This window comes from Astatotilapia calliptera, chromosome 13 (genome assembly GCF_964374335.1).
Source record: "Astatotilapia calliptera chromosome 13, fAstCal68.1, whole genome shotgun sequence".
NCBI lineage: Eukaryota > Metazoa > Chordata > Actinopteri > Cichliformes > Cichlidae > Astatotilapia > Astatotilapia calliptera.
In genome coordinates this window covers 7,122,543-7,410,900 of record NC_137434.1, presented here as the reverse complement: position 1 = coordinate 7,410,900, position 288,358 = coordinate 7,122,543, and the positions used below count along the sequence as shown (strand labels likewise).

At 40.7% G+C, this 288,358-nt stretch overlaps 11 protein-coding genes and 1 long non-coding RNA gene across 24 annotated transcripts; 6 read left to right on the top strand and 6 right to left on the bottom strand.

Moving 5' to 3' along the window:
• Positions 1 to 31,598: 31,598 nt before the first annotated feature.
• LOC113035573 (E3 ubiquitin-protein ligase TRIM21-like) lies at positions 31,599 to 33,314 on the bottom strand. The gene has a single exon (XM_026191223.2). The coding sequence runs from the start codon at positions 33,297 to 33,299 to the stop codon at positions 31,644 to 31,646; it is 1,656 nt and encodes a 551-aa protein (XP_026047008.1). The 5' UTR covers positions 33,300 to 33,314; the 3' UTR covers positions 31,599 to 31,643.
• A 2,986-nt stretch (positions 33,315 to 36,300) lies between these two features.
• LOC145419644 (uncharacterized) lies at positions 36,301 to 36,885 on the top strand. Its single transcript, XR_013900956.1, has 2 exons — positions 36,301 to 36,437; positions 36,592 to 36,885. It is a non-coding gene; the product is annotated as an uncharacterized LOC145419644 (long non-coding RNA).
• An 18,359-nt stretch (positions 36,886 to 55,244) lies between these two features.
• On the top strand, positions 55,245 to 64,305 carry opn3 (opsin 3). Its single transcript, XM_026190065.2, has 4 exons — positions 55,245 to 55,700; positions 57,578 to 57,897; positions 62,741 to 62,992; positions 63,526 to 64,305. Exons 1-4 carry the CDS (start codon positions 55,382 to 55,384, stop codon positions 63,799 to 63,801), a joined length of 1,167 nt encoding a protein of 388 aa, XP_026045850.1. The 5' UTR covers positions 55,245 to 55,381; the 3' UTR covers positions 63,802 to 64,305.
• Positions 64,306 to 64,795: 490 nt separating this feature from the next.
• Positions 64,796 to 88,582, bottom strand: kmo (kynurenine 3-monooxygenase). The gene is made up of 16 exons (XM_026190064.2): positions 88,531 to 88,582; positions 88,049 to 88,176; positions 87,733 to 87,802; positions 87,492 to 87,589; positions 86,846 to 86,935; positions 86,039 to 86,087; positions 84,523 to 84,610; positions 74,798 to 74,963; positions 74,627 to 74,698; positions 70,487 to 70,608; positions 69,852 to 69,999; positions 69,721 to 69,778; positions 69,546 to 69,628; positions 67,460 to 67,561; positions 67,303 to 67,362; positions 64,796 to 65,948 (listed from the first exon to the last, which is right to left on the bottom strand). Exons 2-16 carry the CDS (start codon positions 88,109 to 88,111, stop codon positions 65,802 to 65,804), a joined length of 1,416 nt encoding a protein of 471 aa, XP_026045849.2. The 5' UTR covers positions 88,112 to 88,176; positions 88,531 to 88,582; the 3' UTR covers positions 64,796 to 65,801.
• Positions 88,583 to 90,622: 2,040 nt separating this feature from the next.
• Positions 90,623 to 114,687, top strand: ide (insulin-degrading enzyme). 4 transcript variants are annotated; one of them, XM_026189221.2, is made up of 25 exons: positions 90,623 to 90,730; positions 92,609 to 92,793; positions 93,371 to 93,578; positions 94,398 to 94,567; positions 95,338 to 95,460; positions 96,732 to 96,844; positions 97,032 to 97,194; positions 97,470 to 97,562; positions 97,702 to 97,793; positions 98,020 to 98,100; positions 98,971 to 99,074; positions 99,918 to 100,020; positions 100,117 to 100,239; positions 100,652 to 100,734; positions 101,551 to 101,695; positions 103,545 to 103,655; positions 103,744 to 103,864; positions 104,959 to 105,050; positions 107,144 to 107,255; positions 108,742 to 108,909; positions 109,134 to 109,406; positions 109,759 to 109,820; positions 111,507 to 111,579; positions 111,676 to 111,743; positions 112,628 to 114,687. In XM_026189221.2, the coding sequence occupies exons 2-25, from the start codon at positions 92,634 to 92,636 to the stop codon at positions 112,721 to 112,723; spliced, it is 2,937 nt and encodes a 978-aa protein (XP_026045006.1). In that variant the 5' UTR covers positions 90,623 to 90,730; positions 92,609 to 92,633; the 3' UTR covers positions 112,724 to 114,687. The 4 variants fall into 4 exon arrangements, with proteins under 4 accessions (XP_026045006.1, XP_026045005.1, XP_026045004.1 ...); XM_026189220.2 differs by having other exon boundaries at positions 90,693 to 90,854; XM_026189219.2 differs by lacking the exon at positions 101,551 to 101,695 and adding an exon at positions 102,326 to 102,470 and having other exon boundaries at positions 90,699 to 90,840.
• A 2,029-nt stretch (positions 114,688 to 116,716) lies between these two features.
• Positions 116,717 to 138,602, top strand: LOC113034568 (insulin-degrading enzyme-like). 3 transcript variants are annotated; one of them, XM_026189223.2, is made up of 25 exons: positions 116,760 to 116,812; positions 117,871 to 118,055; positions 119,943 to 120,150; positions 121,266 to 121,435; positions 122,270 to 122,392; positions 122,919 to 123,031; positions 123,140 to 123,302; positions 123,603 to 123,695; positions 123,853 to 123,944; positions 124,172 to 124,252; positions 124,391 to 124,494; positions 125,174 to 125,276; positions 125,373 to 125,495; positions 125,905 to 125,987; positions 127,174 to 127,318; positions 128,047 to 128,157; positions 128,246 to 128,366; positions 129,198 to 129,289; positions 129,901 to 130,012; positions 131,529 to 131,696; positions 132,134 to 132,406; positions 133,154 to 133,215; positions 136,264 to 136,336; positions 136,433 to 136,500; positions 137,169 to 138,602. In XM_026189223.2, exons 1-25 carry the CDS (start codon positions 116,775 to 116,777, stop codon positions 137,262 to 137,264), a joined length of 3,000 nt encoding a protein of 999 aa, XP_026045008.1. In that variant the 5' UTR covers positions 116,760 to 116,774; the 3' UTR covers positions 137,265 to 138,602. The 3 variants fall into 3 exon arrangements, with proteins under 3 accessions (XP_080144267.1, XP_026045008.1, XP_026045009.1); XM_026189224.2 differs by lacking the exon at positions 116,760 to 116,812 and adding an exon at positions 116,910 to 117,081; XM_080288141.1 differs by lacking the exons at positions 136,264 to 136,336; positions 136,433 to 136,500; positions 137,169 to 138,602 and adding an exon at positions 134,907 to 135,072 and having other exon boundaries at positions 116,717 to 116,812; positions 133,154 to 133,226.
• A 45-nt stretch (positions 138,603 to 138,647) lies between these two features.
• On the bottom strand, positions 138,648 to 162,482 carry marchf5 (membrane-associated ring finger (C3HC4) 5). Its single transcript, XM_026189232.2, has 6 exons — positions 162,033 to 162,482; positions 150,475 to 150,677; positions 142,686 to 142,816; positions 142,422 to 142,605; positions 141,773 to 141,939; positions 138,648 to 140,364 (listed from the first exon to the last, which is right to left on the bottom strand). The coding sequence occupies exons 1-6, from the start codon at positions 162,074 to 162,076 to the stop codon at positions 140,248 to 140,250; spliced, it is 846 nt and encodes a 281-aa protein (XP_026045017.1). The 5' UTR covers positions 162,077 to 162,482; the 3' UTR covers positions 138,648 to 140,247.
• Positions 162,483 to 163,031: 549 nt separating this feature from the next.
• cpeb3 (cytoplasmic polyadenylation element binding protein 3) lies at positions 163,032 to 200,508 on the top strand. 7 transcript variants are annotated; one of them, XM_080288144.1, is made up of 11 exons: positions 163,032 to 163,185; positions 164,882 to 165,789; positions 172,561 to 172,645; positions 181,529 to 181,585; positions 184,818 to 184,841; positions 186,215 to 186,382; positions 187,919 to 188,008; positions 195,904 to 196,022; positions 197,107 to 197,221; positions 197,733 to 197,914; positions 200,096 to 200,508. In XM_080288144.1, the coding sequence occupies exons 1-11, from the start codon at positions 163,047 to 163,049 to the stop codon at positions 200,321 to 200,323; spliced, it is 2,115 nt and encodes a 704-aa protein (XP_080144270.1). In that variant the 5' UTR covers positions 163,032 to 163,046; the 3' UTR covers positions 200,324 to 200,508. The 7 variants fall into 7 exon arrangements, with proteins under 7 accessions (XP_080144270.1, XP_026045013.1, XP_080144271.1 ...); XM_026189228.2 differs by having other exon boundaries at positions 172,561 to 172,714; XM_026189231.2 differs by lacking the exon at positions 163,032 to 163,185 and adding an exon at positions 163,359 to 163,492 and having other exon boundaries at positions 172,561 to 172,714.
• A 12,344-nt stretch (positions 200,509 to 212,852) lies between these two features.
• Positions 212,853 to 231,709, bottom strand: btaf1 (BTAF1 RNA polymerase II, B-TFIID transcription factor-associated). Its single transcript, XM_026190162.2, has 38 exons — positions 231,327 to 231,709; positions 229,525 to 229,648; positions 228,578 to 228,692; positions 227,902 to 228,045; positions 227,108 to 227,307; positions 225,874 to 226,007; positions 225,572 to 225,701; positions 225,423 to 225,491; positions 225,233 to 225,322; positions 225,043 to 225,138; positions 224,329 to 224,505; positions 223,955 to 224,095; positions 223,715 to 223,839; positions 223,188 to 223,308; positions 222,921 to 223,025; positions 222,559 to 222,708; positions 221,809 to 221,951; positions 221,496 to 221,670; positions 221,169 to 221,372; positions 220,494 to 220,914; positions 220,156 to 220,340; positions 219,901 to 220,057; positions 219,495 to 219,604; positions 219,171 to 219,372; positions 218,888 to 219,036; positions 218,335 to 218,487; positions 217,705 to 217,826; positions 217,150 to 217,317; positions 216,926 to 217,003; positions 216,690 to 216,819; positions 216,448 to 216,589; positions 216,204 to 216,334; positions 215,930 to 216,052; positions 215,300 to 215,452; positions 214,884 to 215,095; positions 214,621 to 214,780; positions 214,178 to 214,348; positions 212,853 to 214,035 (listed from the first exon to the last, which is right to left on the bottom strand). The coding sequence occupies exons 1-38, from the start codon at positions 231,338 to 231,340 to the stop codon at positions 213,889 to 213,891; spliced, it is 5,571 nt and encodes a 1,856-aa protein (XP_026045947.2). The 5' UTR covers positions 231,341 to 231,709; the 3' UTR covers positions 212,853 to 213,888.
• A 13,779-nt stretch (positions 231,710 to 245,488) lies between these two features.
• Positions 245,489 to 250,611, bottom strand: ccnj (cyclin J). The gene is made up of 6 exons (XM_026190141.2): positions 250,417 to 250,611; positions 250,090 to 250,179; positions 249,531 to 249,741; positions 249,139 to 249,438; positions 246,762 to 246,921; positions 245,489 to 246,473 (listed from the first exon to the last, which is right to left on the bottom strand). The coding sequence occupies exons 2-6, from the start codon at positions 250,156 to 250,158 to the stop codon at positions 246,149 to 246,151; spliced, it is 1,065 nt and encodes a 354-aa protein (XP_026045926.1). The 5' UTR covers positions 250,159 to 250,179; positions 250,417 to 250,611; the 3' UTR covers positions 245,489 to 246,148.
• A 4,811-nt stretch (positions 250,612 to 255,422) lies between these two features.
• znf518a (zinc finger protein 518A) lies at positions 255,423 to 260,024 on the top strand. Its single transcript, XM_026190147.2, has 3 exons — positions 255,423 to 255,562; positions 256,355 to 258,578; positions 258,713 to 260,024. Exons 2-3 carry the CDS (start codon positions 256,382 to 256,384, stop codon positions 259,375 to 259,377), a joined length of 2,862 nt encoding a protein of 953 aa, XP_026045932.1. The 5' UTR covers positions 255,423 to 255,562; positions 256,355 to 256,381; the 3' UTR covers positions 259,378 to 260,024.
• A 776-nt stretch (positions 260,025 to 260,800) lies between these two features.
• On the bottom strand, positions 260,801 to 285,654 carry blnk (B cell linker). 2 transcript variants are annotated; one of them, XM_026190148.2, is made up of 24 exons: positions 285,498 to 285,654; positions 285,207 to 285,269; positions 279,064 to 279,110; positions 273,375 to 273,440; positions 272,771 to 272,817; positions 271,747 to 271,790; positions 271,557 to 271,668; positions 271,196 to 271,287; positions 271,038 to 271,098; positions 270,815 to 270,877; positions 268,741 to 268,766; positions 268,616 to 268,644; positions 268,005 to 268,061; positions 267,860 to 267,887; positions 267,724 to 267,775; positions 265,202 to 265,250; positions 265,083 to 265,110; positions 264,900 to 264,930; positions 264,410 to 264,485; positions 264,297 to 264,325; positions 264,172 to 264,206; positions 264,008 to 264,091; positions 263,767 to 263,922; positions 260,801 to 261,923 (listed from the first exon to the last, which is right to left on the bottom strand). In XM_026190148.2, exons 1-24 carry the CDS (start codon positions 285,564 to 285,566, stop codon positions 261,807 to 261,809), a joined length of 1,461 nt encoding a protein of 486 aa, XP_026045933.1. In that variant the 5' UTR covers positions 285,567 to 285,654; the 3' UTR covers positions 260,801 to 261,806. The 2 variants fall into 2 exon arrangements, with proteins under 2 accessions (XP_026045933.1, XP_026045936.1); XM_026190151.2 differs by lacking the exons at positions 279,064 to 279,110; positions 285,207 to 285,269; positions 285,498 to 285,654 and adding an exon at positions 273,837 to 274,040.
• Positions 285,655 to 288,358: the final 2,704 nt, after the last annotated feature.

Genomic DNA, 288,358 nt, shown 5'->3' with positions numbered 1-288,358 from the left:
AATGTATTTTACAGCGCTTGAGGCCGAAATTCTGATGGCAGCATATGCCGATAACATGCAAATTTTGCGGAAAAAAAGTAACACAGCCTCAGCTGCAAAAGAAAGGGAGCATGCATGGCAAAACACAGTGCAGAGAACACAAATTAGCATCCATTACTATAATGAAATAATTTGTTAGTTTGAAATGCTACAGGGAACTATGTACCAGTACATTAATGCTGTGGAAAGACTTCCTGTTCACATAGTCTCCTTCATTTACTGAAGGAGCAATGATTGGAATGTGAGTGCCATCTGTACAGCCAATCACGCCTGGGAACCGTGAGAATAAATGTAAAATTTAAGTAGTACAAGTATCACCACATCATGAATTAAGTTTTGTTCATCCTGATACCTGCAATTTTGTGGCATCCCTCTTTGATAAATCTTGTGGGTCTATGACCGGGGAACACCACAAACGAGTACAGGAGACGTTTCAGTGCAACTGTAACATTCCTGACTGCCCGACTGACGGTAGCCTTGGAAACGTGCTCAGCGTCACCAATATTATACAGAAAGCTCCCGTTTGCAAAAAACCGAAGTGCAATACGAATAATATGTACAGAACTGAGAGAATGTCCGCGATGTGTCACATGAGCAATATTAGGCCTGAAGATGTTATTCAAATAAATTATAGATTGTGCTGAAAAACTGTAACGTTCACACAGAAAATCATCAGGAAATGATAAAATGTCCAAACGCGCTCTAATCACTCTCTCCCGGCGGAGAGCTCTGCGGAGAATTTGGGCTTCAACATCTACTGGCTCTTCAAGGAAGGGACACGCCATGTCTGACACTTCCTGCAGTCAGGTTTCTGACAAAGAGGCGGAGAACGTCAGGGTTAGTTGAAGTAAACCTGCTAGGGGGCAGGTTAGCTTCACGGAGTGTGTCATCATAGTGACTCACTCAGAATTAATCTAAACTCGCTTTGTGAAACCGAAAACCCAGAGTTTTCGTTAACTCAGGGTGTACTTACTCAGAGTTTGCACTAAACCGGCTTCCTGAAATAGGGCCCAGGGCTCGTCGGGGGAGCTACTTAGGAGAGTGTTGGAGCTCCCACCGGCGCGGGATCATTAAGCTAAGACTTCAAGTCAGTGTGTGTAGTAGTAGGAAGTGCGGATCGTGTGTGCGCGCGGGTTCAGTGTTTAACGGTTGCTTCTGTTATTGTCCTGCAGGTGGAACGAGGGACCACAAGGACAGCACACACAGGGTGTGCAGAAACACAACTGCCGGGAGCACGAGCACAGACGTCGGAGGGGAACACACACATGGGAGTCTAGGGAGCAAAGGGGATTTATTGTGCATCTGTTACCTTCACTGTAAATAAAGTGCACTGTTTGCATCGCAGAACCATGCGTTTTGGGTCCTCATTCCCCCATATCCCCACGGTCTGCCAGCCAGACCGTGACACTTGGAGTACGACCAAACAACAAATAGTACGGGGAAAACCCAGTAGCCTCATTCCGAGTGCAGTTGTAGGCGTGCACCACCTTTGTCAGTGATTCCTTCCAGTCTGCTTTTTCCATGTCAGTTAGTGTTCTCAGTTAGTGTCCTCAACATGGACAATAAAGTCTCAAGGTGCAAAAGTATGGACACAAGCTCAAATGGGAATGTCGTTGTAATGGTGGTCAGTGGGGCCCTGGTAATCTTACTTGGCCGCTTCCTCTTGAGGCATTTGCAGGCATGGATTACAAAATGCTCCACATCGCTTTGCATTCGAGGTCAGTAGAACCTGTCCCTTATTAAACACAGAGTTCTTTCTGCCCCCAAATGTCCCATGTCTTTGTGCAGTTCCCTGAACACAGTATCACGATGCTCTTTAGGGAGAAGGAGCTGATCTCGGCCTTTCACTCTCCTATAGAGGACTCCATCATCATTTATGTGCACTCTGCTCCACAGCAAAATTCTGACATCAGGGGGTTCTGCTGTTAGGGCACGACCTTTTGGTAAGTAGTTGTTGATTTTGTGTTGTAAAAAGCGACCGATGATGGGATCTTTCTCCTGACTCACTCGGATTTCCTCTGGTGACAGAGACTTTCCAGCAGACAGTGTGACCGCGTCTTGCATTAAAATGACGGCACTCAGGCTGACAACAACAGTTTCATGCAGCAGATTCTCCCTCTGCAATACTGCACTTTCAACAGGAGCTCTAGTGACACCCTGTTTTACTTCTGATGTGCACTGTGCCATATACTGCTCAATGTTTAGTGGTAAGCAGGATAGGCCATCTGCATCAGCATTTTTCTTCCCTGGCCAGTATTTGATAGTAAAGTTGAAGTCAGCCAGTTCACTCACCCAGCGGTGGCCTGTGGCATTCAGCTTTGCTGTCGTGAGAACATATGTCAAAGGGTTATTGTCTGTGTAGACAACAAAATGTGGGGCGTAATATAGGTAGTCCCGAAAGCGTTCACAGACTGCCCATTTTAAGGCCAAGAATTCCAGCTGCTTTATCTGGAGGCAGTGTCAGCAACTGGTACAGGGGATTTGCCACTTTTGAAAAGTTTGGGATATAGGATCTATAGTAGGACAGGAATCCTAGGATCTGACACAGTTCCCCCACTGTGGATGGTGGTTTGTCTCTGAGAGCTTGTACAGGGACTATTTCCGCTGGGTCCATGGTATATCTCTCTTCGGACACCAGCCAACCAAGGAAACGTACCTTTCTCTTGAAGATGTCACATTTCTGTGGGCTGAGTTTGACACCATGTTTTTGGTATCTCTGAAGGACGGCTCTGATGTGTTCAAGATGAGTATCAAATGAAGGAGAGTGGACTAAGTTGTCGTCCAAATATGGCTGACAGATTACATCCCGCAGTCCCCTTAAACCAGGGGTCTCGAACTCCAGGCCTCGAGGGCCGGTGTCCTGCAGGTTTTAGATCTCACCCTGGGTCAACACACCTGAATCAAATGATTAGGTCATTAACAGGCCTCTGGAGAACTTCAAGACATGTTGAGAAGGTAATTTAGCCATTTAAATCTGCTGTGTTGGATCAAGGACACATCTAAAACCTGCAGGACAGCGTCCCTCGAACCCTGGAGTTCGAGACCCCTTAAACAGTCCTCCATGCTCTGCTGAAACTCTGCTGGGGCTGAGCTGAGGCCAAAGAGTACGCGGTTCCACTGGTACAAGCCCAAGGTGTGATGAAGGCTGTCAGGGGACGACTTTCAGGGTCCAGGAACCCCTGATGGTATGCTTTCCCCTGATCAAGAACAGAGAACCAGGAGCTGCCATGAAGGGAATCTAGCATGTCCTGAATTCTGGGAATTGGGTGTCTGTCTGGTGCTGACTTCCGGTTGAGTTCCCTGTAATCACAGCACAATCTCAATTCACCTGACTTCTTCCGAACGCAGACGATTGGAGACGAGTAGGGTGACCTGGACTCTGAAATCCACCCACGGCTCAGCAGGTCTTGAAGATAGTCTTTCACCTCTTGGTGCAGAGGCTTTGGCACAGATATGTAGGTCTTTCGAACAGGTGTTGTGTCATGCAATGTAATGTGCATGTTTAAACTGGGGATGCACCCAACATCTTTATCATCATAAGCAAAAGCATGACATTCCTCTCTTAACAGCTGTCTCACCCTTTGTTGTTCATTTTCACTGAGATGGTCCAACTTAACTGGAGGGTCCCACTGAGGTGGCTTATGGCTGGAGGAGGGTGTGTTAATAACCTCATTCACATGTATAGGAGGCTGTGACGAAATCTGCTCCACTGAGTCTTGTGTCTTTTCAGGGGTGATGGGGTACACAGCTTTTATTTCTTCCAGATGTCCCAGAACAGTGTGAGGAATTAAGTTGACATCCCGCTTGTTGGTATTAGCTATCGCGACTGGGATGTACACTGACCTGCCCTCCATTATTGTGACCAGTCCCTCTTGAATGACAAGACCCTCAGGCAACTGTGATGGTTCATTCGGGACAAACAACAGACTCTGTCCTGAAAACTGGGCTCCAATGTGTACACGGACATATGTCGTGGTAATCTGTTCAGCAGCCAGACATAGTCCCCTCTTTCCTGCCAGTACTGTGCCCACACTTTGGTTTTGGTCTGGTGACTGCAATAGTTTTCGTACTGATTTAGCAGTGCTGATTTTTCGAACGTTGCGTGATCTTGGTTGTTGCTTGCTCCATTTACTCACAACTTCCTCTATTACATTAAATCCAATAATGGGCAGCTGTGCAACATTGGGGTCACGGATACAAGCATTGGGACTAGAAGACAATTTTCAGGGTTACAGTCCAAAAGGAATTCTGTCTCTACCCACTCATCATATGGGATTTCACTACCATTAGCTGCTAAAGCTACTAGAAGTTCTGTTCCCAACAGCTCAGCAAGTAGCCTGACAGTGCTGTGCGGTAGGTGTTGTTCTCGCCATCCATTGTTAATAAGACTTGCCTGAGCTCCGGTGTCCCACAGGGGCTCTACTGGTACCCTATCTAGGTAGCACCGAACTGTGCATCTTTTCCCAATGAGACTGATGAGCTTGGTTTGCCATCTATAACCATTAGATGTGTCACTTGCCAATTTGTTGCTGTTTGGCTCTTTGGGCCCAGTTTCAGTGCGTGTGGAGTCATTTTGTGGTACTTGTTGATGCGAGGTGTTTTGCACATAGACAGGATTTACCTGGGACCTGGGTGATGAGTGGGCTACTGTGGGTAGCCCCCTCCCGTTTCCCTGGGTGATCCTAGCCTGCCTGCACCCTCGAGAAAGGAGACCTTCCTGACCACAGCGGTAGCAGTGTCTACACAGGTCACCAAGCTGAGCCTCTCTGCACATTTGACAACCTCTAGCACGTCTTGTTGTAGGAGAGAACCGACTGTCCATACTTGACCTTACCTTTGTTGCTTCTAAAGTCTCATTAAACATTTTCTTTACTTCAAGCACATCAGCTTTCCGGCCTTCAATCAGTTTAGCTGTCTCTGAATCCAGGCCCGTATTCTGTCCTTGCTTTTTCTTTGTGGCACCTCTTTCACCCCCCTTTGTCTGAGTTTCATCCTTTCTGTCTGGTTCACTGTTCAAAGGTGGCTGAGTGTGGTTGTGCTGTGACTCTGTGTGTACCTCATTTATCCTTGGTGTTTTTACAGTAGTATTTCTCCTCAGTTTATTTTGTCGCTCTAATTCAAGACTGGCTGCTTCATTTATCTTCTCAATCAGAACCTCATCTGTTACTTGGTAGTTGCTAAGATAAGGCTTTAACTGAAATTTCACGGCTTCACTGAGGAGGCCAGTCTCTAATGAGCGCAGGAACTTGCGCTGAATTAAGTCTGGGCTGAACTGCTCCCCTTCATCATCATCACCAGACTTCCAGAGCAATTTCTCTCTGAGTTCTATTGCCCTGAAGAGAAAGCACTGAGCAGATTCTTTGGGGTCTTGGGATTTGCTCATGAGTTGATGAAGCAGGTCAGCTGACGAGTCTACTTTGTAATGTCCCCTTAGTATAGTTCTTAGTGTGGGAAGTGTGAAGTCCCGCTTCACTTCCAGCAAGTCTCGAAGGTGAAGGCCAGGGCTTACTGCCTTGATCACAGCTTCAATGATTTCAGTCTCTGAGTAGCCTTTCTTAAGCCCGGAATCAATTTGGTTGGTCGAGCTAGTGAAAGATAATTTGTCTTTTTGTCCTGCTTCCCCAATCTGACCCCAGATCTGAAAGTCTTTTCTCAGAGTCACTTCTGGTGTAGTAAAGGGTGCAGGCTGACTTACTTGTTTTTCACTTATCCTAGCAGCACCTCTAAACTCTGTCCCCAACGCTTCAATTTTGTCTTCCAGAACACGTCGTGCTTCTGCTTGAGCTTGTTGGAGCTGACTGTACTCTTATTTCAGTCTCTCTATCTCACTGAGCTCTGCACGTTGTATCTCCACTTCAGTCGCAGGATGTTCTTGTAATGACTGTACGAATGACTGGAGATCATGGATGAACTGCTGAAACACTTCAGATTCCTCTGCTTTTTCAATTTTGTCCAGAGTACTTTCTGCCAGCTGAATCAGAGCACTCTGGGACTGTCCTTTAAAACCCACCCCTGCTGGTTCGCTGCATTTAAGATGCTGGCTCACCTTGGTGAGTTCCGGTTTCCACAATGCTGTGCTGATCTCATCCTGTAGTTGTTCCATCTTCACCAGATGTTGATTTAACGTGTTCTAGGTTGTTGCCTGGAGCAAGAAATATACTCCTGGCTGGTTCGCCAAATTATGTTACACACTGAAGGACGACAGGGTTCTTTCAGGTGCACATGAAGGTTTATTGAGCTGAAACACAGCAAAACAGTCTCTTTGCTATGACTGTCGCCCGGCATAATTTGCAGATGATAATGGTTGTAGCCACTGCGATGCTTTCAACCAAAACAGGCGCAGCTTGATGACATCATCAACATGCACTATCGCGATAGAGCGGTATAGTCAAAATCGTTGGCCAAATTTATATCGTTTCTATCATATATCATTTATATCGCCCACCCCTAGCACACAAATACGTTACTAGCATTACCCACAGATAACGTGAAACAACTCCCTTATTCGCTCACATTAAACACCATATAAACAAGAATTACACTCCAAACATGTTAAATAAGCATCAACTTTGCATAAATGTATGTAGTGCTCGTATATTGCTCTCACCTGAAACACAGCAAAACAATTCAGTGTTACTGGCGGCTTCCATTGTAATAACTGGCCTGCGTTACTTTTGTGAAGGATTATTTTGCCTGTTACCCATTTGGCTGAGCCGCCACTGCCACCTACTGGCGAAACTAAATATCACCCTAACATCACATCAGGTGGGACCAAATGAGCTTTTCGCTCTGTGTTATGATCAGAGATGGGCAGTAACGCGTTACTGTAAAGTGAAGTAAGGGATTACTAAGGGATTACTATTGCAAAAACGGTAATTAGATTACCGTTACTTTCCTGTAGGAACGCTGCGTTACTGCGTTACTAAAACCGTGATTTTTTTGCGAGAATGTCTCATGACAATGACGTAAGCGAGTGCGACGTTTGAGACAACAGCTGTGTGCAGATCAACAATGGATAATATATCGAGTACGGGAGAGAGTATGAGCATGCAGCGTTTAAAGCGTGGAAGTACTGACCTTACTTTGAGTTTGATTCCATAAAAAGTGACAAAAACATTAGTGTCCGTTGTGCGTGGGAAGAAAACTTCTTTTTACAGCGAAAAAAAACCCCTAAACAAGCACCAAGTGCACTACGACGTAATGGGAAATTCACAGAGAAATTCGCGGATTCTTCCACTGACCGCCGCAGCACAACTGCACCAGGGCACATCTCCGCCTACCCTACTCCTGCTTTACAGGTGAAAATAGAGCAAAAGGACCATTAGTCTTTGATTTCATTTATTTTCTGCTGTGTTTTACTTGCATCTATTTGAAAGAATGAGTGTAAAGACAAAAAATAAAATATTTTATGTGCTGGAATGTGCAGAAAATAGGTTTAAATGTTAAACTAATTTCTTCAAGTCAGAGAATGGTGCATATAATTTAATGTTTGCTTGATGCATAAAGTTAAAAGATTAAAACGGATAAAACAAGTTAAAAAAAAAGAGACTTTTCCATTTGATTACATTTTGTATGATGGATTATGTAGAAAAAGTAGAATTGGGCTGAAAGATCTATCGCTTTATCACCTATTCAGGTTGTAAATCGTAACGAAGTAACTAAGTAATTAATTACTTTTGAAAATAAGTAATCAGTAAAGTAACGGGATTACTTTTTGGAGGAAGTAATCAGTAATTAGTTACTGATTATTTTTTTCAAGTAACTTGACCAACACTGGTTATGATGCAAACTATTGTCACAACAAGTAGCAAAAAAGATGATGGGGGGGCACGAACACATAAAGAACACATCTGAGACTTGTTCTTAATGCTCAAAATACTCAGGGTGCCACATTTCTTTTGGTGGGTTTATGCCAGGTTTATGCAGGTGCTAACTCTAAATAAATATTAACACGTGTATATTTACTGAGCTGAACGGTGTCTTGAGGTGATGGATCATAGAGGAGGTTGCTTATGTAACACAGAATTTAAATGTCCACCCATAAATGTGATGAACCCATAACTTGCTTTCCATCAGATAGCTTTTCTTCAAAAGAAAAAAAAACAGACACTTTGTAAATCCACAAGCTGAGCTGCCTCTTCCACAATGATGAGATCAAGGAAAACTCTTCAAAGCAGCCCAAAGTGTCAGACAGCCTTGGTGTTTGAAGTTGTAGGTGCCTACAGATTTTTCTGAGGCTAAAAAAGAGCCTGAAAATCAAAAGGAGTTAGTGATAATAAGAATTTTTTTAAAATCATTTTACACTTTGAGATCGTCTTATTAGCTAACCTCATATGCCATCTAGTGTCCAGATCAACGTGGTGCAACTAGTCTATGTTACAGAGCAGCTCACAGGCAGTAAATATGACATCTGGCAGTTATTTCAGGGTGAGAAACACAAACCTTTCATTCAGCAGGAAAAATGATGAAAAAGCAACTAACTGTGACTGAAATTTCAATTAAGGGCCCAGAGTTATGTACTTAATGTAATTTTTATTATGGACAACAGCTTCCATTCTCCCTGCACATTCTTTATTAAACGTCCCACTGCCACAGAATGGGTCAGAATGTTTTAGTCAACCTATAATTCATATCTGACTCCACAGTAAAACCTGAGCTCAGTAAACTTGTGTAACTAGAGGTACTGGACTTATCAAGGGGTGGTTGCTCTGTACGCTAAGCCTCAGTCCTTTGTCTCTTCCTATGACATGATTTACTCTGCTGATTGAGATTGGATCAGGTGTTTTGTGTCAGACTATCGTCTGGTGACTTGCATTCTAATTGGCATTGATCAATAATGACACAGAAAAGGTTGCATGGGCAGGAAAGGTAAGAGACGTGCAGCTTTGCATATAAAACAAGGGGCACTCCGACAGCACAAACCACCACAAAACAGCTCACTTACTTTTAAAGGAATGGTATTATATTTTGTATATATTCTTTTTTTTCTTTGTTGTTTTTAAGCAACAAAAATAACTTTAAGAATTTTATAGTGCAGCAAAACTCAAATACGTTTAGTGTGATACTCTGATTACACAAAGAGTACGTAGTAGGAGTAGGTCATGGATATTGAACTGCACATAATAATAACTTGAGCTTATTATATTTTATTCTACTAAGGTGTATTTCTAACTAACTTGGCAGCCCATTATCTTTTTCTGGACAATGCATTCTTTAAAGATATAACGCATTTTGGGGTCAACTCGAAGAAAAAGCAGATATAAAATGTAAAAGTGAGAGCAGAGGTCAAATGTGGCACGATATTTGGATGCAAACTAATGTGACATTTAGAATCCCCATTTATCATTCTCTATATCCCATAGCTTTAATAAATAGCTCTGTATAGCATTATTATTACTTTGACCTTCAGATCAATCAGTTGACCTTGAAGAATAGGCCAGATAAGACTCGTGTGTTGGTTCAAAAGAAGAACAGTTGATTTGAAAGACTTGCCAAACTGAAACGTAAAAACATAAATGTAAAAATAAAGTAAAAGAAATAACATATAAGTAAACAAATAAAAAATTCTCAATGGGCTGTTGCTTTGTTGCTTGACTTGAGCATTGCACATTTATGAAATGAACATCAAAAACCCGAAATCAGCTGTGGAACCCCAGCTGGGTTCTGCGAGTAATGAGTAATTGTGATGCATGCAGTGAAAATGAACTGTTACACTGACTACACCCTTACACATGTACGGTTTATCTGAAGGAGGTCATTGTGAATTCATTCTGCATTACTCTAAAAAGGTCAGTAGACCTATAGCTACTTTCTTATGGGAAAAGGAGATAATGGGATGCACCATCATGTGGCTAAATTTAATTAAATGTTATTTTACAAGGCTGATAGGAGAAGGTAAAAAGCATGCCGAAACCTCGTCACTGCAAGGTCATCCATCAACATATCTGTAGCTCAAATGAGTCTGAGAAGATGTATGACTATGACCCCCAGCTACCATCTTCTCTGTTGCCCTGTGACTCAGCTTTCATAAATCACCGGTCATCAGAAATGATCCATGGCATCATTACTTTTCTTGAGGTCCTTGACCAATGAATTTATAACCGAGGATTATGCCGATTAAAAAAGACATTCTATTTCAAGGCTCTGATTCTCACAGTGGTGTCTATACTGACAGTGTGTCAGACCATTTTACAACTTGATTTAACATTATCCACTTCAGTGTGTTCGTTTTTCCAACAGAATACGATGCCATAGAAGTAATTGGACACCTAATTAGCCACTGTACAGTAACCATGTTCATAATATAACAGAAAATTAAACATCCCCATCATATTTTATTCAGTGGCTTTCCCTGAGTTCAAGAGTTCTGGGCGCCGTGCAACTGCCAGACAGTCTCATTTTACTGACCAGAATTATTGCAGCTACATTTATCTGTTTGAGACTGATTGCAGACAGTCTAAGTTGAACTGTGATTGTTTGGAGACAGGTTGCCTCCCACTACGCAACCTATGCAGCCAGCTCTTGATCAAAAGTGGTCACCCAGAGGTTTAGCATATTGCTGGGAATCCAGATGGTCACAACTAATTGCAATCGACCACCAAGTGTGAAAAATTAAATGCAAACACCAGACGACCGGAAATTTTTTCCAGTCACAAAGAGGTTGTGTCCTTTTTTTCACTCCAGTGTGACTGAATCATAATCTTGCTAAAAGGCAAAATTATTTTTCTTCTTTTTAATATTTGCAGTGTTTCTGTTTAGTTTCAGTGTTTTTAGATTCAACCGAAAAGACTTTCCTTATAAAATCAGATGCTTGCATATTTGCATTTGGGTTCCCTGCCAATATGGCACAAAACAAAATGATGCATTCTGCACACAGCAAAGTAAACACAGCATTTCAGGCTAAACATATTTCTCATCTTGCTGTGATTTCTATCACTGACAGGTGGAAGTGGGAATGTGGGTGGAATTGCTGATATTCATATGCACCAGCACCTCTATGCATGCAATCACATGGCGACCAGCTGCCTACCCCAAAGGGAGTCCCGCAGTGCTGCGGTTCTGCCTCTGTGGTCAGCAGCTGAGATTCTCTACAGCAGAGATGAGTCAGAGAGGGGCAAATGAGGGGAAAGTTGCCCAAGTGTCTCAAACACTTTTTTTTTTACCATATTCAATTATTCTTTTACAATTAGTTAAGAAACACTATTCTGACACGTTATGGTATTAAACACTCACATGACATTCCTAACAAGAATAAGGTAAAATAAAGAAAAACAAGACAAGTAGTTGATTAATTCAGTCTCTAACCCCCTTAATCCCCAGACATGTAAACAGACATGCAGCAGCTTTAACATGTGACCATCATGACGTCTGTTAAGCACTTCTGCTGAATTCTAATCCAAGCCAACCTCCTTTTGAGAAAATACCACTGAATCTTAATAGATGTTTAGTTGCCTGAGAAATAGCTGTTTGGAAAAGGAGTCAGATATGACTAACTGTAATTTCATGCAAAGCTAAGCAAACTCTGTGAATACCAGCCCCCGTCTAGTATGTATGTTTTACCTGCTTTCCTTCTACGTTTCGACTCAAGGCTGTTATTAGTGACTAACACTCAGCCCCTTCCATTACAAGAGGACAGCACAAAAGAGTAATTTGTGTGTTTCTCTTGCCCCCGACCTCTCGTCTTGTATTGTGGTATTGCTCCTGGTGTGCTCTTTTGGAAGCAGAGCAGCATGTAATAAGAACAAGCATTTTCAAAGTGTTCTCATATCTGGGGAGAGCTGTCAGGGATTTGAGAAGGAGTCTGCACCTGAGGGTCGCACTGACAGAAACACGGACAATCAATTATCTGAACTGCTTCTCAAAGCACGCAGCAGCTCCTCATCTATACACCTGAGGTTCACTTCTAGTACTTCTGCTGAGCTCTTGTAGTAGCAGGAAAGAAAATGGGCGATGACAGACGCAACCCTCTGGGAGAGTTTGCACAAAGTCAACGTGATGCATTTAAGAGTCGACCATTTTGGCCAAAAAGAACAGCTCAGGCACTTAAGGTCTGATTTAGAGTCATCAGATCATTTAAAGAACAGAAGCTTCTTGGCTTTGGTAACAGACTAAAAACGTACTAGAATAATTTTCCAAACATGAAGCTTTAAGTTCTTGGTTAGCCAATCCTACACAGTAGGGTGATTGTATTAAAATGCTCCAGAAGGCACCAACAGCAACACAAAGTCGTGCTGCTGATCAGCAGATGTTGATGAGCTGCAGCTCCCACTGTCACTATACTTCATCCTTAAAGTGGGATTTGCACATCTGCGTCAAATCAACAACTGCGTTTGGCCACTTCACAATATGTCTTCCAGTCACTTTGTCAAATTCATTCATTCATCCATTCATTCTTAACCAGTTCATACACCACATGTACAGCAAATATTGAAGCAATAGTTAACCAAACACCAAACATTATTGTCTTTGGACTATGGGAGGAATCTGTTGTACCCATGCAGACACAGGGAGAAAGTGCAAACTTATTATGAAGACATAACAAGAAAGTTTATAACAGGTGAAAAGTGACAAACAACCAGCTTTTGCACAGCTCTTCACCTCTGTGTAGCAGTTGTGAAGCGATGTCTCCAGCAACAGTGACATTTTATCATGGCCTCATTAAAGGTTAGTGTTGAGCACTGGCTCACACTGTCATTACAAATCCTCCCCCCAGTCCTGACAGACCTGCAAATGTCACAAGCATCATTTAGATGCAACACCAGCAACAGCAGAACATGCAGTTTTCATGTCCAATTTTCAAGCCAGAGAGAAAGAAAAACCCCTGTTATAACTCAAATGAATCCAGGGTCAGGTGGCTTTATCTGTCTCTGCCTTTGATCACACCGCCGCTTAGTTAAAAAGCTGAGAGAGGCAATCAGTTCCTTTTTTTGTTTGTTTGTTTTTTATATTTTTTTTTTAAATCCCAAACTCTCGCATGGAAATTAGCTAATTCTGTTTTTCCTAAATAGTCAATTCAAATGACAGTCGGCATAACTTTCGAGTCATCGACTAACAGAGTATAATTCAAATGTTACAGAACAAAACTCCCAAGGAAAAGTATGTTTTTCAAAAATAAAAAAATTAAAATGCACTGTTCCAAATTATTACACACACACAGAGTTTCAAAAGATTTTGTAGGTTGTAGAGAATTCAAAATGGTCATTTGTTGAATTTGCAGCATTAGTAGATTAATTTCACTGAAATCAAAAGCTATTTCAATCAAAAACATCTTAACAGGCCAAGTTACATATTTGCGTCCATGGAACTTGTAAGTTTTGGAAAGTTTCTACTTGATTGGTTTGCAGGATGTCAGAATAGCCTCCCAGAGCTGCTGTTTGGATGTGAACTGCCTCCCATCCTCATATTTTTTTTGCTTGAGGATGTTCCAAAGGTTCTTAATAGGATTGAAGTCAGGGAAGAACGGGGGCCACACCATGAATTCCTCTCTTTTTGCATTGTCTTGCATGAAGATGGTTGCTCCTTGCTGACGACGCAGCCTTGTTGGGACATGGTGGCCGTCCACCACTGCATCCATCTGGACCATCCAGGGTTGCACTGCACTCATCCGCGAACAAGACTGTTTGAAAATTAGTCTTCATTTAATTCTGGGCCCACTGCAGCCGTTTCTGCTTGTGAGCATTGGTTATGGGTGGCCAAATATAAGGTTTGTGCACAACTGCAAGTCTCTAGAGGATCCTACACCTTGATGTTCGCAGGGCTCCAGAGGCACCAGCAGCTTCAAATATCTGTTTGCTGCTTTGTAATGGCCTTTTAGCAGCTGCTCTTTTAATCTGATGTATTTGTCTGGCAGAAACCTTCATCATTGTGCCTTTATCTGCACAAACCCATGTGTGCTCTGACTCAGCCACAAATCTCTTAACATTAAGTGATCACACTTAAATTTTTATTACTTAAGGTTTTCATTACGTGCCCAAGGCATTCAGCTATTTCACGCTTTTCAGCAGCAGAGAGATCATTTTTCCTTCCTATATTGCTTGAAAATGGTGGTCTGCTTAATAATGTGGAACATCCTTCTTTAGTAGTTTTTCCTTTAATTGGGCTCACCTGGCAAACTAATGATCATAGGTGTCCGAGATTGTTTTCAGTGATACAAAGAGTCCTGAGACACAATTCCATCCATGGGTTTAATTGAAAAACAACTTATTTAATCTTTATGACACTTAAACACAATTTGCATAATAATTTGGAATGTTTTTAAGTTAGCTACAAAAAAAGAAAGAATGAAGGAAACTGCAGTAATACAATTTTTCATAAAAGAAGACTAAAATCAGGTTTTGTATTATAAAGGAACATGGCCTCCCTACAGTTGGAATTATTTACAGAAGTTCAGGAACTCTTTGATTATGTCTGTACAGTTTCTGCCTTCCAAACCAAAACAACACTGCTGAGGATACAGAGATACTACACTCTACTATACTGTTATACTGCAGATGGATTCTTGAGCTTCTTCTACAGAAGTGAATAAATTGTTATAAATATTGTAAAGTTTATTCTATATATAATATTCTGAACTACTTATGATGTCTTTGTGTAACGCATACAAATGGCGCATAGTCTTTGTGTTGGTTAATAGTTCTATCCTCAGTTTTTGCTTTGCTCCTATGTTGGTGGCTCCCATGTCCTTTCTGTGAGTCTGATGTCTGCTTTTTTGTTTTTCAGTTAATATCGGTTGTTTTTCCATTTTTTTTCCTGATGTGACATCCTGAGACTGAGATTTCTCCTTTTTTCACTTTTTTGTTATTGTCTTGCAAAATAGCCTTGCATATTGCACATTTCTTTTTCTTTTAGTTGATTGTATGAGCTATAGCACAATAGATGAAGCCAGGCTTTGAAGACAGGCACCAGGTCTGTCACCACTCACAATTCAATTCAGTTCAGTTCAGTTCCATGTTATTTATATAGCACCAAATCATAACAGCAGTTGCCTCGAGGCACTTTATATTGTAATGCAAAGACCCTCAGTAATACAGAGAACACTCAAAATCAGACGGCCGCCTGTGAGCAAAAACTTGGTGAAGAAAAACTCACTCTTAACAGGAAGAAACCTCCAGCAGAACCAGGCTCAGGGAGGGGCAGCCGTCTGTCCCAACCAGTTGGGGGTGAGTAGACAAAACAGGCCGTGAGCCACAGATTAATAATAACTAATGATTCAGTGCAGAGAGCTGTATAAGCACACAGAGAGTGAAATTGTTTAGTGAAGAAGAAACACAGTGCATCATGGGAGGCCACCAGCAGTCTAGGCCTAATGCAGCACAACTAATCAGGGTCTGATCCAGCCCTAACTATATGCTGTATAAAAAAAAAAGTTGCATGCAATATTAAAAGTAGATAGGGATTCTGTGTCCTGAATCCAAACTGAGAGCTGGTCCACAGAATAGAATAGAATAGAATAGAATAGAATAGAATAGAATAGAATAGAATAGACCTTTGTTGTACATGTACAAAGAAACTGTGGATAGGGACCTGAAAGCTGAAGGCTCTGCCTTTCATTCTACATTAAATATCCTGGGAGCCACATTTAAAACTGCAGTCTGAGAGCAAAGTGCTCCACGTATGTAAAATGACAATTTAACTGCAGAACGACATAGGTATTCAGCAACCTTGGTTTTGTATAGGAATACCTGAATCAATTCTCCTATTGTAACGAGACGCATTGCAGATGAGTCGCGCTCATTGTTGCTGAAATGTTTGCAGTTCTGTCCTCGTTTATAAATCACACAATTATCTCCAAACCTTTGCCCGTCTGAGAGTGGTTGCAGTCAGTCCAAGTCAGACTTTAGCTGGTTGGAGACAGGTTGCCTTCATTATCTTATCTAACTCCTGATAAGTAAGTAAGTAAGTGTAATTTTCAAAATGTTGAATTATCCTTTTAACTCAGCTCATTTTGGAATTGTTAAGGCGGCTGACAATGATCTATGAGCAACCCTCAACTGAACAGCAGGTAAGTCAGTGGGGTTTGAAGGATCACCTGAAACACTTGCTTCTCAATAGGCCTGGTAGCTTTGTATGTACATTTTTTATTCTTTTTTATGGAGAAATACATAAAACGTCCAACATGTGCTATCAAAGTGGGTCCTCAGAAAGGTGCATGCCATGTAAGATTATACACAGTGAACAGACGTGAGTGCTCAAGAGAAAAACAATATCCATCGAGGCTTCCATTAGAAAGGGCGTTTGGTTAAAACAAAAGAACCTTTAAGAGGCACGAATAACACATTTGATGGATTACTTTAAAGCAATTTTTATTCAGCGTTTAGCAGGAAAATGTCTCACTGAAAACAAAGAGTTTGAATATCAAGGTTACGTTAAATAGCTTACTTTCCAGCTATGTTAACATTCATTGTTATTCTTGCCGAGAATGTCTTTCTGCAAATCAAAGCTTTTCATACATCAAAGGGAAAAAAAATAATGTTAGACAGGATTGTAATTTTAAAGCGCTCAGAGATAAAAACGCAGTGTTTTCTCTTTTAACTTAGCAGGATTTCATCACAAAGATACGTGTCTTTTGCAGGCATATGCGGCTTTAAATCCCTGTAAGCTTAGAACCACATCACATCTTATTTGGTTTCTCTGAGACTTGTTAATTGTGATGAAGGGGAGAAAAATAGGTGATGAAAAAAGGGTAAAAGTGGCTCAAACAGTTTTCCAGTCAACTTTCAAAGGATAAAATATTACATTTAATGGTCTGTCACAGAAGGTCTGCCAAGGAGGAGATACGATCATTTAGAGGGAGACTATTTTCTCTCTGCAGAGGAGTTAAATGAAGACACGTAATTTAAGGTTCAGCAGCACAGGTCAAAGGTTTGCACATTTTATGGGACTAATTGGCAGCTTAAGAGGACATTTTAAGACCTCTAAGACATTCTGAATAGCATTGTAACATTGTAAATGTTAGAAAAAGATCAATATAATCTGAAATAACTTTAACAGTTAAATCTAAATATCACATTTATACTATATTGCCTTTCAGATTTCAGAACTCCCAAGACTCCCATGGTAGCTCAGTTTAAGGTGTCATGGATCCAGATCTTTAGCCGAGTGTTTTGTGTTTGTGGACTTTCTGAATTGTGTTTAGTTATCATTGTGTATTCCTGAAAAGTGATTTATGTTTCCTAGTTCAGTTTTCTTGTGCTGATGAGTTTCTGATTATGTTGTTTATCTCTGGTGATTCAGCTTTACTTTCCTTTCTCGTTTCCCTTTCTGTCTCATCCTCAGTGTCGTTTCTCCATGCTTATTTACCTCACCACGTCTCTCCCTCTCTCGCTGTGTTGTTCTCACCTCCTCTGTGTCTCTGCATCTCTCTTCCTCGTCTCAGTCATGCCTCTGTGTGTTGTCTCCTTTACTTGTTTCCACCTTCTTCTCTGTGTTTTATTCCCTGTCTCTCTAGTTTTTGTGCCTGTCCCCGTCTTGTGTCTTGGTCTGAGTCTCAGTCTTCGTACTACTTCCTGTCTCATGTGCATTGTGTGGAGCTTGAAAAGAAAATCGATTGGAATTTTCAAGACACCTAAAGAAATCAAGTCTTCAAGCTCCTTAGATCAATATGACCTGGATGACTCAGAATCGAAACAGACATGTGTTTAGTTTTGCTTCCCCGGTTTCATTATGTCTAATTTGTTCCTGCCGTGTTCCCATGTGTTTCCTTTCCTAATCACTCTCTTGTGTAAGTGTCAGTCTGCCTTTGTTGGATTGTCTGTGCTGTCCTTGGAGTTTCCTAGTGTCTGTGTGTTCCAGTTTCGTTTTCAGTTTTTAGTGTTCAATGTTCACCATTTTTTGCATCCAGTTATCAGCCTCATTAAACGACTCATCTTTTGTTAAGTCTTCTACCTCTAAGCATCTGAATGTAGGTCGTCACTCCATGCATCACTGAGTCTGCATATCTCACAGGCTGACATAGGATACTTAAAAATCAAGTGGGAGGCAGAGCCTTCAGATTTAAGGCCTCTCTTCTGTGAAACCAGCTCACAGTTTGGATTTGGGAGACAGGCACCTTCATTCTGGAGCTTTCCCATTCTTTTGTTAGTGATTCTTTATGTGATGATGACAGACCTTCTGATTTTGTATAGAGGCCCCTACTGGCTACCTCTATGGGGCTGATTACTGCTGATAAAGTCCATTGACTGGACTGCTAACACCTGGTTGCACCCTCTCTACCTTTTAGGTCTAAGATTAAGATTTAACATTTCTGTTTATTAAAGCTTATTGTAATGGATGAAGTGCTTTTTGTCTTGTCTTCCTCCCCTCACCCCCAACCAGTCACAAAGATGGCTGCCTCTCCCTGAGCCTGAGGTTTTTTCCTGTTAAAAGAGTGTTTTTCCTTTCCACTGTCACCAAGTGCTTGCTCATATCAGGGTTGTCTGATTGTTGGGTATTTACAGTATAAAACACATATACTTATTCTGTAAAACTGAATTAAATTGAATTAGATTTATACATGTGCTCTTTTCCCAGTTTAACCATGTGAAATTCAGTTCATTTTTAGTTTGATACAAGAAATATTTCTAACCAAGTGTCTCCAACTCAGCCTAATAATCAATAATAATGCCTTAATTTTACTCCACAGGCACAAAACTGCATATTGCAGCTGTTTGTTTTCAATGATACTTTGCAGTGTGACAAACTCTATGAGTATTTCACCTGCATCAGCATTAAAATACCCTCTCTCTCCTGCATTGTGGGCGGCTGATTTGGTCACAGCGGAGAGTCACAATTCTCCTGAGGCACAGGACGGTTGAAAAATACATTGAGCATTTGCAGTACAATTAGATACGCACTGTGAAGGCCATCTGCCATTAGTCAAGGCCACCCTGTCATAAAAGCAAGCGCATTTGCTGACACCTATACGGCATATCGGCAAGTGCAGCAGATCTCCCACAGCACTGTCCCACAGCAGTCTTGGGTCATTTTAATCGTTTGGAAAAGTCTTTAAAAGATAATAACATTACATGTAAAGCTAAAATTAAACAGTTTTTGATGACAGGCATAATTCTGAATTAACACCCAGTTTGAAATAGCTGAACCACTGTGGACCAAATGGATTACTGCAAAATCACTGTGTAATGGCTGGATATAAGTTTATGGACTGTTCTAGAAAAGAAGGGCTGTATGAGTGAGTGGATGTGCTCTAAACTCTAAAAGCACTGTGAGTTGTCAGTAAGACTATCAAAAATGCTGCATATTTACAAACATTTAGCTGATTTTAGCCAAAAACCTGTCCATTCATAAGCTAAACATGTATCTGCTTTCAGGAATCATTACTGTCAGGGTTTCTGTGTGTCTGCTGGATCACAAATAGTTTTATCAGCTTTAAAATATGTGCATGTTTTCATTACATGTTTCTTTTTGCAGCTTGTTTCTAGCAGATAAGCTAGGTTTAAATGTCCAAGCAGATTAAAAAACCCAGGATAGCATGAACATTTCTCACGTATAATTTGGCATTTAATTTAAAATAAGACATGCCACATATTAATATTAATTGGAAATAAAATTAATGAACTTAAAACCCACCACTAGTAAAATCTAAGTTTGGTGAGCCTTTGCTGAAATCCGCACAGGCGGCCAGGTAGCACCGGCCAAAACTGTGTGAGTGTTTGAGATGGACTGCAGCAGAGAGCCCTCATAGGATGTAGTGCTGTGCTCTTGTTATTTCAATGTGTTTCAAGTAGGTCACTGGTGGAAAAGTGCTCGGTATTGATCTGCAAACACGGTGGGAAACAGCGTGTGTCCTCCAATACAAATGCAGGCTGCCACCTCCAGCATCATCCCCCTCTTTCTGCTGCCCATTTGCTGTCTCCTTCTCGGTCTCTGTTTCTATCACCCGATTGCAGGCAGGCATTTTGAGGTTTGACTTCCTGTTTTTTTATGATTTCCGCTTAAACTAAAAAAAACTGCTCCAAGAAATACCTTTTCCTTTCTTCACCACGGCTTTGCCATATTATCAAGATATCTCGGGTAGCAGTGGTCAAAGACATCAGAAACAATTAACTTTAGACAGAGTGTGTGGGTGCGTGTCAGTGCGTGCGTCTCGCCCCATTAAAAGTGTGAAACAGGCAGCTGCAGGAGGAGTCTGTCTCTCGTTTGTCTCAGCAGTGCTTTCCCGTGCTTGTGCCAATAGCTACCTCCGACCAGAGTGTGATGGAGGAGGAGGATCACGGGAGAAGAAAGGAGGTGGCAAATGAGACAGAAAACTGGACTCAAAGGATAGAACGGGGGGTTGGGGGAGTAATGAATGCAGATGAAAAATCAATCTTGCCATTGCTGACTACTGTTACCCACCCACACCATCAGCACCAGTGTAAAAAAAAGGGGCATATGAGAGTTTGCTTTTGCTGCACTGCAGTGTAAAAGTTAAGCTTCGGTGTTGAGATTGAACTTGTACGGGGACTAAGGAATCTTAGAGAACTCTCAGCACAAGGCTGTTGGGTAAAAAATACGCCTGTGGATAGATGTGTCAGCGCATGTACCACTTATGTTAAGCATACTGCAAGCCACTTTTCTCAATTTGACTATCTGTGCTCTGTCATCATCCTCCTCCTCCTGCAGCATCTTCTGCACTGACCTTGTCCTTGAGATACTGTACTCCCCTCACACAAGCAACCCCCTCCTAGCTGTAGCACCTCAATTCACATACACACCCATGTCTCCTTCCAGCCAAGAGGATCTGCCAGGACTCCTTCACATCCAATGAAGAGTAATAAATTTCATTTGCAGATAATCTGTCATGCCCCCACAGTTTAACACTCTTTTATTCTAACAGTCCAAGTTTACATGCATGTACTATGTTCAAGTGTGTGCATAAGAGGGTGTGTGTGTGTGTATGTCCTCAAAACATTGCAGCTGTTTAGTGTGTTAGATTTATGGTCATACATTCCCTTGGCTGTAACTGAACAGTGTTGTAGTTTCTCGTACAAATGGATTGCAGAGATTTAGTGTAGCAGTAATGTAATCCTCTCCTGAGATTACAACAGACAGTATTGTTTAGCGGCTGGGCACCATGAAAATGAGTGGGCTCCAATCAATGGCCTGTGTGATGAGAACAAACCCTTAGATAGGATTAACACAGAGGAAAGAAGACAGGGAGACACTTATTGATCAAAGGATCTGAACTCCTTTTGGCCAAAACATTAAACCACTGATACAAAATTCATTACAAATGCAATGTTTTCTCGGGAAGCCTTGGGTCCTGGCATTTAGATTGATTTGACTTTGACATGAATTACCATCTTAAACACTGTTGTAGGCCAAATGAACTCCCTTATGGCAGTCTCTACCTAAGACAACCTAATGAACATGCCACACTGCAAAAACTGCTCAGGAAGGGCTCAAAGAACATGTGAAAGAGCCCAAGGCATTCACACAGCCTTCAAACTCCCCTGCTCTTAATTCAGCCAAACATCAGCAGGGTGTGCTGGAATAAGCTTGATCCCTGCAACCTACAGGAACCAAAGGATGTCATCCCAGTGTTCTTGGACCAGCCTCCAGAGGAAACCCCCAGAGATCTCACGTTCTCACCCCAACAAAGCTGTTTGGGTATCACGAAGGTCACTTATAAAATATTAACCAGGTGGTATAAAAATTCTGGCTGAACGGTGTGTCCCGGTGTTATATTACCAAATGCAAAATCATTGTTTATCGGCTCCAAGTGCAATACAGCAGCATATTTTACTGCTTTTTCTTGTGATGAACAGTATTCAGGCACCAAATATTGATTTTTTTTGTTTTTAAATTAAACCTAGCTGTGCCAGTCAGTTCAACCACTCCTCTCTGAATTACTCTGAAAAACCCGTCCTCATGCAGCTGAGCTAAAACACACAAACCACAGCCGTAAGCATTTAGTCGAGATTGACATGTATGTTGTTTGAGCAGACTATCAGAAACGTTTACATGAAGACTTAAAGCAAAACGAGGTCACTATGTCACTATGCCACTGATGATGCCATAGACCTGACACTACACACTGCCCTGTCACACCTGGAGAAGAGAGACACGTATGTGAGAATGCTGTTTGTAGATTACAGCTCAGCATTCAATACCATCGTTCCCTCAAAGCTGGACAGGAAACTGCAGGATCTAGGACTGAGCAGCTCCCTCTGCAGCTGGATCTTTAGCTTCCTGTCTGACAGACGCCAAGTGGTCAGACTTGGCAGCATCACCTCATCCCCCGTCACACTGAACACTGGTGCTCCACAGGGGTGTGTACTGAGCCCTCTCCTGTACTCACTCTACACCTACGACTGCACAGCCACTAACAGCTCCAACATCATTGTGAAGTTTGCGGACGACACTACAGTGGTGGGTCTTATCACCAACGGTGATGAGACGGCTTACAGGGAGGAGGTCAGCGCCCTGACCCACTGGTGTCAAGACAACCATCTCACCCTCAACGTCGCAAAGACAAAGGAGTTGATAGTGGACTTCCCGAGGTGCAGAGAAGTACACACCCCCATCACCATCAACGGCGCTGCTGTGGAGAGAGTGAGCAGCTTCCGGTTCCTTGGTGTACATCTGGCTGAGGATCTTACGTGGTCAGTACACACAAATAAAACAGTGAAGAAGGCGCAGCAGCGCCTCTTCTTTCTCAGGAGACTGAAAAGATTCGGCATGAGCCCCCGCATCCTCAGGACCTTCTATCACTGTGCCATTGAGAGCATCCTCACTGGATGCATCACCACCTGGTACGGCAACAGCACCGCCTACAACTGCAAAGCTCTCCAGCGAGTAGTGCGGTGCTCTGAACGGATAATTGGAGGTGAGCTTCCCTCCCTCCAAGACATCTACAGGAAGCGGTGCCTGAGGAAAGCGGGGAGGATCATCAAGGACTCCAGTCACCCCAGCCATAAACTGTTCAGACTGCTTCCATCAGGAAGGAGGTTCTGCAGCATCCGGTCCCGTACCAGCAGACTGGGAGACAGCTTTTTCCATCAGGCCATCAGACTGCTGAACATGTCAGAGACACCTCAGCTTCACTACTGGAACTTCAACATTATGCACTCCACACTGTATATAAATGCCACTGTTTTGCACATGTCTCAACTCTGTATATTTTTATATAATTTATTTATTGTTGACTCTATTTAATTTGTAAAATATGTGTATACACACACACACACACACACACGTAGAAAAACATTTAGTATACACATCTAGAAATTTATTTATTTATTTATTTTTTTGCATATACTATTATATATTGTACATATATTTATTAGTTTCAGATGTAGCCATTCTTGTATTTTGCTTGTTTACATTATTGTATTTTGCACAACTCTGTTGCTTGTGAAGCTCGCACACAAGAATTTCACTCACATGTGCTGTACCAATGTACCTGCACATGTGATGTGACAATAAAAGTGATTTGATTTGATTTGATTTGATTTGACTTGCTGATTTGTTTCTCTAGCAGCCTTGAAAATCATCAGTTCAACCACCTGCTCAGCCTAGACGATAGAGATCAGACACTGCCTACTGACCAATCAATTCTCAGGCTGATAGCTGTGAGGGGGTGGGGGTGGGGGGGGGGGGGGGGGGTTGTCTGTTTTGTTTTTATTATTTTAATTAATAAATTATTCTTTTTTCTTTTAGTTTTTTGATTCTAGATGAAACCTTTTTTTTCTTGAGGACACCTACTGTAGTTGTTACTAGTCAAATTCACACACACTTTCTCTGACTGTCAAATATAAAAAAATTATGCCCAAATTGCTGACTTTAATTTAATTGCATGTAAAGTTTCCGTGTCATTTTGTTGCATAAGTACAATGTAAAATATTACATTTAATGGAATTTGGTCAAATGAACTTGAAATTATTGCTTCATTTTTAGTAGTTATTTATTATTTATTTATTAATGGGAGTGAAAAATCTTTTTTTTATGTAATAATTGATTATAATCCATTAGATTTTCCAGTGTCTCAGTGATGGGGCTTCCTTCATTAAATCAGTCAATCTGAGATCTGTTATTTGAAAATAAACAAAGCTATGAAATTATAATAAATGAATAGCAGCAAACGTAATGACTCGGAAAAGCACTTACAAGGTGGAACATAATGATACATAACCATAATAGGAGGTTCGGGGTGCTACTTACAACATAATCTTCACAAAAAGATTCCCACTGTTACAGATTACACACATTATTAATTAATTAAAGTGAGTTAACATCATTTCACTGGTTTCTCTGGTTCACTAAATTTTTCCATGCAAGTGAACATCCTTATTTATCCCATAGTGTGTGCACTGGGAGATATCCAGGCATGCAAAGAGCTGCATTGCTGATCTTATTTCAACGATGTCCTTTTTAAATATCCCAACGCTAGACAGCTGTTATTGCCCCACTGTTCCAGGTGGAGGTCCTGCACGGCAGCTTGGATCAATGCTTCAGAGCTTGTAGTCCACCAGTGATGCCATTTCCCTGTAAACCTTCCCAAAGCACCGACTAAAGTGCCTCTCATGTCCCACTCGCAGCTGATACTGAGTGCTTGGTGTGAAGGACAGGCATGCTTCGCAAACAGGGACTTTCTATGCTCAGGTTCACATGCCCTCCAGATTTTTATGCTTTAAGAAATCTGAAAGTGTGCCACAAACTATAAGTATTTAGGTATAAATTGATTGATTGATTGATTGATTGATTGATTGATTGATTGATTGATTGATTGATTGATTGATGTATTTCCTAATGTTAGAAGAGATTAAAAGATCATAAACATAAAGTGTTTGTTTCACCTCATTACACCCATAGAACTCCTTCCCTGAATTCTTTTGTCCTTGGCTTTGGCTCTGACAACTGTAGTAATGACATTAACTGCCACAAATGTTACATGATCCCATCACGTCATCATGTGAGAGGCGAGCAGCGTATTGATCTCAGTTTATTTTCTGTTTCGGTTGCTGTTTTCTCAGGATGCCTGCATCAGCCCTGTTTGAAACCAACGTAGGAGTCAGAGGGAACTTGGCTTGAAATAAAGCTAAGATTATTTGTGCACAAGCCACCGCTCCTAATTTTCAGTCACAGTACACTAGTCATGAAAGACTGCATGAAACTGCTGTGACAGTATCAATCGAGGCATTGCTGTGCAATGTAGATACAGATGTAGGTGGACATCAGATCATAAATGTGCATAATTTCCTACCTTAAATACTGTGTGTAACATTATTACATTTTGTGCATCCTACACAGAGACACACACCTTTTCAACATCAGACAGAGATGCGTTTAATCTCCCAGCCGAGCTCATCAACTATAATTAGAATGTCAAGGATGCAATCACATCAGGGGGTCAAACTTAACTTTTGCAAAAGTGATTCATGATATTAGTTTCCTAACAAATGGGCCTCTACAGATGCACTGATGCAGTAACAACTGCAAATGACCGTCAGTACATAACAAAAGCAATGGCTCATAGATCTGCCTGATACAGCAGGTCAACTCCCTCAGATATTCTGTTGTCTGTAATGACCAATGACCTCAATATGGTGCATCTTAAATAAAACTTTGCTGTGCACGCAGTTAATGACACAATGTGCAGATTTATTGGCATCATTTTGTGACAAACATCATGAATAAAATGATAAAAAGGTTTTGTTGTTTATGTTTTCAAGTGATGTGACACCACTAGCATGTTGTTATTTTTGGAGCTAGAAGTGACATTTAGATATAGAGTGTGAAAGTATGAGCTAATGATAGTAAGCTTGATACGAAGCTCTATCCACGAACTGCATGAGTGAAATGCACAGTTACAAATATTTTCTGTTTTATTATATCCTCTGAAGCTTAAGCTGGAATATCAGCCACACACAGCAGGTTATTTTATTATTCTGCTAATTGAATAAAATGTTCCAAAAGGCAGCCGCACCACAAATAGTGTGGAGAGGTCTGGTTCAGTGACTCTGATGAGCGGAGGTGAGAGCAGGCGGCAGCAGACAGCTGCCATGTTTGTGTCGGCTCACTTTTCAATCAAAGCGTCTTCATGCTTCACTTTTCGGCTCGGAAGGCTCCAACTTAGCACAACACCATTAAACTTCTCACCTGATGCACTGCCTTCAGGCTTGGCTACTTACTGACACTTCCCCTGCTATTATGCCTAAGGTCATAGCTGGAGACCCAGCTCTTATCACTTGCATATGAAATAAATTGCTGCTTTACTGGCCTGACACATATATAGCACATATATTATTCTAAACTTCACCCCATTAGAGCACTTCGCTCTCGCACTGCACGCTTGCTTGTTGTTCCCAGAGTATTTAAAAGTAGAATGGGAGGGAGAGCCTTCAGTTTTCAGGCCCCTCTTCTGTGGAAACAGCTTCCAGTTTGGATTCGGGAGACAGACACTATCTCTACTTTTAAGATTAGGCTTAAAACTTTCCTTTTTGCTGAAGCATATAGTTAGGGCTGGACCAGGTGACCCTGAATCTTCCCTTAGTTATGCTGCTATAGGTGTAGGCGGCCGGGTGATTCCCATGATGCATTGAGTTTTTCCTTTCCAGTCACCTTTCTCACTGAACGTCTGTTAATAGGCCTCTCTGCTGAATCATACTTGTTATTAATCTCTGTCTCTCTTCCTCAGCATGTCTTTCATCCTGTCTTTCTTCTCTCACCCCAACTGGTCGCAGCAGATGGTCCCACCCCTCCCTGAGCCTGGTTCTGCTGGAGGTTTCTTCCTGTTAAAAGGACGTTTTTCCTTCCCACTGTCGCCAAAGTGCTTGACCATAGGGGGTCATATGATTGTTGGGTTTTTTCTCAGTATGTATTATTGTAGGGTCTACCCATTGTGATTTGGCGCTATATAAATAAAATTGAATTGAATTTAAAAATTGAAAAAACAAACTGTGTAGCCATCTCCCCCAAATTTCATGGCAACCCATCCAAGATTTTAGTCTGAACCTTGTAATGTGGACAAAAACAAGAGTGACCTGCGTCAATGAACACAGCAAACAAGGCAAATCTTGTCAAACTCTAGCCTATTTTATAAACTCAGAGTGATCACCTCCTATACAGGAACTAAAAGTGTCATTATTTCACTCAGGATTAACTGTTCAGTATTATAAAGATTCTAAAGAATATGATATACAATAGTGCAATAGCCCTTTTGTGCCTTTGTGCAATATAGTACAAGGCTTTCAAAGGTCACAGGAACTAATCACTAAAATCAAGACCAATATGTGGATGTGAGACAAAGCCATTACTATAGGTTTATATATCCTTCTGGACTTCTGAGATGACACCATCAAAAATGTATAGGTGTTTATAAATCAAGTATGGAGTATAAATAATACGTTATACTTACAGGTGCTTTTTTTTGCTTAAAAAAAGAGAAACAGCTTGTTTCATAAAATTGAGACTGATATTCCTGTTTCCTTTCAACATGTTAATTACTGAGACTTTGAGGCACTGTCAGTTTTTAAAAAATGATATGACTATGATATGATGATATGAGACATTATCTTTAGAACCAAGACTGGGTCAGGCTCTAATCTTATACTAATCTTTAAAGGAAATGAGAAAAAACTTTTGTTAGGTATAGATGCTGTGAGTGCTTGATCTACTTGGACACCTTTCGTGGAAATATTGCTTCAGAGAAAAAGCAATTTTAAACACCTATTTTAAAAGACTGCTTGATCTGAACTACAAACAGACTGGAGACATTGTTGCAAAAAAAGCAAAAATGCACAAGAGGAGCTAATAGCATGCTAAGATCATGTCACCTGACATAGACATGTAACCCTGAAAGTTTAAAAACCATGTTGTACTCTGCACATTAAGTGTCTGATGTAAAAGCTCCAGTATTTCATGTGCACTGTTAACCTTTATAAACACATTAACATATTAAAAATTATAATAATAAAAAATCATGTAGACAAAATTTGAACTTGTTGAAAAGCTTTAAGAGCACAAACAGGTAGTAAGTACACTATTCTGATTTTTAATCAATATAAGGTTAATATATCTGGGGAGACTACTATAAGCTGACTTTAGCTGACACACTAAGAAATATAAATTTACTTGTCAGTTTGCACCTATCCCACTTGATGACGCCATTAAGGTCTTTAAAACCTCCAGCAAGCTGTAACAAACAGGTTTTTTATTTCACACATCGAAATCAGCCTACCGATCTCTCACTCTGCTAGACGGCACATTTTTCAACCATTCGTACGCAAAAGACAGGTTTCCATGCACTTTTAGCTAGTCATTTCACTGTTACTAATTTTAGAATAACGGGTGCTTCCCTCATTTACAGATGGATGGATGGCAGCAGGGAGGATTGTTAAGGTGTTGCTTACTCATTCAGATATAGCATGAAGACTGCTGCCAGGAGATGAGAGATTGATGAAGCACTGAGGTTACCTTCTTTAGCTCTGAAATTGACTTTGAACAACCATTAAACTCAAGGACTTTTGCCATGGTTATAACAGTAAATCTTTGCAAGAGAGACCGAAAAGATGTGCATTCAAAGCACCATGAGGCGAATCTAAATGAAGAGTAAAGAAAGATTGTTATCAGTTTAGTTTTATTAATGCTCAGTTTTTAACACTTTTAAGACTTATGAACCACATGAGCTATTACCATGTCCTAAAACCTGAAATAAACTAGTCTGCACCCCTCTTTAAAATAACTGGGTTTGCAAGGGGAAAAAAGCCATCTACTTTCATCCTTTTTCATTGCTTCAAGATTGCTCCTGTCACTATCGACATTCGTCTCTAACACAGAACTACACTACATGGGCAGGTCATTTCCAGCACAAACAACTATCCATAAAGAGAATTCATTATCCCATCAAAGACTTTTCCTCTGAGACTCATCACTATGACACTAAACAGGGAGAAAAATTCCATCCTGCACACAGTCTAGGCCTGTAATCCCAGCAAGATGGAAACACCTGCTGTTAGCGAGTATGTCATTACCAAAACAGACACTACATTTTAATCAAGATAACTGTTCACTGCTACATTACAATGTGCCAATTTAAGGGACTAGGCAACAAAGCCTGAAATAAAATGTAAAACTGCTGCTTCACCCTGGATTTTCAAATTAATAATCACAGAATATGTTGTTGATACTACTTATAAAACTGTGTGGTTTGAAAAAGATTCTGATATTTAGGTATATTGTTGTGCTTGTGTTTGCTCCTGTGAATGAGTTCAGAAGAGATGAGTTTCCACAGTGGATCAATCTCCTGGCAAGAAACACACAATCCCCTCGATGCGAACATCAAAGAAGCATCCAAACCTGCTCCTTTAGAGTCTTACTCCTCACAGGCAGGCACGAGAACAGACCCGATTCTCCAAAAGCAAGCCAGTTCCTAATGAGGTTGGGAGATTTCAAACAGGGCTCAGACTCAGCTCTGCCCCCACAAAGATGAGAAGCAATGCATAAAATATGAGATGAACTGATCTTCTTTTACCTGCCGCTGTCTTCCGTTGGCACTTCGAGACACATTCATTGCTCTATATTCACAAGTTTGACCAAGATCTTTTGTGGATGATGAAAATCCTTAGAGCAGATGTTTTAAAAGATGTGCGCTTAGATTTCTACAGCTACCTCTTCCTTTATCCAGAATTATAAAATTTGGAACATTGTCTAACAGACCCAAGCAGCTTCTTAATGGATTTTTCCTACTTCATTACTCATTAACATTAACTATAAATCAAGGTGTGTAATTCCCTTATGGCAATTGCCGTTTATTAACTGATTATCTGCTGTATTATTATTGACAGGCACATGCAATAATTAATCAACCCTGGTAAAACTTTGCATGCTTATTTAATAATATTGGGAAAAAACAGAAGACAAAAGTCTGTAGTTTTTGTGGGGGTACAACTAATGGTCTAGTCTACATACTCTCACCAACTTACTAGAAAAAAGGGTAGTAAACACATCAAACAAGTCTTGTGGTTATATATTTAACGTTTAAGAGACATTTTTAAAAACAGGAGGTTTGCAAGAAAATATTTAAACACCACACAGAAAATTTGTGCATTAAGCTTTTTTCGATCTATTCTATATTCTAGATTTACCTTTATACACTCAAATTAATGTTGAAAGTAATAATCATCTTAAGTTGGTTTCCACTAAGATGACTTTGAATGAATGTATTCACAATTAGCATGCAAATGGCACCATTCACTTATGGCTTCTTCTTTATATGATAGCACTTTAACCTGTATTTGTGAGTGACACAGAAACCTGTATTCACATACAGTGATTTCCATGAGCCCAATAACTTCAATGACAGAATCATCCCTGTTTTATTGCCATATTGTGCGAGGGCCCAAACATCCCCTGCTTCATCTGTGTGCCCTTGGTATCTGACTCGCTTGCTCCCCCTTGTATTTTAAAGAATCATTCTTTTTAGCATGACATTGTGGCGCAACCGCTTTAGTGTCTGCGTTACAGACATATGGTCAGAGAATAAGGCATCCTCGACATGTAAGTTACATACGGATAACCCATAAGATAACACCAAGTCCAATGTGTGGGACCTTTAACAGACTGAACAAGATTAAAAGAGTTTACTAAGTCCATGAAGTTCTTAACCAGTGGCTTCCCTGGGCAACAGATGTGAAAATTAAAATCACCGAGCAGCAGGATCTGGTCGTACCATGATGCACAGTCAGCAAGGAAGTCCGAAAACTCGTATTAAAAATCCTTATTATTTCTAGGAGGCCGGTAAACTATCGCATACAGCAACGAAGGCGAGTGGCTTAGTTCACTAGTTCACACAAAGTCCAAAACTGGTGTAGCGTGTTGGTGAGGATAGCTGCCTAAAATCAAAGTGTGCTTTAAAAACAACAGCTAACCCCCTTCTACCACCAGAAGCTCTCGGGGCGCTAAAATAAGCACAGCCAGCCGGCAGAAAAGGCACTTAACTCACCAGGTGAAGTCCAAGTTTCAGTCAGACGGAGGAAACCCAACGCATGGGAAGAAAAGAAATCCTTCAAAATGAAAGTTTTGTTTGCCACCGATCTGGCATTTATTAAACCCAACCTGAGGGGAGCTGGGTCATAGACTTCTGTGGGAGCAACTACCCAATCCACCGGTCGAAAGGTTTGATTGATCCGCTCCCCGCCAACGCAGATGTCGACGGGAAGGATTTAAGAGGGCTCCTCTCGATAGAGCCGACAACGGGAACCAACCAGGAGTCCACAGAGTCCAGAGCAAGCGATGGCACCAGGAGTCATGGAAAAGATTGACGAATGGAGTGAAGATCGTGGGGAAGGTAAGAAATCCAGATTCTCAGCTTAACGAGGCGACGTCCATGGGGACCCCGTATCCTGCGTCGCTTCCACATAGCTGGTGGCGTTGGAATGGCACAACACCGGCACGATGGTATTGCTTCCAGATAGGGAGGCAAAGAACCCTGGCTTCATCAAGCTGAACTAAAACTTTGGTGGATGAACCTGTTTTCAATAACGTCAGGTGATCATAAGACAGCGTGGAACTGACATCTTGCACAACGTTGGCTAAAAATAATAAAATGAGACAAATAAGAAAGAGCGGTAGACGGTGTGCCAAACACACAGGTGCCACCTTTACTTCAATCAGTTCATCAAATAAAATCAGTCATTGATCGACTCAGTTTGACTGACAGGACATATGATCAGAGGTGAAGAGTTGTTACCACCCTGATTCAGATAGGGACTGAAGTATGGGTGGAGTTTGTGAGTGAAGGAGCAGCCAGTAAAGGAGTAGATCAGAGCTCCAGTACCTACATCATAAAAGGAGACCAGACCCTCCTCATAATCCACAAACACCCCCACCTTCTCAGGGCCAGAATAAAGACAGAGACGGAATGAAGGCCCTGCACAGGCTCTGTATTCATTTCCATTCCTCAGCACTACAGTCCAGAGACCATACTGAGGTCTCAGCATAACATTTCCCTTCCTGTTGATCGACTCTCTGGCCACTCCCAAGTCCCAGTCAGTCTTTCCTTTAACCTGAACCTCAAAGTAAAATCTGCCTGAAGAGAAACTCTGCGCTCCTAAAACACAAACACAAGCAGAAAATCTCTCTGGGTTGTCTGGAACATTCATCCTCACATCGCCACAGTATACTTGCTTCCCATCATCAGACAGGATGAGATTAGGATACGCTGTATCAGGATCCAGAGTCACATCCACTGCATACTGCTGGACCGTCTTCAGCTCAGCCTCAAACAGCTTCTTCAAGTCTTTCCTGAGTGTCTCCTCCAGCTGAGCCACAGCTCTCACCACAGTCCCCTCATATGATGGTGGATGGACTCTGACCTCTGTCCAGTCCTTGGTGGGTGGAGCAGCTTTCAGGGACGAGAAGCTTTGGAGGAGGTGGAGGTGGTCTTCAGAGTGTAAGAGCTGCTCCACCTCAAAGCTTCTCTTCATCAGCTCAGAGACTTCCCGTTCCAGATCTTTGATGAGACCTTCAGCCTGTTTCTCTGTAGTTTCCTGTTTGTCTTCGATCTCCTTTTTGAGCTCCTTCAGGCGTCTCTCAACAGACTCCTTCAGAGCAGTGAGGACCTGAACACCTTCTGCTTTCTGTCTGTCTGCAGCACCTTTACTCGTCTTCACTGACTCTTTGATCTCTTGAATTTTCAGTTGTCTCTTCTGGATCATCTGTTGAATCACAGCCTCTGTCTTCCCCAGCTCTGCCTTCTTTCCTTCATATTCTTCTCTCAGAGGAACAAACTCGTGGTTCTTGTGCTCTAAAACAGAGCAGAGCATGCAGACACATGTCTGGTCGGTCTTACAGAACAACTCCAGAGGTTTTTCATGCTTCTTACACATCTTGTCTTCCAGGTTCTCCACTGCATTAATCAGCTGATGTCCTCTCAGAGCTTTCTTTGTCAGATGAGGCTCCAGGTGAGTCTGACAGTAGGAAGTCTGACACACCAGGCAGGACTTCAGGGCCTTCAGTCTGGTTCCAGTACAGACGTCACAGTGAACTTCTCCTGGTTTAGCAGCTTGTTGCTCTGAGCTGCTGCTGCTGGCTTTCTGCTGAGCTTCACGTCTGAACTGAGCAACCATCTCAGAGAACAAAGTGTTGATGTCTAGTTCGGGTCGTCTCTTGAACACTCTGTTACACATAGGACATTTATGTCTGCCATTAGTGTTCCAGTGCTGAGTGATGCAGTTTTTGCAGAAGTTGTGTCCACATGGTGTGCTGACTGGATCAGTGAACACATCCAGACAGATGGAGCACAGAAACTGATCTTCAGATTGCAGGTTACTGGCAGCAGCCATGTCTGCACTCTGAGGGAGAAGGAAAAGAAAAATAAGTTTTAATTTAATTGCATGTTTAAGAAGAAAGAAAAAGGAGTGTGTCAGTCTTTTAATCGTTTTGAGTTATTGCTGTGATGAGCAGATGAAGCACTTTAACCCTCTGAATTAACAAACCTCCAGGTGAGAGTGAAAAATGTGGAAATCACCAGAATGATGCCATTTGTCAAGGCCACAACAGACATGATTGGCAGAGTTTCTACTTTCTGATGGTTCTTGGACCATAACGTTCTTGAGCAAAGTAAAGCAGCAGCAAATGTTCTAAAAACAACAAAACGTGTTCTCAGTTAAAATTTGAGTAGAATTTGAGTAGAACTTGGAAACTCCAGAATATTGATCTATTGGTCCGGAGTCTGCGATTCAGTGTTTGATGTTCTGGTTAGGTTTCTATTCTTTGATGTTAGTCATGGTTCTGTTTCCTTGCTCTTCCCGGTTTAATCATTTGTGTTTCCTGTTCGCTTGTTTTATTAGTCTTTAGGTTCTTGTTACTGTGTCTCACCTGTGAAGTGTGCCACTTCCTGTTTTATTTTGACAGTCCCCTGTCTCACATGCTTTGTGTTCAGTTTGCTTTCCCTTTGCTCATTGTCAGGTTGTCTGTTCATCTTCCCCATGTTCCCAGTCTCTAGTTTTTTCCGCCTTCCTTGTGCGGTGCTCTGAGTTTAGCTTCTCCCAGTTTACATTAGTTATTAGTTTTTCTTATTTTTGTAGTCTTGTGTATTTTGCCTAAATAAACGGCCCGCCTTTTGTTTGTCTCCCTGTGTTGTCAGTACCTGGGTCCTCACCCTCATCTTTGATGACAGTCTACTGATATTGTTGGTGTAGTGGTAAACTTGTTCACAGTAGCTCAGTTCAGAATGAAATTTGAAAGGAAAAAGTATTTTCTTCATTTTTTCTAAGAAATCCATGTTAAAAGTGTTCAACATATGTTGTTTGCAATATTTTGAAATTCAACTATATACAATTAAGAAATTGTCATTTGTTGTCTTTTGCATTGTTCAGATTTTTATTAGTGCGTGTCCAAATGAGACTTTACAGGATGAGTTTGCTCAGCAGCATTAGACACGCAGTAGCCTGGCAACCTGTCCAGGGTGTATCCCGCCTCTCAACGTGTATCATCTGGGAGCCTGAATTTGATCAGTAGTCATGAAAATGGATAGATGAGGTTTGCTGATGGTGTTGCACCACCCTTTATTTAACTTCCTGTTCCTGTTTCAATTGTTCATGATGAAAATGGTGGTATGTGAGACAGCTCAGCTAACAAAACTCTCCTCACTCTGTGACAAACACTATTTCCTCTCAATGCTTCACAATAAAAGTTTGCCTGCGCTTTGCTTTTAATGTGAAAGAGCTAAAGGAAACAGAAGCACTAATAAGAAGAGGAAATGTGGAGTCAGCCTGAAGTCAAAAAGATAGGTGCGTTCCAAAGAAACAAGGTCATTGAGGCACGCAAACCCCCTGACTACGTTAACTGAAAAATAAAACAACAAAAAATTAAATAAAATATTTCTCATCAGATTCCGACAACTAAAAACATGACATTTACCTTAATTGGATGGCCTATATCAAATATAACAATAACATTTCTTGCTATTGCCAATATTAAGAAAACTAAAAAGGGTTGCCATGGTAATAAAAGAAATCACCATGTCTTTTCCTACAATTTTAAAATTAATGTGTAGAGCACAGCAGGTTCAGAACAGAACATTTGAACATTTTTCTTGTTTTAAGCTTGTTTGTTTTGCAAGGAACTGAGCTCTCTTTGCAGCTGAACAGCTCCACTCTCCTTTCTCTTCAATCCACTCTACAACAACAATCTCCTGCTTCCCTTACAGATTCATCCATATCCAAGTTGTTTGTTTTGCTCTGCCCTGCCCTCTGAGAAACCTGACACTGGCTCATTTGCATACTAACAGTGATTGGATGTTTAGCTGCAGGGAGCAATCTCTGCGGAGTGCTGTGTGAGTCTGCGCACAAACTAGTGGTGGGAATTCTGGCTCCTTTTAGAGAGCCGACTCTTTTGGCTCCCAAGCGGTTCTTGAGGTTATTTTGTTGCTTTAATTAATTTATTATGAACAACAATATAAAATTATGCACAAAATGAATTACTAATGTAAAAAAAACGTGTTTTTATTTATATATGTTTATTATATAAATAACACATATACTTTTATTTATTCACTCCACATAAAATGAAAAAGATTATAAAATATTATAATTATATTATATAAATTATAAAATACAAAAACAAACTGTTTACAATTCAACTTTTAACTATTTAAATTTTCAGTTTTTTCCTTTTAAACAAATTTAAAGCGAAACAACACAAAACACTGCAAACCACAACACAATAAAATATAGATTAAAATATGCAAAACCAAAAGAAACAAAATGCACCTTCATTAATATCACACTCAGCTGTCTGTGTGTGATCTTCCCATTGCACTGATGGGCGGACAGTTCTCAGGTGCCTGTGCAGGTTGTTTGTGGAGCTGGCTCTCTGTGATATCCTTTTCTTGCAGACTCTACACTCTGCCTTTGCATTCTCTGTAAAATTGAAATGGTTTCAGATTTTGCTTCTTTTCTTGGCGTTACTCATTTTCCTTATGATACCTCTCTAATGTGTCGATGTTGTTGCCCCTGGCTCTCTTTCCCTCTCTTCCTCCTGCTCTGTTTGTGTGCTACTGCTGCTGCCAGTGTAACTACCGCCCCTTCCCCCAGACCGGGGTGAGAGAAAGAATAGAGATTGAAAATGTGACATTATTTCCGGGGCAAAGCCGCAAAGGATTGTAGGTACGAGTGGCAAGTGGTACTAGCCACTATCGCTGAAAACAGTCACACAGCGATAAAAAGAAACACAAAGAATGGCAAGAAGCTGTTGTATTATTAACTGCAATAGCCGGTCACATGACAGCCACAGAAAGCCGTCAGGTAATGAGATCAGTTTTAATTGGATTACGTCGTTGAAGAAAAATTGTTCAAGCCATGTTTCCGAAGTAACAAAGAGCCGACAGATGGCCTGGATTGCACTCATTCGAAGACCAAATATAACGTTCCAGAACACTCCAGCTCACATGTTAGTCTGCTCCAAGCATTTCCACAAAGGTAAGTCTTTTGTTGTAGTTATTACGTAATTTATCATAACATAATTGTTGATGTAGGTTACAAATAAGTCTTATATTGATTTGAATTGAATTCGTTGCACTATGCTGCTTTGTTTACTGTGGCTTTGCGAGCTAATGTTTGTTGTGTTTTGTAGGAAAACCAGCCTACAAAATGCTGGAATGCGATCCAGACTGGGCCCCCTCTATCAACCTGGGTCATACCGAGTTTAAGCCTGCTACCACAGCGAGATTTGCTCGGTTATGAGAGAGAGTGAGATCAAAACAGCCACAAAAAGTCCCGCATATATGTGCTCAAGTGTTGTATTGACGCAATCAAGTGATGAATAACTGTTTTCCAGTATGTTGTTTTGATATGTTTTTTTTTTGTTTTGTTTGCATTGTTGATTTGTTTTTCACCGAAGCAGCTAATAAAGCACAATGGAATATAATTTTGCCTCTTTCTTGTAAGATTCTATAATAGAATGAAACAATAATGCCAGTTATAAATCAAGACAACAAATTGAATGGATTACGAAACACTTATTTTATTTCTATTGGATCTGAAAATGTTGTGTAAAACTACAACCTGAAAAGACAAATAGATTGCGTTGGCCTGTACAGGAGATAAAGAAAAAAAGAATTAACAACAGCTGTGAAATGGAATAGTCCAAATCACCAAAGTAAACTGGACCAGGGCTTGTTGCAGGGATCTGAAGTTACGAAACATTTTATGAGTGTATGCACTCACACTTAGGACCATAAAATAATAAATATGTGCGTGATGCAAGTTGGGCAGCACACTAACGTCTCCTTCCGGATATCATCAGGTTCCCCCAGTTCTCCAGTTCTGCAAGTTGTTTACGTGCCCCACCCTCCCTCCCTCCTTGTTTTCAATTCTGTAACTTCTTCATTTCTATTTAATACATGGGGATCTGCCAGGCCCGGGAGCCATCGCCAGTCTCCGTCGAGGTCTTCCCCAAACCGCAGCTCAATTCATGTCAAAGCATTCACTTTTAACTACTAAAACGCTGTCAAACCTAAAATGAGGATGTGGGCCCAGCTAGTGAAATGTTCTTTCTCAACTTCTAAAAGCTTGACTTAAGGGGCGTTGCCTCCTCTTGTATCAGTGTAGAGCCAGCCCCGTTCATATGACTCATTTAAATGTCCTCCTGAAAGTGAAACTCTTACACACATATGGTTTAAGGCCAGCTACAAAAATACGTCTGTGCACAATTTTCAGTCTCAAACTGACTCTGAGCCTCTTTCTTAGGTTTTTGTTTGTTTTTTATGACCTCCATAAAACACTGGTGTTTAAGTAAGATCAGTGTTTTCTAGTCTTCTGCAGTTCTCAGTGCACAGCTCTTCTCTTTTCCTAAGTCCTTATCATATCTCCTAACAACTTTTCCTTGACCTCAGTGTTTTCATTGAGGTCAAGGAAAGCAGGTTAGGAATATGAGATAGGAGGTACTTGTGGACACCCAGAGGTTTATTCTCCTGAGCAGTGCCACAGCGAGACTCTTTCAAACAGCAGCTCCATGTTTCTACAGTAGATCAGTGGCTATATGAGGACATTTCTATTGAACCAATGTGACTGTGATGAACAGAGTGACTCACCACTGTTGCTGAGAAAAACCTGATGGACTCGGCTGAATCTTCTTTCAGAGACAAAGAGGACGCAACTGCAGCTCTGCTCCCTCATACATTCCACTTCTTGCTCTGCCTCTGCATGTACATGTTTGCATTTCCTGCATTAGAGGATCAGCTGGTTTGTAGCCGCCAACTGGTTTAGCAGGGGGCAGATGTTAGAAATTCTCTCCTTTCAGCCTGCTACAGGTACAGGCGACATCAGGTTAAAAGTTGTTCATCTACATTTCTGTATTTTTATTACTTAAAATATGTAAATATACTTTTATGTTCATATATATTTGTATTTTCTAATTAGTGTTCTTAAATATATACAACAATAACATTAATTATGATTAATTACAGTATATTGTAATTAGCATTATAATGTTATAAATATTATTATCATTATTATTAGTAGTAGTAATCTGGATTAACCGACTAGCCTGGCTCTGGTCGTTGACGCTGTGAGGGGAAGTACGGTGTACTTCCAGCGCATCACTACCAGCGCGTTTCAGCCTGCCGGCCACCGTACTGGTGATGGGAATTCCGGCTCTTTCTAGAGAACCGAAAGAGCTCTTTCGACTCCCAACCAGCTCTTCAGGTTGTTTTGTTGCTTTAATGAATTTATCAACAACAATATAAAATTATGCACAAAAGGAATTACTAATGTAAAAAATGTGGTTTTATTTATATATGTTTACATATAAATATATTCAATTTTATTTTATTTATATACCACCAAATCACAACAACAGTCGCCTCAAGGCGAGTTTTGGAGTTTGTACGGTGGCCCCTAGAGACAAAGCACGTACAAACTCCAAAACACATATAAACTCTAAAAAGCACGTGCAAACTCCAAAGCACATTGCTAGCGTTAACTGAACTTCCAAAACAGAGCTACCTAGATCACTTAAATTACACAGTTGAAAGCATATGTGTATTCTTTGTTTATTTATACACAAACACTCATATATATTCAAATAGAAAAAAAAAAAAAGTTCATTTACGTGTTACTACCACACACCAAAACTGGGGTTGGTACTTCCTGGCTTGTGTAACAACTAAGTAACAAAAGCTCAACACTGCCCCTAGCACCCTGGAGCACTTCCGTTGTGTGCTCCAGGATGAGTTTGTACATGTTTTGGAGGTTTCACGTGTTTTGGAATTTGCATGTGTTTTGAGGTTTGTATGTGTTTTGGACTTGGTACGTGCTTTGTCTCTAGGGGCCTGTAGTAAATATACTTTTCTTTATTCACTCCTCATAAAATGTAATAAATAAATTATATAATACAAAAAACAACTATTTACATTTCAACTTTTAACTATTTAAATTTTCAGCTTTTTCCTTTTAAACAAATTTAAAGTGAAACAATACAAAACACTGCAAACCACAACACAATACAATATAAATTATAATATGAAAACAAAAAGAACATGTACATTCTCTGTCATATGGGCCTGCATGAATAAACTTTCTGAATCCTTTATCATCCGCAACTGAAAATAGTTGTTTATGATTACGATACCTTTCTAATGTGACGTTGTTGTCCCTGGTTCTTTTTCTCCCTCTCTACCGCCCCTCCCCCCTCTTCCCAGCGCAAAGCACAAGGCTCGCATGCGGAGTGAAGCGGGAAAAAAGTGAGAGAGGGTGCGAGAAAGAAAAAAAAAACCCCACGGCTCGCTATAAGGAGTCGGCTCGCGTCGTTCACGTCAAAGATCCGGCTCTAAGAGCCATTTCGTTCGCGACCGACACATCACTAATTGTTTGAGCCATGCTACCAGACAAATACCATAAAGCATTTGAAGAACCTTTACCCCAACTAATTTTTAAGATAATGGCATCCAACTTTCCTTTTAAGAAGCATATTTTTTCCCTTTTTTTTTTTCAGGATGATCTGAAATTGGTCAGGTTAGAGGCATTTGATGAAATAAACATGGGATGACCCAGTGAAGAGCTTCCAGCTGTGAATCATAGGCACAAAGTTAAGCCTTCAGATTCACAAAGAAATAACACTTTCCTTACGAATTTTTGTCAAATCTTTGTTCCACTGACCCAATTTTAGGCCCAAATTTAAGGCTGCTGTTGTTTTGTTTTTTTACAAGAAAACTCAGTTGGCTGGACTTTGTGCTGCGTGGCACTGTTCTGCTTCAACTGTGCATCATGAAAACCAAAAATGAATTCTTGTATAGCTGTATGCATCTGGGTCACTCTGCTGCTATTTTACTTGAAAGCGCTCAAATAATCCTTTTCAGGACTTTGTTCCATATGTCCACTTCTCTATAAAATGAAGCTCACTGCTGAATAATTCACCACCTCTTGGAGTTGAGTTATAGAACCAGAGAGGGAATATTGTTTTCTCATAGCTGATACCCTAACAGAGCGATCTCTTCGAGGAAACAAAGTACTCACGCATATAATATTCCTAAAAACAGAATCATATTGAAATTTTAGTAATCTGACCAGCGTCTTAAAAATAATCGAAGCTATGGCTCCCATAATACATTAAAAGAATACTAACACACACACACACACACACACACACACACACACACACACACACACACACACACACACACAATGTAGCTCAACTTAATGTGCTTTGAGGCCACACAGCAAAAATGGTACATTCTTAATCTTCACGCCAGATAAGTCTACACACAGATTTCTGTATGCTGCAAAGTTGTTTTTTTTGGGTATAAAAACTCAGGGCTGATTTATCTCTACAGAAATATCAAATTAATTTGTCACTTTGAAATTTGATAGCAGGTGATTAGTACTTTAAAAATGTAGGCTAAATTATTTGCAAACCTTTACTATGGTTATCATGCAAGCAGTGGTTTCTAATCTCCTACTGAGGTCTTTACAGGTTTTTATATCGGGAATAGCTTACTGTAGTATTTATGCTAGGCGAGGCTATTAGCTACCACGCTCTCCATCTAAGTGCAACTGTCTTTGTAAAAGAGATAAAGACATTTATTTTTGAACAAAACACCAAATGTGGATTTAGACTATCCAGCTTTCTTCACCATGTTTGTGTTCAGGATATTTTTTTAACACACTTAGCACAGCTACCTAATGCTAAAACATGATAAAAACTACACATTAGCATCAGTGGTTCTTGACTGCAGCCTGCAGTGTACTAAGTAGCTACTTTCCCTTGATGTCATAATTTTACTGAATGGCTCCTTTTTAAGAATTGATGAGATTTAGCTGAATCAGTTTGTTGAGAGATACAGTAATAGAGATCTGGGGGTGGGGGAATTGGCAAATTTCAATTACTTAATGTCCAAACAGCTTGCTAGTTGCAGCTGATAATTTAGAACTCCGGCTCCTGATTAAAAAGGGGGGGAAAGCAATGTAGCAGCAGCCAAAATGCTATTAGTGAGTTCAAAACTGAATGTTTGAAAGCTTACTAACCAGGTAAACATCATTTATTTAATATGTGTCAAAAAGTGACTGAATGATGCACCAAAATGTACGGTCACATCTAATATCGCACCAAGATACCCAGTTTGTAAAACTTTAGGTAAATAACTATAAATTTGATATAAATGACAGTGATTATTTAAAGCAGTGGGGTCTTAAATGACAGCATGACAGTGGGAGCTTTACATCCCAGAATGCTAAATGGCTGTTTAACTGCAGGTACTTGCCTCCCTCCGTCTCACCCACCTGCTCCAGATGGAGGTAAGAGATATCACAGTGTGTGGGCTTCATTGCTGGAAGCAATTAATTCCACTAAGCAATGGGATGGTTTGTCAGTCTAGCTTGCATGTCTTTTGTATTTGCCTCTCATATGGCTGCATTTAATTCAAACGTAAAAGGGGAGTGTGCGTCATTACAGAGGTCACATTTCTTCACACTGAGATTATCATTTTCTATATGTAGCGTAAACAAACAAGCCTTCAAATGTGAAAAATCAGTTCCCAATAAATTAGTTTTAATAATGACTTACTACAGTAACAATTTGCAAGTAATGAAGTGATTCTTTTTTTAAAGTATCAAAAGTAACTTTCCAGATGAGCTAGCCTAACCTTCATTCACCCCAAACCTGACCTGGACATAGCTGGAAGCCTAGTCTCATTATGAGGAGATTAGCTGTACAGCTAGGGTGACTCTAAGAGGATCGGATGGCCTCGAAATTCTCACTCTCTTCTGACTTTGTTATCTGGTTTCACCCCCACCTGTCTATCTAGGTTTTCCGACGCAGTGGGGGTCGGAAAACCTAGTTCTAGTTCTAATTTCTTTTCATTATCTATCATCAGTTTCACTGCAGGGGCCATGCTGTTATATCAACTGCCAGACTCTTCTTCTTTCTGGCTGTTGGAGGTAAATGCAATGTATTTGTCAACGGCAAAAGTTGCCTCAGTGTATCCCCCATTCTGTAATTCATTTGTATTTGAGCTGGTGTACATTTTTCTCTTGTGTCAGTGTTTCTCTGCATCAAGATTAACAAAGAAAATCCTTGAGCGTTCAAAGCTGGTTGTCTTTCAGGAGGTTATTTAACTGCAGCAATCAATCTGCAGTGCCAACATAATCAACCACAGGCACTGCACAGGCAAATATTGAATATACCATTCGCAGTAAAACCAGAACATCAATAGAAGTAATGAGATATTCTGCGGATAGCTCCTTTGTCAATACTTGTTGTATTCCAGTTGACGTGTGACATTTACCTGACTTTTAAATACTGAGTGTGTTTCTATCCACTTCCTGTCTGACTTCCTAGTCCTCCAGAACATGAACATGAAATACAGAGTTACTATATTATCTGCCACCAACTCGCACTAATCCAGGATTTTGCAGTCCCGTTGCTCGGATGGTTCTCACCTAGTCTGTTATGACCTTTTGTCTTAGAACTCCTCACTGTTAGTGTACTGTGTTCTTACTTTGTAGCTTTAAACTTCTAATTCTTGTCTCAGACTGTTTCTTTTAAATCTTTTGCTATTATTACTCAGCACACATTGTTACTTAATATTGTCTATTCATCTGAATGCTTCAGTGCATTTCACTCTGCTTGGTCAAAGCTGGTTTACTGACCCTGCAAACTGCTGAGCAGTAGTGCAGGACCACATTGCAGCAGTGTGATGATTTTTCAGACTGAGAGTTGTTTTCCATGTGCCTGTGGGTTTGTTTTTCCTTTCTCCCATAGTCCAAAAACATGCATGTCAATTGGTGATTCTAAAGTAGGTGTAGGTGTTAGTTTTGTGTGCACTATTAAACCAAATTAATTTCGTAGATGATGTAGCAACTTCTCCCTTCTTGGGTTAATGAATCCATTTGTGATTAACTTGAAGTGTTAGCGCCATTAAAGGTATAATTTCACAGTATATCTCCACTTGCCCATTAATGTTGTAGCATCCAAAGAAAAGTTTCTGAAGGTCTTCTAAATATTATATCATATTATAATAAGCTGTTCTGTGTTTCCTACAGTTCAGTTGCTAAGGAAACTTTTATTTATGAGAGGTTGTGTTGATTGCTGCACTGACGTAGTACAGAGTGTGCAGAATTGTAACAACAACAAGCTCAAGCAGTATCCGGTTGTTCAGTCTGACATCACTAGCCGTGTCTGGGTCTAAACTCCGCTGCAGGTCCATATATCAAACGATCACTATGGCATTACTGAGAGTTGAAAAACTGTCTAAAGTCTTTCATCTTTAATAAAATGATCAGCGTTCTGCTCTACCAGGTGTAACAATTGAGTTTAACATCCAGGCATCCATGAAAACGGAATTTATGACATTTAACGGAGTTAGAAGTTAGCAGGGAGTTAGCTCGCTAGCTTCTATCTAAATACAATATAGCATGTCCTGACTGCGGGGTTTTGGAAACAAATTAAAACGTACAGCTCTGTTATCACTTCCAGCATAAATGAAGACAGAAAACTAAACAGCAGTGGCGTTTGTAGGGTTACTGAAGTTGGGCTAGCTGGTATATAATGATGTGCTACGTGACCGCTAGCGACACAGCTATGATAGCATAATATAAACAAGCTAACTTTTTTTCCACTCGATAAAAGTTAACGTGAGTGTTCTCGGTGGTCAGGAACAAATGTAATCGCATGGCAGGATGCTGTAAAAGGACCAAACTTCAGCCAGGAGAACAACTGAGATAATCCATCCACAATACGAGGTTAGTCATTCATATACTGCTGCATGGGCTGGGCTGTAGTTACATCCTAAGGTTTAAAAACTGAGCTTAAATAAATGATTAGCGGTAATAAAAGCCGAGGGAGGTCAACAGTGATCACTGACTGTTTTAGGAGCTTTTTGAGATTAAATAGAAGAAAATACATAACATTAAACATGTTAACGACACAAAAGCCATATTAAACGCAGACTACTTTAGGCCCGGAAGTAGGATTCGTCACGTCATCACTTAACAATCGGATAGATCTACCAGTAGGTAATTATCATAAATGTTTCATGCAGCACAAAAGCACATGTATAAATGTATAAGATGTCATTTGAGAAAGTATGCTAACGTTACTTGTGGCAGTAATGGAATGTGTTTTGAATTACAGTACTTTTGTGTCAACAGAAAATGAAAACAAAAAAGTATATATGAAAATGACATTTTTTCAGGATTTTGGAAAGCAGGGCAGCACGGTAGTTAGCACTGTTTCCTTACAGCAACAAGGTCCTGGGTTTGAATCCAACAACTGGCTTTCTGTGTGGAGATTCCATGTTTTTCCCTGTGTCTGTGCTTGTTCTCTCTAGGTACTCAAACTTCTCCTCACAGTCCAAAGACATGCAGTTGGTGGGGTTAGGTTAATTGGTGACTCTAAATTCCCATAGGTGCGAATGATTGTCTGTCTCTCTGTGTTAACCCTCTGACAGACTGAGGTTGTACCCTACCGCTCATCCCATGGCACCTGGTATTCCGGCTTCCTTGGTGTGAGAAGGCAGACAATGGTAAACAGCAAGTATTACCGTGTGTGCTCGTTTGACATGTTTGTACTGGCTTATCTGGAGTTAGTTTGGTAGGGATTGGATCCTATTATTTAAAATATTGTTTTTTATGTATTTGTAATTCTGTGATTTTAATGCTAACATGTGTCTAGCTAACCTGCAGAGTAAAAATCCAATCCACAGCACCATGCTGGTCTTGTCAGTGATACCAGATGTGATTGATCGAAAGTAACCAAGTCTAAATATGACACTTATTTCTTATTTTTTTCTTACATTTTGGAGGCTGATTAAAAGCAAAAATGAAAAGAAGCAGCGTTTTATATCAGTATAAATCAATAACCCAACACCAGGATTTCTTTCCTATGCACTCCTTTGTATAATATGTTAAAAGGTTTCAGTCTTTGAACAGAATGAAAAGTTTAAACAAATCTGACAAGGACACCTTACCCTGTCAGAGTAAGGACACTCTGGATATTATGAAAGAGAATCGTGCCCAAAATCATTTGAATATCTTAACTTTTTTATCCAAACTACAAAAAGCATATAAAAAGCAAATAAAATTAACACAATCATTCCAAAACATGCTTTATGTGTTGAAATGAGTCAAAATAAGTAAATTTGGGGTGGAAAAACACCAAATGGGGCATTCTATCGGAGCACTAGGAGGATGTTTTTGCAGGAAAAAGTGAATCCTGATAAATATGATGAAGATATCTCAGAAAGCATCCACTAGCTCAGATGTTGAGCTAAATTCAGTGATATATAATCACCATGTTTTTGCATTTTATCGCAGACACACCAAAGAATGGTGCACACCTCTTCCTCCTCATAGGCCATTGTTTCCTCTGACAACACATTTAACGTATGCCATTATTAATCATGAGCAACTATTAGCTTTTGATAAATTGCCACTCAACCTAGAACAGGCTCGCGGCCAGTAACAAAAGACCGTTGGTGTTTACTATACGTTCGCTTCACTTCGTGTTGTTTATCTGTGAGTGCACTTAACGTTCATTTGTACAAAGAAAATAAGAGTGTGTCAATCAGAAAGAAGAGTGTGTCCTTGGAGACAAGAGCAGCATATCCTCTGGCTAACGTGGCTTGTCACACAGCCAGCTGCACAGGCCAACGCCAGACGAGGAGGTGAAATGAGGAGCACGGTCACTGATAAAGAGAAGAGAAAGCAGCATGAGGAAGTTTGAAAATGTAGAAGCAATTTTCCAAAAAAGAAAACTGAAACTCAAAGTATCTTTGACATGTCTGATTTAGCACAAAGATTAGAGGCAGCTGATTCTGTATGGATTCAACAAATATTTAGCAATGTGCTGCAATTAGGTGATGGTGTGTGGTTTAGAGATTAACATATAATAATTAAAATATTATTTCTATAATTTCTTGCAACACTAGAACTACAATGTGCTTCACAAATTCACAAGAGAGCAGCTTCAAAGCACCAAACAGACAAAAAAAAAAACCAAAACCGAGCAGCATTATTCATAGAGACCATTTTTTAAAATGCATTACACAAATGCCAGTGTGTACAAGTAGGCTTCAAATGCTTTTCAGACTGAGTCACAAGCTGATCTGATAGTGAAGGAACAGTTAGTGCCACAGTATTGAAAAGATAAAAAGCACAGTCCCTCATTAAATCAGCTTCTATCCTGTTATGTTGAATCAAACCTGATTGGCATACCAGTAACTAAATGAAGTTTAACTATCAATAACCAGGTCAGCTCCAGACCCTTTCACTTGTGCACATGACGTTCAGATCACTTCTGATCGTCTGGTGTAGAATCCACAGTGGCTGTGTACAGAGACAAATTTACAAACATACATAACCTTTTGCCTGATAAACTATAACAGGAGCTGCTGACCCGGAGCGGAATTAAAGCAGCAACTCAAACTGAAGGCTTGTCCCGAAGCAATTAATTAAGCAATTACTTTTTATGATGTTTATTCTGGAGTCTTGTTCATTTTTCTGCCTCTTCATCTGCAAACAGAGCCACGTGTAGTAAGTCACCTCGAGCGGGATGTGCCGCGCTGCTGGAAGCACTTACATAAATTATCACATCTAACCTACTGACGGGGGTGCTGTGATTTTCTGGCCTGTGAGACAGAGGGTAATTCAGATATTAATTATGCAAATCAAATGTGTGAAATTGCAGAAAATTGTTTTCAGGTAGCCATCATCTTCTCTGCGAAGCATCCTCCGGATTCCCCTGTGTGGAGTTTAGATGAAATTTTTTTTGGATGAGCACCAATCCTAAAGACGCGTTTATGATAATGACATGCACACGCCTGTGTGAGGCTGTGAACATCAATCCAATTAATGCGACGTGGACGAGCATCCTCAGCATTTCTCACATGACAGCGAAGGACATCAAAGATGACACTGAGGGGTTGCTTGCAGTGCATGTTTCAAAGTGAGGTGGTAAGACATTGTTGGCAAATATGATATTTATATAATGATGACCACTGCAGAGAAGTTAGCCGAGCATGAGCACTTATTCTAATGGCAGATTCAGAAAACAGAGTCCAAGTGGCATGAGATCACCCAGGGATGAGGTGAGGACAGAGGCTGATGGAGACAAGCAGAAAATAGACAGCTGACACTGGCAGGTCCCAGTGGGTGACTTTGTGTTTGAATGTATTTAATGTCCACAAGCTTTGAAGACAGCATCTGCAAAAAAAACAAAAAAAAAAACAAAAGAAAAAAAACTAATTACAAAGATAAATCTTTGACACTTCTAGCATGCAGTGAGTCAGGCAGCATCTGCATTTGTGCAGGAGTAGGTTTGTGCTGACGTCAAAGCTTTTGCAGGGAAGTTGAAAGAACCGTTGGGGAGTGACGGGGGCTCAGAAGAGAGATCGGCAGAAGAAACAGACGTGCACAAAAGCGAGTGCTGATGCACCGACATTATAGCTTCAAACTGCATCTGTGAAGAGAGATTTAGGTCAAGAGTGTGTGTGCGGGATCAGAAAAATGAAGCAACATCTATTCCAACACCTTGAAACACAAACATATTTAAATATCACTGAAAATACATAAAATTGAGGTGGAGAAAAGAAGCTGAGGATGTGTACACAAACAAGCAGAAATATTTGTGAAAATAAACCAAGAATCTCTGCAAACAAAATGATAAGAGAGGATTTTTCTTCTTCTACTTAAGCAAACAAACATTTTGGAAATAACTGAGAAAAATAAACTCTTCCATTTCCGCTGACTTTGCCTGAGTCGCTTTTATGCAATTAAAATGAAATGAATACTACATTTCACATTATCTCACCCTGTTGCCTGTGGAAGAGTCCAGCTCCTCTGCTGCTAAATTCCCCACTGTTAGCTCCATCCCATTTAGGCACAGCCAATTCTGCCTCGGTGCCTTTTGAAAACCAGCATACGCTTTTACAGGTTAGAGAGTTGGGAGTAATGTGTTGTGATGGACCAAGTTGAAAAAACAGGAGGAGTCACGGGAATTGTTAGAAAAATAGGGTATTCATTTATTTAACCCAAAAATTATATTTACAAAAGTAATAAATGTTGAACTCATAAAAGAGGTCAAAGAAACAAACCTGGACTCAGTCAAACAACTGTGAACTCAACAAACAAAACTGACCTAAACAGGAAACGACACACAGGGGTCTATATACTGCAGATCAGACCACTACGACACAACAGGGTAACTAAACAAAACACAATCATAAACAACAAAAGCGATGCAGAAGAGTCCAGTTTGTTAATAAACTAAACATCAAAGAAGAAACTCAAAACCACTAACCCGAAACTCAAATATTTAATTAAGTACAAAAGCGTTTTTTTAATTTTAATTAAAGAAAATACACATTCTCCCCTTCAGCAGGAAGTGGTGGTGCGGTCCAATTATCCTTCTTTGTATTTAAGGACTTTAAACCCTGGCCACCACCTTTTGTCTGGCAACTCCCAGGGATCATGGCAGGTAAGAAACAGGTAAAAGAAACAAAGTAATCAACTGGTATGCTTACATAAGTAAACTAAATGTGCGTGCTTACAAACAGGACAAATGTACTTAAACCAATCAATAAACTTATTAGAAACTAAAGTGTGTTACTGTGTTCAAATGAAGAAATAAAAATACACAAGAGTTACAGACTTCAGAGTGTGGCCATGGTTTTGGCCATCACTGTGTTAAAGTGGGTGCAAACAACATTTTTGCCTCCTGATCTTTCTGATAACTACAGAGATTGTACAGGTAGTCCAGCTTCTCCAGGATGGCACATCATTAAAAGTCATCAACACATCAGCAGGACTGGTATTTGCTCCTTTGTGCAAGGAAGACACTGGTGTTGAATATCTCTTCCCAAACAATCAGAAACAGACTTCATGAGGATGGCCTGAGAATCCGATGTCCTCCAGTGGGCCTTGTGCTCACTGCCTGCTGTTTGCCATAGAATACCAGAACTGGCAGGTCCACCGATGGCACCCTTTGCTTTTCACAGCAGGTTCTTTCTGAGCACATGTGACAGTCGTGAAAGGGTCAGGAGAAGTCGTGGAGAACATTATGCTGTGTGTAACATCATTCAGCATGACCTGAGTTGGCGGTGGGTCAGTAATGGTCTGGGGAGGCATATTCATGCAGAGATGAGCAATGGCACCCTGACTGCCATTAGGTATCAGCATAAAATCCTTAATAAAATATATATTTTGGTGCAGCCACCAGGTTTGGAAACATTGTGCAATATAACACAGGTGTGGCAGCTAAAACCCTTTTGGATCTGTGACTCAATGAGGACACAGAGCATCCAAGAACACTCTTACTCCTCCTCTGCGGCTCTGGGACTTGCAGACCACGGAATCAACAAAGGTGTTCTATCTCTCACAATGGCATGTTCTAATTTCCATTTCTGACAGCTCTGATGAAATGCTCATTCACACATGCACACATGTCTATCTTATCCAATTACTGTGAGGACAAGCTATGGTTTACTGTAATGAATTATTCATAGCGCAATAAGGATGCACCACAGAGGTTAGTGTGTCAGTCTAAAGTGTGCTCCTCAGAATCCCTTTAAAAGATTATTTCTCGAATTCAGCTGCCACAATTGCCCGCCGTAATTAACTTGCTGTTTGCAGGGGCAGAATCGAGTCCACCAATCTGTGACTCGCTGCGATTAGAGTTTAATTCTGGCTGCCCTTGTAGCTGCACATGGACTTTGACTTGTGAAACGTTAAAATGAGATTTTAAAGGAGGAATACTCATGACGTGTTATCACCGTGTCGCCATGCACACGTGCACATCCCTGTTCTCCAGTGACGCTAACATTTTTATTTATTTCTGACAGAAGAGATTCTTTGGCAAATTTTCAAAGACGCTTAGCCGTGGCAGTGAAGAGGCACTGAACATAAGCGTATCAATAATAATGACAGCCGCTATCCACAGAGAATTGTTTACGCAATTAAAAAGCTTATATCCAGCAGCGAGCTTGAAAATGAACAATTATTTTAGCTGTAAGAACGAGGCTGGAAACGTGAAAAAGCACACAGACAGCACACTTTTATAAACTTGAGAATGCGCTGCATCTACAGCAATGTATTAAAGCTGCAGTATGCTCTGTCCTCAACTTCCAAGTTCAAATCCTCTCCTCTGTTAATCCCTCGGAGAGGGCAGGGATGATGGGACACACGGCCTTTAGAGAGAACCTGGTTTTGGCCACATGCTTTATTCTGCTATTTAACAAAATGAGCAGACGCCAGCTGTTGCAGCAGTGGATGTGGGCCGAGTGTAAGTCAGGAGCCACGTCATACATGACAGCTGTTTGTGGCATCAGACAATCTGAATTTGTGACTCGTCAAATTGCCCATCTGGGTCAAAGCAATAGTAAATAAATAATCAGTGGGTTTTAGTCATGTGGTGACTTATTATTAAAAAAATGAACATCATTAGTTGCAAAAGTACTGGGCTGTTTTTCTCCTCAATAATTTCACTAGATATTGTGCTCGGAGCTAAGAGCAGCCGAGGTAAATTGCTTGGCCCCACAAAACAATCTGTGTTAACAGGTCTGTAATCCATAAATTAACCTATCATCCTTTTCATAAATTCATGTCATGGTGAATTATTGTACTAAGCATGTCCACAGTTAGATAAAATGAAATAAGTATAGCTACAAGCAATCCCTATCCACCAAGGATTCAGGCTTCAACTTCTTCCAAATGCTCTGTTTAGGACAGTTTTTCTACTCTTAGCTCTGTATGATGTCATTTAGAACACATATCCTTAATATGATCACCTAAGACACACGCACTACTGTTCACTTATTATGTTTGAGTGTTTTAGCTCCGCTCATAAAGAGAGCGGAGCTAAAATGGTTTGTTTCAGGGAGGAACTGAGGGTCTGCACCAAGACCCAGAATAAGCTACACAAAGCTTAATAAAACTCTGAAGTATGCAAGGGAGAAAACAGGGGATTTAAAATGAGCACGTGTCTTCTTTGAATTATCTTTAAACGAGTTAATATTTGTGTGTAGATGCATATTCATCAGGGTTCCAATGTTTGCTTCCCCCTTTAGTGAAATCACATTTGGGAAGCCCAAGTAGGGGTGCAGCGAGTTCATTAAGCCAAGCTGTTTCACATTAATTTTACATTCAGTTGTTTAATAACTTCAAAGAAACCATACTTAATGGCTTTGAAATTAAAATTCTTTGAGGGAAAAAGTTAAAACATAATGAAAAAAAAGTTCTGTGTGAAAATGAACAAAGCAAAGAGTTTGAAATGTTTTTGAAGGGCTTTAACAGGTAAACAGGTCTGTATGACTTTAGTGACAAAAAGAGACAATAACATGTGAACTCACAGTTTCACATAGACGGAGCTTCTATGCTGTGGCTTTGATTATTGCATTTGTTTGACACTTTTATGGACAATTGTTTTTCTAGCTTACTTTGGCTGTCTTAACAATCCATCAAGCCTACCAGGTTTACACGCAATTAGGTTAATCGTCTGCCGGTTGATTCTTCATATATATAATACAAACATGAGAGTATTCATTTTCTTTTTAAACTCATAGCAAGAAAGAGGAGCTTATAAGCTGCATTTCTTCTTGTTCGCCACTTCCCGCTACAGGACTTTGCTTTGTCCATTTCAGATAAGGACTGTAATTTTGAGTGAAGAATAGATTACTTGAATTGCCTTTCAGAAGGCCAAGAAGAAAAAGAAAAAGTCAGCAAGCAATCAGCTTTATTTCTGCCAAAAGCCGTGTGGTCATGCATGAAAGTAGTTGTAATGATTGAACGAGCTCATAGGGTCTGAATATCACCTCTGGAGCCCCACACGGGTTTCTCTAAAAGACACCGGAGGGTAGCCGGGTTCACCGCTGCAGCCTGACTGGAGAGAGTCAGGAAGCGTGTGTTGATGCTTATAGATGTCTGAGTGATGGTAGAACTGCCAGAGATAGAGCTCTGTCATGTTTGAAGTGCTAATGTTTGTGACGGAGAGGTGAAAAAAAGCTACTTTAAAGTTCATTATGGAGCTAATTCCCAGCACAGTGAGAGTAGCTTTACAATAATTGCATCTCCAGGGAGAAAAGCAGTGGGTGATTTTGTACATTCAAGCAGATGTGCATTGCTGAAATATGCTCAGAGATCACCTGTAGAGGGATTCCATTTAATTAAACATATGGCCTCTCGCTAAATTATGAGAGAAGGTCTGATCGGATAGAAAAAGAGGAGAAAAAACATTAAAGACTTGTCTAAATTTAAATACTTATGGATAGCAGTAAAAGCAATAAGATTAAACATAAAAAGGATGCCTACACAGAACAAAAACTTAACTAGATATCTATATCTGAATGCTGTTGACCTATTTATTGATAATAGTTTAATTTCAAGTGCTGCTGGTCTGAACAATATATTGATGGACCACTGTTTCCCAGCATAACAGCACAATTGCATCACAGATTATTACAGTTAGTAATAATCACAGGCTTACGACTTACCCTCCCTTACAATATCCTTGGCAAGAAAGGAGAACATATTTTATTACAGAGTCGAGCTGTGGCATAAATTCCTGCTGTATGGAGGGGGAACATAAAGCTCCTTCTATGCCTTGAATGAAAAACCTTTAAGTGGTGAATGAACGGCACGTGAGCAAGTGAGTCAGTGGGTGAACTGCACAATTTAAGCACTTCCAGTCTGTGCGACATCCCCACGTCTTAAAGAGAATTCTGCTATTTTAAATCAACCTGTAGGCGCAGAGAAACGAGGTCAGACACAAACAACGTCGCCCTGGGAACCCTGCGCTTCAGCAGCACAATGACATTTCTCTGTGGAAAAAAACGAGGTGGAGGAAGACCACCTCAAAATGTCACAGGACCCACAGATACGCATTTGTTAAAAAAAAAAAAGGAAAATCAGAACAGTTAATGAACTGTCACCATTTGGTTTCGAGTGCACGTGAGACTCTGAGTGTGAGAAGTTTCCTACAGAGTTTTACAATACAGAATATAAGCATGTATGTGAAATCTCATCATTACCCCTTTTTACACTGGTAATATAAAAACAGTTGGAGAACATCCCCATCCTCTCAGGCATAAGATTACTGTTCAATCGATTACCAGCAGGTGTTAGGGACATGACTTCAGGTGTTCCTCATCAGCAAGGGTGTAGATTTGGTTGTGGCATTGGTGGGGACGGATGATTCAACCATCGAACCCTGCCCTGTTTCTTATTTTTTCCTTTTTGTTTTTGCTTCTTGATAAAGAAAGAGAAATATACTTGCCTACATATGCTATTCTACATGGTTTTAAACCATTTAAAATTACAATTCATAGTTTTATATGTGAATTATATAATGTTAAATTACTATTAAACAAATGACCGACTAAGTATTTTAGGCTTTAGTTTACTTCAGCCATATTCCATATAAATCAGGTATTATACAAAAATAAAAATAGCTTCAAATACAGTCATGACAATAAAAGAATATGACTTTAAGAAATTAACAACATTAGTTCAGTTACAGTACACCAACATCTCTTATACATTAGCACTAAGGGAACACTGAATGACCTGTTGGTTTTTGTCCATAAAACTACTCGTCTAAGATTACCACAAAGTAAAAGGTCTCTCAGCAACATTATGGACTACTGCCCTCTATCAGATCAGTGAGCTGGGATGTTTTATTCTCAACATGAACTACTGTTACAGCAACAGACATGGACTACATGCCCACACAACAAACACATGCCTGCTCCTCTCATTAGCTGAAATGAACTGCTGGCATATTGGTTTTACATCTGTACTGTCCAGTCTCTCCTGGTGGACATGGCATCACATTATTCATGGTTACATACAATTTTAGACTGATGTGGGCCAAGCTCCTACTTGGGGGGGGGGGGGGGGGGGGGGGGGGGGGGTATACATGTACATATATATATACAAAAAACTTGAATCTTACAGTGTTTATTTATCGGATAAAATACCGTTATTATTAAACAGGCCGGGGGTGTCCAAATTCAGAGGCTGCGTCCACCTGAGGACCCGGCCTTTGTGGTCTAAGTGGGCCGGGTCCTCCAAAAGCCGGGTAGACCGGAAATGAGCGATTGTGAAATTGGACGGTCTAGCCTTCAGAATTACGTCACCTGCCGTCTGCTCCTTGCTGTCTAAAATATAACCGGACGCTGGCGTAGATGGTCGAATAAACTGCTGTCACACAGCTGAATAAGTGTGAGAACCCGGAGGAATCCTCCCGAGGGATTAATAAATCTAGTTTACAGTTTTTTCTGATTGCTTAAACCCTAACTCTGATTCCTGTAGCACAATCTCTAAAACTATTCAGACTTATAGCAAAACCACTCACTGAGTTTGCAAAACTAAAAGCACAAAAACTGCTTTGCACTCAGTTTGCAATTTTGTAACACACACTTTGCAAAACTGTAGGCACAATTCACTGCACAACACTCAATTACCAAATTTCCAACACACTCCTAGCAAAAGTATACACATGTATGGCTATCATTAACACTAATTTGCCAACTGTCTGGCACACTTTCACATGTGAAAACTTTTTTAGATAATTAGTTCACTTTGCAATCCCCACAAAGAAAGAACGCCTTTATTTCAACATGTATGTCTTTGTTTGACTTTTTATTTTATTTTTTGTTTTTTCGAAGTACAGCCAAACTCCTAATCTCAGTAGACCTAAATATAGACCTAAGAATACAAAAAGCCTTACTTTGAAAGTATAAACGGAAGCCTGACGTTCCTGTTGGGTCTGACTAGTCACTGGTATATTGACCTAGTTTCAGCAAACAGCAGTCTCAGGTTGGCTTTTGAATTAGCGGCGCGCGAGGAGCCGGTGTGGGAGCGCCGACGAGCGCACAGCCTCTCGTGCCCAGAGACGCGCGCAGCACAATGCTGGAAACCAAGTTTCCATCCGCGAAATGAATCTCCCTAACGAAACCAGAGCCGGGAGAAGTACAGAACATTACATTTTCGCACTTGGCACCTACAAACTTCTCGCTTTTACCATTGGGACTATCGGAGTATTCGGCTTTTGCAATAACGTCTTTGTCATAATACTCTACTGTAGGTTCAAAAGACTCCGGACGCCTACCAATTTGCTGCTGGTCAACATAAGTTTGAGTGATTTTCTAGTTTCTGTCATCGGAATAAACTTTACCTTCGCTTCGTGCGTTAAAGGCGGATGGATTTGGAGCCAGTCGACGTGCATCTGGGACGGCTTCAGCAACAGCTTATTTGGTGAGAGGAGAAAAAAATAAAGTAATTTAATCGTTTATGCTAGCATGTGTTAACATTTAATAATAGTTTTTATTAAAATAATTTACAAATATAATTCTTTAACCCTGTTACATTTTTGTGTGTCTCGCACTATATGCAAGGAAATAGCGGCTCAGTGTAAATAGGCAGAAGGCGGAGAGAAGCTCATTAATAACAAAGAATGCACTACGAAGGCATGAAGGACGTTATCAGTAACATAAATCTAAATATAATTGGGGGGTTTTTTAAAAAATTTTTTCAAATGACACATTATCTACGAGTTCTTGTGAAAATTTCCTCTCTTCAATTGTATTAAAATACAGAGTAATATCTAGCTGCTATGCTGAGCTTTATATTGTGTATTTTTTTCTTCCTGTATTTATACTTGCATCATACAGTGAGGAATCTTTTGACACCTCCCTGCGCCTGCCCTTCTATGTTAGCAAAAGTGTCCATTTATTTCCAGCATAAGTCTATTCATCTGGGAAGTGTGAATAAACATTGAGGGTCATTGTCTGGGTCCCACCAGCGTAGGAATTAGAGCTCAGAAGGACTCATGTGTGGTAATGAGCTCATTAGTGATAGCCTCCAAGTCTTCTTCTTTTATTATTTTTTTCTCCCGCTTCAGCAAATGAAACCCAGCGAACCAGCTGGACTTCTGTCATCCTGCTGTCCTTTAAGTGACATTGTCTTCTTTCCACATATTCCAAAGGGCACACTTGCCCGCCTGTGTCCGGTGTGCAGCACTGCAGCAGTGGTTGTGGCTTGCAATGTACATGTCACAGGAGAATTCAGAACCAAAAGGCATACAAAGATAGTGTTGATATAACAGTTTATATAAGATGAAGTCTTTCGTGAATAAAGTGGCATTGAAGAGAGAAGATGCTGCGTTCTGTCTCTTTGGCCCTTAGATAACCTCCCTCCCCCCCTTGTCAAAAGGGGGGGAAAGGATTCTGTGTGATATTTGATATGTGAAAAACTCAAGGTCATACAGGTTGTCATGGCTTGAGTGGGTGTGAGCACTGCAAATCCAGAGAACCTGCTTACACTGAGCATACTGTTACAATTGAGGTATATAAAGATAACCCCCTTGGCTTGACAGTACGTGTGCCCTCCAATAATCCATGCACAAATAAGATGTCTTCTTTGCACATTACTTTAAGTGTGACTCAGTAACTGACACACAAAGGGCCACAGGAGCTGCAGCAGTAAGCCCTGGCTGTTCTGTCCAAGCACATCCTTCCTTCAGCTGGTTTGCTGTGGCTCAAACTTAGCGCATACTATATAACGTCTCCCTTTGTAATCTGTGCATCCACCTATTGATGCTGTATCTGTCTCATTCGTATGTAACAAAAGAATAATAAACCTATCTGAGCTTACATAACTGGCTATACATGTATATAGGTTAGGGGAGGGTGTATGATGAAGTTTGAATAAAAATATTTTCCCTGGCATATTGACCTAATTTCAGCAAAGTTATCGTAGATGCTATACCAGGGCTTTAAGAGGTGCTCTTAAGATTGCATGCTTATAAGTAAAATGATGCACAGGAGGAACAAAAGAGCGACAGCTATGCACACAAGACACTTCAGTACGTGTGGTAAAAGCAGGCTGTGTAATGCAGATGCGGGTCCTAAAGGTGTGTGTGCGTAGGAGTCAAGAGCCTCTTTCTGTGCATCTTCACAGGGTTTTGCACCAAAATGATTGAATGTGATGTCCAGACACAAGATGTTCAGATTTGTGTTTACACTGAGTGCGATGTACACTCAACCCAGACACGCTGAGTAGCCACTGACCCAAATCCTGCAGTGCGCGGTCTGCATTACTCAGCGTGGTTGTCTCTCTCCCTTTGCTGCCAGGCATCGTTTCCATCATGACTCTGGCGGCCCTGGCTTATGAGCGCTATATCCGGGTGGTCCATGCACAGGTGGTGGACTTCCCCTGGGCATGGCGAGCCATCGCCCACATCTGGCTCTACTCCCTGGCCTGGACAGGTGCTCCCCTGCTCGGGTGGAACCGCTACACTCTAGAGATCCACAGGCTGGGCTGCTCTCTGGACTGGACCTCGAAGGACCCAAACGATGCCTCATTCATCCTCTTATTCCTCTTGGCATGTTTCTTTGTGCCTGTTGGTGTCATGATCTACTGCTATGGGAACATCCTGTATACAGTGCAAAGGGTAAGGAATAAAAAGGATTGTTTGGGTTTTTTTATTGCTTGCTTCTCTTAGAAACAATAAGATTAATAAACTGAATGAACAACATGGGATTGTAAATGAAGGCTAGCCTATCAAAACATTAACCACGACGGTCAAAACTTATGGTACACATCCCCACAAAAATACATCTCTATTCAAATATTAACCCCCATTTCAGATGCTTATCGATTTATTGATGTAGAGTTTTGTACGTTGTTATTTCTCACTTCCAGAATAGTAGACTTCAGTTGTTTTAAGATTTTGCACAAAACACATTTTTAGTTTTGGGTCATACTCCTGAAACATCTTTTTTGTGCTGTAACTTGAATTTTCACTGCTGTTTTCTTCCCTTGTCTTATAACTGACAGCTCAACTGTGCAAGCATGTACAATAAAAGTGAGACATCAGAGAACAATACAAAAACAAAACTCCAGCTCTTATACCCGACAACAAATTCCAGTGTGTAAACACACTCCAGCTGCTTTGAGTGCTAACACCTCAGTTCATGTAACACTTGAAGTGTCGCTGTCTTTCAGCTTACACATGAATTAGCACTGATGTGTCGCAGGACTTCCACTTCAGCTGACTTTGAGGTCAGTTCATCACATGCAGCGAAAGAACATTTCAGCGTTTTATACCAACTTACAAAGGATATTTCAGTGTCATCACTTGATCTCCAAATTGACGAATCAATTGTTTAAAAGAAGAGAAAAAAGTGGAACTAAAAAGAAAAAGCTAGAGGAACAACAGCTTACCTAAGCAGAAACCGCTTAAGTTAACTGGCAACAGGTAAAAAACATGACTGGGTATAAAAACACCATCTTAGGCTATGTCCACACTAGCCCGGATAGATTTGAAAACTGCATTTTCGTCTGAAAACGCTCCGCGTCCAACTATCGTTTTCAGTCGTTTTCACAGAGTTGTGCGTCCAGATTGAAACGCAAGACGATTCGACCTGACTGATTTCTGTCTGCCGCTTATTTACTTTCCGGCTCTTTGAAACGTCGCGGCAAAATGTCGAGGAAAAGCGCCGAGTTTTTTAAATGGACTAACAATGAGGTGGAGTTGTTGCTGCGAGTAACACAAAAGTACAAAGTTGCAAAAGCGAATGAGAATTAAAAAATCTGAAGAAAAGCTATCTGAAGCATGTACAGACTGATATTAATCTTTAATAGGGCTGTCAAAATTGAGAGCAAACAAAACAACTGCTGTATAATGGCCCTCCGCTATCTTTGTTTAATTGGTCACATGACTAAAATGTGTCATCATTTTCAAAAAGGCTCCGGGTTCGTTGTCCACACTGCAACGTGAAAACGGCGTTTTCAAATGCATCTGCTTTGGAGAGCGTTTTCAAAACACTGTTTTCCTTGACCGAAAACACCGTCCCGGTGTGGACGGAAGGCCAAAACAGAGAGAAAAAGATGCATTTTCATTTGAAAACGTTGAAATGTTCTGTCATGTAAATTGTTACATGGGCTCAGGAACAGTTCCAGAAATCATTATCTGTGAACATTTCACCATGCTATCCTCAAGTGCAGATTAAAGCTCTGTCATGCAAAGAAGAAGCCATATGTGAACATGATCCAGAAATGCTGCTGTTTATTCTGCCCTAAATTTAATTTCAAATAGACTAAGGCAAAATGGAAAATTGTTCCGTGGTCAAGCAACCTTAAAATCTGACATTATTTTTGGAAAACATGGAAACTGTTTTCAAAAAAGCATAAAGAGGGGAGCGTCCCTCAGTGCTTAGTTTAAAAGCCTGCCTCTGGTGTTATGGGGGTACATTAGGGAGTATTGAATTAGGAGCTTGCAGATCTGGAAACACACCACGAATGCTGTATCTACAGGTTTCAGAGCAACACCCAAATTACATCTTTTTCAGAGAAGGCCTTGCTTATTTTAGAAAGACAATGCCAAAACACATACTGCAGATATTACAACAGCATAGCTTTGTAGTAGAAGATACTGAACTGAACTCTGCAGACTTTACACCAATAGAACGAATGATACGCCAAACATATTCAATCAGTATCAGCTTCTATAGCAGCTGATAAATAAAAAAAAGTAATAAAGACAGGGGAAAACCATGTTATGAGTCTTGGCATTGCATTGTTTGTCTACCAGAGAGCACTCTGCGACTTCACTGTTGGAAACATAACCAATATTAGGGAAATCTGTTTATGTACTTACTTTGTAAGTATTGGCTGATATATTGGAATATCACTAAATATTTGTGTAGTTTCAGCTGAGGGGTTGCATTGAGTGAAATCTAATTTAAAAGACATCTGACAATTTAAAATTTTTAGTTTGTTTAAAACAGAACATCAGTCATGTGGCTCCACCTCACAGTCCATCACACTTCACAGGTTATTGTAATGTGTGGAATGGATTGTAGATTGACACTTTGCCATGGTATAAGCTCACTGGGCCTTTAGTCGAATGCTCTAAAAATGGTCGGCATTTACAAACTGATTGGCGAATGGAACAGGAAGTCTTAGTCAAGAAGCCACAACAAACAAGTCGTCACTTCCAGACGCTAAGTAAGCATACTAGTCAATAGCTTCTCAAATTGTTAGTAACTCAGTTACTGTTGCAAAAGTTTTGTTTTGTTTTTTTATCTCTTTGCATGATTATTTTATACCTTTAGCCAGAGATTGAAAATGCAGACTCTGCGACATTCATTTCACACCCTTTTCATTAACGGCTGTTTTATCATTACATTCCTCTGTGCCTTTGGGACCTGTCCTGTATGCTAGAACTCATCCAGAAAACTCACTATTGTGCTTCTTAGAAGCATTGCCTTAAATTCTTGTGGCAAAGGACAAGTGACATGAGTTCAGTTTATTTTAATAATGTCACGAAAAAATACTTTGTCTGTGAAGGAATCTGCAGTCATCATTCAAGAGATGACTGCTGAAGTGACACAGCACATTTTGTAATGAAACATGTAAATGAGAAAGGGACTAACTGATTTCCAAGCCTTCCTGCATCAGTTTCCTTTCTTAAATATGCACAATCATGCAGGAAGTGTGAGCTGCTGCGTTCTTGGAGCACCTCAGAGGCCTGGTTGGATTTGTCACATGTCACAGTATTTTGGGAACATCTTCAAAGAGGAATAACTCAGTACCCTGCAGACTATTTCTGGTTTGATACGAGAGCAGCTGGTCGGCTTTGCTACAGAAAGAAAATCTTATTATAGATATGTGAAGGCCTGGAGAAACAATAGAATTTAAGCTTGCAAAAGGTTGTGGATTAATAAGAAAAAGAGCATAAAGAGCACAAATTGTAAAGTCATAAGTATTGTATTCACGTCTACGTTCAGCTGCTGTGTTCTTTTTTGAGCGAGTCTAGAGAATAGCTATATTGTTTATCATCACATCTCTTTAGCTGAAGGGTAGGTTTGATCTGCAGTGTCGTGAACCCAGCCTGTTACCAAGGCATTATCATGTTTTCACAACTTTTACGATGTTACCAACATCTTAAGATACAACTCTCAAGAGGAGAAGAGAGATAAAACTGGAAATTAATGTAATCTATCTTATTGTAACCAGTAAACTAGCCTGACAGCTGTAGAGCTTTGGTGGGTTTAAATATAAAAAGAAATAAAACAAATAGAGAGAACTCCCAATGAAAATGAAAACTAACTTTCTGTTTTTTAACTATCCTTCCATCCATCCATGTGGCTGCTAAACCAATAAATTTACCACAAGAGACACAGAACCGGGATGTTCACTCCAAATAACAGTCGTCCTGACACAGAGCTTAAATTGATTTAATCTGAGTCGAGAGCTGGACTCGACAGCTGTCCAATCACCATCTTAGTGATGGCAGCCAGGAGAGAGAGTGTGTCATGTCTTAGAATCAGAGGCCAATCATAACATGGGGAGCACACACTGTGCTTGCACAAAAGCTAGTGGTTAAACTATAAAGTCACAAGCTAAAGTTGTACAATGATTAACAGGCAAAGAGCTCAAAATGACTACACATTTATTGATTTCTACTTAAATGCTGCCCAAACAGTAAATTACACTAAATATTTCAGTGCAGGGAAACTGGATTGAATGTGCACAGAATCGCAGTGTTAGAAAGAAAGACATTGCAAAGGTTTGATTCTGAGACGAGAATGAAATCCACATTGTCCACGTGCTCTGTGTCTGTCTAAAGGCAGTTGAAGATACTTCTTGGATAGCAAAATAACATCTTACCAATATTTGTTTCCCGAAGAATGTTAACTCCTGCAGATTAATTTGTTCTGGTATATGTTTTGACGTTGACTATATGGATGTACACAAGCAGTTCCTGCAAAGTTAGCAGGAGGGGAGGTTTGTTGTACAAATCCTACCAGCAAGAGGGTTAGGTTCACAAAGTCTGTTGCCATGGTAACTGACCGTCTCTTTGACTAAGCCTGCTTCCTGGAACAGGCCCCAAGATGAAACACAGGCAAAAGCCCTTAGGATGATAAAAAATAAAGCAAAGGAAAACGGAATAAAAACCACTGAAATGTGACTATGGAAGTAGAAGAGCTGCTGAGGGAACAAGACAGACAGGGGAGAATGGGGAGATCAATAATATAGCACAGGTTGATATATATCCCAGAGTTGAGAAATTACTTTGGTGTAGCAGGTAGAAATTAGGATTAATCCCCCCCCCCAAATAACATAAAATTGTCTTAGATAAGTAGAATAAACTAATGAGGCTAAGCAAAAAAACAAAATCAAAGACTGTGACATAAATTTACTTTATGACAAAGTGTCACTGTAACTTGTTTGCTTGATAAAGAAATATCCCATCATGTCAGCATCCTGCTCTGTCCTGTTTCTTATAGCTGCGCTCTCTCCAAGACCTCCAAACGGTTCAAATCATCAAGATTTTGCGTTATGAGAAGAAAGTCGCCGTGATGTTTCTCCTGATGATAACCTGCTTCCTGGTTTGTTGGACACCCTACGCTGTCGTCTCCATGATGGAGGCCTTCGGCAGGAAGAGCATGGTCTCGCCCACTCTGGCCATCATCCCATCATTCTTTGCCAAGTCGAGCACGGCGTACAACCCCCTCATTTACGTCTTTATGAGCAGAAAGGTTTGTAATCAAATTATTTTTCTTTTCTTTTTTTTAATGTTTGGGGTGAGGCTACCTCTCCAGCACCAATCTCTTTGTGTTGCTGCTCGAAAATCAGCCCAGGTTAGGCTTCTGTCTAGAATACATGATATATTTCACTTGAGAGTTCTGAATAGCCGCTTGCTGTGTAGTTTGTCATCCCTCCCCCGGAGTAACCACAGCTGACCCATAATTAAATATGGACAAACACAACAAATCAATAGCATCTCAATGTGAGGGGACGGTTTCGTCTCCTCTTGTGTAACTGCAGCTTTAAGTAGCAAATTGCAGGAATATCTTCCCACAAAATGTCACTATTTTAAAAATATTTTTCCATTCCTTAATATGGTGAGCATAAAAATTTATTTTATTTTGTATGTCAGAGTGAAATGGTCTGGACCACTAGTCTTGGTTTGCTGGCTAGAGGCTGATCTCTTGTGTGTTTGACATACTAATGAGTGAAGAAAGGAGGCTGTTGTTAAATACCAGCCTTTGCTTCTGTTTCTCTTCCACAGTTCCGCCGCTGTTTGCTGCAGCTGCTCTGCTCTCGGATCTCTTGGCTGCAGCGCAACCTCAAAGAGCGCCCCCTGGCTCCGACCGAGCGTCCCATCCGACCGATCGTTGTGTCCAGTATGTGCAGCAGCACCAAGGCGCGACCCAAGAAGAGGGTGACCTTCAATTCCTCCTCAATCGTCTTCATCATCACCAGCGATGACTTCCAGCACCTGGATGTGACCTCCAAGGCTGGAAACTCCACGCAGTTTAATGTTATCCAAGTGAGGCCACTGTGAGCCAAAAACACCGGACTTCTCACCCCACCACTCCGTATGCCTTAGGACCTAACATGCAACTCCAAGCCAAAACAATCCTGTCTGACCTCCCTGGCTGTTTCTGTGTCCACACGTGGTAACAGCCTGGTTACAGCTTCATGTATAAACCCAACTGTAAGCCCAAGTTCTCAAATAAACCAGTTTGAGTAGTATGAAAGTTTGACATCCTCATCTAACATCGGCTGTTGTGATATAAGTAACTTAATGTAGTAGTGGTGGTATTTTTCTCACACGCATTTGTCAGATATGCCATACAGTATATGTGACAGCTGTAGGACTTTGTTGAGTATATGAAAGGCAGTTGAGGACCTGAGTTTGGCTTAACATGTGGTAGCATTTTCATTTTTTGGTTGGTACCCAACTGTGTATAATGGAATACAAGCCTTAGATTCTTAGCCATAACCCATAATGCACAAACTGACATTACTGTGTATGGATTCAATAAAGAGACCCTATTTTAAGCTATCTAGCCTGTTTACTTAAGCTCATCTTATTTTAATGTAAATATCAAGTGTGACAAGATCAGTCACTGTGAAATTACACTTGGTAGATTTGTATGTATTAGGACGATGGGAGTAGCCCTACTTGAAGACTAAGAGGAAATGAGACTAAGACCTTAGTGACACACTCCTTTCATTTCCTCCTGAGCTGTCAGCTATGAATAGATTTAATGAATGGTTTTCCTTAGCTGATAAAAACCCTTTTAACTGTGGATGTGAGAACGAGTGAGAGGGATTTTGTCTTTTTAGACAGTTGGAAAACTGGGACTTGGTTGATTTCTTACTGTATTTTCACTATGAAGCATATGTTATAATAAAGACTGGAAACAGAAAAAAAACTTGCCTAGCTGTGTCCATAGGTGACAAAACTGGAAATTTAACATTTATGCTTTTTGCCAGAGAGTGAAAATGATCAATGAGTTTCACGAAGGGTAAATAAAAGTCCTTAAAACCAGTCATCTTCACTTGTTTTATATAGATTATAGCCTGGTGAGCATAGCAGCACATTTGAAGTGGACAAACCAGCCAAACTCCAAGCCCAAAGAGAGGAAATACTACATTGGCGGTTGGTCAGAAGTACATATGTAAAATTGTATCTTTGTTACCAGCAGGCTGTTGTAAAAATTTCTTTAGTTAAATCTACAAAAAAGATAAACAGATAAAAATCAAAGATAACACAGTCTGACAGGCAGAAAATACCTATCACATCTCAGAGTGGTGTGAAGTGTCTTTAAAAAAGTGGAGGGCTGGCAGATCTAAACCTATACTGCAGGTGAACAGCGTTTGATAGTCATATCCTTAATAAATAGGAAACTTTCACCTTTCTTGAAGCAGTGTGACACGATCTTGACAGACCACAGAACAAAACATCCAAAGAGTTGTACACAATTCTGTCGTCTATATTTGCATTTATGTTTTAGCATGTTTCAATAAATCACTGCACCTATTTCCCTGCACCTATATAAAGAAATAAGGGTTGGCTCAATATATTTGCACAGTAATGTATGTATAAGTGAAACATTGCAAAAACATAATGCAGCTTTAAAAACAAAAACAAATCCCAGATTTTGCGTGAAGTAAATGTCACTGGGCCCAGTGGAGACAAAGAAAAATAGCTGACATCATTCTTGTGTAAAAACAGTAAAAACTTCTACACACACCTAAAACTGACCCTGTGTTCTTGAATTAAACTTGCTTAATAATTAAAACAGCAGTGTTCTGCTCACCGCTGCTGATTATCGGTTTAACACTAATGAAACGATGTAAGTCGTTCTGATCAATCACTAAGTCCTTGAAGTGAGGGCAGCCATTATTGGAGTAATTTGCCATTGCTGGAGTTATAGCTGTGAATTAGATAATTTAGTCAAAATCTAATTAATATTTGGGCGCCTCTAAATTCTTTTCTAGTGTTTAACTCTAAGTCTGTACACCTGTCTGTCAGATCAGTCATGATGCCTGTGCTCAGAGCGTCCTGAGAGCCACAAGCCTGTCCCACATTTTCTCAGCAGAGACGATGAGCTTGTTGATATCTGGAGGATTTTTAATGAGCAGGTAGGAACCACCAAGAACAGCCCCCACAGCACTGAGCAGCAGGCCACGGTTTATCACCTGTGAAGAAATGAATAGATAATTAGTTTGAATTCAGTTATTTGCTTCACAAATCACACAAAGGTTGGTAAATTGCTTCCAGTTTCATGAACATCAGTATCCCAAACATAGCTGCAAAGAAAACACCCAGGCTTTGTTTCCCTGGAGATCCATGGCAGTATGTGACAGAGGTGTGGTCTCTGGCTCTGCTGTAGTGGAGGGATGGTGCAGCGGGCTTGAGGGGCAGTGCCAGCGAGGCTGAGGGTGGAAGGGATTTAATTAATGAACGCTCCTCTTTTTATAGTGACGCTGAGGACCAGAGATGAGGTGCAGAGATGTGCGGAGACTGGAGTTATTGAGGTGCCAACCAGCAAACTCTGTGGCTGAGCTGCCCAGAGGAAAGCATCTAGCTTTTGAAACACCGTACAAATAAAACTGTTGCAATATATGCAAAATGCTCAGATTTCAGCCATTCTTACCTGGCCTGTTAGACAAACTGATAACATGACATTACATCTAAACATGGCACCATTGTATATGTACATACATAACTTAATGTCAACATGATCCCTGTTAGGTAGAGACATAACAATGGTTCCTTGAGTTATGTTATAACTGAATGATTTGTAGGTCATTTATTGTCATAGGGTTAATAAACAACATGTGTTTGTTTCAAAAATTTAAAGTAAATTAAATAATTTGACACCTTTTTAAAATCTTTTTTCTATGTAATTACAATATAATAAAACTTTATTGATCCTGAAGGTTGACCGCGAAGGAAATTGGGTAATTGTTGTAGTTCAGTTGCTTACCTAAAGTGAAGTAATCCCTTCACCCAATCAATGACCTTGCTGTTACTGACACTTTTATAATACATCCTTACACTTCACTGCCACCCTGTCTCTGACCTATATTTTTACCTGTCATTCCATATTCAGTATCACGCCATATTATCGTGTTAACTGTAATGCTTCAGAGATAATATTTCTTTTCTTTCTCCCATGAAGGTCATTTCACCCTTTGCCCAAACAGCCCTACGGGTTGAATCAATTTACAGGGGAGGCTGTGAAAATCCCGGCTGTCCAACTGTCTATTAGAGCAGAAGCCGCCAGCACAGGCAAATCAGACAGTTCAACACAGAGCCAAGGACTAACAGCCTTATCTACAGCCCAGCGAGAGAAACCACAAACGCGTACGGCCGTGATGTGTGTTAAATGGAGAACTGTTTACTCAAGAGTCGCAGCCACCTTTAGTGCTGCTTCTGATAACACTGTCACTTTGCTAATTACAGTGCTTAGCTGTTCAAAGGTACGAAAAGTCCCATCAAAATTAAATTGCATTCATGTGTAGTGCACATTTTTTCCAAGTATTTTACTTTGTTTTGCCAGTGCCACCGCTTGACTGCTTCGTGGTATCTGGTCCTAGTGAAAGTGACCTAGAGACAAGAAAACAGAAAGAATAGCAGATTTAGTTTTCAGACAAAATGATGTGGAAACAGTTACTATTCATTAGTGATACTGTATCCAACTTACCATTGTGTAAAGTGGAATTATTGTCTTTGGCATGAAGAAGTAGAGGATGTTGTCAACATATTTTCTGAAAAGGAACCATTTGGAGTTGACGTGTGCTCGCATCTATGAAACAATACAACAAATGTGTTTGTCAGCCATTTGTCCATTTTATGATATCATTAGGTAGATCTTTCAGCCATATGAGAAACTTTAGACTTCCTTCTTCCTGCCTTTCGATATAATTGCAGCAGTGGAAGATCAAGAGTATTGTTAAGCCAACACATAGTCCTGCTATTTTTTAATTGCTTTATCCATTACTTTTGAGAGAGAGACTTTAAATGCACAGAAGGTTAGAGAACTGTTCTGCTTCAGAAGTGATGAAGAGGATTTTCATCACTTATGCCCATCAACACCTTTTTGTTTTTCAGTTTTAAGGTCAGTGGAAATACATTTTATTGAGCAGTTGGTTCTCAAAATGTACTTCAAATTGGCTTTAGGATGGACGTTTCAAAAGTTTAATGGGTCACCCGGTCACCCTCAGATGAGAGGAAATTGGTTAGGATGTTTAGGAACAACCCAAGAACCACCAAGGATCAAGCCTGCCATGAACTGGAAACTGTTGGAACAGCAGTGTCACTGTCCACCCTTCAAGTGAGTTTTACATCACTGTGGTCTGAGACGTTGCTGACCAAGAAATAAGCCCCTGCCCCAACTCTGATACATTCAAGCTCACCTGCAATTCACAGGTTCCCAAATGGACAAGCAAAATGCCTTCTGGAGAAAATTTCTATGGTCAGATGAGACAATGATCAATGATCAAGTGGTATGTTTGAAGGTATAAAGGCGAGGCGTGCAAACCTAACAACACTGTAACAACTCTCATGCATAGTGGTGGTAGTAGGGCTGTTTTGCTGCCAGTGCTACTGGTACATTGCACAAAATGGATGGAGTAATGAAGAACAAGGGTTACTGACAAATTCTTCAACTTCACCTCAAACAGCTCAACACCTGAAACTTGGACACAAGTGGATATTACAACGGGAGAATGTTTGGAAAAAGCAAACATCAAAACAGGATTTGGAACAGATAAAGCAGGCTTACATTAAGCCTTTTCTTCACAAAAACTGAAACTTCAACCCACTATGCTTAGAAGCTGTGCCGTGGCAAGAAACCAACCAATTTACGTGACATTTCACCAAATATTAGTGGGATCATATGTCACGGTACTGGGCCTGTGACCCAGTGTTTTGGGTTTTTGGATTAAGTTATATTCTTTGATTTGTTGTTTTTCACATTTTTGGTTCTCTTTATCGTTTTCTCCTTGTGCTATATTTTTAGTTTTCTGTCACTGTGCCTTCCATATTCCACGGTTAGTTACTCTTGTCTCTGTGTTTCTGGTTCCCTAGTTAGTCATGCCTCCATGTCACAGTGTCAAGTCACTTTCTTTGTGTAGGTCTCTTGTTTCCTGTTTTACTTTGACAGTCTCAGTGTTTTCAGTTTTGCTTCCTCCCCGTCTCATTTTGTCAGATTAGCCCCAGCTGTGTTTCCCTCCTGTTTCCTTCGTTACACCCTTGTGTATTTAAGTCCTGGGTTCTCCTCTCCCGGTTGTCGTGTCATTCCCATTTGCTGTGTATGTTTCTCCGTGCTCATCATTTCCCTGGTTTTCTTCAGAGTCTGCTCCTAGTTTCTTAGTTTTCTAGCTTTTCTGTTCTTGTTCCTAGTTTCCAGTTTTAGGTTTTGTTTCTTGTATTCTGTATGTTAGTTTTCTTCAGCACAATAAAGCTGCCTCCCTTAATTCATCCCTTTGTGTTTTGCGAGTCCTGCGTTTGGGTCCAATCCTGCCTGCCACACAGCGTGACATGGCAGTATAAGTATATATTTGACCATTTGTGGATTAGAGAAAATCAAAATAAAATAAAAAAATCTAACTTGTGCACCCAATACTTTTTTTTAAAATTCATTAAATATGTATGCTGTACAATCATCCCACTATGTAAAAAACAAAAACAAAAAACAGCTCAACAAATTCATACACTGTAAATCATACAGTGTATAAAATTTTGACCACAACTTCCTGCTTTCATATTAAAAAAAATATGTGGATTACTTCAATGTAGTTGTACATGGCCAAGTCAGCAATTGCGTGGTCGTCTGGAACCCGAACTCTGGTATACTCAGGCAGAACAGCACCTAGCGGGATACACAAAGGGCCGTATGGAAATTATTCTGTATGCTCAGCTTTTCTCTCTTCATTAATCTTTGGTCATTTAAAAAGTGCTTACTGAAATCCTCATTGAATTGATCCATTATCTCGTCAAAGACAATGCAGTCCTCAAAGCCCTATAAAACATGAATAGATGAATTAGTCTCTGTCTAATTCTGCCTTTTCCTCCCCTCATTTAGTGCTACTTACAGCATTCATTCCTTGTCCATAGAAAGGCACTACTGCATGGGCTGCATCACCCATAAGGACGCACGCGTCACCAATGTGATATGGGTTGCATTTGACAGACACCATGGCCTGCGCAGGCAATCGGAAATAATCTCTCTGGAGAGTATCCCTGCAACACAAAAATTGAAATTCAAGAATTACAAACTCATTTTGCACAATTTAATCTGACAGTTGCAACAGACTGTTTTGTGTTTGCCAAAAGAGCATTTATCACAAGACACAAACACAGCTATGCTCTGTTTGTCTAACTAAGCAGCTAAACTGAGAAATTAAAGCAGGCACTTAGCCGTTTATGCCAAAGCACTCTGAATGAGTAACTGAATGAAAGCTTCAAGCGTTTCTGTGCCTCACACAGCCCCCCACCTCTGTCACCCGCAACATATGGTTCACCTCAAATTAGAACCTCACCTCACAAAATCCATATAACTGTAAGTCTGCAATTTCACACTTCACAGAACAGAGCTGTGGATGTGGCTGGAGCTGATGGGATGACGGGAAATAAAAGGCCTTTTGAAGACACTTTGGCAGGTCGGATGAAGAGATAAAGGCAGACGGGGGATTCAGGGAAATGGGTGGGGAGGGAGAAAGTCACTTACGCTCCTATTAGTGGTATGGTGTCAGGGAAGTATTTCTGGAAAAACTCGATGACTTCATCTCCTGTGGTGATCTTCTCAAAATCTTCAAAGGGCATGAAAAGGGTACAGGTGAATGTCTTGTCCTAAATCAGAAAGTAAACAGAGTACACAGAGACGTTAGCTCCCAAATCCATCGTGACACTCTTGACCACAGGATGCTTCACAGGATTAACCTTTTACTGCCTGTTGTTCCAGCAGAGATACATGAGAACTGAACTGTTAGCATCACGCCAAGTCATACATCCAAATGAAAGATTAGACTGTTGTGTGGTCTCACTCATTTTGGCACATTGAATCTTGTTTTTTTCCCCCAAACTATGCTAACTGCATACTAACAGGCCAAAATAAGTACACCTTTATTACAACATCAGTAAATGTAGGAGATTACCATAAAAACAAAGTACCCAAAGCACTTATTTTGCAGAATGGTCAGTTTCAGAATAATATCTAATTATCTTCTGTATTTATTATTTATGCTAATGCTGCTGTTAATGTGAGTTTAACTGCAGGTTTTACACTGCCAGCTATGTATTGCACTTTTTAATAATATGGCTTTAATCATCTAAATCTGGAAAATAGACCAGCTAAATAAACATAGATAATTATAGTATATTGATAGCAATAATAATGATTAACATTCAATTATCAAAAGATATTAAAGTTTTAAGCATTAGCATAATTTGTCTCCTTATGTAACAGTACAGTTAAGGACGAATGTTATTAGTTTTAGTTTTACTGATATTTGGTCATAAAGCATTAGTTAACATGCTTGTGTTTTAATCTGTGTTGTCCTCTGGGACATAGGAAGAGACGTTTCTATAAAGAAATACCATTAATCCATAAGGATTGTTCTTTCTTTTTTCATTCCCAGTACTCTTTCGTAGATTGCCACTGAATAGTAGTTTCAGGGATATTCTACTTAAAGTGATTGGCCAATGAACCTACAAACTCCCCAACAAGGATAAATTCTGCTACCATTTGGTGTCACCAGTTTGGTGGTGACGATTAAGTCATGCAACTGTGATATAGTTTTCTAATGTTAGCATTTTACTAATGATAATTTCATTTAGGCTTCAATAAAAGTTGAGCTATTTTTGAAGACTTTTCTGAACCAAAAGGTAAAAGTGTTGTTGCTGTTGACCCCTCTGTGACCCTGATAAGGATAAGCGGAAGAGGATGAATGGATGGACGGAATGCCAACTTCCCTGGCATGTACAAAAAAGAAAGAAAATCTTAAGTTAATGCAGGAACTGTGTAATGGGGAAAGGTAACAGCCATTGTGATTTACATGTGATGTACATGTACATATTAGTGGGTCTCGATAAAGTTCCTGTTCCTTTTTGGAAGCAAGTTCAAGTAAAAGTAAGATCAAGAAAAACTGAAGGCAACTGTGTTCATTCCTCCTTCATCATTATCGTTCTGGTTGAAGTAAACAAAATCACTCACACCCTGCATACCACACAGTACACAAATGACAATATAATCAACACAGTTTGATTATTAAAAGCCTTAAAAACATTCACCTTAAATCCATCACAAATGTTTAATGAAATTTTTTTTTTTTTTTTTTTGCCTGTCCCGTTTGGCTCTTTTGCCATCAGAATTATTGTCTAAAGGCAAAGAAAGATGCCCAACGGATTTACTTTACCAAATTGACCATCCCAGCCTTGCCATAATGGTCCATTTGATTCACCTTTTATTGTTTACTTTATTTTCACTTGCTGAATACGGGACAGACTTGACTGGAGGAAAGAAGGGGAGAAAGAAAGAGGGAAAGAGAAACAGCTGAGAAGAGGGACGGGGGAGAAGGGCAAAAGACAAAAACCAACAGAACGGGCAGAGAAAAAAAAATGCATATATCGATCACCTGGATCACCTGTTGAGAAAGAAAAAAGAAAACAAGCAGAAGAGAACAAGAGTAATAGAATAAACAACATCACAATGATATATGGGAATATGACAGTAAATACTAAATATTAAACATTATTGTGCAGCACATACGATCAACAGAACACAGTGTGCTTTGAGGTAGGAGCCAAAAAGGGTGTAGTTTGTGGGTGTGATCACCCGTGTGTACACCTGTGAGCATGGACGCGCTTGTTTTTTGTCTTTTAAAAGGTTCCTTCATGTAATGATCTGCTAGAGGGTGTGGGGGGGCCACAGCCCCGTCCTCCAGGGCATGAAGCAGGTATGGAGGAGATCAAAACTCCAGACATCCAGAGGCCCCCAGAACACAAGAGACCAAGGAAGACCAACAGAGGGGCAGCCGCGCCACTGTCCCAGAAAGAGCTGAGGATAGTCCCAGATGAGGGCTCACTCAGCAGCCGCGGAGCAGAAGCCAGGGGGAGTTGCAGTGACGCGCCCGTGAGCTCCGCCGGCAGCCAGCTGCGCCTGAGTGACCGAGCCCCAGGCCGAGAGGCCGGGGGCACCCCACCTCCGAAGTGGCCCGAGCGAGCCCCAGGCTCCAGGCCCCGATAAGCGGCCGCCAAGGAGTGAACCGGTGTGTACCTGGACGCCCACCCCCAGACACAAAGAACCACCAACACACCGACACCTGAGGGAGTCCGCCACTGGCAGGGGAAGTGGTGGTGGGGGGAGATAGGCCTCCAAACCTTGGAGGGCCTGAGATGTCCCCAGAGAGGTGGCGTCTGATACCCAACCTGACATATAGACACAGACATACAGGCACACACAGATACAAACATCCATTCCCACCCTCATGCTCTCATATGCACTCACTCCACACTCAACCAACGTGGAGACAGACATAAAGAGACGCTGTACACACGATCACACTCCCCAAGCGTACTCTACGAACCGGGTCTAGGTACCCCCGCCCCTGGAGGGGGGAACTGCACCCAGACCCAGGTGGTGTTACCCTTTTCCCTGCGGTGGGGAGAGGCAGACCGCCCCGACTCCGCAGCTGCAGGGAGGCCCCACACTCCAGACCGCAGTCGGACAGCCAACTCCTCCTCCTAGCCCCCCGCTCCAGCAGGTCGCAGAGAACGGGGGTGAGAGAAGACTCCAAATCTCCCTCCGCCCGCTCAATGTAGTGTTGATGCATGTGTGTTCTAAGGTGCATTTAAAACCCAGGAGGGCATGGAGCTACCTGCCAGAGAGCAGCAGGTAAACGCATAGCCCCTCCTAAAAATTAATTAGGCAGATGACATTAAAACGTCAGGCAGTTAAACGGGTACCTCACACACTAAACACTTGAATAAAGTGAATCACATCGCTTTCTAGATTGCAAGTGTCAGCAACTTTGTCTAAATGCTTCAGTGGGTTTCCACAGATGCACGAGAGATGTACCCTGCCGCTCGCCCTAAGACAGCTGGGATAAGCTCCAGCAACCCCCCACCCCCCGCGACCCTGAAAAAGGATAAGCAGAAGAGAATGGAAGGATGAATTTATATGTTTGAGAAATCTTCCCTGCTGATCATAGTTTAGAATTTTCCATCCTCAATGTAAACGGAATGCCAGACACCACTGGATGGAAGTTCACTAAGGTTGTGTATGTGCCATTATCTGTCCTTCTGAGCAGGTGTCATCTATCAACATCACAAAGTCCTCCCCGTGGACATTTTAGCACTGTTACCATGGTATCCACAGCAAGGAAGACAATTTTTTTTTCACAGCCGTGTGAAATGTGTTTCTGGGAAATGGGGAGTGAGTGACAGTGTGAAGGCACTCAAAAGTCAGTTGCCTTAACCTAGTCTCCTTTAGGCGAGGAAAAGAGTTGTGCTGATTCAGCCACGCAGACAAATCATTATGGGATTAACCAGATAAAGGAACGACAGAGAGTTGTTGAGTCAGAGAAAAAGATGCAGAGGCACAGGTGGGAAGGAGTGCAACACTGCTGTGTGAAAAGTAGGGTGAACCTCAGGGTGCCAAGATACTTCTGATGAGTAAGCCTCACTTCATAGTTATGAAGTGAGCCTAATTAACTCCATGAGGACATCCCAGAGGTCAGTCAAGCTCTGAAATGTGCTAGTGTTTGTTTCCTTTAGCTTGCCACATAATATGCAGTAGTAACTTTACAAATAAACAAATCTTGAATTGCTTAATTTCACTGATATAGTTTAGAAATCAGTTCACACTTACCAAGTTGGGCAGGGCGATCATCATAAATGTGTTTCGTGGCCAGATGTGTAGATAATTAGGCTTCATAGCAAACTGGGGATAATGAAGACAGCCAGCAGAAATTAAATGAGCAGAAAGATAACTACCACTGCAGATGAATTTTGCTGAGCCAAATACTAGAAGCGTGCTGACCTCTCCATTAATGGGTAGCATGGTGAGCTCCATGTAGCCATGAGGGATGTAGGTCTGGCTATAGTCGAAGCGGCTACGCCGAAGGAACTGCTTACGTACGGCAGAGAAAGCCCCATCACACCCCACAATCAAGTCTGCCTTGACCTGCTCCTTGGACCCGTCCAACCTGAGAAACACATGAGCAACATGACAAGTTAACTTCATTAAAAACTAAGTAACATGGAGGTTATTTTTAAGAATTAACTGCTTTAATGATTAAGCCACAGAGTTCCTAATTACACAAAAAATACCCATAAGAATAGAATCGTGTAATGAGCAAAGGCTTACTGGAAGCAGTGTCCTATCGCGTACAGAGCTGTCACTGCTTGGCTTTATAGAAAGCCTCTCTTTTCTGATACTTGAGAAAATAAGGTAACTGCTCAGCCTCGAGGCTATTAGCTTAAGGTCTGAATGAGACACAAATGAACTACTGACTCAAAGCCCGAGTTGACTTAAACTGTATCTTCTTGAATGTTCCATTAGATACAGCAGATTTCTATTAAATTTACAATGTCAGAATGTCACCATTATTAGAATCAAAAGCCACATGATGATCATTTAGTGGTCATTAAAACTTTTACTTAGCTACCCATTAACCTTAATCTAGTTAAAGTTTAGCAAGTTCAACTTAATGATAACACTTTATAATATATATAGCCTGGTTTGATTTGAATAGATTCCTTTGTCTGTAACTACATCTTAGAAAATCTTTCTGGCAGAAAGTTCTGAAGACAACATTTCAGTTTTTGTCCATCTATTCAGAAAAAAACAGTTAGCTTATTACTTTATTATTAACAACACACACGACTGACAAATATTTCATTTCATGTTAGATGCGTTTTCTCAAGAATTAAAGTGCTTGACCAATCAAAGCTGAGGTGGAGTACATAAAACCTCAAAACCCAAAAAATCTTGATAATACAAGATGTCACGGTTCTGGGTCCGTTGGACCCAGTATTTTGAGTTTATTATGTTTTGGTTTATTTTTGCATTATGGATTGTTTTCTGATGTTCTGGTGCTCTGTTTATTATTATCATTATGGATCTGTTTCTGTTATTCTTGGTGAGGGATCAGTTCTTAGGTTTTGGGTTCTCATGTGTATTGCAGTTTCTGTTCAGTGTCTAGTCTGTCTCTCAGCGTCATGTCTGCATCTGGTTTAGTACTTCCTGTCTTGTTGTGAAAGTCTTTGTCTTTTGTTAGTGTGTGCAGCTTAGCTCCCCCGTCTCGTTAGCCCTGATCTCCCCCAGCTGTGTCTCCCTTCTGTGGCCCATTTCCTCATTACTACCCTGTGTATATTAGCCCTGTGTTTTCCCATGCTCGGTGTCGCGTCGTACCCTCAGAATTATGCCTGTGTGTTCAGTTCTCGGTGTCATTGTTCTGTTCACGTTTTCGTTTGTCGCCAGCAATAAAGCTAAGGTTCTCAGTCTCAATTCAATTCCAGAGTCTCAGAGTCTCGCATTTGGATCCTCCTCTCCATCCGCCTGCAGACAGAGCCCTGACACAAATTTCTTTTAGATATTAACAACGCTATTTTTTTGGAAATTCATTCTTGACCATGAATGTCAACACAATATTCAGAGTGTGTGTGTGTGTGTATCCCTCTACTGCATAGCGTTGCCCTGAGGCAACAAACCACATTTTCATGCCTCACACTGGCCCTTCAAAAAAAAACACCTTTTTTTTTTTTTTTAAATAATGCTACCAGGCACATCTCTTTCCAATAAAATGATGAGTTGAAGGTGATGTGACTTTCATTTGGGGGGGGAGGACTACGGTGGCCCTGAAGTGCAAATCACACCAACAAATTGCTAAACACAACAACAAAATTGAGAATCACAAAAACAAAATTGAGAAGCACAAAAACAAAACTGAGAATCACAAAATCAAATTAAGAAGCACAAAAACAAAAGAAGAATCACAAAAACAAATTGACGGACTATTATGCTGGATCGTCAAGCCACAGTTACGGATCATCTACTGGGAATCAGCGCATAGAGTCATGGTGGTCTTATTTCAGAAGAGGAAGGTGGGTACATTTGTGTCTGGTAGGTGTAAGCTACAGTGAAAGCTGATCAGATCGTTTTTGGGTTTTTTTACATGCATTTAAGAAAATAGAGTAGCGTCCTGCTGGACGTGTTGAAAAGTTGGATGAGATAGACATTAACAGCCATCACTTTATTGCAGGAACTCAAAATGGTCACCGTCAGCTGTTGTGCCGAAATGAGTATGCTTGCCTAGATTTAACGACGCCAATACAAATTGAAAAACTCAGACCAAACTCTCCACTCCTCACAATCAACACACAGAACAGAGTGAAAAGAATACAGCATTTTTAACAAGAACATTACTGCAGGGTCGCTTCAATATTTATGGAAAACTAATATGCATTACTTTGTTTGACATCCATTTGTGGCATGTTTTAAATGGGACCAAAATGTAACAAACCCTATAAAATGACCAAGAACAAAGCTAAATTGATTCTTAAATATTAATTATATACCCAGGTCTCAGTTTTGGATGGACTTGTTTGGAGACTTAAGAGACTCTGGAAACTTAAATGGAAGCCACGAACACCAATGCTTGCTGAGATTCTGCTTCAGAGGGGTTCTACAGAAAGGCCTGGATGAATGCATAGACCTCTGGAACAAACACAGGATCCGGCCAAGCAGACTTGCATAGTGTCCAGGGGGGATTCCAAACGAACTCTCTCTTGCCTGAATTAACCTTGAAAATGAATTAACCTTTTGCATCAAACTAAATGCAAGGTGTTGTTATTGCTTAAGTTGGTTAATATATATTCATAATTTTACACATAAGTATGATAGAGCAGTTTATAACATGTCACTGCATGCGTTGATTTATATAGTTCCATATTGTCAGCAAAAATCCTTCACTGTTCTATTTTCATTTTGCAGATATGGTTCAAGAGACTGTGGATTTGCTGTTGAGGAGAGGGAACTGGATGTGTTTCCCGAGGAGGGGCTACTGGTTGGATTGTGTGGTGATCCAAACATTTAGGAATATTTACAACAGGCTGTACAACAAAACACACTGCAGCAGCCACAAGACTGGGAATCAGCCACAGAACTGTATTTGGCCCTGAAGGACATAGCTGGGTTTTAGATACCAACTGAACTTCAGTTTGTAATGACATTTGTCAGAGTTACTCTGACGAAGACACACATTGTGTCGAAACGTTAGTTTCTTTCCTTTTTTTTGCACCTAATAAAACCTTTGGACTTACTTGAGTGCTCCAGCCCTTCTGTTTTTCCTTCATTTTTTAATGTTAGTAGTGTTTCCTTTCCCTCTTGCTAAATTGAATATAATATTGTTCATAATATACAGCAACTGGCATGGATTTAAATATTAACATTTAACCAAAAGGAAACATTAAAAATTTTCTTTAATAAAACCATTTACAAATAGTGTCCAGCATTTCTGTCACTTTTCCAACATACACAATATTCAGTGATTCAAAAATCAGTGATGTCTCCTGTTGCCGACTGGTACCTACCCTTTCCGGTTTTCTTAATGTAATTGTGCTTCTCAATTTGTTTTTGTGATTCTTCTTTTGTTTTTGTGCTTCTTGATTTGATTTTGTGATTCTCAATTTTGTTTTTGTGCTTCTCAATTTTGTTTTTGTGATTCTCAGTTTTGTTTTTGTGATTTTTAATTTGTATTTGTGCTTCTCAATTTTGTTTTTGTGCTTCTTAATTTGTATTTGTGCTTCTCAATTTTGTTTTTGTGATTCTCAATTTTGTTTTTGTGCTTCTCAATTTTGTTTTTGTGATTCTCAATTTTGTTTTTGTGATTCTCAGTTTTGTTTTTGTGCTTCTCAATTTTGTTTTTGTGATTCTCAGTTTTGTTTTTGTGCTTCTCAATTTTGTTTTTCCATCCATCCATCCATCCATTCGCTTCTGCTTATCCTTTTCAGGGTCGCGGGGGGCGCTGGACCCAGCCTATCCCAGCTGTCATAGGGCGAGAGGCGGGGTACACCCTGGACAGGTCACCAGTCTGTCGCAGGGCCAACACACAGGGACAGACAACCATTCGCACTCACATTCACTCGCACATTCACACAATGGCAATTTGGATTTTCCAATTAACCTATCCCCTCAAGCTGCATGTCTTTGGACAATTTTGTTTTTGTGCTTCTTAATTTGATTTTGTGATTCTCCATTTGTTTTTGTGCTTCTCAATTTTGTTTTTGTGTTTCTCAATTTTGTTGTTGTGTTTAGCAATTTGTTGGTGTGATTTGCACTTCAGGGCCACCGTAGTGGACCCCTTTCCACAAGCTACACTACATGAGAGACATTTCCATTAGGAGGCAAGATAAAGATCACTCTTTTACATGTTTATAGTAAAATAAATGTATATTAAAAATACTTGTATGTGCATGAATACGTTAAGAAGCATATTAGCAGCAAATTTATTTATGCAGTAAAACTGTTAATTTTCATTTTCATTCATTGCCTCAAGGCAACACTGCGTAGTTAGCCCAGTTTCTTTCAGGCAATATAATGCATTAGCATGTGTGTAGAGATGTGTTTGTGTGCATTTATATGATCATAGTCAATGTTTTTTACTTTACAATCTGCTCATAATTACAGGACATGGATGTAAATACCTTTTATGGAAGGAAACCAAGGGAATGTGCACTTTCTGTCCTCAGAAAGTGAGCTTTCAGGAAGTGACAGTGAAGTAGAGGAGTGGATCCTTGAATGAGGTTTGAAGGACACTTAGGAGCTCAGGGGTCAGTTGGTAAAGTAACTGTGTCTGTGTTAGTGCCCACATAGCAAGCAGGTCTGGCCAGGATCTGGTATCAAGTCGGCACTGCTGGCTGACTTCTGGCATGATAAGACGTATGTCATCCAGATATGGGCCAGGCCTGGCATAGATGGCACTGTCTATGTGATGGCTTGCCATAAATGGCTTGATTGTGGCTTGGTTTATGTGGCCCAGGCCTACAGAAAACAGGTCTGGCCCAGATCTGGCATCAAGCTGGCACTTCTGACTGACTGGTGTTTTGGCAGAGTGTATGTCAACCAGATGTGTGCTAGGTCTGGCAATGACGCCACCGTTTATGCGATGGCATGCCATATCTCAGGTGGTAGAGCAGGTTACAAACTGATCGGAAGGTTAGTGGTTTGATCCCTGGCTCCTCCAGTCTGCATGTCAAGAATGTGAATGTGTATGAATGTAGTTAGGAAGCACTCAGTTAAGCTAAAGTGGGTGAATGTGGCATGTTACACATTAGGCTGACATCTGGGGCCAGAGCTGAAACTGTTCTGGGCCAGCACATGGCCAGCAGTTTGTCTACAACTGGCCCGTGGCTGCACATCCCCTACAGATGGCCCACATACTGCAATGAATGACGGCCCTTTGGTGTCCCAGATCAGGTTTGCCAGAGTTAATCCAAACATGGGCCAGCACAGGGCCACCAGTGTGTCTGAAACTGGCCTTGTGCTGGCCCATGTGTGGGCCACCTCTGGCAAACCAGGTCTGGGCCACCAAAGGGCCGTCATTCTTTGTGGTATGTGGGCCATGTGTAAGCACATTGTGTGAGCCTGATCCGGGCCATACCAATTTTGCTGTGTGTGTGTGTGTGTGTGTGTGTGTGTGTGTGTGTGTGTGTGTGTGTGTGTGTGTGTGTGTGGTCGTGTATTACTTATTGTTGTGGGGACACAAATTTGTGTACACACTCACATTGTGAGGTCTCGCCTACTTTATGGGGACAAATTGCAGGTTAAATCATTCAATTTTAGGCTAGGGTTAGGGTAAGGTTCAGGCAGGGACTTGTGATGGGTAAGTCTCCAGGAAATGTATGTAAGTTAATGTAATGTCCCCAAAAGTGATGGAAACACAAGGTATGCATGTGCGTGTGCGTGGTTAGGGTCAAATGTTGGATGCATTTTGGTGTTTTATTGTTCTGTGAAATGTTTACATTGTTTATTTGTTGTTTATTTATTTGTTCATTCTTGTTGTACTAATACAACTTATTATAGAATAACTTGGCATTTTACTACCGTTATCGCACAGTGTTGCCTTGAAGCAACAAACCAATATCTGTTTGGGGGGGGTCAAATTTTATGATTGATATATTATTAGGAACCCTAAAGCTCCCCCAAAATAGGGAGAAATATTTTTTCCCCAAAAAATTAAAAAGTCATGCAGTAGAGGGATATGGTAGTATTACTTCCATTAGCCAACATCCTAAGTCAAGACGAGTGAGGAGTCAGGGCTCCACTTTAGTCCTGATGCAGATGGAGTTAAAATGATAACACTCCTGATAAAAGATCATTAAATCTTTCATTTGGTTGCCATACATACTTTGAATGCAGTTTCCAGTCTACACAGTAATGAGAGTTTAGGTCACAGGAACATCTGAATACAGATAGTTTCTTAAATACCATTACAACAATATTAGCTAAGTGGATTTATTATTGTTAATGACCAGCTATAAAGCCGTGCATAATTACCCAGTGCATAGTAAATCTAACAGCATCTGGTTTTGTAATGATGAGAGTCTGGCTTCAGATTGTTTTTAATTTACATTTGCAGCACTGCATGGATTTAAGGGAGTCACACTCTGTGACTAGAGGTCATCTGCATTTATGCATTTCATGCCGATGGCTTTCTGTTGTACATTTCCCACCTAGTATGGGATGATGCAACTACAGACAGGACCAGCAGATTATTCGTGTGCTTTAAATTATATACACTTGAGAGAGCAAATACATCCTGCTGCAGTTCAGCCACAGCAGAACAGGAGAGACGTGCCCTGGATGCATAAGGTGTGTGAGACTGGGTGGCATTTGAAGCCTACAAAAGACTTCTTTTAATCAAAGTGGGGGTTTTTTAAGTGCAGTAACTTCACAGTGACTCATTCAAGCAGATAGGGCAGCATACACATCAAATGTTTGTTGTTGTTGTTGTTGTTGTTAAACACATTATAGATAAGGCTCCTTTCAATTTAGGACCCTCTGATCAGACTGAGCGGAGTTTGTGCTCGTGCATCCTGTGTTAATATTTTACGGCATGGATATGTTGATCATGTCTAAAAAGATTCTGTGTCAGAGGCCAATAGGCAGATATGTGGAAGTGGACCCAAAAGCAGACTGAAGAGACAACTGACTAGCAGTTAACAGTGCTTTATTGAACACAGGGAAACTGCTGCAGGTGAGTTGAGGAAAATGTAGCATGAGTCTCTGACGTGAAATGCAGGTGAAGTGAAATGAGCTCCGTGGAGGGAGGGAGTGTCCCAGCTGAGAAGCGGGATGAGAGAGGTGGTTGATCCAATCCTTTATTTCCAGTAATTCACAAGGACAGGCAGGTGACGTGGATGCTGCCGTAGCGTGTAGACTGAGTGATGGCAGATAGCCAGCAATGATTGTGCAGCCACAGTAGTGGCAGAGGATGTGCAAAGCGAGCTGCAGGTGAGTTGAGTATTGTTCCAGGAACGGCAAAACTAAACATAGGAGTAGCTGACAGACAGGCAATGAGTGGAAGGCTGAGCTGGTCTTAAATTAGCCAGTCTGCTGATTGCCACTGATGGACCACAGGTGTAGAAATGAACCTCCACCCCAATGTGTGGATGCTGGAATCAGCATGGCAAAAAAAAAAAAAAACAGCAGAAACTCACTTGGATCATGAAACTGAGGGAGTGGGGGTCAATGGCACAATCACAGGGCCTGTGGGGAGGAGGAGACACAGCTTTATCTTTACTTCCTGTAGGTTATGGTACTCCTTCAGAGCAGAGGATAGCACCGATGGTTGGTTGGCAGGTGGCAATGAGTCAAAGGAACCGGTAGGTAGGGCCGATTGTAAGCAATCTGCCAAACAGAAGAGACTCCAAAAAGCTACTTTATTGCCGGCCCAATCAATGATAATTTTTCTTTTCCAACCATGAATAGCCGAGGATCAAAGAGGTGTCGGGTGAAGCGAATTTGAATAATGAAATGGATTCCCAATGATTTCCGGAGGAGAATAAACAAATGGGCTTGGTTTGGTGTGAATGTGAGCAAAAACTTGGCTGTTTAGTCCAGTGGCCGGTAGGGGGGGATGAGTGGGAGGTCCAACTGCTTGACTAACTCAAGATCGATGAGGTTTTGTTCAGCACCAAAATCTATAAGAGTATGGAGGGAACTGGAGACCTGGTTGAAGCGAAGGGTGACTGGTAGCGGGAGACAGGGTTTGGAAGTAATCGACGAGCCTTCCACCTGTATCCCTGAAATTACGGGGGTGGGTAATTTTTTGGCCGAAGAAGGAATGCAGCAAGAAAATGATCTGGATTCCCATAATAGAAACATTCACGGGCATAAAAGCACCTCTCTCTTTCCTCCTAAGTGAGCCAAGATCGCCCGATCTGCATAGGTTCGGGTGGAGGATAAGGAGGAGAGAGAGGTGGATGGTGGAGCTTATGGTGGATGTTTTTTCCAGAGATGGCAAAATGGACACAGGGAAGGATTGGAACATTGTTTTATGAGATTAATGGTCTTGTTCAGCCTCTCTCCCTCAGATGATTATCAATCGAGAGAGAGAAAGAGAGACTAAATCCTCAAACGAACCAGGCTTGTCCCGTGATGCCAGTTGATGATTCATTTGATCGTATAAGGCGTGCAAAGGGCTCCTGTGCAAAAATCGACAACAAATTCGGCCACACTACGCTTAGCTCGACACAGATTTATTAATTTCTTCCCTCAGAGGCTGAATGAGCAAAAGTTTTCTTTAGCTCTTGAAGGCTGGAGGCTGGTCAGCAGCAGGTGTGACCTCAGAACAGAGCTCCTGAACTGCAGAAAGAATCTCCCCCTCCTTGTCATGGGTTTACATCACAGAAACTGGAGGCCCACTCAGGCCAACCGATAATGGCAACTTGTTTGGATATTGTGGTCAGAATTAGATCTGCTGGGTTGATTCTTTTAGGCCATTCTGTACTGTCAGTGGACAGAAGGCCGATACGTCAGAGTGGACCCAAAAACAGACACTAGAGACAACTGACGAGCAGTTGACAGTGCTTTATTGAACACAGGGAAACAAAACTGTAAACAAGGAAAATGTAATGCGAGTCTCTGACATGTGGACCACTGGCTAAAAGTGAGTTAGGAGCAATGGCTTACTTTTCAGCTGGAAATTAACTCTTTGAAGGGAGTGTCCTGGCTGCGAAGCGGGATGAGAGAGGTGGTTGATCCAATCCTTATTCCCAGTGATTGACAATGGCAGGCAGGTGACGTGGATGCGGCTGTAGCGTGTAGCCTGAGTGGATGAGTGATGGCAGATAGCCAACGATGATTGTGCAGCCACAGTAGTGGCAGAGGACGTGCAAAGCGAGCTGCAGGTGAGTTGAGTATTGTTTCACGAACGGCAAAACTAAACTTAGGAGTAGCTGACAGGCAGCCAACACACACCAAAACAGCAGACACTCACTCGGATTATGACACCCAGAGGTCTTTCAGTGTTAATTGAGTTGTCACATTTACTTCAAGCAGAACCAGTTACAGAGCAACTAGAAAGTCCCACCACAAGGTTTCAAGTACAGCTTGTTTTTCACCAACTCCAGCCTTAGGCGTTTAACATGTACAGGCCCATAGTCAATAAATCCAGAGTTAAAACAAAGAATCCCAAAGTGCAGACCCTCTCCTTAGGTGACTGTCTGCATGTGGCATGTATAAGATTAGTGACTGTTTACCTGGCAAAGGTCATCAGGCCCGTTTCAGCATTCCAGTCCTGCAGTTTGTGGTCGAAGTTCATCTTTGTGTTTGGATATGTCTCTGCCGCTGTGAGGGGAAAAATGTTACAAAAACTGTTTTTTTAGCACTGATGCAAGCATGACACAACAGCATCAGTTTAATATGACCACTCTATACTTCATTAAAACAATCAGGAAATGTTCAGCCACTGAGGGAATACGGCCTCATGGCAATTAGGACGAATCTCATGAACAACACAGCACAGCTGACAGTGGTTTTATGAAAACCTATGTTTAGGCTGTCACACTTTCCAAAATCTCTTTATCTCGGCGTTCGCTCCAGAAGCCTGGATGGACCCTGATAAGAGTGATGGCTTTGTAATCAGCCTCTCTTTCAGCACGAGCAGGCAATCTAATTAAATGTAGACCCATGCTGTCGCACATTATCTCCAAACGTACACTGAGGCTCTTCATTAAATATTAGGCAAAATCCTTTTTAGCTGAAACACTAACATATCCTCTGACGTCACGTGACGCACTCAGCCGGTTCGAAGGCGTGCATAAAGCTACTGCACAGCGGGCATCTGCGGTGGTCGAGGCTCAGCTCAATAACAATCAAACAAAATTAGGACAACTGCTGAAAGAGAGTATCCTTTAACATGAACGAATCCACTTGTTTATTTCTGCATCACTTTTCATCATCAAAGCTCATTAGCCAGCACAAAGCACTTAATGACAAGACATATAGTTGGGACTCTTGTTAAATGCTGATTAATTCATGTGCTCTACTTTAAGTTTGATCTGAAATTTTTGTGTCTTTTGGGATTTGCAGGTCAGGTGTGGCAAACATGTCATTGTAACATTTATGTCTTATTTCAGTGCCTCATTTTACATCGTGGGTTGCATGCAGCCCACTTTGATCTTAAGTGGGGTGGACCGGTGAAACACGCCTTTCTGTCATTGTAGAAAAGATTAAGTACACATTAAATCCCTGAGATGCATAAATACATGATGAAAAAGTGCTGCTGTAATAACTGAAAAATGTGTCAGTATGACTGGGCTTAAATTCAGAAAGAATGTCCCTTTTTTTCCTCCAGTAATTTATTTTCATTTAATTATTTATCAATTAATCACTTTGACGTTGTGTTAATAGCTACAAGGGAGCAATTGATCATGAGGAACGGCTGTAAAACTTATGAAAATGCTATTAAAAGTCCAAAGTTTGTCCCATCCAAGTCATCCAGTCGACTGGATTGGAGTCTTTTGTGGTGTCGATTCTGGCCCTCGGGCCTTATGTTTGACACCCCTGTATTATTTGAACCCCAACAAGTTAAACTGCCCATATAGGCTGTATGTCGGAAAGAAGGAAAACCTATGCCAAAAAAAAAAACAAAAAACATTTTGACTCATTTCCTTGTAACAAAGACTCAGCGTTTGGCTGATAAAAATTCCATTTTGGTGTGACAGTTGCTTGGTAATGTCATCTCACTTCCAGAGACACTATTTATGTTCTTACCTGTTAGCAGCTCTTTGTTCAAATTGGCTCGGTCTACCGACAGGATGTACTGAAAGGAGAACAATCTGTAATGTAGTGCAATTGTACAGGTACAGCTTATCAACTCTGCTCATTTTCATATGGAAACAGGAAGTCTCTAGGGTTTAGAATGCCTGCCTCTGCTTTCACTATCTTCACTGTATAATTTTGTTTTTTTTCCCCAACCACGAGGTGAAGAATCCTCGCCATACTGTCAGCACTCTAATCGAACAACAGCTTCCAAACACCCTAAAAGTCTGCAGTCTGTAAAGGCAAACAAACTCTATACTGTCGTGTGACAAAAACTCAAGTCTCACTGCACAGCCTGTCAGTTGTAGTTGTCATCCTTTGGTGAATTCTTGTGTTACTTCACCAAACAACTACCAGTGTGTGTGTGTGTGTGTGTGTGTGGGGGGGGGGGGGGGGGGGGGGGGTACGCGTTTTAACACAGGGGAGATTTAGCAAGCAAAGTAAATTATTCATCTGCAGGCTGTATCTGTACACATGAGGCAATTCTTACAGTATGTTTAGCAAAAAACAGACTATTATGTAACATTATTTTTCAGCAAACTAATGATAGAAAATGGATGTGCAGTCAGTTAAACAGCCCTCAAAAAGAAACAGTAATGAGCAGCATATCATATAAGTAACATATTTTCTGCTCATTAATCAGTCTTCACAGTGTAATCTGGTTCATTTAGACTTTTTGGTTTTGTGTAAGTGTGAGACATCACAGAATTAGAAAATTCTGTACTATCTGACAGCAGTCATGCACTTGGTAAGGCTTACCTGGCCTTTCCTGCCATAAGGGATTGGGGACTGTTTCCCATTCAGCGAATGGATCATTCTTGCATGCATCGGGATTCCTTTGGCAACAATCTAAGAAAGAAAAAAATTGCAGAACATCTTAAATGTTAAAACTGGACCATTGGGGATAAATAACGGCAGACATTTCTGCACAAAAGTTAAACAAGGGCAATCTATGGACAGCCAGCTTGTGACTCAGTGTCTGCCCTTTATAGTATATGTGAAAATGTGGCGGAGCGGGCCTTATTCTGTCAACCTGAAAAGTCATGCATGTGTAAAAATAAGGGACTGATGCAGAGTTCGCTCATGACGTGATCAGCGCAGCAAATTTGGAGCACCAAAAAAAGGGCCAGTGACCTTAGATGCTATTATAAAGCATCCTGAGTGGACTCAAGCAAAAAAAAAGAAAGAAAAATAGGAGAGTGGGAGATTTCCCGGGGAATGGCTTCATGCTATTTTGTTGCTAGAAATCAAAAGGAGGTTTGCCTCCATGCACTTTGGTCTTTCATTTGGTCCAATAAACAAGTGGGAGGGGTGGGGAGTTGTGGCAGGGGGTCACCAAGCCCCCCTCCTGTAAACTTTGCCTTACCTCTGCTTTACTACTTAAACAGTGAATAAATCGGCATACCTTCTCCTCCAGTCCAACATGTTTCAGTGCTTGCCGGCCTCGATGAGACAAGGCCAGGTTGATGCTTCTCCCCTTCACAATCTTAGCACGTCGGATATCTGACCAGAGACCACATGCACAGGTTTTACACGTTAGTGTAATGTTCTTTAGTGTGTGGGTATATTTGTCAGAGAGTAGTGTGTGATGATAGCAATTACAGAGAAAACCAAAGTTTAAAGGAAAAAAATGCTTTGACTGCTACCTTCCCGACTTTCAAAGAGTTCCACATCAAAGCCTCTTTTTGCAAAGAAGCAGGCATTCAGTGCCCCAACCTAAAGGATAGATTGTAGAAACTTTGTGCAATCCCATTCTGCATGGTCTTGTATACATAATTATCTTATGGTCAAACAAGTAACAATATTAATATGTAAGCTGCATATACCCACTGCTAAACAATCTTTCCCCTTAAATGAAGCCTTTAAAATGCAAATACACTTTCTAAAGTGTGAAAGTCAAAGGCCACACGGCGTGAAAAAAAAGCACATTAATAATACTTCACTTTGAGTTTCTTGTCTTACCAAACCACCTCCCACCACTGCTACAACTTTTTTCCTGCTCTGTCTGCTTGTTGATTTCTCCATTGTGCTCAGGGTGCTCCAGCTCTCTGACCCACACGGTGTCCAGTCCAAAGGGACTGGCGGGATAGCTGAGTTAAGATTTAAAAGAGGAGGAGCGTTTTACTTTCATAATCAGTTCCCCTTTTGAAAGCAAATACATGCAACGGATAACAGGATTGTCCAAACAGTGTTGGGCATTTCTGCTGACACAAAGCATCTGATGTCCCTCGGTTAAACTTATGCATGAGTTGCATAAGTTTAACTTTATGACAACTTCTACCTTATTGCGCAATATTAATCCTGAAAGTGAAAACATTCACCTTCCTCACGTCCAAAACCCCCTTAGACTAGACTTTGCAGATTTTCCTGAGTTCAGAGAGTTCATTCGTAATAGGAGTGACCACAAATTCACAACAGACATATGTTTTTGGGGAGGACGTTACCTGAATCTTTAACGGAAAAGGTGCCTAGTGTGACGGATTAGAGCTCCCGATCAGAACAGATGCAATTATAGATATATGAGGAAAGAAATCTGCTGCCATCTAGTGGCTACAGGTTCCTATATCGCTTTGGCGAAATTACCACACCAACCAGCAGGGGGCCCCCGAGCGCACGGAAATGTCAAAATCAGACCGGCGAGATATATATATATATATATATATATATATATATATATATATATATATATATATATATATATATATATATATATATATATATATATATATATATATATATATATATATATATATATATAAGCTGAACAGAAAAAAAAGAAAAAACGGAGTAGAAACAGAAGCGTCATATCAGTATATCAGTCGTGGCCAACTTATGGGATAAGTAAGGTGTGGTATGGAAACAACAAGCATTTTGGATTGGTAACCTACTGCTAGCTGTATAGCCGGTTAGTTTCTTTTTAATACATTTAATGCTGCCTGTTTTATATATATATGCATTTGCCTTGTGATGTAAAAACTAATATTTTAGGTCTGTCTTGAATTCTTTGTGACTGCTCTGACCTTCTTTTTAAAATGTGAATTGTCTCCTTGTTTGTTTTCTTGCAAGCAGGTTAGTAAGTCATGATAATGCACAACTGATCAACTATGGGCAATACAGAGTTAATATTGGCAGTGCTGAGATTGGTGGTTGCAATGCCTTGCATGTGGCAGAACATCATTGGTTAGCACTGCTGCTTCACAGTAAGAAGCACATGCATAGGGTCAGGTTCCCTGGTGATTCTAAGTTGGCCATATGTGTGGATGGACATCTGTTTCTCTGTATTTACACTGCAGTAGACTGTAAACCTGTCTAGGGTATTCACTGCCTTTCCCCCTGTGACATGGTATATGTCATATAAAAACATGGCAAATTTTTAAACTGAGTAAAAAAAAAACTGCAATAACAAGCTTGAAAAGCAAGTCATACTAAAAAGAAATAGCTGGAAGAACACTGTGCAACTAATTAGGTAACCGGCAATAAGTCAGTAACATGACTGGATATGAAATGAGATTCTTAGAGAGGCAGAGTTTATCAGTAAAGACGGGCAAAAGCTCAACCACCGTAAAAACCTGTGTTACCAACTGTGTAACAATTTCATATTAATATTCCTTAATGTAAAATGTGTTGTGCATTCAGACATGCTCTTCTACATACCTTAATGATGTCTTCCTATCAGAAGGTATCAGCAAAGCATTTTCAACCAAAGAACTGCTACTCAGTGGATGTTTTCTCTTTTTGGACCATTCTCTATAAACCCTACAGATTGTTTTGTGGACAAAATCAGTAATTTTAGAAATACTCAGACAGCGTGCCACATTCAAAGTCACTTAATTTCACCTTTCTTTCAAATTCTGATGCTCAGTTTGAAATTTCGCAGGTTGTCTTGATCATGTCTACATGCCTAAATGTACTGAATTGTTTCCATGTTGTTTGCTGATTAGATATATATTTATCTGAACGGGTGGACCTAAAGAAGTGGCCAGTGAGTGTAGAAAGGATAATGCAGAGAGCGACCCAAAGCACAGTACAGAGCAGCAATTTTTGGTTATTTAAATTCATTCTTAACGACTGAGTCATATTTTCTTACACACAACAACCATAATATTATGCACACTTATAGTCATACACAGTTTTCAAATGTAGATAGGCTAATATAGTAATTTCTTTTGAGACTTTAAAATAAAATATTAACTACCGATTGCTTGTATTATACATTTAGAGGAGATGGAGGACCACGGACAAGCCTTGTGATTTTAAAAAAAATTATTATTAATAATAATATTTTTTTAGGAAAACCAAATTATAAAATTTCCTGTTTTTCCATAGCAGCTTTATTCATTTTTCACTCTGACAAAGGGCTGGAAACTTGATCTGTCATGCTTAACGTAAAAGGAAATCTACACGCAGACTGTCTAATCGGTTTCCGAATCAATGACAGTGCTCAATATTCTGAACTACTCTAGCCAGTTTGGCGCTTCGTTGCCATTATAATCTTGAGTATTTGGCTTTACGACGGACGCTGTCGTGGTCTAAGGCGTCAGTGGCAGAATCTATTAAATATTTGACAACCTGCCTCTATGAGGTGCGCTCTGCTCTTCTATCGATTGTTTGTGTCTAGTCAAAGATGGCGCCGTAACAGCCCAGGTTTGTTTTTCATGGGTGCAAAGTATGTTTAAGTGCATTAACCGAACGGCCCAGTTTACGAGATATCTTCAGTCAGCAGGCTACGTTTTCTGTCTTAACCGACCTTTTAGGTGAGCTCTTTTAGGTAAGTGTTGTAACTGAAAAATAGGAGAGTTATTTTTACACCGAGCAGCGAGCTGGCTAAACACCAAACTAATCTTAGCGGCTCGAGCCGGTTTTTTGACCCAGCTAACCTCACTAGCTAAAGCGAAATGTTAGCTGATCCTACATTGTGTATTTGTGTCCTGCGCTTCCGTGATCGCTTACAATACACTTTTTAGCTTTGCGGAACCAAATGTTTGCCAGCGAGTTAGACAAGACATCCCGTTTCTCACATGGTTGCTTGGTAACTTTTCTGAAGCTTTTATCCCTCATTAAATAAGCTAGCGCGACTTTGCTTTCTGCGTAATGGATTAATTTGTGTCCTCTACTGAGTCACTGTAGCACACTGTAATCCCCGTTGTGCTCAGTACCAGAGAGATGTAATGTTTCCACATCTACGTCGTGGCTGTCTTTTAACTGTCATTGCTGTTTAGCTTACTGTACGTAAGTAGCAATTACACCAAGGCAGTAATAATAGTTGGTTATCTAAACTGTGTTGCTGGTTTCGTTTGATTTTTTTGTTGTTCAAAAACAGTGTTCCCGAAAATCATTAAAGATTTCATGTAATATTTCAGTAAAACTGCAGTAAACGAGCCATATGTTGCTTAACAGCTCTTACAGTGATGTGTGGAAACTACGTGAGTCACGGCACCTGTTAAAACACAGCTAAATCCTTATGGGTGTTTTTTTTTTTTCTTCTTATTCATTCAGACAGATAATTTCTATATACACAACTATCTAGAAACGCTTTACTTCTTTATGCTTCCAAGGACCCAGACTTTCTTTCATTTATTTATTTATTTATTTTTATTGGTCTTGAGCAGTAGTTCTCCAGGCTTTCTTACATTTTTCTGACACAAGTTTTTATTTGGACTCTGGCAGCTTTTTGAGTCGGTTTTAGCCATTGTACATGATCATTTTCACAATAATCTTTTTGATGTTGGTTTTTAAATTTTGTTAAGACACTTAACACTAACCAGGTGATTCCCATAGAGCTATTAGCTGAAAATGTATGACATATGTTAACATCTTGTGCAGTGTATCCTGCAATTTGAGGAAATTGGTTAAAAGAAGTTTTAGACCTGTCACTTTTATCTGCAACAGACGAACCGTATCTTAAAGTCATGTCTTTAAGGAATAGAGGAAAAAGACATCCTGTCAATACTTGAAAGATGCATCTGGGACCTTCAGATGATCCATCTGCTCATCGCTGCACTCTCATTAGAAACGTTCTCAGTTGAAGAATGGATGTCACCATGTTTCACTTCTTAAAGAATGCAAAATTACACAAGAACAGGACTTAAAACCAGTGGAAGAACAAAATATTCTTACACAGTGATGAATCCAAATTTGAACATTTCAGTTCAAGTCGTCAGCAGTATATATGGAGGTGGTTGGGAGAGGTCCAACTGTGAGTTTCTACAGTCATCTGTGAAACATGTTGGAGGCTATGTCATGGTTTGGGACTGATGTTGGCAATCATGTAAAAACTGATGAATTATTACTAACCTATTTAACAAACTATGCAGTACTATCTGGAAGGTGTCTGATTGGTTCATTTTTAGCATGACAGTGTGTTTAAGAATAAAGGCGGTCATACCAAATATAGACTTCTAAGCTCACTTGCATTTAGAGGCATCTATTGTCCTAAAATCTCCTTTGGCCATTATGTCACGTTAAATCAAAACATATTACAATTTTAATTGTAAGTGTCCATTTGGTTTTCTTTGCTTGCAGACTGGTGTCATCCTTGTCAGTCAGAATGACCGACCCGGCTGTGAGGAGGGTGGTTAGTGATGTTATTCGCTCACCTGAGGATAAGCGGGAGTACAGGGGCCTGGAGTTTATCAATGGCCTGAAGGCAGTGCTCATCAGTGACCCGACCACAGACAAATCTTCAGCTGCTTTGGATGTCCACATAGGTAAATAGGTTTTAATTTTCTTTGTCCTGGCCAGGTGACCATGATTTTTTTCCGTGTTCTATCACACCATTTGGAAAAGCAGAGCAATTTTCCCACATCATAATATAACTGTGCCTTGCTGACCAATATACTTTCATGCATAGAGTTGCCTCATTAGTTGCCAGACGTCTTTTAAGCTTTGGATGGGTATTTCTGATGTCTATTATCTAGTATTTCTGTTTGCAAACTAGATATGACATTATGTACTTATCGGGTTTCTCTATTATAGCTTTTCACCAGCAAATAACATGTAACTGTTGGGACTCACAGCTTAAAGTTCTCACTGACTAAGCATTAGATAGTTGTTTTGAATGTCTGAGGAAGTTGTGAAATTCCTGTGACATTCTTTTTATATGTTGAATAAAAATGATAAAGAATTTAGTCATGTACATCTCATTGTTTATAAATCTACCTGTTGTGGTGCCGTTACAGATCTGTTTTTCTCACCTGGCAAACATTAAGTCACAACTGTTGCATGGATGAAAGAGAAGCAGCACCATTAACTACATTTCTCTGGGAATTTCTTTTCAATTTGCAGGTTCTCTGTCTGACCCACCAAACATCTCAGGGCTGGCACACTTTTGTGAACACATGCTGTTCCTGGGAACAGAGAAGTACCCCAAGGAGAACGAGTACAGCCAGTTCCTCAGTGAGCACGCAGGCAGCTCCAATGCCTTCACCAGCGGAGAACATACCAACTATTATTTTGATGTTTCCCATGAGCACTTGCAAGGAGCATTAGATAGGTATGTTGGTGTTCATTTGATGGTATTAATTTTGGCAGAAACATCAAAGTGATACATGATACACATTTAAAAGCTCAGTGGTCTTACATTTCTAGTAGATAGATTAAAAAAAAATTATATATATATTTTTGGTGACATTGTCTAATTGTTCCCTTGTGCTGTTCAAGCCACCTGGACTTCAGTGGTAGGAAAGAACTGTGAGGAGTGATCTGAATTATTGATGATGATTCCTTTGTGGAAAATGAAAGGATCGTATAATTCAGTTAGTCAGCCTAATTTTCCTATTCTTATTAAAAATATATACAAACTAGATATCTGAATATTATGGTTTTTCTTTTAAAATTATAGTTACTTAATTAAACCAACATTTCTAGGTTTTAGGAGGTAAACGGTGAAAGATTATTAGTATTTTGGAGTTTGTATGTTAAGAATACAACATCTATTAAAAGAAGTTCATGGTCCATTTCCTTTGCAATAATGTTGATTTTTTTTTTAAGCAGTCTTATGATGTGACAGAACTACAGTGATTACTTTTTACAGTATAATGTTTGCTGTGTACATCTTTAGATGCACACTATGAATTTTAGTGTGCTTAGCATTTCCTCATTTGCATGGCAGTTGCTCTGACTTTGTACTCTTGCAAAGCTTTTGTTCATTTTCCAAACAGTCATAACGTATAATCTGTATTTAATATAAACAAGATTGTACACACCAGAAAATGCTGAAAATCTGAAATCTAGTAGTATTATCACACACCTCTGTTGTTATTCTACATGCTGAAATGTACTCCTTGATAACAGCAACTTCTGACCTTTGTAGGTTTGCCCAGTTCTTTCTGTGCCCATTGTTTGACGAGAGCTGCAAGGACCGCGAGGTGAACGCTGTGGACTCTGAGCATGAGAAAAACCTGATGAATGATGCCTGGAGGCTGTTTCAGTTGGAAAAGGCCACTGGCAACCCAAAACACCCTTTCAGTAAATTTGGAACAGGTAGAGACTGTTCTTGCCAGACTTCACTCAAACTATGTCTTTACATCATTCATTCTGACTGCTTAGTGCATCACATTTCAGTTGTTATAGCAGAATATTTTGACTGGAGAGCAAAACCGCCCTGCACAGAATATTTAAGCAAGAATTCCCTTCATAGGGTCGATATGATGTGTTTTAGATTTTGTATTAGACTACTAATCTAGAGCAGAATCCAGTCACATATGTTAACTGTGGCTAATATTTGATTAAATGAGGTTTACATTCATGCAGCCTACTTATTATAAGAGACGGCTGTTTTAGCCCAGAAATACTTCTCAATGGCTTTGGTTTTTTATTTTAAACATGACCTAATTTCAGTTTGTTTTTTGAGAAAGCAGTTTAGGAGTTTTCTGATAGTCATTCCAGATCAGAGTGACGTATACTCAGAGCAGCTCTGAGCTCAAAATAGCCACCTGATGGCAGTCTTGAATTATACCGTCTGTATTCCCATTAAGAACAGGAGAGGATCAGACGTATCTGAAAGCAGTGCACTCAGCAGACTAACATAGCTTCTCCTGTCTGCTGCTTTGATGGTGTCTCTTTTAAAAAACAAAAAAAACCCCACTTAATTTGCCTTAGAAGTGCTTCATGTAGACTGTAGCACTTGTTTTAGGGGGTTGATTTTATAATATAGAAATTGATTATGGAATGTAATTTCACTGAATTTCACTACGGGAGTGTGTTGCCTTTTCTTAATTACATTAAAATGTACATTGCTGATCTTTTTATAGGAAATAAATTGACACTAGAGACCAGACCATCTAAAGAGGGGGTTGATGTCCGTCAGGAGCTTCTGAAATTCCACTCTACATATTACTCTTCTAACCTCATGGGACTGTGTGTGTTAGGAAGAGGTAAGATGACATTGCTCACGCATGTGATGTTTAAATGTTGCAAAATAATCATCTGACCTGAACAATGTGCAAGTCATGCATGAATGTCGCCTGAATTCTAGTATTTCACATTTCATTGTAGAGCAAAACGATGTGTTGTTCTCAAATCAGCTGTGATAATGTGCCTTGGTGTCACTGCCAAAAACGAGAGACTTTCAAGATAACATATCTGTTTCGTTCCATCGAATAACGTGAAAGTGATGAGAGACTTGAGTTACTGGCTTTTAGGGACATTAAACCTGTTGTCGAACATTTTTGACTTAGTGGTACCATGGACAAGTGCTGCTGCCATGCCTTAAAAAAAGAGCTAATTTTGTATAAAGTAAGCTATATTAATGTATTTTCATTTATTAATAGATTTATATAAGTAATCTAAAGTTGCAAAATAACTTGAAATTAAAGCTTTAAAATGAATAAATGAATGCTGGACTTGTAGACTCACCATCCTTCCAGTCCATACAGGACACATGATCCTGCATACCACAGTTCACCCACGCATGTAGTTAGTAATTAGAAGTAAAGATGTGTTATAAGTCATGTGGGTGTGGTGTCATACAGATTTATTTTTCTTGTCCTCCTGTACTAAGCTGTATTAATCAGTGAGCGTTCTTAATATTTAAAACTTCAAGACTCAGTTTGAAATCAAAGTTGTTAGCTTCACTTTGTGGAGAAATATTTTGTAGCATTAAATCCTACTAAAAAATTGTGTTGGTTTGATAGAGTTTATATTACCTAGGAACACCTTGGGTTAATTATAAATATGACTCAAACACTACTAAAATGTATTACCTATCCAAATTAATACATTTTAGTAAGCTGAACTATTACTTCAAATACTCTTAGACAAAGAGCACGTAGATTTAAAAAAACAAAACAAAATACAAATGTTAAGTGCCAAATGTTCAGCAATGTACTTTTAAATTAAAACTTAACAGTGTCTAATTTCAAACCAGGATACACACAGTTCTTTGTGGCATTTGTTTTCCATTCCATTATAGGCCTTTAAGAATGGCCTATAATCTGCTTTAGTGTTAAAATACAGACTGCAAGCAAGGTTTACTTGAGCCAGTTTGTTTGACAGCTAAAAGTTACAGGCTTGAAATGCTAATAGCTAGCCAATCAACTGTTTTGGGGTTTTGTTTTATTTTTTTAAGGGGGGGAACTTTATTGTAAATTCAGTATCTGTGATTTTTTTTTTTTTTTTTTTTTTTTTTTAAACCCTTTGTTGGCAGAATCACTGGATGAGTTGACGGCCATGGTGGTTAAATTATTTGGAGAAGTGGAAAACAAAAACGTGCCTGTTCCAGAATTTCCCGAACACCCCTTCCAGGAACAACACCTTAAAGTGAGCTGTTTACTTCTCACTCCTTTACATTTTTACTGCATTGCAAAATGTCTGTAAACATTTTTTCCCCTAACATGTTACTTTGGGATTCATAAATTCTTCTGTTTACTACAGTCATTGAAGTGTCAGATGAAAGAGCCCTTAGTAACACATTTCTGGTTGGTGTTCTTCTTTTTTCCTGTTACAGCAATTCTACAAAGTGGTTCCCATCAAAGACATTAGAAATCTTTATGTGACTTTCCCCATCCCAGACCTACAGAAGTACTACAAATCTAACCCAGGACATTATCTGGGACATCTGATTGGTCACGAAGGACCTGGAAGTTTGTTATCTGAGCTGAAATCTAAAGGTAGCAGACTGCAAGCTGGTGTCAAATATTATTAGAGCAAGTGATACACTTAGTAAAACCATATCCTAAAATATATGATTGGCTCCGAGGTTACTTATGTGTTAAAATGTATAAAAACATAAAATGTAACACCAGGAGACCTGTGTTCCTCTTATTTAGTAATTGGAATAGAAGTCAGTTTTCTTTTAGGACAGAAACATTCACAGTAACAGTTTCTTTTATCATAAAAATGAAAGAAACACCTTACTAAATTTTCACAATAATTACTTTCTAAGGCTGGGTGAACACACTTGTTGGAGGTCAGAAAGAGGGAGCCAGAGGATTCATGTTCTTCATCATCAATGTGGACTTGACTGAGGAGGGCCTCTGTAAGTCATGCATCTCACTACTTTACATGAATTGTACCTAGTTTGTGTGTTTTGCATGTGATTATGATCAATCACAGTATGTGTAGGGAAAAGAAATGTAAATATTAAATCTTGGGGCATGATCTGTGTGTCACTGCAGTGCACGTTGAGGACATAATCTTCCACATGTTCCAGTACATCCAGAAACTACGTACTGAAGGGCCTCAAGAGTGGGTGTTTGAGGAGTGCAAGGTGATTTATGTTGTTAGTTCAGTGATACTTTCTAAGAGTCAGTATAAGCGGATTTCCTATTCCTCACTGTAAAAACTAGTTTTAAAAAAGAAATTAGAATAGCATATGGATTCCATTATGTGCATCACAGTTAATAGATCTGGATCAATAAGCTAAATGAATGTAGTCATTGTATGTTTGGTGAGTTCAGCTGTTATACCTTCAACCTTTTTGTCTCTCTCTATAGGATTTAAACAATGTTGCCTTCAGGTTCAAAGACAAGGAGCGTCCCCGTGGCTACACTTCCAAAATTGCAGGTTTACTACATGTAGGTCCTTCTTTTATCTGCAGTCATTGTTTCCAGGCAGCCTTGTCAGAATCAAGCTAGTTTTTATTTGTATCAAAATGCACAGTATGTGATTGTTGCAGCAGGTGGAGTAAGGTACCAAATGTTTAATTTACTTTTTGGGTTCTGGGGACAGCAGTCTAAGGAGGAAACCCAAGACTTATCTCACATTAGACAGTTTTTCCTGTGAATCCAGGGAGATAAAGAGTCCTTCTCTTGTCAGACAGGAGATCTCCAGTGAGTCTTGGGTAAGGGCATGCGGTCAAATGCATGCAAAATACCCACCCCTGCCGCTGTTTCTCACCTAGTGCAGCTCCAAAGTGGAACAGAGTCCAGCCCTTCCCCAGGAGCTTTGTTCCAGAGCCCAAGCTATGTGTTGAGGCGAGCCCACTATATCCAGTTCATGTACCACAAGCAAGTACATGGAAGCCGGGGATTGTGTTGGGACCTTCACCTTTGAAGGTCCCACTCAACATGGGCCCCTACAGCCCTTTTAGACCCATGTAGGCTTCTTTGGGCAAAGGCCAGCTGGATCCCATGGGCTAAAGCACATGGCTCCAAAGTGGGGCCTTGGTCCTTTATTTTATTTTTAATACAAAGGGTTGTGTTTGCATATTTAAGATGGAATACATGCACATCTCCATACATTTGAGAGCTTGCAGTCATTGTAAGATATTATGTAACAACTTTGTATAGCTACTGTGCTTCCAAAAACACAGCGAGGTTTTAATAGTAAATGAGAGTCATCGTCGGTCCTTTTAAGTAGAAGTTTAGAATTTACTTTATGGAGGCCTTTTACACATTTGTGTTTTCAAACGGTGCAATGCCAACAGCTTTCTTTGTGTGTCGTAGTACTACCCTCTCGAAGAAGTTCTAGCAGCAGAGTACCTCTTGGAAGAGTTCAGGCCAGATCTGATCGAGATGGTGCTGGATAAGCTGAGACCAGAACACGTCAGGTCAGTGTGACTTTGCAATGTGTGGTGAGGCTCACTTTACCTTTTCTGTTACCAAGTAATAAACTGCACAAAACTAGAAGTAGATTAAGGCAATAACAACAGTTGTAAAAGAAGACTGAGTTTTGTGTTTATCAAGCAAAAAATAACCTGCTGATTAGATCATTTCTGCAGCAGTGAACTTGTTGGGCAAATTTCTGTTTGCTTCTTTTACTTTAATCTGAGTGTATAACCTCTCAGAGGAAGATGTGGGCACATGGTGAGATAAACTTTAAGCTAAACTTTACAGCTGCAGTCCCACTTGGATAACTGGACTGAAATAAAAGTGGGCCTGGTGTAGCTTTAATTCATTTACTGGGTTGCAGCTGCTGTGCCAAGCAAAGTCCAGACTTGTAACCGGTCCATTTCTTAATGTGTATTAAGGAGACGACAGCATGCAGTCATTGGTTGACCCTGACAGTTTGCATGCCAGTCTCTTCCTTTACTGAAGTAGCCATTTAATTCTGGGCTTTTGCCAAAACTGCTTTAAATTCATGAACGAATGCTTCTTTATTTATCCATCTCATTCCAGCTACAAGAGAACTTACAGAGAAACACCATTTCCTTTTACACTGAGTCCTTGAACTTTGTTTAACTAAAACATACTGATGGGATAAATGTTCAAACTTAGGAAAAACCTGCACTCTGACAGCTCCAGCCAAACGATGTGTCAATGGCTGTGCACCACCTGAAACATGATCGAAATGGAAAAGCACTCACATCTTGTGAAGCTAACAGGCACTAAGTAGCACAGAGGGCTTTTTGTATAGATCTATAATGTGACCTGTTGTCTTCTTACTTTTCCAGAGTTGCAGTGGTATCAAAATCATTTGAAGGACAAACAGACATAACAGAAGAGTGGTACGGCACGCAGTACAAACAGGAGGCCATCTCTGAGGAGACCATCAAGGTGAATGATTGTGTCCAGTTTTTCTGCTGTGTAATCAGCGTATAACCACTACATCAGTTATATAAGGGTCTGATTGTTTATCTTTTTCTGTTGTAGAAATGGGCAAATGCAGACCTCAACGGCAAATTCAAATTGCCAATGAAAAATGAGTTCATCCCTACCAACTTCGAGATCTACCCTCTTGAGAAAGACTCTCCGTCAGTTCCCACTTTAATCAAGGCAAGTGTTTTCTCTGCACAGCTCCATCAAAGTGTTGTCACTTTTCATTGTCTGACTGCGTTGGACGGTCCCTGCTTACCTGCTTCTTCTTAAGTCTCTTATGCTTTCATATGGAAATGTGGTATTGTGATTTAGACATCAAGCATTAGTTGTTGTTGTTATGTCAGGATCAGAGGAACTAAGCAGCTAATAAAAGCTTACATTTCCCATCTCTGTTGGAACAACTGAATAAAAGTTAGTATGGCTTTTGTTGTTTGTTGCTAAGAGACCTATCAAAGTAACACTGTTAGATTTCTGTGATTAAATGAGCGTCGTCTGCTTGTACAGTTTACCTTCTGCTTGCATTTCAATGCTTTACTTTGTTAAGACTTCCCATGAATATGAAATTAAGTTTGGTTTTCATTTCTTCCAGGACACTGCTATGAGCAAGGTGTGGTTCAAGCAGGATGACAAATTCTTCCTCCCCAAGGCTTGCCTGAACTTTGAGTTCTTCAGGTGAGTAGTAAATATAGAGGATTTGTTCTGCAGCTGGAGTGTGGACACAAATTCTTACCAAGTAAATTGTGACTCTTAAGATTAACTCAATAATAAGAAATCATAAATGTACTGCTGCTACAACAGTGCATAATAAGTTTTAAAGTAATCAGATAACAAAGTGCAAAAATAATTATCAAAATATTCATTTATTAGTGTCATCAGGTTTCCCAATGTGATATGGAGACACACATTTTCTTTGAAGTTGTGTAAGATGTAAAATTGCCAAAGTTACCTACTTTGGTGACCCATTGTGACAAGGGAGCAACTAAAAGTAGCTTTTACGACTGTACCGGAGAGTAAATCTCATATTGGTTACACTTAAAATGCAGATCTTCTGGAAAATAAGTCCAGGTTTGACTGTGGATGGTCACAGGTCAGCATGTTAAAAGCAACAAAGTTAAATAAGTGCCATGTGTAACTCCACATAAATGGACACACCATTCTACTGGTTGTCTTCTTTATTCAAGGTAGGTGGCTGTTCCCTTGTTCAGTGTTGATTTAATTTAGTAGGATTAAATGCTTCTGGAATTAGCTACTGTGTAATATAGGATCGTTTGGATTAACTTGGATCAGCTTCTTGACAAACACTGCCAAACCCTTCTAGGTGGGACTACAATTAGACAGTATTAGTCTGTAAGTAATTCCACTGTTACACTCCTGATAGCTACAATTAATTATATGTTCATAAATTGTGAAACATGCTATACAGTAGTTGCAGTTTGCATCAGCTCGTGCAGCTTTATTTGTATGCTTTGTGTGACATTTTCTCTACAGCCCGTTTGCGTACGTGGACCCATTGCATTGTAACATGGCATATTTATACCTGGAGCTCCTCAAGGACTCCCTCAACGAGTATGCATATGCAGCCGAGCTAGCTGGCTTGAACTATGACCTCCAAAATACCGTCTATGGGATGTATGTAAGTATTCACAATCCCTCCCATCGCCGACCTCATGCCGCCTTCCCTTTATTATCCTCAAACTGGGCTACAGTGGCTCAGGCAGGCCTGGGTCAATAGCTGACGTTAACCTTCCAATCTGACCGCGTCTGTGGCCAGACTGCAAGTTACAATAACAGGAAACTGTCGTATATTGAACGTTTTTTATTGTTTGACATGCTTGATCATTTGAGACGGTTTTGTAGAGATTTTGAACCTGCGTGTGTTTTACATCACCTTCTAACCTGTACCCGGCTGGCATAGTATCTGTTTTATTTACAACTCCCTCTTTTATAACTGCTCATCAACCTCCTGTTAAAACACCATGCCTACCTGCGAGGGCTTTTATTCTCTCCATATCAAATCATCCTTTAGGTGTGCTGGGGTTAAACACACACCTGTAATTAAGGCATCAGGTTTGAAAGTCAGCCACTATTCTTCCATCAAAAAGTTTTTGTCAGTCAGTGCAGAACAGAAAGCCGGTCATGTGGCTGCATATACATACTCTTCATTATCATTCTTCTCATATGTGTTTTTATTTAGTGTTGGGCAACACTTGATTCCCAACAAACATTTATTTGTTTCATTTCTTTCTTTTTTTCCTTCCATTAGTCGCTACCTTTACGCAGACCCCCTGCACTGCAACATGACCTACTTGTTGCTCAGGTTACTGAAGGATGATTTAAAAGAGTATACATATGCAGCCCGCCTGGCTGGGCTGGTGTATGGTGTAGCCTCAGGGATGAATGCCATCCTCGTAAGTAAGCCGTTTGAAGTCTGGAGGGAAGATGGGGTGCCAGTGAAGGCTGCACTTTGAGGCTTTAACAGAGTGAAAATAACTTGGCGGTTGTGGTTTCTACACTCTTGATTGTGTGAAATCCTGCTTGTTCAATCTGAGAGAGAAGTCTAATATGCATTTTCTTGCAAATAACAAAACTGGGAGTGACATCACTCCTTTGTTCTTAGGTATGTAGAATGCGGCATTAAATTTAAAGATCTGTGCAGGTTTATGTAGGAGGTTTAACATCATTAGGAGTGTATCACTAAATCAGGTGTTTTTCTGTTTCCTTGATTTATGAATGAGCAATTTGCTTGTGTGCGTATGTGTGAGATTTAATGTTGTACATCAAAGTAATGGCCTGAATCAATCTGGTTTGCTGTGGTGTTGTCTGTCCACTGTTCTTTAAAACCTGCTGACTTCTAACAACTCTTCAGCTGTCATAATGACCAACTAACCTGCATTCATTGGCTCCCTTCTCACCTGTGAATTCATGACTGTGGTGTGTCCTTACAGAGGGCTGTATAGCTGTGTGATGGGCTGCAAGTAATTGATCTGAGTCAGCAGTGTTAGTGTGGATGCTGGCCGTTTGTCAAGGTTAACGATGTTTGGAGAGATTACTTTTAACAAGTGTCACTGCAGGGGCTTGGCCACAAGGTGAGGTGAGCTGTGGGATGAAAGTGACAGCGAAGCCCTGGAAGGTTATGCTGAATCCTGAAGGGCCATTAGGTGTGCGTGATGCAGGAAAATTCATTTATGCCCAAGCACGTGCAGTGAACTCAGGCAGAACATTGACATTCTTTTTGTTTTTGAGTCTCTAGAGATTCAGATTATTCTTCACCATGAGGAGTCGGTCTAATCTGGAAAGATTTTCTTCACAATAGTTTGGCCAGCCCACGATTGAATTAAATGGAGAACACATTCATGTATTCATGGTAGCAAATGAATGCAAAACCTTCATAACAACAAATGTTAACTGTTATGCTAATAAGCTTAATGTATCCTTTTGTTTGTGATGATGTGCCGCCTGTCTCCTGTCACTGTGTGCTGCAGCTGTCTGTTAAAGGCTACAGTGACAAACAGCACATCCTGCTGAAGAAGATCATCGAGAAGATGGCCACTTTTGAGATAGACGAGAAGCGCTTTGACATCATCAAGGAAGCTGTAAGTTCAGACTCACTGACTCAGTAATAGTTTAGCTTCCAGTCTCAGTTTTAATGGTGATCTGATTCTGCCTTCTTTCTTTCTGCAGTACATGAGGTCTTTGAATAACTTCAGAGCTGAGCAGCCTCACCAGCATGCCATGTACTACCTCCGTCTTCTAATGACCGAGGTCGCTTGGACCAAAGATGAGCTCAGAGAGGCTCTAGATGGTGAGACTCTTAATGTTTCTCTTCTGTCTCAGCAGGAATGCTTACTGGCTGCTTTTTCATCTGTGAACTAAACAGAGTTAATTAAAACACATAATACAGAGCATTTCTTACATTAAAAAAAACAGCTTGTTTTTGGAGTGGTAGAAAACCAAGCATGTGTGGAACTTCCACAGGCATTTTCCACACTCACTGAAAGGTCAGTTCAGGTCCCAGGATGGTGCAGTAGTTGGCGCCACCCCCTCGCAGGGAGGTTCCTGGGAAGAAGGTTCCAACTCCTTTCTGTGTGGAGTTAGCATGTTTTCCCTGTGCTCCCTGACTTCTTCTCACAGTCCAAAGACATGCATTTTTGGTAAAGTGGTGACTCTAAATTGGCCATGAATGTGAAGTACTTGAAGCGTGTGGACTAAACCCAGTAAAGCAATCAAATTGACCTGAATTATTGTAGTCAAGTCTCAGAACAGGTCAAATTTAACCCAGACACTGTAAAGGTTAAATCACATAGCTGCAGTGAAAAATGTAAAACTATCACTGAAGTTTTCAGGTTTCTGCACACAGTAGAGGCCTCTCCTCTCGCCTTGGGTCTTTTCTTTTCAGTTTTTCTCCTTTAAATGCTGAAGCTGTCCTCTAGCAGTTGCTTCCCTAGCTGCAGTCTTTCCCGTGCACAGTGCCAGTCTGGAGCCTGCAGGGCAGCTTGTTATATTTTTAACCACAGAGCTTACACAGAGTATCCTCAGATTCACACGAGACTCAATTAACCTGCTGGGTAGGGACCTGGAGCTCAGTCACCTGGGCTTCCAATTAGCACAGCTCGGTTTTGTTATCAGTCTCTTTAGCCCGCCGTCCTCCTCTGTCTGTGGTCTCTGAGACGCTGTGAGTGTCATGACTTAAATTTAAACTTTTATGCACATCTAACTCAGTCTTTAGGTATTATTTTTACTACTGCAATATGACGTGCTGCTTTGCTGCTTTGTTCATGGCAGGAAGACTGCCCGATGAAATCACCACACTCAACAGTTATTCTTTGAATCAGTCTGTTACCAGCCTTGGAAAATTACTCTTTGATTGATTGCTTTTGCCTGTGATCTGTATTGCAGATGTAACTCTCCCACGCCTTAAGGCCTTCATACCTCAGCTGTTGTCACGGTTACATATTGAAGCACTTCTTCATGGCAACATCACCAAGGAGGTTTGTTTGGAGTCACTACTTATTATTACTTATTTATCCATATCTCAGAGGTTTATTGTCTCATCAGATCCTGCACTTCAACCTGCTCGTCGGAGAATAACACTCTTAAAATGGAGGAATGATCCCTTTTGTGATCATCAAATTATAATAATGACCAGCTTCTCTAACAGCAGAAGATGAACTAACTGAGGGGTTTATGTGAGAGAACAAAACTGATTTAGTTATATCAGTGGAAAAATTTATAGATAAACATAAACTACTCACCGAGAGTCAGTACGGATTCAGATCAAGCAGATCAACATCATCGGCACTATTAGATTCAATAGAATACATCACAAATTCCATAGACAAAAAGCAATATGTGGCTGGGTTATTCATAGACTTGACAAAGGCATTTGACACTATAGATCATGATATATTAATAAGAAAACTGGAACGTTATGGTGTCAGAGGGGTAGCTTTAGATTGGGTCCGGAGTTATTTAGGTGACAGGAAGCAGTTTGTGACATTAAATGGTGGTTGCTCCTAATGTATGGACATTGCTTGTGGTGTACCCCAAGGGTCAGTTTTGGGTCTAAAATTCTTCAACTTGTACATTAACGACATCTGTAAAGTGTCCAAAGTATTAAAAATGGTTCTCTTTGCTGACGATACAAACATTTTTTGCTCTGGTGATGATCTGCAGAATTTATTGGAGGATATGACTAATGAAATAAGTAAAGTGAAGTTCTGGCTTGATAAAAACAAATTATCACTAAATTTGAATAAATCTTAACTTATGTTATTTGGAAATAGTAGTTTAAATACAAATGCAAAGATTCAAATAAATGGTGTTGATATTGAAAGAGTCAGTGAAAATGCATTTCTGGGGGTAATAATAGATGAAAAACTTAACTGGAGAGCTCACGTAAGATATATTCATTCCAAAGTATCACGAAGCATTGCAATACTAAGCAAGGCAAAGCAAATATTCGACAGAACATCACTTCATATTCTATACTGATCACTGGTTTCACCATACTTAAGCTATTGTGCAGAGGTCTGGGGCAACAACTATAAAACCACATTACATTCACTTTTTACTCTTTAAAAAAAAGCAATTCGAATCATCCACAATGCAGGTTATAGGGAACATACAAACTCACTATTTTTGCAGTCTGAAATATTGAAAATTGACGATCTAGTGAAATTCCAAACAGCACAAATTCTATTCAAAGCAAAAAATAAAGAACTGCCAGGTAATATTCTGAGTATGTGTTTTTTTTTGAACGAAGGAAGTTATAATTTAAGGGGTTTTTGTAACTTCAAAACAGGGACGTACTACAAGAAAAGGCTTTTGTGTTTCTGTTCATGGAGTGAAACTATGGAACAAACTGAATATGGAATTAAAGCAATGTCCGAACATAAAACGGTTCAAAAAGAGTTATAAAAATATGATCTTCTCGAACTATAAAGAAAAGGAAAATATTGAAATTAAGTGAATGTCTCCATTTAAAAACAAACAAACAAAAAACTCATGATGTGATATTATAGTATATAGTATATCAGAAATCTGTTCACTATTTTTATTACAAGTTATATCAGTAAGGAAGCTGACTAAATATTAACTGATAATTTATGGCAAAGGGGTGGGATTAAATAAGTGTTCTTCCCACTCCCTTTCAACATGTAAATTAGAACATTTTGTATGTATTTTATATAGTATTTTTTCTTTTCTTTTCTAAATGTACCTGTATATTGTTCACATGTTGAAATAAATTACCAATCATATCACAATTAATGTTATAAAATATACAATGTTTAATTTTTTATGGAAATTAAAAATGCCTTTGGCAAAATGTCTACACTGTATATCAGTGAAGTCAAGATGCTTACCACGCATATTGAGAATAACTTCTATCACAGTTCACTATACAAGTGCTCTTAAAAAGCACCTGCTGGTTATTTTGAGTAATGTAGTAAATGTTGGTAGGTACAATAAATGTAAAATTCTTGAATCTCTACAAAATGTTTTTCTGAGAGTTCAGCTGGTGTTACTCAAGAGTTTGTGGACTGAAATGTTTGAATTTCATTTCCATCTGTCACTCCTCTAGTCTGCTCTTGGCATGATGCAAATGGTGGAGGACACGCTCATTGAGCATGCTCACACAAAGCCTCTCCTCCCGAGCCAGCTGATTCGCTACAGAGAGGTGCAGGTTCCAGACGGTAGGTCCTCTACTCCTCCAAACCACAAACACAGACGCACACACACGCACAGACACACACACGCACACACATACAGATTAAGCACTGTAAATCTTCATCTGCCAGTCATGACTGTCTCCACGGCGACCACGCAGATGGGTTCTTGTCCAACACTCTCGCCCTCGTCATCAGTGACGCCATCGTGTGTTTGTTGAGAAAAGACCTGATTGAATTCAGCATCCCACATTTACCTCAAAGGAACATAATGGTCACTGAGTGGAAATGGACGTCATTGGCTACAATACATACACACCTCACTGTCAGCAGCTCAGACAATGAACACACACAGGCAAACCTGCACTGCCTTTCAGATCACATTAGGAAAGCTGAATGATGTGGAGGCGAAAAGCAGAGCTATAAATTATACAGAAAATTATCAACGGTTTCCCTGTGACTCAAAGTCTACAATGAGAAACTCACATTTTCACACATCACATCAGTATTTTGAGTATTCAAAGGATGCGTCCGACAGCAATGTTGAGCTATTGCTTGCTTCAGTGTGTGTGGAACTTTTGACATGTTAAGAACAATGTGAGAGGAGCTGTGGCTCGGTGCTCAGGGAGTGTCAGGTCCAGAGTGCTCAGTCAGCATGTGCATAAAGACACCTGCATTACTCAGCCTGCACTCGTCCTGCATTCAGAGCAGACTTGATCACAGTGGATTTAAACAAACTAGAGTTATTGCTGTTGGCATTCAACGGGCTGTTTCTGTCTTATTGAAGTGTCCCCTGTCCTCTATCTGAACTGTGCTGGTTTTACTGTACAGTACTTATCTATGGCTCAAGCAATGTACTGAAGTTCAGCTGTAAAACTACAATGAAACAGCTCATGTGCTTTTTGTAGGAATTGCTTGTGCAAGTTTCTAATGCAGCACTGAAAGACCTGATTAAGTGTGCAGGGATGGATTGTATTAAGTTGTACAGCACAGCTGGTGAAATTCATTTCTAAGCTTATCAGAGTTCATGAGTCAGTGGATTTTGGGTTAATGAAAAGGATTGTGCTTTAAATGACTTCAGATGGTTTTGCTCACTCACATGCCAAGTTTAGTTCTCAGCGTATCTCAGTGAGGTCCTGTTGAACCTTCACAGACCAAAAAGCAAAGCCAGAAGAATTACAGGTGCTCATATTTTTACATCTAGTCTTTCTCTTTCCTGTTTTTAGTCTTTTTAATATTACATATAACTGCACAAGTACAAAAACAAGGTGAGTACATGGGGTTAAAGTTGAAAAAAATATATTAAAAAAAAAACCTAATAAAATACATTGATGTGAAGTGTCATTCAGTTTTCCCCATAAAATGAAATGGTTTTATCGCCACATGAATGAAGGCGGTCCAGTTATTTTGCTTTGCGGGGATTATTTTGGTGATGTTTGTTTGTGGTCATCTTTTCATAGCGATTTGTCTTCCATGATTACAGCATAAATGTATGTTCTTATGTTCCTCTCAGGTGGCTGGTATGTTTACCAGCAAAGGAATGAGGTACACAACAATTGTGGCATCGAAATCTACTACCAAACAGACATGCAGACCACCCACGACAACATGCTGCTAGAGCTGTTCTGTCAGATCATCTCTGAGCCCTGCTTCAACACACTGAGAACCAAAGAACAGCTGGGTGAGGTTGCAAAACACACATGATAGGGCATGACACAGAACGTGGGTACCTTTTTCCAGACCATTTCAAGTTTATACAAACAGTGTCAGCTTTATCAAGTTTATTATTTATATTATTCATGCATCTAGTTGGTCCATAGTGGAATGGTTTACAAAAACCTTTCTGGAACAGTGTTTACAGCAGTCTGGAGCTCTTACCTACTTCCTCTCTTAATCCCCCAAAAGGCTACATTGTCTTTAGCGGGCCACGGCGGGCTAATGGAGTGCAAGGGCTGCGTTTCATCATCCAGTCAGAGAAGGCGCCCCACTACCTGGAGAGCCGAGTGGAAGCTTTCCTGTGTACTATGGAGAAAGCTGTGGAGGAGATGAGCGAGGAAGCCTTCCAGAAACACATCCAAGCCCTGGCCATCCGCCGCCTGGACAAACCGAAGAAGCTGTCTGCTGAGTGTGCTAAATACTGGGGAGAGATCATCTCTCAGCAGTACAATTTTGATAGAGGTGAGGCTTCCCAGCAGTCCAGTCCACCTCTCTGATAACTCTTAATTATGTTTAGTTTAGTTTGCAGGCCAAATGGGTTTTTCCTGATCTACCAGCTTGTGTAACACAAAAAGACAGCAATCCGCCCAGTTGTGGCAAATGGCTGCCCCTCCCTGGGCCTGGTTCAGCCAGAGGTTTCTTCCTTTAATCATATATAAAAGGATAATTAAAATAGCCTACCTTATTTAATCATGGATTCACTCTTGAGTCCATCTCTTAAGCATTGCAAACGGGAACTATTGTCTTTTTCTTTTTTTCTATTTTTTTTTTTAAATTTAATTAATTTACTTCTGTTTTTCCTGCTGTTTTGCAGACAACATTGAAGTGGCGTATCTGAAGACGTTGACAAAAGAAAACGTAATGGAGTTTTACAGAGTAAGTAGTATAGCTTTATGTCTCATGATGCCTCTTCCTTGGAAGACTTTTAACAGCATGAGACATGTCCTTGTGTCATGCTGGATTGCTCAGTCTGACACCTGTTTGAGACAAAACTGTTTGTAGCTATTTTTTTTATTTTTTTTAGGGTAACTGTAGCAACTCCTAATCATAGTTTAGACACTGGCAGGTTCGTTAAGCAGGATCAATTTGTGCACTAGATGAGGTTCAGTTCATTTACTCAGCTGCTACCTGCAGGTCCCTGGTCAGCATACCTGTCAAAGTGGCCACGCCCCTCACTGTAAGCCTGATGAAGTTTCAAAGGGTACATTATGAAAAGACTTCACTGAACTTACAGATGTTCTCAACATGCTTTTTAATGCTGTGAAGTTGAGGCTGTTAGTATGGGACTCTGTGGGAGTTTGGCCACTCAAAGAACTACAGTTTTTCATCAGCATCTTTATTTTCAAAGGTCACATCCTCGCCCCCACGTTTTGCACTGCTGAAAGAATATATGTCAGACAAAACTCAATTAGTATCTACTCAGGTTGACTCGGCTCGACATGTTTTGAGGGTATTCCATCAGGTGGTAGTACCTGGTACTAGGTACTTTTTTTAGTACCTTTTCAACCGGAGTTCATAGCGATCAGAGGCGATCTGAAAATGTGGCGTCAATAGACTGCATGTCATCGATTGGGCAGTCAGTGGCATCACTCGATGAGTCACGAGAGTGTCTCCTGTACGAAAACCATATTTACCATTTCTGAAACCCGGCATAAGAGAAATGGCTACAAAGAAACAACACTGTGGTCCCCATGTCTGACAGAAAGCCACAGACCTAGCAGCAGGTATAACATCGCCTCCAGGTCCACCTCTGTTGTAGCGTTCGTGTCACATACGTGACGTCACGGGATGTTCGATTGCGTTGCTAATAATGACCCCACACACATTAGGTGGTACTCGGTTGTAATGGAAAACGAGTCGAGCTGAGTTGCGAGAAGGTACTAATGGGAAAAAAGGACTTTATTCAGCACCACCTACTCTGTTTGTGTGTCCACACATACACAGATCCGCTGCATTCATTCTGCCCTCCTAGCTTTCATCTCATCCAGCCTCCTGCTTCTATTCATAGCTGTGGAGGTGACACTGACACAGGACGCTCACAGCATATCAGCGGCAATAATGACAGCCAGCCGGCTTGTTTCGGGGGGATAAAGAGCCCAAGGACACCTGGCCCCAGAAAGAATTGGCATTATCGGAGCCCTGCAGAAACCATTACAGCCCCCATGCAGAATAAACCTAATGCATTTCTAATGTCATATCAGCAGCAATCGCACAAGCTGCGTCTTTTCTTTTTCTTTTTTTATTATTTAATTTCTGGTTGCCACAGTTGACGCCGTCTGACTGCAGATGAGCCAAATGTTCAGTCTAATATAATCCTCCATCCAGAGTCGGAGATGAAGCCCGACTGTGTCGCTAAATCTCCACAGGGCTGTCACAACTGATCACACACTCAGTGGGGAAACACACACAGCCATCCTGTCTGTGCTGGGTTTCTTTTCTGTGGTAGCAAAGCTCTTTCCCAAAAGTGATGAGTCATTCCATTAATGGAGGGAATAGTTTCTGGTGATGATGTTCCCTGACAACCTCCATGTATCATCCTCACCTGTCTGTCTGTCTATCCAGGAGCGACTGACGGTCGAAGCCCCAAAGAGACACAAAGTGTCGGTGCACGTGCTGTCCAGGGAGATGGACACCTGTGAGTATCTGTAGACACAAGATGATAACATGGGCTTCATTTAGACACCCACTGAGGTCGCTCATTGACAGTCTGACCTGTCTGTGTGTACATCAGGTCCAGTAGTGGGAGAGTTCCCCGCTCAGAATGATGTCAACCTGGCTCCTGCTCCTTCCCTGCCACAGGTAAGGATCAAACTTTTTTATTTTTATTTGTAAACCTGACAGATTCCCCAGCTGCTGATATTCAGTCAGATTTTAACATTACTATAAATGCGCAGCTTAAATGTGAAACGGTGAACGGTGATCAAACTTTTTATTTTTTCTTGATATGCACTGACGAGGACATTATACTACCACTGTTCTATTGAAATATAAAACAAATGTCCTCATATGTGGATCTCATTTTTCTCAGAAACAAAAATTGGGTTAAAAAAAAAAATCTGGTAATTCTTTGTTTCCAAGCAAAGAGAAATTAAAAATGCATGCCATGAAAGAGTTCGGGTCTTAGGAGGTTAAATGTGAAAAGGTGACAATAACCAGGACATCCCAATACATCTCGTTAACCAATAACTGAAGGGTAGAACTGCCACACCATTAACCTGGGTGGATTTGTAGCTTGTCACTGTCTCACACACCAAATTGCTCAAATAGATGTTATTATCTCTTTTTTTTTTTCTTTTTTTTAATATAAATTAAAATTCTTCACGCTGACATTTTTTTTTTTTTTGTTAATCATCAGCTTGTGTCAAATGAGGTGGACATACCTTTCAATTGCATCTTCTTCTTGCTATTCTAGCCATGCTCAGTGAAGACATTCAGGCAGCTCCTTTAATGTCCTGGAGGCCTCTTGGCAGCCTCTTTTGATCAGTTTTTCCTTTTCTCCATTTGTTGATGACAGTGTTCATTGTGTTCTGTAGTGTCTAACACTTTGTCAAAGCCTGCTTTTAGGCTCCAAATTATAACATGTCATTTAGAAAGAGAATAGCATTTGTTTGTTTCTGGACTATTTCTGGAGTTTATGGAGGGGGTCGTTTTTCAGCCGCCCTTTGATCTGATCTTTCTTGCAGCCCACAGTGATTCAGGACATGACGGAGTTCAAGAGGAGTCTGCCTCTGTTCCCCCTGGTCAAACCTCACATCAACTTCATGGCAGCCAAACTGTGAGCAAGGCCGGCAGGTCGACACAGCAGGGAGGCACGGAGGGCGGCCCTGCTCTGTTTCACATCTAACCACTTCACCTCCTCCTGCCACTAGGAAGACCTTCATCTGACGGAGCCTGCATGAGTGTGTGTTTGTTTGCGTGGATGCATGTTGACTGCGGGTGTGTGCACGTGTAGCAGGGAGGAGCCACTCAAAGAGGAAACAAAAGAATCACAAAGTTGTTGACGTAGCTGTGATAATTATAGAGGTAACACCAGAATCACCTCATGTAACGTCTCTAATAGGAGACGTAAGCTCACGCTTCACAGCACTGTGTAGGCTGCTGTAGACGAAAAAGAAGTAAAACGACAAAAAAAAGAAAAAAGCTGAGGGCCAGGACCCTTTAATGAGTTCAAGTGTACTGCAGAAGCTTCACAGTAGGAGGCTTTTTATTTGGATTATTCAGAGACATCCTGCTTTGAGGATGGATTGTGGGTTTATTGTGATGAGCTGTTGAGGTTAAAGACAGTAGCTCCATGAAGGTCTTTGCTTTTATTTGTTTGGACTGGTGTGTTTGTAACTCTCTGAGAGGAACCACAGCTCTCCTGGGGGGGAGAAATCCCAGAAGATGCACTCGGGAAAATGAAATCTTTTAAGTCAAATTTCTGAATTTTAACGTGTTTGCCTGTAAACTGCTAAAATATTGGGATCCTATGAGGAGCTGTTTTTAAATTGCTAACCACTAAACCATGCCCGTACATTTCTTCTTTTTTAATGCGTTTCACAGTAGTATGTCACTCAGACATCTCAGGGGTATGTCCATGCTGTTTTGCCTTTTATTATTATTCAATTTTATTAGTAATTAAAATAAAAACATTTAGTCTGTCATCTACATCAGTATGTTATTCAATTTACAGTGTGATCGGTTTCTGAAAACTGAAAAGTAATGGCTGTAGAGACATTTTTGTTTCTCTCCCAAAGCTTTGGGGAGGTCGTCAGGATCCGTTCACTCTGCATGAGAGACTTTCTGCAGCTGCTACCTTTCAGATTAGTTTGTAACCTGGTCTGATTTGAGGCACAATCCTGGAGGATCCATTCTGTCCCCAGCATAATTCTGGGTGAGCATTAGCTCTTAAAGCATAGATGTCAAACAAAGCAGCTCGAACTTTTTCTCTAAAAACAAGAAAACATTTCATATTGATGTCTGAAGGCGAGAGTTTGGTAAAACGCTCCAGTCTGGATCCTTTTACCGAAATATATGCACTTCTCTCACTAAGCAATAAACTCAGTGCTGTGCAGAGGAAACAGCGTGGGCCTAAACCCCAGAGAGGACCGCCTCCAGCCTGATTGCTTTGTTGGCCCTGCTTGGTGCAGTGCTAACGTGACCTGCTCTCTTGGTGCTAACCAGTTTCACAGTGTAAAAACTACTGCTGGTGGAGCCGCAAATCTTAATTTATGTTTTCCCATTCCCCTAACATATCTGCTCTCAGGTAGAGTTCATGAATAGTCCTGCTTTTTCAAAAGTTTCTTAAATATGTCCTGGCATTTTACTGTCTCAATTAGATCCAAACTATTTCGTTTTTTTAATTTCAAACAAGTCCATTATCAACTTCTACTGCTTTAAAAGGCACTATATTACCTTGTGGTGAAAACCCAAAGAACCAGCAGCAGAAGCATGCCTTAGTCTATTACTTACACAGCATGTAGCTCCACAGCGTCTCAGGAGAGCCGGTGATAAAGCAGTTTTCACACAGCGTTCTAGATGAAACCAATGTTACATATCAGGCTTGGGCGGGCCGTGCACTGTTTGACGTGAATTACCTAGTGAGTGGTTTTCATTTAGAAAATCAAATTTTTAATTTCTGGATGTATTTAGCAACTCAGAATGACTGTGATTGGCTGGTGGGGGTCATGGGCAGGTGAAGAGTGCTGAGTTTGGTCTTTTTATGTTTCTTGTGTGTTTCTAATTAATAAACAGCTGAATGGAAGCTCGTCTGTCCCACTTTTCCAGTCTCAACACGTGCACGTCAACATTTGGAAAATACATTTATTTACAGAGCTCATACTGTAGAAGTCTAACGTTAGAAGCATCGTGTGCACAACAGTTCAGCCTCTCGGCAGAGAGGAGATCTGATGGGAAAGGTTTAGTCTGCAGATCTCAGAACACCTGTACAGAAGTTGACATGTGCAGGTTAAATATTCCAGGTGGTTGGTTATACAGTGTGTTAAACAGGCTCTCTCACTCAGATTCTCATCTCAGCAATAACTTGTTAATTCAAAGCCACGTTATTTACACATGAACAAAGGAGTTTGATACATTAGGCTTCACGTCTTATAAACGAAACTGTTTTGGTCGGTTCACTCAAATCAGAGCTCTATATTCATCCGTCCTAATATCTCAACATTTCAATACATTTGCCAGAAATTGTGGCTAAACTTGAGCATTACCTCACAGTATTTAACTGAAACAGGAGCACTGTGATGGATTTTGAAAATTGGAGATGACTTAGGTACCAGGGTTTTATCCTGCTCATCAAAGCCATGTGCAAAACAATTTTGATCATGCTTGTTGACAGTGTAAGTGTATTTGGACCCACCAGGTCCTCTGCAGGTTTGAGTTGACGCCGCTGAACATGAGTTTTCCCTACGATGGTGGTGATGGTGGGGAAGACCAGGGCGCCACACAGGATCCGTGTGGCCCACATATGGTCTTCCAATATCCTCTGCAGGGATCCGAGGAACTGGACAGCCGATCCCTGCAGACACACGAGTATTAATTTTATTCCTGCATAAACCTGAGGGCGCAGCTGCTGACACAGTTGAGTTTCAGAGGCTGAGGATTGATTTATTTATCTGTTTGTGGCTGTGATGAAGTGAACACCGACCAGCTGCAGTGAGGATTTCTGTGATGGATGAGGAGACGGTGTTTGAGGTGTTAGTAACTCTCCATATTATTTGTTTTTGTCTGAAACTTGTCTGCTATCATCAGGTTATGATAATCAAGTTTCTGACTCAGCTCCTTACATGGATTTATATTATTGTCTGTTTATTATTTATTATTGGCTGTTCTTTAGCAGCAGCAGACATTAGAGCATCATCGTTTCACACTGACAGTTACACCTGAGTACGGTTAGACTCACACAGTGCAGTATACAGCTAATGAACAAAAGTATGAAGATATAAATGTAGATACACATTTTCAGGATCAAATGTAAAGAGTGTGTCCTGAGGAGATGGAAAACAGCTGCACACAAGTCCAACTAGTTGAACTGTGAATTCAACATCACTACATCTAAAAATAGAAACAGAAAGCAGGCCTGATGCATGAAACTGCTTTGTGCACTGTGAATTCAGTTGCCTTTACTCAACTTAACTTAAGTAGACACTTATGTGACAGCGGTCCAGTAGATGGAGCCCACCATGATCCCTTTATCAATGCTGAAGTTCACGGATTTTACTCAGAAGACTGAGTTGTGTTTTTGTCCATCAGTGAGTCATTCTGCATGGTTTGCTGAGCTACGATTTGGGGGAAAGGATAGCTATTATTATCGCTATTGTAGTATTTCAGGAACTCGTGCACCGGGATTCCTGGACTGCTGTAGTATCTGATGAACTTGGATATGATGTTAGAGGGACCAGCCAGCTGCAAAGCGATTGCGTGATCACAGATAAGAATGATTCCAAAATCCCGGAACATTAAACATAATTATTATTATTATTATTATTATTATTATTATGTTTAAAAAACAAAGTAACAGTGCTCATTATGTATTAACCTTAACGGGTTACAGAAAATGGGCCACCTGAGTTCTGTTCTCGGCTATTTGTTTGTGCCTGCTGGTGTGCCTTTCTGTATGTGCACAAGCATGCATATAAACACAAACAAAGTTGTGCGCACATGAGCTCACAATCACTGAAAAGAGAGTGGTTGTTTGTTTGTTTGTTTTCCCGTTATTTTTCCGCAACTTTTCATTTTCACCCATACAAAACGCTGAACTCCTCACCCCGGCAGTGTAATCGATGTCAGATTCACTGACAGTGCGCAATATTATGAACTACTACTCTGTAGGATCTGATGCTTCCCGTCTGTTTCACCTTCAACTATACCAGGATGTAAGTGTCAGAATTTACTGAAGACACATTTACAGAAATGTGACATCCTGCCCTAGTGAGGCGCTCGCTCTTCTGCTATCGATTGCTTGCGTCTGTTAAACGATGACGCTACAGACATTAAGGTTTCGTTTTCTATATGCATAAATCCAAACAGTTCAAAACTGTTTTCATACTGTCTCAGGCTTCAAAGTGTGTATAGGTGCATTTACCAAAAGCGCCAGTCAACAAGAGTCAGCAGGCTACCTCTTCTGTTTTAACCGAACTGTTAGGTAAGCCCTATCAGATAATAATTGTTACTTTTATTTAAAAATAAGCGGGTTGGTTTTTTTTTTTTTTACACCAAACTAATCCTAGCAGCTCGTGCCGTTAGCCAGCTAACCTCGCTAAAGCGATACTGTTAGCCGTGCCTACCTTATGTGGAGGCTAGAAGCTCACATTAACAATTACACTTTTCAACATTGCGAACCTTTCTGAAGCTTTTGTCTTTAATACGATAAAATAAAGTTTCTTTGTTGAATTAATTAATGTCCCCTAGTCAGTTACTGTAGCTAATCGCTGGCAGGTGTGTTGTTTTTCTTGTTCAGCCGGACAGTTGTCTTCATCTTCCTACGGGATTTTTTCCCCTCGTCTTGACTGCCTTTACCTGTTTTTGCTGTTTCAATTACTGTACTTAGATTTTTTTTTTTAAGTAGCATCTACACCCGGGGAGCCATGATAATATAATAACTGCTTTTTAAATTACTTTGTAGGCTGTATAGAAAGACTGTGCTTCAGTTCACGTTTTATAAAGCACTACAGGTGTTAGACCTTGATCATATTATTGCGGTTAGCTGGACGGCAAAGTAAATAATTTCTATTCAATAAACTGAGAGGCACACGGAAGTCCGCGAGGACTACTACTTGAAAAAATAATAGGAAAGAGTTGGCTGATAATGTGCTTCCACAGTGTAGTATGCCAGCATTTCGAGGCATGTTTAGTACTAAAATCCCCTTTGGCCATTATGTCACGTTAAATCAGAATATAATAAACTCCAAGAGTTGGTTTTCTTTGCTTGCAGGCTGGTGTCATCCTTGTCACTCAGAATGACCGGCCAGGTTGTGAGGAGGGTAGTTAGTGATGTCATTCGCTCACCTGAGGACAAGCGGGAGTACAGGGGCCTGGAGTTTACCAATGGCCTGAAGGCAATGCTCATCAGTGACCCGACCACAGACAAATCTTCAGCTGCTTTGGATGTCCATATAGGTAATTAGGCATTCATTGCTGTTGTCCTGCCAGGTGATCATGACTTCCTTTTTTTATGTTGCTTTCTACACAAAGAACATCTGGAAAACAAATGGAAAAGGAAGAAATTTTCCCCATCATACTCTAACTGTGCTTTGCCGAACAGGATAATTCCATTCATAGAGATGCTCAGTTGCCAAACTTCCTTTAAGCTTTGGATGGGTATTTTTTTTGTATTATCTGGTATTTCTGTTTATAATAGCAAGTATATTATTATATGCTCATACTTAAATCTGCAAACTGCACTTCTCAAACAGTGAGTCCCTACCAGTTTGGAAACCTTATTTCATTACAGTGTGTAAATGTAACATAGTTCAGTTCTAGTTTCAGATACTAGTAAACAGCAGGTACAAACAACACCACATGTAATGCAGTAACTTTAATAATAACAGATGAGGAGCATTATGGAAAAGTTACCAGTGAATACCTGTGGTATTTGCCTAAAGTAAAGAAGGTATAAAAAGCACTGTGAAGCAGAACTGAATCAGTCATTGGCTACATTTTAAAACTGCCCTCACACTTTGCTAAAGCAAATAAGAAACACATTTTAAGAAGTTTATAATTGAGGTGACTTTTGTTGTGATTTGGCGCTATATAAATAAAATTGAATTGAATTGAATACATCATCATCTCCTCCATTTCACCAAACCTTCAGCCTCACAGCTCTGCCTCAGTCTGCAGGGCCTCTCCTCAGATCTGAGACTGTCTGAATCACTTGTTCTCCTCCAGTTTTCATTCGTTATTTGCTTGAAATAGGACACTACACTCTTCAGTTCAGCCGCTCAGCACAGCCAGAAACCTGTCCAATTCACTCGTCTGGTCTCATAGTCTGCCCCGAGGGCAAAGCTCAACACAGTCAGGCTTTCTTTGGCTTAGCTGGTTTAACTCCAGGTTTAACTTCCCTAAAACTCCAGTTCAAGATAACTGGTTTCTTGACTGATTATCATCTTTCTCTGTTGAGCAGGGCTTTGTGCTTCGGGCTTCAGGTTTTATGACTCTTCTTTTGCACAAAATGATCCGTATGCCTGCAAAAAAGAAATTTGGAACATAACCTGCCACTGACCAGATTATGTTCAGCATAAGTTATTGTGGTGAAAAGAGAGCAAGTTTGGTGAATGCAGAAAACTGCCTGACATAGCTCACTAAGCCATTGATCTCATTTTGCAATAAAACTGTCTGATCATCTCTGATCTGCTGTGGCTCAACATACCATCTCTGAGCCATTCAGCTCTGCAGTACTTATTCTTTTATCAAACCACAGTCTCCTATATATTTATCAGTTGATCACATCTAGCTAGCGCTTGGTCGTGTTATAGCAGTCTTCATATCAAAATGTTTGTAAACAATACATGCTGCGAAGCAACCAGCTATGCTAGAAATGTTTTACATTGATTTCTATGGGATTGAAATGACTCCCTCAGCATTTCTGTGGTACAAGTCTTGTTTTGTTTATTTTTTAAATTTTTTTTTATTCCTCGTGCTGCAAAATTCACTGTCTAATGAATAAACCAGATTTAGGAAAATTCATCAATATTAGATGGCGGGATGGGATTAGGGGTCAAAAATAACCTCCTTGGCAGTTCTAGTGTTGCATTAGACAGATACTTTGAGTGCGTGAAGAATGTGAATTCGTGTGAAATAGTTTCTGTGTTTAATTGAAAATGATGAACAGCTTACCAGCGTGCATCTCATTGCTTATAAATCCTCCTGTTCTGGTGCCGTTACAGATCTGTTTTTCTCACCTGGCAAACTTTAAAAGTCACAACTGTTGCATTGAACAAATTTCTCTGATCAAAGAGAAGCAGCACCATTAACTACATTTCTCTGGGAATTTCTCTTAATTTGCAGGTTCTCTGTCTGACCCACCAAACATCTCAGGGCTGGCACACTTTTGTGAACACATGCTGTTCCTGGGAACAGAGAAGTACCCCAAGGAGAACGAGTACAGCCAGTTCCTCAGTGAGCACGCAGGCAGTTCCAATGCCTTCACCAGCAGAGAACATACCAACTATTACTTTGATGTTTCCCATGAGCACTTGAAAGGAGCATTAGATAGGTATGTTGGTGTTCATTTGATGGTATTAATTTTGGCAGAAACTTCAAAGTGATAGAGAATGCACTATTAAAAGCTCAGGGTTGTTTGTGTTTAGGTTGCCTTTTCACCCCTTAGCTGTAAAAAGCTGATGGGGTATTATGTTGTTGCAATGCCGGACAGGGGGGTGAGTGCCGTGGACATCTACATTTGTGAATGTGATAACTTGAGAACGAGGCGATGTAGGTGTTTTAAATTGATACTGTAGGTATCAATCTCAGATGAATCTACTAAAAATCTCAGAGTAATTTGAATCTGAGTTACCTCAGCCTCAATGTCAAGGTCAAGTTTTCTAAAAAATCTTGTGAATGCGATAACTCAAGAAGAAAGTCACTTAGGATTTTCAAATTGGTACCATAGCTGCATCTACTAAAAATCTCAGATGAGTTTGAATCTCAGTGACAAAATAATTTTTCTGAAAATCATCTGAATGTGATAACTTGAGAATAAGGCAACACAGGATTTGTAAAGTGATACCACAGGTGTGTCTACTTAAAGGCTGAGGGATAGCACTGATAGTTACCTGTGTTTTTCAAATTATGGGAGGTGTCTAAATATCTAGTTATCAGTATAAAGTGTAGCCCTTGGGACTCAAGGTTTGGAAAGGACGTTCTGGTGGTCGGAAATTAACCTACAGTGTAGGCTTACCTAATTAGAAATGAATGATGGTTCTAGCAAGCATCTGTTTCTGTCGCATAGGCTAATTGTTCCCTTCCACCACTGAATCGTGAAGGCCACCTGGGCTTCAGTGGTAGGAAAGAACTGTGAGGAGTGATCTGAATTATTGATGATGATTCCTTTCTGGAAAATGAAAGGATCATATGTGTCGATTAGTTAGCCTTATTCTCTTATCTCTTTTCATAATATCTGTGTGCCTAATTTTTTGTAATCATGGCAGACTGCTTTTTATTTGAATTTCTCCCTCTATGTTTGTAGTGTATAATCTTTATTTAAAATAAACAAGATTATGCATTTTACAATACTGAGCCACCGGCTAGGTCATAACTATTATCACACCCTGTGGTTTTTCTACATGCTGAAATGTACTCCTTGATAACAGCAACTTCTGACCTTTGTAGGTTTGCCCAGTTCTTTCTGTGCCCATTGTTTGACGAGAGCTGCAAGGACCGCGAGGTGAACGCTGTGGACTCTGAGTACGAGAAGAACCTGAAGAATGATACCTGGAGGCTGTTTCAGTTGGAAAAGGCCACTGGCAACCCAAAACACCCTTTCAGTAAATTTGGAACAGGTAGAAACTGTTCTTGCCACACTTCACTTTGAAACTATATCATTACATCATTCATTCTGACTGCTTAGTGCATCACATTTCAGTTGTTATAGCAGAATATTTTGACTGGAGAGCAAAACCGCCCTGCACAGAATATTTAAGCAAGGATTCCCTTCATAGGGTCGATATGATGTGTTTTAGATTTTGTATTAGACTACTAATCTAGAGCAGAATCCAGTCACATATGTTAATGTTAAGGGGTCAGAGAAATTACTGGAGCAGGCTAATATTTGATTAAATGAGGTTTACATTCATGCAGCCTACTTATTATGAGACAGCTGTTTTAGCCCAGAAAGACTTCTTAATGGCTTTGGTTTTAAAAACATGAACATGCCATTAGTCAAGTTTTTTTGAGAAAAGAGTTTATTCTGTTAAAGTCATCCCAGATTAAAGTGACGTATACTCAGAGCAGCTGTGAGCTCAAAATAGCCACCTGATGGCAGTCTTGAATTATACCGTCTGTATTCCCATTAAGAACAGGAGAGGATCAAACAGACCTGAAAGCAGTGCACTCAGCAGACTAACATAAGCTTCTTCTGACTGCTGCTTTGATGGTGTCTGTGTTAACAAATACAGTGCTACATGTAGACTGTAATCAAGTTTATTTACATACGCTTTAGCTTGTAGTTAATAAGCAATTTTTACTACAACTTTGAAGAATTTAACACAAATATTTGTTTGCTGGCAATTTCATTTAGACTCTTTGAAAAACTATAACAACAGAAAATGATCATTAGTTAACTGTACAATTGGAAAATGTGTGTGCTTAATAAAAGGGATAACTTTTTCTTATAGGTAATAAAATGACACTAGAGACAAGACCATTTAAAGAGGGGATTGATATCCGTCAGGAGCTCCTGAAGTTCCACTCCACGTATTACTCATCCAACCTCATGGGACTGTGTGTGTTAGGAAGAGGTAAGATGTCATTGTTCACATGGGTGATGGTTACACCCAACCTATGCAGCGAGTAACTGGATACTATTAAAGAGGATGTTGTTATGGGTGAGGTCCTGGCTTCTTAATGCCTACCATACTAACCAATGAATTGATAAATGGTAAATGAGTTAAAAATGTTGTTGCCTCCACTCGGTAGAGTAACGGTGATTAGTATTAAAACCTACTAAGAAACGGCGTAATGTAATTTACTGCCAGAAACAACTCTTTTAAAAATTCTTAAAACACTTTAAACGAATAGTAAATATGACTCAAAATTGCTTTTGGACAATATAATAAATAAAAATAATACATTTTAAGTTTTAATTTTATTTTAAATAAGATTTTACAGATTCTTAGTAGCATCACAACATGTTTTATATATTTACTAGCTTGCTTACCAGCCAAGGACCAGGGCACTGTGGGTAATTATGATGAGTGCTGACATCCTTAAAGCTTTTCTTTGAACAGCACATCCTTACTGCTTTTTTTAACCCTTTGCTGACAGAGTCGTTGGATGAGTTGACGGCCATGGTGGTTAAGTTATTTGGAGAAGTGGAAAACAAGAATGTGCCTATTCCAGAATTCCCTGAACACCCTTTACAAGAAGAACACCTTAAAGTGAGCTGCTTACCTATCACTCCTTTACATTTTTTTGCATTGCAAAATGACTGTCAACGTTTTTTATCATGTTACTGTGGGAATCACACACGCTTCTGTTTATTACAGAAATTCTACAAAGTGGTTCCTGTCAAAGACATTAGGAAACTTTATGTGACTTTCCCCATCCCAGATCTACAGAAGTACTACAAATCGAAGCCAGGACGTTATCTGGGACATCTGATTGGTCATGAAGGACCTGGAAGTTTGTTTTCTGAGCTAAAATCTAAAGGTAGCAGACTGCAAGCTGGTGACAAATATTATAAGGAGAAAGAGATACACATAGTAAAACCATATCCTAAAATATATAATTGACTCAGTGTTGTTTATTGCCTCAGAGGTTACTTAATTATGTGTTTTGCGACCATAAAATGTAACACAACATTACCCAGCAGAGCGGTGTGCCTCTAATTTAGTGATTGGGATAGAAGTTAATTTTCTTTTAGTACAGAAACATTCACAGTAATGGTTTCTGTCATCATAAAAATAAAAGAAACACATTACTAAATTGTAACGGTAATTACTTTCTAAGGCTGGGTGGACACAATCCTTGGAGGACACAAAGAGGGAGCCAGAGGATTCATGTTCTTCAACATCAAGATGGACTTGACTGAGGAGGGCCTCTGTAAGTCATGCATCCCACTACTTTACATGTATTGTATCTAGTTTGTGTGTTTTGCATGTGATTATGATCATTCCTCACTATGCACAAGTAAAAGAAATAAAGCAACAAGAAATACGTGAATATTAAATCTTGGGGCATGATCTGTGTGTCATTGCAGTGAACATTGAGGACATAATCTTCCACATGTTCCAGTACATCCAGAAACTCCGTTCTGAAGGGCCTCAAGAGTGGGTGTTTAACGAGTACAAGGTGATTTATGTTGTCAGTTCAGTAATACTGTTTCTGGAGGGCAGTATAAACTTATTTTCTATTCCTCACTGTAAAAACTAGTTTAAAAAGTCATAAAAATTAGAATAGAATATAGATGGATTATTGATTGAGTTCTATTAAGGGTACATAGTTCAAACTGAATGTAACAATTGTATGTTTTGTTACTTCAGCTGTTATACCATCAACCGTTCTGCCTCTCTCTGCAGGATTTAAAAAAAGTTGCTTTCAGGTTTAAAGACAAGGAGCGCCCTCGTGACTACACTTCCAAAATAGCAGGTTTACTACAGGTAGGTCCAACAGCCAATTTATCAGGTGTCCAGTTGAAACTGAAGATTCGATTTATGGAGGTCTTTAGAAAAATTTCAGAATTGAAGATTTCTGTTTTCAAGCAGTACAGTGCTAACAAGTTTCTTTGGGTGTTGCAGCACTACCCTCTTGAAGAAGTTCTATCAGCAGAGTACTTCTTGGAAGACTTCAAGCCAGATCTAATCGAGATGGTGCTGGATAAGCTGAGACCAGAACACGTCAGGTCAGTGTGACTTGGTGATGTGTAGTCAGGCTCACCTTGCTTTTTCTGTTACCAAGTATGAAGTACCTCTCAGAGGAAGATGTGGGCACATGGTGAGATAAACTTTAAGCTAAACTTTACAGCTGCAGTCCCACTTGGATAACTGGACTGAAATAAAAGTGGGCCTGGTGTAGCTTTAATTCATTTACTGGGTTGCAGCTGCTGTGCCAAGCAAAGTCCAGACTTGTAACCGGTCCATTTCTTAATGTGTATTAAGGAGACGACAGCATGCAGTCATTGGTTGACCCTGACAGTTTGCATGCCAGTCTCTTCCTTTACTGAAGTAGCCATTTAATTCTGGGCTTTTGCCAAAACTGCTTTAAATTAATGAACGAATGCTTCTTTATTTATCCATCTCATTCCAGCTACAAGAGAACTTACAGAGAAACACCATTTCCTTTTACACTGAGTCCTTGAACTTTGTTTAACTAAAACATACTGATGGGATAAATGTTCAAACTTAGGAAAAACCTGCACTCTGACAGCTCCAGCCAAACGATGTGTCAATGGCTGTGCACCACCTGAAACATGATCGAAATGGAAAAGCACTCACATCTTGTGAAGCTAACAGGCACTAAGTAGCACAGAGGGCTTTTTGTATAGATCTATAATGTGACCTGTTGTCTTCTTACTTTTCCAGAGTTATAGTTGTGTCAAAATCATTTGAAGGACAAACAGACATAACAGAAGAGTGGTACGGCACGCAGTACAAACAGGAGGCCATCTCTGAGGAGACCATCAAGGTGAATGATTGTGTCCAGTTTTTCTGCTGTGTAATCAGCGTATAACCACTACATCAGTTATATAAGGCTCTGATTGTTTATCTTTTTCTGTTGTAGAAATGGGCAAATGCAGACCTCAACGGCAAATTCAAATTGCCAATGAAAAATGAGTTCATCCCTACCAACTTCGAGATCTACCCTCTTGAGAAAGACTCTCCGTCAGTTCCCACTTTAATCAAGGCAAGCGTTTTCTCTGCACAGCTCCATCAAAGTGTTGTCACTTTTCATTGTCTGACTGCGTTGGACGGTCCCTGCTTACCTGCTTCTTCTTAAGTCTCTTATGCTTTCATATGGAAATGTGGTATTGTGATTTAGACATCAAGCATTAGTTGTTGTTGTGTCAGGATCAGAGGAACTAAGCAGCTAATAAAAGCTTACATTTCCCATCTCTGTTGGAACAACTGAATAAAAGTTAGTATGGCTTTTGTTGTTTGTTGCTAAGAGACCTATCAAAGTAGCACTGTTAGATTTCTGTGATTAAATGAGCGTCGTCTGCTTGTACAGTTTACCTTCTGCTTGCATTTCAATGCTTTACTTTGTTAAGACTTCCCATGAATATGAAATTAAGTTTGGTTTTCATTTCTTCCAGGACACTGCTATGAGCAAGGTGTGGTTCAAGCAGGATGACAAATTCTTCCTCCCCAAGGCTTGCCTGAACTTTGAGTTCTTCAGGTGAGTAGTAAATATAGAGGATTTGTTCTGCAGCTGGAGTGTGGACACAAATTCTTACCAAGTAAATTGTGACTCTTAAGATTAACTCAATAATGAGAAATCATAAATGTACTGCTGCTACAACAGTGCATAATAAGTTTTAAAGTAATCAGATAACAAAGTGCAAAAATAAATATCGAATTATGCATGAGTGTTATCGGGTTTGTAAGTCAGCAACCCCTGTAGCTGATATGAATCCAATTCAAACCTAAATGGAATAATAACCAGTGCCAGTGCTTGTTACACATGAAGAGATGAAATATGCAAAAAGCCTCTAATAATTGTGCATGTACAGCTGTTCTATTTCCCAGAGAGAGAAGATACTGATAGATAACTTTAGATGTGGAGAAAGGCATAGGAAGTAAAGAAGAAAGCGAGGAAGAAGAGAGATTTTGTTTTGTTTTACAGATGTTTAATCTATACATGAAGTGTTGAAGTTATATTTTTTTCGTATTGTGAAATATGTCGCAAAACATACTGGTTACTGGTTTGATGAAAGTACTCAACAACTAGGTGCAGGCTACACTGGTCAGTTTGCGGTGCTGTGGTGACGATTACAGTAATGCACTGTGTTGGACTGGTCCAGAGTGGCTGTGGTGTTAATAGTGAATGTTAGTTTACATCAGGGGTAGCAGACATCAAAGTAATTCAAGGTGATAATGCTAATTAGACATTTGAAACCTAGTGGTGGGAAATCTGGCATGATTGCTTGTTTGATATCCGCTTATATTTGGTGCAAGCATTTCTTTTCCCCACACTGCCCCACTACAGCCAATTTTAGGGTTACCCCAAGAGCTGAATCCCACTTTAGCCCTTGGCTATACTCATTTATCTGTTTGGTGTAGAGGCAAAGCCCCCCATCTAAAATTTAGGCAACAGCAAATAGAGTTGTACTGTTGTACTTTTGCCACCTCAGAGGATAGGTTGGATTAGCTTAGATCAGCTTTTAGCCATATTTTCCAACATTTTACAGCCAATCCCTGCTGAAATTAGACAGTATTAGTCTATAAGTAATTCCACTGTTACACTCCTGATAGCTACAATTAATTATATGTTCATAAATTGTGAAACATGCTATACAGTAGTTGCAGTTTGCATCAGCTCATGCAGCTTTATTTGTATGCTTTGTGTGGCATTTTCTCTACAGCCCGTTTGCGTACGTGGACCCATTGCATTGTAACATGGCATATTTATACCTGGAGCTCCTCAAGGACTCCCTCAACGAGTATGCATATGCAGCCGAGCTAGCTGGCTTGAACTATGAACTCCAAAATACCGCCTATGGAATGCATGTAAGTATTCATAACCCCTTCCCGTCTCCGACCTCATGCTCTCTTCCCTTTATTATCCTCAGACGGGGCTACAATGGCTCAGGCAGGCCTGGGTTGATGGGCGACTTTAACCTTCCAATCTGACCGCGTCTGTGGCCAGACATTAGCTCCCTTCTCACCTGTGAATTCATGACTGTGGTGTGTCCTTACAGAGGGCTGTATAGCTGTGTGATGGGCTGCAAGTAATTGATCTGAGTCAGCAGTGTTAGTGTGGATGCTGGCCGTTTGTCAAGGTTAACGATGTTTGGAGAGATTACTTTTAACAAGTGTCACTGCAGGGGCTTGGCCACAAGGTGAGGTGAGCTGTGGGATGAAAGTGACAGCGAAGCCCTGGGAGGTTATGCTGAATCCTGAAGGGCCATTAGGTGTGCGTGATGCAGGAAAATTCATTTATGCCCAAGCACGTGCAGTGAACTCAGGCAGAACATTGACATTCTTTTTGTTTTTGAGTCTCTAGAGATTCAGATTATTCTTCACCATGAGGAGTCGGTCTAATCTGGAAAGATTTTCTTCACAATAGTTTGGCCAGCCCACGATTGAATTAAATGGAGAACACATTCATGTATTCATGGTAGCAAATGAATGCAAAACCTTCATAACAACAAATGTTAACTGTTATGCTAATAAGCTTAATGTATCCTTTTGTTTGTGATGATGTGCCGCCTGTCTCCTGTCACTGTGTGCTGCAGCTGTCTGTTAAAGGCTACAGTGACAAACAGCACATCCTGCTGAAGAAGATCATCGAGAAGATGGCCACTTTTGAGATAGACGAGAAGCGCTTTGACATCATCAAGGAAGCTGTAAGTTCAGACTCACTGACTCAGTAATAGTTTAGCTTCCAGTCTCAGTTTTAATGGTGATCTGATTCTGCCTTCTTTCTTTCTGCAGTACATGAGGTCTTTGAATAACTTCAGAGCTGAGAGGCCTAACTATCATGCTATGTACTACCTCCATCTTCTAATGACCGAGGTTGTTTGGACCAAAGATGAGCTCAGAGAGGCTCTAGATGGTGAGACTCTTAATGTTTCTCTTCTGTCTCAGCAGGAATGCTTACTGGCTGCTTTTTCATCTGTGGACCAAACAGAGTTAATTAAAACACAGAATAAACACATAGCTAAGCTTTACTTCAGGCCAGAGCTGAGGAAATGAAAAGTGAGGCTTGAATTAATTGCATGAGGTTAACATAATAGCTGCAGTGAAAAATGTAAAACTATCACTGAAGTTTTCAGGTTTCTGCACACAGTAGAGGCCTCTCCTCTCACCTTGGGTCTTTTCTTTTCAGTTTTTCTCCTTTAAATGCTGAAGCTGTCCTCTAGCAGTTGCTTCCCTAGCTGCAGTCTTTCCCGTGCACAGTGCCAGTCTGGAGCCTGCAGGGCAGCTTGTTATATTTTTAACCACAGAGCTTACACAGAGTATCCTCAGATTCACATGAGACTCAATTAACCTGCTGGGTCAGGACCTGGAGCTCAGTCACCTGGGCCTCCAATTAGCACAGCTCGTTTTTGTTATCAGTCCCTTTAGCCCGCCGTCCTCCTCTGTCTGGAATCTCTGAGACGCTGCGAGTCTCCTGCTTCCTGCTGTGTTGGTGCTGCTACAGGCAAATAATCAGTGTTTGTGTGCTGATTTAGCCCATCCACCAGTTGCTTAAACTTTTATGCACATGTAACTGAATCTTTAAGTATGATTTTTACCACCATGAAATGTGATGTGCTGATTTCTTAGTGGCAGGAAGACTGTCCAACTGTCACCACACTCAGCAGTCATTCTTTTAATCAGTCTGTTACCAGCTTTGGAAAATTACTCTTTGATTGATTGCTTTTGCCTGTGATCTGTATTGCAGATGTAACTCCCCCACGCCTTAACATCTTCATACCTCAGCTGTTGTCGCGGTTACATATCAAAGTCCTTCTTCATGGCAACATCACCAAGGAGGTTAGTTGGTGTTTGGAGTCACTACTTTATTATTTTACTACCAGTTTAAAGTTAAAAGTTTCCTAAATCTGTGGCGTCTACGTTTGTAATAATGCAGCTTTCCTTTCATGCCTGCTTTAGTGATGTGTAAGAATTTGTCTCTGTGGGACAAACTACACTTTTTATGCCTTCGCAACATTTATTTGGTCCTCTGTTCATATCTCAGAGGATTTTTGTCTCATATAAGATCCTGTGATCCAGTTGCACTTTTTGTTATACAGCTCCAACATTATCATGTAATGACAGTGTCACAGTCTGCTGGAGGGAGAATTAGACTCATAAAATAGACCAATGATCCCTTCGACTAATGATCATCATCGAACTACAGTACTGACTGGTTCGGGGGTGGTCATGGAAAAATCAATGTTATATACATCTGCCATCACTGGAAATTGGTTGTATAAATGGGTCCAGTTTGGACAGAGCCAGTTGGGTTATTCTAAGTAATGTACATAGAAAAATTTTAAATTCTTAGATCTCTACAAAATGTTTTTCTGAGAGTTCAGTTGGTGTTACTCAAGAGTTTGTGGACTGAAATGTTTGAATTTCATTTCCATCTGTCACTCCTCTAGTCTGCTCTTGGCATGATGCAAATGGTGGAGGACACGCTCACTGAGCATGCTCACACAAAGCCTCTCCTCCCGAGCCAGCTGATTCGCTACAGACAGGTGCAGGTTCCAGACGGTAGGTCCTCTCTACTCCTCCAAACCACACACACGAACACAGACACACACACACACACACACACACGCACACACACACAGGTTAAGCTCTCTAAATCTTCATCTGCCAGTCATGACTGTCTCCACGGCGACCGTGCAGATGGGTTTTTGTCCAACGCTCTCGCCCTCGTCATCAGTGGCACCATCATGCGTTTGTTGAGAAAAGACCTGATTGAATTCAGCATCCCACATTTACCTCAAAGGAACATAATGGTCACTGAGTGGAAATGGACGTCATTGGCTACAATACATACACACCTCACTGTCAGCAGCTCAGACAATGAACACACACAGGCAAACCTGCACTGCCTTTCAGATCACATTAGGAAAGCTGAATGATGTGGAGGCGAAAAGCAGAGCTGTGCGAGGCCACCTGGAGAAATCCTGTGTCTCTCTGAGGGACTTTCCAGGCTGGGCTCCAGACTGCCATTAAGACGCAGAGCAAGAGGACATACAGGCTTCAAACAGAAAGTTGTCATAAATGTGGCCAGTCAGACATCCATCACTGGTAGTGGTACTGTGTAATTTAAATGCAGATAAGCAAAGATAGCACATTGTTTAAAATTCAGACAGCTGTCACTTTTACACTGATGGACTAAGACTAGAAAACAGCTAAATATACACATATTCTGTTTGGAGTTTTCACATTCCCTCTGGGGGGCACTCTTAACCTTGCGCATATGGGTTGCCTGCTCAACCCAGTGAGTTACACTAGCGCTGCTGAGTAGAACTTTTGACAGGGAGTGTCAGGTCCAGAGTGCTCAGTCAGCATGTGCATAAAGACACCTGCATTACTCAGCCTGCACTCGTCCTGCATTCAGAGCAGACTTGATCACAGTGGATTTAAACAAACTAGAGTTATTGCTGTTGGCATTCAACGGGCTGTTTCTGTCTTATTGAAGTGTCCCCTGTCCTCTATCTGAACTGTGCTGGTTTTACTGTACAGTACTTATCTATGGCTCAAGCAATGTACTGAAGTTCAGCTGTAAAACTACAATGAAACAGCTCATGTGCTTTTTGTAGGAATTGCTTGTGCAAGTTTCTAATGCAGCACTGAAAGACCTGATTAAGTGTGCAGGGATGGATTGTATTAAGTTGTACAGCACAGCTGGTGAAATTCATTTCTAAGCTTATCAGAGTTCATGAGTCAGTGGATTTTGGGTTAATGAAAAGGATTGTGCTTTAAATGACTTCAGATGGTTTTGCTCACTCACATGCCAAGTTTAGTTCTCAGCGTATCTCAGTGAGGTCCTGTTGAACCTTCACAGACCAAAAAGCAAAGCCAGAAGAATTACAGGTGCTCATATTTTTACATCTAGTCTTTCTCTTTCCTGTTTTTAGTCTTTTTAATATTACATATAACTGCACAAGTACAAAAACAAGGTGAGTACATGGGGTTAAAGGCCACATGAAGCAACCCGGCCCTTTTCTTTCTTCCTCTCTCACTGTGGATGTGCTTCTGTTTTTCATGATTGCAGGTGGCTGGTATGTTTACCAGCAAAAGAACGAGGTGCACAATGATTGTGGCATCGATATCTACTACCAAATAGACATGCAGAGTACACACGACAACATGCTGCTGGAGCTGTTCGCTCAGATCATCTCTGAGCCCTGCTATAGTACACTGAGAACCAAAGAACAGCTGGGTGAGGCTGCAAAACACAGACAATAAGGCAATATTGCCATTATATAACATGGGTACCATTTTCCAGAGATGGAGTGTTTATACAGACAGAAAAAATGTGGCAGCTGTATTAAGTTTGCTAAATTAGATGTTTTATTCCTTTTAATATTTATGCATTTTATTGAGAATTACAGTGCAATGAAACTTGCAAAGTGCTGTCAGCTGTGGGAATGTTTATTAACTTTGAGAATGAATGGGTTGCACCTCTTAACCACATCTTAAGTATCACTGTAATGAGAGTTATAAAAAGCAATAAAAAAGTAGACCTATTGTACTCATCCTTATTCGTGTTTTTGTGTGCATGCGTATTATTATTAATGATAATATAAATGTAGTTTTTCTGCACTGTGACTCCATTTCCTAAGCTCTTACATACTTTTTCTCTTAATCCCCTAAAAGGCTACAGCGTGCATAGTGGGCCACGTCGGGCTAACGGAGTGCAAGGTCTCTACTTCCTCATCCAGTCGGAGAAGGCGCCCCACTACCTGGAGAGCCGAGTGGAAGCCTTCCTGTGTACTATGGAGAAAGCTGTGGAGGAGATGAGCGAGGAAGCCTTCCAGAAACACATCCAAGCCCTGGCCATCCGCCGCCTGGACAAACCGAAGAAGCTGTCTGCTGAGTGTGCTAAATACTGGGGAGAGATCATCTCTCAGCAGTACAATTTTGATAGAGGTGAGGCTTCCCAGCAGTCCTCTTCACCTCCTGAATAACTCTTAATTATGTTTAGTTTGCAGGCCAAATGGGTTTTTCCTGATTGCTTGCCTAAGTGTTTAAGTACAAGTTCTTATATTTCAGTATATTTCAGACACTCCCCGAGGTGAGTGGGATGTTACTTCGACAAGCACAACCTGAGATCGATTAAAGCCTGAAATAATCTGCAGCCACAGCACACCTCTCCCATCCAGCACTCTGCTGAGTGTAATGGATTGTAATGGGCCTGATTCACTAGTAATCTGCCTAAAGCCCCGAGTGACGGCAACACTGTAGTGCTGCCAAGGGAGTGGTGATACTAGCTGTGTTAGAGGAGACGGGGGTGTCGGGAGAACATGCTAACAGGCTTAATACCAAGAGCTCAGAGAAACATGCAACACAATTTATGAATAAGAGCTTACACAAGGTCTGCTTCATGGAAGCGCAGAAGAGTGGCTGTTAGTTTCATGTTTCCAGTGAAATGTAATCATCAAAAGTTGCTCATTTGAGTTTCATTATGTTTGATATCAATATGTTGCACAGGCAAAAGACTGAACTCAATTTTAAACATCCAAGTGCTGTAGTAATAACTGACACAAGTAGCTGACTTTCACCGTGATGGGTCACTCTTGAATTTTTGGTTTGGTGCTGCAGTATTTAGGATGCTGGCTGCACTCTTTAAAAAGTTTCTAAATAATTTACTAAATAATTTTTCCTGCTGTTTTGCAGACAACATTGAAGTGGCGTATCTGAAGACTCTGACAAAAGAAAACATAATGGAGTTTTACAGAGTAAGTAGTACCAGAGGTGGGACCAAGTCATTGTTTTGCAAGTCTCAAGTAAGTCTCAAGTCTTTATCCTCAAGTCTCAAGTCAAGTCTCAAGTAATGTCAGGCAAGTCAGAGTCGAGTCTCAAGTCACTGGTGTAAAAGTCCGAGTCAAGTCACAAGTCTGAAACTTTGAATTTCAAGTCCTTTCGAGTCTTTAAAAAAAAAAACAACGAAAAAATAATGTTGCAGTTATATGCTAAATGTAAATATTAGACCATGTAATTTTAAAATCTGTGTTTTTCTCAACACATGACAAAATAGTGAACTTAGAAAATATACACAAATTGTGAAGTTGCACCTCTTTAAAATGCAGCTCAATTAAACCTAGCTCCAAGAATAATTTTCACCGACAGTTCTGAGATAAGCTGCATGTTATTCTTGGATGCGCTTGTAGGACCAGCTTTAAAATCGCATGACAAAAATATCATACACATTAAAAAAAACTGTATCACCAACGTAGCCTGGACAACATTTGCTAGTTAGATGAAGTCAGCTATCTCATCGTAGCATATTTATATGCATATTTATAATTATACGGTTCTTGGAGTGAGTGCACACACTCATGAAGTTTAGTAACTTCAGGTCACTGCAACAAGCCCAGGTACAGTTTACCGACGGATGGGTACAGGACCTTGAAATGCACCGTGTAGAACGAAAGACCATCGTACGTATCATAAGTTTACCAGTCTCACAAATCGTCGTCATAAATACACATTCGTTAACCGTTTATTAATAGGACCTTTGAGCTCAACGGTAATTAATTAGTAGTGGAAATAATTTCTGGTAGCATCACAGAAATGTAGCAGTGACAATAATACTGTATGCTGTAATCGTACTGGGCAATTAGTGATACAAAAACCCTGTTTTATCCTGTGAATAAAAGTATATGTTTTTGTCAATGTACCATAATAACAGAAGCGAAACGCAATATTGTGTCAGGACAATTCACTATTTATGCACAATAAACAAAGGAGCATAGCGCGACCATTTCTGTTCAGCGCCAGACTTGCTTGTAACCTATATCACCAATTATGTTATGAAAATGACGCATTAACTACAACAGCAGACTGACCTTTGTGTAAATGCTTGGAGCAGACTAACCTGTGAGCTGGAGTGTTCTGGGACGTTATATTTGATCTTTGAATGGCTGCAATCCAGTCGCGTCTTTGTTACTTCGGAAACATGAACAATTTCTCTTCAACGACGTAATCCGATAACAACCGATCTCTTTACCCGTCGGCTTCCCGTGGCTGTCATGCGACCGGCTATTGCAGTTAATGATACAACAGCTTCTTGACATTTTTGTGTTTCTTTTTATCGCTGTATAACTGATTTCAATTGAAAGCCTGCGTGCGCTAGTACCGCTTGCCACGAGTTCCCAGAATCCTTTGCGGTTCTACCCGTGAATGACGTCACATTTTCAATCTCTATATAATATGCATGTTAAATTTTGTATTTGGGGTAAAATATCAAGTCTTTTCAAGTAAACCGGTTCAAGTCCAATTCAAGTCCCAAGTCATTGGTGTAAAAGTCCAAGTCAAGTCACAAGTCTTAGAACATTTTTTCAAGTCAAGTCTAAAGTCATAAAATTAATGACTCGAGTCTGACTCGAGTCCAAGTCATGTGACTCGAGTCCACACCTCTGAGTAGTACAGCTTTATGTCTCATGATGCCTCTTCACTGGAATACGTTTCGTAGACGTTTAACAGCACAAGACAATGGTAACTATGGAAACTCATAATCAAAGACTATATGTAAAAGATAGACTTGAACATTTTGAACTTTAGCAATTTGGCTGCTGACATTTTTTGGGGGGGGGGGGGGAGCCATAAGTGACCACTTTCGTAGGAGCCTATGTTATGGCTAATTCTAGCAGGCTTGTTTAGCTGGAAGCATTTGTGCACTGTATGAGTGCATCACGCAGACTTGGATCTCTAAATTGCAACATGCTAATAAAATATTAGACCTCGACTTCTTGGATGGGCCGTACCTCACTGCAGACCAAAAGCTCAAAAGCACAAACACAGATGAGGATCACTTCAGATCAAGGAGCTTCTATCTGCAGTTCCTCGATCAGCATACCTGTCACTCACTGTAAGCCTTGATCAAGAAAGTGTCATGAAAAAATTCACCCTACCCATCCTGTTCTCAACGGGCTTTTTTAACATGGGACTGTATGGGGGATTGAGATGCCTCAAGTGGCAGGAACTTGCAGTGTTTCTAGTAAAACTGGATATACTCGACCCCGCATGTTGCAGCGCTGAAATGATAAATGTCAGACAAATCTGAATTTGTGAGGTTATCTTATCTAACAAGAAAATTATGGTGTAAAATAAGGATAAAAATTGCTCTCAGCACCACCTACTCTGTTTGTGTGTCCACACATACACAGATCCGCTGCATTCATTCTGCCCTCCTAGCTTTCATCTCATCCAGCCTCCTGCTTCTATTCATAGCTGTGGAGGTGACACTGACACAGGACGCTCACAGCATATCAGCGGCAATAATGACAGCCAGCCGGCTTGTTTCGGGGGGATAAAGAGCCCAAGGACACCTGGCCCCAGAAAGAATTGGCATTATCGGAGCCCTGCAGAAACCATTACAGCCCCCATGCAGAATAAACCTAATGCATTTCTAATGTCATATCAGCAGCAATCGCACAAGCTGCGTCTTTTCTTTTTCTTTTTTTATTATTTAATTTCTGGTTGCCACAGTTGACGCCGTCTGACTGCAGATGAGCCAAATGTTCAGTCTAATATAATCCTCCATCCAGAGTCGGAGATGAAGCCCGACTGTGTCGCTAAATCTCCACAGGGCTGTCACAACTGATCACACACTCAGTGGGGAAACACACACAGCCATCCTGTCTGTGCTGGGTTTCTTTTCTGTGGTAGCAAAGCTCTTTCCCAAAAGTGATGAGTCATTCCATTAATGGAGGGAATAGTTTCTGGTGATGATGTTCCCTGACAACCTCCATGTATCATCCTCACCTGTCTGTCTGTCTATCCAGGAGCGACTGACGGTCGAAGCCCCAAAGAGACACAAAGTGTCGGTGCACGTGCTGTCCAGGGAGATGGACACCTGTGAGTATCTGTAGACACAAGATGATAACATGGGCTTCATTTAGACACCCACTGAGGTCGCTCACTGACAGTCTGACCTGTCTGTGTGTACATCAGGTCCAGTAGTGGGAGAGTTCCCCGCTCAGAATGATGTCAACCTGGCTCCTGCTCCTTCCCTGCCACAGGTAAGGATCAAACTTTTATTTTTATTTGTAAACCTGACAGATTCCCCAGCTGCTGATATTCAGTCAGATTTTAACATTACTATAAATGCGCAGCTTAAATGTGAAACGGTGAAGGTGAAAACCCAAAGGACCTGAAACGGTGACAATAACCAGGATATCCCAATACGTCTAACCAATAACTGACTGGAATGGGAGGCCTGTTTCTCATACAAACAAAACAACAAATAATGAACCTGTCACTCAACTCAAAAACCTTAAAAATATGTTTGTGAATCAAACCTTTAAAGTGAGTTTATGTGTAATTTCTTCAGTGTCACACACACCATCCTGCTTTTTTGGCTCATGTGCAGTGTGTGTGTGTTACATTTGACTTTCATAATTCTATGCTCTTATAATTTTCTATGATCTGTTCATGTGACCAAAGTAGGCAGCTCCTAATTGGTTCATTTTGTTTTGAAAACGATGTGTTAAAAGCCCCAGTTATGTGAAGGCATACAGAAGAAGCCTGGGTTAAATAAGAACGTTCAACCCACTCTCAGACGTTCATATCCATTACGCTGTGATAGGTTGAGCCAGCTAACTTATACAAAGTCCAGCTATGTTGAACTTGATTTGTAGAGGGGTCTTTACATTTGTCAGCCTCCCTCTGATCTTTTTCTTCTTTGCAGCCCACAGTGATTCAGGACATGACGGAGTTCAAGAGGAGTCTGCCTCTGTTCCCTCTGGTCAAACCTCACATCAACCTCAGGGCAGCCAAACTGTGAGCGAAGCCGGCAGGTCGACACAGCAGGGAGGCACGGAGGGTGGCTCCTGCCATCAGGAAGACCTGCATGAGTGTGTTTGTTTGCGTGGATGCATGTTGAATGCGGGTGTGTGCACGTGTAGCAGGGAGGAGCCACTCAAAGAGGAAACAAAAGAATCACAAAGTTGTTGACGTAGCTGTGATAATTATAGAGGTAACACCAGAATCACCTCATGTAACGTCTCTAATAGGAGACGTAAGCTCACGCTTCACAGCACTGTGTAGGCTGCTGTAGACGAAAAAGAAGTAAAACGACAAAAAAAAGAAAAAAGCTGAGGGCCAGGACCCTTTAATGAGTTCAAGTGTACTGCAGAAGCTTCACAGTAGGAGGCTTTTTATTTGGATTATTCAGAGACATCCTGCTTTGAGGATGGATTGTGGGTTTATTGTGATGAGCTGTTGAGGTTACAGACAGTAGCTCCATGAAGGTCTTTGCTTTTATTTGTTTGGACTGGTGTGTTTGTAACTCTCTGAGAGGAACCACAGCTCTCCTGGGGGGGAGAAATCCCAGAAGATGCACTCGGGAAAATGAAATCTTTTAAGTCAAATTTCTGAATTTTAACGTGTTTGCCTGTAAACTGCTAAAATATTGGGATCCTATGAGGAGCGGTTTTTAAATTGCTAACCACTAAACCATGCCCATACATTTCTTCTTTTTTAATGCGTTTCACAGTAGTATGTCACTCAGACATCTCAGGGGTATGTCCATGCTGTTTTGCCTTTTATTATTATTCAATTTTATTAGTAATTAAAATAAAAACATTTAGTCTGTCATCTACATCAGTATGTTATTCAATTTACAGTGTGATCGGTTTCTGAAAACTGAAAAGTAACAGCTGTAGAGACATTTTTGTTTCTCTCCCAAAGCTTTGGGGAGGTCGTCAGGATCCGTTCACTCTGCATGAGAGACTTTCTGCAGCTGCTACCTTCACATTAGTTTGCAACCTGGTCTGATGTGAGGCACAACCCTGGAAGATCCAAAGAACCAGCAGCAGAAGCATGCCTTAGTCTATTACTTACACAGCATGTAGCTCCACAGCGTCTCAGGAGAGCCGGTGATAAAGCAGTTTTCACACAGCGTTCTAGATGAAACCAATGTTACATATCAGGCTTGGGCGGGCCGAGCACTGTTTAACTTCACGTACCTAGTGAGTGGTTTTCATTTAGAAAATCAGATTATTAATTTCTGGATGTATTGAATGACTGTGATTGGCTGGTGGGGGTCATGGGCAGGTGAAGAGTGCTGAGTTTGGTCTTTTTATGTTTCTTGTGTTTCTAATTAATAAACAGCTGAATGGAAGCTCGTCTGTCCCACTTTTCCAGTCTCAACACGTGCACGTCAACATTTGGAAAATACATTTATTTACAGAGCTCATACTGTAGAAGTCTAACGTTAGAAGCATCGTGTGCACAACAGTTCAGCCTCTTGAGGAGATCTGATGGGAAAGGTTTAGTCTGCAGATCTCAGAACACCTGTACAGAAGTTGACATGTGCAGGTTAAATATTCCAGGTGGTTGGTTATACAGTGTGTTAAACAGGCTCTCTCACTCAGATTCTCATCTCAGCAATAACTTGTTAATTCAAAGCCACGTTATTTACACATGAACAAAGGAGTTTGATACATTAGGCTTCACGTCTTATAAACCAAACTGTTTTGGTCGGTTCACTCAAATCAGAGCTCTATATTCATCCGTCCTAATATCTCAACATTTCAATACATTTGCCAGAAATTGTGGATAAACTTGAACATCTCCCTATATTTTTTCCACCGTTTCAAACCAATAAAATCCTACTTGAAGACTAAAAATCAAAGTGTCTGTACACCACTTGGGCAGGACAATACGGCTCGGTATTTGAGTGAACTGACCCTTTAATTTCCATTCAGAAGTGCTGGCTGCTGCAGTGAGTCATCTTTAGTTACCAGTGTCCGAGGTCATTCAGAGAGAAGTACCTGAGTCTGACCTGAGCTGGTCCAAGCTCAGGCAACTGAAGTCCCATCATGGCAGGCCGAGGGGGTGGAGGGTATGAACTGCCTCTAAAATCTGGAGGCAACGGCTTTAACTCAAGTGTCCGTCTCCTGTAAGCGCTGCACTGAATGTTGAGTCAGGCACCAAGGTTTTCTAATATATGTATTATCCACACATCACGGCACAGTGCTCACCTGCACTGTGACGGGTGACAAGGCTTCAAGACACATCACATGACAGCGTTTTGAAAAGTAGAGATGAGGAATACTGGACGAAGCACGTGAACAAAGTAAACAGCTGTGTATCAGCTTCTGATCTGCGCTCGGCGTGTTCGCCGTTAGATAATCAGCTGCAGTGGCACAATGACGTGGCGAGGCTAGTTTTCTGTTCTGCGTCAGGATTCACATCATTTTACTGTTTGCTCACGAGTACATTCCTTATGCTCAACATTAGTCTTCTTTGAACATAAGCCACTATCATCAGCCAATGGGGTGCTGCGAAATAAACAATATAAAACAATTTGCATTTTTATAAAACTAATTACACATGCCCCACGTTTTAATTGTTTAAAATATAGTAGGTTTACAATAGTTAACGTGATTGCTGAAGCTCATCCACCCTGCAGTCGTACTCAGGAAACAGGTGTGTGTGTGTGTGTGTGTGTGTGTGTGTGTGTGTAGGTGTGTGTGTGTGTGTGAGACTGTGTGACTGTAACTGCACATCAACTGCTAACATGCTCCAGTCCGCACGTCTCCATCTTCACTTTAAGCCAGCGTCACAAAATGTCAGCGAAGAGTCACACCGGGGCGGTGAGAGGGGCGAGGTGTGGGGAGGAGGAAGAGGTGGTAATGAGGATGACACGATCAAAAGTCTGTTTCACCAGCACTTCCTGCTCACTGAGCTTTCATCCCACCCACCCCCTCAAGCGGAGGCGTGTAGTTCCTCCATCCATCTGTCCTCCCTTCTGACGGCCTCCTTTAGGCCTCTTCCTGCTCGGGGAAGTTGAGGATCTTGCGGTGAGCTTGCCTCAGGTACTGCTGCTGTTTGAAGTACACCTTAAACGCCCCCTTGATGGCCACAAAGGCGATACCTCCCTGTAGGTGGAGGAAAGCAAAATGGTGTTGAAAGTGGACTTAAAGACAGATTCAGCTCAACACATCAAAGCTCTCCCCCCACAGCGGACTCTAGGAGGATTTACTTTAATTTCACACCGACTATCACACACACGACTGCATCTCATAAACAAACATGCAGATGATTCCTGTCTGTTTCCTGCTCAGCTGTGACCAGGAATGCTAGAGCACTTACAGATATTTTGGTTAAAAAGGATCATTCAAGAGTAAAGGTGGAGGTTTCTGGAGAGTGAAGCCTTCCAACCCAAACAGGAAACTGGCTCATTTATGGCAGTCTGTCTGAACAAAGGTGTGTGGATGTCTGAACGGCCAACCTGAATGAATATTACAGTGTATCTAAATAATATTCAAGCCGGGGCTGTTCTTCCAGTATGTGCGCCTGAGTGCAAACAAAAAATGAATCCATTCAATCAGCAAATGTGATGACTCATTAATCGTCACAGGAAGCCTGAAAATCTTCCTTCACTTTGTTTTATATTAGTTGTGATCTTATGGCTGGACTGCTAGGGGCACTTTCACAATTTCTCGAGTACACGGTTAATAACAGACTAAAAAGCAATAAAAATGAATGCTTATAGTGATCGTTTACTCTAAATAAACAGTATTTACTGTTGAAAATTTAAAAGCTAAGACTGAATTTAAACTACAAAAATCTATTTAGAAGAAGAAAAGTGGAAACAATTTTTTGAATCCTGACCTCAATACTAACCATCCAAACCCGCCGAGCTGAGGGCCTTTAGATTAGGCAGGAGTGTCCAAGCTGTCAGTGGTTGTGATTGTGTAAAACTAAACAAACATGGGCTAACTTACTAACTCAAGTGTGTCGGAAAAGTAAACCGAGGCGTCCACACTGGCACTTTGACTAATACAGCATGTGATAAATACTGATGTGAAGTTTCAGTCGTCGCCACTCTGGCTCAACACAAAAGGAACGAAGCACCATCTTGTGGGAATATTCATTAATTGCGCTTTAAAAGTTAATTATTTACAGTGGTGTGTTTTTCTTTTTTGTCTCACAGTGATCGATCACGCCGAGAACAAATAAAGGTTTGACTGATGATGCAGCTCATCTGTTTGCTCTCCTTCCTGCAGGTTTGCTAGGTGAGGACAGAGTGTTCAGCAGTATCAGTGCAGCCCAGATCGCATGAGCCGCTCTGGTTACCTTTCTGTCCTCCCATTTAAGGTTTCTCTTATGTCTAAATGGCTCATACGATGCACAATTAGGCCAAATTAGAGGAGGTCGTTTACTCAATAGTAGGGCTAAAACAAGGGGGTGGATATACTAGTTGTTTGTACTCTGCTCATCGAATCCCCTGCAGAACTATTGCTACCGTCAGGTGAGTCATACGGCGAGTCTGGTTGGACCCACCAGGATGGTCCTCTGCAGGTTCGAGTTGACGCTGCTGAACATGAGCTTCCCCACGATGGTGGCAATGGTGGGGAAGACCAGGGCGCCGCACAGGATCCGTGTGGCTGACACATGGTCTGCCAAGGGGCTGGCCTCTGCGGGGATCCGAGGAACTGGACAGCCGATCCCTGCACACACACAAGTATTAGTTTTATTCCTGCGTAAACCTGAGGGCGCAGCTGCTGACACAGTTGAGTTTCAGAGGCTGAGGATTGATTTATTTATCTGTTTTGTGGCTGTGATGAAGTGAACACCGACCAGCTGCAGTGAGGATTTCTGTGATGGATGAGGAGACTGTGTTTGAGGTGTTAGTAACTCTCCATATTATTTGTTTTTGTCTGAAACTTTTCTGCTATCATCAGGTTATGATAATCAAGTTTCTGACTCAGCTCCTTACATGGTTTTATATTATTGTCCTTTGAAAAGACATCCTGTCTGTCCAGCAGTGATGGCTGTTCTTTAGCAGCAGCAGACATTAGAGCATCATCGTTTCATACTGACAGTTACACCTGAGTAAGGTTAGACTCACACAGTGCAGCATACACGTAACAAACACAATATAAACACAGATACACATTCTCAGGATCAAACGTAAGGAGTGTGTCCTGACCAGGGAAGATGCTGTTGAGGATCTGCAGTTTGTTAGAGTACTTCCTCCACAGGCGCAGGACGTAGTCTTCCCAGCGGATCATCTTGCCGAGGATCAGCATGACAGGAATGGTGGGCAGCCCGATGAGAAGGAACAGAGGATCAGCCCGCTCCATAACATCCAGGCCCTCCTTATGGCCGACGACCTGGAGGAGGCACAGGAGATGGTCAGAGTGGCAAACAGCTGCACACAAGTATATACTAGATTTATCTAGTATATCTTTACCTGCATGACAGTGACTGCTCCATATGTGACAGCGGTCCAGTAGATGGAGCCCACCATGATGCCAGCTGCAGCAAAGGGGCCAGCCTTGGAGATGAGGCGGTCAGCCAGGTCCAGCACATAAACCACAGGACCTGATGGAGGCATCACCAGACTTAAGTCACAACTAAGAGAAATATATTTACCTATAACACGTAAAACTGTTGGCTAACATAAATATAACTGTTATCCGTAGTTTTAGAGAGCTACTTCAACCATTACTGCGTACTTCTGACTGAGAATCTGAACTTCAGGGATTATTATCCACTGATCTGATAATCCTCCTAATGTAATGATCATTTTGTGCATCAAAGGTCAGGAAAATGTCCCTCATTATTTTCCCTGACAGCTCAAGTTGTCAAAATATCCTCATTTCCAACCAATTAGATGCATCTCTCTCTCCTCTACAGAAACAGGGTTACTGGGTGTGCTATGCTTGGAGGCACATTACGACAGTGCAGTGACATCAAAAGCAAACTTTCTTCCTCACACTTTTCCTAAGTTTAAAGCAGGCTGTGTAAGGTGCACGCCTTGTTTTGCAGGTTTATTGACACTTAAGGAGGAGCTTCAAGGGCAGGGCCCACTGAGATTAAAAAGAACTGGGATGCCTCTCGACCAGCATGTAATAAGAAATTAATCTGAAGTTCAAACTTGCCTTTGGAGTAGTGACATCCCTGTCTGACACCAGGAGCAGGACCTTAAAAAACATCTCTGCTGCATTCCCGTCTCTTGCATTCTGGGCCCACTCGAGGGAAATCATGAAATATTTACAGGAAGGCAACCTGATTTCCTCACCCAGACAGAGCCATCCACATCCTATTAATAACTAGCCCAGGAGTCAGTGGGAGGGGAGCGGGGAGGCTGCCAGAGGGACTGAGCGCAAGACAGTGCTGGGCCTCTGTGTGCGTGCTGCTTTGGCACTTGGTAAACTGCAAAATTAGATCCACAGAGCACAGCAGTTTGGGCTTCCAGGCTCTGAAAAACCTACACTCTCAAACACCTTACTATAATATCAGTGTTACACATGCACGGTTCTCATTTCCAGCAGACGGTGACTGAAATCCTACTTCAGACAGAGATACCACTGCATCTCTTCTCTAGTTTAGAAATGAAGCAGTCAAGTTGTTTCAGAAACAGTGCTGAGTCACTGCTCATTATGAAAGCAGGACTTTGTTCAAGAACACCTTTCCTCAGGCCATGTCAGCAGCTCACTGATAAATATATTGCACAGCAAGTAAAAAGAGCCTGATTGACCTTATAGCAGAGGTGGGACCAAGTCATTGTTTTGCAAGTCTCAAGTAAGTCTCAAGTCTTTATCCTCAAGTCTCAAGTCAAGTCTCAAGTAATGTCAGGCAAGTCAGAGTCGAGTCTCAAGTCACTGGTGTAAAAGTCCGAGTCAAGTCACAAGTCTGAAACTTTGAATTTCAAGTCCTTTCGAGTCTTTAAAAAAAAAACAACGAAAAAATAATGTTGCAGTTATATGCTAAATGTAAATATTAGACCATGTAATTTTTAATCTGTGTTTTTCTCAACACATGACAAAATAGTGAACTTAGAAAATATACACAAATTGTGAAATTGCACCTCTTTAAAATGCAGCTCAATTAAACCTAGCTCCTAGAATAATTTTCACCGACAGTTCTGAGATAAGCTGCATGTTATTCTTGGATGCGCTTGTAGGACCCGCTTTAAAATCGCATGACAAAAATATCATACACATTGAAAAAAACTGCATCACCAACGTAGCCTGGACAACATTTGCTAGTTAGATGAAGTCAGCTATCTCATCGTAGCATATTTATATGCATATTTATAATCATACGGTTCTTGGAGTGAGTGCATACACTCATGAAGTTTAGTAACTTCCGGTCACTGCAACAAGCCCAGGTACAGTTTACCGACGGATGGGTGCAGGACCTTGAAATGCACCGTGTAGAACGAAAGACCATCGTACGTATCATAAGTTTACCAGTCTCACAAATTGTCTTCATAAATACACATTCGTTAACCGTTTATTAATAGGACCTTTGAGCTCAACGGTAATTAATTAGTAGTGGAAATAATTTCTGGTAGCATCACAGAAATGTAGCAGTGACAACAATATTGTATGCTGTAATCGTACTGGGCAATTAGTGATACAAAAAAACTGTTTTATCATGTGAATAAAAGTATATGTTTTTGTCAATGTACCATAATAACAGAAGCGAAACGCAATATTGTGTCAGGACAATTCACTATTTATGCACAATAAACAAAGGAGCATAGCGCGACAATTTCTGTTCAGCGCCAGACTTGCTTGTAACCTATATCACCAATTATGTTATGAAAATGACGCATTAACTACAACAGCAGACTGACCTTCGTGTAAATGCTTGGAGCAGACTAACCTGTGAGCTGGAGGGTTCTGGGACGTTATATTTGATCTTTGAATGGCTGCAATCCAGTCGCGTCTTTGTTACTTTGGAAACATGGCTTGAACAATTTCTCTTCAACGACGTAATCCGATAACAACCGATCTCTTTACCCGTCGGCTTCCCGTGGCTGTCATGCGACCGGCTATTGCAGTTAATAATACAACAGCTTCTTGACATTTTTGTGTTACTTTTTATCGCTGTGTGACTGATTTAAATTGAAAGCCTGCGTGCGCTAGTACCGCTTGCCACGAGTTCCCAGAATCCTTTGCGGTTCTACCCGTGAATGACGTCACATTTTCAATCTCTATATAATATGCATGTTAAATTTTATATTTGGGGTAAAATATCAAGTCTTTTCAAGTAAACCGGTTCAAGTCCAATTCAAGTCCCAAGTCATTGGTGTAAAAGTCCAAGTCAAGTCACAAGTCTTAGAACATTTTTTCAAGTCAAGTCTAAAGTCATAAAATTAATGACTCGAGTCCACACCTCTGCCTTATAGCACAGAAAGCTGCCATCACTTAGAGTTAAGGACAGCTGGGGCGGTGGGTTACAGGCCGTTACTGGGAAAAGGATTACTGCCAGGGCCCAGTCAGGCACAAGGACAGATTTCAAACAAACACCTGAGCAGATACATTTTTGAAGGAAGGGAAAGTGGTGACACATCTCTAACTACAACCTTAACAACATGAGCTTAGAGTAAAAGGACTCTGCTTCCTGAAATAACTCCAGGGGTGCCGTGAGGAGTTTTACAGTTTCTGGACTGGCTTCATTAAATTGTTTGTGCAGCCTGGCCACTATGAGGCTGGTGCCCGTAAGTACCTGCCACACGCGGCATACAATCCATCCACTGTTAGCAGTGCACGTATTTCTACAGCTGAGTGCATTCACTGTGCTGGTCTGTGCTAAATGTCTTTACTGCAGCGCTGCAGTCCACTTGTTGAGGAAAGAGCTCAAAGTGAGCGAGGTGCATTTATCACTTCTAAAGAGTATCTGAGTCTGAGACAGTTTTTAATGCAGCAGCTGTCTCTTATCTGCCAGCAGCCATTTGATGCTTTCAGGCCTCCTGTTACTGCACCCGTGTTTGCCTTTGGGACTGACCTCACAATGCTCGAGAGCATTAATATGCCATATTTTGATGACAGCACTGGGATCTCTTCCGCTTTCTCCGTGCCTAAGCATTACGCCATCCCGGGCAAAGGGGACTAGACTGCCCTTAATGGCTGCTGGTAGCAGATTCCATAATTAAGATTATTAAAAAAGGAGGGAGGGAGAGGAAAGTTAGGAGGGGGCCCCGTGCAACTGCAATACCTCGGTAGTGGGCACGCACATTGGCACGCTGTTCCAGCTCACTTGTTTACTCTCTGGGCTGAGTGTCAGAAAAGGAGCAGCAAGGACACGCCGTCCTCAGGAGTTATATAGCGAGCCAAATTAGCATGATGGGCTAGCTTTGGCTCTGCAGCAGCTGCTGGTGGGAGTGCAGCCAGAACAGCATATAGCTGCCCTGCTCTTTGAAGGCTGAAAAATGACTCTGCCCCCCCCCCTCCGGGGCTGTAAGCAAGTGAAAAACAATCAAGACCTGAGTTAAGAGAAAAAAATGATGTGTATCTCAGAATCCACCCACTCATTTGCTCCAAGAGCAGGCAGGGGTCCCCGCGCAGAGAGCAATACTGTGACCAAACCCTATCCAGCCTCTAGAAATGAGCTGGCCTCAGTGACCGGTCAGTGCTCCCCATCTCTACCCGTCCACAGATTTAACTCCATCCGCCCAGACTGAATGCTGTTATTGCTGGGCTGGAAAACTGATAGTATTCATTGGGTTCATTAAAACCAGAGCAAACACCGCAAAAAAGGAGTGCATCTAAGCTTTAACAGTTTTTGTGCATTAGGTGACCAAAGATACTGGGTCTCTGTACTAGATATGGCGTTGTATAATAAAGAGAACGAGGCTAGAATAAAAATTATGTGAGAGGAACACTGCAGCAATGATGCAGCAAAACCAAAAGCGCTGTACTCCTCCGCCTTGCTTTGAAGTGGACTAATGCCCAGCGTATCCTGCAGCCAGCATCTCAAGTCCTCAGTCAGAACAAAGAAAAATCTCATGGAAATTCAAACCCTGACAAAGCAGTCGTGTCAGTAAAAACCCTGCGTAACAAATCCAAATGCTTTGCAAATTCAGTCTGACCCAAGTCTGACGTCACGCGGTGCCACGAATGCAAATCCGTGAATCGCCACTTAATGTTTGCATGTGCTGCCCTGCTGGAAAGGACAACACGGAGGTACATCCTCTCCTCATCACCTAGAAACGCTGTGATTTCATGAATCCATCAGCAGCTCTGCTCATCTCCTCTGTCGCTGTGGGCCTTTGATGAGCTGCTCTGTTTGCTCTTTCCGTGACCCAATTTCACTCCCACTCCTCTCATCCAGACACATCCAACATCCCCGCACACCACCTCCGTCTGACCCTCACTAAAGGGATTTGGGGGTCGGTGGGTGGGTGGGGGTGAGGTAAACTCAACAAACACTGTGCACATAACCAACCACTACTCTACTATCCATTTCCTATTCAAACACTTTCAGCATTTAAAAAAATGCAAAAGTGAAAAAACAAAACCCCTAAAAACACATTTGCCTGCTGCTATAGTACATTGCAGGAAAAAAACGTCTTATGACACACACACACACACACACACACACACACACACACACACACACTGTCCACCACAGCTTGTGTGTGTGTGTAACTGCAGCCTATTAATTCACTTCCAACTCTCAACCAGAAATTGGAATAAGTGGCAAAACAAAGTTTAGGCTACTTCGTCTGCAGAAATCTTCCCAAAACATCCTGAGGCTAAAACTCCACCACACATCCTCACAGTCTGTCATCTAAACTGAAGGGAAACCAAAGAAAGTTACATCAAAGGCAACACCAACCTCAGCAAATGAAGAGTGATGGTGGCACGCTGTTTCTGTGTCATTCTCCGAGGGCAACGTCACCCAGCAGATCAGAAACGAGGAAGCTCTTTCAAAATAAACCGCTGGCCTATCCATCACCATGCTCTAAACCACTTCAGTATTTGAACACATGACTAAAAAACAAACTGTGGAGTGGGCATCAGGAGACTGAGGGTAAACATTTAGCCACAAGTCACTTCTATGACTGACTTTTTTATAAAGAGCTGTCCAAAAATAACAAGCCGCAAAGCCATCATAATAATACGGCAGTGTGAGAAACACTGATGCAGTCAGTCTAAAGTGTAAATTCCACTGGCGCACTGTACAACAGAGGCTCAATTCATAAAGTGCCTCAAAGCCAGAACATGTGAGACACTAACATTAGATAACAAACATACTTATATATACAAAATTTCAATAAACAGCAAATTCAGATCAAACAGATCCATTAGGACAATTCTGATTTCACAAACAGAACGAGCAGGGCCTGTTACAGCCAACAATCCTAAAGATTGTTTAAAGAGAACTGAAACACTATGAGAAGTTGACTTTATAACTTACTGTATGGATATTTTGTTTCACTTTAACTCAGCTGCTACACATGCTGCACATGGACAAGACGTTACCACGTCAGAGCCCCAGTGAAAGCTAAACTATGATATCCATTTCTATCTGTATTCTTTTTATGCTTTGTGGCAGGGGTCTCAAACCTGTAGCGATTTCCTCCTCTGTCTAATGTGGCTCCCCATAAATCTAGTAACAGGAAAATGAACAATTTCCAACTGAACCTCAACAGCAGTGGCCAAGAAGCTGCAAAAAGGATTGAGAATTTAACTGGTTTAACAATGGTTTTGCAAAGATGCCATTCTTGGCCATTCTTTCCCCGTTCACATATTTTACAAAAATAAATATTCCTGAGGGAAGGGGATCAAACTTGTTTGTTATCCACTGATTATTTTGTCACAATTTCTACCAATTTCACAACCAACCTTGGTAGAAATTGCCCCATATTGGCTGCATGCTTTTGTTGTCTGCAGAAATGTTTCAAATTTGTGAATAAATAAAACTTGGTCCATAAAACTTTGCGCTACTGAATGTTTTTGGGGTTTTTTTTACTTCCAAGTACTGATTAACTGTGCTTCTAGGAATTGAGTCAATACAAATACAAAAGGGCTGTAGACACATTCACATATACCCAGCAACCACATTCCAATAATGAGCTCGTAGATAGAGGTCAGACAAACACTTGAGGTTGGAGAAGCATGCACAGAAGCTCAGCTTAAAGCACCAAAGTGAGTGACAGCACAGCATTGGTCACTATAAATATACATGAACCTGTTTACCAGTTGGGCCCAACCTGTTGCAGGCTAACACTATGTTTGCTTCTGTCTCAAATTTCAACGTCTCACTCTCTATGAAATGGCAATGGGCCAGGGGCTGATGGGTAACCAAGTGACAAGTATACAACTTCAAATATGCCCAAGTCTTCACATCCAGCAGCAAAACATCTAACAGATAAAACCAACTTTCCTGTGATGCAACTGCAGTGTGTTCTGTGAGAGTCATTCACTGTCTTAGAAAGTTATGAAGAGATCTGAGAAAGTGAGCTGTGAGCAGCTTGTGTCCAAATAACCAGTGAAGATACAGCACGCAGAGCTGTGCTTGAGTCATAGCTTTTGAGAACAATCGAAGCCCTCGCCACTCTGACGTGTCGAGCTAATTGAGGCAGCCGCTGCTGGTCAGTCAGCGAGCACGCCCCTGTTCGTTGTCACAATGAAATGAAATATTTACCCAGATCGCCACAGAACTTATGCTGGATCTCGAGTAAATAAACTGAGGCAAGACAAACTCAACAGTTCCCAAAGTTTGGATACAGTTGCAGGCAGTGACTCAAACAGGAGTTTATTTACATGGAAATTTTCTCTGTAATTCTGCTTTGATGTTGACAACTGCCAGAAAGGCTGTATGAGAGCTCAGCAATACACTATATTAAATTTAGATTTGTGAACAAGAAATTTATCTCAGCTTCTCAGCATGGCGTGGGGCTATAAGTTAACGATCCTTATATTTTAACCATGCTGTACATCACACACTACTCTATAGGATCTAAAGCCTTTCAATTTTAAATGATCCTGAATATACCTGATCCTCATTTTGAAAATCTATGCCACAGACATAAATCACACATAGCTTCAAAGACTGGAGTACTGCAATCACTCAAAGTTTTGCAGTAGACCTTGAAAAACATAGCTGAAGGAATAATTATCCTCTTAATTTCCTCAAGCACAGAATCCTCTCAGCCCAACAAGACAACAAAAGCTAGTGACATTTCGAGGCCATCTCATCACGCTTCCACAAGGTTTTATTTTCAGAGAAATGCAACCCACCCAGTTTGGGAAAGACAATGAGGTATTCTGCATTGCACTGTGGGCAGGCTACGCGTGCTGTGCTGTTGCCTCGCTGTTTCTCGTCCACCCAGCGTTGCAGGCAGGTCTGGTGAACCCACTTGGTGGAGCCGCGGCAGCGACACGGGCGAACCCACTCTGCCGTGCGGTCATCTTCGTCCGTGGCAAAGCACACCCAGCAGCTCCTAAAACAAACACACATGCCCAAATTCAGGATGAGACACTGAAACAAACATGGCTGCAAAAAATAAATAAAAATACTAGCAGCCACCAGCTGTACCCCTCAGTCTCCTAGTAGACACACTTATGCCATTAATTTCAAAATCGTACGTCACCTTGTTCTGAAGTTATCGCATTCACAAGATTTTCAGAAAACTTACTCTGACCTTGAGGTGAAGGTCACTGAGGTTTGAACTCGTGTGAGATTTTTAGTAGATACACCTATGGTATCAATTCGAATCTCCTACATCACCTCATTCTCTGCGCCCCATCAGCCTTGTACAGCTGAAGGGTAAAAGAAAGACATGGTTGTAAATAGAGCTGCAAATATTGATTATTTTAGTAATCGAGTAATCTTATAATCTAATAATTCAGTGTCCAATCTAACAACCCTCAGGTCAGTGGCTCAGAGTTTAATGGCTAATGGTTTGGGGGTTTTTTGGCTTGTGAAAAAAACGTTGGTGTTTTTATATTTTTAAATATTAATGCAATTTAATGAATATAATGTTTTATAATATTTCATTTTTAATCTGAAAAATGTTACAAAAGTCTTGAAATTAATATAGTCTAGTACACCCTGTGCCCCCCTTTAGACTCACCCCTGTTTGCTGCAGGTATCTCATGTAAAATAGGATGGCTGCTGTCAGCCTTCATTAAGCTGTATCATTTAAACATGCTATCAGACCAAGTTATCAGTTCATCTGCATATTTTAATACAGCTTCTGGAGACTTGGTGCAGATTTTTCTCTGTGTAAAACAAACGGCAGATGATGGAGCAGCTACAAAGTGCTTTGATGAAGGACTCCTGCTAGCTCTTTACCAGTAATCAGAAATCAGCCGATCAATACATAAACCCTATAGGCAAACAAGCTGCAATGCTGACTGAATCAAGCATATCTGACAAGAAGTGTTCAATGGACACACAGCAGCTCAAACAAACAGGCCCTTCACCCTGCCATTAGAATACAAGACAATTTCCAAAGGATTGCATTTCAGATCACATCAGTGTCAGCTCCCTTTTCTAACAAGCATTGGTAAAAGAAGCAACCTATGCTCCACATATACCGATTCTCTACTTCCGTTGATCCTAGCCATAGCTACACATTTCTGACTTTGACGCCAGTATTATACACAATGCTACTCATACACTGAATCAACAGGTCAGTGTTCATTTTGACAGCTGATTTTATTTGAATTCTTTTTAGTTTTACTCAAACTATAGTATTATTATCCTAAATCTAAAGTGATTCAGTTGACTAAAATATAAAGTGTGAAAGCTTGTTGTGTTTTTACTGGTGAGAGTGAATCCACACAGTTTACAAAGCATCTTATTTTCCTTGACTTCAAATGTGAAATGTGGGTATATCTGCTCTCTTCTCTTCCTCCCCAAGCTTGTCTTGTTGTTGTTGTGAGAAAAAAAAAGTAATTGATGAAAACTATGACAACGTAATTCAAGCCAAACCACATTTTATACCGTGACATCTGCCTTCTCTGTTCCCTTACATACAGAGATGGGAGTAAACCTTCTCTTTACCTCTTAGGAAGGTTCTGCCGGTCTTTTACAACCTTACCCTCCTCCACTGCAAAGCAACGCAACATGTGCAAGACAATTTGATATCGAACTTCCCTGACCTTAACAAAGCACATCACCTAGTGTGACATATTGCATTTCCATAATTAATCAGCAACGTGCGACTGGCTGGATGGGTCACCACCAGGGTGTCTCACTGCATATAGCTCAGTTTGAGAATCCGCAGAACCTTACTTCAGCTGCCATCAACTCATGAAAACCTTCACAGGTTAGATCTGAATAATTGATGTAAGTAAATCAACAGCATGTCTAGAGTCTCGACTCCGCCAAGCTCAAGGGAGTTCTACTGGTTCTCCGGTTGCAACAGTATACTGGTTTTCAAGTATTAACATGATATGAAACTTGATGGCTATCATACCATGAACATTTGCCTATGAACAGTATCTTGCTGTGCGCATCTCCTTTCCTCATTGACAACCTGTCAAACAACTTGCGCCACACATGCACATCCGGAAGAGAAATGTCAGCAAGAAACAAGGCTGATGCCACCGATCTGCGCTGTCCGCCTGAAAAGAACCTAAAAGCAGAGTGCAATTACTTTAGATATCCCAAAATAATCAGCTCTCGTGGATTTGTTTATCGGAGAGAGGGGGGGTCCTTCCAAATTATTCCTCTGTGTAATACTGTGATACTGTCTGGGGTACATATCATATCATCAAAATATACCGATTATGGTTTTCTAATCATCCATCCATCCACTTCCGCTTATCCTTTTCAGGGTCGCAGGAGGCCTGAGTCTATTCCAGCTGTCTTAGGGCGAGAGGCAGGGTACATCCAGGACAGGTTGCCAGTCTGTCGCAGAGCTAACAGATAGACAAAGACTTCTATTTGGCAGTTTGCAGAAATGAATGAAAACCACTTAAAATGTGGTTTTAAAAACTGGAAAATGTTTAGGTTTTTTTTAAACTAGCCTGTTGACAGGCGATCCACTGGTTTGGTAGCTGACTGCTGCCTGTGACCCATTTGTGTGTGAGATTTATGATCTCATTTTCATAATTACTCTGAACCTTGAACAGCTGGCATTTCACTGGATGAATGAAAAAATGATTAGTCTACACACACCTCCCATAAATCTCTGGCATACAAAACACTGATTAAGAACGCCCCCTTCCCACCCATAGTTTGTGATGATCTAATTTTGGTATCATTCACATTATGAATTATTTGTGCTCAGAATTCTAGCAGATTACTTTCCAAAGGTCAACCCAACAGTAAGACACCTAACCAAAGCACACTGCAAAAGAAGGTGCCTGTGTCTGACCTGATAAGCTGTAGCTGCTACTCTTCCATTTCCTGTTTTTAAACCACAGGTATAACAGGAACAGGGAAAACCTGTTTACTCTCACAAGGAAGTAAAAAATGTTTCTTACACCAGGAATTTTAGAAACACCCCCCCCACCTCAGCTCCATTTGTTGAATCCCTTCATGGCATGCAGAAGTACTATTTTTTTTTAAAAAGAACGTCATTGCATGCATTGCAGGGATGAAGCATGGAAACAATTGTGACTTTCCTTAACTTTAGTCAAGAGAGGGGGAAAGTAAAACTGGTTAGCTTAGAGCGACATTTTCCTTGTTGACCACCACTAGCAACACTCAGCATATCCCTATGTAACACCATAATGGATGCCAAATCTGTGGACTCCCACCACCATACTGAGAGCTAGATGTGCTCCATTACTGCGGCCACAGCAGAGTATTGGGGGGGGGGGGTCCTCTGTCAAAGACAGCATGACCAACATTTGAATTATTTGCTCAGGTAGCTACCTCCAATGAATTATTTGTTAATACCCCCCTGGTGTTGAATAAAATATGACAACGCAGGAGAGGACAGTCCAGGTCGAGGTGATCAGATGACATGTCAGTGAGAATGTGTGGTGTGATGGAAACATCACCCCCCATTCAAGATCATATCTACAGTCTTTACTGCGGTTCACCCTATAGCTGACCCCTCCCTATGTATGTGTACTGGCATCACACTACTCAATTTAATTCAAATAGGGTTCTCGCATCGATCTGCAATGCAAAACTGAAAAAAACAAATATAAAAAATGCATCATAGGAATTTATGTGCGACACCACGGGATCTTCAAAGACACTGCAGACTGAAAATGAGGCTGCCGTTTAAAAAAAAAAAAAAAAAAAGCGATGATGAGACGCCGAGTAGAACGGTGGACAGACGTCTCCACAGAAACACGACAGCGGAGAACAAAACCCATCTCTACCTTAGATTCAATGGCTCTTGTTCCTGTAACCCAGCCCCAGAGCATGACAGAACCTATTACAACAGCAGTGAAACACTATCTTCTGTGCGAAACCTTAATCTCTGGCTTGCCGTCGCCTCAGCCCTGTTTAACAGAACAGTCAGCCAGATAAGCCAAAATGACGACTGCATACTGAGAAATCCTGTGCAGTCTGATATATTAAAAAAAACAAAACAAAAAAACAAAAAAAAAATAAAACAGGCTTGTATATCAGAATGCAACAATTTTCTAAATATGTTAACCCGATATGCAATGAAAAGATCAATTTTAAATGTTGAAACGATGATGTAAAATCTGCAGATTGACATGCTGAATTATTGCTAATAAAGTTGCTGAAGGACTTTCAAGAACATAGAGACTCGATGATGGCGACGTGCCTGAAATCCACTGAAGGAAGGTGACCTCCTGTATCACCAAGTTATTTACATGTTAAACAGGCAAACTCATGTGGGTCTCTGCTGTTTTTACAATAAAGCTTTAATCCACCTAATGCACAGAGACTGCTTTGAAACTTCAAGGGCAGGCAAGCAGCAATGCATATTATCATTTTTATTTCGGCAGTTATTTTGAAAACCCTTCAAGCTCGCGGGATCAAAAGAATGTGCAGCACAGAGGCACTGTGGACACTGTCACGCGTTTCACCTCAGCTGTGGATTTTATTCTGATAATAGAAGAAAGCTCCAAGATGACACAGACATGGCCATGATGTGATTGACACTGAGATATTAAGGCCACTCTTAATATTAGTATTAAGTGTGACTTTCTCATCGTCTCACAAGCCAGGCTCCTGTCCTCAAGAAGAGCATAAGCCACCCCACAAAGGCTCCTTTAACTCAGCAATGATCATGTGGCTGTGGGAAATCACAATGTTGTCTTGTCCAAGCTGGTCAAATAACAGCTCAAAGTGTTAGTATTGCATTAAACTTTGTGTGTCAGTATCAAGTTAACCCTCTGGGGTCAATAGACGAGCCAGTATGTCCAAATCACATACCCAATTTAAAATTCCATAGCAACAAGATGCACGCCAAGTCTCCATTTCAACTTGTGTTGAAAGTGCAGACTTCAAACTACATGCTAGTTTTTAAATTCTGTATGTATAAAATGCTTTTTTCTGAATACTATCGCAACGGTAAATACGGCATTTTGTAAGGACAGCGAGTTCTTGCGAGAAAAACAAAACAAAAACACACATGACGCCTCTTTTCCATTTGTGGAAAAATTTACAATGTCAACCAATCAAAAAAATAATAAGGTGACACGTGACATTTGGTTGTTTAGGAAGAGTGATGGCAGTGAGAGAGCGAGTGAGAGAGTGAGGGATTTGGATAGCGATTTTTAAGACGAGAGAGATTTGTGACGTTTGGTGTGTTTGGAATATTGCTTGTGTGTTTTGTTGTCTTGTGTATTCAGTGTATTGCGGTTGTTTGAGTGTCAAAACAATGAGGGCACTACTTTCCAGCCAAAAAGCCACCAAAGGCAGATCGCAATGTAAACGCTGTTTCCAGGAGAAAAAACACGAGGTGTGTTGTCAGGTCTTCAGGTTTTAGGCCTTTCATGTGCTCTTAAATCTATCTTTTAAATTTATATTTGCATTCCAAGTTATGAAAACGATATGTTAAACATGTTTGTGGTTGAGTTCTTTGCGATTTTAGACCAACTGTGTTAATGCAGTATACCAAAACGAAAAAAACATAAGGGTAACTTCACACATGTAAGGTTGTGCTGAAAAGAATAATATCAAACAAGGCCGCGTAAATACTTTTAAAGGTGAAATATAAATGTACTATCAAAAGTAGTGAAAAACAGCCAATTAAACCCTGGACGCCAGAGGGTTAAACAAGTCATTAGCTGGAATAATGACTCTAAAAGTCTCCATGGTTTTAGAGTGATGGGTCTTTAATAAACAAGTCTGATAACATAACACAGTGTCCTCCTTTCAATATTGTGCAACTGAATGTAGCAACTTCAGCTTCTAAAAATACCAATACCAATCAACACTTCAATGACAGTCTCTGGAAAAACATTTCAATCATTACAGATATTTTATTAGTCTGGGGCTTATTTATATTAATGTCCAGTGTGTAAGAGTCTGACCTGAAACACAGCAGAATCTCAAATTTAAGCAAAGTTCACTTCAATGAAATATCAAACAAAGAAACTATTACAAACTGAGGGCACTACCTAAGAAAAAAATGCATGTGCTTTTAGTATCGCCACAAAGCACTGTGATCTGTGGTGTACGACAAAGCAAAAGGACTTCATGCTTTAAATAGCCTTTGAGTGGTTTAAAGTTAACACACACAAAAAAAAAAAAAAGCCAAGTGGTGAATTACTCCACTTTATTAATAAAAACCTTTTGCAGTGACGTGCCACAGATTCAATGTTTAAATGTAATTTTTGATGGTACATAAAAAGCTATGAAGGCTCAAACAGCACTGAGAAAGCATTGCTTTGGGGCAAACAACATATACAGGATATTCTCGTTAGTTTGTGATAGAACGATAACGATATGTATTGCGAAATAAATTTTTCTCGATAGAAAAATTAAACTATTGCGATAGACCTCGCCGCTCTTGTCCTCTTAAAAAAATAAAAAATAAAAAATAAAAAAAATGCCGCACATGTGTATTTGTTTTGGGAAGCAGCCAGCTGCCGTGCCGCCCGGGTAATGGAGGAAATGAGTGTGCCGACTAGAGAAAAATCAACCGAGCGTGACCGAAGGTTACCGAAGAGAAAACAGATGATGGTTCCAATGCTGGAGAGATTGTCGAACGGGAGAGCCATAGAAGTTCTGTAGTGTGAAGGTATTTCGGCTATTTCAAGTCTGACAAAAACAGAGTAGCGTTCACTGTAAATTGTGCTGAAAGCAAGTCTGGAAATACAATAAACCGGTGCATGCTCAATCTCTGACTGGAAGCGCTAATTCGTCATTCGGCTTTTGTCAGACTAAAGTAACTGTTAAAACTGTTTGAAAAGCTCAGCTATACAACAAGGAGAGATTGAGAATTTCCTTTTAGTTCTCAGTTTATTTGATATTGACAAAAGTTAGTCAATTCTGTCTGTTCTTCTGTAAAACAAACTAATATTTATTTCTAGAATTAATATTTTGTTTCTAATTGGAACTGACAATTTAGTACCGGTAGTCTGTTTTGTTTGTTCTATTTGAAACTTAAACGCTTTAGCGGCTGCCTTTTGTGTAGTTTGCAATATTTGCCTTTATTTATCTGAAAAAGTCTCATGTTCCTTAAGTACATCTACCCTGTTGAACTTATTATGGGAAATAAATATTTAAATCAAAACAAGCTGCTGATTATTTCACATTTTACTTGTGAGCAACGGCACATTTAAATCTTACAAATATAGTTATTTGGCTTATATCGTGATAGATATCGTTATCGCCTGAAATGAAAAAAACATATCGTGATATGAAAAAAATCTCATATCGCCCAGCTCTAGTTTGTGATTTAAATAACTCTGCCTGTTATCTAAACCAGCTATCTTAAAATGTGGCATGAGCTTCCACTGGCATTAATGCTGGCTAATACAGCTTATTTATGCAAACTGTGGGTTACCAAGGAAAGACATGCTGACCAGCCACTGATTTGTTTCTTGGAACATGTCATTAATCTACTCCATGCAAACAAAATAACAAAGTCTCTGCAGTTGTTTTCCATTAAAAGGAAAAAAAAATCAAATCATCACTCAACCGTTTGAAAAGGTCGAAAAAGAGCCTGCAGAAGCTGACAATGTTCCATATTAAAACTGCAAAATCATGACTGTAAGGTCAGTTGTTCTTAGCGCACGCACAGCACATATTTATCGACCCATTCACGCAGAGATCAATGGGGTCAGCAAGAAAAGAATAAAACATGTAGGTTCTGTATAAATAAATAAATGTGGATTAAAATGTGCTTCCTACTTCCATTTGTGAAACACTGCATTGCAGAGGCAGCTGGCTGTTTGTGGCAGGTCCAGATAAGAGCCTCTGGAGCCTCATGTTTGTCAGTGATAGAGGCTGGGTACACAACTGTCTAGGAGTAAGCAGACATGACATACATCTTCCTGCCTTTGGCTACTCAAACATTGCACGGGTTATTGCCTCTGCTACGCACCAGCAGCACACAGCTAAAGCACGTTTCACAATGATCATGGGCCCTTCCTTTCTTTCTGCCACTGTACTATGTTCCTGGGAAATGATTTCAAAGTCCAATGTTCAATATTGACTCAATATTGCTGCGTTACTTGTGTGCCAAGTCTTTTACAGACAGCATACGCTATTTTAAAGGAAATGGCACGCATCACCTCACCCCCAACAAACAAAGATTCAGGTCACACATGCCGCATGAGAAGACTTGGAAAGCGTGTCATGTCACTGTGACATAAACAAAGAAGTTAATCATACCCATGAACGCCTGTTGTGTTTTTACATACTGAAGAAAAAAAAACAAAAAAAACCACAGGCAGTCTGATTAGTAATAAAAAACATTTAAGATTCACCAACATCCAATTTAAAAACATAACTCCCTCCTTTCTTGAACGATAAGATTTTATCACAACTAACAATATATAGCACTCAAGGATTTGTCTGTGTCCTTTACTTTTGTGTATTGCCAATATAAGCAGAGGTAAGATGATAACTTGCATGACTTGGCCTTTTTCACAGACATTTTGTAACCCTAACAAAACACTCCTACAAATCTCTGACTTGGATTACTTTGTATTTCAAAACATATCACAAAGCAAGTGCTGTTGTTGACCGATCTTTCTGGGCAGATGAGATCCCAACTCTGAAAAGGTGATTTAACTGATGGCCGCGAGACGCCAACTACCCACTCAGGTTTGTTCAGCTGATTAAATTTTTACTAGAATTGTTGAATTGAGTACAGTACGAATAAAGGCCACCAAGTCAGTAAACTAAAATAGAGTTTTCCCTATTGTACATATGCAGGGGTTTTTAACTAAAAACTTGGTGATGTAAGAAATCACTGCAAATGAGAAAGTTTATCTGGCAGCAGGAGCCAAACCTACACGACATCACATCAACCCACGGCCACCAACACAATGCTCCAAACACATGCAAAATTTATACTTCTTTTGTGTCTCATTAAATGTCTCTTAGGCTACGTTCACACTGCAGGTGAAAACGCATCAAATCCGACTTTTTTGACCCTATGCGATCCATATCCGATCATCAGCACAAATCCGATATTTTCAAATCCGACCTGGGTCACTTTTGTATGTGGTACTGAATCCGATACATAGCTGGTGTTTTAGAAAGCGACTGCTGTTTGAATGGTCATGTAGCATGAAATCCGTCTTTTACGTCACTGACACAAGACAGACGCCAATTATCAGCGCCCAAGAAGACATCGTGAACACTTCCTGGCCATCCAGTGTAGATGTCAGTGAAACTGTTGGGAAGACAATGTTGGAGAAACGTGAACATTTTATTTGTACTGTATAATCTGCAGATTCTGACAGAAATCTGCAACTATCCTTTGAAGCACTACTCCGCTCTAAAACAGCAATAACGATAATTATTAGGCCATATGTAAATACCAAAATAACTTTATAACTTAAAGCAAAATTGGGAAACGTAAAGTCCGAAACAAGTCTTTATATTAAGGGCCATCAGTCAATACTGTTTGCTCTGGGTCTAAACAGAGTGTGACGTCTTCTTTTGCGCATGCGGGCTGCTTTGAGGGTTCACACTAGAGCGTGTTTGCTGTTACATTTTATTTGTAGTGTGAACAAGCAGACAAAAAAAATAAATAAAAAAATCGGATTTGATCAAAAAATCGGAACTGAGCATTAAGACCTGCAGTGTGAAGGTAGTCTTACAGTATATAAACCTGTTAGGCGAGTTAAGCTTTAACCTCATTACTTAAACTACAATATGGTAGGTATTTGCAAAGCAAAAGTATAGCTGCTTTGACAGGGAAATTGTTTAACTTCTGTTTTAAGAATTGCATCATGAATTACACTTTGCCACGTAAAGTTATCTTTTCTCTTAATCCTTTATAAGCAATGACTAAAAGCAATTCGAAATGCTGAAAGTAAGATAAAAAAAAACAAAACAAAGTTGAACACAAGCTGATTAATTCTTTCCTGAAAAGGAATTAACTTGTCGTTGCAGGAGTTTGGCAGATCACAAATATTGAAAATGCCTTCAAGGTGAGGATCTGAAGGCAAACTATAGGGAAGCTGTGTCTATACTAGAGAATAAAAGTACCTTTGATAAAGTGTAGACCTCATACAGCTTCAAGTGAACTAAAAGCTTTCTATTCTGTGGCTTTACACTCCATAATGCCACTGAAGTTCGGCCTGTTGATAAACTTCGACTCTGTCATGATGAAAGTGAAAGGAGACCCTTTTTGACCAGAATGCTGCCTGACAGAATCCATGGTTGAACTTCTTCTTTCTGTTGTGAAATATCCCAGCTATGACATGGCGATAAAGCATTGATGAAAATATGTTTAAGCAGACTTGCTTTGCTGCTGGCTACAGAAACAGCTTCTCATCAGTGCCCCCAGGGTGGCTGTGGCTACAATGTAGCTTACCATCACCAGTGTGTGAATGTGTGTGTGAATGGGTGGATGACTGGATATGTAAAGCGCTTTGGGGTCCTTAGGGACTAGTAAAGCGCTATATAAATACAGGCCATTTACCGTTTACCATTTATATCTGCTTCCAATTACGTTTGCGTCTGTTGACGCTGATTGTACAACATAAAATGATTCCCCATGATGTAAGTGTTTTGTATTCTTTTCTTTTATATGAGTGTATATAGTATATGAACTTGTGGAGTTCTGATCTTGCTCCTCAGTTACATTCACGTGTTCTCCTTTTGTTCTACTTGACCGCAAACATTTTAGAGCACCCTGTATCTGATTTTCGCTTTTGTACAAGTACGTAAAAACAAACTTTGTTCAGACATCTTACTAAAGAAAAGATTCTCCTCGAAATTAATCAACGTTTCAGCTGCCACAGAAATTACATTCAGTGTCTGATGTAACACAGATAAGCAGGTTTGTTCTGAACTATGAACGTGACATTTTCAGGTATTTTACTGGACGCGGGGTCCTGCCTAAGGGTCAATAGTTAATAAGCCAAATATTTGGACATTTCTCCATGGCCTTATGAATTGTATCCAGTTTGAGAACACAAAAGAACTGGCCATAGAAAGTTAGAGTGATTACTTAACACAATATCCACCAATTCATTGGCAGAGCTAGGAGTCCAGGACTTCCTTTGTAAATTAAAAATACCCTGGCCAGGCAAACTTAATGATATCCAGAGCTGAGTTGAAAGTTCGTGTCCTGTTAAAAAATGATAGTGTCTCACTTAAAGCCTAAATTGGGGGACGGTATTCTAACAATACCATCCCACAATTTTTCTTGACGACTGTTTTGTTTTGAAGTTTAGCTATGTGGCTGCCATTAGCATGCTAGCCCCAAACTTGAACTCACCTGTCCAAATTCTGCTGCATGCCAACTGCGTTCTGTTCCGCCATTGTCGTAGAGGCCAAAAAGGTTCAGATGCTGTCTTCTTGGCGGAAATTAATTGCGTTACAGGTAAAACATTCGAAATTTAGTACTCGTTAATTTGTTGCAGCTAAAGTCGACGTAGAAAACCCCCCACAAAAAAACAAAAAACACCTGCTAGCAAGTTAGCTGTTGAACTAATGCTAACAAGCTACATAGGCCTTCGTCGAGATGCGGCGCAACACCCGCAAACGAACCGGTATTTTTTTTAATCAAAAAGATATTCCTCCTCCGCCGCCGCAGTCTACGTAACACTTATATGCGTTCGATAGGCTATTTCGGGCAAAATTCTTCTTTACATCTGCCACGGCCTCGTTTGGCGTGACCGTTTGACTCCATTGACAGGCTGTCTCTGAGGTAACGCAAAGACACCACGTCGGTGCGCATCTACGTAATCAAAACAAAGCAAGCGCCGCAAAGGCGAGCATGGGAAATGTAGTTTCACAATGTCCCTCTCTCTCTCTCCTCTCGCTTTCTTTATCTCTTCGCCGAATGCCCAAATAAAAGCTCTGAATCATCTCCAGAGTTGTCAAGAAAGACTATTAGAGGTGTATAGCCATCACTAGTACGCACTGCGAATGTAGTTATTCCCGTACGCACATGCGTGTACGCGAGTGTGAACCACGACAAATGCAATAATGTGACAAATACGGTCCAATAATCTCAGAGAGGAAACCTCATCCATAATGTGAATGCGTGAGAACTGATTATACATATTTAGAAGACAATCTGTGAATGTGAGAACATATTTTTAAAATATAATGTTTTTCTATCCTTTGTGCTCGTTTGTTTTCCTATAATGTGCCTGTTTAAAAAAAGTATACAGTATAAGTTACACTAAATTCAATGGAACTGACAGACAGAAAGACAGACACCTTTGCTTACCGGCCACTTTATCGTTTGAAACTACAACTCCCAGCAGGCTACTCGCCAGCGTCCATGCGCCGCAGTCAATCAGCTGTTCAAGCAACTGCTGACTACCTCGGCACAAGGGTAGCTCGTTTGTCATATCTAAACCCAGACGAGGCAAACAAGAAATATCTTTATTTACAGAGTCCCCAAAAGGTGAACGATAAAGGTAAATTCAAACTTCATGTTAGGCAAAGAGAAAACCAGGCTGTGTGTGCATGCTGTTTTGTCGTTTTTGTGGAGGGAGGGGGAGCATGTGGATTATACAGAGGGATTTCAAGACAAGACAGCTTGATGAAATGTATATCGGGTGCCTCGATCAGCGCGATAAACAGGCAGCTGAAGGGTCAGGTTTTGCCTTGTGTGTGTGGTAAAGAGCCGGTGAGGTGAGCCACTGTACAGCCTACTGATTGTGCTTCTTTGATGACCTTGGAATCGGGAGATCCTGGAGGAGAAAACACGGATTAACTGGTGGGGTGGGTGAGAGTGTATGTGTAACGAATGCTGTTGCGATTAAATATGAAATTCTTACTTGTGTTGCTGTCATTATAGCACTGAAATGATCTGTTATGTCAGTCTAGAGACTACTATTGAAAGGCCTGTGTGTAGGTTGTATGTTAGCTCTCTGGAGACAGTTTCCGATCAACAGACCAGATGAGTCTGACAATGATTTGACACCAAAGTGTCATATCTCATAGTTGTGCCTTTTGCTCCAGCTGGCAGAATATATACTCAGCTGCTTAATTTCGTTTCCCTGATCAGAGTATCTTGCTGTGTTTGACATTTCTGCTTGCCCTGCCTGCTCATTGTTGAGATTACCAGGCGTGTTTGGCACTTAATGTAATTCTAAATGTAAATTTGCTGACGGGATAATAGTGCAGGTCGTGTATGTTAATTGGGCTTTTCCAAGGCGTTGTCTCCAAATGCAAAGAGGGGATGATTTTGCATGAAAGGTAAAGCCTCTTACTTTAGACAGAGTAGACTTTCAGTTAAATTCCAGCCCTAGTTTTAAAGTTATTGACTGCAAATGCAAGGTACATATTGTACTATGTAAATGCCAACCCGTGGCTGTGTCAATGCGGACCTCGGGCAGAGTCTCTCTTTGCGCTCTATTAAATCCCTTCTAGGAGTCTAAAGCAGAAGCTATTATTTCTTTATGATCGAATTTGCTCAGTAAACTTCGTCGTCTTTATTAAATTATTGTATATCCACTTTGTTTTTTATTCTAGGGACATTTTATTTTTTATGACAACCGATTCAATTGGTTCAGGTGCGTCACCTAATTTCTGATGCGTAAAAAAGACCGTGTGCGTCTTTTTGGATATTATTTAAAAAATAAATTAAAAATAAAAACCCTCTGTGGTCGTGTGTGTGTGTGTGTGTAGGTCAAGGTAGAAGTGGCTTTAACCTTGCTGAAGGACAGCTGTATTTACTGACGTATGTAAATGAATATAGGGGAGGTTCTTGGGCAAAAACACGCACACAGGCACACACACTGAATCAGTTTCACGTTGCAGCTCCGGAGTTCCTGTGTGGAAGGGAAAAACGAGACGTGGCGAAATCTGGTGAATATCTGCTGCCATACTATGCTCCGTGTATAATTTGCGGGATTTCTGAATCATTCTGGTCTTGGGAAGTGGGGCTTTTTCCTCGTCCTCGTCTTCTTCTCCTTCTTCTCCTTTTCGTCTAAATGGGTGATCACGCATTCGCTTTGCAGCTGGCTGGTCCCTCTAACATCATATCCTTCTCGGAGTTGTCCCAGTTCATCAGATTCTACAGAAGCCCGGCAAGCCCGGTGCATGAGCTCCTGAGTTACAACAACAATAATAATAATAACTCCTCGTATCTTTTTCCCCCTGTTGCAGCTCAGCAAACCATGCAGGATGATTTACTGATGGACAAAAACAAAGCCCAGCCTCACCATCAGCAAGATCCGACACAAGCAGACCCTCCTCCCTCCACACCGACCCCGTCATCGGAGCACGCTTCTTCTTCATCCGAGTCGGAGAGTCCGTCGACCGGGAACAACCAAGCGGCTTCAGCGCTGAGCAGCGGCAGCAAGGACAAAGCGCCGATGGAGTCGCCGATCCTACCCGGCTTGAGCTTCCACCACCAGCCGCAGGAGACCGGCGGCCCCCTTTCCTCCCCTCCGTCATCGTTTGGGAGCACTTGGTCCACTGGAACCACAAATGCCGTGGACGATAGCTTTTTCCAGGGAATACCCTCGGTGAACGGGACGATGCTTTTCCAGAACTTCCCCCACCACGTCAACCCGGTATTCGGGGGTAATTTCTCTCCGCAGATCGGTCTGGCTCCCCAGTCGCAACAGCATCAGCAGCAAGCCCAGCAGCAGCAGCAGCAGCCCCAGCAGAGGAGATCCCCCGTCAGCCCCAACCAAGGGCCGTTCCCACAGAGAAACGCTTATCAGACCATCATGAATAACAGCAAGGGGACCTCGTCGTCGTCTTCTCCTTCGTCGTCCGCTTGGAATAATCACCAAAACGCGGCGTGGAGCACAGCCTCGAACCCCTGGAGCGGGCTGCAGCCAGGCAGGGACCCACGCAGAGCGGTGGGTGTCGGGGTAGGGGTCGGGGTTGGAGTTGGTGTCGGAGTGCCGTCACCCCTGAACCCAATCTCCCCAATGAAAAAGCCCTATAGCAGCAATGTTATAGCACCCCCAAAATTCCCACGACCCGGTCCACTCGGCCCCAAACCCTGGGTGGAGGACGGCGCATTCAGGACTGACAACAGCAACAGCATACTGCCTTTCCAGGTAAACACTTCCCCTGGTGTAAGAGAAGGCCCAGTATAGGCCCAGGCTTTATGTTTCAGTCTGATTGCTCTCCCTGGCACTATAAGTGCCATGTGAGGGTCTATTTATATATATAAATATATGTCTATGTAAATAAGCCACCAGTGCCTGAGATAGAACTACAGAAAAGTTAGATCACCCTGAGCTCAGCAGCACCACGAAGTCCTTACAGGTCTATTTATCAGCGTACGGTGAATGTTTTTTAGTTATTCAAATTACTTCCCCACATGCATCATAAACGTGGTCAAATGTCTGTGGGTTTTGTTGTTGTTGGTTTAAAAAAAACTGACTCCCATATCAATTTCAACGTTTACGTTAAATGCGGACAGTTTCTAAGCAGCGACTTAATGCGGTTTACTTGAAAGTCGGGTTTTGCCGGTAGCTGTCAGCGTTATGTGGCTTGTATGTGCCGGGAGATTGTGTTTGTTTAGGTCAATTCACAGTCAAATACAACAGTGACCTTTAAGTATTAATCACGGATTGTTTATGCAGTCGAAAAGAAACATGCCAAATCAGTGCTAGAAATAGACACGATTCATTGGACTTAATAGTTAATTTTCCTGCGCCAGCTCACGCTCAGTGGGGTTTAAAGGACCCACGATGCATTCAAGTGCTCCTCGTTATCCTCTATATTCTCATATTTACGGCAGCGCTATAGACTTTCAGTGCGGCGGGGTCGTGTCCGCTTGATCACTGAATAAGTGACATGTTGTGTTTAAGTCAGTAAATAATATGTCGTAACTAATGCTGGCAACTGAAGGCTGCATTATGTTTGAGAAAATATGTATCAGTACCGTCTTCGTTTTAATGTAAGCTTTCGTCATTATTGCAAACATTTTTCACAGTACTTGAAAGTAACATACAAGGATTTGATTGGCCTGTGATGGAAAAGTAGGCGGTATGAAAATGACTCACAGGTCCAACCCGGAAGATAGCAAGAGTGTTATTCAGGGTCAAAAAATCCGCACGGGCGGGGCGGGTTAAACAAATGAATTAGTTCTTATGTTAAGACAGAAAACTGTCAGTAATTGTTATTTTAAAAAGTCCAAATACAACGTACCACTACTACTTGAGGCTGTAGATTAATACCACCAGCATCAGCCACAGTAACGGTAATAGATAAACGGGTAAAGGTATCAGGGGCATAAACATCCACATAAAGACTGTATATCTGGCTTTAAAGTGAAATGTTCCGCACTGGCATGTTAGCAGTGTTATTTCCCGTCGCTTGGCCCATACTTAAGATTGTATGTGTGAAAACTAGAGAGCAGGGTCTCTTTGAGCCGTCCTTCATTAACTTGTCTGTTGGAAGACGAGACATTGCCAAATACTGCATTACCTTCTCAAATGGGTAATCACGTGTCTGCCTTGTTTGTTCTTTTCCAAGTAAGCCAACTTAAAATGTGATCAGATATTGTCTGTAAGGACCCTACAGCTCCCAGGCCTCTGGTAGAGGACCCGAGCTTGAAGGACCCAAGCTCAATTTGTGTATATATATTACATTGTTTTGGCTTAAGCTGCATCAATATAACTGTAACTGGACTCACTGTACATATTTCCCAGTCATCCAATTTCTATATTACACTTCTACGACTCACATCTTTCATAAAATGTGGGATATTTGGAGATTCTCACAGACCGTACACAAGAGTTAGCTTAACAGGAGGTCTATACATCCTCAATCACGTAACCAATTTGTACTGAAGCTGTTTAAAATAAACAAAAAACACCTACCTGGGTAGGTTTAACATACGATCATGGTTTGGATAGGAGACAGTTTCAGTAATGTTAACCATGTATTATAAAACCTGCAAACTCCTGTATGTAAATACCAGAGCAATTAATACAGTGTGACAACTATGCCGGAGTTTGCACACTTGTATAAATTGTGTGTCTGGTAATGATGCAGATGGTGCACGCTAAGGAGTCGTGAAACATTAATTCATTACACCCTAGTTTTTAAATCCAGGCAAGGATATTAAACACGGGAAAAGACAGATAAACGCCGGAAACTACCGGTACTACAGTCCGGCCTGTGATCAAATAAATGACATGCCTAATTATGAGCAGCAAACATTTATTTGGTCTCTGTTATAGGGTTACAAAAGATTTGAAATTTTACTCAAGTTGCAACTTGGCAATAAGCTCAAAGACACAAAGTCGTGAGTCATGAGTATTTGCACATTATGACCGCTTATTTCAGATAAGTAGCCGCAGATGCATGTGACCTGAGTGGTACATGCAGATGAACAGAGAGGACAGATGAAATGTGACTCGACACGGGGTGAAATTCCAGCCGGCTTGAAATGTATAGGCCTTTCAGGAGATAGTGATTGTGTTTGTCAGTCCGACTCTTTAGGCTTTTTTACTCGGTTCCCTTGACCGAGAGCCTCTGCCTGAACTTTCTTGACTTGGCTGGATTACAGCTGGACTTATCACCAGGAGACAAGGTCAGGGGGCCACATGTCACGCTGTATGGAGTGGTCTGTTTACTGAAGTGAAACTCAGGCAGACCGCAGAGATGAAGTACAGCAGCCTTGTGCTTTCATGTGGTGCCAGATGAATAATTAGGGTAGTGACTTAAATACAGTCAGCTGATTCTAGTTCGTTTTTTGTTATATTATGTATTGTGATATCTGGTCATTATGATCAAGGTTTCTCTTCAGGAAACAAAACAAAAAATGTTTACAACTCACAGCTCCTGTGGCAGTGACATTTATTGCACCAGTAATGTTGTTTTTAAGCTATTTTAAGAATTTCTTAGTCAGACAGGCTCATTGCTCTTTCGTGTGTTTTGTTCACACTTAGCTGTTTGGCAATAACGTCATAATTGGAGAGGAGTTATCACCAGGATGCAAGGTCAGAATGCCACATGTCGACTGGCCTGTTTACCAAAGTGAAACTCAGGGAAATTGCTGCATGAGCAGCAGGCAGGGTACACACCCTGTGGTAACCACGCGGACAGCTGGTGACAGGTGTGCTTGCTGTCATAGTTTAGCTCTCCCTCGGTATTACTCACATGCTCCCGATGTAGCGCAGGCTGAAGGTTCAGTCACATGTGCGCCTGACACTGGCTGCTGCTCGGAAGGCAGAAGAATGTGTGGAATTCACTTTAATATGTCAGTGTGAACCCTGACACACACATTCACATGATCTTCCAGGGCGATACCCTGGCCTTCTGTGATTGTAATCACATACAGATTCAGAAGGGTGTTAGTAGACAGACGGACAGGTGGACTCTTGTATTCAAATGCATCTAAAAAGGTATAGCTGGCATGGAGTTTTCCTTTTTTTTTTTTTTTTTTTTTTTTTTCCCCCATGGCAGCTTGAGCCAGATAAAAGGTTCATGCCGTTTGTTAACTGACAACTCCAAGGCCTCCACCCTAGGAACTTTCCTCCGAGATTAAGAACCTTTAAAGCAACTTTGTGCTTCGACCAAAAGGACTAGGGTCTAAATTTCTGGGGGAAATCAAAGTATCTTCTCAAAACTTCATTCTTTTGAGTAATCAAACATTTTGATAGATCGGTATTTGCTTGATTTTATTTTATTCTGTCTTAAATTCAACAATCAAATCAAAAGAATTGTAGAACAAACCGCACAACAGATTAATTTATGATGGGGTATAGCTGTGCGCACACATGGCATGTAAAAACAAGTGTTCCCTTTTCATATGCCAGACAGACTTGTGAAAGAATGGCTCATCCTAAAAGACTCATCGAATTTTGAGCAGCATGGTGTAACAGGATGCCATGACTGCAACAAGTCAGTTCTTGATATTTCTTCCCTGCTTGACATTCTGTGATCGTCTGTAAGTGGTGTTATTGTAAAGTGGAAGCATTTAGGAACCACAGCAGCTCAGCCACGAAGTGTCTGACCACGTAAAGTTACAGAGTGGGGTCACCGAGTGCTGTGGCGCACAGTGCATTAAAGTCACCAACGCTCTGCTGACTCAATAACTGCAGAGCTCCAAACCACCCCTGTCAATAACATCAGCACAAAAACTGCACTGGGAGCTTCATGGTATTGGTTTCCACAGCCAAGCAGCTCCTACAGGTGTAATGTGTACACTTCACTTTAGTTTTGTCTATTATAGTGCGTGTGTGTGTATACTTGTATACAGTATACTTACAGTGTACCAAGTATATATACACAGTAAAGTTTTGCTGAAAAGGGGAAATATTTGAGTCATTGTTTAACTTTCCAGTAGTGTATTGCATAAACTAGAAAGCTGCTTATCATGATGACATCATGACTCAGCAGATCCACTTGCATAAATGTGATGCTACTCTGCTGCATGTGCTGCAGACATTTAGTTCATGAATTTATTGTGCCTATGTAAAATATGTTGCTCAGTGGAAAGCACATATTGAATTTAATCATTCTTAATTCAGTATTAGGAAGGCTCATTATAATGCTGTTCAAGAGAAACAGGAGCCTGTAATTTAATCATAACGATTATGCTCTCTTGTTACCTTTGGGACTTTTCCCATCGATCGCTTTCTTGCGCTATAGAGAAGACGTTGTGAAGGTCACAATAATGCATAACTTATAAAAAATATATTAATGATAAATCTGCCAGCCCTCTACCTTATGAGCACCCTTCATTTATTACAAACAGATACTCATGCTTGGCTTTTTTCTTATCTTGATCTCCCCGATAAATGCTCTTATGTCTTATGTGTGGATCACAAGGAAAGATGAGCTGCAGCATAGTCAAGCTAGATGAAGTCGACCCTGCATTCCACGCTCTGGGAACTCGCATAAAGAGTTCAAGAATGAGCTCTGTCTGCGATTTATAGTGCATAATATCTCACTGTTGCGAGTTCTCCGACCTGCTACCCATCACCGCGTCCATCCATATGTGTCAGAAAGGAGGGGTGGGAGAGGAAACTAAAAGCTCAGCGTTTTAAGTGTTTACGGTTTGTACCAAGTGGGCAGATTTTTATCTGTGTGGCGCTGTCAGGTCCAGAGTGAGGGGAATAACACTTTTGAATGCTCAGCCGAATGGGCAACAATAGCTGTGGTTTGCAAACAATGTAGGCCCAGCTCAGGCGGCGGACACAGGACACAGCTGCCAAGGCCGCGCCACTCTAGCTCCGGTTGGGCGCTTTCAGGCCTTACCTTTGGCACACATGTTGTTCTCATGAATTCATTCACACCTAACAGGAATACATGCACTTCATCAGCAGGGAGCTGTTTAACCTTGAGGTGTCTGATATAGTACTAATCCGACTGTTTGGGATGTAGTAGAACGACCTGCCTTACAAGATCTGAAAGTTTGAGAGGTTTCGTGAACAGTCAGGCAGAAATGCATACCAAAGGACACACAAACAAGTTCTCAGTACCTCATGACAGCTGCAGCATCTAACTTTAACTATTGAGGGAGGTTTCAAAACCAGTTTTCTCAAGTGAAGCTGAGTTCCTGTCTGATTGACTTGACGAGAAGGGACAGCTTTTATAACCTTTACATAATAATCTGGGGTTCAGTTTTAGACTGTTTTAAATCCTTGTATGCTTGATTTATTATTTAGATTTATTGGCTTCATTAGCTTCATAAACAGAGAAACAACTTCACAGTTCTTCAGTATATGGTATCCAAAAAAGTGTCACTCTAGTATGAAAGTGAAAGGTTGAAAGTTGGATCTTATCCCAGCACCAGGTCTGAATCTGTTCACGGATGATCCTGTTTGTTGAATCAAGAGCTGAGTCAAGCGTTGACTGATTTCCTAATTGGTTGTGAAAGTGAAAAAGACTAGAAGATGTGCATGTGTCACCTTGTGCAAACAAGCAATAGACTATTAAAATGAAGGAACATCTCAACAACACAATAGTGACATTTTATTTTTCTACACTGGAAACCATAGGCTGAAAACAGTAAATGTGAAATACTAAAATGCTTTCAGGATAGCCCAGCAACTGACTCATAGATCATTGCTTAGTATCACCTGTTTACTGGCATCTCCAGGGCCTACTTCACCTACTTAAGTTCAAGTCTGGATCCCTTATTTCCATTAGTCCTGTGACTCAGAAGACACGCTGCATTTGAATGGGGAAAGCAAGAATGTTCTTTCTTTTTAACACACAAAAAAGGGAGTTGCCGACAGATGCAAGTCGTTGCTAGCGATGTGCCCTTGAGCAGGGTACCTAACCAGAAATTCAACAGCTAAACATGCCAGTTAAAGTTTGCCACGTTTTGAAGAAGGTAAAGCAGATCACGACTGGAATGCAGGGCTGTTCCCACAATGATGACGAGGCAGAAATAGAAACCTATTGTCCCTCTTCAGAGTGTGTGTGTATATATATGTGTGTGTATATATATATATATATATATATATATATATATATATATATATATATATATATATATATATATATATATATATATATATATATATATATATATATATATATATATATATATATATATATATATTTTTTTTTTTTTTTTTTTTTTTATTTCAAGTTTTATTCTAAATAACTATCTGCAAGATCTAAATCTTCAGTACATTTTTAAAAATTGTCACCTCAAATCATAGTTTTTTGATTTGTCCTTTTTTTTTCAGGTTTATAATTTTACTGTCTTATCATTTTCAAATGTGTGTTAAACAGGTAGTACAGTACCGGTTCTGCTCCCATTGTAGCATTACAGGATACTTTCCCATCTTTGTTTTGCGTGCGATCTACTGTGATGACTCTAATGCGAACGCTCTTCCTGTTTTGCTGTGTTGCAGGACCGGAATCGGCCCTTTGATGCTTTTAGCTTGCACTCTTTGGAGAATTCCTTAATGGATATGATAAGGACTGACCATGACAAAGGTAAACCACACCCTGCCGGTGGCCCACCAATGACTATCGCTGATATTATATGGAGGAATCATTTTGCAGGTTAGGAATATTCATACGTCCATGCTTGCAGTTTTTAGGTTGCTTAATTTTTTTTTTTAATTTTAATTTTTGCGCTTGGGCATATGTCATCTCTGGATACATCTGTTTTTCATTTGCTCTATTTGCCGATCTCTTAACCAATCCAGTATGAATCATTACACTCTGTTTAAAATTAAAGTGAATCTGAATCATTATGAACCTTACCTGCAAAACCTCACATATGTTTTGTGTGTCTGTGTCTGTGTGTGCACTCTAAACCAGAGGTGAACCTAGTGGTCCTTTGTACAAATGTTTTGTTGTTTTCTTTTACTTCCTCTTTTTGTCTTTGTTGCCTCCTGTATATGGTGATAACAATCAATGGATAAAGAGATAATGTCACAAGACTCGTATTTTGTTTGGTAAACGTGTTGCGCAATTGAGTGTATTTGTGGTTAATGTTTTATTTGCCTGTAATTTTGGACTTACATGTGTCATAGATGAAATAGAGACATAGCATATCAGATGATTTGAAACACAACACAAAGATGAATTTAGACTAACATGTATTTTTTAAAAAATACAATTGCATTTCTCAAAAGTGTTGTCAGATTGTGAAATCAAGGTTAAAAATTCCTCTTCGTAGAATTCTTGGGCCGTGTGGTGTAGGTCAGGTCTTCTGAGTCAATATTTTTGTAGCACCAGTCACGTGTCAATTGTAAAAACTCCTGTTTCCCAGATGGGGCCCTGTCAGGTTGGGTGTAGGTTTTTTTAAAATTTTTTTTTTATACCCTCTCTGTCCTCCTATCTTAACAATGGAAAGGTTGGTGGGAGGGGTACATAATGAGCGGAGAATGTCATTTTCCCATGCATAAAGTCTGTTTTCCTAATCTTGTGCTGAGCGAGCATTGTTGCGCGCTCATCACATCCCCGGCTTAACTTTACTGGAAAGGTGTCGTAATGTCCTGCAGGGCTTCTCTTGGGATTGTTTGTGAAAGCACAACGGACACGTAGGAGATATGAGCAAAGTAGGGCGGGTGGATCATGAAAATGGGTGTGTGTGTGTTCCTGATTCTCTCCTGGCTTGTTTACCCCTCACTTTGTCATGTAGACAGCACGGGGCTGTAGTAAACTGCGGTGCCAACCACAGAGCAGCTCCACCCTGCTAGCGTACCTTCTCACTGTTTGAAAAGGGCCCTGTGCCCCGGCCCTGTCTGCTGAATAATCTGTTGCTGGTGCTTTTTTTTTTTTTCTGGCTCAGAAGGTATTTTAACTCCAATTATCTGACCCGTGTAATCCTAGATTGAAATCTTCCTGACAATGCTGAATTAGTATTGAAGTAACACTAATACAACCACATTATGTAAAGAAACCTTTTTGCAATATGTGTTGATAATTCAGGGCCATTTAGTTGTGTAAATCTTTCAGTTGTGACATTTTCAAAAGTAATTCATTAAGAAATTCTGCGTCTGTGGTCATGTGCAGCATTTGTTGCAAGCAGAAGTGTAAGGTCCAGAGGGAACAGGGTAAGAGGCAGGATTTCCCAAATGGGTTGACGAGCAAAATTCCAGTAATTGAAGAAATGTTGCAAAAATGTAACTTTGGCTCATAAATTTTGAAAGCATCACTTGGTACGTGCTCCAAATATGGGGTCATGTTCAGGTTAGCGTGACAAGTTGACAGATTGCAGTTTTGTTTTTCCTCTGTTTAAAAACCTCATGTTAGCTGATTTTCTGTTTTTGTTCTGTTTTTTGTTTGGTTTTGACTGGTTGGTTGCAAGAAAATGTATCTAGCCCAGAAATATCATTTTTAGTTAACAATGAAGTTGTAACGAAATTTTCTAAATTTTGCTACAACTTTAAGGTTTTGCATATCTTTTCTGGACACCAGCCAACAAAGATGTACTCATGTCAGACATTAGCTAGTTGTTAACTTCCTGGCTCACATGTTAAAATCTGCATGTAATACTTTCTGTTTGGTTAGCTTGCAGAGTTTGGCTAATCTTACCAGTGTTAGCAGCAATAGCCTTGGTTTATTTCGTGTCAGCACAAAATATGTTTACACAGTTGCTTGGTTTTATTCCAATTTATTCTGACAAAGCTAACCTACACAATGTTTGTGCAATGTTTCATTCAGATTGGCCTACCTGTTAAGGAGGAAATGGGGAAATACATTTAACAGACTACTCTTCTGTCACTGACTATTAAGGGCAGCAACATTTAAACATGTAGTAGACTAGTCCCGCAGATCCTTATTGGCAAGTGGGCAAAATGTGGGCTGCCTTCCATGGCTGAAACCATACTGAATATTTTAAATGGCAAACTTGTTTGTTTTCTGCTGAGTGCAATATGTGATCAAGAATAACGTTGAGAAAATACCCCAACTAGACATTACTAGAAATTAAAAGCAGCTTATGCCTTGATTAAGGCTACCTAGAAAATTAGCCATGTAGGTAGAAGATCCTAACCCTGACTGTTCAAATCTGATTGGTTGATCATTTCTGAGTGGAGGAAGAAAATTTCATTTTTATATGTAACTTTCTAAATTTGTGAAAGTTTGTGCGCTGTAAACGGTGCAGTTGCTTTTTTTTTTTTTTTTTTAAGTTTTATTAGTCTGTGGATTAAGATCATCTTTCACATTTGGGTAGTGCCAGGCTAGCATGAATGGCAATAGGAACAGGAGGTTTTGTTCCAGAGGCACTGAGGCCTGACCTGTCGAACCTGATCAAACTTTCTGACACTCAGAACGAGAGTATCTCTGAAAAACTAGAAAAAAATATCCACGACAACATTGTCATTACTTAAGAATCCACATATCTGATCAGTAAATCTTAACTGAATGTACACTTATTGTTGTTTCACAGGCAAGTTACTGCTGTAGCGACTCCAACATCTTACTTTAGGGAGACTCTTCACCAGCTGAAAGCCACCAGTCAAAACAAATTAACCCAGTAGGCTCAGTTTTGCATTCCCAACCGAATGGGTACCGCCCACATCAATCCCATCAAAGACATTTCTCACATAGTTCTCATTGTGCCTGGAATAGCTGTTTTTCCTTGAGTGTTTTATGAGTCCCTGCGCCGCCTTCTCTTTCTTAAGAAGAAAAAGTACTCAGTATTGTGATGTGTGAATCAGTGAGGTGTGAGGTGACCTCATCCACACACCCTTTAAAGACAGAGGTGGGACCACCTCATTTTGTTTCTTCTGAGCTCTTGTTTTGAGAAGTTTCTGCTTCAAAGACACGCTCCATTACAGTCAATGTTTTAAACTTTCTAAAAGCTCTTTACTCCTGGTTGAGGGGAGCAGGGCCACAGGGACATCTGAACAAACGAACCCTTTTTGCAGACACACACACACACACACACAGGTCAGCTGAGCTCATGTGTGGAGGACTAAAGACTCACACAAACACACACACATGTGCTGGAAAAACACCACCACTCTGACAACAACCACTACCTCTGCTGCCAGTGGTAGCATTTGATGCACACATGCACACACACGTGCATGCACACACGAAGGAAACACACTTTCAAATTCTTGCTGACATGTAAATCAGCTCTGGCATTCCATGCAAAGCACTCTCACCTCATATACTCTTCTGTTGAGCTGTCACTTATTCCTGTCTATGGATCAGACAGCTCAAGAGGTGTGATGGTGTGACTGCAGCCACTCCTTAAAAACACACACAGACACACACTTCTAGATGTTGTCACTAATGAGTTGAGATGCTCGAAAGTCCTTATAACCCTCGTGGAAGCGCTGTGTAGATCCCACCCCACCCACAATGTGTCTCTCCTAATGCACACGCACACACATTGCCTCAGCTGGTCTGAATCACACGATCTTGCATCAGTTACAATTTGCATCAGTTTCAGTGTGTGAGAGCAGCCTTTAGAAGACTGGAAGTAGTTTATTTTCATAACGAGGTACTATTTCAGTTGTGTATTTAAAGGGTTGGTTCAGCATTTGCTAAATGTGCTGGCTTTATTCACCTCTGAGACTTCAATAAGAAGATAGGCTCTGCTATCGAAACAGCTGCTGTAGTTTGCTCTAGTTTAGCATTAGGGTTACAAATCTATCACCTTATGACGGGGGAGAACTGTTCAGAATCCCAAATTTGTGGTGTTTCTATAGTTTTGAAGAGTTTAAAAAAAAATACTTATATTTATGAAAACATAAAACCGTGCTTTCTGATTTCTCAAAAACAACCCTCAAAAAAGCCCCTGACCTCTGCCCTGGTACAAAAAACTGAAGAGGGCCATCTCTGAAAGGTCAGTTTCTGAGGTTTGTTGAGTTTTTTTGATTTAATAAATGGTAGCGAACATAACTTAGATGTATCTTTAGGTGCTTGAAGTTAGACTAAACTGCGTTCAAAGGAAAGATCCCTATGGGGGCATGCATTACAAGCAAACACAGACAGTGACTGTGGGGTGGGTGGGGGTAAAAGTATCACATTGTCGGTTTAGCATTATTTCCACAGAGTTTAAGATAAGCTAGCTCTGGGATTATGCTACATTACAGCTACGATTTTTGCCAATAACTATAAGGTCCTGGGTGAATGTGATTTCACTGCTTAAGGTTAACTCTGATGCCCCTAATAGTTTGGTTTTCTTCATCCTCGGAAGGCTAATGCTATCGATACCACAATTAATTTAAAAAAATTGCTTTTGCATTGTTGTAGGCATTTAAAGCATCGTGTCTAAGCCCAGTCTTGCAGTTGCAATAGCTGTAAAGAGCATAGACCATAAGGTTGTTCATGCATACCGATAAAATGATAAGATTAGTCAGTTTTTGTGTTTGTGTTCTTGTTTTGTTTGAACTCTATTGAATAGCCGATACAATGTACGTTCTGGGTTCATTTCAGCACTCTTTGTTGCCATATCCTGAACAGATCCCCCTTATTATACATGTGTAGTGTGGCTTGGAATAGAAGAGACAGGAGATCAATCACTACCCCTGTAGTTAGTCGCTTACATTAGTTATAGGAAGAGGAGGGTGATCCTGGGCTACGTTAGTAAGGTCCAGTCTGTGTCACCATTTTCACCCCTGATGAGTCTGGGCTTTGGAAACGTAAAAACTACCAGCTATATTATCAGGTAATTGTGATTTTGCATAGAGTGGGAGGTGGGGTTACGTGTTGCTACAGTATGTTTGGATGTTCTTAGACTATTTAAATGATCAGCTAATTTGCACATTTGAAATGTTTTCTTGAGCATTTGTCCTAAAGAAAAAACTAGTTTAGACTGCGAGCAGTTTGCCACTGAGGTTTTATAGACAGTTTTGTGTTTTAGTACTGTCTATGTTATGATGGTTGATTGATTATAAACCGGATAGTAAACAATCACTGGAACGATGTTCAGTCAACATCGCTGTGTCAACTTTAACTTCACTGAATCAACGTTGAACCCTAATGCTGGTCCTTCATTATTTTGGCACCATTTCGTTGAAATCTTGACTTAAGACTTAGTCAAGTGGAGAAAGTAATCGAGGGATAGCAAACACTAGTGCTGTTTGACTTTGTGGGCTGTGTAATGGAAAACACAAAGTGGAAACATAATACAAATGAGATGACTAACAATCTAATTGTGCACTTCTTCACTTAACTGAAGAAAAGCAGGAGACCCACCCACCCTTTCTCCTACTTTTCTTGAAAGCCTCTAAAGGTTGAGCCTAAATGTTGGACTTTGTTTCCTATATAAGGGGAAAATTTACTTTGAAGGACCCCAGGAAAGATAAAAGTTTGTTCTTACTTAATATCACACTGGTATGAAACCGTCATGTATGAGAATCTTCCTTTGGTTTGGGTTCGGAGGTAGGGGTTGAACCAAATTAACCCAAGGTTAAAGGACTTTGCTTTGTTGGGCAACTGTTTGTTCTGACCCCTTAAACTTTCAACCCTTCGTAACACACCAGATGATTTCAACTTAAAAGGCACAACCCTGTACTTTAAACAGACAGTGATGACTCTATAGAGATAAGATGATGTATTTATTGGTTGTGTTAAAGGTTAGATCACACCTTGCTTCCAATAAATTGCACTGTCAGAGTGTTATGTTTTGTTGTGGTGGAAAATTCATGACTCCAGCAAGCATGACTGAGCTAATCCTGCCTAGGCAACAAAACAAGCCTGGGCTTGTTTAGTTTATTAAAATCATGGTTTGCCCAGATCTCACAAACTATGAAATGGTGTTGAAAGCTTTAATTCCTCAGACAAGTAGAGCATCATAGTTAACTGGATTCTGGAAATCCTCTGTTATTGCTGGAAAGGTATATCATGGTTTTATGGCTATTAATTTTATGAGACATTAATGACAGTGGGGAGCAGTTTTGACTCACTGGGTTTAACCACTAGAAACACGTTCTCACCATTTTCTTTTTGAACATTATGGCGTGATAGTTAAAGGAACTTTGACCCTGTTGCAATCATCTTGTGGATTGTTAGTGTCAGCTTGAGCTGGTGTGAAGGGGAAGAAGTAGGTTATTCTGACAGAGACACAAAATAACTCTGACTAGGTTTTCTAAGAAAAACATCCACTCCTCTCGTCTTTTGAGTCATCTGTTAAGTCAATGCATTTTTTTCCCCTTTTCCCCCAAAGTGTTTTACTCCCTTTTTAGTACTGGTAATTGTATTTTTTTGGCATTAGTCAGCAAGAAGTGTAGATTTGGGGCACCCTCCTGCTAAGTAAATGTCTTGGCAACTGGGGGAAAAACATATCGCTTACACACAGTTAAAAATGTGCTATAAGGTAGACGAACAAGCAAAACATTAGCAAAGCAGTTGACATGTGAGACATGTGGTGATGAGCCACGTGGACTCTAGTGAAAACTTGCAGAACAGGATTCTTGTAGTTTCAGCAATGATAGCTGTTACTTTACTGTTAACCAAAATTTTCTAGGTTTCTCACCGACTTTAAACACGATGGCTCTGCTTAGACAGAGATGCCATATACTAAATTGATGCCAACTTGCTTTTTGATGATCTATCCACAGCCCACTCTTTATCCATTTCTACCTAAGTGGTCGATGTGAGGTAATTTTCCATTTTGCGGATCAGGTCAGGCGAGGGAATTGGAGGTGCTTTTGGAGCCGTGCCTAATGTAGTGGATCTCTCCCGAGCGGCTGGGAGAGACGGATCGAGAATAGCTCTCTGTGAGGAAATGTCACCAGAACAGCAGTGGCAGCAGCAGCAACTCAGGGGCCCCTCTGGCCCTGCCACTCTTCTCCTAGGGGAAACAGATGGCACCTGCCCAGAGTTATTTTAAGGCTTCAGAAGGGTAACTGTACCCCCATGTCACCCAAAATGACTAATCTCGGCAGAAAGGCAAGAGCCCTCAGGACCTGTTGCAACATTTGCCCTCCAATCAGCAACATTTTATTGTTTCTGTATTCTGTGTGTGTGTGTGCGCGCGCTCTAGTCTCCAGTATCTAGTGTGTATTTTTTGATCTTCTTGGCAGTATTACTAGGTTAAAGTGCACGGCCTGCTAGAAAGTAGAACTGGATCCTCTCAAGCACACTTTAGTCAGCGAGACATTTGGGTTTAAACCCTGTAATTTGGTCGAAGAACTAACAAATAGACCACCCACACGTTTACCGATACATGATTCTGTGCAGCTATCCCTTGGGGCTGTTGAACTTTGATGACAGCCTGACTTGACTGTGGGTAGGGAGATAGAGAACGTAGTGGATGATCAGAGAACTTTGTCAAGAGTTGGAAAACAAAAACACCCCCCACTGTGGGGACACATACTAGTTTTTTTTTAGTGTTTACCTCTTCATGATCATTGGTTACTGACACTTGAATGTGAATGCACTGGCTTTGTTTGTCTCCAAGCTCCTAATGTCTGCTGGATTCTGACTGGGTTTGAGGAGTTTGGAAATGCACATCTGTGAAGCTACAGGGTGGCCTCCCCCTTATCCTTCCCTCCAGCCTGCCTCTCTGGTTTTCAACCAGGTCTATCTGCGTCTTCCACTCTTCTTCACGAGCCAGGAAAAGTCCCCCCTCGCTGTCCCCAGTATCTGTCTTTTGTGGGCACATTTTGAAGCGTTTAAGAGACTGGCTATGGTGTAAGCAAGTCAAAGTTCACTTAACCTATAGGGACATAGTTGTTCCCTCCAACCCCAGCACTTTGTAAATTGTCGCTGAAGTGACTGAAATAACACTTTGCATAGGTGAACAATAAAGGACCAAAAGGGTATTTTCTTAATATTAATGTGTGAAATGTAAGTTTGTGAATATGTTGCTTTATTTTTCCCTTTTTCTTTAGTTGTTGCTAAAATATAGAGCTGATATTTTTGAGTTTCTGTGGCTGTCACTGTGAATGACATTGGCTGTAAGGTAACATTTTATTATTTAAAATGGGTAGGTTCTTTAGGTAGTGCATTTTGTCGTTTGTTTTTTGTACAAGAAGGACGATAACCAGGAAGTCTTTCATTTAGACACCTTACTTCCAAGAAAGCAAAGATAGATGGTTCTTGTAACATGCGCACACTGTAACCATAGCAGCTTTGATGAATTCTTAGCCTTGTAGCTGGTTTTGTTTGCTCGAGCATGTGTGCATATGAGATATGTGACAACAAAAGGATGTGTGTCTCAACCTCGTTTTCCCGCATCTGTTGTCTGTGTTTGTCTTTTATGCCATTCTACCAAGTTGTGTAAATGTGTCTGCTGTTTGTGTCATGCTCATCCTGGCTGGCATTTTCCCATTGCACACAGTACAGTGGAAGATCAAAATGAATGTCTGTCGACAGGCTGACTTTTTATCAGAAAATTCCACGTTTTCCCTTCTTTGTAAAAAGCGTGCTTTTTTTTTTTCTTTTTTTTTTTTTCTTTGGCAGGACGTATGGGCCTCAACTTTCATCATCCTGGGGCGGACCACATAATGTCATTGAACAGTAAGTCACATTTTCATTGTAGGGGCTGATCATTATTGCTCAAGATAAATGTCACCATTGCTTTTTTGTCCTCTGTGTTCAAAAATAACCAACAGTGGGAGGCACGCTGTTTGATACCTCCATGTTAAACATATGACCTCGCCACAGGGGCCACTGACAGTATGAGCTGGGTACACCTGCCCACCCTCTACGAAGCCCTGGATTCCCTGACACTATAAACCTAAGACAAACCTTTTAACACTGTAGGAAGTGCTATTTACTAACCACTCAAAACACATCCAAAAATACCCCGAAAGGCTAGATTCAGTGTCCCAACAGATGGCAGATGACCCAACAGTGACGGGAGATGAGACAGTGAGGAAAATCAACTCTTTATCTCATATGCAGCTACTTGAATACCACAGAATTTTTCAGCCGAGGTCTTTCCTTCTAAATGGTCTTTGTTTGATGGGATCTGGGATGAGATTTCCTGGATTATTAAAGATATATTTCTTTATCATTATCATTAGTATCTATTTTTTTTTTCCATTTTTGGGTACAAACCTCAGTAAAAAAAATAAAAATACAGGATCTCTCTCATGACTGGTAATCAGAACAAATCCGAGAAGCCTTGGTTTCCTCTCTGGATATTTTCAGTCAGCCTACAGGGTGCAGAAATGGGCAAAGGCAGAAGGAAATTTCTCAGCTAAGCAGTTTTTACTGTCGCATCTTGACAACGCCGATGCTCCTTCCCCATTTTCTTCTTTTCATCATCTCTATTCTTGGAGAACATGCCTCGGTTTGATGTTAAACTGTTGTGTCATGGGATAACGCTCAGGCGAGCACAGATCTGTCCATATCTTCCTCGTCTGTCAGCTGACTCCGCAGCCTGTGATCGGTGTAGACAGGGGAAGCTTTGGTTTCAACTTTGAGAGTTTCACTCTGTGTTTCTCCTTCATTTCATCCCATTAGCTTTGAGGCTTCAGGCTGTAAAAACCTGCAAGGGTTCTGCTTTCTGCAGATGGCGTTGGAACTTGAAGTGAAAAACAAAAGATGGGAAAGTGATGACTGTAGGTCCTCCTTCCGGATTTATTGGTGTTGTTCACTTGACAGCTTAGCAGAAGTGTCTCTGAGGCTTTTGAAGCAGAGTAGAGAAGGACGCATCAAACTCATCATGCCCAGAGGAAACAAAGAGTTTCCTGTCAAGCATTTGCTCTCTCTCTCTCAGATACCACACATTTTGAAGTTTGTACGTATTCTTAACCCCTCACTCTTCTCCTTCCTCCTCTCCCTCCTTGGCTGTATTCTCTCTCAGAGAGGCATCTGACGGTTTCCCAGCACAACGTTTTTTTCATTTTGCCCTGGTTGCTAGGTGACTTTGTTTCTGCCAAGGCCAGACGGTGAGAGGGCAAAGCTGTAGAGACACTGCCCAGGTTTTTTGGATTGGTGAGCCAGATCTTTTCTTAATGAAAACATAGCGAGGAAGAAGAGGCTCAGAGACAATATATACTCCCTGAGAGGAGCCAGAGGGGCAAGTCGCATAATGGGGCTCTCACAATGCAAAGGCCCATATTGGTTTTTGAGGTCTGCTTTGTGACTGATGAGTTTAGAGGGGCAGGAGGGTGTCCTGCTGTTTGTTGGCATTTGCACCGCATTTTGCCTACTTTGTGCTTTGTGGCTTCAGTTTGGATCACAGCGAGATTGAAAGCTAAATTGTTTGTGGGAACTTTTCAGAGATTAAGTCCTGAAATGATATTTTTTTTCTTGCATTCAAAACTTATGAAGCATATGAAGCATGAAAGTTAATTTTTGGCCTCAGATACAGTATTATAAGTCAGTGGCTCTCCTCCCTTGGATCTACTCGGTAGCTTTATTGTCACTGTGTCTCAGCATCTTTATCTTCAGTATGGCCAGTATGTAAACTACAGACTTGTATGGTGAATGAAAATCAAACACAGCAGGTTGTAGACTTAGAAGCAACACTGTTAAGTGGCATTTGTACCAATGCCAAAATTTTTTCACATTTTCAAATGTCTGACAACATATAATAGAAAATGCTACAAATGTCTACAAACTCAACCACAGAACACACGTAAAGACAACGACTGTTTCATTAAAAGTTAGTTAGTTCCACATTTAATAGGTTTGGTTGATGGAGACATTATCACATGACCTCTGATCAGTAAAGAATTTTAAAATGGTTAGAAGTAGGACAGAAGATGCCAATTTTGTTACAGTCTTGGTGTTTTAAAACTCTATGTGACGAACGACGGGTGGCTGTCAAATCAAAGACTGAAAACACTCACAGGCTGACCATTTGTGATTGACATTAGTGAGTGAACATATCCTGAATACCCCTCCCTTCTGACTCTAATAATGAATTTATTCTTAATTCAGTTTGTTAAAGGCTAAACGTGAGCAAATTCTGTTAATATCCTCCATTATCTATATTTTTACAGCTTATCATTTCATGGCAGTAAAATGAGCAGTAAAATGTAAAAAAACAATAACTGAGGTCAGTTTAAAAGCTGGCGCACGTGTCTAGCTGGGGATCTAGCTGATCACAGTGCTGTACTTTGGCCTCTGTATATTTGGATCAATTGAGCTGTGACATCACAGCCTGCTTTCCACTGCTCCCGTCTGCATGCCATCCTTTTCAGAACCCCAACGCTGCCGACCTCGTCCGTACACTCTTCTTATCCTGTGGGAAGTTTCCACTTGGACCTGGTCTGCAAGCCCAGACCTAAGAATACCTTTTAATATTTTACCAAGGCCATGATAATGACTAACCTGCTTTACCTGCTGTTCTGCATGCACTCCACTTTATGGCCTCATTTGTGAATATTCACAGAAGATTAGGACGGACTCACGCCACTGCGGGTTTATTAAGCCAAGATTACAATCGCCAGCTCTGGGGCGTTGCATTATGCTGTCGGGTATCTCGGTCATTTCCGTAGCCAAACCTCACCTATCGCCTTCCCTGCCTGCCGTGCAGTATCTGTCTGTTGCAAAGGCAGGTGCAGCAGGTTTACTGAAGGCTGGTGCCAGGCTGTAATAATCACTCCCGTCCCATTGCTGAAGCTTAGGTGTGGCCATCTGTGGTTTCACTGTTGCCTTAGAGATGTTCCTAGTTTTTTTTTCCTTCTTCTTTTACAATACCCATGTCTCTATATCTCTTTCCTATCCTTGTTCCTGCCCCAACCCTCTGTCTCTCCTTGTGTTTCTCCCCTTCCCCCACTGTGCTGACAAGCAGCCCGGAGCTATGGCCGAAGAAGAGGTAACGTGTGGCATTTTCTCTGGGGGTTCTGCTTGCCATGTCGGCCGTGTTCTTTCTCCGAGGCTGAGGGGGGTCTTAGTGTGGTGTCACTATCTGCTTTTCACCTGTGCTGTGATGGAATGAAATCATATTAATTTCAACACAGTGTTTTCCATGTTGTGCATTTAATTAGGAAGGGGTGCAGGGGTCCATCAAATCTCTCTGTATGACTCTTATTTTGCTTGATGGTGAGAGGAAAAAAAAAATCTATCCGACAATTTTCTTTTCTCTCTCTATTCTGAGTCAGATTTCCATCTTTAATATTTACGATATGATCTGTAGTGAAATTATTGGTGTTGTATGCAAATGCATTCAAATCTTAAAAGAAAAGTATCAGCAGTTTTTGCTTTGGTATCATTCAAATCAAACAATCTTCCAGCATGTTTGGCTGAAGTGCTTCCAAAATCGATTTTAAGGGTTTCCTTACAGAGTACGCTGACTCAGAAGTAACCCAATCATCGTGATGGCAAAGATGGGTGCTTTCAGCAGGGTTCATTTCTGATTTGATGTGCATTTTAACCAATTCTGTCTTTCTTCTAGAGTAAAAAGGAAAGCTACTGTGTGACATTTGTAAGGTCACTGCAGCACAGGGCTTGGGGATTATAGGTTATAACATTAGCATGGTGAAGCCAGTGACATGCAGTGAATCATGCCTGAATAAAATTGCTTTGTAATTGTTCCCTAAGTACAGACATGGACGCAAATAAAGGTCTGATAATGCGCTGCGAACGGTTCTCCTGAATGCCACAATTTAAAACAATACTCTAAAGTAATGCACCAGTTCCAGCTCCACCTATTCTCATTATCAGCCGTGCAGTGTGGTGTCTGAACGCTAGCAAACCTGATTGTAATAATGATTAGCATAACATTGTGACAACATGATTTGGAAACTGTTTCCAAAAGTATGTGGACACACAGACATTATAACCATATGGTGATGTTGAAGACCATTAGCATGGTTGTCCATATATGTCTGCCTAAATTCTCCAAAAAGCTACAATTAGCCTTTTAGGTAACACTACAGCAGAATCTGAGACTTTTGCAGAATTTCTGATAGTTCAGATATAAATCTGCATGTTTATATAACGTCTTTATCACATAAGAGTCAGAGTGGACGTAATAAGAGGTGGAAGAAAACTGCCCGGCAGACAGAGCTTATAGTCAGAATTATGGTGGTAATCTCCAATATTAAAATGGCTGCTGCTACTACAAACCACATCTCTCACATCCTCCCTCTGTTTTTTCGTATTTAACACTCTCTCTTACGTTTCCATCTTCCTGTGTTTTCCCCCGTCCGTCTTCCTGGTGTCCTTCTTCTCTTCCTCTTCTCCCAGGTCGTTCCTGTCTTTTTCCCTATGAAGATGGCTTTCTTGACGACGGCCATGGTGATCCCTCCTTAACTCCAGGCCTGAACTCGCCAACCCGTGGTCAGAACGGAGAGAGGATGGAGCGCTACTCCAGGAAGGTCTTTGTTGGAGGCCTCCCTCCTGACATAGACGAAGGTAGAGGAAGAATTATTTTTCATTTATACATTTGGAGAAACACAATCCTTTAATGACAGGTTCTTTTTTTTTTTTTTTCTTTGTGTGTCAGCACCACTCTGTGATATATTAAAACTTCCAAGTTTCACAAACTGCAGACTGTGTTTTTGGCTGTTTGCCACTGAAAGTTAAACTGGCATATGCGAGTCGTACTTGAGGGCAATTTGACACTCCTTGTTGAGGATTATAATTTACACACCGCCAGTTTGAACTTCTACTATTAAAACTTTTACAATTTCTACAATTTGACACTGTCACACTTAACCATTCCCTAATCATAGCACATACCGAGAAATGCTCTTATTGTTTTGGTTTTTTATAAAAACATATAAAGTGCTCAGAAAATATTAAGCGAACGCCAGCAGTTTGTAAAACTAGTTTAGCAAAGAGACTAGAAAGACAATGAATTCAGCAAGGCTAACATTTGTCATTTGTTTTTAGTCTTTGTGCTAAGCTAAGCTAACTAGCTTCCAGTCATATCATCATATTTATTGTACACACACTCTTTCTATCAAGCTCCCTGTGAGAAAATGAATGAATGCATTTCCCGCAATGTATTATTTTATGGACCCGTAGAAAGTACCTGCTAAGTGTATGAATTTTAGCCCCTGTTCAGTAAAAATGCAGAATTAAATTTGCCGTATATTTAGACCCAATAAATCACTTTTTTTTTTTTTTTTTTTTTTTAGAAAAAAGGAAAAAAAAAGAAAAGGAATCTTACCAATTTATCAAAGTCGAAGTGAAAATATTGTTTCATGATCAAATGCTAAACATTAGTGAAGCTAGTTTAGCCTCTAGCATTTAACAGGTTTAGCATGAGTCTCACCACTTGGCAGCTATCTTGGTTAAAGGCTTTGGGCTTTTACCAAGAAAAACAGCAGGTGCACTTACCTTTATGTTTACCATAATAAAACCTAGATACCCTTGTCACCATCAGCCTCGGTTGTGCACATGCATCACTGCAACAAAACGACTAGTTATGTTTTGCAGTTCGGCTACAGATTGGCTCTATAGGGAAGAGGTGGGGGACACTGCAATCCTTATCATATTTGAGCTAATCTACTTTTGATTTTGATTTCATTTTTTTAGTCTCTTAGTCCCAAGTTTCTCTTTTAATGATGGTGATTTCTATGTTTTAACATCTATGACCTAACAACAACCTGTCATTAATTTGGGATATTTACTTATATGTATCCATTTTGTGTCTTTTTTTTTTTTTCTTTCGTCTGTGTCCATATAGTGAACAAGCATATGTGCTACTGAGTTGTTGCACAATACTTTGCCCTAACCAGAATGAAAAATGCATGAGTTTCCAGTGCACACTGGATGTGCTCGGCTTCTGTTCCCGTTTAATGCAGTAGCGACTACTGCAGAAGGAATAGCGCAAAAAATAGAAAGCAGCTCTGCATACACTCCTTTACATACATTTTACATGAACAACCATGAGAGAATCTTTCAATTTCATGTTTCCTTCTTGTCTTTTCTTTATTTTCGCAGATGAAATCACCAACAGTTTCCGTCGCTATGGGCACCTGGTGGTAGACTGGCCCCACAAAGCTGAGAGCAAATCCTACTTCCCCCCTAAAGGTAATAGTAGGTTCTCATGCCATAATCTCTATTTTCCCATCAGACATCAAAGTGTAGACCAATAAATATCACCTCAGGTGCATCGCCATTTTGGAGTTTTGCAAAGATTCGTATTACGCAGAATCCACAGATCATGCTGGGCAACCTCAGAGGTGTTTGTTTATGTTAGCAACCACCTTTAGGCATCGCACAGAGAGACACATACAGCGTGTAATGACTCTATAACTGGCCACCAAGAGTTTTAACCCCAGAAGTGTTTGCTCGAGTGAGCACCTGAGGAGTGTGAAAGTTTTTCGCCTTTCTGCACAGGCTCTCGGGTGTCATTTTCTGGCAGCGGATCAGAGTCGCGCCTCCCTCCTCAAAGCCTCTACATCACTCCCTCTGGCCTGGGAGCTACAGTGTGTCATATTAGGGAAGCTATTAAAGACGCTCTGGAAATAACTGACATTCCATAGGCAGATGGTAATACACTGCATCTGGAGGACCTGCAAAAATCTCTGCCAATTTATCCCCCACTCCCATTTTTCAACATCCCCCTCTCTTTTTTAGCTTGGGAGGATTATTTTGAATAGGCTTGGGTCTACTAATATCCAAAACCACGGGGGGAAAAAATGCAGCATCCTTTTAGGGGAATGAATGAGCTTAGGATGCCGCCATGTAAGGGGAGGAGACATGTAGGACTGGGGATCTGTGTAGAATTCATCAGTAAGTAGAGGGAATTCATCTCTTGCTCTAATTTTAAACCACACTCCCAAAACTCAGAGAGAAACCGCTAAAATATTCTGTTTATATCACACTCTCTGTATTAACTGGCAGAGGGAGCTTGGACACATGCCTGGTGACAGAGATTTTAGCACTAATAGCTCCGGGCGTGAGAGTAAGAACACACACTTGTGTATGTGTGTGTGTGTGCATCTCGCTGTGCGACGAATGATTTACAAATGTGGGATTGGCATCAAGAGGTCATCTGCCTTTTTCCCCGTGTTAAACGTCCTTCCAAGCTTGACCGAATGGAAGATGGCTGTCACTTTCCGCCTTGATTCACATTTAACTGCCGGGAGTATGTGACTACAGTTATGAAAGCGTTTTGGTTCAGGGATGACTCATATTGTGGCCGAGACTGAATTTAGGGGCTGGGTAATACTCTCTTGGTGCAAGGAGAGGGTTGGAGTAAGGACAAACATGAACTAGCTGTGCTCTTTGTTCCTATGCTGTAACGGGTCTATTATTGGCCTCTCTGTTTTTGATTTTAGAGTTTAATTTAATTTTTAGTTTCTTTGGTCACCAGAGAAAAAAAAACAAATGAACTGCATGTATAGAATCAAATCTGATCCAAAATGCTTAAAGAGTTTGAAATTACTTTGACTGCCATGTTATTCTCATGGCACTTTTATGGAGAAGGAATATTGTTGTAGTTACAGTGGATTCAAAGACTCACCGTATTTTTTGGACGATAAGGCGCACCGGATTATAAGGTGCATTAAGGGAAACAAAACTTGCTTCCTCCACTTCCGTACCATTGATTCATTAACGTTGAATTCTCTTGCAGCTGCTCTATTGCCATGTTGTTGCAGTATATTAATGACTAACCTCGTATTGTGGATGGATTATCTCAGTTGTTCTCGTAACTGAAGCTTGGTCCGTTTACAGCATCCTGCCATGCGATTGCATTTGTCCCTAACCATCGGGAACCCTCACGCTAACTTTTATCGCGTCGAAAAACGTTAGCATTCATCCTCTAGCTTCACTGTTTATGTTATGTCGCTAGCAATCACGTAGCACATCACTCTATACCAGCTAGCCCAACTTCAGTAACCCTACAAACGTCACTGCTGTTTAGTTTTCTGTCTTTATTTATTTTGGGAGTGATAGCAGAGCCGTATGTTTTAATTTTTTTCAGAAATCTCTCAGTCAGAACATGCTATATCATGTTTAGGTGGAAACTAGCGAGCTAACTTCCTGCTAACTTCTAACTCCGTTAAATTTAATAAATTCTGTTTTCATGGATGCCTGGATGTTAAACGTAATTATTACACATGGTAAAGCAGCAACGCTGATCATAAAGGATTTTAAGTGCGCCTTACAGTGCAGAAAATACGGTATGTTAAAGAGGCCTTTTTAGTTTGTTCAATTATCACCTTATTCTGGAGATCATTTATACACTGATCTCTAGGATGCTATCCTCAGTACCAGAGGACACATTTACCTACTGGTTACTATAGTGCAGTATCTGGTTCTTTAAAGACAGACATACCTTCCTTAACAGTTACACTTGCATTTATCAGGTGGCCAGACACAAGACCCCAAACCATCGCAAATGGTGCACTGAGTTAGCTGCATGCCTGATGTTCCACATAACAGTTTTAAATAGATAAAAGGTAGATGTTTGTGTTTCTGATGCCCTTAAGCGTGCAAGCTCTTACAGCTTTATATGATACTGGTATTTTGCTTTTATGAACTAAATGGAACATCCCTATTTGATGTTTGTGGGAGGGGGTGTGAACAGTAAGCTCTGGTCAGTGCGGGGCTGCCGCTCACACCCTCTCCTGTCGCCTAAACACTGTCATCACTATTGTTGGCAATGAGCGTCAAATGTTAGGGAGCTATTTCTGTCTGTGACCAGGGAGGAGGAGGAGGAGGAAGGTGGTTGTTGTTTGCATGGCATAGCCTGAGCACTGCAAACATACTGCTCTGCATCCTGTAGTTACCTTGTGCCAGACTTGTTTGAATGTCATCTACATCCCCCTCTTTATCTAAATGCTGAAAGGCTGAAATAATGGCAGCAGAGAAGTGCTGCAGAGGCACGCCAATACTCAGGGCTTGATTTATCTTCTCGCACTCGTGTGGGGATTATATCCAGTGAGTGACTTCCTCAAATTGAGATGATTAGTGACGCTTCACTTCGCCGCTCCTCTGCTCTACCGCCGACTACTCTGCAATTGCTTCAGAGCCTCAGGGGCCTGTATTTGTTTTTAGGAGAGCAGATGTTTGTGTCCCCCTTCATCCATCCAGCCAAGCCCTCCTCCTCCTCCTCTCCCTACTTATTCTTCTCCTCCTCCTCCTGCTGTCAGCGGCCTGTCTCGTTACATTTTGTGTCAGAGTCGCAGCCTTTCCTCTCTCACAGCACATATAGCATACATGGAGGTTTAGTATCTTCTATCCTTTGCATCTCATCCAGGTCTTTGAAGTATGTGCACAAGAGCACTGTTTGTGAGAGTATTAATGATAAGCTCTGGATTTAAATGTCCCCATTAAAGCCAGAGAGGTGCACACTGTGACCACGCTCGCTCAGCTTATCTAGCCATTGCGGATTGGATTTCAGCAAAGTCAACATAACTTTGAATTGATGAGATAATGGGCAGAATAGGATTGCACTGTATGACTTTGATGTAGCAGTGGAAAGATGTTGGCGCACTGCTTAAAGTCCAAGCTCACGCTATCAAATTCAAAGATACGAAAGCAGATCGAGTAGAAACTAGTTCAGAGAGCAGTCATTATGGAGCCGTTCTTTAAAAATAAGAGAGATGTCGGCATTCGTTTTCTATCGACGGCTGAAAACAACGACTGTTGTGACTTTACTAAAGGTTCCAACTACTTCTCAGCACTTTAGTGTATTCATATTAGCTGTGCAGACATGAAATTGTTATCAGTCTTCCCACCTGATCTCCCAAAAAGGTCAAACTAGCAGCTCACGTCTTTTGTTTTACTCCACAAAATGTCATCCTGTTGCCACTGACGTGACACTTTCTCTCCACATGAGTCAATCAGCTGGCCTCCTTTGCTGGAAAGACTCGGTCCTGCGTGAAGTCATCGGTTTGTCCAAGAGGGGGCCTTTTGTTTGTCTGTTAACTGCGCTCTATAGGAGGAAAGAAATACTGCTGGTGTACATATTCTCACCCCCCACCCACCCCCAGCCCGCTCGCTAGACAGTGCTCGGAGCTCAGCAGCAAAGCCCTATAAATCTCAGGCACGAGCCAATGCAGATCTGTGCTCTCCTCCCGCGGCATAAGCCTCTGCACTGCGCAAGGATGATGGAAAAAGAGAAATCCTCAGCACCATTCAGATGTCTGAGCGTTGGAGGGGGACAGAGTGGCCAGAGGAATCTGCGCAGGCCACTTTAACAAGCAGCCTTGGCTGAAGTATTATTTTGATCGTGACATGTAGAATTATGAGGCTCTTATTCTGGTGAAGCTGTCCAACCACGGAAGTCTAGTTTAGGACTGTATAAAGTTTTTTTTGTTTGTATTAACGGGATGTTTGCTGAGAGATTTTCCCCTCCGACAGGTGTAATGCTGTGACAGGAGTTCACGTATTGGTTGGAGTGCAAAGTGGGGTGTAGCAAATAGAAATGACTGCATCACTTTTAGGTCTTTTGCATCAACTCTACAACTTCCTAACCGGGCACATTAAAGCAGGAGCTTCCCATTCGCCTCAGCTGCCTCTGCTATTTTAAAACTCCGTTTGTAAGGCAGCCATTCATGCACCCTCTCTCCCTTCTCTTCCTACCTTTTCTCACTTTTTAAAAAAAAAAACCTCTCTCTTGCTCCTCTCCCCCTCCTCCTTCTCCCTCTCCGCCTCTCTCTTCTGTCCTGGGTCATGGAACACGTTGTTCCCTCCTTCAGACTGTATGAGCTGCTGGCTAGCTCTGCCTTTTCATGCCTCCCCCCCTCTTGTGCACGACTGCAGTTGCCTTTTTTTTCTCTCTCTTCCGAGGGGGAATGTCAGCACTAAACCACATGATTTCTCCCAATGACAAACCCTCTTTATGTAAGCCTGCAACCCAGAGACAGGGGGTCTTATGTCGGGTGATGATGAGGCACGTGCAGGAAGATGGTGATGCACAAAAATCCTCTTTATGTCATGTCTGATTGTGCATTTCCTGTGTGTGGTGCGGACGGGGGTTAGCTCTGTAAGGACCAGTTACAAAAAAGACAGAGATTAGTTGGTCGCTTCAAGCAGCTGATTTTAATTAGTTTTGCATTGTGGATATTATTGTTTTGCTCACAGTGGTACAGTTTGTTGTTGGGGAACACATCATAGCCCCGCTGAGCTTATTAGCCTGCAAAACCAACAGCTAAAACCCTTTAATTAGTGAGGTCCCCTGGGGTTATTTGCATAAAGCTTAGATGCATACAGAGACTTAATGTTGTGTACTGCTGCTGTGCTAGCAAAATCTGATATTTATCTAATTGACATACTGTTAATACATATCTCATTTTTAAGAATTTGTCAGAAGACGAAATGAAAAAAAAATCATCTGGGGTGTCTTGGAAAACTCTCCCCCCCACCTACCATCATTTAGTGATGAATTTCAAAGTGAAATGAACCTGGAATTGAACAAATAAATCTTAATGGATTCATCTGATTTACTTTGTAAATCCCTAAATAAGATGCAATGCCAACAAGTTAACTTCAGAGGTCACGTGGATTAGTAGTATAAACCGGAGCCAAATGACTCTTTTATTAAAAGAACATGGAAAGAATATCTCACCCATATCTCAGAGATTTAACGTGGATACGAAAGGTAATACTGATATAGTGGCAAAGTTCCACAGTGGAGATGGGAGTATCGGTCCATAGATCAGCATTAAACTGTCCATTTCATGGAGTGGATCTATATGGAAAGGTTGCCAGTACGTAAAAAACATTTGGAGTTGGAAAGGGTAAGTGGCAGATTTTCCAAAAAAGTTTGCTGATCAGACAAAACTAAGAGCTGATTTAGACTCGTGTGGGGAGGTGCACATCAAATAGCTGTAGATCATAGCGTAGGGTTTCAGGTGGGTCTGACGTTACGTTGTAGCCACTGATTCATAAATCCCCAATAAAGCATAACTTTTCAGTTTCAGTCTGCCAGAAAGGCCAAGAGTGTCTGTTATCAGCAGGACAATGGCCTTAAACACAACTCTAATCCCACATTGGAGTGGTTTAAAGGTAAAGCTCAAACTTTAGTGCAATTGAGAATCTGTGGCATTACTTGAAGATGCTGCTTTACACCAGTACGACTCATCTGACTTGAAAGAGCCGGAGCAGTTTCACCTTGGAGAACCGGCGAAAATCCCAGTTGCCAGATGTTTTAAACTGAAGGAGACGTGCCCGGAGAACCTTGCAAGTCTAACTGCTTCAAAAGGTAGCTCTACAAAGTACGAGGTGAATTCTTAAACACACTCAGGTTTTCACCACGAAAGTGGTAGACATGCTGTATTGCAGATCCTGAGTGTGGCGTTCAGGGAAGGACTACTTTTCTTCCCATCTACTGACCAGTTTAAGTTACAACACAGTTTTGTGTTTGGTGGCTTCTGCAAAAATGCTGCTTTTGGGTTCTTTTCAGTATTTTCTGCGCAGTCGCAGTTTTCTCGCTCTTCAGAGTCATCAGATCACAATCCTGAAGCTTCATACACTGCATGGAAATCTGCTGCAGTGTTTTCTGCTGCTGTAGATGCCGATGTCAGGAAGATGCAGTAGTCATCACTGCTAGAGGGAGAGCAGTGCCACATCACTGCGATGGCGAGACGCGTCACATGCATCAGGGCACATGCCTCACGTTCAGTCGCAGTCGGACAAAAACCCTTTCTCCTAAGGACAAACCCGCATCTGCTTACGCACCTGCTTTTTTTTTCAGCTTACCTTTGAGACTGGCGGCAGTTTTCTTTCTTGCATTGCTTTTATCCCCCCTTCCCTAATACATGCACGCAGATGCATCTACACACCACGGGGTCTGCTGAGTCAGACCTTTTTCTTTTTTTTTTGCTCCTCCAGTTTCTGCTCATCTAAACTGTAGCAACTCTACTCAGAAATGTTAAAACATCAAAGTCGCATTGCCACTCGTGCATTTGTCCATGTCAGTGTGTGTCACTGGGTTTTGCATTTGTTAGGGTGATACGATGTCAAAGATAATTGGGTTCTCACTGGAACAAATGGCCTTTAGAGATACGCAATAGGTGAAGTGACTGGAGTCGGAGTGTCCTCCGGTAGAAACCCACTCAAACTCCTCAGACAGCAGCTCGTAATCCTCTGACTCATGGGTGCCACAGGTGTTGCCGGGTCCTTTCTGGCATAAATAGAGCAATAAATGAATAGGTTAGTGTTATTCAGAGGTGACTGTGTGGCATTATCTCCTGCCTTTTTTTGACTGATGTGCTGCACTGGATATTTACCTTTATCAGTTTCAGACATGCATCCTGTATTCATTATCCATCTGTCAAAAAAGTTTTCTTTTTTTGTCTTTTCTCAATATATGGCGCTCATGATGCTCAGCCTATAAATCAGATCTTTGTTGCTCGTTATCCCCGTAGCACCGCGTGATGGATGTACCCTATTGAATTGGGTGCCTGAAGTGGCTTAATAGCTCTGACCTTGGATGAGGTCTCTGCTCTCCGTGCTAAATAATTCAGTAGTACAGAGTGACTGTCTGAATTGCTCATTCTTTCTTTCTGCCTCTCAAAGACATCACCAAACTCTCTCTACCTGACTCTGGAAGATCTGCAGTGCGTTAGGCTGATCAATTTTGCATGGTTCCTTTAGGAGTGAAGCACTCCGTGCCATTTAATCTGAGGCTGTGCAGGCGGCAAGGTGCCTGGAACATCTGAATGTCTCGTATATGAATGCAAGGCTGATGAGTATGGAAGAACAGGCTGCAAGGTCATCTGTGCACTTGGAGCCCTGCTTGTCTGAATCTATGAATAGTTCAAAGGAAAACAGTGTGGGGCTTAGTCATGGGATTGTGACACTGTATTTAAAAAATAAAGTCTGATATCCATGAATTCTTGCCTTGAAGACAGACTTTAAAGTGTCATGGTCACAAGGTTGTGACTATTAAACACAGGAAATGTAGTTTCTGTGGAAACTCTTTTTTTCTCTCTTCCTGTAAAATCCCTGTTTTTGTTTTTCCTTTTTAGGCTATGCCTTCCTGCTTTTCCAGGAAGAATCTTCTGTTCAGGCCCTGATTGATGCCTGCATTGAGGAAGATGGAAAACTCTACCTGTGTGTATCCAGTCCCACAATCAAAGACAAACCAGTAAGTTTAAGACAAAGTTCTTGAAATGGTGCAACATACTTTGACATGGCTACCACATTTCCCTCCATATTTTCTTGGGGTACATGTGTTTTCTTGAATTAATGAGAGTTCACTTATTTAAATTGCCCAGACAGTATGCCCACGGTTCTTAAAAAAAAAGTTGATTCTGTTTTATTCATATAGTGCCAAATCACAAGAACAAGTGTGTAACGGTGCTTTATATTGTAAGGTAAAGACTCTAAAATATACAAAAAGCCTGAACAATCAAATGATGCCTTAGACCCTGTTAGAAAGCTCTTGGTGACAGTGGCAAGGAAAAACTCCCTTTACAGAATAAAAGACACACTGTCTTTTATTCAAATTCAGAGAGTGAAAAGAATAAATAACTAAGGGAATGTTCAGGGTCACCTGATGCAGCCCTCTTTTTTTCTTTTTTTTTTCTTTTTTTTTAATATTTATAAAATTTCAGCACAACCTTAAAAGTAGAGAGGGTGTTTGTCTCCTGAATCCAAATTTGGTGCTGGGTCCAGTTGATCACCAAAAAAAAATTCAAGTGCCATGCTAGTGGCCTGTGAGGTTAACAGTAGTGCTTTGAGCCAACTGCTAAAATTAGCATGCTGTCTGGCTCTCAGTGCCAATTCCAGCATGTTTATGTGTTTAAGTTTAGCTGGTTAACCTTCTTATTTTAGCACAGACTCTAAGGCTTCTAACATTAAGTTGTGTACATTCTATATGGAAATCATATAAGTTGTGTAACATTAAGATAGAGATATATATCTATCCATCTATCCATCTATACATCTACATCTACATATATATGAGAGAGAGAGATGGAGATATATGTAGATATAGTTTACTTGTATTGAGATAAACTGTGTGGTGTGTTGTTCAGACAATGTCTGTGGACCATTGATTTGTAGAAGATTGTGGGCTACTATCTTTCTAATTTACTCTGGATTAAACTAATGTATAGTTAACATAATTGATTGATACCACACTGCTATCTAGTTAAAACCAAATGCACAACCAGCTTACCACACAATGACTTCTAAGTGGGAACATTTCATTTTTCTTTTACACAAAGGTCCAGATCCGTCCCTGGAACCTGAGCGACAGTGACTTTGTCATGGATGGCTCCCAGCCTCTGGATCCCCGCAAGACCATCTTTGTTGGGGGGGTGCCACGGCCCCTGCGTGCAGGTAAGTCAGAAATATGAATGAGAGGACATCTTTTTTTTTTCTTTTTTTTTCCCCAGCAAGCTCCCAGAGCCTCTAAATTGCCTTTATAACATTGGCTGGCATGGAGCTCAGAGGCTGGAGGCTATAATGAAAGTTCTTCCTGTGAGAAAACAATCCTCTACTTGGGTTTCCAGGACGGAGGCCAAGTGGTCATCACGTTAAGAATTCATGGTGTAATGGAAGGCTCAGTCTTTCTTTTCTTGGGCTAAACATTGCTGGCTTGTCTGCAATGTGACCCCCTGCTAATTACACCAGCAGTTTGAGTTGAGACTGCTGCTCTGATGCGTAGTGTAGCAGGGCAGATTTTTATGTCGGACACTTCTTTTGCTTTTTCAAGCGTAACTGAAGGCTTTCAATTTGAAGAACAAACTAAACTCAGAACTTGCAAACTCACAGAAACTCCCGAGAGGAGTTTGTGGCACTAATCATCTCTCTCCCCACCCCCACCTCTCTTCCCTTCCTTTCTCCGCAGTGGAGCTGGCTATGATCATGGACAGGCTGTACGGAGGTGTTTGCTATGCTGGCATTGACACGGACCCAGAGCTCAAATACCCAAAGGGAGCCGGCCGCGTGGCCTTCTCCAATCAGCAGAGCTACATCGCTGCCATCAGCGCTCGCTTCGTTCAGCTGCAGCACAATGACATCGACAAAAGGGTGAGTGAGTTTGTGAGCTTCGTGAGCTTCGTGAGCTTCGTGAGCTTCGTTCACAGCGATCCCTCTTCTGAAAGAGAGCAGCGTCTCGACCACAAGTGAGGTTTTCACAGTCATTCCTATGGCGAGCTGTGGAGCTGAACTCTGCTTGAGTCCTCCATGTATCAGAGTTTTCATTATAGCAGGGATTTCAGCCAGCTACCCAACATAGCCTACAATAACGAAAGGCCATGCCTGGATGTGTAATGACTATGGCCTTTGGCTGAGTCCCGACACATAGGGATGGTTTAATTATAGTAGTTCCCTATACATGTATATTCACTGGAGCTGTGCTGCTGGGTGGTTATTTTAGGCACGCCGTGACCGAGGGAGACTGGTTGTCAGCCAGGAAGCTGAGCCTCTGCAGGGCGGGGCTGTCCAACCCACCTCAGCTATCACCATCTATCTTCAGTCGGGGGTTTATGGTGTCTTTATTATGACTTGGACTGTTTGCCGAAAACACCACTTTACAGCATCAAAAACATTCACACAACAAAATATTTATTTTCATGTCTTTGAACCAGATACCTAGCAAAATTTCTTCCTTTTATGCGGTAAATAGATGTCCATCTTACATTTGTTTTGTTGTTTTAGGCATTAGGCTGCAACAAAAGGATTCAAGTTGAAAGAATTAAGAGTTTTGAAAGGATTTATATTCACTGCAGACCACAGACAGTGGAGCGCATTCTTGAAATTCATGTTCAGTTGTGGTGAGAAACTAGGATGCCAGCTGGTGCCATTTTCTCTTCGTCCTTCTTCTCGCCTTCATTGTCTGTGACTCCCTTAACTGTAAATGGCTCTTGATGATAGCACATGTGAGCTAATTACCTCTGGTCAGCTCTGTGTCCACCGAGATGAAATTGGTGTTTAATGGCCTGGCAGCTTGGCCGTTTCTTTCTGGCTTTCTTGCTTTTTTTTCTTCCGTGAGCTCGTTGCTCTCAGCAGTGGATATTCCACTGTAGCTGCTGCAGAGTTTGGCTAAGCACAGTCTCCCACTGCTGAAGGATTTGATAACCTTTCATTTTGTGGCCACACTATAACAAGGTTAACATCCACCTCTGCCTGCTTGTATGCTGAGGCGTCTCCATGGTGACTGAGCTCTCATTTCTTGTCTCCTGGCTTCATTATATTGGTGGATGGGTGGATACCTGTCCTGTTTTATTTTAGAAATTGTCAAACGGATCACAATGAACGGGGGTTCTGGACTATGACTTAAATGGGCAACACATCTGGAGAAAACCAGCTGTTATTCTAGCACAGTTACTGTGCAAATCACATATATACACAACAACAACAAAAAACTGGAGGAAATGGGGAAAAAAAACCTGCAGCTCGCATACTTTATTTTTAATGGCCAGTAGAGGGCGCCTTCTTTGGTTGCAAAAAGACCTGATAGTACAGCAGTCCATGCTAAAATGGCCCTTGAATCTTTGCTCTGTTACCTTGGTAAACATTTTCCTGACTTTATGGGCTCAATCACTACTTTTACTGAATCACTGAATAAAACACGACATTAATTAACTGATCCACCTTTCATTAGTCTCATGTGGTTTCATGAACCAGTGGGAGATGCCATGATGGATACACCCATCTTTTATACTGGGAATCGATGCAGACTGTTTAATGGCAACGGTAGATCTGTACCAATTGTTTGACCCCACACCTGTGGAAAGGATCGTGGATGTAGCCTGGAGTTATTTATTGATTGCTTAAAATCCATCAGTGACTCATAGCAGCCCTATTTTTTGATTATCATGCAATGACACCCAGAGGACATGGTAGTTTCACTGAACCGGGCTTCCGTTTCTCGTTGCTCGTTGACGGGGAGGCAGCTGCAGCTGATCTGTTTTATCAGGTTTCCTTGATTTGTCTGTCATTTCATATCTAAAAATATCTGTTCTCATTCACAGTGAACACGATTGCATTAGCTGGTTTCTTTTTCTTTAAAACATTGTTGAGGCTGACAGATTATGGCAGCAGTCGCCGTGAATACAGTATTACTGAGCCCTTTGTTTCAAAGACTGTTTACTTGAACAGGAAGTGAATTTTTTATGAATCTGAGCGTACGCCACTTCAATCTGTGTTTTTTGGATATGATAACCTAAAATGCGGTTTTGTTTAGATTTTTTTTTTTTTTTTTGCCAGGTGGAGGTCAAGCCGTACGTCTTGGACGACCAGATGTGCGACGAGTGCCAGGGGGCACGCTGTGGGGGCAAGTTCGCCCCCTTCTTCTGTGCCAACGTCACCTGCCTGCAGTACTACTGCGAGTACTGCTGGGCCAGCATCCACTCACGAGCCGGCCGAGAGTTTCACAAGCCACTGGTGAAGGAAGGGGGCGACCGCCCTCGACACGTGTCCTTCCGCTGGAGCTGAGGGAGTTGGTTGAGTCCAAGAGCCAGCCCTGCCTAACCCCCCGCCCCTCCTCCCCAGTGAACCCACGCCAACCTGCCCCCAAAAAATCCTCCTGCAGCCTGGGACAGCGCTGGAACCCTCCTCCCCAAAGCCCCATCCATCCACCCTGCATCCCACAAACACCTCATGATAAAAAAAAGGCAGAAGTGATACCATCAAACACATGGGACTTTCTTCACAGCACACAGCTCTGAACTCATCGTCTAGTGTTCCCCCCGACGATGAAGCTTTGTGGGGGAATTGAAATGCGAAAATCCATGAGCTTAGAATTTGCACTTTGGCACAAAATCTTACTAAACACACACACAAACACACACGCACACAGGATGGTATGTTAGGCCCCTGGCTACTTTTAGTTCCCTGTTCTGTTGACTAGGTGGTGCGGTACGTCCTGCTGGACCTCCCTCCCCTTTACTAAGACAGAGGTGGGACCATGCAAATATTTAAAATATACATATATAAATATATATAAATATATATATTTTGTTTTGTACCTATCTATACATCTATAGATAATTTAAATTTTACGTAAAAGGAGCATGCACTTATTTTCAAAACCTGTAGTTATATTGCCCCTGATTTAAGAAGAAAAAAGAACTACCAAAGGCAAATGAAATTAATGCATACTGAGGAGCAAAATAGGTGACATAAGATGTAGCAAGATTCAACAGCTATCCAGTAGTGTGGAGTTAAAAAGAGAAAAAATAACACGGCTATATTCGCTCTCCATTTTGACTCTGAAAATATTAATACCTCATATGCGCAATCAGATCAGTTTGCTTTCTAGGTCTTTATTTTTGATAATAACATTATTTTTTAGTGTTATGTAAATGTAATGCTGCAATAGCTTTGCTGCTAAATCCATGGTATAAACAGATACCATAACTTTATTCAGGCTAGGGTGTAAAATAACAGCAGATGTAGAGAGAAGCACCTGGTGGGTTTTTTTACGTTTTCTTTTTTTTCCTCCTAAATTAAATGAGAGCCGCGGCAGGGGGAGGGGGCGCCCCCAGGCAGAGACGGCTAACTTTTGTGTGTGTGTGTGTGTGTGTGTGTGTGTGTGTGCTTGTGTGTGCGTGTGTGGGGACCGGGCGGGGGGGGGATGGGGAGGGTCGCCCCCTAACTGCATGTTTATTTCAATCAGGTTGCTGCATGCAATAGACTTTTTCAATATCACGTCTATTCGATTCTGCCCATGTTTGCACAGCACACTACAGACGTAGGTTTGACTCACACCAAACTGGACAGATACAGGGAAAAGCTGGTCAGAGGAACCAGAGGGTTCCTGCACAAACAGGCATCCAGATAATATGATAAAGACAAAACCTTAATAATCACAAATCCCCCCCCCAAAAAAATGTAGGATTACCATTAAAACAAAAAAACTGTCTGATAGGTGAAGTACTTTTTTCCCTTTTTTGCAGTGATTGTTGATAGAATTGTGCAATTTTTTATACAGTACGTAGTTAGGTCTGAGTATGCCTAGAACTGTGATTCGCTTTAACTGTCGTCAGTGTCCGACATAGAAGTCCTGTGAAATGTCATAACTAGTGTATGCACACGTATATATGTTCTCTTGTACACACACCTACTTGCACACACGTACACACACACACACTCTTGCACCAGTACACACAGAAGTCTCTCACATGTGTACTCGGACGGCTGTCGATCTTTTTTTTTTTTTTTAAATGCACATTAACTGGGTCCGAGGAGACGCAACCAATGTGAGCTTAGACTGAGAACTGAGTTGAAATTATCCTTTTATTTTTCCACCATTGAGAAAAAGCGCACGTTTACGTCCCAGAGTGCAACCAAAGAGCTCACGTGTTCGACTTTGTTTAACAGAGACCACCTGACACACGGGATGAGGAAACTGGACGGTACGTGGGCGCAGCAGATCGGATGAGGAAAAAAAAAAAAGAGAGAGGCGTTTAGGGGCGAGGAGTCAAACTTAACACTGAAGCTACTGGACACTTGATAAACTGAGCCCTGCACATGCTCTCGCTAAATGGGAAGGGGTAGGGATGGGTGGGAAGGAGGAGCGTTGCCGGAACATGCAGATGTGCAAACTGGGATTACCACATTTATCCAGATTTTTATTTTCCTGCAAAGCTTGAAGTAATGGACCTGCTTAAAAAAAGAAAAAAAAGGTGGACATATAGATATATATTTTTGTTTTTATCAAAAGGTTATGGTGCAGTTTAAACAGGAATGGGCGGGTAGGTGGATGCAATGCATAGAAACTTTAAGTATTGACTGCTGAAGACGGGGAGGGTATGCTTTTTTTTTTTTTTTTTTTTTTTTTTTTTGGGAGGCTGGGCCACATTACACTGGTTTTAGCAGTTTTGTGGACAATCTGAATGGGATCCTGCATCATTGCGAGTTATCGCGTGTTACCCCTTCCCCTTTTCCTTAATTCCGTGAGTTGTGATTGGCGCCCCTGCAGTCCCTCTCCTCTCTTTCCATTTTACTCAGTTAAACTGTGTGTTTGTTTGTTTTTTCACCAAGAAATCGAAACTAAGCAACAATACGTTTTTTCTTCTTAACTGAGGCTAACCATGAGTAATAATAAGCATCCCTATGAAAGTGAATTCTGGGTATTTTTTGTGACATTTCTTTCCCCACCCAGAAAAAAAAAGGTTTTCTATGTTTGTTCCTTCTCTATAATAGCTATTTGTTATGCACTACTCTTTGTATCTGACCAGTTTTCAACAGTCAGCTGTTCTTTTTGTTAAAAGACAAAAAAAAAGAGAGATAAAGTGTGCTTTCTGACTGACAAGATCTTTTGCAATACCTCAATTTTGAAATATATTAGGAGAGAAAAAGATATTTTCTAAGTAAGTTTATTCAGATGAGAAATATATATTAATTTAATTCTTCAAGAGAAATGATTTAACAGATGGTTGATTTTTCTTTTTTAAATCTTATCATGCTTTTTTTAAAGTTTGCTTTTATTTTAAGAATTAATTATTTTATTTTTTTGGAAAAAGACAACAACTGAAGGAGCTAGAGCTTTATACTAATAATATGTAGTTAGTGAGAGTCTACTTTATTACAGTGGCAGCGAGGGTGAGCGCCCCACTGGTCGAAACATCGGAGGGAGGAGAGCTCTTTAAGGAAATCGAATATAAGGTGCTCAAAGAGGAAAACGACACATATTTCCCACCTTTTTGTATATTTATAATCAATCATTTACTATGCTGACCAGAGTTGTGAAAGAGATCTTCTGTTCGTTATTTTTTTAAGAGAAGTTTTTTATGTTTCCTAAACGTTTGTGCTCCCTTTTTTGTTTTTGTAAGAAAAAAAGAGGGAAAAAAGAGCAACCCCGATTCGTTAGCCCGACGAGAAAGACTTGTGAGAGTCACGGCTGGAGGTAGAGTGAAAAGAATGTTATTTTTACCACAAAACAGACACAAGTGTTTTCACCTGTAACTTGATCTGAAGCCCCCAAGGTGCATCAATAGACTGGTGGCCTTCTATTCTAGCAAGACTTGAATTAGTCCCTTTTTTTTAAAGGCTAACAACCTTGATTCTTTGTCGTAATGTGCAATACTGTTTGTACTGTTTGTAGAAAAGAAGAAAACAAGAAAAAAGAGGCATAAATCTTTACTGCAGAATTATTTTCATTGCAAGCATTGTGATTCACTAAAAATCATTTTCTACTGTGTATTTACCTACTCTACCTGCTAGTACCTTCCAGTAGTAATGTAGCCTTTGTACTGAGAAATTTTCATTATTTTTAGAAAGTTTTGCTAAAAAACAAAAGAAGAATTTAAACATATTTGCATATTTTCATTTTTATTTCATGTTTTTTCTTTACAGACTTATTTCTCAACCATTAATAGTTATTTCTGGGGGAGACTTTCATATCTGGTCAATGTCATTAATATTATTTTGTATTTTTACTTGGAATAAATTAATTTTTATTATGCTAATTCTTTAAAAGTTTATTTTTTTTCCCATTTGTTCACTTTTTCATTTTTTTGGAAGCTATGAAAAAACCCCTTTGTAATATTGTTACTAAAGTGTCTCGTTTCTTGAAATGCTAAGCTTTATGTGTTATAACTTGCTGATGTTGCTTACATTAGTGTGAAAATGATCTAAAGATGAAAAAAAAAAAAACCTACTCACAAAGAAACAGATTGGTGGTTGGTGATGTTTAAGTGATTCGCAATGTAAACAGATGAATGGGCAATAAAATAAAAATGGCAGAATGGAGCATACATGTAGTATGTTGTGATGTAATTGTGGAAGATGGGTGACACCACTGACCGTTTACTGCTGTTGCTACTCAGTGCTATGTTCCAGTAATTGCTACTCATTAGCTCACATACTTTATTCTACTCAGCAGATCCTTCTAAAAACACCAGTGACACATGCTGTACGTGGTTCAGTCCCCACAGAGCACACCGGTGTGACTGTATTTAAGTATGAATGTAAACGTAGCTGCACTGTATGATACATATAGAAATTGGAAGGAGCATGTGTGACCTGTACAATATTAATCATTTATAGCAGGCATGGGCCTAATGTGGCTGCTCTATATATATCTGTACTTTCACCCTTTTTCCTGCCTTCAAGGAAAGAACGGTTTGACGTTTGAATATTTTATTTGAGAAAAACTGACTCCTGTCTCTCCTGCTGTATTCATCAATAAACATGGAGGCTGTTAGCTGAACCAAGCATTGAACATAGCTGCAGAAATGAATTTGTAAAACTGCATCTCGTTCGATTTTGTTCTTTACAGATTTGTTAAGGAGATAGTATTGTAGCTTGGTGAGCTTTAGTGGTCTGAGGTGAGAGGTTTTTTGGGGGGCCAGTTTGCTTTAAGCTGTAGTCATTATGTAGGGCGAATCAAAAAGTTGCTTTTTTTCCAGAATACAAAGAGGAAAAAGTAAGAAGTAAGAATTTTGAGATTTAAAAAAAAAAGATTTTTCAGAATTTTGCATTCTGAGAATTCAGAATTTTTCCGCCAAGGATGTGGATTCATGAAATCTAAAAAAACAAAACAAAAACATAATTCTCAAAATGCAGAATTCTAAGAAAAGTCAGAATTCTCCCCTTTCTTTTTTTCTTCAAAAATTCTGAATTCTCAGACTTCATATTAAACATTCTCACTAAAACTCTGAACTGTATAAATGTTCTTTATTTCCTTCACTGGCCCTAATCTTCCTCCTTACAGTTACGATAAGTTAACTTTAGCTCAAAAAAAGACTGGAAGCTCAGAAATGGCAACCTTTATGTTGTCCAGAGCTAGCAGAGGCTGCATGTCTAAAGCTCACCAACATCGAGATTACGTTTTATCTCAATAAACGGCAGAAATTAAACATTACAGTGCCACGAGTACTTTCATGAACTGCTTTCTTGGCCTGAGGTATTGAGTTCCTGCAGTTGTGTGCAGGAAGTAGTCCTCCAACACGATAACAGCTCATCACTGTGTCGGTTTAAGCATTGTAGCTTTTTAAGAGTCAAACAGGTATGGTAGCTTTCCTTAATAAGGCTCAATGTCATTGATGTAGAAATTTCTAAAAGCGATAACTCCAAAAATGATGGACTGTTATGTATGACGCCCATTTTTATGAACACAATGATGCTTAAAAGGTTGTTTTAGGTCTGCCTACTGTACAGAAAGTGGATTACAGTCAGAAACACCTAAATTTGTATCAGTATTGAGCAATCAAGCATGATTAACTATCATCAGAATCACATTTCAGTTATGTTTGTGTACAACATAATTAAAACCGTTATTTAGAATCATGTGTAATGATGGGTTGGTCACATGTTTCTTATCTTTCCACATTCCTGCAGCCTACACCCAATGTCCATACTGCATTTAATTATCTTTTCTAAAATGTTTACAAAAGTATAGTCCATACACAAAGTATACACATAAAAGAACACCAACAATCAAATAATGAGCAAGCATGTGGACACAGTGGGGTGGAAAAAGTCCCTCTTAACAGGATAAACCAGACCCAGTGAGGGTCAGCCACATGCCACATCGTTGGGGACACACTGGGGTGAGGGAAAAGAGAAAGTAAGAACAAAACAACCAAAGAAAGTATGGTGAATTTACAGGAAATCAAATGTGATCTTTTTAAAAAAATTAAAAACAAGGACCGCTCAACCTGACCCAAACACTTGAGCAGTGGTGTATATTGTATGTTGTATGTAGTTGTATCCAGTGTTGGTCAAGTTACTTGAAAAAAGTAATCAGTAACTAATTACTGATTACTTCCCTAAAAAAGTAATCCCGTTACTTTACTGATTACTTATTTTCAAAAGTAATTAATTACTTAGTTACTTAGTTACTTTTTAAAAACACGATTTACAACCTGAATAGGTGATAAAGCGATAGATCTTTCAGCCCAATTCTACTTTTTCTGCATAATCCATCATACAAAATGTAATCAAATGGAAAAGTCTCTTTTTAAAACTTGTTTTATAACCTTTTAACGTTACAAGTAACGCGTTACTGCCCATCTCTGGTTGTATCTGATCAGAATTTTGTCACCAGTTTTAAACAAAGTCGCAACATTTTAGCTCTGTCTGCAAACAAAATTGAGTTGAACAGTTCCGAGACTGATAGCAAACTCTCCCTAACTCATTCATTTTCTCATATTAGTGGCTCCTATGTGTTTACCAAATCTACATTATGCATGTTTATTAGTTTGTCACACAGTGGCTCATGGTTGCTTACAGCCTGTATCTGTACTTCACCAAAGAGGCGTCATTCAATCCTGCCAGCTGCCTATCGTAGGAGCATTTTAAGGATGACAGACTCCACCTTTGCTCATATCTATTTAACAGTCTCTTCAGTGTCCTGATACTCCTATATGATCTGCTGTAATCAATAACCATGCACTATCATTAAAAACAGCTCAAACGTTTGAAGTCAGTTAGGAAAATCTTGCTCATAGATCTGTAGATTCAGGCCTTTCTTCTTCTTGAAGACGTGCAGACTGCAACGCTGTCTCCAGGTGGAAAACAGGAGTGATACACCTGCTGTCAGGCCTGCAGCTATCAGGCTTGTGATGTTCTCGTCTGTCTTAAAGTGGACAAAAATTATTTTTTAAACTGGCACAAATAATTTGCGTGGCATCTTATTTGATGCAGAACACCTGATTGTTCTGTAAATAGCTGGAAATGGTTATTTAAAAAAAACAAAAAAAAAACAAAACTTGGCTGCATTTTTACAGTGGGGCAAAAGTATTTAGTCAGCCACCGATTGTGCAAGTTCCCCCACCTAAAATGATGACAGAGGTCAGTAATTTGCACCAGAGGTACACTTCAACTGTGAGAGACAGAATGTGAAAAAAAAAATCCATGAATCCACATGGTAGGATTTGTAAAGAATTTATTCGTAAATCAGGGTGGAAAATAAGTATTTGGTCAATAACAAAAATACAACTCAATACTTTGTAACATAACCTTTGTTGGCAATAACAGAGGTCAAACGTTTACTATAGGTCTTTACCAGGTTTGCACACACAGTAGCTGGTATTTTGGCCCATTCCTCCATGCAGATCTTCTCGAGAGCAGTGATGTTTTGGGGCTGTCGCCGAGCAACACGGACTTTCAACTCCCGCCACAGATTTTCTATGGGGTTGAGGTCTGGAGACTGGCTAGGCCACTCCAGGACTTTCAAATGCTTCTTACGGAGCCACTCCTTTGTTGCCCGGGCGGTGTGTTTTGGATCATTGTCATGTTGGAAGACCCAGCCTCGTTTCATCTTCAAAGTTCTCACTGATGGAAGGAGGTTTTGGCTCAAAATCTCACGATACATGGCCCCATTCATTCTGTCCTTAACACGGATCAGTCGTCCTGTCCCCTTGGCAGAAAAACAGCCCCATAGCATGATGTTTCCACCCCCATGCTTCACAGTAGGTATGGTGTTCTTGGGATGCAACTCAGTATTCTTCTTCCTCCAAACACGACGAGTTGAGTTTATACCAAAAAGTTCTACTTTGGTTTCATCTGACCACATGACATTCTCCCAATCCTCTGCTGTATCATCCATGTGCTCTCTGGCAAACTTCAGACGGGCCTGGACATGCACTGGCTTCAGCAGCGCAACACGTCTGGCACTGCGGGATTTGATTCCCTGCCGTTGTAGTGTGTTACTGATGGTGACCTTTGTTACTTTGGTCCCAGCTCTCTGCAGGTCATTCACCAGGTCCCCCCGTGTGGTTCTGGGATCTTTGCTCACCGTTCTCATGATCATTTTGACCCCACGGGATGAGATCTTGCGTGGAGCCCCAGATCGAGGGAGATTATCAGTGGTCTTGTATGTCTTCCATTTTCTGATGATTGCTCCCACAGTTGATTTTTTCACACCAAGCTGCTTGCCTATTGTAGATTCACTCTTCCCAGTCTGGTGCAGGTCTACAATACTTTTCCTGGTGTCCTTTGAAAGCTGTTTGGTCTTGGCCATGGCGGAGTTTGGAGTCTGACTGTTTGAGGCTGTGGACAGGTGTCTTTTATACAGATGATGAGTTCAAACAGGTGCCATTCATACAGGTAACGAGTGGGGGACAGAAAAGCTTCTTACAGAAGACGTTACAGGTCTGTGAGAGCCAGAGATTTTCCTTGTTTGAGGTGACCAAATACTTATTTTCCACCCTGATTTACGAATAAATTCTTTACAAATCCTACCATGTGAATTCATGGATTTTTTTTTTCACATTCTGTCTCTCACAGTTGAAGTGTACCTCTGGTGCAAATTACTGACCTCTGTCATCATTTTAAGTGGGGGAACTTGCACAATCGGTGGCTGACTAAATACTTTTTTGCCCCACTGTAGATAAATAGCTGCAAATAACTTTCTTGTTTACAAAACTTGTGCATAGGTTTTTAAAATTTACAATTTATAGTTGCATTTCAAGTTAATGATTCATGAAACATGTTTGTGGTTGTTACTTTTTTTTTGTCTGATTTTAGATCATTTGTGTTAATACAATATGACATGTGAGGTTGTGCTACTTTTTTTTTTTTTTAAAAAGTAACAAGTAACTATAACTAATTGCTTTTCCAAAGTAACTTGCCCAACACTGTCCATCACATCATGACATTTCCATAAATTGGCAAAAATATTACATTACAAAATGCATAGAAAGAAAATAAAGTGGATTCTTTATTTAATACTTCTTGAGGTCAGCTCAAGTTATATTATGAAAAAGAAAAAAAAGGAGAAGAAAAGAAAAATAAAAGGAAAAAAAGAGACGTTATATTGTGAATTATTGGAAGGTTATTCAGATTAACACAATAATAATCTAGAACAATGTGCTTGAGTGTTCACTGTGTTTGTTTGGCTCATAATGAACTTTTAAAAGATGAAAAGTAAGTAAACACCCAACAGCTTTCAGTCATCAATTTGCTTTACAGTCAGTTTATCTTGTGACAGCTTCATGTGATGTTTAACAGGTGATTGAGTGAAGTGTAAATGTGCAAAACTAACCTATAGGCGGCAGCAAATGGCTTGCCTTGTGCCTTCTTGCTGGGATGACTGTCAGTTATCCCATTAAAACAGAATAATCCAGGACAGAGAAACTGACACTTTTTACACTTACTCACGACATTTTTAAACAAATGTTATCTCTAATTTCTGCTTCTTACATTTTCACAACAGACTCATTACTTCAGGTTCAGCAGTACAATTTATAGCAGTTATACAAAGTTGTAGTCACTGTACGTGAGAATCTAGCTAGCGCTAAAGAGGAGGAATCAAGAAGGGTAAGTATCAGATAATTTCACATATCTGTCAGTTCAGAGAAAGAGAGGGAGACAGAGGGAAGGTGGTGCACTAACATAACAAGACAAGAACTATAACCAAACTAAGTACACGAAAATAACATACACAGCAAATGACAGAAATGTAACTAAAAACAAGGCACTGACAAAATCAGACTGGAAGTGCACACTACAGAGATGTGCTGGAAAATATTATACTGAAAGGATGAAACACTGAAGAGCAAGAACATAAATAACTTCATAAACCCAAGGTAAATCATGAACTCACAAAACTCAAAATACTGGGTCAGTGAACCAGGAATCACGACAAGGGTGTGTTAAAGCTAAATGGACTAAAACTGAGCACTCAAAGTGCTTTTTATACAACTTGCCTCATTCACCCAGGCACTTTTTTCTATGTAAGTGCTTTCTATCTATCATTCACACACATTCATAGTCCTACGGATCCATCCATCAAAGAGCAACTTGGAGTTAGTATCTTGCTCAAGGATCTTTGGCATGCAGACTGAAGCAGACGGGGACTGAACCACCAACCGTCTAATTAGCAGGTGGCCTGCTCTACCTTTTGTTCCATCTCTCTGAGTTTTGTGAGTCAAGTGTAGAACACAAACAGTTTCCTGTTGTGGAAAAATAAATTGAGCATCAAAACCAAACTGATTTTCTGAGATATACTGTATTGAAAGAAAGTTATTGAGATTTATTGAAAGGGATCAATCCAGCCAGAGCAGGGTTCATACCAGCAATGACAAACAGGCAAAATAATAACGGCTCCTTTATAGTGTAGGTACAATCTTTGTGTTTATCATTATAAACACAGTTTATAATTAGTTTATTACAGCTAAATAACAACAGTACACTGAGGTTTAATAAGGTGAAACACACATTTTTCTACTATATTTCCACCCTTTTAATTATTTCTAATCACTCTTGTAGTATAAAATTTGTATGCAAAATATAGCAGTAATAAGAAATCCTCTTGTTGGAGGAGGGCGCTCTTTCACCCCTCACTCTTTCGTTCCAGCATAGCTGTAGGTTGAAAGGGGAGAGCACATTGTACACCCTTGTTGTCTTCTTCATCGTCAATATGGAATTTTTTTTAACCCTTTGGGTTATTACTGTGGTTCTGTAATCCTCTTGCAATGGCTGACAGGGACCCAAGTGGCACAGCCTTCAACTTTGACTCCTGTCTGGATTGTCAGCAGTACCTGAAATGGGCCATTCCACCATTTCTCATTCCAGCTGGTTCTCTGGAGATCTCCGATAAGCACCCAGTCTCCTGGTCTGAAAAGGTGTAACTTTGTTTTAGGTGGAAGGGCTGCTTGAACCATATGAATATGTATATGAATGGCTCACAGGCCCATGTGATGCTAGAATGCCTTTTCAGCTGCTGCTACTGCTTGCAGTTAAAGGAAGGCCTGCTGGTCTTTGTCCTTCCCCACGTTCCTGCAACAAAACATCCACCCTTTTCATCCGCTGTCTGGGTGAATAGGTTTATCAGGATAGGGTGATCCCAAAGTAGGTGCAGTCTGCAGTGTCAGTCAAAGCTTTGTCTTCACAGCATGCTTAGGTGTCCACTGGCAGCAATATGAGCCAAAGCAGAATCAAATAATAGTAACAATAATAATCAAACAATCAGGTCACTATGATTAATGAACCTACTCTGAGCTAATGCTGAGTTTGTTTGGATGTTTTGGGAGGAGAAAGGTTGGAGAAATGTCTGTATTGGTCTGGTTGGCCTTTTTTTTTTAAACCAGTTTATACTAATGCTTTTCACAACCCCTCTAAGTTAACTGCCCCCCCTGCCAGTTTCTTTGGCACTAAAAAAAAAAACATTTTATATCTGTTTAATCAAGTGTGCCTACAAATGAAAAAGATCATGATTCTGATGATGCCAACCATTTTATATCTATACATCTACCATCTACATTCCTGTCTACGGATACGCGTTTCATGTCGATCTGGATAGCGTACCGCATTGTCCCTGCTGTTTCATGGGCGCTCCCTGGGTAGACGAACACTGGAGGTCTCATGTTGTGATCTTATCACATGAAGGAATATGCTCCTTTCCCCCACAAAAAACATCCCACTGCTTTTAATGACTTTTAGTTTTAAAGTTTTTATTACCCGACTGGAGCACTGGTTCCACCTCTGTGAGGATTTGATGATTATTGACTTGGACCTCTGTTGTCTTGATTATTTGCAGTATGACTGTGACTCAAAAACATGGAGCTCTAATGCTGCTACTGCTTACTACCGCTTCTGAGTTTGTTGCTGCAACCCCCCCAAACATGAAAAATAAAAATCTGTCAATACTAACTTTCATTACGCTCTTTGGCCCCCGCAGTAACATTTAAAGGTCTGTGCTCTTGGGCCACTTACAAATTACACTGGAAAATGTAAAGGTCAAGCTGTGAGAATGAAAAACACACTGTAACGTTAGCTTAAAAGAAACAAAACATAGCACAATCTCCTTCCTCTGATAAAATTCCCACTTTTCTGAGCACTTTTTGTACAAGATGTCTTTAGAAAGTTACAAATTAGCATCAGACAAATTAAATTTACCCACCGATCCATTTGAACCATGCTTTCCTGTGGAGTGGTAAATTTTGCATTTACCTAGGTTCAAATGAGACCAATGTGGAAATGTGTTACATGTATTCACTTCTAGTTTTTATTTTCCCTGGATGTACAACCACACCATCTACTGGCCATTGATGTCCAAAGAAAAATACATGACTCAAAGGTTTGTAGAATTTATTACAATCCCAAGATCATAAACAAAAAGCAGCAATTAGACAATTATGTACAAGTCTATTCATTTTTTAAAAATACTTATGACAAGTTTCAGGTATCAGCCACAGCTTGGCCTCCTCAGTTCCATCTCTGTAAACTTGCTTTGACGCGCAGTGCTTTCCCGGGTCAGTCTCTTTACAGTACATGTGGAGAAGGTGGACACAGAATATAGTTTCTCAAACAGGGCCTCCTGATGACCACATTTTTTGTGAACAGACTCTTCCAGGGCATGGTCTGAAGAACGGGAGTCGTCTTGACATAGCACAACCCGCTCCTGAGCTCAGCGTTGTGCTATAAAAAGCCAGCACTGTGTGACGGCATCCTGTGGCTTCTTGTTACTCTCTCCCTGTTTCCTTTTCTCATACAAAAACATGTTTGTATCCATCAGGCAGAGAGGTGGGTATAACGGTGTTTTAAGACTTTGTGAGAGGTGGCGGCGGTAGTAGAAGAGGGCGCACATGAGGAAGGTGCATCTAGGTAGTAACATCTGAAGCAGTTAACACTGTTTACTCTGGCAATGTGATATGAGCAGAGGGTAGAAGGCTGTAAAAGTAGCGCCTGCTGCTGTAACTATAAATGATAACTTTACTTATGAAACACTGTGCACTTGAAAGAGTGGAAAACGTTCCGCTACTGTAGACGACGTCTTTCACAGTTGTTACATCATCACATGGTTTTATTCTCTCAGGTTTGCAAAGGACCTGGGTAACTTACCTCATGAGAATAAGTTTGAGTGATGTTGCTGCATACCTATCGACTGTAGAACGACAACGATTCAGGTCTTTGGCTGTGGGTAAGTAATCGCAGTGGGAAATGTACTGAGAGTATTATCCTTCAGGGACTCCTTAACGTTACTCTATTTAAGGTGGCGGTGTTAGGCATGTGGCTGCAGCAATAGGGGTCTCCTCGCGCTCTGACCGGGTCCTGCTCGGCCAGAGGGCGAGACGCCTGATGGATGCTGGGTGGACTTGCACACAGTGCTACTGCAGAGAGTGCATGAAGCTGTCCAGGTTGTACTCTGAATCATACTGCTGCTGGTCCCACAGCTCTCCCAAGCTGTCCAGCACTGACTTCATGGAAGTCTTTCCTGAGGTTGATGACTGCTCGCCCTTCTCACCTTTATCCTCCTGAAACACATTTACAGACAAGGGAGTTCAGCCAAACACAGGGGAAAGATGCGTGCATGTGTTAGTGGAGAACATAAAAATTTGACTGTTATTAGAAATCAGTAACAATAGTACAAACACTAGAGGACAGAGCTGCTCTCACCTTGTCGAGTGTGAAGAGGTTGAGGAGCTGGTCTGTGCCCATGCTCTGCAGGCTGGCGTTCTCTTGGCTTATAACAGTGTTAGCGATGCTCATCTTGAACTTCTGCAGTCCCATGATCTTCTCCTCCAGCGTACCTCGTGTGATCAGCCTGTACACGTTCACCACCCGTTTCTGCAAAAGACAAATGGAACGTACTAAATGCTTTCATGCCAATCTAATTTCAACTGCTTCTCTTTGCATCACTAGCTTTAGACAGCAGCAGCCTCTTGATACAATCCAAGGCTGATCCAATGTGAAACTAAAAGAAAGTCAATTCTTTACGCGGGATTTGATTGTGCAATTTCAGTGTCAGAGGAAGGTTAAGAGTCATCAAAACAACCTGGACTGCCTAAATCTGTCTACACACTGATATTCTGCTGAGCAAGTGTGTTCAACAACAGTACCTGTCCTATCCTATGGGCACGGTCCATGGCCTGCAGGTCCCTCATTGGGTTCCAGTCATGCTCCACAAACACCACGGTATCTGCACCAGTCAGGTTCAAACCCAGACCACCAACATGGGTGGTCAGCAACAGCACATCTATTGATGGGTCATTGTTAAACCTGAGGCACAGAAAGAAGAAATCCTAGTCTTGCATTCATTTAGCAAACTCGCATTGAGCAGACTTCTGTGTTTGACAGCGAGCAACTGTACAGATGAGCTAACCTGGAAACTATAGAGTGACGTTGGCCGGCCTGCACGCTGCCATCCAGCCTCAGGTATGTGACGGTGGGCAGTCTGGGTTTCAGCAGGTCATGTTCAACGATATCCAGCATACTCTTCAGCTGACAGAAGATTAGCACACGATGTTGGGCCACCACTGCCTCAGTGGCCCCCTCTGATCCTCCACCACCACCAAGTCCGCAGTCCAACAGCAGCTGAGAGCAGAAACGTGTTAGACTGAAGGCATGGGGCATCTTTGAAATCAGATACAAGTGAACGGTTGGATAACTGAATACAACAAACATCCTTATAGAATCTCTTCTTCCTACATATCTTTGTGTAAAATCAAAAAGTTATCAGGATCAAACACTTGGTCCACGGAAGACGTGAGAAAGATGACCTGAAGAGTGATATCTCACCTGTTTGAGAGCAGATAGTTTTGGCGCGTGCTGAATGTCTCGCAAGCTTGAGTTCTGTCCTGCCAGCTGCTCAGTGATGCGTTTGTACTCTGGATGCTGAGGGGTCAAGACCAAGCTGGGGTGGTTACACAGCTTCCGCAGGTACTGCAGCGCCTTAAAGAATGAAGACATAAACCCAACTATTAACACGGCGAACCATCAGCAAAGGAAAGACTGTTAAAAACTCACGTAAGGTTTTATAAGATGCAAATAATAAAAAACATTGATACAGATTTTAAGATGTCAGTCATCAGGAGGACAAATGAGGAAACCGTGTGACACTGACAAGCAAGAATTTCCTCACTGACGAGTCAAATCTCCAAATGTCAAATTTTAAGGGTAAAAGGCAAAAGAGAGATTATAAGCCTACAGTTTTCATGAGCAGGCCACTGTTTTGTCTGTCTTATATTCTGCCATGGTGTGGAAAATATGTGGGGGGTATGCAGGCACCATATTCTACTGCATAAATATTTAAGAAACATTTGCTTTTCCATTTACCAGAAAGGAACAATTCAAAGCTACACATTATGGTCAGGACAAACTTTCTTCACATATGAACCGCAAAGACCACATTTATCAAACCACACATACCTGGAAGACATGGCCTGTGGCCTTCAGCTTGGGCTTTTCCTCCTCCTCTGTAGAAGCTACAGAGATGCTGTCATCCACACTGGCCTTGGCTCTAGACTTTGCAAAGTCTTCATACAGCTGAACCTGCAGGCAGTGACGAAGCCAAAATCAATAAAACTGTGCCACTAACAAGTTTTACCAGCATGGATTCCAACCAAGACTTTACAAACACACATTCCAACTACTGTTCATCATACTAATGTGGAATGTCTCCAAGGTCATTATGGGTCAATACCTGTAGAGGGCTCAGGTTGCAGTAATAGTCCTGAATTATTTTAGGAGGAAGATCCTGGAGGACATCCTCCTTCATCCTCCTCAGAAGGAAGGGTAGTACCTGTCGATGCAGGGCCTCCATTGCCAGGACTCCTACATGGAGAAGGCAACATTAATGGTAGGCCACATTCAGTAAGAGTAACCAGATAGAATGAGAGAAAATCTAATATCTGAAAAAACAAACAAAAACTAGGGGGTTCACATACCTGCCTCCTGCTCCCTCGATGAGCTTTTGGCGTCTCGGCTGGCTAGGATTGGTTTACCGTAGCGTGCAGCAAACTGCCTTTCTGTTCCGAGGAAGCCCGGCATTAGGAAGTCGAACAACGACCAGAGCTCCAAGACATTATTCTGAAGTTAGAGCATTAAACATTATTCCACTCTGAGCTGCAGAAAACATGGAAAGAATGGAAATCTCCATTTCCTTTTCAGATCACAAAGGAAGCCTCACCTGAATGGGCGTTCCTGACAAAATGACTCGGAAGTTGGCAGCCAATTGTTTTATGGCTTTGGACAGTTTGGTTTTCCCATTCTTGATCACATGACCCTCATCGAGGATACAGTAATTAAATTTTATATTTCTAGAAAAGTAAAAAGAAATAAAATCACTTTAAAATGCAGAACAGAAAACACAAAAACAAACAGAAAAACAAACAAAAAACAAAAAACCTTTGGAGTAGCACTCACCTAAAAAAATCTATGTCATTTCGGACAACATCGTAAGAGGCTACAACAAGATTGTGTTTTTTCACTTGGTGTTGCAGCCTGAAAAGAAGTACATGTTTACTTAGCTTCAAATAAATGCATTTATCTCTACCCACACACAAACTGTTCTTCCTCACTTATTCAATTTTACAAAAAAAATGAGAGCATGAATCATTCTCCTGCAGTCAACTCTGACTAATCCTTACCGCATCCGCTCTGTAGGAGGCCCAGTGTAGTGCAGCGGGTTGAGGTACTCTTTGGCGCAGAACTTGCCCACTTCGTCCACCCAGTGGCCAGTCAGCGTGGGAGGACACACCACCAGAGAGGGCAGGGGGCTGCAGTCTGCTGCTTTAGTCTTGGCATATTCCTGTGCCCTGAAGAGCATGCGCGCGCGCACACACACACACACACACACACACACACACACACACACGAGACTGGATCAGAGTTTTAAAGGTCAAAGATCAAAGGCAGCTTTAAGAATGCACCGAGCCTGGACAGACCACCGCTGGTATTCAAGCTGTCAAACCATATTCTGTCTTTTATAGGGCAATAAGGCATGTGGACGAGTAATACCTATAAAAATTATTCTCGTGGAGGTTACTCGTGTTTTGTCTGCATTTAAACCACATTAAAAATGGGCGTAAAACAACTCACACTTATTAAGCCTCTGACAATGACTGCATAGAGTAGCATAGCACTGTTTAAACAGATAATATATTTGAGCACGTACTCCATCTCTGTAACAGTGCTGTTAGTACCTGAGGTAGTGATCGCCTGCCAGAATGCAGATGGACTGCAGCGTCTTGCCGAGACCCATGTCGTCACACAGGATCCCATGCAGCTTGTATTTGTTCAGGAATGCTAACCAGTTCACTCCATCCTGCAAGATTAAACACACCAACGCTCAAATACCACAACACTGAATATCAAGGTTTCACTGGTTAATCATACTAATGATTAGACAAAAGTCATCAAAACAATCTCTTCAATGACACCCATCAGTTTCAGTGCCTATGAGTCAGTTACATTAGTGATGCTGAGGATGTGGCAGCGATTTCAGCAACATTTCAAACAGGATGTCTTCACTTCTGTATTACAGAGATAGATTCGTTCTCAGTAGAGCTGCTAGAAGCCAGTTCAAAGAAGAGCCAGCACATTTACTTAACCTCCATTTGACTGCTTTAAAATTTACTGTAAAGTAAACCATTTGTTGTCAGCATCTCTATCTATGTTGCCAGCCTTCCGCATTTAAGGGAACCTCAGTCTTTAATGTGGCAGAAATACGGTCACACTGGAGGTGATGAGACAGCTCAAGCACTAAAATGTTCCAGAAGTTGTTTGTGTGTCAAAATATCCACAGGGTGGGCATCCTTAAACGTGACACAAACCTGCTGGTACTTCCGGAGCTCTGCTTTAATGGGCACCGGGATTTTGTAGTTCTCCAACTTTCTGCCATCTAGCAGCTGCTCCAGGAAGTGACGTTCTCTAGCTTTCTGCCGGATCAGGTCAGCAGACATGGCAGGAGGGTCTGGTATACCCGCCTGGTAGAAAAGAGGAAAATACATTACTCAGAGTCCAAACCAGAGGTGTCAAACATAAGGCTCGGGGCCAAAATTTGCCCAGCAAAGACTCCAATCCTGTCCACTGTACAGCTGTGGAAAATGTAAAGGTAGGTATAAATTCTGGACTTTCACAAGTTTTACAGCTTTCTTACTGATCAGGATTCATGGCGACAGATTTACTAAAGTACTATTTCTCAGCAGAAATTTTGAGGCAATTGTACTTCTTTTTCTAATATACAGCTACCCCAGGGATCAAGTTTGTACTTAAACTTCTATACCCTGTATGTAGGTCACAGTGTAAAAGGAGTTTGACATCCCTGATGTAAACATTAAATAATTATTAAAACTGCACTTTAGCCTGCTGTCTGGGTGCTCGTACCTCTAGTGGCAGCAGGCGGATGAGTGTAGCAAAGCACTGTGTGGCCATGAAACGAATGCTGTCGCTGGGGTCGCTCATACGGCCTAGCACTGGTACCACCAGCAGCACGATGTAGGGCACAATGTCCACATCCAGCTGCTCCATGACACCTGCAGGAGTCTTGGTCAAGGACAGTAAAATACAGCACAGGAATACACTAAATAAAGGCACAAATAAATCAGTTCTGGAGTGCTCTTATATCAGAAAGGTAAAAAAACTGAAAGGTAATGTCACTGAAGGATACAGGCTAAAGCCTCGATGGCGCCTTCTTGTTTGGTGCAGTCATCAATAGCAGCTAACCAGGGTAATACACACTCAAGGAAACTGTTCATGGTCTCCAGTGTGGCTATCTTGCTAAGCACACCAACACAGCGTGCTGCCATGTGACGTACTGCTGTGTATGGGTGCTGGAGGCAGGTGAACAAATGGGGCAGGTGTTCCAATAACTGCAGGAAAAGGAAAAAAAAAAAAAAAAGTCCAACAATCTCCATAAAATGTCACGGATTCCAAATCCATGATAATCATAAAAAATGATCAAAGTAAATCAGTCAAAATGGATCAAACTTACCAAAGGCTTGAGTTCGGCAGCCATGGCTCCTGCCATGACTTCCAGTACTTGTAGAGAGTTGACCAATTCCTGAGCTGCAGCGTCGCCCCTCTCCAGCTGGGCCTGCCTATCTACAACACATGAAACACAATGATTCAGAGTAACAACTCTGTACATCTTAACGATGTGAAAACATGGAAGGATATAGAGAATCGGTTCGGTGAAAGGAGACCTTTCATTCCACTGATCACTGACTCGTGAGACTCTATACAGCTTTTCGTTTCTAAGATATCTACAATTAAATCTAAAATAGCACAGTTTATGTTCCTAAGTGACAGTTACAGGTCTATATTGGTGAAAATCAAGGTGACGATATTTTCACCAGTGTCTATCAAAGATCAAAACCTGATCAACATAATCAACATACCAATGCACTGATTTTCTGTTGCCACTGACGTCAGTGGTCCCACCGTATTCTCCCAAAGGTATGGCAGAGACTTTGTGAGGTCTGCACCAAAGTGCCGTGCAATAGTTGTTAGGGCGAACTCTGCACCTCGTCTCTGAATAAGAAATGGCTTCCTGCTCTGAAATGAAAGAAAAAAAGACCAAGAACAGTAAAGACAACATGGCGTTGTTGGTTTTAAGCTCAATGTGTTGAAAATGTACTTTAGTTCTTCTGTACCTCATCATTCTCTGAGCTGATGGTGCTGCCAGGAGGAAGCTCTGTGGTTGGGTTTTTTGGCGCTTTAGGAGCTGGACCCCTCTTACTGGTGATGGCAAACGCAGCTCTTTGGTGGCGATACAGAGTGATGATACCTCGAGATTTATTGACCATGTGATGCATGCCGTCTTTCTCCAAGCCACCCCCTGAAAGCATGACAATTAAGAAAACCATCAGTGTTAACACATGATTTTTATATTCACGAGTCAAACCTTTTAAAACATCACTGAAACCCCAAATTTAAAATCCTGTTTGTAGCTGACAGACTGAAAATAGAGCCAAGCTTCAAAAGGTCTCACCTTTGGCATTTTCCTGTGTCGGAGGTACGGGGCAAGCAGATGAGGGCGTGGTTGCAGAGTCCACACAGGCTGAGGCACAGAGGTTTTTGATGATCTTAGGGTTGGGGCACGGCGAGCGTCCGGCACACTGTTGAAGCAGCTTGGCTATAAAAGAGGCAGCATAACCTTGGATCTGGGTGTTCTCCTCCCTCTTGATGGCCTCCATCAGAGGCCTGACGAGTGGGTTCAGTTTGTCGGGGAGCACCTGCAGGTTAATCACGGCACAGGCTGCGATCATGTGCACACGCAGATGCAGCTGCTGCCATTCTGTGCTGGTCTCCATCACAGTCGCTTGAGCCTGCTGCCGTTTGCTGTCCAGGGCTGGCCACTGTTTGGACTTTACATTAAACCCGGCTGTTGACTCTGCAAAGATGGTGGTTACCTAGGGAACAAGCAGGAGGGGGATAAAGGGTGTGATTGAAAAAGAGTCTGATGTGTTACAGAGTGCAATATCCATTAACCTTCGAAGCCAAGAATTGTTACAGTTTTTGATCAAAAATCATTCATGGTTTTGTTGAGACACCATACCTAGATGACAAACATGCTGCAAAATCCTAATAAAGATCACGGTGCTTCACCAATCTGATAATCGTGTGTCAAAGGTTTATCAGTGCACATGTGTGTGTATTGACTTACCAGCTCACTGGCTTGATCAATGGTGAAAACGTTACAATTGAGGCGGTCCTTGAGGTCTATGTTGGCATCAGCAAGCAGTGCAATCAGCTGCTTGCACTCATTCTGCATGCGTGTGAAGGGGATGGCGATCTCATCATAATACAGCTGCTCAGACAGAATGGCCAGAAGACGAGGCAGCACGGTGGATGACACCGACTGACAATCCTGAAAAGATACGAGAGAAAACCTTTCAGCTTCTGAAAGCCCGATTCTGCTTTGCTGCCAAGTCAAGAAATCTTAATCTTATTTAACAAAAAAAAAAAAAAAATCTCAACAACTGAATTTTACCTTCTGCAGTGCAGCCCAGTCACAAAGCACTAATGCCACTGCGATTCGCTGCAGGGCAGACTTGGAGTTGAGATGGAAGAGCAATAGCTGAGCCAAAGATTCTGCTGGTCTGATCTCCTGGGATGCAGCATTGAGTTGAGGGTCACAAATACACCGACACAAAGCCCCCAGCAATCTGGATTACACAGGTACAAAGAGAGCAGTCAGTGCAAACGCAACCTCGATCACTTAGTCAGCAATTCCAGTTATTTCTTGAGAGTTAAAGATCATTAAGTTAAAGAGTTTTCTTCCCATTATAACTATGAAAACTTACTTGGCAGCCATAAGTCGAGCACGAACTACTACATAGTCCCTCGTAACTGGGTCATCTGTCACCGTCTCTGCACCCGCTATATATTCCTGAACAGTTTCCTTCACCTGACTGCTTGCTTGACGTCCCTTTGTGCCACATTTATCCTGTTTGAACAACATGATATTAGTTAAAGTTTGTTTTATTTCAGAAGATGCCAAATCTACATGTTTGACGTGGTTTTAAGAGTGGAAAGACACCTTCTGTAGACATTTGTCCGCTTCCCTTCTTTTAACACTATTAGTTCATTACATGCAAAGCAAACCTGTCCATCCCAAGTTCTTTTTATTGTTCCTCAGTTCCGCCACACCTCGTTAAACCGGCATTTAAGCCACTTGGTGGGTGGGTGCACGCTTCTGTGTGCCAGTGCATCCCCTGTCTCTTATTTCCTCCTCCAGACGGTTAAGGTTTAAGCTCCACTGGCTCAAAAATGCAGAACATGGCTGTAAGACTCTTATTGTCTGCCAGTCTGTAACCTAGCAACCACAGCAAGGTGCACTGACTTGTGTGATAGGGAATCTGCATTATTTGCATGAACCCATTGATAAAAATAGAAGTGGAAACACTGAATCATTCCAAATTATGTCATGCTGACCTTTTGTTTAAATGTATCATATTAATTCCTGTCACTGTAAAATTGCTCCTTCCTACTTCTAAAACAAAAGATACGCTGAAAATAAAAGTTTTTATGTGTATAAAGATAAAGTATACAACCTTGGAGCGGGCTTTTACTTCCAGCAGCATGTTCAGGTCTATTGGAATGTGGGAAGCTTGCATCATGAGACAGAGCCAGGCACCCATCCATGGACAGCTGGCTGCTACCACATACTGTTGGGGGGCCTGAGACAGCAGCTCCATCCACACCTGCACATAAAAGACGCAGATTAACAATGCAAAAAAAATCAAAGTCTCCCATATGTGCTATCCAAGTATAAAAAAAAAAATAAAAAATTTAACATTTACATTAAAAATCGACAATACAGCATCGTCTGTATCGTTCCAGCTGTGTTTTATAACCAAAGTTGGACAGAGTTTGTCATTTAACCCAAAGTAGTTAGGTGAGTCATGTAACAAACCTTTAGGATCAGTTCAAGGATTTCCTCATTGCTCTCTAGTATGCAAGACTGGAAGATATGCCGCAGCATGTCTTGTAGGATGGGATTTATCCACGCTGCACAGCTCTGGAACAGCAAAACCACAAAAACGCCACCTTATTATTAGGGATGCAATTCAGTTTAAAGCTGGATTAAGAGCTAAAAAAAACAAAACAAAAGAAATATTTTGCTCATATTTTTGTAAATACATGTAGATGTACTATCCGATTATTATTGTTAGATCTTTACCTGGTCAGCTTTAGACAGTAGTGTGTAAAGCGTTTCCAGTGCTGCTCGTCTTACTGATGATATAGTGTGTCTCAAGAATGGCCATACCCGAGGAACCAGAACAGTTAGTGACTGCTGCATGCTGGGATGAGAAAAAAAAAAAAAAAAAGGGTCATAGCTAAAGAGTTGGCGCTCGTCTAATTTTGTGCTTGTGGTTCTGTGGAGTGTATTGTCTGTTTGTGCCCTTTTATGGAAAATTAGGTCATTTAAAAAGTGTTTAACACAAAGTACTGTTGTGAGTTGGCTTTCACCCCAAGTTACTAATAATGTCAGTTAATGTCAGGTCACTGACAAAATTCTATGACAGCACTTAATGCTCTTATGAAGACACCCTGCAAAAGCTGTGTATGGTTTGGAGTCAAGGTTTGAAATATGGAATCGCTGGAACCAATTTCTGGTATTGTGAGTCTCCTATTATTCAATAAATCAACAGTATTTTTTGATATATTACTTTATTAGTCTCTTTTTTGCATAAGCTTGAAACTGACCTGCATTGTCGAACCTGTGGATAGGTTAGCAGCGAGGACAGCAAAGTCATAATACTATTGGTGGAAGCAGTCAGATCGTCCAGGTCTAAAAGTGCATCCCATAGTGTGTTCACTATGAAGGGTACCTGAGAGACATTAAGTTTTCAGACTAAATTAATAAGCAACAAGGACAGCAGAAAGTTTAACTACTAACAGAATGCACATTTCACCACAGAAATTGAAACTGGTTTTGTTTCACACCTTATTGGGCAGTAGCTGCACCAAGCCCCTGACCACAGGGATGAGGGCTGCAGCTGCCACGGCCCTGACATCGTCATCCAAGTCCTGTAGGCCGTCTGTGATTGCAGGGAGCACACGGGGAAGTAAAACAGCAATCAAGTCCTTTGACACAAAAGAGAAGATGAAAATCAGCATGTGTGTATACAGCATCAGAAAGCGAGATAACAACGAGAACATATGCGTCCAGTCTGAAAAAAGCTTTTTGTCCAAGTATAACACCTCCTGTTCCCCACAATTCACATTCATGGCCACACGCTACTCGAATCAAATACAATGTCGAATCTTGCTATTCTTATTCAAAACTCATCATATGCACAGTGATAGAGATGGTGTACCTGACGAACAGCCAAGGTATACTTGATTCCCAGCAGGCCTCCATGACGCACCTCCCACTGGTCCTCTTTCAGCAGCTTCAGTAGGACATCTACCGTCCTCGAAACACCAGATTCATTCATGTGGCGAAGGGCCACACCCAGTGTCTGAGCACACGTCTCCCTAACAGGAGCCACTACCTGTCAAAAGGAAGAGAGCAAGATTGTGATAGAAAGAGTTAAATCAAAGCCAAAGACACAGATTGAGCTGAGTGACACACATCTGACAAACATAAGTAAAAAGTTTGGCTTCCTCCTACAGGCTAAACATGGTAACACACTGTCACAATCAGACCTCAATTCCCTGCATCTGTGAAGTCCTAGTTTATCTAGTTTATGCTAAATTAATAATTTACTGAGAATTTACTTTAATTTCTTTGAAAACAGTGATTTTGGAAGGAATTTTATAAAGAAATGTAGCACCCAATCAAAAAAAAAAAAATGTTTATTATATACATGTGTCACACTTAAAAAAAAAACAAAACAAAAAACAAAACAACCCCCCCCCCAAAAAAACAAAACAGTAACCTTTAGCATTGTCCCTACACAGCCTGCAAATTCCTGGAATGGAGAGTGCTGAACCTTTCAGTAAGGCGCGTAAGGGAATGTACAAAGGAGTGGAAAAACTCTAGGACAAATATGTTCAAAAAACATTTGTTGATAAACAAACAAACCTACCTCATCAGATACAAAATCGCCAAAGCGGTCCAAAGCAAAGACACACAGCAGCCGGATGACCACGTCTTCTATCCATTCCTGATGCTGCCGTAACATCTGCATCAAAATATCAGTACAGTCTGGGGTCATGTCCGATTCTCACTCAGCTGTTTAAAAAAAAAAAAAGCCTGAAGATGTGGTTGAGACCTACCTGTTCTGCAGTGCTTCCCACCACCTTCCCTCCCTCAGCACCATGGGACTTGAGGATTTCTCTAAGACCGGTGCCTGCACCATGACGAACCTGAGAAACAAAAACAACACATGTGGTTATTCTTTGAGCCCACTCTACCCCCTCTCATTCAACTTACATTATCAAGTGAAAATAAGTATTGTGTTTTTACCTCCCACGAGGGATTGAAGAGGTCATTGCAAAGCTCCTCACAGAAGCTCTCCAGAGGCCACTCGTTCGTCTAAGGAGAAAACAATAACGCATCAGCTATCTGACACTGTCATCTATACCAGCTTCACCGACTTGTTTCTGATTGCTTACCTCCTCGAATAGACTGGAGTTATCCGGAACGTTGTCGACTAGGATCTTATGCTCTGTTGCTGGTTGCTCAGTGACTACGTTGGTGGTTTTTCTTCGTTTCTCCTCAGGTTCACCTTCAAAACTGTCGTTACTAAAGGTTAAAGACAAATGAAAGTCACAGGATATGATAACTCTCGAATCTTAAAAAACTGTAAGTACGCTGACAAAAAAAAAAAAAAAAAAAAACCCATGTAAAATACAACACATGCACTCTTCCAAACATACAGTTTTGATTAGAATCCAGAATATATAGATAGTCCTACCTCTTTTCATTAGGATCCATGTCTCTGGATCTTTGCTTTGCTACCAACTTGGCCATCCTCTTAGCCTTATTTTTCTGACGACTGCTCATGCCTGGTCGGAACTCTGAGTCGATCAATTCAGCTGCCTGAATGGTCTAAAAAACAAAAGAGTGGTGTTAATTAAGAAATTCCTCCTCTAGTGAATCTCAAAGTGGGGATACTGTTTCAAGAAAACTTTCCAATTATAATAAACAGCAACTCTAAGCTGACAGCTGTTGAGTCTGTTTCCACAGGCCCCGCTAGTTTAGAGACTTATTCCTCATGAAGAACGAAAAACAAGACAGAACATCTTCAACCGGTCTTTAACTCGCTAACGAGGGAGAGCTTTGGTCAGAACCAGGTGGTGGAGCATAATGCTCATCACCTGTCTCTAGCCCAAATCCTTCAAAGAGCAGCTCTCTATTGACAAACTGTTACAATACACATCACAGCACAAGCACCTCCCACTGTAAAACCCCCCCAATGGTGCTAAGACAAGGCACTGTGTATGTGTGTGTGTTCCTGCTCACCAAAAGGATCATAAAAGCAGGAAGTGTACAACACAAGAAACAGATCTTTCAGATACAATGTATCTACAATAAAACCCACGTCAGCCTCACCCAGCACCAAATTGGCTGGACAGGTGGTCAGAGACAAAGGAATGTCTTTGATTCTATAGTTTGAACTAAGACTTTACAAATTTAAGAAACACAATGACAACATTCAACAATTTGACTTAACAACAGCATTCCCTCTGCCTATTCACACACAAACCATTTTAATTTCCTCATCCTGTGCTTGACTTTCTGCAAACAAGTGTTCCAGCAAATGAAGAACCATAGTGACAGTTTCAACAACTGGAAGCTGCCACAAATATTGATGAGGCAGAAATAAAAAAAGATGATGAATCTACTCTATTGCTATGCCGTGCATACTCACAGGAAGCGTGCAGAACTTCACAAAAAGGGCCCACGACATGAAAATCAAACTACATGACCCATTTACAAACAAAACAAAAACAAATCTGGCACAGACAAGTTTTTAATACTGCAGTGCAACAGGTATAGGTATAAACTGCAATAGCATCTTTTAAGCCTAAAAAGTTCTGGCTACACTGAGAGGTATGTTTAAGACTTCCCTTTGACAATTCATTAAACTCAAAGAGACAAAATGTGTGCTAACATATGGTGACTCGAGAGGTCCGAGTGAGACTCACCAAGTGGTTTCCGGAGCTGGATCCAGCTGTGGCTTTGCTTCCGTGTGCTCTGAGGGCATTGGGTTGACAGGTATAGTCCAGGTCCTCGTCGTTGAACAGCTCATCTGTGTTCATCCCAATAGCAGCACCCATATCTAGACCCAACTTCTTCTGAAGAAGCTTTCTCTGGCATGCAAGACGTTCTTTGGGGTCCATCTCACCTGAGAACAAATGACAGGAAGTTGGCTGGAAACTTTAGAAACTTTGGCTCAAAGTGCATGTAGCTGACAAAAAAACCCCCAAACAAACAAAAGATTTACGTTAAACAACAGACAGCATTATGAATGGTCTTGAATGTCACACTGAACTTGTTAAATTTAGTAAACAGTAATATTGGGACCAAGAATGAGAAGTCAAATGAGGCCAAAGGGAAACGACATTACGTGCGTTACGACATACACAGGAACTACAAATTCAAATGACCACCAAAAGATAAGAACGAACAACTTTCTCCTTTCAAACTGTATTCAAATTTGTAACAAAGCAGTCTTAATGGTCAGGTTTGACTGGCATTTGTCCAAACACATTTCAACCTGTTACAATGGTCTTCATTTTAAATCAAAAACTTATTAGATAATGTCTTTCCTCAATGGAAAAAAACAAGCAGGAAAATGCAGATTTAAAATCTTCCACTTTGGTAAACGCCACATACAATCAGACAAGAGGCCGTGCAGGTTCAGACGTGTGCATGGGAGAGGGTGTAAGAGCATAGATGTTATTGCAGCTGAAATAATATTTGAAGAGTCACTACAAACCAGTTTTGTCATCCTGCAGCTCAAATTCGGCCCCAGCAGATCCCAGCAGAGATGCCCCGTGTTTCAGCAGGCGGGAGATGTCAAAGTGGTAGAAACTCAACCGGTCGCAAGATGTTTCTTCTGGAGACAGGTCTTCACAGGACTCTTTACAGAACAAACACAAAGTTTCATAATATTAAATTGTCATTTCAAATGGTGTAGCCAAGTGAAAATGAAAGGGAAGGTGCAATATTCAAATTGTAGGTAAATTAGCACAGAGCATATAACACAGAGAAGGTTATAACTCGCAAAAACAAAAAGACAATGATGCAACATTTCACTATTTTACAAAAAATATTAATTAGTGTGAAACTAAACAGACAAAAAGACATCAATTTGGGGCATGGACACCTACTTTAGGCATCTTTTCCAGTTCACAACAGAGGGCATCACGTGTTAAACCAGTATGTATTCAATTACACCCTTAAGCACCTAATAATTAGTACGCAAGTTTTCACACAAAACAGTCACTTTATGAACTGATATGAAACCTAAGTCAAACCTATGTGGTCTGAATTTTTTCATAAGCATGTTTGACCAAAAGAATAGATCACTTCACAAAAACAAATGATTATTGTGATGCATATACCTCCAACTCATCACTTAAATATTTTAATGAGAAGGCACAAATGCTCACCTTCTTTAGGCTTTGGAGCTGGTTTCCATTCAGGAATATTCTTCACAATGGCCTCTACAGCTTGGCCTGCTGCTATACGGGTGTCCCAATTGGGACTCCTTAGATAGGTCAAGACCTTATAAATGACAGAAAAGAGATTGCATTGACTCTTTGTACAATTGGCTGCAAACAGAAAGTTTTAACAGATACAGCCAAAGAGGTGTACCCAAGATAGCCATATTTTAAGACAGCTGCTGACAAAAACAAAAACATATAGAGTCTGATCTTGTGATGCACAGGAATTACTTGTACATAATCTGACATTGTTATTTGAAAATTTGCCCATGTTTAAATTGAGCATTCATCACTGCAACTTAATATACACCCGATTGTAAACTGTGATAAGAGAAAAGCGCCCCAGTTAAACCCCATACAATCTCACAAAGCTCAAGACTATAGGATTGTTCTGTATACAATAATGAAGCTCAGCTCATTAATCTGGTTGGAAACACAGATGCCTTAAGACATTATTAATATTCCACACATCTGAGTGTGAGAGCACTTATGGATACTCAGGCTGGTATAGCCAACAGGGTTGTTTAGAAAAAACAAACAAAGACGACATTCTGATACTGCTGGGTTTTCTTTCCCTTTAAGTCCCAACTTGAAGCTGAGAAAAAGTTCACCAGCAACTACACAAAAACAGTTGCAGTCTGCATAACCAACTCTATTTGGACAGCAAACATGCAAAGCAAATATGGCGTCAAGTCACCAGAAGCATTGCACTACTACAGACAACTTAAAAATATTGTTCTTCTTTTGCAAGAAATTCTCAAAATATTTGTCACATATGTACACCTTACAGCTATGAAGGTGTGTACACATGAATATACACAGAAAAATATTTTTTCTGCTCGATAGCCTGTGACAACCCTCACAGCTAATCACAATTATATGAAAATACACACCTTTGATAAGAGGTTATTAAGCTCATGTGGGTGGAGTTTAACCACTTCTCCAAGCTGCTGGGCTGCTGCTTTCCTGGTTACTGGTGTGGTTCCAGTGTCGAGCAGGATAAATAATCGGTCAAGTCTAAAGACAGGTTACAAGAAGCACACAAAAGAAAACAAATCAAGGTTGAAAGTAGTCAGTAGAACATCAGCGTGGACCTTCTTGACAGCCACTGTCCAGTCAGCAAATTACACAATGTTTAACAGTGGCAGCAGAACATTAACCTGTTGGATCACTTAATGTTCAAACATGATGTAATGAAGATTTAAGATACTGAAAGCATTTTTTTCCTAAGAATGAAGCTCTCAATGTTACCCATTAATATAATTGGAGTTAATTTAAAATTAATTAATTAATTAAATCTGCATCATCCTGGAATTTTACGATCAGTCCATCTGTTTTTGATGCTCTACGGTGCAAATAATTAAAGATGTAAACTAATTAAAAGAGTCACTACTTTATTTTCTTGGCTTTGCACCCAAGCAACCTGCCTAATGATTCCAGTCTTTCACCAAGGTCATTAGCAGTCTATTAATAAAGTGAAGTGGATTAGGGATGTGCAGATATCCCTTCAGGTTCTACAAACACTTAATCTGGACAAGAGATGAACGCACACTAATATACACACAACACGTGGACTCGACACAAATTTTAGAAATTCTGTTTACAACAAGAATATTTGGAAGAAATCAAACGTCTCTAAAAATCAGTTTTAAAATTTGGACTTAAAAAAAAAACAACCTATCATCGAAGTGTGACTGTTTAGGTTTCTAATATTAACATAACTGGTTAAATATTAGAGAAGTATACTTCTCTAATATTTAACCATTGTTGGAGTCATTTACTTTCAGAACTATTCCAATGCAGCATTTGCTTTGGAATGCAATGGGCTTTTCTTTTGTGTTTTTTAAAATCTTTCAGATGTGGGTGTGTGATTTTCATGATTCACTCTGTGTAATGAACTCTGAAGGCAGAGGAGGTAAGAAGGATGCCCCCCCCCCCCCCCCCTTTCCCCCCCCCCCCCCCTTCTGTGTGCAGTGTTCCTATGTGACCCCTGTTTAGTGTGCTGTTATGAAAACTAAACTAGCCCCTGAAACACACTTAAGTCAAAATTATCCCTGCCATCTCTGTGTTTTGTTACAATGCAAAGGCATGAACTGGAGCACTTAAGAAGTTTCATAAAGGATCTTCTTGATCTATAAGGAAAACCTGCTGGGCTGGAATCAGAAAACTGGACTTACATGCCATCAGCTACACAAGAGCCGTGAAGTCTTCAGTACCAGAGAAACAACATAACAACAATCCCCCAACAAACTATAGGTGGACTACACCTGAGTGTATTTACGGTTGACTTACAGGTGCAACTGTTCCGGACACTGACATTAACTGGTTGTGCATGCAGAGGCGGCTAGCCAGTGGTGGCATCTCTTGTTTGCAAAGCAGCTTTACTGACATAACTCCACAGCAACGTTAATTAACCTGTACTTAACGCCGGCATCAGCAGAGTGTTACAGAGTACTGGGATGTATTTTAATGTCGCACCTGAAAGTGAACACGAGCCCAAACTTACGTTAACACTTCGAGGGATATCACAAGAGGCGACCAATTCACACTGTAACATTACACTTGCTAACGTTTGTCAGGCGTCGCCATGCCATTCTCTTCCTAATCAAAAGCTAGCAGGTATTAGCAAGCCCGCTAGCTAATAGCTAAAAAAACCCTGGGATAGATAAACAGAGCTACTACAGACGTATCTTACCTCGATACAGCCATGGTCAGTTATTGTGGGCACTTCAGCGTCCTACATCCAACAGGCACCCGACAACTTGAAACTTTTCTTGCTACGCTGTTTCCAGTACGACAGATAACAGCAGACAGTCATTAGCTAGCTAGCAGCTACCGCTAGCTAGCCGAGGCCCCAACAGTGTGCTTCTGTCTACCAAAGAGAGAGAGTTCACAACCAATTCATGTCTTCAAAGTTGCCCCGGTCGTCTCTCTGCTGTCTTCTTCCACAAAATATCGCCAAGTACCATTAACATAAAGCCCAGTTCACCCCTCAGAACTCTTCGCAGATAAATATTTTAACCTGATAAGATTTAAAGAGTTATTTTGTTGCACGTTGAGGACGACCCAGAAGACTGTTTTTATATGAGGAGCCATCTTGCATTTATTCCTTCCTCCATAGCAGGCGGAGGCTGATTGGTTACAAGGGTCGGAGAGAGCCAATCAAAACACGCGTTAAAAGAGGAAACGAATCGAAAGGGAAAAAACACCCGAAAAGAATACTTTTTTCTTCAGATGTGTCTATACATTGTTGCACCTTATATTGCTATAGTTATTTTTTATTCTATATGTTAGCAGCTTATATCATATTAACATATTAACAGCAGAATATGTGTCATAGTTATATCATTGATTGAATTTGCATCTAGTATAAAATTATTTAAGATGGATTTTTTTTTAAATGTTTCAGTGTATTTCCACAGAAATTGCAGACATTTCTCTCAGTCGTGATGATTCAACGTCTCAACTGAGCTTGAGCTGACCATGGTCCTGAAAGGTTCATCTTCTCAGTTTCTTGCTTTTCTTGTGTCTTCTTCCTTATAGAAGCATGAAGAAACACTAAAGGGGGCTAAAACACAAACACTTTACTTCCAAGGTAGCTGTTCTCATGAATACAAGCAAAAAAGTGGCGACTATCATTTCTCAGTATGTCTTTAAATGACACCTTTCATAGCCTTTAATTCTGTCAAAAGTGTGATTATTCAGTGTTCATGTGTGGTGTAGCCACTTTCATCCCAATATGTGGCCTTTGTTTTTCTTTGCAATGAGACATAAAGGATGAATTTAAAAAACCTCAATTGCCTTGTCACAGACCACAGGATTCGTGAAGTGCTGTCATACAAATCAAGCTTCTTTGTTTATTTTAAGTGTAGTTTTCTAGTCTATCAAGCATCTACAACAATATTTTTTGTATGAGAAAAAAAACACCAGATTGCAGATACACAAGCTGTCACGTAGACTAAGCACAGCATGCACAGTGCACAAAGAGTTTTAAGTGTCATGGATAGTATTATAGATAGTACTGTAAAGAACTCAGGCCTTTGGAATTATTTCAATTCAGTGATTTGAACCTGAAATGATTTTTTATCACATAATGAATATCCTGTCTTTTTTCAGATTTTTTTTTTGTTATGAAACATTGTTATGCAATATCTAAAATAAGCACAGGGCAGTGCGATTTGGAATGCAATCTGTGCTCACATTTAGATTACACCAAATCCCACTTATATAGGTTTAGAGAGGATTATAAAAGTCATTTTAATTCAAATACGTTTAATCTTGTATTTTTTCTCCACAACATAATTAAATTAGTGAACATATTCTCTTGATTTAGTTTACTGAAACCTGAACATTTACTGTCACCATCCTCCCGTCTGTTCTGTGCTGGATATCAAGTGCAGTTGATTTCACTGATTGCACAACAACACATCTATAGTTAGGCTTTTTTAACAGGTTTAAAAAAGAATAGGAACACTTTTTAGACAAAGAATTGGAAAACTAATGTAAAAATGTGTGAAACAATATTTGTCTGAAAAAATAATATCACAAGAGAGTTACTTCATCCATGCCTGAAGTGGATTTTCTGCAGAAATACCTGCAGTTATTTGAAATGAAGCGATCATAAATATAGGGCTGACAGTTCTCAGATCACAGCTACAAACATTCTACAGCCACAGTCACAGTGCAACATATCAGGAGCCCACATCTCTTTTCAATTGACTGCTAAGATCTCGATGATATTTATGTATTTGTACTATCTGTACTGTCTTTTGAACGCAGTTGTGGCAAATACATAAACTAAACATGCAATATGATAGAGAATATATTTCTTAGAGCTTCACTTTTTTATCCCTCAGTGTGTGTAAAGTGTATGAGCTCATAAATCTTGAGGTAGAGTCAGTTGCTGTTGAGCATTAAAATGTAACTGTTTTTTTATTTTTCCTCTTTGTTTGTGTGTAATGTCCCAATGTGATCCCTGTTTAATCTGTAAGTGGACTCTCATTAAAACTAAACCACGCTTTTAACAATATTACATCAAATTTACTGAATACGTGTTAGCTCAGTACAGTGTGAGCGTTTGTAATGCTTAGCTAGCTAGGTGACACTGGATTATAGAAACAGCAGAGCCATTTGAAGGCTTAACACTCTGTCTCACACTGAGCATTAAAACTCTAACAGAATTATTTTACCCAACTAAAAAACTTTTTTACTGTGTCATAGAACTAATTTAGCACGCTGCATCTCATCAACAATTAGAAAGCTAATGTTAGCATGCTAATGTTAGCACCTTGTCACTTGACAACCATCTTGAAACCCCTCGGGGTTATTGGCATTTTTTTGAAGCAATATCTTAAAGATCGATTATAAATATATTGATCAATCATAGAATATATGTATATATGCACCACATCTCCTCCTTAACAGTTTGGCCTATCTGAACAGAAGTTTGCATGATCATCACAGAGATTATTAACATCTTTTTTTTTTTTAAGATTTATTATATATCCCAAATCGTTTGATTTTAGTATGTATTATATTCATCTTATCATCCTCCCACGAATTTGGTGTTATATTTGCCGTTTGTTGCAAAAGTCATACTCAACCCATATCACTCATGTAGCTTAAAGATCATCAAATTTTCTGACCGCCACAGAATTTTGTTTGAGTTGCCACTAAATGCAATATGAAGAATTAGAAATAAAGTCCTTAAATATCACAGAGAAACAGCTAAACAAACAACAATTCATTCAAGTAAAGTCGAAGACTTTTTGGACGATCATCAGGCCTGCACAGACCCTAGAGCAAGTACTGCTAAACCTTAGGTTAAACTTCAATTTCAAAATGTTTTGTGGATGTTGGCAATCATTACTGTGTTATATACAGAATAATATAAATTAATTACAACGGAGGCAGCAGTTTGAGGTTAAATAATGACCCTGTGGGTAACTGACAGCCTGGATGTGAATCCAGTAGGGTACAATGTGTATTACAATTGGGACTGTGAATTATTGACCAGTAATAATGGTCATTTTTACTGGCCATACCAACATTATGACATTCCATGTAAACGTCACAACCAAGGTTTACAGATGAATTTTAGTTGTCTTTAAAACTGAACAAGTTTCTCTTTAGCCTGACTATGTAGCTTGCGGGGAAAATAAACAATACACATATGTATTTATTATCACAATATGAAGTAGTATAATTAAAGACAATAAGCAAAATGAAATAACTTAACCAGGCATGTCTGTGCCACTCAGACACTGACAGAAATAATTAACAGTTATTACTTTACTTTTACATTACTTTTTATAAAAATAATGGACTAACACAAACATTTTGAGATAAAACTACTGACATTTTTGATACAAAATGCCTGGTACAGGGATACTGAATGACAGTTCAGGATCTCTTTAATGCCTTCTTGCCAGTATCCACTTTGCTTGTTTGAGTTTTGCTTTTGGCTAGCGCATGGAGACAAGGAGTCACTTTCACACTATACCATTCAGATGTGGGTGGACCTAAAAGTGCACCGATAAGATCCATTCTCAGCAGTGTAAGCTACTCCCTATTGGTCCTTTAAATCTTCACAGTACTGTATCTTTCTGAGGAATGCCTCAAGCCAAGATAGCACTTAATTAACCAGCTGCTGACAGTCTCATGTTTCATGTTGCAACCATGAGTCATTCTTTGACTGTGAAGTCAAGTGATAACCTCAAGGACTACAAATGAAGCTGATGCTGAAGTGCCAATAAGTTCTTCTAATCCTCTAATAGCCATTTCAAATGCTCTATCTGACATCACTTTTAGTTTCTGGTATTAGTTATTCTATTAGACTGTGTGCAGTTGATACAGTTGGCCTGTTGCACTAGTACAGCATCTGGATTTATGTTGTTAACCAAGGTTTCTAGCATCATCATAGCTTCAGGTGATAAAAAACACATTTTATGGTTTCAATAAAAGTCCAAAACCAGTTGACAATGTCATAGCAGCTACATAAAAATGTTATATAGAGTCTAAGGTGAATAACGATTCTCACAAACAGTCAACTGTGACAGGTGCTCTATGTTGTTAAGCTAAGTAAATCAAAAGACATGTTATTTTCTGTGTCTTTGTGTAGTTAAAGCAGCAGCTGGACTCCCCTGGCATCATTGTTGCTGAAGTTTGCAGGAACTGGCTAAATTTGGCCCCGGTGGTTTGATTGTTTAAAGCACAGGCTGTAAACAGTCATATACAGGAGACTTTTGAACAGCTAGAAAGGTGAGAGGTTGGTGACAAGAAAATTCATGAAACATGGCACGGCGAAATAAAGTGTGACCTTCAGAAATACAACTGGCTTGAAATAAAAACGATGAGGAGGTGGCAACACTTTTGAAAGAAGTTGCTATGAAAGAGAAAAGTCAAACTGAAGACAAAAATAAAATCCTTGAAAACATTATGAAAATATCTTTAGAAAAAACTTTTTTACTTGTTGTTTCATTGGTGACACTTGACTGTTTTCTTCTCTGTTGATTACAGTCAGATAATTAATCACATTACCTGAAATGTAACCTGATTTAAGGCCAGTTACATACTGATAACTATGTGACTTGACAAGTAAATTAAAATCTACTAGCTTCTTCTCCCTCTGGTTTTCTCAAAAATGCTTTACAACTAAATGTACGGCAGCTAGGACTAGGATTTGTTTGTGCTGTGTGAACGCATTTGGGCTCATTTCAGTTTAAATGACAAATCTTTCTTGTTAAACTCCTTTAGTCATTGCGATTGTCTTTCCAAATTTAAAACTCAGTTTTCAGCCAAACAACATGAATCACAGCAATGTGTTGCAACGTGCGCCTGGGAGTAAGCAGTCCTCACACTCATCTCCCTTTACTGCTGTCTTGTGAACAGAGACGTGGAGAAACAAGAACCTTTGTCTGCCTACCCTGAGGGAGCAGATACAACTTCACAGCTAAAGAATGACTTGATTCTGAGAGGAGCTTGCTCTTTATTTTGGTTTGTCTATTTTTCTAACTTCTTCCTGTTTGCTAACCAATTTTCTAACCACAGACTTCTACTGTTTTGGTCAAAATGGAGATGGACCCCAGAAAAGGAGGATGCTCTGAGAGACTGCTATGACACCACAGACTGGGATGTGCTCCTGAGCCCACATGGTGAGGACATAGAGGGGGCGACACACTGTCTTACAGACTACCTCAACTTTTGTGTGGACACGGTCGCCCCTGCTAAGACGGTACGGTGTTATCCTAATAACAAACCGTGGGTAACACAGGAAGTCAAAGCTGTCCTCAACATGAAGAAGAAGGCTTTCAGGAGCAAAGTGAAGGAGGAGATGAAAGCAGCACAGCGGGAGGTGAAACGCTGCCTGAGGGAAGCAAAGGACACCTACAGGAGGAAGGTGGAGCAGAAGTTGGAGAGGAACAATATGAGGGAGGTCTGGAATGGTGTGAAAACCATCACAGGCCACAACACCAAGAAAAGCACAGTGGGGGGGACTGTGGAGAAGGCAAACGAACTCAACAACTTCTTCAACAGGTTTGACCAGCCCACAACCCCCCCACCCTCACCCTCACCTTCACTACAGAGTCCTCTCCCCACTCTCCTGCCTCCCTCGCTTCCCCCCCTTCCTGACACCATGACACCCCCCTCCTCCAATCCCTCTCTCAGCAGCAAGACATCTCCCCCCCTCCCCTCCTCCCAAACATCTCCCAGTGTCACAGTGGATCAGGTCAGGAGGCAACTGAGGAAGCTTCGCCCCAGAAAGGCAGCAGGCCCAGACAAGGTGTGTCCTAGGATGCTAAAGGCGTGTGCTGCTGAACTTGGGGAGCCGCTACAACGAGTCTTCAACCTCAGTCTGCGACTGGGGAGAGTGCCCGCCCTATGGAAGACATCCTGCATCGTCCCGGTCCCCAAAAAGAACCGGCCCAATGAGCTGAATGACTTCCGACCGGTGGCACTGACGTCACATCTTATGAAGACTCTAGAGCGGCTCTTCCTCAACCTCCTCCGACCACAGGTACAACATGCTCAGGACCCACTACAGTTTGCATACAAGGTGGGTGTCGGAGTGGAGGATGCCATCCTGTACCTCCTACACAGAGCCCACTCACACCTGGATGGGGGAAAAGGCACGGTCAGGATCCTGTTTCTTGACTTTTCCAGTGCCTTTAATACCATCCGGCCCTGTATGCTTCAGGAAAAACTGAACAGGATGCAGGTGGACCCCTGCCTGGTGGCTTGGATCTCCGACTACCTCACCGACAGACCACAGTACGTCAGGCTGAAGGACATCACGTCTGACACAGTGGTCAGCAGCACAGGAGCACCACAGGGAACTGTGCTGTCCCCTCTTCTCTTCACCCTGTACACCTCTGACTTCTGCTACAACTCTGAATTATGCCATATTCAGAAGTTTGCAGATGACACGGCCATCATGGGGTATATCTGGGATGATCAGGAAGAGGAGTACAGAAGTCTGGTGAGGAACTTTGTCGCATGGAGTCACACAAACCACCTGCAACTCAACACCTCAAAGACTAAGGAACTGGTTGTGGACTTCGGGAGGTCCAGAGAAGGTCCACTGCCGGTTCAGATAGAGGGGGAGGAGGTGGAGGTGGTCAACAAGTACAAGTACCTCGGGCTGTGGGTGGACAATAAACTGGACTGGTCATGCAACACAGAGCACCTGTATAAAAAAGCCCAAAGCCGACTGTACTTCCTCAGGAGGCTGAGGTCTTTTAACATCTGCAGGAAGCTCCTGAGGATGTTTTACCAGTCGGTGGTTGCTGGAGTACTTTTCTATGCTGTGGTGTGCTGGGGGAGCAGCACAGCAAAGAAGGACTCATCCAGGCTGGAGAAACTGATCAGGAGGGCTAGCTCTGTGGTCGGCATGAAGCTGGACACTCTGGTGACAGTGGCAGAGAAAAGGACATTAAAGAAACTGATGGACATTATGGACAATGCTGGGCATCCTCTGCACACGGCCATAAACAACCAGAAGAGTCTGTTCAGTGACAGGTTGCTTCTCCCCAAGACAAGAACTAACAGACTTAAAAACTCCTTTGTCCCACACGCCATCAGACTGTTTAACTCCTCTCTGGAGGGGAGAGGGAGGGGAAACAGGAGGACAAAGGAGGGGGGAACAACTAAGCTGTAGTGCCTCTGCACCTCACTGTACAATACCTTGTGCAATACTTTTTGTAAATAGTCAACAGTGCAATAGACTCAATACTTGAAATGTGCAATTCACTTGTATTTTTATTTTTTTATTCCTATTTATTCTATTTATCCCCTTTGTATATTTTATTTATATTTGTCTCTGTATTTATATATGTGTGTGTGTGTGTGTATATATATATAACAGTTCTGTAACTGTAACTTCGGTCGTTGCTGTGCTTTTTTTGGAAGTTAGACATTAGTCTCACCTCCATTCTGAAAGAGTTATTCTGTGCTGTTGTGCGGCACCCAGCAAAATCAGGTGTGTGTGTTATCACACATGAACAACACCCATCTGAAAAATGTTTGTCCTGAACTCTCTGTACTGAAACTGTGGGGGCTGCTTTCCTGTTGGATTACTATAAAATATGTTTCCTTGTGATTCTTTCTGAAATCCAGTCAAGGACAGGAGGCTTTTGCAGCATGGGGTTGTGAAATCACAGTGGTGTTTCTGTTTATAATACACTCTTATTATCCTTGTAGTGTAGTTAAGGACGTAGCCACTTACTTTATCAGATTGCAGTATATTACACATGTCATACACTCACTGGCTGCTTCATCAGGTACACCTGTTTAGCTGCTTGTTAATACAAATATCTAATTAGAATTAGTCATGTGGATGTGGTTGAGACAACCTGGTTAAATTCAAATGGTAATTTACACGACTTTAAACGTGGCATAGTTGTTGAAGCCATCTCAGGGTTTACAGAGAAAGATCTGAAAAGAGAAAATATCAAGTGACCTGCAGCTCTCTGGGGTCTCTGGCTCTTTGATACTAGATCTTAGGAATGGCCAGACTGCTTCAAGCTGACAGGAACGCAATAGTAACTCGAATTCTCACTTGTTAAAATCAGGATATGTTGAAAAGCATCTTTGAATGCACAACATGAACTTTGTAGCAGATGCGCTACAGCAGCAGAAAACCACACTGGGTGCTAATCTTTTCAGCTAAGAACAGGAAACTGAGACTACACATGGGCTAACCAAGATTGTACAAGACTGGAGAAAATGTTGTTTTCAGGTTTCAATTTGTGGTGCAACATTTAGATGGTTGGGTCAGATTTGACATAAAAAGAAATAAAAACATGGATCTACCGGGCCAACAAGCTGCTGGTTGCTCCATAGACACCCTGTTGCAATCCAGTAGAGAGGGAGATTTGCATCATGCATATGCAGCTGAGAAATCTGTGTGATAGTGTTATATCAATACGCATCAAAATCCCTGAGGAATGATTCCATCATGTAGTTGGATCAATCTATGAATCTATGTAAAATTAAGGCAGTTCTGAAAGCAAAAGAGAGTCCAACCTGGTAGCAAAATGTACCTAATAAAGTGGCCGGTAAGTATATGCAACATGCAGTAGGCAGTAGTATAACATGTAGAAGGATGAAGCCCTTCTTATGCAGATAAAACTCTGCTGTAAAAGACTCTTTTTATGCACATTATTTCTTCACTATCCAAATTATTGAATCCTGGTGTTTCAATCACTTCCATGTTCACAGATGTATGAAATCAAGCACCTAGTGATGCAGACTGCTTCTGCGAGTATTTGTGAAAGAATGGGTCACTCTCAGCTGCTTAGTGAATTCCTGTGTGGATGTACAACAAGTCCACTCGTGAAAGTTCCTCACTACTAAATATTCCACAGTCAACTGTTAGTGGTGTTATAACAAAGTGAAGTGATTGGGAAAGACAGCAAGTCAGCCATGAAGTGGTGGACAATGTAAAATCTCAGAGCAGGGTCAACAGATGCCCAGGAGCAGAGTGTGCAGATGTCGCTAACTTGCTGCAGAGTCAGTCGCTACAGACCTCCAAGCTTCATGTAAGCTTCAGATGAGCTCAAAAACAGTGCGTAGAGAACTTCATGGGCTTCACTGGTCAAGCAGCATGCATCTAAGCCTTACATCACCAAGAGCAATGCAAACTTTGGGTGCAGTGGTGTAAAGCATGCCACCACTGGACTCTAGGGCAGTGGACACATGTTCTCTGGAGTGATGGAACAGGCTACTCCACTGGTAATCCAATGAACGAGTCTGGATTTGTTAGCAATTTCATGCTCCCAACTATATGGGAACAGTTTGAGGATGACCCTCTTCCTGTTCCAACATGACTGCACACCAGTCCATAAAGCAAAGTCCATAAAGATATGGATGAGATGGTTTGGTGTGGAAGAACGTGACTGGCCTGCACAGAGTCCAGACCTCAAGTCAATGGAACACCTTTCGAATGAATTAGAGCATATAATCACTGTGAAGGCAGACAAATACTTTTTTTTGCATTTACTGTTTAACTTGTTTCTATTTCTATTCTGTTTTTCCATGACATATGTTCCTAAAAAACAAAAACAAAAAATGACAAAAATGACAGACTGACCGAACAAATAAACAAAGCCCAGTGGAAGAGTCTTTGGTTTAATGCCTGCTAGTGAGGTTGCTGACTTTTTTTTAGGCTCAACTCAAAATCTCAGACTTCAAAAGTGTTGATAGATTTGCTTTCACAATGTGCAACTTCCAATCCCAGAATTTCTGATTTAAAGAAGATTTGGGAGAATACCAGGCAATGTCAGACTTTATGTAAACAAACCATGTACCTGTTAGTCTGGTTAATTCATTAGTGGTGATATGTCTACTGCTGCTTTGAAATTTTACTACAGAAAAGTACAATAGGTCATTTAACTAACCTTTACTGCCCTTTCTTGAAATGACAAGGCCACGCACCAAACACATAAAAGAAAAAAGGTGTGTGAGTTAGTTGCAGCTTTTATGCCAAAATATGGGAGGATATAATCTGAGTAAGATAAAACAGAGTTGTGAACTTCTGGTGAACTTACATGCACAGATTAGTAGAGGAAGCAACATATACAAAGCAAGAAGACTACGTCACTTTATGTCCTCCTCCACAGGAAGCTTTCTGCAGCCCACAGCCTAGATCGGAAATTCTATTTTTGTAGGTTTGCCACATCACGACAGGCAGGAAGACATGCTTCAGAGGTTTATTTGGAAGCGTTGTTTCAGTCAGGCTTGACCACATTGTTTTATAACAGGAACTTGCTGAAATTAGGGTTTTCTTTAAAGACCCGGGAGTTAATAAATAAAAACGTGGAAGTGGAAGGAAACCAAATTGGTTTAGAGTTTATCTAAGCAACGAGAGAGTGGTTTTACGTCTTAAGTCTAGAGCTTAACAACTGTAGTTGCATTTTAACCACATAATTGTATAACTTTAGAGGCAGTCTAACGCACACTCAGTTGAATAGCTGGCTGACGTGTTTAGGATATTACTCGGTCAACTGTCTGATAAAGATGATTTTATAGCTCACAAGAGAGAATACACAATAGATGTAAAGCTGAAGAGAAAAGCAGCATAAGAAATGTGGCACACACTGCCCTCTGCAGACTGTGGGTTGTCTTTTCAAAAAATGTCCTTAATGTACATATCCAACATATTGTAAAAGGTGTGAAACACAATGTAAGCATAACAGATGTAGACATAAAACAAATGCTTTCATTCACAGCTTGTCTTTTCCTTTTAGCTGCCACCAGGATGCTGTGTCAAACAAACAAATGTTAAACAAATGACAACGGAGTAGGGAAGGCACACATGTACCAGGGATGTTATAGATCTGACTCTGATTTTGCAAAATTAAAATATGGAAAATTTCTGTATTGGATCGCAACACACTTGTCTTGTTAATTGATTATTTTGATCCTACACAACATGTAACACCCACTCAGACATTTCATCAGTATGCACTCTCATACTGAGCCACAAGTGTCACTTACAGTTGTGGTCAAAAGTTTACATACACTTGTAAATAATATAACATAATGGCTCTACTGAGTGTCCCGTTACTTCTAAAACTCTGATTTTCCTCTGATAGAGTGATTAGAACAGATACTTCTTTGTCACAAAAAACATTCATGAAGTTTGGTTCTTTAATGACTTTATTATGGGTTAACAGAAAAAAGTGATCACATCTGCTGGGTCAAAAATATACATACAGCAACATGAATTAGCAATTTTGGTGACTTAGAAAGTTGTCAGTGAACTGAGCTTCATAGCATGGCCTCTTAACTTCTTGTGAGTTATTATGAGTGACGACAGCTGGTGACTTCTCTTAGACCAGTTAAATAGGGATCATTGGATACAAACGCCCACAAATGCTACAATGGGAAAGTCAAAGGACCTCAGCATGGATCTGAAAAAGTGAATTATTCACTTGAACAAGTCAGGAAAGTCACTTGGGGCCATTTCAAAGCAGCTGCATGTCCCAAGAGCAACAGTGCAAACAATTGTTTGTAAGTATAAAGTGCATGGCACTGTTTCGTCACTGCCAAGATCAGGAAGAGAATGCAAGCTATCACCTGCTGCTGAGAGAAAATTGGTCAGGAGGGTAAAGAGTCAACCAAGAATCACCAAAAGGCAGATCTGCCAAGAATTAGAAGGTGCTGGAACACAGGTGTCATTGTCCACAGTTAAACGTGTTTTGCGTCTCCATGGACTGAGAGGCTGCCGTGCAAGAAGGAAGCCCTTGCTCCAAAAGCGGCACCTTAAGGCTCAACTGAAGTTTGCTGCTGATCACATGGACAAAGATAAGACCTTCTGGAGGAAAGTTCTGTGGTCAGACTAAACAAAAATCGAGCTTTTTGGCCACAATGCCCAGCGATATGTTTGGAGGAGAAAAGGTGAGGCCTTTGACCCCAAGAACACCATGCCTACAATAAAGCATGTTGGTGGGAGTATTATGCTGTGGGGCTGTTTTGCTGCCAATGGAACTGGTGCTTTACAGAGAGTAAATGGGACAATGAAGAAGGAGGATTACCTTCACATTCTTTAACATAGCCTAAAATCATCAGCATGAAGGTTGGGTCTTGGGCGCAGTTGGGTGTTCCAACAGGACAATGACCCCAAACACACATCAAAAATGGTAAAGGAATGGCTAAATCAGGCTAGAATAAAGGTTTTAGAATGGCCTTCCCAACGTCCTGACTTAAACCCCATTGAAAACACGTGGACAATGCTGAAGAAACAAGTCCATGTCAGAAAGCCATCAAATTTAACTGAACTGCACCAATTCTGTCAAGAGGAGTGGTCAAAGATTCAACCAGAAGCTTGTGGATGGCTACCAAAAGCGCCTAATTGAAGTGAAAATGGCTAAGGGACATGTAACCAAATATTAGCACTGCTGTATGTATATTTTTGACCCAGCAGATGTGATCACTTTTTTCTGTTAACCCATAATAAAGTCATTAAAGAACCAAACTTCATGAATGTTTTTTGTGACAAAGAAGTATCTGTTCCAATCACTCTATCAGAGAAAAATCAGAGTTTTAGAAATAACGGGACACTCGGTAGAGCCATTATATTATATTCTTTACAAGTGTATGTAAACTTTTGACCACAACTGTAATATTCTCTTTTTACTACATTAAGCGAGCCATTTTTAAACTCTGTTTTTGCTCATCTTAAGTAATTTCAATTGTTTTGGTGTCAGACTGATTTTTAACTTTAACACATTTATTTGGTTGTATTCTGCTTCACTTATTAAATCTATTGGTTATGTGTAAGTTAAAAATTTCTTCTGACTGAATGACTAAAATTTAGCATGGAGCAGTCAGCTGCTAGGGACAATCAGTACAATTAAGATAAAGCCACTTGACAATGACCTATAAATTATTCATTAACCTCTGTTGTTACGGACATCTTAGCAGAGAATCCGTTTTAAATAATTTTAGGCACTTTGTTACTTGAAACCTGTTACAAATTTGTTCCAATCTCTTTAGTTGAATCTTTGGAAAATGCCAAAGACACCACAGTCTGATAGACATAAATAGAATTTTTGCAGGAACAAGATGATTCTCAAAGAGCTGTTACAGGACCTGACACAGGACCTTCTGTTCATCCATCTACTGCTCACTGAAACCTCATCAGAAGCTTCATCAGGAGAACCGTCACCATGTTTCTCTTCTTAAGAAATGCCAAGGTATACAAAATTACACAAGAACTGCGCTGAGAACCAGTGTAAATACAAAACAGACTTATGGAGTGATCAATCTAGATTTGAAATTTTCCAATCAAATTAGGGTCATACATACAGAAGATGTCAGGAGAGATACAATAGTGAGTGTCTACAGCCGTAAAACATAGTGGCAGCTGTGTCATGGTTTCAGACTGCATTTGAACCAGTCTGTTGGGGAGAAAAGTACCATCAGATTATAATCTATTTCAGTACCATCTGGAAATCATCTGATTGCCAACCGCTTCAATTTTTAGTACAACAATGATCCCCAAACAGTGCCAATACAATAAAAGCAATGCAACACCATCAACCATTGATGGGCCTCCTTAGAGCCCAGATTATTATAGCAGACAAAGAACAGAATAAAAGCCAACACCCAAAGAAGAGCTCCTTCCAGAAGTGTGGAGAACTATTCCAAAAGAAATCACGAGGAGAACTCAGAATGTGTTGAAGAATAAAGCTGGTCATATTTTTGTAGCAAAGTCAGAAATGAGTTTTTCCTAGATGATTACTACACCACATGTTGAACGTTAAATCAGAGAATCAGAAGTGATGGTAAGTTGCAGTCATGCAAGCAGCAGTTATACTTAATGATACATATTGCAACAAATCCACTGGACTAGAATCACTGTTTAACACAGGTTTATATTTTATTTAAAACAGTCATTGTAGAATGCACTCTGTCCTCCATCCACATGAGAACATTTACTCTGCTAATACTGTACGTTGTGACATCTAGGGGGTATATTATTTCCTTGTCTTACAAATGACATTCATCCAAACAAACAAAAATAGTTTTTGTGGAAAAAACCCACAAAGCTACAGAAACATTAACTCTCACGTCAACTACAAAACAATGTCAATCCCCTTTTGTTACTGCAGTTTTAACTTATACTAATAGTCACAATGGCTAAAGGCACAAAGTAACTGTACATATAGTATTTCTGAAATACTTTGGCTTAACTGAATACGAGACTTTTGGTCTGTAACGCAGTAACAGTGACAGTGGATACAGGGTGCAAACTGTGCCAAGAGGCAATTCACAACTACATTCTTACCTGAACCATCTTGAAAAACAAATAAGAAAACTACAGCAGACTTGGCATATTGCACATTGTGTACTGTGATTCAAAGTGCTGCACCAATCTCATCAAGACTCTTCAAATTAAAAACAAGATTTTTTTCTTTTCTTTTTTCCTCCCTCTTCGTCTTGTTCTGATCCGGTGAAATCGATGGCAGTATCTTAACTCTACCTCTTCCAAAATGACTAAACCTTGGAAATCCATCATCTGTCAAAGCACGGAGCAGCGCAAGTATAGTGCATGCTGACTTGGAATGCCCTGTTGGGAATGTTAGACTTTGGGTCCAGCGACGTGGAGATGGTTTGGGTGTTGATGCTCTGGGGGCCGTTGGCAGTGGAGTGGCTGAGGTAGGAGGCAGGCAGGTGGTTAGGGGCTGTGACTGGCTGTGGAGCTTGCTGGGGGTACTGCGCATTTGTTCGGTTGAGGTACTGAGCTGAGGTGTGGTAAGCTGTCTGACCCTGCTGCTGCTGCTGGTTGGGCTGCTGACACTTTTGCTTGTTGGCCTCTTTGACGTCACTGTCATGTGCACTGTGGAAAGAAGGGGCAAAGAGTTGCACTGTTGATTAGCAAAAAGAGTCAATGCTGCACACCGAGTGCTGATGTAAATCTCTTGTATGTGTAAGGTGTGTGCTTCTGTTGTGCTTTGGCTTCTTTTGTTCTGCTGTGCCATTGTGAGGCATCAGTGTCAAAACACTCAAACCTGAAACGCAGCACCTAACTGTCCCAAGTCATTTTAATCAACCGTGTTGAGCGTTCACTTTCATATTCAGCACATATACAAGTCAACTTTGTGCAAGGTTATTGTTAGATACGCACATGAGTAGTTTCTCTGTACACGGGATTAGGTTCTCCCATGCGTAGCCTGTGAGGCGCTGCAGTCGCGGTGGCCATGTAGGTGACAGGTGAAGGATCAGGCGTGAGGCGGCCACACACGCAGCAGCCACCAGTGAAGGTGCAAAACACAAAAAGACATGATCTGAGGAGAAAAAAAAAAAAAAGCACCCCAGATTTAACACCCCAAAAACCCCAATCCTCATTTTTACATTTTTTTCTTCATGAAAACAGACATTATGTCCAAAATGAATTTAAAAACTGAGATCTGCTACAGTAGCTGCATTATGGCTTAACAGGAACTACACTAGTTTGCTAAACCATCGGGCATCGATGCTACTTTCACAGACATTTCAAAAGACAAACAGATAAAGACCTAAAATATCTGTGCTAAGCTAAATACTGCGATAGCCAGCATTTGCTAGCTTTAGCTATTGCTAGGACTGAATGTATTTTCTCAGTAACCCATTTATAACTTAAAATGCCAGACTGAAAATTTTAAATATACATAGAACCAACATGCTATAAAGTAAATTTCTTATTCAAATCATCTAAATTAGCATGTAGAATCTAATTATGATAGATAAGATAAAACTAGCTAAATTGTTGATAACGCTAGATAGCCTTAGAAAGTAGAATTTAGACTGCCATTACTGCAGCTGTTATACTGTATTATTTTAGGATTCAATTAATTTTAGAAGGATAAACACAAAGAACAGTTATTTTCTCACTAGTCATGAATGACAATTAAAGTACATCTTCTCTTTAAAAAACTGGCCAAGCAAACTCAAAGATCAACTTTTGTGGGTGGACACTGTTATTTTCCACTTACATTTCCTTATTAGTCTGAATGTGTAGGTATAAATGTTTTATTTAAAAAAAGCAGTTAGTGGAATTTTTTTTTAAAAAGGTAATATGGAAAGAAATGAGAAAGCAAACCTGTGATAAATAATTTAATTTAACTTTCCCTCAATGTTACAAGACAACATTAAAAAAAAAATGTTAACTTTAAGTTTGAGATTTTAGTGCTATAAAAATGTTTGATTCATGCTAAAATATTGATAAAACCTCAAAGTGTTTTTGCCCAAGCCTGCTAGGAGTACTGCACATTTGTCCAGTGTAGGTGCTGAGTTGGGGTGTGGTAAACAGTGGTAAATGTTTTTGAGCTGTTGTGGCTTGGGATGTGGCGTAATTGTTGGAATTGGTTCCAGACACACTGCACTGAATATTTTGGAAAATGCTGATGTACTGGGATTTTCACATGTGACCATCTCTAAGAGGCACCAGTAACTCAAATAACCACTTGATACAACGAAGGCATGCAGAAGAGCATCTGAATGCAGAACACATTGAAACTGGAAACAGATGGACTACAGCAGCAGAAGACCCCACCGGGTGCCACTCCTGCTAACTGAGAACAGGAAACCAAGGCGAAGACTGAGAAAACATTCCCTTGGTTTAATGACACTCACTTGTTGTTGCGGTGGTGATTTAATGGTGTTGCAGATATGTTCTTGGTGCAATTTGGTGCCCTTATTACTAATTTAGCATTGTTTTGCCTACCTGAGTACAGTTGCTGACTGTACCCATGCCTTTATGGCTGCTCCCAGCTGGAACAAAAGCACGTAACAAACTGGTTTCTTGGACACGACAGTGAATTTATGGTACTTATACGACCTCCACAGTCACCAGATCTAAGTGAATTAGAACACCTTAGGAATGTGGTGGAACAGGAGATTTGCACCATGGAGTAACACTGTGATGCTATCATATCAACATATCAACAACCAAAATCTCGGAGGATTGTTTTCAGCACCATGTTGAAAGCGCCATAAAGATTTGTGGCAGTTCTGAAGCCATATAATCCTACATATGAAACAATGTAGGAGTGAATTCACCAAAAAGGACTTTAAACTAAACTTCCACTAAAAAAAGAAGAAGAATAAACTCTTGCTTTAAAACGATGTAAAGTTATACATTGGTATTTACATGTTAAACCCTAATGTTTAAGGTTAGATATTTAATCTAACATCCTCTGCAATACAATATTTCAAAAATATTATTAGTAATTTGTTCTTTAATATCAGTTGAAATACCAGTGACGTCCCACTGATCATCAGCAATGATGATCAGTGCTGTTTGAGTATTAACAGACGGTGCAAAACTGATAATCAACGTTGATTCAATTTAATGTAGGTTGACAGACGAATAGTGATTTAACTGTTTCAACTACTGTTTGCTATCTGGATAGGCTCTGAGGAGCTTCTGATAACTGGAAAATCAACGTTATCAGCTCCACTAGAAACTGATAATACTGATAAGCAAGACTGCACTGCACAAATACATCCAAAATGCATGGTACCTTGCAAGGAAACCTCAAGAAAGTAATCCACATATTTGGCCATGTATAGTTTAGTCTTTTCCAGGCATGTCATAGGCCAGCCATCATGCAGATCACCCTCATGGACCGCAATAGAGAGGTAGTAGTCTGTAAAATGGGCCGACGTAGGGAGGTACAGGTTCCACTGGAAAGTTTCCAACAGGAGCAGCTCCATATGCAGTAAACCCTGCTTGGTCAGGACCAGGTTCATGGAGCTCATGCAACCCAGGTTGTTTAGTGTTTCCAGCTTTGGCACCCGGTCCTCCCTTTCCTCAAACTTACCTGTAAGCAAAGAACAATCACCCAATCTGTCACACCAGTGTGGACACTTACTAGTTAGATGTGTTGAAAAGTGAAGTCAGCTGCACACTTACTGGCCAGAAGAAGACACGAGAGCGAGACCATGTGAAGCTGCTGCACCGTGACGTCATAGCGGTCCATGAAGAGGTCCAGCAGGTAGACGGCCAGGTGCCTGGCCGTAGGACAGAGCCTGAAGCGGTTGCTGACAATGGCTATGAGGTCTGCGAAGTATCGCCTCAAATTGAGCTGAGGGGACTGACCTTTGAAGGAAGGTAACTTGAGCTCCTATGGGACAACGTGTTTTGAGATTTCAAAAAGACACATCTTTCATTGTAACTGAACTAGACTTTAGGTTTATTCTGCTGTAGTCCTATGAGATTACTCAAGCAGCAAGCAATTTAAAGCGAGCAAAGACAAGTTCATGCCTATTAAAATAAGGAATCAATATCGTTTTCAAGAGTAACTCAGATTTCACTATTTACAGTTTTGCACTGCTATTTCAACATCAAAATGTAAAACAGCACGACAGAAGAAGTTACTGATGAATGTGAAGGATGACACTACAGGTAACCTTTCTCATAGTTTTTGCATCATTTTTAGCAGCCACCACATAAATGACCCGGTGTGACTCACTTTGTATCGCAGCGCCTGGTATATATCTGCAGCAAGTTGTCCTTTCCACCATTGGTCCTCCAGCTCCATTTAATACAGTGCTTTGGAAACCTGGCAAAGACAAAACATTGGAATGGCAGTTAATCAACTAAAACGTGTCTCAGAAAGAGCACAGGAAAAAAAAAAAGCCGCACAATGACACTAAATCTCCAAACACACAGCCATGTCACTTTTCACGATAGCGGATCAGAAGTGGGAACAGTGAAGTCAATCATCTTTCTCTTCTTTTTCTGAGGTGAGAATGTGAAAAGAAACGCGACTCCTGTCTAACCCGAAGCGGAGACTCACCCAGAGAGCACATGTAGTGAAATATTACGGGCAGTTTCACTGAAGAAAACTTCAATTCAAACTAGCCAAACAAGCTCTGCTCGCACTCATTGTTGTAGCTGCTGAGAGTCGGCAACACGAGTCCAAACACTACTGGTGCGTTCAAGTGCTGTTCGAAAAGTTGCGACCCCTCGTGAACAACCAACCGAAAGACAGCCGGGAAAACTGGAGGTGAAATATTACAACCACTACACTACAACCAACCTAGTAGCCGATAAAGTGCAACAGATGTTTTCAATTGAAAGATGTGCATTGTAAAACATTTTGGTGCAACATCTAGCTGTTTAACACAGTTTACCTGTTAGATTTTGTTTTTGATTATCACTTGAAAGCATCATTCCATTGTCTTTACAAGTACTGCACAGGTTGCAACCAATTACAGATAAGCAACAACTGTCAACATCCAATCACTGCAAAGTCTGCTTAGCTGCTTTCCTATTGCAGCCAATGATCAATGAATGGGAATGGCAACATCTAATTTGTGCCCACATCCCAATATTGCAGTTCCTATAGGCTATCTATATTGAATTGTAAAATGTTAAAACGGGCCAAACACAGAAAGCTGGTAAAAGAACAGTTTTCTAGCAGTTTCATTTTTTGTACTGCCCACATTTTCAGATAAACAATAAAGATGCATGGGAAGTGATTAGCTCATCATGCATTGCTTTGAAGCTGACAGCTGGTCCAGCTTGCCAACAGCCAAAAAAGGCAGGTGCTTGGGGCCCAACACCAGAAGAGGTCCCCCAAGTGCTGACAAACTTTAACCTACAGCAGTGGCAACCAGTGCCCTTGAATTAAAAGCAAACAAAAACAAAATTGCAGAGACAGTCAAAGAGACTTGACCTCTTTAGGGGGGCCTGATGTGACTCCACTGACTCCCACTGCAAGCTGGTCACAAGGCAAGAGAGGTAACTGCTTGGTGGGCCATACTAGCGGGGTCTGGTTTACCCTACAGCATGGTGACACTGAAAGTTTGCAATTATACTCAGCACATTGGTCGTGTTGTGCACAAGCAGTGACGTCGCCACAACTCTTTACCATTTATATCAGTGCTGGAGCATGAGCACTCTGCAGTATTCTCCTGAACGATAGGTCTTGGCACAAAAACTCTACTTAAGTACTGGTATAAAAGAGGGGAAGAAGTTAAACTACCCTAACAACAACAGCAGAAGACACTTCACAAATGAAGAGTAGTTAAACAATGAAGAAAAAAGGGAAGGTGGAGAAAACCGGCAAGACAGTTGTGAGTGGAGATAATGAACATAATGATGGTTAAATATAATGTGAAATAATTAATGCTGCTAGTCTAGCCTGAACAGTAGGGAGAGACACTTGAATAAAGTCAATTTTTGCCTAGGACCCCTACAGATTCTAGCATCACCACTGTTTACTGTCAGGTCATAAGTCCATCAGTAGTATCCTGTGTCATTTACAGCAGCTTCAGTTGCTCACAAGTTGTTTGAGAACCCACCCACTTCTTGTCACTAACCTTTTTCTTATTCGTGTTCTCATAAATGTTTGACATGGGTTTACTTTTTCTGTTCTCAATTATTATATTATATTATATTATATTATATTATATTATATTATATTATATTATATTATATTATATTATATTATATTATATTAGTTTTAGAGAAACTCATATGTCTTGTTTGTCTTGCTGTCTCACAGTAGTGCTGAGTCACTGTAACCATTCCTTCTAACCAGGTTGTTGGTTTCTAGGCTAGATGATACTGGTTTGTTCCTTTCTCTTATGAAAGTGAAAATATCAAGTGAAAGTAAAAACTAAAATAGTGGGCCAATCCATCAGTGCAGCACATTCAATGAATGAAATATGGTGAAAATCTACTAAAAAGAAAATGCTCATTGAATTTACATGTGCGTCACGTGTGTTTGTGTACACAGCTGTGATAACAAATGTGAAAGTGATTCTTTTCTTTGTGGCTACATTTACCTAACTGAGTTTTATCTACTCCCAGGAGAGTGTGATGACCTTTAAAACTTACAATAGAAGAATAATTGTTTTTCCAATATGCATGTAAAAAAAATCCCTGTGCAGGCAAAGTAATTCAATCAGTCACTTTTTGTAATGCAACTCCAAAATGGGTCAGTTTGTCCCAGAGGCACAGGACCATTTAATTTAACTCAAATAGGTTAAAGTAACATCTGTTCCTCTATAACTTCAAGAGCAAGGGGAATTCTATGTAATGCACTTTTCCAGATTTTCCAGGTTAGCAGAAGAACCCATTTTAGTGATGATGGTGAGGGAAATTGATTTGATATATGTAAATGAGTGCATTCGGGAAGCAGTGCAGATTTTTAGCTGGGGCTACAGAGGAATGTTGACTATTTTGAGCCACCAATGCTGGGGACAAGTTTTATCAGGTGACAAAGGAAGATCAAAGAAGGGTCGACTCCCTGGTGGCTTCCCAGGGGCTGTGATAAGGATGCCGGTACGACTGACTGAGCCACACCTAGTCCTTATCTTGCAACAATGGATCAGTAACTTGAAGATAACATTTTAAAGGTTAACATTAACATCACTTAAGACAACCTTTTTATTTTTTAAATATTGTCTGGCGCATAACAACTTTACATTTTACAAGAAAACACCACACTGCTTCCGTGATGCATTTAAATAATGGAAAGAGCAGTCTGGGAGTGTGGCTGCATGCAGGGGGTGAGGGTTAAGAGGATTGGTAATGCTAACCACTCTATGGTAGATATTGCTGAGGCGGTGGGAAGCCGTCTTTATAAAGGACTGAAACTGTCTGTCGGCGGAAACGAATGGTGTCCTGGGTGGAGGGAGCCAGTGGCTTTTTTCTTCTTCTTCTTTGTTGTGTCATGCAGCTCCTACTTGGAGTGCAGCTGACAGCTATTGTCCGGCTCAGTAGTGTGACCAAGCCACTGCAGAGTCATTCAAAAAGCACATGGAGAGAAATGGCAGATGATGTAAACAACCTTTAAGTTACTGATCCTATTTAAGGTTAGCATCATAAAGCTGTTTACTTCCTGGCATTGGTGTCTCAAAATAGGCAACATTCCTCTGGAGACCCAGCTAAAATCTGCAATGCTGCCCAGATGCATTCATTTAAACTCTGTTAGGGGGGCATTGTTCTGACAACTTTAAAATCTAAAAGTGATTTTTGTAAACTAATCATAAAGGACAGATGGCACAGTTTGTAATTAAAAATCCATGGATAGGGTCATGTCGGTGGTTTAGAAAGTGTGGGTCAGCTCTGAAGAGTCAGCATTCTACTGTCTCATACTTTTAATACTTAAAAAGTCAGTCAGTAAAAGATGGCATACTAATTTGTACCTACACGAAGTCACTTATTAAAATCCCTATAGTGATTATGTCCATTTACAATTCAAATTAGAGAGTCTTATTAAAGATTGCCGAAAGGTCACAAGTGCGAATGAATCTACAGCCCATTAAGTAGCTGCAATAAAGGGTGTCACATTTGCTCCACTCCAGGCCCAGTGGTCAAATTTTATAGCTGCTATTGAACTATACGAAGCCCTTCACTGTGTGTTAATTAAATTTGTGAAGTGCTCCACAAACCCAAAGGATATAGCAGGCAGAGTAGAGGCAACCTAAACTTTCACTTCTTCAGTGTTTTGCAGTATTATAGACTGCATTCAACGCTGTACCTGCCTGGAATAACAAATACAAACATATCCCTGCTTGAGTCTGACTGAGGCTATCACCAGTTCAGATCTTTTTGTGTTGATTGACTACCACAGGGTTTTACTTCTTATACAAAACAAAACCGAAAGAAACAAAACCATCAGATTATACTTACATTGTGTAACATTCATTGATTTTTTTTCAGTCACTGTTAATTGTATACACAGCACTTCATAGACATATAGACTGTCTACTGGATACTCAGTAGAAGTTAAAATCATGAATGAATCAATAATTATGATCCAGTAACACACTATATATGATCGAAGAGACCTAAATACTTAAATAAAAAATATAAAGACACAAATTTCCTACATAGTTTTTATTTTTGTAATAATCCTCACCTTGCTTTTGCTCCATCCAAAAAAATTGATGTAGCCATCAATCAATAATTCTTAAAGTCCCATTTTAAAGACTTGAGTTGAGCATTTTCACAATTACCAACTTTCTATGTTGAAACTGGATGTGAGGAACAAGGTGTGGATGCGACTGTGAAATTGAGGACATTGCATAACTGTTGTCTAACAACGTGTGGCTGTCGAATCATTCTAAAAATGCACAAAATAAAGTTCATTGTATTTTCACTGTATTTGACACAGTATCCAAAACCAAGAGCAATGCCCAAATTTTTCATTTTTTTGTTTCAAAAAGAAACATAAATGCAAAAGTTGGCAGCACACTTTGGGGGCAGAAATGTAAACAATCTTTAAAACTGAAATTTTGCTGTGAGTAGCCTGGGATTATTCCTCAATTCCCAGGGTGTCCTTGGTTTGAGTGATGTAAATGTCTTCATTGGATGGTGAGCGTGAAGGTGTGTGGAGATTAGGTTTTTTGTGACCATGTGGACCAATCTGTGAAGGTCCTATTTGGGGGCAGTTTAACAATTTGCTTCACTTTAATCCACTCCTGTAGAAAAATAACTCTAGAAATGTTCATGTTGGAAAGGACACGAACAGCTTCCTTAGAAGTTTACATTCACATAGAAACATATTGTATGAAAGCTCATAATAACATTTAAGACTACTCAGTGGAATTGTTACCGTCATACAAAAGCCAGCATGCGAGCTGTGGGCTGCAGTAGTTAGCCGCGACCAGTTAATGTTGTTATTATTATTTTGCAAACAATTTTGGAAAATACGTGTTTTCATGTACGCCTTGTTATATTTCCACTATTTTCGGTTTTCTAGTCTTCTGCTAGCAGAAGTTTTTTTTTTTTTTAAACTACGCTACGTGGGCACACTGAGAGCTGTTTTCCCCATTAAATCAGCTCGGCGTCTGTGCTTAGCTGTAGGCCCGGGACAGGACGGAGGCACCCGGCTAAAGGCTAAAAGCAGCTCAGAGGCTGTAATCCCCGGATGAAAAACCATCATGGCTGCCACTCGCTGAGCTGTCAAGCTCTCCACAAAAGAAAAGGTAAAAAAAAGAAAAAAAAAGAAAAAAATTCAGAGACTACTAGTTAAACAGCTACGGCTTTATTAATGATTTATTCAACCGCTCGGGTCTTGGTGCAGTAAAAAGTCGACGCGAGATGAATAAACGGATGCGGTGTAACTTTGTTGGCACGCTTTGTATCCCTCAAGTTATTCCGTCTTTGTAAGCTCTTCTGCGTCACGTTAATTCAAATCAGTTAAACGCCGCCTCAGTTTTAACAGTTAGCTTGGTCACCAAATTAAAAACACTCCTGTTTGTGCGATAGTGGAGAGACTCGGGTGCTACGGTTTTGTCTAACTTTATTCCCGAGGCGGTCGTTGTCTCTCTACAAAGCGAGTCTTGTCACTTTGTTGTGGTCAAGTCAAACTGCACAATGGCCGCGCAGCACCCCTCTGTTTAATCTGCTAAAAAGTGCTAGCTCAGTCTATTCTTGTTTATGTGCGTCATTTATTTAATTTTTTGAGTCGAGAGGGATGTTTTTAGCTGCATCGCTTAGCATAGCACATATATGCTGGGTTTATGCAGCGCATGAAAGTTCATAAATGGAGCAGGTGGGTTTCCTGCACCTGGTAGTCGCAAATAGTTTATTATTATTGTACCATATGTGTAATTTTACATCCAGGTAGACACAGTTTGAACCATGGCCAGCAACAGGTGGACTTGTATTAAATTAGGATGCAGAGCAGGACAGTGAATGCAGCAGCTGTAAAATGATGAAGCACAGAGAATAAAGTACAGTATGACCAAATTGCTTGTGTTTTTCTGCACTTTCAGAAATCTGGAAAAAAACAAAATAAAACCATGGATTCGGTGGGTATCTGCACAGCTACATCTGCAGGAGATAATAAACAGCGTACCAACAATAAGAACAGAGACCGCCACAAACAGCTCCACCTCAGGAAGAATGCTGTTCAGCCCCTAGCTATGCAAAATGAAGATAAGCGTGGACCAAAAAAGATATCAGAGGAGTGGGAGCAGAGCACAGTGCGGCCTTCATCAAAGAAGCCCTCGCAGGAAGTGCCGCAAAGCCAGTGCGGGACAAATAACCATGGGAATGCGCTCCGGTTCACCTGCTCTCAGTGCAGTGACAATTTGGAATATGTTCCCAAAGACTTAATGAGACACTTTGAGGAAAAACACAGAGGGATTGCCCCATTTTTTTCCTGTCATGTATGTAGTTTTAGCACAGACAAGTTCTCCTATCTTCAGGTCCACCTATTAAGCCACAAAGACACTTTTTCTAGCTGCAGCATATGCAATGATGACATTAGACGCACATGGCCTGAATTCAGTGCTCACCTGACTGCGTATCACTGCCCAAACGGCAAATACTCATGTGAAATGTGCCAGAAATTCTCCACAGGTGATGTTAGAGTATTTTTAGAGCATGTGTACATACATAATTTGGACCTGGAAGGAGCCGATGATCTGTTGGTGCAAACAAAGGACGTGAATCAGCTATCAACTACTCAAAGGTTACACTGTCATCTCTGTGGCTTTGAGGCATCTCAGAAATGGTTGATAACTAAGCACATTAAGACTGCCCATATGTGCCAGAATGGCAACCAGAAGAAAAAAAGGAAGGCGGTTCATTCTCTAGCAATACAACCAAATGATACAATCCCCAATGTGAAGCCCAGAACAAGAAGTGCAGTTAGGGAAATGCGCTGGTTGACGCCGGACTGCCTTTCTCTGCCCGGGAAAGAATTCTTGGATAAATACTGCCATCTGTCAGATCCACAAACGACACTAGAGGAGACTCAAAAGTTTCTGATGAAATCTGTTGCAGGAGAAACCGGTGACCAGAAATGGACCAAGGCCCTGAAAACTGTTCTGTCAAACATCCCGCAAGATATAAATCTTCTCCCCATGCAGGAGAACAGCATCGTGTCATCAGATCTTACTGTTCTGACGCTGAAGAACAAGATAACTGTAGCTCAGAACGGTGCTGCTTACGGCAAAAGGTTGAAAACGGTGGCATCATCAGATAAGGAAGCTGAAAGTGCTGCTGGCGATGCTCAGTGCGTGGTCAACCAAAATGGATGTCACTCGACTTTGAACGAGTGTGCTCCGTGTCTGCATGCTGAAAATAAACTACATAATGATGTCCCGGCATCAGCCCACACTGAGCCAACGGAGTGCACTCGCATCCAGGAAAACCGAGAGAATCAGGAACTAAAGATTGTTCAGGAAACTGAAGAGCATATTAAAAAGCTGGAGGGGCCTGTTTATGGTGATGGCAATCATGTTTCCAGTGATCTGAAGTTGACAAAGGAGGCTGAGGAGCAAATGCCCAAATATAAAGTCATGCCAAAAAATAAGAGAAAATGTCGACGGCGTAAAAGGAAGACCAGGTTTAAAAAAGCAAATAAAAGGTCACCAGAGCTGTCCTTAAAGATAGTATTGAAAAAAAATCCTGTGAAGGACAAGCAGTGGGTGTCACAAACTTCTTTGTCTCCATCAGAGGGCAGTGGCCAGCATGGACTGCAATATCCTCATACGGCAATGGAGGAGACTGTACAGATTGTCCAAACCGTGTGCCCATTAGAAGTACACCAGAAGAAATGGACCAAAGGTTCAGAGACTGAACTCTATGACCAATTTGAAGCCATTAGCTCAATTCAGCAATCAAAGCCAAAAGAGGACTTCACTCCAGGATGCACTGCAAAACCAACAAGTTCTAGAAATATGACTGCAAACACGCCAGATCTACGTGAAGGTTTGATTCCGGCACATCAAGAACTGGAGGGCGATGCAGAGAAGTTGCTGAACTTCATGGAAGTTGACAAGAGCATTTCAGCCCTTTGGATGAGTCCAACAAATCCAAAGGCTGGGTCAGTGACTGAAGCAAGCCTTGAGAATGTAGGGCTTGAGCCATCGCAGAATGGCAGTCGCTACCCTGAGTCGAATGATGAGATGAGTTCTGCTGCTGATGGAGTGACTCCTCAAACCAGCGCCCAGTCTTCCTCTATTTCCCAACCGGCTCTTCCAACACGAGGTAAAATTAGAATTTCTACTTTCTCTACATAAGATGTCTGAAGATTTCATTTCCAACGGCATTTTATTCCCAATATTTGAACTTTGAGTTGTAATTTTAAATATGCTGAGTGTTTTTTACTTTTTATTTTGCAGATAAGATGGGTTCCTGCTGTGGCCCATCTGCAAAGCTGAGTGATCGGAGCATTGAAGGGGTGAAATTTGGAGAAGTACCTGTAGACTCCTTCACAAACATCCTCAACAAAAACCATTCACCTGCTGGTAAAGCCATCCAAGAAGAGCCCTCATCAGCCCCTGGCTGTTGGTGGCAGCCCGTCCCAAAAGATCTGGAGAGGACCTTGAAGTTGGTAGCCTTAAATCCCTCTCAGCTGGTAAAGCGTCCAACAGGAGACCAGCCTGTTGTAGTGCTAAATCATCCCGATGCTGACATTCCTGAGGTGGCCAGGATCATGGAGGTTGTGAACAGGTACAGAGGAGATGTGCAGAAGGTCATACTGTCACGCAGGACTCTGAACGCGCTCTCGGCTTTGAGCAGCGAGCTCCCTGCGGCAGACGACCTAACGGAAGCCGCATGGAGCGGTAAAAACTCAGTGCAGGAAAGGTTCTCTTTGAAGTTCAAACTTCGCAGGTTGAGCAGGAAAAAGTACGAAATGGTGGGCGTGATGTCTCCCAGCAGAGACGTCGTGACGAAGTTTCGCTGCTGGTTTTGTGGCAGGGTCTTCACCAGTCAGGAAATGTGGCTGGCCCACCGGCAGCGGCACCTGATGGAGTGGAATAGGCCAAACTGCGAAAACTCTTAAATGTCACACACACTGGATTTAAAAAAACAAAACAACCCAAAGCAAACTTAAAATAGTCTGGAAAAAGGTGAATTTGCAATAAGAGAACGCAATAATGGAAACCATTTTTATTTTTACGTTTAAAAGGTTGTTGTTGTTTTTTTCTTCTTCTTTTCTTTGATAAGAATCAAGTCATGCTTCCTGGAGGGTTCACATTCTCAGGGTATTTTTACCTATTGTCTCTCCCAGTCTGAGTAGCTTGATGCACCTCTTTTTGGAGATGAGTGATTATTTGTAAAGCCACAAGGAAGTGGCGTTGATAATTTTGTTCTTTGTTTGTCTTATTGTCTACGCAATAGCTTTATTTAAGGTGACATAAGTACACTGTTGTATGAAATCTTTATAGAACACTGTAATATGTATATTTGCCATACCATCTGTTTTACGGATCAGTTTATGTACGGGTAGGCTATACAGTGTGGTAGCTGTAATATTTATGTTTTTTGGAATGGGTCACAGGGACCCACAAGTTACTCAGATAAACCAAAACTGTGTGTTTAAAACAAAAAAACAAAAAAACCAAAACCCCAATAAGCTGTTTTATGAAACATTTATTTATGATACTTCGGTTTAGCCTTTATGTGCTTCCTATATGCGTTTCCTCCCCAGGCCATTAGCAAAATAAGTGTATTTGCTTTTTTTTTTTCCCCTTTTGTGTAAACTCCAAATTATGTTCCAATATAGTATTAACTGCAAGAGAATATTTTGATGCATTTGTTCATGCAGTGGGAGCTAATACACTGAGGACTACTTTCAAAACATACCTGTGTTGTCATGTTCAGTGACAAATTGAGTTCTTAAAAAAAAAAAATCAAACCTAGATTTTTGAACTTAAATAGGCCTCGATGATCTGATCATGATTTTTATTTAATTAAATTTTTTTTTGGTCCTCCGTGCATTTCCTCTGTTTGACTTGAAATGATGATAATCTTATCCTTTGATTGCACTATGAAAGCAGGATATACATTTCCCGTTACCTCACCTTATCAGGCCGAAGCCTATGACAATCTCAACCGGTGTCCTACTGTGGCTCGACATTTCCTCGTGCAGCCGTGATCCCTCAGTATTCACAGAGAGAAACGTGTGCCTGCTGTCTTGTGTTTGTTTGTGTCTGACTATTGAATGGATGTATGTATATAAATTGTGCATGAATCTCCGTTTCATAAGTGTGAATAATTCTTTTTCAGTTTAGCTTCTGAGATTTATAATTGTACATAGTTCTGCTAGAGGTACAAAATATTATATAACCTGAGAATTTTTCACAAAGTGCCTAGGAATTATTTTTATGCAACAAATGTACACGAGTGTGATAGCATTACATGTTGAAGAGAGAATAAATGGAAGACTTTGTAAGTTCCTGGTGGCATTTTGTTGTGACTGAATATACGAGACAAAAGTTTTTTTTATTAAAACCAAATATACAACCTTGTAGAAATTGCTCCTTGAAGTATTGCTATCATAAACCTACTGCTTCCTGCTTCTTTCTGCTCACAGCAAAGCTGTCTCATTCCTTGATTCATTTTAAAACACTGTTTACCAACTGAGCATTAAAAAAAAAGTGAATAAAACATGAGTTTAAAAGTTCTCTGTGTCTGTGCTACTTCAGCTCTGCATGGCCAGCAGTGCAGGCAGGTCCAGTGTGCAGTCCTTCCACCATTGAAGAAGGGGAAAAAGATAATGGGGCTGCTGCTCCTGCACAACATCCTAACCACAGATTAAGGGTTGGGATGGGTTTGAATTTGTGTTGTCTGGCTCACACGCTTATTGAAATCCCATTGCGTGCTCCTGCGGTTTATTCTGAACCTGGTTGGTGTCCCCTGTAGAGCTCAAAGTCCAGCTCTAGACACATTCTAGTATTCTGTGTACGTTATTTATGCCAATTCGGCAAGTTATAATTGTAGATTTACAGTTCAAGGTGTCATTGTGGACAGTAGAAAAAGGATTGCTTTTCACACACAGTTCTTAGTCAGTTTGGCAGAAATGCATACATAAAATCATATATCATATAGTGTCAGCTGCATTAGGTCAAAAGGAAAAAAAGAATTATCACAAGTGAGGAATTCTGTCAAGATAAGTTCTCAGAAAATTGGGGAAAGACGATTCATTATCAGTGTAACACTGTAATGTGATGTCACATCACTCGCCAGGGTGTCAATCTTTAACATAACACGATGGAAGCTTCCGTGTTGGTGAGGTTCTCATGCACGCCCGCACTGGGTGACTCCTGTGCTTGTTTTGAAACAATCAAGCTCTGCACTCGGGTGTGTTTCAAACCTGCCTTTTTAAGTGACAGAGCAACAGCCCCCAGTGACCTCTGTAAAGTCAGCAAACACAGTGGACCGAGTCGCTCGGCACCAATCACTCTGCTGTTTGGAGTCACCGAGGGTCGCCTAGGGCTTCACTGGGTAGCATAACTTGGTGGCTTCTTTGGCATTGCTCTGACTGTCAATCAGCACCAGGGGGTTTCTCTGGTGGTTCTCAATGATCTTAGAGATGCTGCTGAAGTGCTGCAATGAGAAAAAAAACCCCCACAAAGGAGAATATTCTGTTAGACTAAAGGAAAATGTTTACAGCATTAGGATGAGGCTTGAGATCATTTTAACCCTGTCCACCACTGTGTAGGTCTCTGTGTTAGGACATGGCCTTGTCTTTATGCGTGCATGTTGATGCCATTTTTGAAAACGTATTTGAATATGGCACATTTTACAACGATGCTGCCTAAAGACAAAAATATATCTATTCCCAAAATGCTGACTTAAAGTAATTTAATTATATGCAAGTTTTTCATGTAGTTTTGTTACGTAAGTATAATGTGAAATGCTACATTTAATGGAATCGATTCCATTGATCAAGTGGAAGTAAAAGGTTCTTGAGGTTTGCAGGAGTTTTTTTTTTAAATCTCATGCTGGCCAGATCTCATGATGAGCAGGATTTCGGAATTTTCATAAGACTCTCATATCATTGCTCTTTTTTGGCCACAGACTTGTGGCACTATAAATTAATGGTAAGGGTAAATGGACTGGTACTTATGTGTTGCCTTTCTACTCAATTTAAGCAATCAAAACACTTTCTACAAGTGTAATTCACTCAGTCACACACATTCATACAGCTCTTATCTATGTCTAAGAACCTTTTTCTAACATTCACACACAAACCTGATGCTTTGACTAATGGACTGCGGATTAACCTACCAACAATCTGATTGGTAAATACTACTATCTACTATCTAACCACAGCGGCCAACTTCACGAATCACTGGATGACCCTTTAGGTGAAAAAACAAGCTGACAGGTAGAAAGCGTTTTAATAATAATAATAATAATAATGTCTACAGTTTGTAGGCCCTGGGGCCAGGTGAGTTAAATGAACTTGTTAAAAAAGGCTTTAATATGGGACCTTTCATTTAGGAAGTTTATTCAAAAGGGAAATTTGCAAAAAAGGTGATTCGTTTTTTAAGAAGACAGTCATAGTGTTGTTGTTTCTTTAATATGAGTCTAATAATTATTAATAAAGCAGGGTACCTTTCTAATTCATAACACTACTGATTAAATTGGAAAATCTTTTTGGTTTATGTAGCTTGAAAAAGGAATAATTTCCCCTAGCTTTTGCCTGACACGCAAGAGCCCACGAGGACTCACAAGCCAATACACCTCTGGTGCTGGTCCTAAGCCCAGATAAAAGGGTAGGGTTTCATCATCAGGTAGGACAGCCAGCACAGAACCTGTGCCAAATCAGCTAGGCAGATCATTTGCTTGGGAAAATGATATCTTTGGGTAAGACACAAACCCAAGTTGCTCTCGATGCATCCATCAGAGCATAAATGTGTGTGAACATTAGATAAAAAACACTTACGTAGGAAAACGCACAGAAAAATATGCTTGTGTGAATGAGGCAAGTTGTATAAGGTGTTTAGGTAGTGTAGAAAAACACTATATAAAAAATCTGTCCATTTACCGTAAACGCTGTAAGTAAGCAGAAAATTTCCAAACATTTTGAAAAGTAGACGTTTAAATAACAAAATGAATTCTAACCGAATTCCCAGCTATAGCCACGTTTCTTTAGCATTTACGCTACTACTATTGTGCATGCTTACTATCCTCATCCTATTTAGAATTTCTTAAATGTGGGTTAAATGAAGCATAAAGTATATCTGTTGTTATTTATTGTACCAAGTAGTGCAGTAAATAGTAAGTTTTGTGGTATTTGCCACACTAATGTGTTACCTGTAAAGTGTATGGCACTGTTAGTGTCACAATTCTGACAAACAGCAGCCTAGACAGGCATAAAAGGGCTCTTACTAAAGTACAGATACACTTAAACTGAACAGACCTATCAAAGACGTATATTTACCTCTTCCCCTTTCTTCTCTCTTCCCAGAGCATACTGCTGAGTGCTTGGTATATAGCGGATTGGGATGTTGTACACTCTGCCATTGTAAAACACCACTAACGTATACGGCTGCTGTGCGTCATGACCAGAGCTCTTTCTCACCATAAATGCTCCGTCCTGAAACAGAAAAAGCTCAGAGTCAAACCCAGATTACAAAAATGACGGCTCAGCAGCTCTCTCTTCTCACCAAGAAGATTCTCACTTTATTCAAGCGAAACAAGGCATCGTCAGCAGTTTTTCGGTCGCACCCACTGGCATACCAGGGTTTCCTATAGATGTCTGCATCCTGAAATAAAGTGAAGGGAAATGAGGGTTACAAATATATTATGAAAAACATCTTTGCAGTCTACTGTTTTAAGAGCACACCTTATCTTGATCTCCTGTGTCATTTTCATGAGGCTCTGCGAAAATAAAGAATTTATGTCATTTTACATTGAAGTGCAAAATTCCCGTGTACGTGGATGTTAGACACAAGGGGGGCCCACACTTACTTGGGGAGGTAAACTGTGGAATAGGAATTCTGCAAGACAGAGTCCACAAACAGAGCAGACGTCAGTGAGTGCACAGTACAAAGCTGTGCTTAAAGACATTTTTTACCACTTACTTTGGTCGCTGAAAGTCCAGTGTAAAGGCTTTTGGAGGAGTCTTCTGCTCATTATGAGCCAAAGGCAGTGTTTTGCCTTGAAAAATACAGACATGCTGAAATTAGTCTGCTTACTGTTTAGGTATAAGTAGAAAATAAAGATAATTTTTCAGTAATCAGCAGTTTGTAAAATTTGTCAACAAAGCATTTTCAGTCTGTATATTTAAGTCCTTATAACTGGAATAGATTTAATGTGAAAAATCTGTAAATGACGGTAAAATCTACTACAGTCCAACTCGTCTGTCATTCTTATACACTGTCTGTACTGCTCGTGTGCTTCTGCAATTAAGTGATAATGGGAAAGCAAGTGGAAACCACAGAGGAAATGAGATGTGTGCTAAAGCTGTGCACACAATTATGGAAGCAGATTGCACTAATTGGCTGATTGTCCAGTGTTTATTAAAGGCTCAGTCAGGTGTGGCTAATAATGGGAGTTAATTAAAATACTTACTTTCACAGTCCTTTGCTTTTAAATCTGGCCTCTGGAATGAAAGTCATATTTAGTATTTCTTTCACCGTCATCAGTGAAAGTGTGTAATGTTGACAGGGATGAGTGTAAAAACTAGACATTTAATCAGATAATTATAATATTCTAACATTGTTTGCATTGCTTTCATTTAAATTAAATTCCTACCGGTCCTAGAGGTGGTTTTGGTGACCTCCTGTGGAAAACAATGAAATGATCACTTATTCTATTCTTTGAGCTCATAGCTTTATGTTAAATGAAATAATGTTAGGGTAAGTGATGCTTACTCTCTGGGTATAGGTTTAGGTAGACGTGGAGGACGATTCCTCCCAGGACCTAGAAGAGCAAATACAAAGCAGTTATATGAGTGTATTACTGGGTTCCCTATACAGTATAAATGCTAGTTATGTCAGTATTTTTGAAATTATAAATTAGTCATTCCATCGTAGAAAAGTTATTTGTCACTTGAGAGTGGCGTTCTTTACACCACTGCATCTGACGCTTTTTACTTGGCCTGATCTTGACTAATACGAATGACCTGAACTGCAACCTTTGATCCTGTTTGTGGTGTAATGCCTTTTGTAGCAGTTCAATGGATTAACTTACAGATAGTAAGGATTACAGTGGTACTCCTTAAAAGGTTTGTGCTTCAACTTTGTTGAGTGAAAGTCTAGTATCATATCAGTATTCAAAGGAGCTTGCAAAGAAAAGCGTAACAATGTGGTGTATGCTGTACAGTGCAGCGAGGAATGCCCAGACCTCTACATTGGAGAGACCAAACAGCCACTTCACAAGCGCATGGCATAACATAGAAGAGCCACCTCCACAGGACAAGACTCAGCAGTCCATCTGCATCTTAAGGATAAAGGACACTCTTTCGAGGATGCCAAGGTTCCCATTTTGGACAGAGAGGACAGATGGTTTGAAAGAGGAGTGAAAGAAGCATCTATGTCCACTGTGAGCGACCATCTTTGAACAGAGGCGGTGGTTTACGACACCAACTGTCTGCCATCTATAATCAGTTTTGAGATCCCTCCCCAGACGCCTGAACGCCCACTCACATCCTGGGCCATCTGACCTCAGGAATTCGCATGATAAGGTGGGGCCAGGTTTCACAATGAGTTCACCTGAAACCCTGGCTGATTGTGAGCCACACCCATTTTCACACCTTGGCTCAGGCAATTAGAGGATCATCAGGGGGTCCTTTTGTCCCTCTGTGGGGGGAAACTCCCACTAGGTTTATATCTGGGACTCTCCACCATTTGACCTTAGAACTGAAGAAGCTTCTCGGATGAGAGGTGAAACGTCTTCAAGCAACTTAAAGAAGTCCAGACGCTTTTCTTTGCAAGCTCCTTTGACTACGATGACCTGGATGACCTTCACAGACATATCATATCAGTATGTTTGCGTCTGTAACTGTACCATGTTTGGGTGTAGCTTTCTACTGAGCTTGCTAGTGTTAGCTTAGCACTCAAGCCACCTGTATATGGAAAGTTCTGGCCCTAAAAACCAACGTGGCAGCAGCCAAAATGCTAAAATAAAAAATTTGTTCATAAAGGTCACAAAGACCTGAAAGCCCACTGATGACACCCAAAGTGTCAAAATTGACAGAATTATTTCCATAGCTAAGAAGCACCCATTATTTACACTATGTAGGCGGTGTAACATTGGAAAATTGTAAATTCAAGAGACACCTTCATTAATGCAAATACAGTGGGTTACAACAAAGTGCTAACCTTTGGCTATACTAAAGAGCAAGAAGGCCAGATCATACTTGCTAGAAAACATCTAAAAGAGCCTGCATGGCACTAAAATCAGTTATTTGGACAGATTAAACTGCGATGAATTCGTATAAGAAAGATCAGAAGAGAAAAGTATGAAGATGGAGAGAAACAGCTGGGATCCAAGCATGCCACATTATTTGTCACACTTGGTGGAGGCAATGTTATGGCATGGTCATGCATGGCTGCCAGTGGAAATGGGTCACTAGTGTTTTTTGATGATGTGACTATAGAAGTAACAGGATGATTGTGATGTGTAGAGGACTGGCTATACTCTCAGATTGAGCCAAATGCTAAAAAACACCTCACAGTGCAAATGGATAATCACCCAGACCATACTGCAAAAGCAACTCAAGAGGTTCTCAAGGCAAAAACTTGGTATATTCTTCGAATGTCAAGTGAGTTGCATGATCCCAACCTAATAAAGCATATATTTCAGTTACTGAAGATAGATCAGAGTGAAAAAATGAACAAATAGGCAACAAATTACAGTGGCAAAGCATCTTAAAGGAATAAACACAGCATTTGGTGATGTTTGTGGTTTCTAGCCTAATGGGAAAATTAAATTAAAGATTTTAATCCAAGTATTGAAATCAATACTTGCATATAAAAAGAGTTTTTCCAAACAATTTTGGATGTTTGAAAAAAATATTTATAAAAATTGCTCTAATTCTTAAATTCTTAGTTAATATATCTTTTTTGTAAAAAACCTTGATTGCACTTTAACATAATTATTGTTTGGTTTAAAATCCATTGCGGTGGTGTACAGAGGCAAAGCTACAAAATGTGTTGCTCTGTCCAATAAGTTATATATACCTAACACAGTGTGCATACAGGCAGTTTGTTCGTAATGATACAGAGTGGGGGACCTTATCATAAAAGGGAACACCTAATCTAAAACTCCATCACTTTGATAAGCAGTGAAACACTTCCAAGGTCTTTCAGGTGAACCCTGCCACAGCAACACTACTAGTACATATTACTGGCCTTTCTGAACAAATAGTTCTTTTATTTCATTTCATACTCACTATCGTCTGGATCGCAAACTTCATATTCATCCCCATCAGTTGTCTCCTGGACCTGCATAATAACAACACCAATCCATTGGTATCCTTCTTAATGTCCAGTATCTTTTATGCGCCTTAAAAATTTGTAATCACTTACATGCGTGGGAGATTTCCTCATGTTCACTCTAAAAAACAAGAAGAAGAAAAAGAAATCTCCAAAACATCACTATACGTCAAATATTAGAATAGAATGTAATGACAAAGTATTGGTCATGCCATAATTTGAGTCTTGGTAGTCATACCTGGGGCTGGGTTTTGGTGGTAAAGATGATGAGTGTTTTGCTGGGGTTGGACATAATCTAAAAGAAAAATCCAAGGAAATTATTAATAGTTGCAGTCAAAATAATTTCCAAATACTGTTATTTATTTGTTGCTCTCAAGTGCTCAGATAATTTACTCAAGTAAAAGTACCAATATTAAATAAAATGGGAATTAATGCTCTATATTTAACATCATATTTAGGTACAAGTGTATTAGCCATACACTTAAATTTAGTATAAACAATTCCTTGAAGAGTTAGGCATTAGTGATACATACGCCTGGTTAGTTTTTAGAGTTGCAAAACAGTTTTATGTCTTTGGGGCTTGAAGGGTAGCAAGGTTAGGAACACTGATTTAACATTTAACCACTTGTTATAATATTAAATGCATGTTCTTCAATATATCAAGTCAATAACAAAGTACTGAAAAAGTAAAAGTGTTACAAAAATATGGCAATAAAAAAACTACTATCTAAGAATCTTAATATTACACTTATATACAGTACTTGAGTAAATTTACTTTGTTACATTCCACCACAGATTTGGACGTCTGTCTACATGAATGAATGTAACTCTGGAAAGTATTAAACTAACCTGCTTCCTGGATGAGCTGGAGAATTGTCCTGTGAGGGTAGCATAAAATGCAAACAGTGTTCAGCTTCAAGTATTCAAGTATTCATGTAAAAAATGTGTAATTACATTTTACATAAATGTCCTACCTCTTTGTCAGGAACTTCATAAAAATCTGAAAAATAACCACAGCATCAATTAGGCAGGCAGCAGAACCAAAAAAGCCACCTTTTGGTGCTGGTTTACATCGGCCTCTTCGGCTGCTTTTTAACTATCCTTTGCATTTGCATGCATTTACTAATAACCTGTTAAATACAGGAGTCACGACAGAGCTTCTTTTTTGTTCTTGCCTTTAGGCTGGAAAAGCAGATTGACGCAGTTGCGTGTAGTTTGCACAGAAGGTACCAAATAAAACTGTGAAAAGTGTGACACTTAAGCCAGAAAAAGAATTTACCATTTACCACTGCTCAGCTGCTCATTCGCATTTGCAGACAAACCGAGTTCTTACATGCAAACTATGGGTCACCGCAGCAATCTGCTATCGACTAAATTACTCACAAGGTTTTTTGTGCAGCACTTTCTTTGTAACACTTATCGCATCCTTCCCTTGTGGGGAGTGGTTTTATTAAAACCAATATTGTGGACAACTCTGAAGCAACTACATAATGTGAGATACATGCCTCTATTCAAAGGGAATAGAGATGTGGTTGAGATGTGGTTGGTTCATTACCCTCTAAGATTTTTTAACTTTTCATCTGAATCCTCCCTTAGTTATGCTGCAATACGTGTAGGCTGCTGGGGGATTCCCATGATGCATAGAGAGGTCTGTGCACTGAATCATACTTATTATCTCTGTCTCTCTTCCACAGCATGTCTTTTATCCTGTCTTCCTTCTCTCACCCCATCGGTCGCAGCAGATGGCCCCGCCCCTCCCTGAGCCTGGTTCTGCTGGGGGTTTCTTCCTGTTAAAAGGGAGTTTTTCCTTCCCAGTGTTGTCAAAGTGCTTGTTCACAGGGGGTCATATGATTGTTGGGTTTTTCCTCTGTATATATTATTGTAGGGGCTACCTTACAATATAAAGCACCTTGAGGTAGCTGTTGTTGTGATTTGGCACTGTATAAATAAAACTGAATTGAATTGAACTGAACTGAATCTAGTGCATAGTGAGGCTCTAATTTTAATAAACTTGATAATGTAGTTTACAAAACACATGCAAAACTTATTTACTACTAAAAAAAATGTAGTAAGATAGAATAACAAAGCAGCCTAGCCTCTAATCGCTAACGTTTTGACAAGTGCCCAAACTAATGTTTTTGCAACAAGAGGTACTAGCACACAACATGTTGTCAAGCTGACATTAGCGTTTAGCAGCAGATACTAATCAAGTACAAAATCATTTACACTTTTTGTTGCATCATCGTATGAGTAAAGTCCCATGACAATGAGGTGCACAGTTTGCACCGCTGCAACTTTACAGCTGGGCTTTGTTCATGATGTTAGTAAAGCCTAACTGCTTGCACATGTAAAATGTATTCACTCAGCAAAGAATGTACATTGCACTTGGCGCAAACCGTTTTAACCCATTAATCTTGCTTTGTAGTACAGTGGTCCCTCGGTATAATGTGGTTCACCTTTTGCGGATTCGCTGTTTCGCAGATTTTTTTTGTGTGTAATTTTGTACGTTTTTTCTCTTTTTTTTCTTTCTTTCTTTTTTTTTTAACAGCACATTTTATTCTGCGTTCTGATTGGCTGTAGACCATTGTCAGTCAATCTCGTGCTGTGTCTCCTGCACAGTACAGAATGTGTTCAGCTTGTCAAATTTACATAAATCTTAATAAGCTAGCAGTGTGACTCGGAAGTGCAGTACTCTATGTTTGTTTTATACCCAACAAACAACAATGTTGACGAGACGTTTTGCACCATCAAAGCAACCGTGGGTGCCTTTGGTTTCATTCTATAATACTGGACTTTTTGTTCTACCAAGGTTAGAACTTTGAAAGTGTTTAAACAAGAGAGAAAAGTGTGAAAATGTTCATGCCTGTGTGAGAAAAGTGTATAAAGTGTGTAGTGAGGGGTTTTACAGCCTTAAAACATCTATAATAATTGTAAAAAATAAAGTTGGCTACTTCGCAGATTTCACTGATCGCGAAATACGTTTAGAACGTAACCCCCGTGTTAAACGATGGACCACTGCACACCCCTCTGGCCATGTGCTTTACCCACCGGGACTTGGAGTCCGCTGTGGTAACTTGGGAAGGTCTCTTGTAGCTTTGTTCCCACTGTTCACTGCGTATGAGGAAAAGCATAGAAAGGACTGTTATTATTTTTCCTGTAACTATTTGTATTTTATGTTGTTTTCTGGTTTAATTCAAATTCCAGCTGTTATTCAGCATATTGCAAAGCACAGATCTTTTTTTTTCTTCTCTATGTTTGACTTGTAGCTTACTGCTAGGATTCTCTGAAGGTTCTATATAGTTGTCATTGTCCTCTGGATTTATGTAGTCCTCCTAAAAAGCAACAGAGACAACATCCCCACATTCGTTGGAAGATATTTTAAAATATGTAGTGAAATGTAACTGAAATGACACATCAAAGTGGCCTTACTTCATCACTTCCCACGTTTGGGGGTTCAGGGGGTAGCTCTTTGAACTTAGTTGGGCGGAGGGGCTTCTTGGGTGGCCGCTTGGGCGGGCTGTCTGAAAAGGAGAAGCAGAACCAGAAAAAGGGACATCATTTGCATGGAGACAGCTTGGTGTATTGCAACTCAATGTGTGTTTGTCACACTTCTGCAGAAATGTAGGGATGACTGCAAAAGAGTGAGTTTCAAGGCTATAGAAACTTTATAAAAAGAAGTCAACATTGCGTAAATTTTCAAAAGCATCATCAGTGAAACAAACAAAAAAAAAAAGCAAAGAAAAAAAAAGCATGTATGTATAGTGACAAAAAAGGTCAAAGGACTACTGACCGACATACTCGCCCCTTGGGAAGGAACCAGAGGGAGGTGCGGTGAAGACTCTGTGGCTAGGAGGAGGTTCGTAGCTGTCATCATCACGTGGATCCTCATATGTGTCATTGTCCTGGAATAAACACGCTTTTAATAGTAAGCGTATCAGCAAGTGTAAGAATCATTTAAAATGAACATTTTTCTAACTTACGTAATCAGAATCCGACAGCTGATCGTCGCTTTCCCTGTGGTCATCTGTAAACACAGAGGTTTAAGGCATTTTCGTAACAAAGAGGAAGAAATCAAGATGTGGAAACGCAATCGTTGCTGTTATTAAAGCCAAATTTCTAAAAACAGTAAAACCTGGCAACCAACGAAACTCAGCAGGTGTTAGAGCACAATTTTAGAGTAAAACCTCAAAACTCAGTGTTTCGGTTGTGGAGCCAGTGATGTGTGTCTCCTCACCTCTTGAACTGTAGACTAAAGTCTCTCAGTCGTTTAAAATGATGCAATTTTATCATTCTGTACTTTTACACTTTACTTTTGTGTAAGTTTTATACAATTAAGCAAAGAGGTTATCAAGCCAATATCTGAAAACAGGTGATCTGACTGAGCTGCAGTTTGTTTAATAGTAAATTTGTACCTTCAAGCATGGACACGGAGGCAAAAAAATCAAAGATGTACGTTAAAAAATAATAATACAGCCTGATGACTTGTAATTCAGATGTAAATGTTTATGTCTAATGTGGTGATAGAGTTCAGGAGATTATTTCATAGAAAGCTAGCAGGTATCGGCAAATCAAAACTGGAGAGTGATAGCAAACTTCTCTTCTTTCAAAATGTCAAATTTGTGTTTCTAGAGTTAAAAATGCATATGGCTGTATGTGTACAGATTGATTTCTTTAAAAGTTTCCATTCCTACAGTTGCACAAAGGAGACACGTGGGACAAAGTCTGAAACCCCCACGCTGTACAAAAAATAAAAATCCCGTCCAAGAGCATCAGAAGTCAAAAGAAACTTTGTGAGTCTTAATGAGATGAGTCAGAAACGTCAAAGTTATATATTTTTTTGTAGCAAGTGTCCCATTGATGTCTCTGTACTGGGATAGGAATAACACAAGGAGCCCCGCTCAGGTGAATCTTTGTGCCCTGTACAGACATGTAGATTACAGTGACCTGTAATCTACATGTCTGATTCCTTCAGTGTACTATATGGGCTAATGACTCAGTTCTTACCTCTGTAGTCTCTCGCCGGTACTGTGGGCACCGGTTTGTTTGTCAGCCTGTCTCACACACACACACACACACACACACACACACACACACACACACACACACACACACACACACACACACACACACACACACACACACACGCTGTCATTAGACAACTCGGCAGTGGAACAAAGTGCACTCATTGACCACTTAAACTTAAGCAAATGTGTGTTCACTTCATGAAGGCTGTAAAACCACAAAAGGATGACACGCACAAATGCAGTTAGCAGTCTTTTGCAAACATAAGACACGAGTTGAATAAATGGCCTTTGTGTGTCAGTTTCTATCCTTAGCGTGTTTTGAGGGGACTCATTTCAGGAAAGGAAAGTGAGAGAGATGCCATCTGTTTTAGTTATTTTTGCTTTGCGTCTCTTTTTCCAACGGTTGTGAAAGAGGAATCGACGTTCTCCACTGGTGCATGTACACAAACCGCATGGACTTTTTTTTTCTTTTGCTTTTAGATCACCAGGCTTTTCTTTTCTTTGACTGTAGCAGGACAGATAAATTGATCAACTGTGTAACTTTCCCATGCAGAAAATCAAAGCTTTCATTCTAAGAAACTGACCTTTTTAGTTTATTCAGGAAGCTGCCATCATTTTTCTTGATATCTTGAACGATCTTCTGAAGCTGCCTGGAACGCAAACATAAGGTTTCATACAGAAGTCATAAATAAATGCAGTTGTACATGCACATGTAATTTGTCTTGTTTCTCAGCTTTAAAAAGTACTTTCCAAAGAAGCATTCACATAAGTTCCTCATTTCACTTTTCCAGACAGAGTTTAGAGGCATTTTGCTGAATACAATGAATACAAGTCTATATGGACATTTTTGTAGTTTTACAGTGTTTTGTAATGAATTGCAGAACATATTACCAAGCAGAACATAAAAAAGATACATAAAAAAAATCATAGCTTTGTTTTTCTTTTTTTTGTTGCTAATTATACTCCTTGTACATTTGAAACAAACTAAAAATTGGCTTAAAGCAACAACGCTCACGCGAAATTTACAACAAAACCCATCTTCTTACCGGATCTTTGCTGTGGCAGGAGCAGCCAGTTTACCTAACGTATCCATGTTCATGTTTGATCCAAAAGTTTACATTTTTCAGGCCACATTCCTGTCATGCGGTAAAGGTCGACTGCCGAATTTTTCACAGAATTGTAAATGAACCCTGCCTTTGTTTAGTCACGTCCTTCTCACACAGGGGAGGGAATTTGCTCGAGCCACCTCTGTCAGACAAATCACTTCTCTTTTCCACTCCCCTTCACACACACACAATAGTAGGTTTCAGTGGCCATACTTTCAGCAGCCCTCTTACATCACATCTACCTTGACTCACTTCAATTCCACCCTTCCAAACACTGATATTTTACCAACTGTAGATAACTTCATATATAGGAAATTTCTAGAGAATGACTTCGAGTTATCGGTATGTTATACAACAGATTGAAAGGTGAATTGGAACTTGCCACAATTACACGTACAACTCTGCTAACTTCCTCTAACAGAGTGTTTTATTATTTAACACTCTGTTTCAACTAATATATCTTTGTTAATGCATGTCTAACTTATGCTTTTAGCCTTAAAAATGATCTGTTGTTAAGGTCATTATGTCATGGAAAGTACCATGTTGTAACCCTGTTCTATAAAGAAGAAGGAAAAATAACAAGTATGCTGCCTCTCATGTTAGCCTGGAAGGAAGTTGATTTACTACAGCATGTATGCGATCATCATGGGAATTTCTTTTCTCGGTTTTTGTTTTGCTAAAAAAACGTCTACTCTGCCTTTAATCATAGTCAGAGGAAGATGTAATATGAGGAAGTTGTGCATGGTAAGAAAATACCAAGAAGTAAAGAGACAACTTTGGACTTTTAAGGTAATATCTAAACAGATCTCGCAATGAGAACAGAAGTCAGCATACTGTATGAGGACAGTCATACCATAAGCCCCAAAGAAGCCAAGAAAATATCTGACATCATCATTACACCACCACCTCTCGCCTGAACAAGGCAGGACGGATCCATGACCTAACCATCTGAATGCACACCTTGCTTGGTACGATTTGTTAATTAAGTTACAGTTACCTTCCTATCAGCTCAAATCTCTGACCTCTGGCATTGAGTTGTTGAGTTTTCACCAAGAGAACGGCCTGTCACACAGTTTCTTGCTTTTGGACCATTCTCTGTAAACCCTGGAGATGGTTGTGTGGGAAGATCGCAGTTGAGCAGCAGTTTCTCAAATAGTCAGACCCTCCTGATCTCACAGCAACAACCACAGAAACACTCAAATAACATTTCTTCCCCATTTGAATACACTAGCTGAACTTCAGCAGGATATCTTGAATACCTAAATGCTTTGAGTTGCTGCCATGCGATTGGCTGTTTCAACATTTGTGGTAGCACGCAGTTGTACCAGTGAGTGTATAAAAATACATGCGAACACAGTATGAGATATTTAGTCTGTCACTTCACCTTTGTCACTTTTTTCTTTCTATATACGGAAGCGTGTGTCCATTTCATGTTACATAACATGTGAAAGTGTTGCAAAAAGTGGCTTTTCAGATTGGATTTCGTGTGCTCTGAATCATACTGTGCATAGTGTGGACCTACAAACTGCACGGTGCTGCTTTTTTCAAAGTAACTTTATGGTTTGACAAGTGAATGAGTGATGGGATAAAAGAAAATAAAAGACCAAGTATGGAAGTTCAGGGCTTCCAGTTTTACATTTGAATTTGTAGTTGCTATTTTTTTTTACCAATTTTATTGGTAAATAAAATATTTACAGTGTGCAAATATCTGGAGACACTCTTCATTTTTTTTATAGTTTGCAAGGAAAGAAGTGCACCCATTTATGGAAACAAGTGCAAACATATGGAAACACAGTATATAGGGCAAAGCAGTTTGAACAATTCTAATCGGTAATTGGTATGACCACCTTTATTTAAGAAAAAAAAAAGCAGGAACTCTCTTAAGAAAACTTGCATGTCATTCTTTTAAGTAGTCTTCAAGAGTAGTTCTCCACGTGTCTTGAAGGACATTCAAAGCTCTTCTTTGGCTGCTTCTTGTTTCGTTCTCTGTCGAGATGATCCCACACTGTTTCAATAATGTTGAGGTCCGGGCTCTGGGGAGGCCAATCCATGACTCATAGTGTGTTTTCTAACCCAGTGATGCATCAGTGTTGGTGGACACACTGTACACTCACACAGAAATAAGCCAAGTTTTCTTTCTAGCTAATAAGTCTTTGTGAATCACCTTCTTGGTGCAAAAATACTATTTTAACCCTGTCAAACTGCGTTATTTTTGGCATTTCTTGGTATATTTCACTAAACAAATGGGAAGAAATTGTCTATTTTTGTTGCTAATGTCTAAAGAATATCTACAGATGCAGATTTAAAGTGGTTATTTGGTAAGATGTGTTTTTTTTCAGCTAATGACTTTTGTACATGCTTTTAAAATGATGAGATAAATATTTTTACATTTCACTCTAAGATTTAAGTACAATATGTTGTATTTATGTTACAATATTTGAATTTTCCACGCAAGAAAAGTTTCACTTAGATTTTAATAATGCATAATTTTCAAGAAACACGTAATAATTAATTTAATTTTTTATTTTCTAGTTTAATTTTTTTACAGAGCATGCCGGTTGAAACAAGTAATTGTAGCTTAATGGTGTCTGTTTATATCACACACACGGGAATACATCAACGGGTACATACCATACAAACAAGAACACACATGCAGCCACATGTGCAGGTGCAGTCAGACACCCTAACTTCCCCAAACACATCTGTGCATGTACACAGATCCAGCGGAAACCAGCTGTACGCGAGCACACACACAAATATTGTAATTTCATTTCTGCTCCTTCTCTTATTTACACATGAATACAAGCAGATCTGGGGCAGTCACACTTTATCATTTGGAGTCTACTGCTTCTATAGGTCAGTCTTCTAATGTCTAATTTCGGTTGGCCTGGGTGAATTGTAACCTTGGTTTCCTGTACTTACTTACAAGAGGGGCAACCAGTGTGGTTTTCTGCTAATGTAGCCCATCTGCAATAAGGTCTGATGTGCTCTGCGATCAGACACGCACTCCTGCACACTTTGTAATGAGTGGTTATATTGTTGCTGTTACCTTCCTTAATACAAATTTTATTTGTCGCATGCACAGTACAACATTTATTGAACATGTAGCGAAATGCTTGTGTCCGAGCTGCAGACGTAGCCGCGCCATTCCAGGGCTTTTAGCATGGAGCTCTAGCCAGGACCCTTACTGGATACCGGGAGGGAACCGAACTTGTGTGGGAGTCACAAACAGAGATGGGCAGTAATCTGTAATCTGATTACTTTTTTCAAGTAACGAGTAAAGTAAGGGATTACTATTGCAAAAAAGGTATTTAGATTACCGTTACTTTCCCGTAAGCACACTGCGTTACTGCGTTACTGCGTTACTGCGTTACTGCGTTACTACGTTACTAAAACCGGGATTCTTTTGTGAGTGTCTCATGACAATGACGTAAGCGAGTGCGACGTTCGTGGCAACAGCTGTGTGCAGATCAAGAATGGATAATATATCGAGTGTGGGAGAGAGTATGATAAATTTTGAGGTTATTATATCATCTTATGCCATGTTATACCCCTAATTAAAGATTGTGAAATTATTATGTAGTTTTAGTTTGCATTATTCTCCTGACTTAGAAAAAGGGGATAACTATTACATTTATTAAACTGATTTGTGTTACATTAGACTGCTGATTTATTGTGAATGAGTGATATTGTTTTATGATGTATGATACAGCTGCATTATAAGAAATACTGTTTTCAGAGAATCATGGCCTTATTTGTCTGATTAGAAAGGAACAGAACATACTGCACAGGAAGCCAAGGTCATAACTTAGGCTCACTGAGAGAGAAAGAATGTGGATGTTTAGGTTTTATGACGCTGGAGGGGGGCTGAAGCTATAAGAATGTGAGAAATGGTCATACACCTCGAGATCTGCTGTTACCCTCATCGGCACATCTCCCATCCGGATGTATTGCGCAAAAGTGTTTTATGAAATAATGAGAATTGTATGGAATAAAATGACTGTTGATTGAGCATTTATACACCGTTCTTCCTTCAGCCCAAAGATCAAAGAATTGGGAGGATTTAACACCATGCAGTGTTTAAAGCATGGAAATACTGACCTTACTTTGAGTTTGATTCGTAAAAAGTGCCAAAAACATTAGCGTCCGCTGCTCACTGCGTGGGAAGAAAACGTCTTTTTACAGCGGAAAAACCCCTTAACTTCCGAGCAAGCACCGAGTGTGTTACCACGGAATGGTAAATTCACAAACTCGCGGATTCTTCCACTGACCGCTGCGGCAAACCTGCACCAGGGCAAACCTCCGCCTGCCCCACTCCTGCTACAGGTGAAAATAGAGCAACAGAACCACTATATAAAAAATAAAATTTTTTGCTTGATGCATAAAGTTAAAAGATTAAAACTAATAAAACAAATTTTAAAAAGAGACTTTTCCATTTGATTACATTTTATATGATAGATTAGGCAGAAAGTAGAATTGGGCTGAAAGATCTATTGCTTTATCACCTATTCAGGTTGTAAATCATGTTTCTAAAAAGTAACTAAGTAACTAATTACTTTCAAAAATAAGTAATCAGTAAAGTGATTACTTTTTTGGGGAAGTAATCATTATTAGTTACTGATTACTTTTTTCAAGTAACTTGACCAACACTGGTCACAAACCTAGCCTTTAGCTGCACCTGTCCTCCAGGTGCCGAGGTTATGAAGCTCAAACTCATAACCTCGGCAACAGCACAGTGTTCTGGAGCTTCCTGTCAGCTGAAAGCAGTCAGACCATTCTCCTCTGACCTCTGATCTCAAGAAGAGCTTTTCACTCAGAGAACATTCACTCACTGGATATTTTCTCTTTTTAAGAGAAAAAAAATGCTTATGGTTTGCAGTTTGGCACCAGCATCCATGATGCTGCCCATGCAATCAGCTAATGAGATATTAGAGTTAATGAGCAGTCGAACAGGCGTACCTAATGAAATGGCCAGCTAGTGTTGTTGTGAAATGTTTTGTAGCTCTGGACAGAGAGATCAGTCAGCCTGTGGTTTGTTTTGTCAAACTGCAGCAGCAACAATAAAAAGAAATGAGAGAAAAGGAGAACTGAAGGACGGAGACGGGGGGAGAGAAAAGGAGGATATGATTGAGGGGTGTGATGACAGAGGTACGAGGGTGTTACTTACGGCTGGTGGATGAGACTAAACTTGCTCAAGTCACTTTCACTCAGGTTCTGAAAGAACATCAGAGAAATCAACTGTTAAAAAAATGTGACAGGATGGGAGGAAAATAAAAGACTACAGAGATCACAGATCGCTGTGATTCCTTTCAGCAGAGATGATACGGCGAGGATGTCACCTTTACTGGAGCAGAAGAGACATGAATGCATTACCTCTTTAGGAACAAAAGATGGCAGCATCTCACTTAGGGCCTTTTTTGGAGGCACATGTGCTCAAACTTCGCTGTAGCTCAAAAAAGGGCACAGTTTAGCCACATTCAGACACGAACCTAAAAGTGCTGTTGGTAACATACTCCAGTAATTTCACAGGAAAGCTGTGGGCTGAGCGTCTTGCTTATAAGCCCAAATATCTACTAACACAGGAGTAACATATTTTTTTATTAACAGAGTGCTTTTATAAGAATTAATTCTAAACTAAAAGCTGATAGAAAATAATTTTGAAATCAACATTAAATGAACGTTGGCTGTTTTGTTTGTTGTCGCCCTTCAGGTTTGGCTCGCTCGTCTTAATACAAACAAATCCCAACCATATTATCATATTACCCAATTTTCTAAATGATCTCACATTAAAAAAAAAGTTTAGCCGACTGCGCTTGTATTAGGTTTTTTTTTTGTCGTATTCATAATGTCTGTGTTGGAGTAAGGCGTTTGTGATTTGTAAATGAAAGGAAAATGATTACCATAAAATATGCAACAAATTCCGCTAAATTATGTATTCCCCTCTTCATTCATAATTCATTGCTCCAGGTCGTTACTTGCTCTGTCTCTCTTCCGTTTTAAATTTGCTGTAATGTAATGAGGATCCACGGCCACAAATGTTTGGGAAAAGTTGGGAATTTTAGTTTGCGAGACGTCACGTGACCCGACGGAGGCGTGTCATAACAGGCTGTAATATAAAGCGTCTGAATTTAGCGTAAGAATGATGTATAATTGGTCCTTTATTCAATAAGTATGATGTGAAACCTGTGTAATGATATGCTGTTAAGCTGATTAAACAGTAGCTGTTTATTTATAAGAGAAATCAAACAGGGAGGGGAGTTAGTAATTCAGCTCACACTACCTTGATGTGTGTGTTTCGGTTGAACAAAAAGCCGCATTACCTCTAGGAATAAGCCCATAGCATAGCTGAAGCACTCTAAGACAGAGATTGGGATTTAATCATCTGTAAATTTAAAAGTGAGATCGCTTAATATGAAAGACTGTGCCTCCTTCAAAGCACTGATCCTTGCCCTCGCAGATACACACTTGATCATCACGCAGTCTTACAGGAAGAAGAAAAAAACATCTGTATAAAATCAGACTTAGCCTTTTGACACCGAATGAAATATCAAATAGTCTGCCCCAGTGGATACTCAGGCACAGCTCACACAGTGAATTATTTATAGGAGTGTCTGTGCTTGTTCAAATGAGACACAACAGCTCTACAAGGTGCATCCGTTCCCTTTTTTCCAGTAGGCCCAGAGTCCACGTTTTATCATTTTAAAAATGCTCATGGTCACACTGCAATGCTTTACATGCTTTTAGATCTTCCGTCAGGCCTGTTAGTAAATGTGAATGGGGCATTTTTCCTTTTCACAGTCTTCTTGTAAACCATTTTTTCATTGTCATGATGTGACATTTTTAACCTTGACGATACTGATAGTAGCATTAGCAAGATAAAGGCTATATCTGAAATTACTTCCCTGTGCAGTCATTCATGCGTATGTAATAAACCAAAGTGAGATTTTAGCTTTCATTTGTAGAAGTAGTTTATTTTTAAACAGGGACAAGTATGTCACATGAACCAGGCAGCACACAATAGCATTTATAGTCTAACCTAGTTTGTAATGGCCCTCAAAATCAATACCATTCATAATCTATATAATAAATACACACATTTAAGAGGTGGAAGGGAGCTAAAACTGCTAAAAAGGTGGAGAGCATGTTTAAAGCAAACAAGCCAAGCAGGCCTGGCAAAAACCAACCCTAGGGTGGGTTTTTTCTTGTAAGATAAATGAGGAAATTTTCCAACTGTTATTTAAAAGTGACTCAAAACTATTGATGGTAATAAACACATTAAAATCACAGAATATCCCACTGGAAAGTCTACATTGCGTCAGTGTGAAATCTCGGTTTCACCCTAAACCAGGTGCACAGACGACCACTATTCTTGTTTCTGTTCATGAGTGGTTTGCTGTCGGAGTGGCAAACAGCAAGGGCAAGGGTCTGACGCACCGAACATTTGTTAATACTTCTCGTTGAAACGAGTTTCATTTCACGATAGAGAGAACAGCTTCGCAGCTACACGGCCACAAAATTACCCCTCGGTTCTTTCACGGCAGCTGCACAAGGTCTCATGACTGTCATTAGGTGAGAGACTTTCCACATGTTCACAAATCTACACTGGATGTCGACAAGCTAATTCTGGTTTAAGGTGTTTTTCCTGCTTTGTGGCTCTGTTATCCATTACGAGGCAGCTGTGTCAAAATTCAAATTAGATTCAGTGAGACTAAAGAATTACTGCTTATTACGCTGAGGACATATTATTGCAGAGTGCCGCTGTAGATTTTTAAGGCCAACGGCAAAACAGAAATATATACTGCTGGCCCTTATACAAGTCACTTTATTAGGTACACCCTACAGCTGCTCTTTAACAGGTGGAACTGGGAGCATCGCATTACGGACACGAAGCTGTGATACTATCATGTAAGTATGGATTAAAATCTCTGAGGTATGTTTCCAGCACAAGACACTACTGAATGCAAAAAGCAGTCCAACCCTGCACCTAATAAAGTGGCAACTATATGCAGATGTGGTATATGTGCTCCATAGGAAGCATCTGCAATGGAAGCATATGTGTTTTTTTTTTCGAGGGGCCTTTGTTTGTAATGTCAATGTGATACACCGAAGCTGAAAGTGGCTTCCCCACATAGCCGCCACACACAGGCGGCATTACAGAGATGGAAGCTGACAGTTCTTTTGATCTTCTGCTTCCACATATCGCTTTTAACCTGTCTACCTGTGTGAGCGAATGTGGCATCAAAAAGACAGAGATTACCTTTATCTGCGCTGCGCTGACTGTCTGTCATTCCGCTCCGTACTGTATTATACAGCCACCCACCGCTCATACGGAATAAAACTGTTTTTCTTTTCCCACCTTTCATTCTTACCGCTAAATCGTGACCACGCGTTGTGGGTGCAATGTGAATAAGATGCATTCGAGGCAGGAGCTGACGATGACGTTTCCATATGAAAGTAGTTCAGATCTGTGTTGCATGCTTACACTTTTTAAAAAAAATGGATTTTATGACCTTTGCTCCAGCCACTGTACATCACATGAATATGTAAAATAAGCCAAAGGCAATGCTCAGCAGAAGCATGCTCGCTGGATGACATTCAGATACCAAAGTGCAGGCCCTGCTCTGCTTCTGGACACACGCTGAGCTCCTGATGAGTCAAAAATAACTTACTACAAATGTTTCTTCTTCTTTGCTGGATTTTAAAAACCTGTAGAAGAGGCAAATAATGCCTTTAAAAATTCTCCGTTTATTAATAATTAGTTGTTTCAGTGATGTCGCTGGAGCGTCAACAACACTGCAGTTGTTGTCAAATGTGATTTTAGGTCAACACAGGCAAACACAACCCCTTCAAACAATACAAAAACGTATATTCGCATATTTTCGGAAGCACACTGATGATTCAACCACTGAATCTTTAAAAAAGGTTGCTCTTGTAAAATAAAGGAAGTGACATTACACTGCCAGGGGCAATTTCAGGATGTTTGTCAAAAATAGAAGAGGAACTGGATAGTTGCAATGAGCAGCGTCACTCGTAGTAGAGAAAGTAAAGAGCACCATCTGCTGGATTTCGTCAACTGAAAATCCAAACAAAACCTTTCTCAAAGACACAAATGTCTTTACAGTAATGACTTTTTTCAGATATTTTCCAAATATATGTATCTATGAAGCTATTCAGTCAAACACAGACAACTTTATACACTTTCTGTAAGCATGCTCATAAACACCAGTGAACATGTAGTGCCATAACTCTTCTGTAACGTTCCAGATCTGAAAAGTGAAGCTTCTGCATTCTTTATCATTACCATTAGGGGGCGACCTTCCTGGTTGTTTGACAAAGACTGGTTGTCTATAGGAAAAGGATTCCACTAATAACTTCAGAAAACAGTTTCCTGACTGGGCTGTAGTATAAGTTGTGAGTTAGAAATCTTCTCTGTCTGGTTGTTTTGTAAATTATGGTTACTTGTAGAGCCACTAATGCTTCAGGATCCACCTTGTGATTGACAAGAGTGCTCAGATTTTTCAGTCAAGGCCCTTGCTTATCACACCCCACTTCACTGTGACAGCCAACATGCTTAAAGCCTTCACAAACTAGCAGGTGTCCATATTTTATATACAGTCAAAACAGCCTAAAATCAGCTTGCTAATATATTCTAGTAGCAATGCTAACAAGATGATACTGATGGGAGCATTTGATTGGAGGGACAACCAGGAGGTAATCAAACCACAAATATCTGTACTGTAGAACTTAAAATAGCGAATTATATAACATGAAGTATTATATACAGTCTATGATTTGTGCAAATTGCTTGCATATGCTACACAATAGTTAAAAATGCCAACCTGCTTGTGGAGCAAAGTATAAAGTCAAGAGCAAAACAAAACACAGAATATTTGCTGCAAATTTTATGCCCGTGAACCCAGTTGTTGTTGAGCCACTTTGCTCTGAACCACAAATGTCGACCTCCTCTTGCGGCACTGGAGAAAAAGTTAGAGGTTTACAAAAGTCAGCGTGATTCAGCCTCTGAGGACACCGAACAGCAGAAGGAAATTTCATCCAAAAGTGATCCATCGAGAAGCTGGTTGGGGATTTTATTTATAGATCAAATTCCTTTGCTGCAGTAAAAATACTGGCTAAAAAAAAGCTTAAAAGTTTGACTGGGGAATGTCTGTCAGACACCGCAACCTTGAAGCTAGTTAAACTAAAAAGCTGGGCAGCCACTCAATAAAAGCATGGGTTTACTTAAGCGTGCACTGGCTGGATCCATAGCTAAGGAGATCTATCAATCGATACACATACTGTATGTATATGTATATTTCAGATTGGTGATGTTAACGTGCACATCAAAGCCTCTGCTCTGAAGTATTAATCAATTTGACTGATAAAATCCGCATTTTTTTTTTTTAAACTATGCACTTCAGTGATGCAATATCCCACCTAAAGTAGAGTTAGCTCAGGGTCATTGAATAATGAATAGGCGACTAGGCCGCTGCTCTAATTTAGAGCGTGGCAAGAAGTGTGCATAAGCGTCCACTTAAAAGATGCATATGAATGAAAGCTTCTTCAGGCTTGGCAGTGTGTGGGAGGTTTTTACTGAAGTATTATAAAGATCCCCCAAAACACCAAATATTAGGGAGTTATAAACCCTCACTTCAGTTATTTGCTGCATAAAATCCTCTTTAAACAGCGTTCCCCCTCATGACTGAAGCAGATTTAGAGATACTTACTTAAGTAAGTGGGGATTACAGCTTTATTAGCCATGAGACTCATTTCACACTCCTTACTCTCTCCCGAACAGGGGCACTCAGCTGCGCTCAGTTTGGCAGCCTGCTATGAGAAAGGCCTCAGAGATTGTACGCAAGGCGTGGATGATGGAGACAGAGCAGCGAGGGTGAAACCAAAGCAGAAGTTACAACAGATACACAGACTTCCACATTAGCAGGGCCACAGTTTACACAAAGAGCAAGTGTGGGAAGTAATGCAACCGGCTTTTGTCATGTTTCGTATCCTGTGAACTCTCCTGTTTTTCAACTTGAAACGTGCTTTTAGATTCATAGTAAAAGTGTGTTCGTCAAGCAGTGACATTTTAACAAGAAAACAATAAAAAAAATGTCTGCCAGAGTAACAGAGAGTGAGAGTGTTACAAATAAACCAACCTCAACTGCTCGCCAGGATTTGACCATTTTAATTAGAATAACAAACTGAACACAACCACAACCCTGATATGATCCTGGGTGGATTAGTAGATTATGTAACTGTGTGGGAGAAAGAGCCATTTCTGGATTATTCAGGTACAAATGAGGAAAGACTCACCAGAAATCTCTGTCCATTAATTTTCAGTCTGTTTACGGTGACGGCGCATTCTTGCATATTATTCTGAGGAGAGTAAACATATCCATTCACTATTTTTAAATGACTAATTACACACACTTATTGAATCAAACAAACATTTAACTTCCAGTCATCTAATGTCCTGGTCTTACTTTAACACTTTAGCCGCTTATGTGCATTAACATTAACATTATACGTGACCCTCAGAATGAACTGGTGAATATTTAAAGTGCGACAAAACACAAGCATCTCTCCCATTTCCAGTGGACTCACCTTATACAGTAAGAAGGCTACTTTTGCCTGGTCCCACCCCTCGCACTCCTCTCTGGACGGCAGGTTCATTTCTGTCTCTACAGGGAACCTCTGAGTACGAGTGTGCTTTTGGAAGTACAGTAATAGACTGACCCGTCACGCACCGCGGCTCTAGCGCAGCTTCAGCAGGGAGAAGTACACACAGCAAGGTCACCTCATTAAAACCAACACACGTTTCCCGTCTCTCTCTCTCTCTTAACCCATAAGTGGTGTGGCAATTTATGTCTTCATAAATTTTAAAGTTGTCCCATACAATACAATGAGCCATTAACGAATAGGGAAGCGGGGACTTCCTTGTTCTATATAAATACTTCTGAAACAAAAGTTTCATAACAGTGGGACTTAGTTTTTTACATCCTAGCTCATGCCTGCTTCATTTACAGTTAAATAAAGGATTTTGATTTCAGGGGGTGATCTTATTACACTCATGAGACTCTTTAGGTTCATTCAGCTTTTTTTTGGAAACTTTGATAAGTTTAAGTTAACCTAATTACGTTTTTTGTTATATATATTTTTGTGTGTGTGTGTGTGTGTGGGGGGGGGGGGGGGGGGGGGAGATACTTTCAGGTCAGACATCACTACTTGCCATCCTACCAATGCCATTTGACTAGAGTGCAATTACTCTTGCAATGTAAAGTGATATCAGATGAGGACATGGACAGAACAAGTGGTGGAATGTAACTTAATAGAGCCTGCTGCTAATATTTGCTATTTGCATGATACACTGTATTGCCGTAAATGTTCATATGCCTTCGCACGCATATGAACTTCAGTAACATCCTATTTTTAAACCATAGGGTTTGCAGCTATAACAGCTGACCACCAAACCCAGACTCGTCCTTCAGATTGCCAGATGGAGATACGTGATTCATCACTTCAGAGAACATCTCTCCACTGCTCTAGAGTCCATTGGTGGCGTTCTTTGTGCCACTGCATCTGATGGTTTGCATTTGGCCTGGTAATGTAAGGCTTGGATGCAGCTGCTCGGCCATCAAAACCCACTTCCTGGAATGAAAGTGGAGCTTCCATTCCGCTGTTCTTGAGCTTTTAAAGACTTGTGTAGCTTTTTCAGTATGTTTTAACCATTTTTAACATTTTTTTGGAGCAGCAGAGCAGTGCAGTTAAAAAATTCTGATAAACTGACTATACTGTCGTCTTAGCAGAAAGAAGTTAAAACGAGTTTTAAGCTAATTGGAGCATGTATCCCATCCTGCCTTGTATCAAGAGCTCAGGGTGGTAGTGCAATGTTGTGGGGAATATTTTCCTGGTACTCTTTGGACCCTTTAGTGTCAACTGAGCATTGTTCAAAGGCCAAATCCTACCTGGGTATTACTGCATACGCTGTCCATGCATGCACCCATGTTCTGATGGTTCTAACAATGCACATGTCACCACAAAGTGCATCATGTCAAACTGGTATTTTGAAACTTAAATTAAGTTAAAGTTGCAAAAGGTTGCTAGCTACAAATTGTCTGTCTGTCTGTCTAATATGTGGAGGTCTGGCTACTTTTTTATTGTATTTCTTTTGATTCCAGTATTGTACGTGAACTTTCTTTGAGCACAGCATGCATTGTTTGAATATTTGTGTGCTTGTAATGGCTTATTATAGTCTAACAAGACTATAAATTAAAAAAAATCAAGATATGACTGTCACTTTGTCCTTTCTAAATGGAACTGAATATGCACCATAATTGTAATTATTAGACAATTTTCTCTTGCACCCACGGAGCTACACAAGAAAGGTGAAAGAGAAATTGGATTCATTGCTCGTGCAACGATTGCTGCTGGCAGTGTGAGAGCCATTTGTCTTAGTGATGTTAGAATTTCATCGGTCTCACGTTTGGATGGGGGCCAGCACCCTCATATACAACTGACTGATTGGGATGGCGGATGGGTGGGGGTAAACAGTCAAACAATTAGTGGCGTCTGCCCCGTGACACCCGTTAACCCCCAGAACTTGGCGGTAATGAGATCTGTGTAATAATTTCTGTGTAGCAGACAGAAACAAGGTGTGCTTATTAAAGTGATGAAATGAACAGAGCCTGTGGTAATTAGATGTAGAATAAAGGCCTGTAATGATTTCATCACCCTCGCCTAAATCAACAAATCATTGCTGTTTGGTCTACTGAAGCAGATCCATTATTGCAGACAATTACAGCAAAGACCCGCTGAAACCTTTTCTTTTACATTCCTCACCGCCATAGCACAGGAATCATAACAACAGGAGACAACGGCTCATGCTGTAATTACCTCTTTGGAAACAAAAGGAATAGATGAATTCAGCTGATTAAATCTATTTTCAGTCTGCATTTCTGTCTGATCCATATGCAGCCGTATTCCCCAGATAAACGCTCCTAATCATCAACGGCTTGCGTATACAGTACCTGTATGTGTGCAAAGGCCGTGCACGAGCTTGCGGGCTCTCCGGGGAAATGCCCACAACGGCTCTCAGTTTTAGGCAGTAAGCTAATTAAAGCGGCAGAGCAGATGGTGCAGGCTTGGTCCGGACATAATGAGACGGTGAGTGGCGAGACGAACTGGACATGGCAGGACAGCTGTGAGGGGTTTGTGAGGTGACCAGAATTCAGGCGTCTCCCAGGAGCGAGAGGCCTCGCTGGCAGTCGAGAGGAGCAGAATTTAAAGTCCATGAAAACTTTATGAGCAGCTTTTTAAGAAGAAGAGGAAGAAGCAGCTACTGGATCAGTAATTGTTTACTTCCTCCAAGTGTGTGTTTGTTGAAAATGCTCCACTGGAAATGAGTAATACCACGTCAGCACAGTGTTTTTCAAAAAAAGAAATTTTTTTTTTATTTTTTTCTCCCG

Excerpts from the sequence above, each read along its gene's own strand:
- LOC113035573 (XM_026191223.2), bottom strand. The coding sequence starts at position 33,299 with ATGGCTGCTGCCAGTAACCTGCAATCTGAAGATCAGTTTCTGTGCTCC.
- opn3 (XM_026190065.2), top strand. The coding sequence starts at position 55,382 with ATGAATCTCCCTAACGAAACCAGAGCCGGGAGAAGTACAGAACATTAC. Across the intron at positions 57,898-62,740 it reads TCCTGTATACAGTGCAAAGG|CTGCGCTCTCTCCAAGACCT; the intron begins GTAAGGAATAAA and ends TGTTTCTTATAG. Across the intron at positions 62,993-63,525 it reads ACGTCTTTATGAGCAGAAAG|TTCCGCCGCTGTTTGCTGCA; the intron begins GTTTGTAATCAA and ends TCTCTTCCACAG.
- kmo (XM_026190064.2), bottom strand. The coding sequence starts at position 88,111 with ATGGAGAAATCAACAAGCAGACAGAGCAGGAAAAAAGTTGTAGCAGTG. Across the intron at positions 70,609-74,626 it reads TGATCGCCCTGCCCAACTTG|GACAAGACATTCACCTGTAC; the intron begins GTAAGTGTGAAC and ends TTTCTGATTTAG. Across the intron at positions 67,363-67,459 it reads TAATTCCACTTTACACAATG|GTCACTTTCACTAGGACCAG; the intron begins GTAAGTTGGATA and ends TCTTGTCTCTAG.
- ide (XM_026189219.2), top strand. The coding sequence starts at position 90,755 with ATGTTTAAGTGCATTAACCGAACGGCCCAGTTTACGAGATATCTTCAG. Across the intron at positions 94,568-95,337 it reads TTTCAGTAAATTTGGAACAG|GAAATAAATTGACACTAGAG; the intron begins GTAGAGACTGTT and ends ATCTTTTTATAG. Across the intron at positions 111,744-112,627 it reads CTGCTCCTTCCCTGCCACAG|CCCACAGTGATTCAGGACAT; the intron begins GTAAGGATCAAA and ends TCTTTCTTGCAG.
- LOC113034568 (XM_026189223.2), top strand. The coding sequence starts at position 116,775 with ATGCTTCCCGTCTGTTTCACCTTCAACTATACCAGGAT. Across the intron at positions 122,393-122,918 it reads ACTGTGTGTGTTAGGAAGAG|AGTCGTTGGATGAGTTGACG; the intron begins GTAAGATGTCAT and ends CTTTGCTGACAG. Across the intron at positions 133,216-136,263 it reads ACATAATGGAGTTTTACAGA|GAGCGACTGACGGTCGAAGC; the intron begins GTAAGTAGTACC and ends CTGTCTATCCAG.
- marchf5 (XM_026189232.2), bottom strand. The coding sequence starts at position 162,076 with ATGGCGGAACAGAACGCAGTTGGCATGCAGCAGAATTTGGACAG. Across the intron at positions 142,817-150,474 it reads CATTGTCTTTCCCAAACTGG|GTCCTGTGGTTTATGTGCTG; the intron begins GTGGGTTGCATT and ends TGCCTCCATCAG. Across the intron at positions 142,606-142,685 it reads GAGCAGTCACTGTCATGCAG|GTCGTCGGCCATAAGGAGGG; the intron begins GTAAAGATATAC and ends TGCCTCCTCCAG.
- cpeb3 (XM_080288143.1), top strand. The coding sequence starts at position 164,707 with ATGGGTGATCACGCATTCGCTTTGCAGCTGGCTGGTCCCTCTAACATC. Across the intron at positions 172,715-181,528 it reads ATGGAGGAATCATTTTGCAG|GACGTATGGGCCTCAACTTT; the intron begins GTTAGGAATATT and ends TTTCTTTGGCAG. Across the intron at positions 196,023-197,106 it reads CCACAATCAAAGACAAACCA|GTCCAGATCCGTCCCTGGAA; the intron begins GTAAGTTTAAGA and ends TTTTACACAAAG.
- btaf1 (XM_026190162.2), bottom strand. Across the intron at positions 226,008-227,107 it reads CCAGCTCCGGAAACCACTTG|ACCATTCAGGCAGCTGAATT; the intron begins GTGAGTCTCACT and ends TTTGTTTTTTAG. Across the intron at positions 220,915-221,168 it reads TTGATCAAGCCAGTGAGCTG|GTAACCACCATCTTTGCAGA; the intron begins GTAAGTCAATAC and ends CTTGTTCCCTAG.
- ccnj (XM_026190141.2), bottom strand. The coding sequence starts at position 250,158 with ATGGAGCTGGAGGACCAATGGTGGAAAGGACAACTTGCTGCAGATATA. Across the intron at positions 249,439-249,530 it reads CTCGTGTCTTCTTCTGGCCA|GTAAGTTTGAGGAAAGGGAG; the intron begins GTAAGTGTGCAG and ends CTTTGCTTACAG. Across the intron at positions 246,922-249,138 it reads TCTTGAGGTTTCCTTGCAAG|ATCATGTCTTTTTGTGTTTT; the intron begins GTACCATGCATT and ends TTTTCTCCTCAG.
- znf518a (XM_026190147.2), top strand. The coding sequence starts at position 256,382 with ATGGATTCGGTGGGTATCTGCACAGCTACATCTGCAGGAGATAATAAA. Across the intron at positions 258,579-258,712 it reads ACCGGCTCTTCCAACACGAG|ATAAGATGGGTTCCTGCTGT; the intron begins GTAAAATTAGAA and ends TTTATTTTGCAG.
- blnk (XM_026190148.2), bottom strand. The coding sequence starts at position 285,566 with ATGAACCTGCCGTCCAGAGAGGAGTGCGAGGGGTGGGACCAGGCAAAA. Across the intron at positions 273,441-279,063 it reads TTTAGTCTCATCCACCAGCC|GCAGCTTCAGAAGATCGTTC; the intron begins GTAAGTAACACC and ends TTTGCGTTCCAG. Across the intron at positions 264,207-264,296 it reads TCCACAGTTTACCTCCCCAA|AGCCTCATGAAAATGACACA; the intron begins GTAAGTGTGGGC and ends TTATTTTCGCAG.